Below are 268,935 nucleotides of genomic sequence, written 5' to 3' on the forward strand. Positions count from 1 at the left end.
GTTTGAAATAAAATATAAAACATGATACAGACTACAGACAGAAATACACAAAAATGCTTTTTGAGCAGTAAAAAACGCAAATAACAGGGGATATTGAACAATAATACTGACTTATTTGGAGGAAATTGACATATTGGTTCAAATAAAAAAAAATACACTAAAACTAAACATGATTTCATAGCCCCGATAATACCATACATAAAAACAATGATAAAATGACTTGTTATAAATTAAAGATATTGAATTGAGAACAATTACTTTATTATAAACACTAGAACTACCCGTACGACAGGAATGTATGTATAAAAAATAATTATTATTATTATAATAATTATAACCTCCTTAGTAATTAATTACTATAAACCTTGATAATATATTTTATAAAATATAATGCTTGTTTACCATATCATGATGATTTGTGCGTACACTACGTAAAAAAGCAACACAGAAAACCATGTTACAGTCTATACCTTAATCATTTCAAAAAACTTAGCTAGAGTTGCCTGAATGGATAAAATTGTGTTAATTTATTCAAATTACAAATCTATATGATTAAAAAAAAACATACCGACGAATTGAGAACCTCCTCCTTTTTTGAAGTCGGTTAATAAGAAGCAAATCCCAAAATGATACGTAATTTCATTTCTAATATTCTAAGTAAAATTATGTTAAATATTATGTTATGGGATCACATACATCATAATATATCTAAGCTAAGGCCGGCTGTATTATATTACCTATTTGAATAGTTGTTACATTCATTCTAAGGCTTTTTATATATACTCCAATAAAAGTATTAGTACTAAATATAGTAAATATTAAGTATATTATTATTGGGTTAGCCTCATAGTACTTAGTACACAAAATATGTTTAATTATTATTCATTCACCTAACTTGTATTGAACTCTACACTAAAGAAATATTATAATTGATACCCAAGTTAATGGCATTACCAGTGGGAGGCTCCTTTGCACAGGAGGCCGGCTAGATAATGGGTACCACAACGGCGCCTATTTCTGTCGTGAAGCAGTAATGTGTAAGCATTACTATGTTTCGGTCTGAAGGGCGCCGTAGCTAGTGAAATTACAGGGCAAATGAGACTTAACATCTTGTGTCTCAAGGTGACGAGCGCAGTTGTAGTGCCGCTCAGAATTTTCGGGTTTTTCAAGAATCCTGAGCGGCACTGCATTGTGATGGGTAGAACGGATCAATAACGATCAGCTGAACGTCCTGCACGTCTCGTCCCTTATTTTCATACAACAAAAAAATAACAGTCATAAAAATAAGAATGTAGTATCACTCCTTCTGATCATTTTAAGGACATTGTGATTGATTCCTTCTGTGTTAAAGAATAATTAATGGCTCTGAACAATGTCGGATTTTATTAGTATTATTTGTCATCCAGTTAAATTCACACTTACTTGAAATGGAATGGTTCTGACTGATTACTAAGTACTATTATTTTATATATTTCGAGCATTGGCAATGAGGCCATAACTCATTATCTAATAAGAATATTTAATAAGATTATTTTTAAATATACGCGATTATCTGATTATTATTTCGATTAAATATTATTGTCTTTCATTTAAACAAGCTTGTCACATTAGTTAAAATACGAAACGATAAATTAATCAAGTTTATGATAATATCTAGTAAGTAATAAAGGTTATAATTTTTAGTTGCATTGGCTATAAAACAGTACCAATAAACTAAATAGGCAAATTAATTTCTTGCCACATTCAGCCACATTTGTATATCACAGTCCAGCAGCAACAAAGAGAAGCGAATGTCCAATCCAATGCGATTTATGTCACCGCCAAGCCCGCTTCGTTCGTGACATATTGACATGTACGGAGTCTCTGCGACGCTCGCTCGCGCCCGCATTCTCCGGCTGTCATCTCAAGTTGATACGCCAACAGCGGACGCGGCCGTTACTGGACAGAATAATGCTTAATTAACAAAAACCCGACTTGGCTAATAAAATTGAAACAAATAATTAATACTCATCTTCATTAAAAAATTGTAGACACTAAGTATTACATTATTTTTAAATAGATTGAAATTATGTGTAAATGTTGAATTTTAACATTAATTTTAACAAAAATTAACATGATTTATACATACTGCGTTGCTTACAGGCGACTTGAAACGGAATAAATAAAATGACACCTTTGGTATAATTAACGCTAAATTCAATTAAACGAAATTTAATCATTTAATAAGTATGTAATTACTAATTTATATATAAGAAGGGTTTCCAAAAAGAACAACAATAATTTAGTCATAAAAATCTAATGTGATTTCTACAAGGAAAGCTACAATAGAAATGAATCATGTGATGTAATTAGTTACTACGATGAAAGCTACAAGAAGGTATCATATATAAGATTGTTGTTAGTTAAAACAAAATGCTTGATGAACAGGTTCCTTGTGGGAGTGTATAAAGCTACGCGACACATTTTAAATTAAACAGTAAAAAACTTTACATAGAAAGCGTGATTGATTAATTGTCATCTTGGTCTTAATAAGATATATATTATTTTTATTCAGAAAAATATTGTATTTTTCGGTAAACTTCAAAATTTTCAAGACCAAATTCTAATTTATATTTGTATAGGCTCTTACAACATTAATTACAATATTTAAGAATATGGATAAGAAAGTGGAACAAGAATTCAAATGTTTGAAAAGTACGACAGAAAAATAGTTGTAAGACACAGCTAGAGTGCAACAGAGGATTATATTGAACGTTAATTTGAATTAGGGATCTATTTCACCGCGACACCATGGTGGCGCAACCAGTCGCTGGCCGCTACCAACAAAATGTATATAGCTCTATAGAGACTTACTAACCTGGTGTCCCTTTGGTTGCGCAACTAATTTGGTGGCGCGACCAGCTCGGACGCGTCATGATTCTGGTGTCTAGTTTGGTAGCTTACGGGCACCACAGCGCGACTGAGGGCGCCACCGTGGTGTCCCGGTGAAATATACCCCTTAATGAACATTATATAGAAAGCTAGACCGCATAGATTTTTTAATTTTTAAGTTTCGGAGGAGATTAGTTTCTATTTTGCCACGTTCAGTACACTCCTTGTGGCGCTGTAAGCATAAGTTAGTAAATGATACAGTGTCGAAGCGGCGGCGCATGTGCAAGCTGTCAACTGTGCAGTTTGTACTTACCGGAGATATTTGATGACAATATGTATGGTATCATGTGTGTGTACTGTTGTACTTAGAATAGTAAACCTTATTCAGCCTTTACAAAGAGGTAACAAATTATTTAACTATTATTTATTTATTAACCGACATCATCAAACCTTAGATGAAACAAACGAATATTACACCCATTTTTGAAAAAGTCTCAATTCAATCGTAATTTGATAATAACCCACAAAAATATTCAATCGTTGTCGATTAAGTGCAGTCACTTATGTGTCACAAAAATGCATTTTTATTTACCATTTTTTATTTGACAAAAACGCAGGACGCCATATTATAGTTAATGTTAGCTAGTCATGTAATTTTTATTCACTATAAATGTACCATTTAATTATTTGTTCTCTGAAGATAGCCAACGTAAGTCAGAGTTGTCTTTGATCTATTACATGAATACCATAATATTGCCTTCCAGAACTGTAAACAATATATAAACACCTCTTATCGCAATTTTTAATAATATATTCTATTAAACAATTTGGTTGGCAACACTTACACTAATGGTTTAACATTTCGTTATTCAGCAGAACAAATCGATATTTGCATTAAATAATTATACTTTCTAACGTATATATGAAGCATTATTTAGAGTCGCGAAATAAGCGTTTGTGTGTGTGTGTGTGTGTGAGGGAGAGAGAGAGAGTGGGCGTGTGTGTGTGTGGCTCACGAGTCGAGCAGCACTCTCCAGACGCGCACTTCGCCGCCGCTGCAACACAAAACTGGTTAATTATTGCATTGAGAGCCTGTTTCATAACATTGATCCCCGTATCTTTAACAAATTATTACTAACAATTTAATAGATAGTTTGTAACAAGAAAATTATGAAGAAAAAAAATAATATCATATGTATGAAACAGACCCAAAATATATCTTAAATTTATCATAACATTTTAATTAGATTGAAAAAGTCGTACTTAATCTATGGAAAAAATGTTTATTGTAAAGATTAAAACATTGGTGTACGTATTCAGATATGAGTCGATGTCGAATGTGATATAGTTCTATCACGAGATCCACTTTAAGTTCAATACTTTTCCTACTTCATTACTTACTGAAAATCAGGCTATACACACAAAAAAGAAATGCCTTTGCAAGTTATGACGGTTAGCCAGCTGCAGTTAACTAACTGTTTACGAAGCACAATCCTTACGAATATACCCCAGTGAAAAATCTACTGTTTGGAACAAAAATTAATACTTTTAATTATTGGCTAAAGTGAATTGCAAACAGATTTATGACTTCTGGTCGATAATGTTATCGAACAAATTTGATTGAGCCAACTGATATGAAATAGATTTGTGAACAAACATGTGTTTAACAAACAAAGAAACAAACTGTTATTATACTTAACACAGACTATGTTGTGGCCATGACATATTTTACAGATATACGGTATGATTTAAATACGAACTATATATGGTCTGTCCGGCGGATAGCCTAGCCGAGCCTAGCGCTATATCAACATAATTGCACACAAATGAATGAGTTACATGATGAAAAAATGACTGCAAAATGGGATTACGTATTGAAACGCATTATGGAATAAGGACCTATATAATAATAATAATATAGCCTTTACTATGAGTTATTTATGGATCATAAAGATATACATATTTTATGTTTAACAGAGCACTGGCTCAGAAAATATGAGCTCATCTTTAACTTCAGTGAAGATATCGTAGTCCTCTCTGTTGAACGTACCATTGAAATAGCCTGTGCAGAGCTCGAGCGCGCCATTGTTGTTAGTATATACAGACCCCCAGATGCAGTATATGAATTATTTGAAAGTGTATTGGAGGAGGTTTTATTAAAATTATGGAAGTCGAAGAAGTATATCATGATATGTGGTGATTTTAATATTAATTTATTAGAAAAATCGACCACCAGTATTAGATTCAGATCTTTGTTCAAATCATATGATTTAACCAATATTTTCTTAGAGCCTACTAGAGTAACCGGCACCTCCAAAGCTTGTATTAATAATATATTTTCAAATTATAAACCCATTTCTCAGGCAATAATGAAACAACTGAGTTCAGACCACTTTGGCCAGTTAGCCTATTTTAATATTGAGGTCAATAAATGTTCTAAAATTAAAAAGTTTACGTTTGTTCCTGTGAATAATAGGCGGATGGAGAAATATAGAGGTAATGTGTCAGTTAAACTCTCAAATTTGGATTTATTGAAACATAATATTAATTCTAATGAAATGTATGATATGTTATTTAAAATAATTAAAACAGAGTTTGCTTCTATTTTTACTTCAAAGACAGTCAAATCAGGTGGTCTCTTGTCATTTAATGATTGGACAACAGCTGGCATTCATAGGAGTAGACAAAGGCTATATGAACTATATAGTGAGAGATCATTATATAATCATGATGCATCTTTTCTCGAGTATGTTAAAAAATACTCTAAATTATTTAAAAGTGTTTGTTCTATTGCAAAGTCTATGCATATCAGTCAGATAATTAAAAATGCACCGAATAAAATAAAGATGACTTGGAATGTGATTAACTGGAAATCTGGAAGAGTGAAAGACCGCAACATTGAATACAATTTATCAATAAACAATACTATAATTCAATCTCAGCAGGAAGTTGCTTCTGCTTTTGAAAATTTTTTTTCTGACATTCCAGTTTCTAGCACAAGCACTCTTGTCTCCTCCACCAGTGTTGCTGAGTCACTTCTTCTCGAAAATGTTAAAGAATGCCAACAAACTTTCAATTTTAGTTTTGTTAGCCCTGGAGAAATAATTAAAACTTTTAAGTCTTTCGACATGAAACAAACTGCTGATATTTGGGGGATTTCTGTTAAAATAATAAGTTCCATCATTGATGTCATAGCACCATATTATCTTGCAATAGTATTTAATAATTGTATTAATCGTGGCGTGTTTCCTGACCTTCTGAAACATAGTAAAATTACACCAATATTTAAGTCGGGATGCTCTTCTGACCCGAACAACTATCGTCCTGTGTCGGTTTTGCCGACCCTTAGTAAAATTTTTGAAAAAATAATTTTAAGCCAAATGCTTACTTACTTTAACTCTCATAAGTTACTTCATTTGAAACAATTTGGCTTTACTAGGGGACGTTCAACAACGGATGCAGGTGTTGAGCTGATCAAGAATTTTTTGATGCCTGGGAGGAATCGCAGAATGCACTTGGCATCGTCTGTGATTTATGAACCTAAGGCTTTTGATAGTGTTCAACATTCAACGCTGGTCAGGAAGCTATACCACTATGGCATAAAAGGAACTGCGCTCGATCTTCTGACTTCATATCTAAACAATAGAATTCAGAGGGTCGACATGAATGGCAGGAGATCTCCTGGGACTCCTCTCAGTATGGGGGTAACACAAGGGTCTATTCTTGGACCGTTCCTCTTCCTTATCTATATAAATGATCTTCCTAATCTTATAGAGAAAACACATAAGGTAGTATTGTTTGTGGACGACACTTCACTGATTTTCAAAGTGAAAAGAAACCAAGCTATGTATGACGAAGTGAACGATATTTTATCTGACATCGTGTACTGGTTTAGTGCTAATAACCTATTGTTAAATAGCAAGAAAACTAAATACATTAAATTTACCGTACCAAATGTCAAAAATGTAAATGCAAGTGTTTTGTTAAACGGAGAGGTTATAGAACCGGTGGAATCTGCTATATTTCTTGGCATAACTCTAGATTCCAAATTACAATGGGGCCCCCATATTGAAGGATTGGCGAACAGACGTAGTTCTGCAGCATACGCGGTTAAAAAGATTAGACAATTAACTGACATAGATACGGCGCGACTAGTATACTTTAGTTATTTCCATAGTATTATGTCCTATGGTATATTGCTATGGGGCAACGCTGCCGATATTAATACAATATTTGTGCTGCAGAAGAGGGCTATTTGCGCTATTTATAATCTAGGTCCTATAGAATAATTGAGAGCAAAATTCAAAGAAATTAACATCTTGACTGTTGCTTCTCAATATATTCTTGATAATGTAATGTATGTTCATAAGTGAATTTGCCAGAAACTGTCATAACCATAATGTTAACACCAGGAACAGACATAAACTGGTGATGTCTACTACTCGGCTAAGTCGAGTTAGTAAGTCTTTTGTGGGGCGATGTATATGCTTTTACAACAAGATCCCAGAAAATGTTCAAAACAAAAGTATTACGTTATTCAAAAGAATTGTTAAAAAACGTTTGTGTGGTAAAGGTTACTATAACATAAATGACTTTCTTAATGATACCACAGATTGGGAATGGAGCGACCGCCTTCAGGCTATTAAATAATAAGTTTAATTGTACAATGTTACTTTGTAAATGTTACTTTAATTGTAAACATATTTTTGATGAAAAAAAAGCCCGCTGAGTTTGTTGTTGCGCCCATTCTTCTCAGGAATAAGTTTTTTTACTTTCAATAAGTGATTTCACATCCTATTTTGAATAAAAATATTTGAATTTGAATTTAAATATTCCGATAGTATAATTTACATATATACTTAACTAATTATCTATCACTATCTGTTTGTCTATTGACAAAGGCCTCTTCCAACTTCTTCCATTGTTTTCTATCTTAAGTTAACCTAGACCATTTCTAACCTGCTTATAAGCAGTGAATACCCTGCTTTAGAATATTGATTGCTTTAAAATTGTGTAAGGAGACATGCTACTTGCAATCTGTAGTCAGATGTTATGTGCATTCCCGAGTCCGACTTTAGTCTGATACTACTATGTACTTAGTGTAAATGTAAAATCCCAGTTGAGCAGGTGTGGTTATGGACTTCCGCACCGCGTATACGTAACAACGTCACACTCACCTGCCGGCGGTGTACAGGCGCGACGTGTGCTCGCAGGCGGCCAGAGCTTGCGGCTGCTCCGCCAGCGCGGCCGGGGTCGCGGCCGGTCGCAGCGCCGTGCTCCACAGACGCCGCGACTGGTCGCGGCCGCAGCTCGCCACCCAGCCGCCCGCGTTGTCTACGTCACACTCACCTGCCGGCGGTGTACAGGCGCGACGTGTGCTCGCAGGCGGCCAGAGCTTGCGGCTGCTCCGCCAGCGCGGCCGGGGTCGCGGCCGGTCGCAGCGCCGTGCTCCACAGACGCAGCGACTGGTCGCGGCCGCAGCTCGCCACCCAGCCGCCCGCGTTGTCTACGTCACACTCACCTGCCGGCGGTGTACAGGCGCGACGTGTGCTCGCAGGCGGCCAGAGCTTGCGGCTGCTCCGCCAGCGCGGCCGGGGTCGCGGCCGGTCGCAGCGCCGTGCTCCACAGACGCAGCGACTGGTCGCGGCCGCAGCTCGCCACCCAGCCGCCCGCGTTGTCTACGTCACACTCACCTGCCGGCGGTGTACAGGCGCGACGTGTGCTCGCAGGCGGCCAGAGCTTGCGGCTGCTCCGCCAGCGCGGCCGGGGTCGCGGCCGGTCGCAGCGCCGTGCTCCACAGACGCAGCGACTGGTCGCGGCCGCAGCTCGCCACCCAGCCGCCCGCGTTGTCTACGTCACACTCACCTGCCGGCGGTGTACAGGCGCGACGTGTGCTCGCAGGCGGCCAGAGCTTGCGGCTGCTCCGCCAGCGCGGCCGGGGTCGCGGCCGGTCGCAGCGCCGTGCTCCACAGACGCAGCGACTGGTCGCGGCCGCAGCTCGCCACCCAGCCGCCCGCGTTGTCTACGTCACACTCACCTGCCGGCGGTGTACAGGCGCGACGTGTGCTCGCAGGCGGCCAGAGCTTGCGGCTGCTCCGCCAGCGCGGCCGGGGTCGCGGCCGGTCGCAGCGCCGTGCTCCACAGACGCAGCGACTGGTCGCGGCCGCAGCTCGCCACCCAGCCGCCCGCGTTGTCTACGTCACACTCACCTGCCGGCGGTGTACAGGCGCGACGTGTGCTCGCAGGCGGCCAGAGCTTGCGGCTGCTCCGCCAGCGCGGCCGGGGTCGCGGCCGGTCGCAGCGCCGTGCTCCACAGACGCAGCGACTGGTCGCGGCCGCAGCTCGCCACCCAGCCGCCCGCGTTGTCTACGTCACACTCACCTGCCGGCGGTGTACAGGCGCGACGTGTGCTCGCAGGCGGCCAGAGCTTGCGGCTGCTCCGCCAGCGCGGCCGGGGTCGCGGCCGGTCGCAGCGCCGTGCTCCACAGACGCAGCGACTGGTCGCGGCCGCAGCTCGCCACCCAGCCGCCCGCGTTGTCTACGTCACACTCACCTGCCGGCGGTGTACAGGCGCGACGTGTGCTCGCAGGCGGCCAGAGCTTGCGGCTGCTCCGCCAGCGCGGCCGGGGTCGCGGCCGGTCGCAGCGCCGTGCTCCACAGACGCAGCGACTGGTCGCGGCCGCAGCTCGCCACCCAGCCGCCCGCGTTGTCTACGTCACACTCACCTGCCGGCGGTGTACAGGCGCGACGTGTGCTCGCAGGCGGCCAGAGCTTGCGGCTGCTCCGCCAGCGCGGCCGGGGTCGCGGCCGGTCGCAGCGCCGTGCTCCACAGACGCAGCGACTGGTCGCGGCCGCAGCTCGCCACCCAGCCGCCCGCGTTGTCTACGTCACACTCACCTGCCGGCGGTGTACAGGCGCGACGTGTGCTCGCAGGCGGCCAGAGCTTGCGGCTGCTCCGCCAGCGCGGCCGGGGTCGCGGCCGGTCGCAGCGCCGTGCTCCACAGACGCAGCGACTGGTCGCGGCCGCAGCTCGCCACCCAGCCGCCCGCGTTGTCTACGTCACACTCACCTGCCGGCGGTGTACAGGCGCGACGTGTGCTCGCAGGCGGCCAGAGCTTGCGGCTGCTCCGCCAGCGCGGCCGGGGTCGCGGCCGGTCGCAGCGCCGTGCTCCACAGACGCAGCGACTGGTCGCGGCCGCAGCTCGCCACCCAGCCGCCCGCGTTGTCTACGTCACACTCACCTGCCGGCGGTGTACAGGCGCGACGTGTGCTCGCAGGCGGCCAGAGCTTGCGGCTGCTCCGCCAGCGCGGCCGGGGTCGCGGCCGGTCGCAGCGCCGTGCTCCACAGACGCAGCGACTGGTCGCGGCCGCAGCTCGCCACCCAGCCGCCCGCGTTGTCCACGCCCCCCACGCCGCAGACGCCCGTCACCCAGCCCTTGTGCGCGTTCATTACGCTCTGGAATCAAAAGTATTCATATTTCGACTTTTTTATTATTGAAGTATAAAATTTTTAATTATTGGAACATAATCATAACTTCGGCGTATAGAGTCCCGGCTTTCAATCCTGATTAAAGCAATTATTTGTATCCATAGGTCGGTGGTTCAGATCCGGCTCGAAGGACCAAAAAAATGTAGGGGCTTATGCTTTAACCTTCCATACATTTGGTATAAAATGATAAATAATAAAGTGGGACGATGAATAATGAGAAATAAAACCGTTACTATTGAGTGATGAAGATATCTAACTTTATTTCATTAGGAAATTTAAATGCCCGCGTTTATCAATCGCGGTAAATTGCAATGAAAATACTTACAACCATATTATGTCTAGTTAACAACTCGTACAATGACGAATATAAATTAATATTTTTACATGTCATACATGTTTATTGATTTATGTTTATGTACGTATTTTATATTGTTCCCTGGCATGTACCAGGCTTTGCCTAGTTTGAAACTAGATAATTAGTGTGAAATTAAAAATATTATGTTGATAGTAAGTATACTATAGGACTTTGATCGGATCGTGTTGTGGTAGTAGTTACGCTCGTCAGAATTTAATATTAAATAATTATTTTCTCGGGAATATTGATCAAATTGTGAAACGATTTTGTTCGCAAAGGTGTAACTCGTGTGTGTGAATATTATTAGCTCTTTCCGCCTTTTTGCAACAGTGATAATACAGAATTAATAAGTGAGATTGTAAGTTACAATTATATTTAAACGTGGGTACCGACAAATATTGTTTGCTACGACAGCGTCAACGTATCATCGGTCAACAAAACGACCATGAGCAAGTGCGGAGCGTGTGGCAAATTCCTCTCCTCGATAGGAGCCGCTAGTTGTACCATCTGCCCCAGTCTTTACCATAAGGGGTGCGTGGGTGTACCGGATACGGCCACTATTGTAAAAGACTGGGTTTGCCCAGATTGTAAAAGGAGGACCAAGAAGGGTGACAACAGCACAACCCCTATAAGAGGAATATGCAGCAGTACTCCTAGCACTTCATCACAACACACTACTACTGACATGAGCTCGGAGATTAGAGATATGCGACGCGAGCTTGCGGACTATATGGGAGAGCTTCGCGAAAATCGCAAAGAGATGTCTGAACTCCGGAGTACTCTGTTAGGTTTAAATGAGCGCCTCGACTCCGTGGAGCGTAGACTTGATGCAGTTGAGCAGGGTTCCGTGTCGTTGGAGAAGGTGGTGAAGCTGGAGAAGGCGGTAGAGCAGTTAAAGGGGGAGCTCAACGACAGAGACCAGGAGGCCTTATTGACCGACTTAGATATCGGTAACATCCCGGAGCCTGCAGGAGAGAACACAGTTCACACAATCACCGTCCTGGCCTCAAAGCTGGGAGTGACCCTGGCGCCTGCTGATATCGTGTTCGCTGAACGTGTTGGTCGCAACGTGATGGGTAGCGAGATCGCTGTGGACGAGCCAAAGCGGTCGCGGCGCATAGTGGTACGTCTAACTCGCCGCCAGCTACGCGACGAACTGCTGCGCGCGGCGCGAGTCCGCCGCACGCTCTCCAGCACCGATCTCGGGGTGGCTGGTGCACCTCAGCGGGTATACGTCAACGAGCGGTTGACGCGCCATAATCGTCAGCTCTTTCATAGAGTCCGGGAGGAGTGTCGTCGTCTAAACTGGCAATACTCGTGGACCAAAAGAGGTCGTATTTTTGCGCGGCACAATGATGGTAAGCAGGTGCACCTTATTCGGACCACCGATGACATTGAGCGGGTTTTTAAGTACACCACTGTTTGACGGTCAGTTGGCCCGTTTTAATTTTATACAATGCTTAATGCTTCTAGATATAAGTTACATATTAATTTATTATTTTAGTGTAATTAAGGAGAATATTTGTTACTATTGGTTGCTAATCGAATCACATCTTTTTTATTTCATTCATATTATTCATCACATTAGTTCAGTGATATTTTTCAGGCATAGGCTATATTTTAAATATTATATTAAGATTATGGCAAAATTAATTGATATAAATTAAACATCATTCACATATGCTTTTATGACAATTTTCTTTCTCTCAGTCTGGGTCATTGCAAGCTTATATTACTATATATGTCATTAACAAAAAACAAAAATGATTCACAAATCTCTTAAAGTTGGGTTGTATAATGCAGGATCTCTCTCACAAATCATGATAACATAGTTGCTAAAGTCAATATGCTTGACCTGGATATACTTGCTGTGAATGAGACATGGTTAAGATCAGGGGAAGAACTCCGAGCCCCACATATCATGGGATACAAACTGTGCCACAAGCCACGAATTCAAGATATACGTTCACGTGGTGGAGGAGTTGGATTTTATATTCGTAATGGTATAGTTACAAGCACCCTATCACCATCCATTGGTCCACTTCATAGAGCTGTTGAGCATATGTGGCTCAAGCTATCTATAAACGGCAAGAAATTAGTAATTGGCACAGCGTATCGACCCCCATGGCAGGATATAGACACATTTTTTGACGCTCTTACAGATGTATTAATGCAATACCCAGTCATGACTATTTAATCTTGACTGGTGATTTTAATATAAATCTTCTTTGTCCTGAACAATCAAACTCAAAGAAACTAATTACTTTTCTAAGGTGCCTAGGCTTAAATCAATTGATTACATCACCAACTCACTTCACAGAAACTGCACAAACTTTGATAGACACTATTAGTTCTAATCTCACAGCAAAAAATATATTTATTGAACATGTTGCTTCATTGTATGGTCATTGTTTGGTTGGATGCGAATTAAATATTAAAAAAGAGAAGACTGAACCTTATACTATTACATATAGACCTATTAAATTCATTAACATAGACAGCTTTAACACTGACTTACAGGCTATAAACTGGGATAACATATTAACACTACATGATGTCAATGAAATGGTAGGTAATTTTAATTCACAAATCCTTGCACTTTTTAATCTACATGCACCAATAAGAACAGCTAGAATTAAAAAGAAATCCCATCCTTGGGTCACAGACTCTATTAAATTAATGATGAGACTGCGTGACAGAGCACTAGCGGAGTATCACAGAACAAAACTTGACAGTAAAAAAGAATATTATAAAAGTTTAAAAACATAAGTAAACAAGGCGCTATACAATGAAAAAGTAGCATATTTTAAATTTAATATAAATAGTAAACTCAAACAACCTAAGCAATTATGGAAAAATATAAAAAAAATAATTTTACCTAAAATTGGAAGTGAACTCCCTTTGCACTTTAATGACCCTAATATGATTAACAGGCACTTCTTGAAGACACCATCAGTTCCTAACACACAGCTTTCTTACATTACCTTTTTTGAATACCATAAATTTAATGATGCTATATTTCACCTTGAGACAATATCCACAGACTCTTTGATAAGAATTATAAAATCATTGAAATCCAAAGCTGTAGGATGTGATGGTATCAGCTTAGATATGGTTTTATTGTCTTTACCTAATTCTTTAGACACAATTAAATGTATTATAAATACATCTATAACAACTGGTGTTTATCCTGATTGCTGGAAGCAGGCTGTAGTGAGGCCTCTGTCTAAAGTTCCTAACCCTGCTGAGGTTAAGGATCTCAGACCTATAAGTATCTTGCCATGTCTCTCAAAGGTACTGGAGAAAGTAGTATGCGAGCAGGTTACAGTTTACCTGGAGAAAAATTATATGTTACCAGAGACACAATCAGGTTTTAGGAAATGCCGGAGTACAGTGACCGCATTGCTTGATGTCACTGACAACATACTTAGTTTGCAAGACAGTGGTCATTGTACTCTTCTTGTTCTTTTGGATTTTTCTAGGGCATTTGAAACAATAAATATCGATATAATGCTATCAAAATTAAATTATTATGGATTTGATTTTGCTGCATTAAAATGGTTCAATAGCTACCTATGTGAGCGTCACCAATGTGTACAGCTGTCCCACAACAGTTCTTCCTCCTTGACATCTGACACTTTACCGGTTGTAGAAGGAGTACCGCAAGGTTCTATTTTGGGCCCCATATTATTTATTTTATACACAGCAGACATCAAAAGCCATATCAGACATTGCAAATACCACTTTTATGCTGATGACACCCAAATATATATATCTTGTAAGCCAAGTGAAATAGATAATGCGGTCCAGTTGCTTAATGATGACCTTAATAGTATTATGTTGTGGGCCCAGAAAAACAGTCTATGTCTTAATCCGGTGAAATCAAAATACATAATTTGTGGCACCAACAAACAGCTGAGCAGTTTAAAGTCTTCACAGGACATTATCTTGATGGGTGAACCCATTGAACGTACATATGTAGCACGTAATCTTGGTCTTCTTCTCGACAGCAAACTGAGATTCCATGATCACATCACTAGCCTAGTCAGTAACTCTTTTTACAGGCTGAAAGTATTATATAGGATGAGACCTTATCTGTCAAAGGAGATGCGTATCCGTCTTGTTGAAAGTCTAGTTCTCTCAAAGCTGAATTATACAGATGTTGTCTTTGGCCCACGTTTAGTTTCTGTAACTAAAAAATTGATTCAGAGAGTCCAGAATGCATGTGCCCGTTTTTGTTTCAATATAAAACATAGAGACCATGTCACCCCTTTCTTGAATAAGCATTCAATGTTAAAAATGAAACATCGGCGAAAACTTCATTTAGCTTGTATCCTTTTTGGTGTATTGAAGTTCGAAAAGCCAAAATACCTTTATGACAAACTATCTAGAACGGCTAGTCTTAGGTCGTGTGGGTCACGGCATTGTTCTGTTCAGATGGTTATTGAGAAGCATCGATCGGCGTCATTTAGAGGGAGCTTTCGTTACTCGGCATCCAAATGTTGGAATAACATCCCACCGCCTATTAGAAATTTAAAAAGTCTATCCTTATTTAAAACGAAATTAAGACAATTTCTTTTACAGGAGCAAAGAGCACAAGAGAACTTGGCTCAAGATATGAGTGTAATATAGGTTAGATTCAGATTGCTCTTGTCTCTTTAGTACTATAGGATCTTCCCTCTTAAATTAATAAGTGATGCGATTGCCAACCGAACTAATTATCTATTTTCGTTCTCTAATCATAGTTCATTTTAATAATATATTTATCTAGTAGGTACTTATTGTTTGTATGGTGCTAGTATTTTTATTATCATTTTGGTTTTGATTGTATTACACTGCAAAATAATGTCGTAGGTATTTTTTAGTTCAAAATAATTGTAAGCCTAATGCACAATATAAAATGAATAACATATTAGTTGACAATAATTGTTTGTTGATATAATGTGGCTCTAGAAGTCCTGCAATTATTTTGACAGTTGACAGTGTCATCTGTCACCTAGACAGTTGGTTGACGCTTGAAGACCACAGAGCAAGCAACCATCGGTTCGATACTGGTTACACCGAGAAAGTCGCAAATGAAAACGTGTAATTCACAACAAAATTAAAAATTATAAAAATCATAGCGTACATTCGTATTGGGACAGCTTCAAGGTCACAGAATGGCTCAAGCGGAAGATCGGCACTGGACATACATGATGTGCGTCAGCATATGCCGAGCTTGTGCCTATTTGCAGCTGATGTTTTTTATTTCTATTATGTTTAAGTTTCATTTTAATTTTAAGCTGTAATATATTTTGTTTTGGTAAGTTTACTTTTGTTAATTACACATTTTTTAGCTGCAAATAAAATATTTTATTATTATTATTATTATTACTATAGTATTTCTAGCATCGAGTTAATTTCAACTACAAAAGATCTTAAGAGTCATGACTAAAGCCAAAACGAGCAGGCCTTTATACAACAAAACAGTAGTAAATCGTATGTTATTAAACACACTGGTTTACTTACATGAGCGAGCGTATTGTCCGCGAGCCTCCAACACTTAAGGCTGGAGTCTCTAGACGCGCTATACAACAGTTGCCCGCCTCCTGTACTATTCCTCAGGACCAGTGCTTGAACTCCGTCGTAGTGCGGGGGCTCTAGGAGGCGCCTGCTGTTGGCCTCCCATGCACCTATAAACAGAGCTCCAGTTTGATGAACAATGATTTTTGTTTCCAAACAATATTGTTTATTTAGAGAACGGTTAAAGAATCCTGCACTAAATAGACTATGTAATCAACCATTTGCATCAGTGAGCCTCCTTTGCACAGGATGCCGGCTGGATTGTGAGTAATGTGTAAGCATTATTTTGCTTTGGTATGAAAGGCGCTTAGCTAGTGAAATTACTGGGTAAATGAGACTTAACATCTTATGTCTCAAAGAGACGAGCGCAATTGTAGTGCCGCTCAGAATTTTTGGGTTTTTCAAGAATCCTGAGCGGCATTGTAATGGGCAGGGCATTTACCATCAGGTGAATGTCCTGCTCGTCTCGTCCCTTACTTTCATAAAAAAAATCAATATCTTTGTGACTGTTCTTTATTAATTTTCCACATAAAAGCCTAAAGTACGTTAAATGACACGCCTTCTTAGTGCTGACTTTTTGCATAAAGCTGTTTATAAAAATCATTTAAAGCCTGTATAATATTCTACAACCATTAACGTTAACGTATTTCAGAAAAAAAAACCTTTTTAAATTTTCAAATAACTAACCATGGCTTACTGAAAGTTGTGATTCTAGGCCGTGTCCATTGAATGGGTTTATTAAGAAGCTTGATTCTATAACTTCTAGGATTAATAGACGTTTTAGTATTTGACGTTTATTTAAACTTGACACCTCCATACGTTGCTGCGAAAACGTTTTAAAGTACTCCTTACTTCTTTATTCGTTTAAAATATATTTATTAAAATAAAAAGACGTAAGACGTAGAAGGTACATGTAATTTGCAACAATAACAAATTTACGTGTTACATCAATGTTTTGTTGCAAATCACAATAGTAGTTATGTTAATAATGTATTAAAGAAAAGTGACATACCATTAGAGTGCATAATGTCGAGGACTCTGACACAATGATCCCTGGAGCCGGTGGCCAGGCGGTCGCCGCCGTCCGCCGCAGACACGCGCGCCATGCACATGACCGCGGCCGCGTGTCCCGACCACGTCTTGTAAACGCACTCACACCTGACAAACATTAACGATATTTTTATGGTCCTTCGAGCCGGATACTGTAATAGGTAACTAAGCTACTATTACTATATAGCAACACGCTGGGATAATAATAATTACAAATATTCTGCATTATTACATAATATAATTTGTAAATAAATAAACAGATGACTTACATGCGTAAGTCCCAAAGCCGTAATTTGTCGCCAGCGGCCGTATATAGACGGTTAGGGTCCGCCAGTGCTATCGCAGTTATCGATGACTCTGCGCCGCGAACTGACGCCGTCGGGCCCGACGCCCCCGATGACCTGTTCCATTGTGTAATACAGTTTAAAGCAGGTTGATAGTTATACATACGGATCCGTATATTCCCTGAATTTGAGCCATTTGAAAACTTTTTATGTAAAATTGCAGTACACTTGTTTTGATGTCTTACAGGGCGATGTGCCGGTGCAGAGTTAATCGTCACATTACGCTACGACATTTTTTTTGTGACATATCATAACTGTAATCATATATCACTTTACATAATACTAGCTGACCCGGCAAACGTTGTTTTGCCATTTAAAGTATAATTCACGCGATAGTTTTATAAGTAATAAAATATTGCCTATATACAATAGCATATAGCCTGTACATCATTTTATTCTATTGTCAATAGTTTTTGCAGCGCACGCAAAAATAGGTTTTCGATTTTACACCTTGTGTTACAAAATAGCAATTTTATTACGGATCCCTAATTTATAAAAAAAAACATAGCCTATAGCCTTCCTCGATAAATGGACTACCCAACACTGAAAGAATCATTCAAATCGGACAAGTAGTACCAGAGATTAGCGCGTTCAAACAAACAAACAAACACTGCAGCTTTATAATATTAGTATATATAATATTTTTATTACAAAGACAACCGAAAATTTGGGAATTAATTATTCGATATATTTTAAATAATGACTGGGACACCCATGCGAATATATAACACGTAAAACACGGTGAAAATTTGGTCTTTAGATTTTTTCCAGAATGTAACTAAACATATTAGAAGGTGCATTATACAATCGCCTGTGCCATCAAAAAAGCGCAATAGAGTTAATTTTTCATATTTTTGCAAAGATATAATTTTGAAACAGATGCAATAATGCGCAAGCATTATTTTTATTATCTTACGGTTCGAATAGCCGTGCTTAACAAATTACGGGGCTAGTGAAACATCACGAGCCGTGCGTGCGGCCCGCGCCCGCACTCAGCGCGGCCACGCCCCCTCCGCACGCCACGAAGTCATATACGAATGTGTACATCAATGAGTGAGCCTACCACAAGGTGGCGACAGGAACGTTGCTCCTGGTGTCGAACATCCTGACGGCGGCGCCGGCGGCCGCCATCACGAGCCGCGCGTGCGGCCCGCGGCCCGCACTCAGCGCGGCCACGCCCCCTCCGCACCACGCACGCCACGATGTCATATACGAATGTGTACATCAATGAGTGAGCCTACCACAAGGTGGCGACAGGAACGTTGCTCCTGGTGTCGAACATCCTGACGGCGGCGCCGGCGGCCGCCATCACGAGCCGCGCGTGCGGCCCGCGGCCCGCACTCACCGCGGCCACGCCCCCTCCGCACCACGCGCGCCACGATGTCATATACGAATGTGTACATCAATGAGTGAGCCTACCACAAGGTGGCGACAGGAACGTTGCTCCTGGTGTCGAACATCCTGACGGCGGCGCCGGCGGCCGCCATCAGGAGCCGCACGTGCGGCCACGCCCCCTCCGCACCACGCGCGCCACGATGTCATATACGAATGTGTACATCAATGAGTGAGCCTACCACAAGGTGGCGACAGGAACGTTGCTCCTGGTGTCGAACATCCTGACGGCGGCGCCGGCGGCCGCCATCACGAGCCGCGCGTGCGGCCCGCGGCCCGCACTCAGCGCGGCCACGCCTCCTCAGCACCACGCGCGCCACGATGTCATATACGAATGTGTACATCAATGAGTGAGCCTACCACAAGGTGGCGACAGGAACGTTGCTCCTGGTGTCGAACATCCTGACGGCGGCGCCGGCGGACGCCATCACGAGCCGCGCGTGCGGCCCGCACTCAGCGCGGCCACGCCCCCTCCACACCACGCGCGCCACGATGTCATATACGAATGTGTACATCAATGAGTGAGCCTACCACAAGGTGGCGACAGGAACGTTGCTCCTGGTGTCGAACATCCTGACGGCGGCGCCGGCGGCCGCCATCAGGAGCCGCGCGTGCGGCCACGCCCCCTCCGCACCACGCGCGCCACGATGTCATATACGAATGTGTACATCAATGAGTGAGCCTACCACAAGGTGGCGACAGGAACGTTGCTCCTGGTGTCGAACATCCTGACGCCGGCGCCGGCGGCCGCCATCACGAGCCGCGCGTGCGGCCCGCGGCCCGCACTCAGCGCGGCCACGCCTCCTCAGCACCACGCGCGCCACGATGTCATATACGAATGTGTACATCAATGAGTGAGCCTACCACAAGGTGGCGACAGGAACGTTGCTCCTGGTGTCGAACATCCTGACGGCGGCGCCGGCGGCCGCCATCACGAGCCGCGCGTGCGGCCACACCCCCTCCGCACCACGCGCGCCACGATGTCATATACGAATGAGTACATCAATGAGTGAGCCTACCGCAAGGTGGCGACAGGAACGTTGCTCCTGGTGTCGAACATCCTGACGGCGGCGCCGGCGGCCGCCATCACGAGCCGCGCGTGCGGCCACGCCCCCTCCGCACCACGCGCGCCACGATGTCATATACGAATGTGTACATCAATGAGTGAGCCTACCACAAGGTGGCGACAGGAACGTTGCTCCTGGTGTCGAACATCCTGACGGCGGCGCCGGCGGCCGCCATCACGAGCCGCGCGTGCGGCCACGCCCCCTCCGCACCACACGCGCCACGTAGTCATATACGAATGTGTACATCAATGAGTGAGCCTACCACAAGGTGGCGACAGGAACGTTGCTCCTGGTGTCGAACATCCTGACGGCGGCGCCGGCGGCCGCCATCACGAGCCGCGCGTGCGGCCCGCGGCCCGCACTCAGCGCGGCCACGCCTCCTCCGCACCACGCGCGCCACGCCTCGCGCCCGCCCTGCAAGTCCCAGCCACGGACCGTCCTATCTGAAACGAAAAAAATTAATATTACTACGCAGCACTGACCTGTATAAATACCACTGGACAGGCTATTCCATATGTTTGACAGCAAATTTTTGTGCCTATTTGAAGCGCCACTCGCGAACGTTCAGAGAACTAATTTTGACGTATAACACAAATGGCTACGAAGGAACGTACAATACTCTGTAGTATCTTTGTATTTTGAATTAATTTCATTCAATTTCCGTGTTATTTATACTTCATGAATCAAAGTAATTAAATACACATTTTTTTTGTAAATAGTTTCCCATCATCTATCGATGTTTGCTGAAGTTGTCATCACTAGTTTTAGTACCGCAGACTCTCGCTACATGGCCAACAGCGCCAAAATGGCGAATATCAAACAGGCACAAAAGCTTTTGGACAGCCGCCAGTCCAGTGGTATATAGTAGAGGTCAATGCTACGTAGGTATTATTTTGGGTCAATTTCATCGTTACTGTTTTGAATGCTGATCATGTTTGCGAAAGTCTTGTGTCACAGTGGTCGTTATTTTATTCTGGTGTTGTTCCAAAGCCAGTGAGTGCAATAACTTGATCACACCTACAGGAAGGTAACCGCCCTACGGGTCTACGAGGGCTGCACTAAAAGTATCGGGAATGGAATATTTCCACTATTCCTGTCATATTAAAATCTTTTTAATTGAAAACTCCTTGGTTTTAAAAATCGAATACCATTTATTTATTTAAAAAAAGATTCTCGGTCTTGTCACAAGGTCTTTTCAAACTTGTTTAGTCATTGAGAAAATTGAATTGACTCGAGAAAATTCTAGAGCGATGATTTATTATGACTTTCGAAGTGGTTTAACACAAAAACAGTGTGTTGACCGGATAATTTCTGCATTTGGTGATGAAGCCCCATCCAAAACCACAATTTATCGCTGGTTTGCTGAATTTTAACGTGGACGTGTCAAGCTCAGTGAAGATCCCCGTCATGGTCATCCAAAAACTGCAGTCACCAAAGAAAACGTTGATGCTGTGCGTAAGCTGATAGAGGAAGATCGACATGTGACATACCGCGAAATTCAGGCAACTATAGACATTGGCATGAGTCAAATACAAATAATCTTGCATGAACAATTAGGTGTAAAAAAGTTGTTTTCCCGATGGATACCGCATTTGCTCTGTGAAGAGCGGCTCGCGTTACTCGCTGCGTCGGAACTCTCGAAAGATTCCACGCAGGATCCTCAAATGCTGTATACAACATCGTATCAGGTGACGAATCCTGGATATACGCGTACGAACCCGAAACAAAAAACCAGTCACGAGTTTGGGTGTTCGGAAATGAGTTAAATCCAACAAAAATTGTTCGTTCACGGAGTGTTGCAAAAAAAATGGTGGCCACGTTGGTCTCAAAAACCGGCCATGTTGCGACTATTCCTCTTGAGGGACAAAGAACGGTTAATGCAGAATGTTATGCTGGCATTTGTTTGCCACAGTTCGCTTCTGAACTCCGTAAAGAGAACTGCAACCGCCGCATCATCCTCCATCACGACAATGCGAGTTCTCACACCGCACACAGAACAAAAGAGTTTTTAGAGCAAGAAAACATAGAATTATTAGACCATCCGCCGTACAGCCCCGACCTAAGCCCTAATAATTTCTATACTTTCCCTAAAATAAAGAATAAGTTGCGTGGTTAGAGATCTTCATCACCTGAAGAAGCGGTGGACGCCTACAAAACGGCCATTTTGGAGACCCCAACTTCCGAATGGAATGGTTGCTTCAATGATTGGTTCCATCGTATGAAAAAATGTGTCAAATTTCGCGGAGAATACTTCGAAGAAAGAAATAAAAACATTTTTAAATAGTAATGTAGTGTCATTTCCTTGATTCCCGAAATTTTCAGTGCCGCCCTCGTTTTGTCGTTGACTTTTTCAAAATTATCTGGTTGTCGGTAAGCAATGTGACTTGTGTTCGTGTTAAATTTTTATTAAAAAAATAGGATATAAAATCACTTATTTTACACTGATCAAAAATTACCACCCATTCAAAAAGAATGTCTCAGACCTGAGAAGAACTGGCGCAACAAACTCAGCGGCCTTTCTTTTTTTCAAGGAAGTGAACACAGCATGCTTTTAAATGTGTTCTAGATTTTATATAAAACTAAAAACATAAACTTAAGCTAAATGAACACAATTCAACCCCACAGTCCCCAAGCCAATAATCCGCTTTTTCTAGCAGAACTCTTCTGAACCTAGGGACTGACGGATTGAATATGTCTACCTTCTGACAGACTTCATTATACAGAGAACAAATGCGATATAAACTAGAATTTTGACCATAATTTGTGCGTGTTGAGGGTAGACTGAACGTTTTCCTATTAATAATACGGCTGCAATGCCGTAGGACAGCCAAGGTAATTTTACTTAATAATAGAGGTCTGTCTATGTGGCCATGATTCAGTTTGTGTAAAAAGACAAGGTCTGACACTTTCTTACGCTGTAGAAGAGACGTCATGCCAAAATGCACAAGTCTAGATTCGTAGCAGTCTAATCGACGACCTCTTAATATGAACTTTGTAAGGGTTCCACACCTGACTGCAATACTCTAAAAGACTACGCACGTAGCTGTTAAAAAGTATCTTCGACATATCAGGGTCGTTAAAAAATTTAGTTTGTCTAGTCACAAAACTTGTAAGACGAGATGCCTTTTTGAAAATGTAGTCAATGTGCTCTCTATAATCCAATTTTGTGTCAACCATGACTCCTAAATCTCGCATCTCGACACGCATTTATGAAGTAAGTAGTGAAGAATTTCGTTTTCGAGAAAAGTTTAAGTAAAAACATTTTGAGGAATTTAAAACCATCCTATTACTAACATACCAATCGCAGACCGTATCAAGATCACTTTGTAATATGATCGTATCTTCTGTAGATTTAATTTCACGATAAATTTTTAAGTCGTCTGCAAACATTTGAAATTTGTATTTTAATTTAGTCGCTAGATCGTTCACAAAGACCAAGAAAAAAAGGGGCCCTAAATGGGAGCCCTGTGGAACCCCTGATGGCACAGCTCTTGAAATTGACTTAAAGCCACGGATCTTTACAATCTGGGATCGGTTCTGCAAATAGGATTCGCACCACCGCAGTAGAGAGCCATATATTCCTGCGTGCTCAAGTTTTTCTATGAGCAGTACGTGGTCAACCACATCGAAGGCTTTTGATAAATCAGTGTAAATAGCATGCAATTCGTGACCATCTGTGAAAGCTTGAGTAATGTCACTAACAAAATCCACAAGATCCGATGTAGTTGTTCTACCAGGTAGAAATCCATGCTGTTGGGGTATGAGCAAGGGTGGAAAAAAATATTTTTCTGAACGAGTAATTCAAACAGCTTACCGATAGCAGACAAAATTGAGATGGACCGGTAGTTAGTAATGTCTCCAGGATCTTCCTTCTTGTGAATTGGACTGATGTGTGCAACCTTCCATCTTGAGGGAAAAGTTCCACATAGTAAAGACTTATTGAAAATGATTCGTAGCGGCTCAGCAAATTTTGTGCCACAGGCCTTTAAGAAACTAGGAGGTATAGAATCTGGACCAAGACCTTTATTTGCATCTAGGCTTTTGAGCGCTGATATGACATCTGAGTCTGTGAAACGACATAAACTAAGTGACATGTGGCATTCGACGATTTCATTGTGTTTAGTTCTTGGGTTTGGGTCATGCTGATAGGTTGAGTGAAAGTATTCTGAAAAAAAATTGGCAATCCACAAGCAACCAATGCTGGCCACCTTGAACGCTTTGATCTAAGTAAGTCAGTTCATCCGGAATGTCGCTGCTATTTGATCGCAGAGATTTTATGAAAGACCAAAAGTATTTAGGATCCTTCTTGATTAAATTTTTGGCTTCTGATTTCAACCTATTTATATCAGTCGTTAGGATTTTGTCACATCTCTCGCGGAGTAACCTATATATAACTATTCTAATTAACTAACTTATTATTGTTAACATTATGGCCGTCCATGAATTTGGTACAAATGAAATTTGTATATAATTTATAATAATACTAAAAGTGAAGATATCACTTAAAAATAACAAACTGTTAGTGTTCGTGTACTGTACGTACCGACGCCTCCGCTGTAGAGCGCGTCGGGCACGGCCGCTAGTGCGAGTGCGGCGCCCACGTGTCCCTCCGCTACGTGCGTGCACTGCAGCCATGCGCCCGCACCTCCCACTCCGCCGCTTACACGCTAAAACAGATAAACTAATTTAATAGCAGTACTATAATTTAGCATATGCAGTTCTCGTCTGGGGTAGAACCTACTTACTTTATACCATATATGTTAAGATCATTTATACGTCTAGATAAGAGTCTCTTGCTCTTAATATTTTAGTGTGAGTGACAAGCTACGTCTTACACACGCGATATGTATGATACTTTGTGTTAGTGTGCGTGCATTGCTAAAAATAAAGTTTACCTCTAAACTCAATTTTTTCGACATTTTCACACCTGTCAGTCTATCTAGACGTATGAATGATCTAAGCATCTATGTTGCAAAATGGCGGCTATTTTGTATTGTTGTGTTTCAGCTGTAAGGTTCGTTTTCCAGAAGACGTTTTGATACGTAATCCAAGATGAATTACTCTACTGTTGTCTCTTTAATGTACAGTTATAATGACATTCATAACAGTACAGATGAACATAGACTACGTATTGCGATGCCATCTGGAATACGGACCTCAGTGTGTATAAGCCCGCGTAATGGAACGGGGACGTAAATACATCCAAATGATTACGTTAAGAATATCAGCATGACAGGGTCAAGAATATCAGATCAAATCTTACAGAAGCAGAGTTCTCGATAACAGGATCATCATAGCATCCCCTCCCTAGACTATATTTTAGGGAAAGCACTGACCACGACGACACAAGAATGTGTAACCATAATATTATGGATCATAGGGATCGTCTATTGTGGTATTATACACTTAGTATACTACCACAATAGACGATCCCTATGTGAAAGTGAGATAACTATCCTTACATAAAACCCTAAGGAGAAAGTGACGGAATAGATTAAGACCATAAAACCGTTTCGAAATATTTTAGTGTCCATTAGTCTCCTGTTAAATTGCTCCGGGTTTTAATTTTAGTGTTTTTATCGTTATTGTTCTGTGTTTTGATGGATATTAATCCTATTATATCCTATTAATATTATAAATGTGAAAGTTTGTATGTCTGGATGTATGTTTGAACTTCTTTAACGCAAAAACTACTGAATGGATTTCGATGAAACTTTACAATAATATAGCTTACACACCAGAATAACATATAGGCTATAATTTATAAAACTATAGTGTGAATTATACAAAATATAAAAGAAGTGTGATTGTTACTAATGAATACAACTAGCGCCATCTCTTATCAACTAGCAAGGAAAAGATCAATACAATTTATATGGCAAAACAACGTTTGCCGGGTCAGCTAGTAATAAAATATATTGGTGTCCTTTCCTGTATTAGATTGTGTTGCATATAGCAACAATCCAACTAAAGAATCATTTCACAGATAAATACTGATTCTTCAAATCAAGTTTATTTTTGTAGAACATATGAACTAAAATACTAATTATCTTATATCTTTAAACGAGCAATTCTTGTATATATATATATATATATAATCTGAATCTCGGAAACGGCTCCAACGATTTTCATAAAATTTAGTATGCAGGGGATTTCGGGGGTGATAAATCGATCTAGCTAGGTTTCAATTTAAAAAAAATGGTTTTATCCATGTTTGAATTAGAAACAGCAATCCGGAAAGCAGAAGACCCCGGTTCGAATCCAGGTGTTCTATTAGTTTTTTTTGTTCAAGTTGTGTACATCCTGAAAAATCCGAGCAAGGCTCGGTCGTCCGGATATTTACATTTTATAGTCGCAATAAACACTTCATTTTCTAAAGATTATATTAATTAATAAAATATTTGTTAGAAAATAAAATATTGTATACGTGAATACGACGCGTGCCGTTTATGAATATTTGTCATAGGGCAAAATGCTACACACTTCACTAACACATCTGTAAAACTAGCACACATGTACATAGAGAGTGTTTTGTCAATTTCGTAGTATACTAAGTTTATTGGTACATCAAATGCAGTAGGACCAATAGAACTAACAAGATAAACGCACCTTAACTGTAAGTTCTCTGACGATGCCAGTGGGCGTCTGCTCGGAAGCTACTCCAGCCAGCCTCTGGAACACGTCTTCATCCCTCACTCTTCGCGCAGCACTGGGCGAGGCCGGCGGGGTTCCCTCCATCATCAAGGTGACGCCACCCGCTTCTCTACAAATACACAATAGCTAATACATGGCTGTCTTAATTAGTGTAACTTGAGCTATTGTTGTGACTTTAAGGATAATTGTTTATTTCGCGAAATTATTTTGAGTAAAAATACACAAACAATTAGTTTTATGAAACGCAAAAAAAATCTAATTAAAATTAAACGGCCTTACAAATAAAATTGGCACAAAATTATACCTGATAATAAACCAAGAATATACATTATGTTTACAAATATAGACATTTTGTTTACGATTGGTTTATTCGGACGTATTACGTTTTTTTTTGCTAGTCTGCTTGACATTCGGAAAACTTCGGATTTCGGAATTTTCATTGTTATTGACGGTGTTTTCAGCGATACATTCAACATATTCTATATTCTTGGTTTATTATTAGGTGTAACTTTGTGCTAAGTTTATTTGTAAGCCAAAAGACTTTTCTAAGTACTATTGACCACTAATTATTCCTAAGTTTCCTTTCTAAGTAGATAAATACATTAGACAGTTGTGTCAAATTGTTTTGTTTTCGTCAAAATTGGAGTATACAACGCTGATGAGGTAATATTTAAAAGTAACAAACTTAACATAGCTCAAGTTATCAGAAGTACGTTAGTAAAATGATTTCCAAAATGTAACCATAATGTTGACTGCAATAGTCAAGCAGCCTTGCCAAAATACTTTTTAAGAGTAAAGATACCTGACCTTCCATTTCAGAGACATCTATATGTTACGGGTAATGCTAGAAGGTTATGTAAACTTAGGTTTGCCCGGGTACAGCTAGCCCCTTTGCCTTTGGGTAAACTCCGAAAATTTAAGAAACATTAATTTGTATTCGGCGTTTAACCGTTTACATCTAGATGTTCCCTAGTAATACTGAATATTTTTTATGGCAATAAGGGACGAGACGAGCATGACTTTCAGCTGATGGTAATTGATACGCCCTGCCCATTGTAATGCAGTGCCGCTCAGGATTCTATTGTTACTAAACTCAAGAATTCTGAGCGGCACTACAACTGCGCTCGTCACCTTGAGACATGATGGTGAGTCTCATTTGTCCAGTAATTTGACTAGGATCTTTCAGACCGAAACACAATAATGCTTACACATTACTGCTTCACGGCAGAAATAGGCACTGTTGTGGTATCTACCCATAATCTAGCATCCCGTGCAAAGGAGCCTCCCGCCAATTGTACCCGGTTAAAGTAAACCTTCTAGCATTACCCGTAGCATATACATCGCTATGTATACAATGCTTTGAAGCTTATAAATATATATTGTCAAGGTGCTTTGAAGTTATAAGACTTAACCATAGATATTTAATTATTTTATAATAAATATAATTCATGAAAGGTTCTGTTAATATGTTCATGACGAGTGATATTTGAATACAAAGTGATTTAAATGAAATGAATTATTTGATCAAAATATCTAATGAATAAAGCATTTAATTAATTGAAACGTATATTTAAAAATGTATAAATGAAGTTGATATTATTAATTTATATTAAGGGCAAATGTATAAAATAATATGATCATTACTGTACCAGTTGATAATGTGTTTAAAGTAGGACTGATTTACGGCCGTTCCCAATATACTATCTACAGATAGAGATAAATTAGTACCTTCTACTGTCAGCTGTCAATAATCTGAAGCTGTCCCTATATACCCGATAAGTCATTCTTATCGGCTTATATTGGGACGCGTGAATTGCAATTGCCATACAAACTTCTATCGCTGGTAAGCTATACGTCGTCCCATTGACTGACAGCGTGTACGGATAAGGTGAGTTACCGTCGATAATTTTATTGGGATAGAAAAGTCAAAGATAGTTACGGCAAGTAGGCCACAACCGGAGATAGACTGAATATTGGGAACGGCCGTTAGTGAACATAATTATTTTATAATATGAATGTTGTGGTGATCAAAACAAAAATATATATCTATGGTACTTACTTATTTGCAGTATCATTGCAATTAAAATGTCCACAAATTATCAATATTTTTTGTCATCTCATTTTTTCTCTGTCTATATTGTAGTCGACTTATTCGTGTATAGTTTGTATGGAGAAAAACGGTGCAGCAAAATGACATTGCAATGTTCATATGCAGTAAGATATTTGAAATTAAAAAGGTTGTAAAATTCCTTCCAATATTTATCATGTTTCTGGTAAACTTAACAGAATCATCTCATTTCATATTTGTTTTAGCCTTAGAATAAGGATTTGTCTACGCTGCGCTCCAACTGTATACCGCAGGCGTAGTCGCAAAGTGCGCCAAGTAATAGTACGCCCCAAGTGGGCGTACTTGAGCCTTGAGTGTGACGTTGACGTGCCACATTTCCTGTTCAACTTTGCGTAGTAAAACTTAGTATAAATACTAAAAGAAATAAGAAAGACACTGGGATCATATATCATCAGTAAGTTTTTTGTATTTTATTAATTTTAATGTAAAATAACACGAAGCGTATGTTACAAAATTTGAAACACGCCATTTAGTGTCAAGATGCCACGCACACAAGCATCTAAATCTAATAGTTGCCGTAACAAAAATCTATTGTTCTTAGGTAGTGCGGTATCTAGTTGGAGCACAGAGTAGACCCATCCTTAATCTAAGGTTTGGTATGAGCAAAGTAAGTATACAATTATAAGTAGAACATCTTCACGATAAATAGGCAGCATAAGTGGTACGAGGTGGTGCGGTGAGGGGTGGGCAGAGGATATTTACCGGCGATCACTACGTGAGTGTCCGCAGGGCTGTCAGGTATGAGTACATCATAAAAATTAAAAAATTTCATAATTTTCTTTTAAACTACAAATATTATTTATTTTTAAAAAGATAAATCAGGTATTCATATGAAAATTAAACAGGTTAGTGACTGCTTCGATCATTCGTGAAAACGTCGGAAAAAATTGAGTTTGACAGTAATCTCTATTTTGAGCAATGCACACACACTAACACAAAGTGACATTCAAATCGCGAGTGTAAGACGTAGCCTGTCACGCACACTAACACATAAATCTGGCCTGTTTTCATCGGTCGTCTAGCAAGAGGCTCTATCTAGACGTTTAAATTATTTTGTAGTTAGTAGTATTAGTTGTGCACCAACGCTCGTAGGGAAAATGTTCTACTTATACTGGACTGCGCGCTCCAAGTAGGAACTTTGGTTTTAAATTGACTTACCTACATATACAAATTTTGAAACTATGTTTCTACATAAACACACCAACGACTACTACTAAATTACTAATAGTAAGCACGCTAACAACCGAGCAAAAAGCAAACAAATATATTCATCAAATTATTTATTACACATACACATTAACATAAATCCAATATACATTTAGCTTCATATACAATATTTCACTACTTATTTATTATATTATTAGTCTATTAGCACATGTATACCCAAAAACTAAGTTAAATAATTTACAAGCAATCAAAAAGGTAATTTAAAAATGACAGCTCCCGAGCGGATTACAGTTAGCATAGAAATTCTTTAGTGTCATTCCATTTTTTATTATCACACACGGATTATAATATAAATATTGACATACCATAAAGAACTAGACTCCAATCGCCTGTTAAAAGGTCTTCAAATATGTCCGAACGACGTTGTATATAATTACGTATACATTAAAATATACAGATAACATAAAATTCATTCAATTTAACACCTTATTCAGTAACGCTAATGATCAAAGTCTATTGTTTACGGACGCGAACACGCGGTAGAAACATTTTGTTTTAGCAATTGAAACGTAATTATTTCGCCAAATGATTAAAAACGTCAAGTTAGTCATACAATTTTGGTAATTTAAAGGGGCAATTGCCTCAAATACGACATTCCGTCCTTTTTAAGTTTAGATATGCTGTTATTTGGATAGTTTTACACTAAACACTATGTCATTACGTAGCGTTGTATTCAAAGCGCGGTCGAAATACAACTGAACGAAAACTCAGCCTAATAGACGGGTAGGCAGAGTTTTGCCTATGACCATTTTCTGTTTAGTTGTTTATTGTACGTCAATGTGTATAAAATATAAAGTTGCGTTCTAGTGAATAAATTAGTAAGTTGCTTATTAAAGCGTTATAGCCGGTAATTTAGTTCGTAACACTTACGGCAATTGTCGGGTGAGATGCATTATATTATTTTAATAATTAGCAATATGTACAGCTTATATGCAACGCACTTATTCTACCACGGCATACCATGTGCTAATGGCATTGACAAACCCTACTCTGCAAGCACCTCGAATTTTCAAAGCTACATGGGCCCCAAAAGGAAATTGTATTCGTAAGAGGTACAGACGAAATAATCTACTTACGCTTTAAAAATGTACCGACCTCAGTGAATTACAATAGTAGCATCATAAGTTGGATCTAGTACGGTTAGCATATTCGTATATTGGTGAATTTAGAAAGCTAAATATAATTCCCAACAAGAACAAAATGTTCTCCTACTAAAATAATGCTTTAATCAGTTTTTAGATACAATTTATAGATAACGTTAGATAAATTAATACACATATTATGGATCGCATTAAGATGGAATTGTAGATTTTCGCACAGAACTTCGTAAAACCAAAACCAAACATATTTATTCCTTCATAATTATATTGTTTTCATCAAATATACATTTTTGTTACAAGTTGTTAGTTACATACTAACTACTTACATATTCTTCTAACATTTTGTACTTCTGCGACGTGATTTGAATACTACATACTACTGTAAAACATCATGGCAGACTTTATTTATTAAATGATTTCTACCAGTATGATATCAGACAGTATAAAAGTACTTTTTTAAGACTTAAGCTGAGATTTAAAGAGCGTACTTAGACTGCTCAGACTTTACTAAGGTAAAACTTAGCCGAGTGTGATAAAACGCGAACTTGACTTTTGCATTGGGCTGTCTTAAGATTAAATGTAATTTTAGCACTGACCTCTACTATATACCACTGGACTAGCGGCTGTCAAAGTGTTTTTGTGCCTGTTTGATATTCGCCATTTTTTTTTGAGAGTCTGCGGTGATAAAACTAGTAATGACAACCTCAGCAAATATCATTAGATGGTGGGAAACTATTTACAAAACAAATTGCGAATTTTAATACGTTGATTCTTGAAGTATAAATAACACGGAAAACGAACGAAATTAATTCAAATGCAAAAATACTTCAGAGTATTGTACGTTTCTTCGCAGCCATTTGTATTAAACGTCAAAATTAGTTCTCTGGACGCTCGCGAGTGGCGCTTCAAATAGGCACAAAAAATTTGCTGTCAAACATATGGAACAGCCTGTCCAGTCATATTTATACAGGTCAGTGACTTTTAGCTGCCAAATGACTATAAAAATAAGCCTACACTCAGCTAAGTTTTACGTAAGTGAATTCTTACCAAAATAGAAGTACGCTCAAATAAAATCTAAATCAAATCAAATATATGTCAATCAATTTATATGTGTTGTACTCGCTAATCAAGGAAATACTTAAATAGAATGTGAGATAAGAAACTCATGCTGTCATATCATTGAGAGTATATTATGTAAGATAAAAGACAAGCAGATTACTAGGATCGCAGAAGTACAAAACAGCAGGAGGGTATTACTGGGCGGTGCTGGGTGTTGCGAGCTGCGTCAATCTTCCACTATGGACAGGTCGGTGAGAAGGCTGCAAGCAACCACGGGGTGAGTCATTAACCCTCCTCCCCCCACAATACCATCACCCTAGCAACCTTCGCCAGTACACGACGTGCAAATTAAAATATGTTTAATTGAAAAACGTGCACTCTCATCACTCTCAATGGGACAAAACTTTACTACTCTTAAATGAGTGACTGGGTTTTCATTCGCCTGCAATGTTAATACTTTGTTTAATGACAGTAAAATAATTTAGAAATCTTTACATAAGCTGCCAATATTCGTAATGTTCAAAAACCTGAAGATGTTAGTAACCAACGATGGCAACTATCATTAATTTGTGAAGTGCCTAATTACAAAATGAGGGTGTTTTTAAAAATTATTTTATGATCTGATTTTGCATTTAAATTCAATCATCATCAGAAGAGTCTAACGACAAATTTACTTTTTTTTTGCTAACGGGAATTTTTTTATTTGGGTAAGTAAATAAATTTATTTCTGAAATTTTTTAAGCAATGTACTCACAAAGTAAGCGATTCTCTTTTCAGTTGTCATTTATTTTACATACGAGCTCTAATAAACAATTAATGCAGCCAATTTAAAGAAGTTTATCTACACTCATGCTTTAAATCCTCTATTAAAGATTCTAAGACAGTTTATTGCCAACTTTAAAGCACCCAATGTCCTAATAACCATGACATCATCCAAACGAGTGTTGTAATGAAATTCAGTACAACATTACAACACTCGTTTGGATTATGTAATGGTTACTAGGACTGGCTACTTTAATGTTAGCAGAAATCTAACCGTTGCCGTGGGGTATCCGGCAGAGTAGAATAGACCTCCCTCACTCTTACCGAGGCGTCGTAAAAGCCGACTAAGGTATTTTGACGTCCGTAATATCATCAAGCTTTTGACGTCTCCGATCTTAGAGAAGGAAAACTTGAAATAAACCCGGTATTCTGTCCCGCCGCTTAGGGGCTGGCTGTCAAACCCCAAAGACATCATACAGCCTAACAAACAATTACCGTCGGGAACATGGCTGTAGGAAAAAATACTGTAACTGTACCCCAGGGGGGTACCGGCAGAGCCGGAGAATCCCCTCCTCCTCCTGTATCTGCAGGACGAGGCTGCTCCTCGTATTCTGGGGGGAGCAACCTAACAGCTGTAGGCGGCGACGATATTCGCCATACGTCACGCCAAAACCTAAGTCCAAATTGTTCTCGCCGGGGCGGAAAGTGGGCATCGGAATGCCGTTTTGCGACTTTGAATGTTAGAGGAGGAATGAATGAGAAACTGGATGAAATTTACGAGTTAATGAATGAAAGAAAATTAGATGTGCTGTGTGTGAATGAGACAAAACGTAAAGGGAAAGAGATACTGACGCGCGGCCCGTTCACAGAAATATGGTCGGGAGTTCCAGATGAAGAACATGGCAGTAAAGGCGTCGGTATACTTCTTTCAGAGCGAATGGCAGAATGCATGCGAGAGTATGAGTGCGTAAGTCCCCGCCTTATCTGGGTCCGACTGAAAGTAGGTCTGACACCTCTATTTTTGGTAGGTGTATACGCTCCGGACTCTTCCCATAGTAAGGCGGTAAGAGAAGAATTTTGGGAACAAACGAGAGAAGTTTTGTTATTGCGTAAGTTGAATGAACGTATTGTCATGCTTGGAGATTTCAATGCAAGGTTTGGAGTGAAGCGTGATGGGTATGAAAATGTGCTTGGGACGTTTGGGGATAAGAGTGTGAATGACAACGGCGTATACTTGTTAGATATATGTGTGGAGATGGGTCTGTCTGTGATGAATACGTGGTTTCAGCATAAGATGATACATATGTACACGTGGCAAAAGAAGGAAGGCAATGTTGTGTTAAGGAGTATGATAGATCTTGTGATAGTCGATGAAAGAATAAAAATGAAACTAGTGGATACTAGAGCCTATCGTGGACCAGATGTCGGCACAGATCACTATTTGGTAATTAGCAGAATAAGTGGTTTGTTTAAGCGCTGGCGGCACAGATCAAAAGGGTCAACTACTGAATTAGAACGTATAAAAGTGGAAAGATTGAAAGATCAGCAAGTAAAAGAGATGTATAAAAAGCAATTGAGTGAACAGCTAGAAAAAAGCTGGAGTGATGTTAATGAGGAAAGTGTGAATGATGTATGGTCGGTATTTAAAACCAACATTATTAAATGTGCTGATGATGTATGCGGTGTGAGTAAAAGAAGGCGCAAGAAATGCCAAAATGCCGACTGGTGGGATGATGAAACTAGAAGAATGGTTGAGGAAAAGAAAAAAGCATGGCTGGATGTCTTGGCAATAGAAGCAACAAATAGAGCGAGTGGCGGTATGAATGAAGATAATGTTAAAGAAATCAAGGACAAATATAGATGCGTGAAAGCGAAAGTTAAAGAATGTATAGAGAAGAAAAGGAATGAGAAAAAGGTGAAATATAAGGAACAATTCGGCGCAAGTTTCCGAGATAATATAAAACTGTTTTGGAAACTCGTGAAAGAAGCGCGGGGAACAAATATAAATTCATCTATGAAACTGATTAGGAATGAACAAGGTGAGGTCATACATGAAGAAAGTATGATACTAGAGTGCTGGAAGAATTATTTTGAGAGCTTATACGAGAAAGATGTAAGTGAAAAAGAGCAAGAAGAGATAATAGATATGTTTGTGGACCCGAGTGATGAAATAGGTTTGGATGAAATTATGAAAGCGTTAAGAGGTATGAGGTCGGGAAAGTCTGCTGGGTATGATCGAGTGACGACTGAAATGTTGAAGGCTGGCGATGGACTAATAGTGAGCCTGCTGCATCGCCTTTTTAATTTATGTTGGAAACAGGGCCAAGTTCCAGACGATTGGACGAAGGCAGTGATTGTCCCAATTTATAAAGGCAAAGGCTCGCAGCAGGAATGTCAAAATTATCGCGGGATCAGCCTTCTTAGTGTTGTTGGAAAAGTGTATGCCAGAATATTGATTGAAAGAGTAATGAATGTGACTAATGACAAGGTATGGGATGTGCAAGCGGGATTTCGGAAGGGAATGGGATGTACGGATCAAGTCTTTTCCTTACGCTGCATCACTGAAAAATGTCTGGAAAAAAACCAGAAAGTATATTGCGCGTTCATAGACTTGGAAAAGGCATATGATAGGGTGAATAGAAAGGAATTATGGAAGGTCTTATCTATGTAGGGGGTGGACAATTTTCTGATAAGGGCTCTGAAATCTCTGTACAGGGATTCTCAAGCCTGTGTTCGTGTTAATGGTGCCTATACGGGCTGGTTTGATATCTCCAAAGGTGTCAGACAGGGTTGTGTAGCGTCGCCTTGGTTGTTCAACCTATTCATGGATAGATGCATGAATGATGTGAGAGAAATGCAATGTGGAATCAATATGGAAGGGTTGTGTGTTAAGTGCCTCTTGTACGCCGATGATCAAGTCATTTTTTCATCATCGGTAAATGAGTTGCAACAAATGATTGACTGTTTGAACGGGAGCTTTAAAGAGAGAGGTTTGAAAGTAAATGCAAGAAAGACGAAAGTGATGGTATTTGAGAAGGATGAAAGGTTGACTGAGTGTACTATCACGATTGAAGATGAAAGGGTAGAACAAGTTACAGAATTCGTATATTTGGGTAGCATGTTTACAAGAGACGGAAGATTTGAAGGTGATATTGAAAGGAGAGTGACTGCGGGAAATTGTGTGAATGGAGCGCTGCATGCCTTTATAAACGGTAAGACTGTGCCAATAGAAGCGCGAATGGCTGTACATAATGGAGTGCTTGTCGCCACGTTAATGTATGGAAGTGAGAGTTGGGTATGGCAGAAGAAGCATAAAAGCAGAATTAACGCAGTTGAGATGCGATCACTGCGTAGTATGTGTGGGGTAAGACTGACTGATAGAATTCCGAATGCGGTAATACGAGCGCGCTGTGGTTTGAAAGAGGATGTTGTGACAAGGACTGAAAAAGGGATGCTTAAATGGTTTGGACATGTGGAGCGAATGAGTGAAGAAAGAATGACGCATCAAATATATAAGGCAAGTGTGTGTGGGCAAGCCGGTCGCGGGAGACCTCGTAGAACATTCGTCGATCAAATTGGGGACGTTTTGAGAAAAGGAGAGGTCCGAAGCACCCGCAACCGGCGAGCATGTATGAAAAGAGTAATGAATGTAGAGGAAGCGCGTGAGGTGTGTAAGGATAGAAGCAAATGGCATTCTATTGTCTCTGCCTACCCCGACGGGAACAAGGCGTGAGTATGTGTGTGTGTGTGTGTAGAAATCTAACTGTTTCAAAATCTTTTATAGAGGATTCATATTATGGGTGTACATAAGGTCTTGTATGCAACTGTTGATAATTAGGTATTAAAAAACTCATATGATACTCTTTATCACCAACATTCGTGATTTAATACCCTTTATTACACAACAATGGCATAAATAACTATAACTAATTGTGTAACTTTACAGCAATTCTCAAAATGCATATACACGTTCAAATATAGAAAAAAAACAACGTACACACAAGACTGTACTGTTGTGAAGATACAAAATATAAATAAATATCAAAATAATATATTCAAATTAGTCTCGTATTTTACTAACGCGTATAGTGTTTATGTGAAACTACATTCAATATAATAAAAAATATTGCTTATAGATCTCTGTCTATAGACAAAGTTTATTAAGTGCTGTTTAAGTCACACAAAAAGTTTCACTTCTGAGATAACCCAACTAAACAGAATAGCACACAATATAACCCAAGCAAGTTGCATGCACGGCGAGGTAGCAGGGTAGTGGGGGGAAAGGACAGAAAATACTACACAACTACTACTACAATACAGTAAAATAGACAAATTAATAATAAATTATTCATACATTTAGAAATAATAATAATACTTTATTCATAGTGTCCACCGTAAATGCAGTAAATATTTGTTATCTTATCTCGTTTAATTTTTGATAATCTAATACTAAATGTATGGGAGTGTTTAATATTAATATTGAAGTTACACTTCTTAAGGCGCGTTATGAAAATATGATGAGAGACAGAGATGATACATCACTGTAACACAAAAGTAACAGGGTGAAGTTGGTTCCTAAAATTTTCTGAAGTTATTAGTTATTATTACTATTAGTTAATTTTCTGAATTAGGATAGGCAAAGTGTTCAAGCCCGTAAAAAAAATAATTGTCAAAGCCATCGTTGCAAGATTTTTACAATATTGTTCTACATACACACTTTTTTTTATTCTTTTCGTTTAATTTTTAAAACCTTATTGAAGTCATTTTACTGATTAGTTAACGTAGTTTCGACATCATTTTAAAGTTTTTTGATATCTATAAATAATAGTTAGTGGTTGTGGTGCGTGGTTACACCCTGCATAACATATATTACTTCTACCTAAACTTATGTGTAATTTGTACTTATTTTTTCGTGGCGATGTTTGATATGTCTGATTTACTCTTACATTGTAATATTTGAGTATCTAATAGATTCCCCAACATATAGTTTGGTATAAGCGCTGACAATGATTCTGATTAACTGAGCTATTTGAACACGGAAACGCTCTCAGTGTTATGAATATAGCCCAAATCATAATATCAGCCCAAATCATCATCAGCCGGAAGATGTCCACTGCTGGACAAAGGCCTCCCCCAAAGATCTCCACGACGATCGGTCCTGCGCTGTCCTCATCCACCGTATTCCCGACGATCTTGACCAGATCGTCGGTCCATCTTGTGGGGGGCCTACCAACACCTGCGTCTATCGATACGTGGTCGCCATTCGAGGACATTTCTGCCCCACCAGTCACCTGTCCATCGAAATATGTGCCCTGCCCACTGCCACTTCAGTTTCGCAATCATTTGGGTCATGTCGGTAACTTTGGTTCTCCTACGGATGTCCTCATTTCTGATTCGATCTCGCAGGTAAATTCTGACCATGGCCTTCTCCATTGTCCTCTGAGCGACCATGAGTTTTCTCATCAGGCCCATTTGTTAGTGACCACGTCTGTATACCGTAAATCATCACTGGCAACATACACTGGTTGAAAATCTTTGTAGTAAGACACTGTGGTATTTGGGATGAGAAAATTTTACGGAGCTTCCCGAACGCTTAACACAAAACATAAATAAAAATAATACAATACACAGTAAATACATTGTCTTACCAATAAGTTATAAGCATTGTGTTTTCCCCAATAAATCTTCTTGGTGTAAATTAATTTGTATGATACCAAACTAAATATTTTTTTTATTTTGTATTCTAAATCCAATAGTTCTCATACTTTTATATGTTTGTCCATTATATAGGATTCCTTATTTAAGTTCAAGTTATTAGTAAGTATTGGGTACAGAACTTTAATTATTTTAGGGATTGGCTCCGTCACTAGCGAAGTTGTCTAAATACTATTAACTGACATTCAAAACTTTCTTGATAGCTTGATTTACCAACCCAAAACATTGTAGTTAATTACAATTCAAATGTAAAACTTATTTATCTAATATCGTAAAGCTATATTTTTTTAACACCATTACGTCCACCATTTCGTGTGGGCGTAACGGGCGTTAGTAATACTGCATTTGTTTGAAAAATTGTAACAGCATAGTTTTAATAGGAGTTTGAACTAGCTCATAGGTCAATTGAAAACTTTTTTGAAGTTATACTTCTTTAGGCGCGTTGTGAATAAATGATGAGAGTGAAATTTTAAGATGCGCGCGCATCAATATAACACAAAAGTTGGTTGCTAAAATTTTCTCACTTGCATTATTGTTTTTTGGTTTCTTCGTCCATTATTAGGACAGGCAAAGGGTTCAAGCCCATCCAGCCGTATTCGTTATTTAATAATTAACTGTCAAAGCCATCTTTGTAAGATTTTTACAAAATTGTTCTTGCTAGAAACGTAGAATAGAACGAGGAATAAATAATTTTAATGATTTATGCTTCGTCAGCCCAAAGAAGTATAACTTCTTGAGTGCACACATAAGTACATATACACTTTTTTTGTCTATGTATGTTTGGTCTGCTATTGTAAATATCGCAGGGGTAAGTTTATGTGAGGTTCCAAAGGGGCTGGTAAGCATAAAGTTGTACGTACAATGAGGCGGGCTTCGAGAGGGAGTGCTGGCGTCGAAGAGGCCGCGGACTCTCAGGGGCGCGGCGAGTCGACACCGGCGATGACGTCACACTGTGTGCCAGCGGCGTCAGACCTCTGCAATGTGAGATGTTCGTGTTAACAGGTTTTAACACATTTAAAAACAATACTGTCTATCTGAAAACGTTTTTATCTAGAAAGACAACAAACGTTTTTCATTCAATTTCATTCACTCATGTTTACCCCATCAAAATACTAGGTTGAGCAATATTCAAATTCAAATATTTTTGTTCAAAATAGGATGTGACATCACTTATTGAAAGACAAAAACTAACTAGTACCAATGTTTGGTGGTAGGTTTTGAAAACGACTGCCTCAGACCTGATAAGAATGGGCGCAACAATCTCAGCGGATTTTTTTTTATTATATGACAGTTAATGCTATACAAGAACGTTGCGTTCACATGCACTATCGTGAATGTTGAATTCGCGAATTTAAAAGTGCTCGGAAATAAATTGCACTTGGCTTAGAGATTACACTGCACAGGTACCAGCGTTACACGTTTTTCTATCTGGAAGCAGTCATGTGTTATCATTATTGTACTTCGATCTCAAGAGTGCCGCAACTAGTGAAAGAGCTCGATTTATTCCGAACATAAAACCAAAAAAAAAAACTTCTGAGAACAGTTTTTAATTATAGTCAACTACTAATTATAAAATAGTCTGAATAATATTAAAGAACTCTTTCATTAATACAATAAACCTTATCTAAATCTGGAGATCAACACGTGAATCTATCATACCTGAGGCTGCCAGGGGCGCTTGGTACTCTACTGAGCGGTATCGGCTTGGGGGACGTGGGTTCAATCATGGACTGCGTCATCGGGTCAGTGTTCTCGTCGCGACTGTACACGCCCAGATCTCGCAGACGTACCGACCCGCGGCGAACCCTGCAAGTACAATCATTACAAACATCATTATCATTTTAAGTGCGATCAATATTTTTGGAGTATTCATAACCAACGTAATTTCAAGGAGGCACCCTCCTACGGACTATTTTAAGCTAATCTTCAATACACTTCTACCTAAAATCACCTGGGAAGCAGTCCTTCAGTTTGGTTTCTTTCATGACATTAAGGGACGAGATAAGTAGGACCTTCAGTTGATAGAAATTGATACGCCCTACAATGCACTGCCGCACAGGATTATTTTTGCAACACCCAAAATCTTGTCACCTTGAGACATAAGATGTTAAGAATTATTTGCCCAGTAATTTCACTAGCTACGGCGCCCTTCAGACCGAAAACACAATAATACTTATCCATTACTGGTTCACGGTAGAAATAGGCGTTGTTGTAGTACCCATAATCTAGCCGGCATCCTGTGCAGAGAAGCCTCCCACTGGCAGTGGTTGTGCGTGGAAGACTCAAAAACCTCACCGAATTTGACTGATGTCGGTCTAAATACTGATGGTCTTATAATCTCTGCGTATGAACGCCTGCATGGAAACACAGACAGTCCACTAACGGCAACTTTGATTGGACCTGACATCACTGCGATGGCGGCCGGACCCCATCTTATCGTGCGCGGAGATTATTTTATTTGAGTTTTTGAAAATTAAACCAGATTCTCGAAACATTCCTTGTGCTGACGTCGAAAGATTCAATCAAGGGCTTACCAGCCTAGCGAAACTCTCTACTGAATGAAACGTTCAGTCATTGATATATTGACTTGTAATATCTTGTTTAATCTTGTATAAAACGGAAATAGCCGAAAACCACTACGTTTTATGCATCTATTGGCTTTCAAACTTAGCCGGATTAAACTTCGTCGCCATAATATTGTAATTCTTATTTCAAACTTATGTCAAATCACTTCAGGTTTCATACTAAACTAAAATTCAATTTTTACTTTGGCAATCCCGCCTCTTATTACGTAGTATTTACATCCTCTTTGGACTTACGTATTTCTTTGAAAGTGGGGGTTGTCATCGGGCGGCGATGTCGGTGCCGTGTTCACCTCTCGCATCGCCAGTACGGGTATTCGGTTCTCTATTAAGGCACTGTAACATAATATTTGCATGACTGCATTGATTGATAATTATAGGAAAACTGTTGTGATTTGTGGAAATAAAAATTATACGATTCTACAACGAAATCATTATTACGGTTCCGCCCCCGAAGAGTAACCAACGGGGGCCCTAATACTAGGACTTCATTGTCTCTCCATGCCTCCGTCTAATAGCGAACTTTATCTAGAACACCGCAATAGTAAATATATATATTTCAGCTTACTTATATATATATATAAATATATCTATAAACAAATATATATTGCACATAAGGCATATTATCATGAATATATAGATACTGATCTGGTGGATGTAATTAATGAGTGTAATGAAAGGTGTCACTGTCCTGAACTGTCAACGGGCGATATGGATCTGGTGTATGTAATTAGTGAGTGTAATGAAAGGTGTCACTGTCCTGAACTGTCAACGGGCGATATGGATCTGGTGGATGTAATTAATGAGTGTAATGAAAGGTGTCACTGTCCTGAACTGTCAACGGGCGATATGGATCTGGTGTATGTAATTAGTGAGTGTAATGAAAGGTGTCACTGTCCTGAACTGTCAACGGGCGATATGGATCTGGTGGATGTAATTAATGAGTGTAATGAAAGGTGTCACTGTCCTGAACTGTCAACGGGCGATATGGATCTGGTGTATGTAATTAGTGAGTGTAATGAAAGGTGTCACTGTCCTGAACTGTCAACGGGCGATATGGATCTGGTGTATGTAATTAGTGAGTGTAATGAAAGGTGTCACTGTCCTGAACTGTCAACGGGCGATATGGATCTGGTGTATGTAATTAGTGAGTGTAATGAAAGGTGTCACTGTCCTGAACTGTCAACGGGCGATATGGATCTGGTGTATGTAATTAATGAGTGTAATGAAAGGTGTCACTGTCCTGAACTGTCAACGGGCGATATGGATCTGGTGTATGTAATTAGTGAGTGTAATGAAAGGTGTCACTGTCCTGAACTGTCAACGGGCGATATGGATCTGGTGGATGTAATTAATGAGTGTAATGAAAGGTGTCACTGTCCTGAACTGTCAACGGGCGATATGGATCTGGTGTATGTAATTAGTGAGTGTAATGAAAGGTGTCACTGTCCTGAACTGTCAACGGGCGATATGGATCTGGTGTATGTAATTAGTGAGTGTAATGAAAGGTGTCACTGTCCTGAACTGTCAACGGGCGATATGGATCTGGTGTATGTAATTAGTGAGTGTAATGAAAGGTGTCACTGTCCTGACCTGTCAACGGGCGATACTGATATGGTGGATGTAATTAATGAGTGTAATGAAAGGTGTCACTGTCCTGACCTGTCAACGGGCGATACTGATATGGTGGATGTAATTAATGAGTGTAATGAAAGGTGTCACTGTCCTGATCTGTCAACGGGCGATATGGATCTGGTGGATGTAATTAATGAGTGTAATGAAAGGTGTCGCTGTCCTGACCTGACAACGGACAATACTGATCTGGTGTATGTAATTAATGAGTGTAATGAAAGGTGTCGCTGTCTTGACACGTCAACGGGTGATATGGATCTGGTGTATGTAATTAGTGAGTGTAATGAAGGGTGTCACTGTCCTGACCTGTCAACGGGCGATACTGATCTGGTGGATGTAATTAATGAGTGTAATGAAAGGTGTCACTGTTCTGACAATGGGCGATACTGATCTGGTGAGTATAATGAAAGATGTCACTGTACTGACCTGTCAACGGGCGATAAGGATCTGGTGGATGTAATTAATGAGTGTAATGAAAGGTGTCTCTGTCCTGACCTGTCAACGGGCGATACGGATCTAGTGGAGGTGCCGGAGGAGACATGAGCCAGAAGCGCGGCGAATGCAGGCGAGTTGTGCCACGAAGCAAGTTGCTCCTCGCCTCCCCCCTCCCCGGATTGACCCACACCCGCTCGCAGCGCGCTGGCTTGCTGCTCCAACTGGCCTTCCACCTAATGAAACCATATATAAACTTATTTTTGAAGTGTAAACTCCTTTAGGCGCCCTGATAATTCATTTTGTGTCACACTGTAATCATAATCATCACATCACTGTAATGGAGATTTGTAATACTTTAGTTGTATGAGTAGCGTGCCCGAGTCGTATCGGTCCAGAAATACTTTGGCCAGCAGCTACTTCTATAAAGTTACCACCAGACGTGCGATGTATTATGGTTGAAAGGTAACATTTTGTACATATAGTCTGGTGGTAAAAAAATATCCAGACAATTTGAACAGTAGATTTGACATTGAAAACAGTCAAACTAAATCACTTATTCATAGAAATTCCTCTGGCCTCAGAATAACATTTACCAGTGGAAGGCTTCTTTACACATGTCTTCTTTTTCTTTTTTCTATTTTAATTGAGCCAATGACCAGGGCTAGGCAAAGGCCAATTTTTTGGTGTCTGGAGTCATCCTCGTATATGACACGTCCGATTTCGCCGCGCTTTAAGTGGTAACTAATTCAGTAATTAAAAGGACAAGGATCAGAAGCTTCTAATTTGTAAGTTGCTTCTGAATTTAGACGACTAAATTCAGTCTATGGTATCGATAATAAAGCTACGTCACCTCAGAGAGCCTACACTGCGTGTCTCTGAGCGCCTTGCAGCTGCGCGCCGCGTCATGCGCGTGCTGCAGAGCCAGCGCTGACAGCCGGGACAGCACGTAGCGAGACGCCTCGGGCTCCACCTGCTCCAACAACCGGGGTAGCTCGTTCTCTTCGTTCTCCTCCTATAAGGTTCACATGTTTAGATAGTCATTTTTATTAATAATGATATGGTCACTCTTATTTTTAATTTCATGATGCGATTAATTTAATTTAACTTTATTTAATGATGTAATCAATTTTATTTTGTGATAATTATTATGATTTGATTAAAATTTCTATATGTCAAATATTTGTATGCTCAATAACGGGCACGATTTCGAGAGCTACAATGTATTTAAATCATCTTTAATGTATTATCCTTTGTCAGAAAATAAAGATCTTCTTTACTTCCTTACTCAATGTACTTACTTACTTACTCAATGTATAGATAACAGATTTCAATTTGCCACAGTCATGACATAATACTTAATTCTTTGCTATATTTATTATTTCTATAGCACCAACATTTATGTAATCTATCTTATTTTTGATTCTCTAACAATAGGCCAATTAATCAAACATTTATATAAAAAAACAAAACCTAACGAGTTTAGTTATAATAAAGAGAACAAGGAACAAGTTCTCATACATTAAAGGAAAACAATTCTAAAATCTTTGATTCATAGTACAATCACTTTTTTTATGCGATAACAAATTCCACTTTTTAATTTCTATTATTTTTTCCAGACGGACTTAAGGTGGTTCAATCAGAGCCTTGGAGCACGAGCAAGACTTAATCTTAGTTTCATAAACCGTCACAGTGGTACCTCAATCTGCATGATCTGCGACTGCGTCTCCGCGATGGCGCCCCGAAGGTACTCGAGCATGGCCCTAGAGTCGTGGTCGGTGCTGCCCGCTGACGTCACCGCGTCACGTTCCTTGAGCTGGTGCTCCAGTGTGAGCTCGAGCTCGGCGAGCGTGGTTCGAGCCGCGCATGCTCGGGAGAGCCAGCACTCCACCCGAGCCCACAGCTCACGGCCAGACACGCGCGCCTTAACTCTGTTACGCTCTGTCCAAGAAACGACCATTTAACTTCATAACTTCATATGATTTTTATATAACATAAAATAATAAAACAAAAAAAATTGTATTTCCTTTTATTTTTAGTAATACAATCTTTCCAAAGTTTGATCCTTATCAGCAACAGAGTCCATTGGTTCAATAATACAGGTTGTATTTTTTTTGAAAAATCATTCGGGTCGATTTCCATTAAATGTTGCCGCTATGTTTCGCATAGGTTAGTGTCGAATACCGGTGGCCATTAGCAGCCACTGGCGACCCGCCGTGTTTGGCACTGCAAGTCAGCAGATTGGGATAGGATGCGTTCCTTTTTTGCATCCTACCCTTGGAGCAGGGTTTGTTTCCCTTCGGATGATCTTAGTGCCTGCGCCGTTGCAGTAGCCGATGTGATACTACAGGGCATGGATATTTTTATACCAAGCTCTGTAGTACCGATCGGTGGCAGATCACAGTCCTGGTTCGATGCGTCAGTTAAAGCAGCATCTGACTGCAAAAAACAGGCGTATCGAACTTGGGTTGCGGCGCTGGGCACAAAGGATCCGAACTGCATAGTCCTTAAGAGGAAATACAACCGTGCTTCCAGATTTTATAGCGGCAAATCGCCCGTGCAAAGTCAAAACACGTCGTCAAAATCGGCGAGCAGCTTTCCAGTTACCCGACCGGAACACGCAAGTTCTGGTCGTTGTCGAAAGCTGCTCTTGGTAACTTCAGCCAGCCGTCCATGCCGCCGTTGCACATGAGGAATGACAACCTGGCCCATACGGCAAAAGAGAAAGCCGATCTCCTGTGCGCTCTTTTCGCCTCCAACTCGACTCTTGACGACAACGGAAAAACACCGCCGACCATCCCGCGGTGTCAGAGCTCTTTGCCTGAAGTACAGTTCAGACAGAAAACTGTTAGGCGAGCTCTGTTTTCGTTGGGCGTCAGGAAGTCGAGCGGGCCGGATGGCATTTCTCCAATAGTGCTTAGAACGTGTGCCCCTGAGTTGACGCCGGTGCTAACGCGTTTATTCCGGCACTCTTATTCCGAAGGCGTAGTCCCTGACTCATGGAAGTCTGCCCTTGTCCATCCGATCCAAAAAAAAGGAGACAGTTCGGATCCGGCAAACTACAGGCCTATTGCTATAACCTCCCTGCTCTCCAAAATCATGGAGTGCATAATTAGCCGTCAGCTCTTGGTATACCTAGAGGGTCACCAGTTGATCAACGACCGACAATACACGGGTTTCGTCATGGTCGGTCGGCAGGTGATCTTCTGGTATACCTGACACATAGTTGGGCTGCGGCTATTGAAAGCAAGGGGGAAGGCCTGGCAGTTAGCCTGGATATAGCGAAGGCCTTTGATCGTGCATGGCACAAGGCGCTCCTCTCCAAACTTCCATCATTTGGGCTTCCCGAGAGCTTGTGCAAGTGGACCTCCAGCTTCCTCACTGGGCGTAGCATACAGGTCGTTGTCGACGGATATTGCTCGAACCCGAAGCCCGTGAATGCTGGAGTGCCCCAAGGCTGTGTGCTGTCTCCCACGCTGTTTCTTCTGCATATCAATGATATGTTGGACACCTCCAACATTCATTGCTATGCAGACGACAGCACTGGTGATGCCATATACACGGGCCATGCAGGTCTCTCTCGGGAAATCGTCGACCAGTGCCGGGAGAAACTTGTGTCTTCTATCGAGTCCTCTCTTGAGAAGGTCGCGGAATGGGGAAAATTGAACCTTGTCCAATTGAACCCCTAGAAGACTCAAGTTTGCGCGTTTACTACTAAAAAAAACCCCATTTGTCGTATCACCGCTCTTCGACAACACTTCCCTCAAAGCCTCGCCTAGTATCGGAATACTGGGTCTCGAAATCTCGAGCGATTGCCAATTTCGTGGTCATCTGGAAGGCAAAGCCAAATTGGCTTCAAAGAAACTGGGCGTCATTAATAGAGCACGGCAATACTTCAAGCCGGCCCACATACTAGCGCTCTACAAAGCGCAGGTCCGGCCACACATGGAGTATTGCTGTCATCTCTGGTCTGGCGCACCCCAGTATCAGCTCGATACATTTGACCGCGTGCAACGCAGAGCAGCTCGAATTGTCGGGGACCCTGTGCTCTGTGAACGGCTGGATCACTTGGCGTTGCGTAGAGACGTCGCTTGATTGTGTGTCTTCTACCGCATTTATCACGGGGAGTGTTCCGAAGAGCTGTTTAACCTGATTCCTGCCGCCGAATTCCACCTTCGCACGACACGCCACAAGTTAGGATATCATCCTCACCATCTGGATGTGTGGCGGTCCTCCACAGTGCGGTTTTCAAGGAGCTTTCTTCCACGTACTACAAAGCTGTGGAATGAGCTTCCTTGTGCGGTGTTTCAGGGACGATACGACATGGGTACCTTCAAAAAAAGCGCGTACACCTTCCTTAAAGGCTGGCAACGCTCCTGTGATTCCTCTGGTGTTGCAAGAGATTGTGGGCGGCGGTGATCACTTAACAACAGGTGATCCATACGCTCGTTTGTCCTCCTATTCCACAAAAAAAAAAACTACATTGACATTGTAAGGCAATGATATTTTGACAATTTTACTGGTCGTTAGTTTATGAAGCCATCTCTGATTGGTCTATTTCTTGTATGTATTTATTGTATTGTCATAATTTATTTTAATTAAAATTTTTTAAGGTAAATATTATTAAGGATTGGTTGATTTGTAGGTCCCAAAAATTAAATTAACACTGTTAATCACAACGCACGAGCCGAGCATAGCGTACCGGGCGTAGCGGTATATTTGAAAAAAAAAAATAGCAAAAGTTAGATATTTTGCGTGTGGTTTTTATATAAACCATTTCACCGTTTTATTTGTAGATGTTTTAGCTACAAATCAGAAGCATAATGCAAAAAAATAAGCTTAGTCGGATATAGCTTATTATTTTTTTGCATACATATTGCAATAGCGTTTTAGTTTTTGTTCGCCATTTGTTTCCGAAGCGGTGGCAGTGTTTAAAGTGACATCAAAAAGAATTCTATAGGAATCAATTTTGTGAAAATAAATGCATTTTATGGCTTTTTAGTAGATATGTTTTATACTTAATTATTCTTAAATATAATATTACTTAATACACAATAACAAAATGAACATACCATGTAGTCTCCCAGCGGCGCGATGGCTCAGCTTGTCCCGGTGCCCGCGACGTAATAATGACACCTCTTCTTGCTTACGTTTCAACACCTTGTCAGAATATTTCATGTGATAATTACTTGACTTTATAGTGGCCTATAACTTAGATAATTTATACGCGTGCAGTGCGTTACGTGTAAGTGAAACTTCGAATTTCTAATGGAAGTGAGAATGTTGTCTTTTAAAAATTTAAGCAACTCACCTGTTCTTTAAGTTTAGTTTCAGCTTCCAATGTGCGAATAATATTTGCGTTCTTCCGAGATTCCTTGCGCAACTGGGCCACCTATACGTTTACAATTCAGTAAATATAACATGTTTGGTTATGTTGTAAAATAGAGTTAGATAGAGTTTATAATTAACTAGCTTTTACTCGCGACTTCTTCCGTGTGGAATAGACATTTGCGCAACATTTTTTAATATACATACTTTGCAAATAACACACATCAGAACTACTGTGGTTAATACATTTTTATTAACTACCAACTATACAACTTGCCTTTTATCCCACTTTTTCAGCCCCACACGGGTGTAATTTCAAAAATGCTAAAATATAAATTTATTTATTTCGCATCGAGTGCCTAAATACAAAGTTTCATGGTGTTATTTCGATACTGGCGAACTTTCATACAAACTTCCATCCCTTATTTCAACCCCGCCAAACCTTTTATTCGCGATAAAAGTTAGCCTGTGATCTTTCCCAAGCTGTAGTTTATCTCTGTACTGAATTTCATCTAAATCGGTTCAGTGATTTAGGCGTAAAAGCGTAAAAAACAAACTTACATTCACATTTATAATATTAATAGGGATTTAGTAAGACCTTGTCCACATGTAAAGAAAGACGGCAAACGTAAGCCAAATATAGGGTAATCCTTCTTTTCTTTTTTCTTCCATAGATTTTTTCGCTGTCGTGCGTTACATTATGTGGAACCAGCCTACGCAGCAATGTAAGCAAGGATTATTCGCTAATATCACTTATAGTGAGAAACAAATAGCTTACCAAACGCGCGTACGGCTCACCTGATGTTAAGTAATCACCGCCGCTCACATTCTCGTGCAATGTCAGAGAAAAAGTGTACCTTCGCGCTTTTGAAGGTACCTATGTCGTATTGTCCTGGAAATACCGCAGAAGGAATCTCATTGCACAGCATAGTCGAACGTGGAAGAAAGTTCCTTAAAACCGCACTGTGGAGGAACGCCACACATCCAGGTGGTGGGGATGATATCCTAATTTGTAGCGTGTCGTGCGAAGATGGAATTCAGCGGCAGGAATCAGGTGAAATAGCTCTTCGGAACACTGCCCGTGATAAATGCGGTATAAAACACACAATGAAGCGACCGCTAGTTATCCAGCCGTTCACAGAGCAATGGGTCCTTTATTTAGATTTATATTTAGAGCTTTTTATTTTATGGAGGACAACATCAAATAAATAAAAATATGATTCATTAAAAAGTTCAAAATGTTTATAGTACATGTTACCCACTTCTTTAGCTCGAGCAGCTTCAGCTTGAGCATGTCTTTTCGATTCGGTTCGCATTCTCTGCACAAGTTTCACCTGCGGCAAAAGTATTTATTAACAAGTGTATTATTTCTAGCCACTTTAAAAAAAATAAGTAGGTCCAATAGCCTTAGTTTATTGAGATGAGTGAAACATTATAATTGAATCAGTCGTCTGCAACACAACACGTTGCACTGTAATAGTTATTTATGCGACTGTTGTGTAATAAGGTGTATTAAAACACGAAAGTGGGTTTTAATATTATTATATTATTAATAGTATCACATGAGTGTTTTAATACTAATTATCAACAGTTGCATACAAGACTTTATCAACACCCATAATATGAATCCACTATAAAAGATTCTGAAACATTTAGCTTACTGCTAACACTAAAGAAGGCAGTCCTACTAACCATTACATCATCTAAACGAGTGTTGTAATGTTGTACTGAATTTCATTACAACACTCGTATGGATGACGTAATGGTTATTAGGACATTGGGTGTATTAATGTTGGCAATAAGCTAATTGTTTTAGAATCTTTAATAGAGGATTTAAAGCACGAGTGTGGATAAAAACAACAAAACGCGATAATTAAATGGCAATGTCAATTTTGACAAAAAATCAGCTTTATTTGACTTTATATGATAAGTAGTAGTTACCCGTTGCATCGCAACTAAAGGTTTTATCTCAACAAAATGTTTAAGTAGGTATAACAGGGAGATTTGTCATACTGAAACATGCAGGCAAGCCTGTCAGCCATTAAGTTGGCATAGCGACATCCCATTCTGCACGGACGCACGCCAAGAAAGGGAAGGTAGGAATAGAAAATAAAGTATTCGTTTATTTCCAAACTGATTAACATAATATTTAAATTTTTTAAACTAATAGTTGGTAAGCCTTATATTTTAAATTATTAAAATATATAATTAAATTAAAAATAAGACATATAGATTTTTTTTTTTTTATTTCCATTTGTAGTACGGATATCATTGAATGATATCTGTTATATATTAGTCTTTTTATTTATCTCTTTTTCTTGACTATATATTCACAATAATTACAATATAACCTTAGAAATATAAATATTAATAATCGAAAATAAGAACCTTGAACCTTTTTGTGTCCTAGAAATATGATTTTTACTATATTTAAAGGAACGTTAGCGTGTCCGCCCGTTGGCTGTAGTTCGATCATATTAAACAAAGGTTGTTATTATCTTAAATTTAGTTCACATTCGTTAGTTTACCAGTGGGAGGTTCCTTTGCACCGGATGCCGGCAAGATTATGTGTACCACAACGGCGCCTATTTCTGTCATAAAGCAGTAATGTGTAAGCACTACTGTGTTTCGGTCTGAAGGGCACCGTAGCTAGTGAAATTACTGGGCAAATGAGACTTAACATCGTATGTCTCAAGGTGAGAAGCGCAGTTTTGCAGCGGCACTGCATTGTAATGGGCAGGGCGAATCAATTACCATCAGTTGAACGTCCTCCTTGTCTCGTTCCTTATTTTCATTAAAAAAAACATATCATATGTTTGTCTAGTATCTAGGCTGTACTAGGCTCACTCCTATAGCCATTTCGAAGTTTGTATACCTTGTCCCGCTTCAGGCTGGTGAGCTCCCCCCGCAGCCAGTGTATCTGCTGCGCCGTCTGCTGCTGCGAGCGCTGCAACCTCGCGTGCTCCCGCTGCGCGGCCTGGAGTCTCCTCAGCTCCCGGGACATGCTCGACACGCGTCGTTCGTATTCGTCTTTGACGCGTTTCAACTTCTCAGTGGGCTGTGATGACTGTGTAGCTGTTATGAATAATGTGAAATTGTTCAGAAGAAAAGTCTGTGAAGTATAGCTTGAAGTTATAGCGCGGTTTGGAATAATAATAATATAATATATATATTCCGATTACAATAGAAACATTTTGGTGATAATAATGATCTGGATGAAATTCATTTTTGATATATCATATCATATCATAGCAAGGATAAAGAAACTCTTCACCGGTTAACAAATACGGAATTTTATGCTTGTATTTAAGGATTTAAGCTAATGGGAATAATAAGTTTAAGATTGGGTTGAGATTAGATTAATATCTAAGACATAACTGCTTTGCTCAGGGTTGGATCAACGGTTAACTGTTGATATTACCAGTGGGAGGCTCCTTTGCACAGGATGCCGGCTAGAGGGCTATGGGTACCACAACGCCACCTAATTCTGCCATGAAGCAGTAATGTGTAGACAGTACTGTGTTTCGGTCTGAAGGGCGTCGTAGCTAGTGAAATTACTGGACAAATGAGACTTATCATCTTATGTCTCAAGGTGACGAGCGCAATTGTACTGCCGCTCAAAATTTTTGGGTTTTACTAGAATCTTGAGCGGCACTGCATTGTAATGGGCAGGGCGTATTAATCACTATCGGCTGAACGTCCTGCTCGTCTTGTCCCTTATTTTCATAAAAAATATAGTTTTGATGAAAAAGGCTTCGGCTGTTTGACCAGCGGCGCCTATAGTTAAACTCACCGAGTGATGCCAGTACTTTGTCTCGCTCTTCCCCAGTGGCCTTGATCTGCTGGTGCAGGTGATCTAGTCTCTGCTCGTAGTGTGTCCTGAGTGCAGCCAGCCTGCGCTGCGAAGCCTCCAGCTGTTCTACCAGGCGGGCCTTTGTGTCTATGTCCTCGCTTAATGCTGCTAATTGAGCACTGAGTAGCCTTTGACCTGGAGAAATAAATATGCATATTTTGTAGATAACTAACACACACTTAAGCATATCACATATTTAAGTAAAGAAACAGCTCATTATTAATATTTTTATATTTATCTAAGAGAGGCAAGAGGCTCACGGGATCGAGAGAGGTGAGGAAACCGTCGATAGACATACGCAACAACAGATGTCAAGAGATGCGTTGCCGATCTTCAAGGTGGGAGTATGCTCTTTTCTTGAAGGTCTCTAAGTCGTTTCGGTTCAGGAAAGCCGTAGCCGGTAATTGATTACACAAAGTGGCTGTGCGAGGCACGAGACTTCTTGCAAAACGCGCTTATGAGTACCACAACGGCGCCTATTTCTGCCGTGAAGCAGTAATGTGTAAGAATTATTGTTTCGATCTGAAGGGCGCCGTAGCTAGTGAAATTACTGTGCAGATGAGATTTAAAATCTTATGTATCAAGGTGACGAGCGCAGTTGTAGTGCCGCTCAGAATTTTTGGAGTTTATCAAAAATACGGCAGCGGCACTGCATTGTTACGGGCAGGGCGTATTAATTACCATCAGCTGAACTTCATGCTCGTCTCGTCCCATATTTTCATAAAAAAAAGGTCAGCTAGAATCCATATAAACAAGATGGCGCAACTTACGGGAGCGAACCACGCACTGCTTCACCTCAAGATTTAAAGAAGCTTCAAATATAATTATAATGTTTACGTACATTTCATTATACATCACCCCAAGACTTGTAGGTGGACTACCTGAAGAACAACGGCAAACAACAGTACGAGTGCACGGGGAGACAGTTAACAAGTTGCAGTACTGTGAGCATTAATAAGTAATGTAGTTGGATTCTTGTCTCTTGGTAGAGGTGTAAGGAGTCAATCGTTACCTTTAGCCTCGTCATCTTCAGAGTCACTGTCTTCGGAGTCAGAGGGGTCGGAGTCTCCAGCGCTCTCCCCTTCAGCACGTTCCCTCTCCCCTATGGTAGTCGAGCTCTCGGTCAATTTACGCTGGAACTCCAATTCTCCCATGCTGCGCGCCAGAAGCTCTTTTTCCTGTGAAGTAAGATTTAGTTTTTAATTCGGTCCAATTATATATTTACACCAACATAATCCGTCTCTTTTCTTATGTTTCTTCTTATACACGATATTTTCCAATTGTTAGATTAGCTTGTTACGGATAAATATTGAATATTCAAATATTATATGAGCAGTTTTTTTAGGACAATAAGGGACGAGAATAGCAGTACTTTCAGCTGATGGAAATTGATACGCCCAGCCCATTACAATGCAGCGCCGCTCAGAGTGCCATAATAAGTCAAAAATTCTGAGCGGCCCTACGATTACGTACTGATCTTTCAGCTCGACCTTAAAAGCTATTAAGAACTAATTTGTAAGGATGCAACTAATAGTTACCTTGTACAGTTCCCTCTTGGCATCATCAATGATGGAGGAGGTGTCCAGCAAGGAGGAGTCGTGCCTGGTTCTCACTTGTGTCTCCCTGCGCCTGCTCGCCTCGTACATAGCGTTCGCTTCCATCAGCTGAGCGCGTAGATCTTCGATTTCAGACACGTAGCCCTGCAATGTTTATGTAACGAGTAAAGTGGAGCGGGTGTGAAGTGTGATGCGAGTAGAGGAGGGGGGGCGAGTAGAGGAAAGAAGAGGAAACAGGAGAGGAGAGGGTGGGGCGTAAGGTAATGTCTTGCTCGGGATTTAATTAAGGATTCTGCAGTGTTATAGTGTTGTTAAATAATAACCAGAGTATATTTTTGAAGGTTAAAAGATATACTTATAAAATCTGTAATATAAAGTGATTTGTGATAAAATACTATTTTTATTTTCACTGACTGCTTTATATTGAGGAACATATTGTTTTACTCTTCATTTATAAGATCAAGCCTTTCTTCTCTGTCTTAACTCTTAGTAATGGATTAATATAATAATATATCTCTTCAAGTAACGCATAAACACATTTAAATAACAAAAATAGGACTACACTGAGTAATATTAACTTTCTGATCAGCAAGAGGTGGAGAAGTTAATGTTAAAATTTACTAAAGTGACAACTGATGAACAAAATGAGTCTTCTTCGTAAATTTACATTAATAGGCATTTATTTTCTCAAAATTGCTTCCTTTACAATTCTTTTTGATGTCATTTCTAATATACTAGACACTACTACCGCTTTGGACACAAATGCCGCTCTGAAAGAGAAGAAGCGGCGCAAGGAACTCTCCCAGCATTCATTTTTTTGCGATGAATATACCACATTATATTCTAATATATTGCATTAAATATAGTATGTTATATTTGATGTCCGTTTCCAATATTACTTACTATATACTAGCGTAAAGACAAACAATGAGAGCGAGTGAGAAGAACATCTCTAAAGGAGATATACAGCAAGATAGAAGAAAGAAAAAAAAGAATCTACTGTTAATGTAACCGATTTTGACTGACAAATCGTAAAAAGTCAGCCACGCTTGGAATTACCTATTCAGTATTTTGAATATTAACATAGCTAACCACGAGCTAACACACACATTGAGAAATCAAAATTGGTGACGATTATCAGGCTGTCAGATCGTCTATACACAAGTATATTCTAAGTCTATGATAAAAATTGTAAAGGATGTATAACATGTCAGCTTGATGTGTTAACAAGCGCTACCAACGTCATGAACTGTCATAAGATATCCCAATTAATTATATAATTTATTTAACTACTGTTAATATTTAAGTACTATTTAGTATAATTATCACTATAATTAAAAATAACTATAATAGCATATTATATTCAGATCTTTAGTTAACTTGATTCGTGTAAGTTAGTTGGCACTACAGCAGTGCCAACTAACAGTTGGGTAGCATCATTACGGTAGACGGTCTTGCCCTATATAAGCCAGAGCTTCTTCTCAGTCCGAGAAAACATTACTGACTGTGATTTCTAAGGGGTAACGCTGCCCTAATTGTCTTTTAATTTTTTATTATACGTGTATATTTAAATTCTATGTGTGGAAACATTAAAATACAGATGTAACATTTTTATTATGTGCGTTTAAATTACCAACCCCTTCTATAAACAATTGATTATGTTAATATGGGAATGTATATATTTGGTACCTGCACTAAAGCAGTGAGCGAACAATCGGACGCGTCAGGACTGCCGTCCTTCGGCGCCCAGGCCCCGAGCGCCTTCTCAGCCAGGAGCTCACTGTTCCTCGCAGACAGCTGCTCGATGGTGCCCTGCATCGCTTTCACTCTCCGTCTCAGAGACTCCACTTCGCTGTTGAGTATCGCGTTCTCTTGTACCACGTCGCTCCAACCTTCTTCGCCGTTCTCTGATATCACGCGTTTGCCCTGAAGTTTTTGAATGAGACGAACTTAGCACTACCAACCATATTTTTTTTTATAATGAGACAAGCAGGACGTTCATTTGATGGTAATTGATACACCCTGCCCATTAAAATACAGTGCCGCTCAGGATTCTAGAAAAACCCAAAAATTCTGAGCGGCACTACAGTTGCGCTCGTCACATTGGCCCATAAGATGTTAAGTCTCATTTGCCTAGCTATTTAACCTAATCCCTGCCGTCGAATTCTACCTTCGCGCGACACGCCACAAGTTAGTATATCATCCCCACCATCTGGATGTGTGGCGGTCATCCACAGTGCGGTTTTCAAGGAACTTTCTTCCACGTACTACAAAGCTGTGGAATGAACTTTCTTGTGCGGTGTTTCCGGGACGATACGACATGGTTACCTTCAAAAATAGAGCGTACACCTACCTTAAAGACCGGCAACGCTCCTGTGGTTCCTCTGGTGTTGCAAGAGATTGTGGGCGACGGTGATCACTTAACAACAGGTGACCCGTACGCTCGTTTGTCCTCCTATTCCATAAAAAAAATAGCTACGGCGCCCTTTAGATCGAAACACAATAATGCTTACACATTACTGCTTCACGGCAGAAATAGGTGCCGTGGTAGTACCCAAAATCTAGTAAAATTTAATCACCTACCTCAAGAAATAAAAAACTAACCATAGAGTCCAGTAAACGACCAGTTCGACAAAAAAATTTACAGTGTTAAGGAATTTTTAAATTTTAAGAAAACTTTTTGCAAGCTAATATAAATTAGCCGAATAGAAGACACTACAATAAATGTAAGATCTATAATGTATACTGTAGTCGGCGCAATAAATTTCATTTCATAAAGAAGCCTCCCACTGATAGATGCTCTTCGTCGCCTCTTAAGACACCCTTGGGCCTGGGAGTTCCCTATTCTTATGCCCCGGGGAAGCACAGGACAAAAGTGTGACTCGACTACACTGCTTGTGTTGGTCTTACTGATATTAATTATATATAGATATACTAGCCGTTCCCGCCCGCTTCGCTGGGAGAATTTTAAAAGGAAATACATTAAACAATAAAAAAATAAGTAGCCATAAGCCATCTAGGATAAATTTCGCATCGAATGGTGGTAGTTTCATGTCGATGAGATCAGTGGTTTAGGCGTGAAAGAGACTCAAACAAAGACCATTTTCATTATATTGTCGCGTAGCAACGCTGCGACGTATATGACGAGAGTTGTCAAACTTCAAGACATTGATAATTTCAACAGCTCCGTCAGCAATACTTGTAGCTCTAGCGTAAAAGTGTTTACTTTAGACGCTGTAGACCCGGGTTCGATACATCTACCAGTGTATGGAATTTTTTGGGTTTTGTAAAGTTAAAGGAAATTTCTAGTAAGTTCAGGATCAAATCGAACAGAAAAAAAAGGCATGGGAAATGTGTAAGCAGGATAAAAATAGTTAACAGAATTTTCTAGTACAATTTAAATTTAAAGATGGAATGGGAGAATCATTTTGAAAATAGAACGGATCCGGGGGTATATAACCCGTACAAAGCGTGGCCTACGCCAGTTCTAGTTCTGACTCGAAAGTGTAAAGGAAGAAGAAGAAGAAGTAGTGAAAAGTGGAAAGTGATCCAGGTGAAGAAGAAGCAGAAGATAGAAGAGACTTAGTGTTCGGTGCGGTGTGACGCGTTAAAGGTATCGCCGCCGACAAGAGGACAGAGGCAGACCGGCGAAGTGCACGATTCAGATAAGTGAACGCAAATAAAGACTCGTTTCTATAAGCGAAGTATTATTTTCAATCCCTGACCCACTCCCGTGTCAATATATATATATAGATTTTTTGTTTGAACGATAAATTGCTGACCTGTTTATACTCAGCCAGCTCCAACTGCAGCCTGGCAACTTCCTGCCTCAGCTGGTGTATGGTCCTGGAGGTCAGGTCCTGGTTGACAACACACCGGTTCTTGATGTTGCGGGCTCTGTTCGCGTACTTCAACGTGTTCAACGTCTCCATGAAGTCCCGATCGCTTGGCGATACGCACGCTATCATCACAGTATTACTGTTGCCTACAATAATGTTAAATCTTCTTGAGTTATAGGCCAATTATTTTGTGTGAACTCTAACTATTCAAGAATAAATGTAAGCTTTGTGTTGACGTTGTGGTAAGCGTACAGTAAATATAAAGTAATTAAAATAGGTTAATTAGGTAAGTATAGCTTACATACATTTCTAATAAAAATTAGAATAAAAATATTTTATAAAAATTATAATACTAGTGGGTAGTTTTAAAACACCATCGCATCAAAATCATACCGACCCGGGCCGGTCGACGTCAACAGTCGACGCGAGCCACGGTTGAGTCACAACTCATTTCACAAGTAACTAGACGGTACTTACACCGATAAATCGTGAGTAAAGCCGTATTAATAACCCATAATCTAGCCGGCATACTGTTCAAAGGAGCCTCCCACTGGTAAAATAAGCTAAACTAAAGTACTTTCTTTAAAAGAAAAAAAGCCAATATACTATAAATTATAATATGGATAAAATGTTACCTCCAAGAGAGTCCTGCAGAAGCCTTGTCAGTTTTGAGTCTCGGTAAGGAACATGGAGTACCCTCTTAGATTTGTCACCTAATGCCGATATGACGTTTCCCAGCGCTAACAGCCCGCAGTTTATTGATATGCCTTCGCGCGCTCTTTCACCAGTCGCTCCTGTAGAGATTAGAGAGCATCAAAGGGAGGAGAATTTTTGATTTTTAGTGAATTTGAAGTACACTAACCAACAATTTGTCTAAATATGTGTAGATATACTAAATTTTTCAATGCAGCAATGAAAAATCTAAAAATTAATGTAATTTTATCATCCACATATGTATAGATAATTTAAGACTTTTATGGTTTTCTCATGGATCCCACTGTCAATTCTAGACCAAATTACAATGGGAAGTACCAGCTTTCGAATAAAAAAAGGATGATCAAAATCGGTTCACTCAATGGAAAGTTTTGAGGTAACAAACATAAAAAATACCGACCAATTGAGAACCTCCTCCTTTTTTGAAGTCGGTTAAAAATATGATTCTTGCTTCGATTGATCTTATACTGCGAAAATAATTCTCATTCCATGCCACAGTTTTATCAACTTTGTTTGACAAGTAATAAAGATTAAGTTTTTTGACCCTACAAAACATGATTCAATCATTAAATTTCACATAAACTACCTGTCCTCTTCAATCTCTCTGAGCCCGCCAAATCTACAAAATGGAATTTGGCCGTCAAGGTCTCATACTGCTCCGGCGTTTCCCCGTCCGTTTCCCTGTCTACAGCATCGTGATCGGCCGCGAGTCTCCTCTGCCTCATCATCAGGGTGAACACGGCATGGGACCTGGACGATGACGAGTTCATGTTGGTGGCCGCTGTAGTCCTCGCGAGTGCACCAGCTCTGAGTGCTCCGAGGGCCTCCTTTATACCCCTTACCGGCCGGGTGGAAGCGCCCACTATTCTCACCCCGCCGCAGCCATCTTCTGTTATTCTTAGACTACTCTGAAAGGGATTTTTATATCTGATTATTTTATGTTGGCCATCAAAATCAAATTAAATTTTTTTTTATTCAAAATAGGATATAAAATCACTCATTGAAAGTCAAAAACTACCACCTATTCCAAAAGGTATGCCTCAAAACTGAGAAGAACGGGCGCAACAATCAACAATGTAAAATCGTACAAAAACCTTTAATTATTTAATAGCCTGTGGGCGCTCAATTCCCAATCAGTGGTATTTATTTATTTGTTTATTTTTTTATTTATTTAAGGAAAACCAACAGCTAATACAATTTTTTTAGAAACTTAAATAGTAACAGATAGCCAATTACAGGTTTTCACTATTAGAAGTAATATAAAATATGTACGTGAACACTATTTTTGGGCTCAAATTCATGACAATAAAGATACTTTTAAACAGATAACAAAAAACAATACTTAATTAAAAAAGTTGAGGGTTATGCACTGCTTTGCCTTGGAAATGCTTGTAACAAATATGTCAATATCTAATAATCTACTAACATCATTCACTGTTCTACACGCTCGCACCATATATGAGTTTTGCTTATAGTTACTACTAACAGCAGGAACAATAAGTGGAGGGTTATATTTAAGAGTTTTTTGAGGTACATTAAAATTAACTTTATGCAGCAGATCTGGGCAATCGACATGATTGCTTATAATTTTTAACATAAATAAAAAGTCAGTTATATTTCGCCGTTCTTTCAGTGGTAAGAAGTGAAACTTTTTACACAAATCAACATAGCTATTAGAATCGTAAGGTACCTTAAATCTAAAACAAAGATATCTTAAAAATCGCCTCTGAACACTTTCTAGACGGTCAACATACGTACTATAGGATTCCAAATTTGTGAAGCATATTCCAGATTACTTCTAACAAAAGTACAATATAGTATCTTAATAGTCTTCATATTATTAAAATTCTTTGAAATTCGGTATGATAAATTTGGTATCATTAAGAAAGTCATTTATGTTGTAGTAACCTTTACCTTTATTACCGCACAAACGTCTTTTAACAAATCTTTTGAATTTCTTAATACATTAGTTTTGAACATCTTGTTGTAAAAGCATATACAACGCCCCACAAAAGACATACTAACTCGACTGAGCCGAGTTGTAGGCATTATAAGTTTATGTCTGTTCCTGGTGTTAACATTGTGGTTATGACATTTTCTAGCAAAATCACATAAGTGCGCTCCAACTAAGTTCCGCAGGCGTAGTCGCAAAGTGCGGCAACTAATACTACATCCAAGTGGGCGTACTCGAACCTTAAATACATAAGATAAACTTTGCTAATAATTGAAACTAAAATGCCGGGTTGCGTAGTAAAACTTTGTAAAAATAATACTACAAGAAATAAGTAAGACACTGGGATCGCATATAATCAGTAAGTATTTTGTATTTTATTAATTTCAATCTAAAATACCACGAAGCGTATGTTACAAAATTTTGAAAGATGCCATTGAGTGTCGTCAAGATGCCACGCCGACACGCATCTTATAGTTGCCGTAGTAAAAAAACTATTGTTCTTAGGTAGTGCGGTATCTAGTTGGAGCGCAGCAGATACCAATCCTTAATGTAAAATGCGCATATTTTTTTTGTACCACCCTTTATTAAAAGTACGTAATGGCAACGATATCATGGCAAATGTATAAAAATGACGTGAATGTATAAATGGTATTATTATTGTCTGGCAATAACTAACAATATAAACTTTTTTTTTAAAATACCATAGCGTCATTTAATTGCGAACAAATGTTGTTCTAAGGCAGTTACTGATTAACTTAAAAATGTGGTCCACTAGCACAGATTGTTGTGTTACAGAACAATTACGTACAATTACCGAGATCGATTCGCATGCCGATACAAATAACTCACAAATTGCTAACGTTTAATTAACGACAATTAAACTTGTCTTGAGAAAATCTAGTTAGTGTTACACTTCATGTATAATTAAGGCTGTGTACGGACGGTGTGATAATGAGCGCGTAAGTCACCCATTGATAAACATTTAGAACGAAAGTGATATCGTTCTGATATCTATGAGAAGGATAGAAGCAACATACATTCCGGTCATGGTAATGGTATGAGATTTTACCAGTTGGAGACTTTTTCTGCCGTGAAGCAGTAATGTGTAAGCATTATTGTGTTTCGGTCTGAAGGACGCTGTAGCTAGTAAAATTACTGGGCAAATGAGACTTAACATCTTATGTCTCAAGGTGGCGAGCGCAATTGTAGTGCCGCTCAGAATTTTTGGTTTTTTCAATAATCCTTGTAATGGCATCGCGTATCAATTACCATCAGCTAAAGGCCTTGTTTGTCCCGTCCCTATTTCCATAAAAACAATCTGTCCTCTCTTGTACAGAAACTAAAGAAAAACTATGGACGCACTCAGGTTGTTTTGCGCAAAATTGCCGGCCTGTGTGGTAACAGCCTAAGGCGTCGTGACTCAAGCTCCGATACCTCTCACGACATTTATTGTTCTCACTTGCGACAACAAAGTGAAAGTATTCTAGATCTAGATGCAAAGCATGGGAAATGATGTTGATACCACTTGTGATAATTTTCACAAATGGTTGTCTTCCTCACTCTCAGCATTTAGGTTCCGTAATATCGTACTTTTTAATTACTATTGTGAATTATAACAATACTAGCTGATGCCCGCGACTACGTCCATTCTTCGTAGATAAAATGTTTTTGAATAAATAAGCAAGTTTGATATTGAAGATTGTCTCATGTCTTATGACAGTTCCGGTTCTCGTTTTCGCTCCCGTTCCCAACATTTTATATGAACTTATTTCAAGGAAGATTTCTATGGTAAACTTAACCTACTATTGGTATAGTTATAGCTCATCGACGTGAATTTTAGTTTTCTCAAATCCCGCGGCAACCATGAATTTTTGAAATGAACAAACAAACTTACAATTACATTTATAATATTAGTAGGAATGTAATAAAACTTGCTTTTACTATTGGTTGCTATAGGATAAGGAATAAAGAAATTGTATTTTAATTTCTTACCCTTCGAGTATCAAACCTTAAAAGCTACGAAAAGGATTTTAATACGGTTTTTGCAAAGATATGGATTGATTCATGAGAAAGCTATTAATACTTTATTTATTACAGAAAAACCCAAAATTAAATCCGGAAAATCGAAACCAGGTTAGTTTTATGAAGAATCAAACGTTTTACGTTTAGTTAGATTAGTTCTGTTGCGTCATGTTTGCTGGGTGGTCATATTTTTGTTTTTGTATATGTTTGTTGCTTTCAAAGCCAAAAACCTAAATTGTTTGTAGTAACACGGCCTCCGACTCCGCGCCGTGATATTAGCAAGTGAAGCACCTTTATGCTAGTGTGTGTGCGGATACGGGGTATACCAGTTACACAATTTTTTCTCCCTTAAGCAATCATATATCCACAAATACTTTTATATAATTGTTTTCACACTTTTTTACAATGCACAACGGCATTTTTAAAACATTTTATTGCGACGCAAACTGATCTGTCACAGACGATAGCAAATCTCATGATGGCGGCCGATCGGCTTGTATGAGTGTAAGTGTATACGTGGGGCAATGTATTTACACGTTTACCGGCTTGTTTTGGTGCCTCACTGTTATGTAAGGTGACACGGAGTCCTTATTTTTATACTCGTCCGTGTGTAGTAACTAATGTTGTTAAATTTTTTCATTTTTTTCCCTTTGTATAAAGATTCTATTGGACCTATGTACAAATCGAATGGATCTTGAGACATTTGTAGATCATCAAATTGTCAACGGGACAAAGTTATTTCAGTCAGCTCATACTGTTGGTAACAAAGAGGATGTAATTACTACATAATAAGAAGCGGGACTGCCTATGTAAAAATTGAAACTTAGTTTAGTATGAAACGTACAGTAATTTGACATAAGTTTGAAATAGTAGTAATTACAGTATGGTGATCGGCGACGAAGTATAATCCGGCTGAGTTTGAAACCGAAACCAGTTGCATAAAACGTCGACTATCTCCTTTTTTTACAAGATTATAGCCGTCATCGGTCAATCTATCAATGTTTTATACGATTGAATCGTTTTTTTCTGAGTTTCGCTTGGTAAAGTGGCGTACATGTTCCATTTTGTAATCTATTCAGCTCATTCCCTACTATCGTTATGTGTTAAATAAATAACAAATACAATAGTTATCATTGCCCTTGGGTAACAAGTCATTAGCACTACATTAATATACTTGGTTCACAATCACGAGAATATGTAGTGTAGGAGCTTACGGTCGAGACCAATTATTTACAGCCGTTTTCAATAACGTATATATCCATAGTTTAACTGACTTGCGGTAGACAAATAAATCCTTTTATTCTTACATACATTTCAATAATCTATCGACATAAAGCATTGGACTATAACTATATTGGACATAACTATGGATAGATAAGATCTTGTAATTGAAAGGTGACAGCAATGTATCCGTAAACAGAGATACGTAATGGAGATTCGGCCGTTAGAGGTTATATTTTTTATGTAAGAGGAGAACAAATGAGCAGCGGTCACCTGATGTTAAGTGATCACCGCCGCCCACATTCTCTTGCAACACCAGAGGAATAGCAGGAGAACTTTTTGTGGCATCGTCCCGGAAACACTACACAAGGAAGCTCATTCCAGAACATTGTTGTACGCACATGGAAGAAAGTTCATTGAAAGCCGCACTGTGAAGGAACGCCACACATCCAAGGTGGGGATGACATGCTTATAATAATTTGTGGTGTGTCATGCGCAGATGGAATTCGGCGGCAGGAAGGCTACAAGCAACAGTTTGTGACTTGAGATGCATAATATTTCTATATTCGACTATACTCCATGTGGCAGCTATGATTGATTGAAAAAATTTTGAAGGAGAAACGAACCACTGTTCACTATATTATGTATGGCGCGTGAAGTGAGGATTAAAAGTTTCGGCCGCAATAATCGCAGCTAAATTAAAAACTTGCTCAGCAGCCCATTATTAATGCTGTACTGGGCTAAGGTAATCACTTAACTTTTACCAGTGGGAGGGTCCTTTGCACAGGATGCCGGCTAGATTATGGGTACGACAACGGGGCCTATTTCTGCCGAGACGCAATAATGTGTAAGCATTATTGTGTTGCAGTCTGAAGGGCGCCGTAGCTAGTGAAATTACTGGGCAAATGAGACGTAACATCTTATGTCTCAAGGTGACGAGCGCAGTTGTAGTTCCGCTCAGAATTTTTGGGTTTCTCGAGAGTCCTGAGCGGCACTGTATTGTAATGGGCAGGGCGTAGCAATTACCATCAGCTGAACGCCCTAACCGTCTCGTTCCTTATTTTCATAGTAATAAAAAATAAACTTTAAATAAAAAAAAAAACGACAAAAACTGAAAAGTAAAAAATAACTTAATAAAGTTTTAATTTTAAACATGTCTTATGCAAACCTAATAATTTAAATATTAATAAAATACTACTTATTGATACGGTTTAAGTCGGGTCCTGCCCGCTTAGATAGTTTTGTTCTAGACGAAGCTATCTCGCTCAAAGTCACGTGTGGCGAGTGTCGGTACCTGCTTTACATTTGGCTTGCCACCGAGACGATAAAAAAAATACCGATCAAATTGAGAACCTCCTCCATTTTGAAGTCGGTTAATGACGAGACTGACGTAAAATATGCAACCAATCATCAGGGTAGAAGGACTGACTGACTGACTCATTATAATTACTTTTTGATATAAGGCGCAATAAACTGAAATATAGCTTGAATTATATGTTTTGACTTAATAAGGTACAAAACCTTTGAACAAATGATGCAACAAAGTAATATCGATACTTCTATATTGTACTCGTAACGAACAATAGATGCTGACTACTATTACTACCTTCTACTGTCACTAATATGAAGCTGTCCCAATATACCAGATCAGTCATTCTTATATTGGGACGCGTGAATTGAAATTTCCACACAAACTTCTATCGCTGGTAAGCTATACGTCCTCCCATTGACAGATAGCGTGTACGGATAAGGTGAGTTACCGTCGATAAGTTTATTCGGACAAAAAAGTAAACGATAGTTACGATTTTTTATCTCAAGCAGGCCACAACCGGATATAGACTGAATATTGCGAACGGCCGTAAGAAATCTCATAGAAATTCTAGTAATTCTACAGTTTTTTTTAGGCATTGTCTCTGGATGTGGATTTAAAAATCGAATTTCGCTCATACGCCTTACCTTAGCATAAGGATCCTTGGCTGGATCCAGCAGATCGACTATGTCCTCGTTGTACAGCTCGATGAACTGCGCTTGCACAGAGAATTCGGGAGGCAGCAGTCCTTTGTTCCTTGCATCTTCGGCCTTCTGCTCGGCCCCGGAGAAAAGGTCGCGGATCGCGCGGGGGATGATGCCTCGTTTGTCTTCGTCGACATCGCCCTCTCCCTCCCAACCGCTGCCCATCGTGTATGTCTTGCCGGAGCCAGTCTGAAACACAATATCAAAACATGTGGAATGTTTATAAATACGTTGACATCTGACATTCCACAACCGCGCGTTTTGCAAGAAATTTCTTGCCTCGCACTTTGCGGAATTAATTACGGGATGCTGTTTTCCGAACCGATACGACTTAAGGACCTTCAAGAAAAGAGCATACTCCCACTTTAAAGGCCGGCAACCCATCTCTTGATACCTGTTATTGCGGATGTCCAAGGGCGGTTGCCTCAACTCTCCCCATCCCGTGAGCCTCTTGCCCGTTTGCCCCTCTTATATATTTATAAAAAATGTTACTAGTACTACTAATAAATAAAATATTATTAATGGTTTCAGTCAGGGCATCTCAAGCTCTTTTTTATAAAATAAGAGACAAGACGAGCAGGACGTTCAGTTGATGATAATTGATACGCCTTGCCCATTACAATGCAATACCGTTCAGAATTCTTGAAAAACCCCAAAATTTCTGAGCAGCACTACAGTTGCGCTTGTCATCTTGAGACATAAGATGTTAAGTCTCATTTGCCCATTAATTTCACTAGTTACGGCGCCCTTCAGACCGAAACACAGTAATGGTAACGGCTAGATTACAACGGTGCCTATTTCTGCCGTGAAGCAGTAATGTATAAGCATTATTGTGTTTCGATCTGAGGGGCGCCATAGCTAGGCAAATGAGATAATATCTTATGGTGGTGATGGTGACAAGCGCAATTATAGTGCCGCTCATAATTTTTGGGTCAACCCGCGAATATTGGTCGATCGTGATTCTATATATTCTTCTCGAGTTTCGTGGTAAGTGATTAATTGGTCCAAGTACGATATTCAATAAAAATACATCGAAGTATTAGAGAGAAAAGTGAAAAGTGTACAATACCAATATATACACAAAATACAAGGTAGGTATTACGTAAATAGATAAGATCGTTTGTTACATCGAGTAATCTCACCTCTATCGAGACGTAAGTCGGTAATGGCTCTGTTAAATTATTATACTTACTTGTATAATATGAGCGGCCTCGGCATATGGCCAGGCGGCAAGCGGTCTACGTAGCGGTCGTCGAGCGACCATCTTGAAATGCGGTCAACGAACACTCCGCACATTACAGAGCAATTGGCAACGGTATACGCGCTATGCGACACAGAGAAGAAAAAAATGAATGTTGTTTTTATCTCTGATACCAGTAGTAGGTAATAATAAGAAAAGACTTTTATAAAAAAAATATTACAAATGAATCAATCGGATCTGCTTTTTCTGCATCGGCCAGTTTAACTGCAGTTGAGGCCCGTGGTAGAAGGAGTTACTATCCAAATGATGACAGACGAAGACCGACAGACTGGAGTCTCGTTTAGGAATGCGGCGAGTCAACATACCCTGAAGATGCCTCGTGTATGGCGAAACACAAGTCGAATTGGTGATACACATAACTTAGCGGAATTAACACGATAGAAAAAATAACATCGGATCCATCTCGGATCGGCAGCGTTTGGGAACGGGCACAGTGTCTCAAGACAAAGGTTTTAACCAATGAGTGTGATGACATACGGCACTATGGGCCTTATGAGGAAGCTCATTGTCGCTCAGAGGGCAGAGGGAGAGAGAGGGCTAGGCTCGGAGTCCCTACGAGATCGAATCACAAATGAGGAGACCCGTAGTAGAACCAAAGTTACCGTCATAGCCCTGATGGTTGCGAAACTTAAGTGCACATAGCTCGACTGACAGATGGCCGTTGAGGCAGTAAAGTCCTCGAATGGCGACTACGTACCGGAAGATGTAGTGTTGGAAGACCCCCAATTCTTATGAATTACTTAATACATTCGTTTTGAACAACATCCGGGATCTTGTTGTAAAAGTATATACAACGCCCCTCAAAAGACTTACTAACTGAACCTAGCCGAGTTGTAGGCATTATAAGTTTATTATTGTTCCTGGTGTTAACATTATGGTTATGACAGTTTCTAGCAAATACACTTATGTGCCTATGTACATACATAATATTATCAAGAATATATTGAAAATTACTACGAATAAATGGGCAAAGACGTGACATTATGTAACGTTGTGCAGACGCGGTTAAGGCGCGGACTGACTGGGATTTTAAACGGTACAACCAATAGTACAATAAATTATGTTGATCACGTGGCTAATCTGCAAATATTTTACAGGTTTTCGTTGGTTTAATCAAAATATACATATAAAATTGAATAATTGTTCTGTTTAAGTTTCAGAAAAATACTAATTCTATAAAATTTTTAACAAAAAAAAAATGTTGTTATCGCTGAAAATTCAGAGGTTTTTAACTCGAAAGTTTATTTTTGGGAAGCAACTTTCAAATTTTTTATTGGATATTTCAAATTATATATAAATATTCTATTCGGATCAAATTTTTCTTTAAGTCCTTCTTTTTGTAATGTATTTTTGCGTCCGAATATTTTCATTGCGTTATGTTGTACTCGACTCTCTAAGAAACTAATTTTTGTGAATAATGAGGTATGACCGCGCCTTAACATCTAGTTACATAAATATAGACAGTTTACTCAATAAACAACATTAAACGGTTGACCAACTCGCTAAATAGTTTTGCAAGGACAGTGCCGCGTTTAAGTAAATCCTTCTAAACATCAAGTTGAAATCGTAGTAACATTGTGGGCAGCTAAAAATAAACATTTTATGCCGGATTCCAAACTGCAAATCACATTGAAATAAGTAAAGATTAATATTGTAAGTATAGACATCATATAGTCTTATATACAATCACCAACGGGAATATGGCTGTGAGAAAAAATACTGTAACTGTACCCCCTTGAGCCGGAAAATCCCCCCCTCCTCCTGTATCTGCAGATACACCTTTCACGTAATAGTATATTTAGCATGCCTTGCTCTATAGTTGCCAAACTAATCCTGATTGTTTTTGCTTCGAGTAGAGCAGGCCAAGTCTGGCACCCTAAAGTGAGACGTGGGAGAATGCACGTGTTGTAGAATTTGCTTTCCAGAAACATTAGTCGACCAATCAAATTTCGTTTAGAACTTTTAGAAATTTTATTAGCGACCAGCACTATACAACTAATATTAATTTGTGCAATTAATCCCAGAAGTGAAGGTTATCACTTTAAAAAATAACAATTTTTTTTAGATTAAAAGAGCGACATCTCAAGTTAATTTTCTAATATTAAAATATAGGGGTTGAGCATGTTATCAACTGTAAAGTAGATCTTGCAGATCCACAAGCTAAGAGTTGAACAAGACATACAAGATTTATCAACGATACGTCACTCGAACGGTTGGCTCAGCGGGAAGAGCGCTCGCACGGAACGCGAGAGGTCGCGGGTTCGAGTCCCGCATCGTTCATAATTTATGTTTTAAAATTAAATTTCTGAAATCAAATCAAACAAAATAGTTATTCTACAAGTATCTGCTGCTTACATGACTGAAAATCGCTCATTACTTTATTTTACTTTGCTCCTAAATAGCAAAACTTTCACCGTAACAAAAAGTTGATTAAAGACCCAAGTAATAACAAAATGAAAGCGAACAAAAAAACCGTTAATATACATTACCTTGAACAATAGATAAAGTAGAAAGGCATAAAGATAACACCGTCAATCTAATACAAGTAGCTTCTGTTATGATAACAGATGATTTATTTAGATAAGAATCATTCCATCGAAATATTTCTATTCGATACAAATTCAAAAAAATCTTTCAGTGTTTGATATTTGTATCCCACATTGAAAGAAAGATACGAACCATTTGAAAAGGTATGATAAAGACTATAAGCCCCCGTATTCATAATGGTCCGCTAACTTTAAACAGCCGCTTAGGAGTGTTTTTTCTCATTCTGACTTAGGTCAATAGAAGAAGACAGAGTGAGAGTTAGCAATGCTTTAAATTAGCAGACTCTTATGAATATGGGGGTAGATCAAAGAAATATAGATTACGGATAATAACCTAATCACCAACAAGCATATACTAAAACTTCTCCAAAATACGCTGCATCTTAGAGAAGGCATAAGTATTATTCCGATTGTTTCAGTTGTTTTCGCATTATGACCGAAAGAAAAAAGTGGTTGAAATGATTTCGAATGACGTAAAGAATAAACTTAGATTATTAACACATTCCTTTTTCCCCCGCTGCAGCTGGTGTTATTTCCATACATTCTGGGGGACTCGATATGAGATTTATTAAATGGGACAAGAGAATGCTTCAATCCTTTTTACTCGATCCACGAAAAAAGAGTGGAGACTGCTCAAAAGAAGTTCTTACGCACATTAAATTATCGTGTAAAAGGAAACCGAGCCCACTATAATGATTTGTTGCTTGAATACAACTTTCTTCAGCTATGTCAGCGCCGCACTATAACAGACTGTGTAACTTTAAAGAAGATATGTACTGGTGAGCTGACTTCTTCTGATCTCCTCAGTCTCGTAATGCTTTCACGCCCCAGCCAGGTCTCTCCGCTCATGCATTACTTTTGAGCTACCGTCCCCAATAACAAACATTGGGTTTCGCGCGCCATTATAATTGTTTTCTTGACATCGACATATTTTCGTGCTCCCCTGCTGTGTTCAGACAACGTTTAGAATTAAAATTAAAGTCTTTGTTATCGTTGCCCCAACTTAAATTAATTTTTTTGTTTCAATGCGCATAATCTCTTCCTATATTGTTAAATTCTATTAATTTTAATTAATTAATTAATAATAAATAAATAAATAAATTTACTACTTATTGCTAGTTATGTTCGACGCTCATTTTTAGGACCCAAAGCATCATTAACCTCCTATAGTGCTCCATAGTGCACAAGCGTACACGGCAAGCGTTTCTATAGTCGTATGCTACCGTGTCCTTTGGCAAGACAACCGTTTAAAAAACTGCCAATATCTACGTATCCCTAGAAAAAAACACTAGAGGGAATTTTTTACCCGGTGTATTATTTGGCTTTTAAGAGCCATAAAACAAACCACAACGCTTTAAAAGACAAAATATATAAGTATTTATTTGGCTTTAGCTGGCGGCGGCCATTTATTTTTAGCATACAACGGGAACATTATTTTGTGAAATTTTATTTAAAAAAAAATATTTTTGTGAAAGAAATCATAAGATCATATTACAACGTGTCCACTTTAGAAAAATAATATCAAGAATTCAATACCAATATTTTTATTTTGACGTGTTTAGCAAAATGGTCACAATTTTTCGTACAACTCTGAAAGAGCAGCGATATCACAGCACGAATCTGTCATAAATCACGTTTTTTGTTTACAATAGCCAACCTTTTTTTTCTTTTCTCCTTGCATTAGGTTCATGCAAAATAAACGCTGCTTGACCGCAATGATTTGTAAATAAAACCAAAAGCATAAATTATAAGTGTCCAAATATATTTCGTGAGGCTCATTCGTTCCAGCGTTTGACCATCACCAGGACAAATTAGTTTAGCTTATCGCATCTACTTATTTATTTAACAGTGAATACACTTTTGATAAGGCGATGCAGTTAGCTACTGGATCAAAGGAAAAACAACCTAATAGACCGTACTAGATCAAATGTAATAAAGGCGGAAATAGTAAGATATGATTTATTCATACACGTAAAGCGCCAGGCGATATAAGGCGACTTATCAACATTATCAAAGTTTGTTCATGAATTTTAACTGATGATTCATGAGCAAACATGCGGTGTATTATGTCATGATGGTATAACTACGAAATTTAAAATTTCAAAACACTAAAACTTTGAAATTGGAATAAATAATCGATTAGTTCGTTTTAATTGTAAAAGGCAAATATCTAAACTTCTTATCTACTAATAATAATCATCATCATCATTATTTCAGCCGGAAGACGTCCACTGCTCGACAAAGGCCTTCCCCAAACACCGCCATGACGATCGCTCCTCCGCTGCCCACATCTAACCTGTTACGGCAATCAGATTGTCGGTCTCTCTTGTCTAGCCTACCAACACTACGTCTTACGTGATCGCCATTCAAAGTCTTGACTGTCCCAACGGCCATCTATCCGTCGAGCAATCGGCCCTGCCCACTGCCACTTCAGCTTCCCAACCATCTGGGCTAAGTCGGTAGCTTTGGTACTCCTACTGATTTATGATCGGATCTTGCAGGGGAACTCCGAGTAAAACCCTATCCACTGCCCTCTGAGCGACAATGAGCTTTCTCATAAGGCCCATAGTTAACGACCACGTCTGCGTTCCGTATGTCGTCACTGGCAACATGCATTGATTAAAAACCTTCGTCTTCAGATACTGCGATATTTCAGACGATTAAATTTTGAGGAGCTTCCCGAACGCTGCCAATAATAATAATAGTAACTAAAAATACAATTGTTTAATCAAATATCCTAAGTAAAACCCAAACAATAAAAATTCAAGTAAACAAGCTAAGATAGGTCCAATACTTTGAAGTAAAGATGAAAGTATCACAAACAAACAACATAACACAGCCGCATAACCATTCCCATAAACAGTTCCTAAATGCAGAAAAAATAAACAATAATGGAATATGGGCGTTATTTCAATTGGGCAGCCGTACAAGGGGAGAAACGATTGTACTTCCATTTTAATTGTTAAGGGGAGTACTATAATTGAATTTCCATCGCAACACAAATCCGCATTGCACGTTGAATGATGTCAAGAACCCTATTACCAAGATCGAACTACGAACTTTCGGTTGACGGATCGTACATCTTCCCATTACGAAATTCAAATTCAAATATTTTTATTCAAAATACGATTTAATATCACTTATTGAACGTCATAAACTACCACCCATTCAAAAGAGACTGCCTCAGACCTGAGAAGAATGGGCGCAAGAAACTCAGCGGGCTTTTTTTTAAATATAAAATATAGATTACAATGTGATCACTTTATTCCCAGTCCGTGGTGTCATTAAGAAAATCGTTTATGCTATACTAACCTTCCCCACACAAACGTTTTTTAACAATTCTTTTAAATTTCGTAACACATTTGTTTTGTACATTTTCTGGGATCATATTGTAGAAGCATATACATCGCCCAACAAAAGACTTACTTACTCGACCCAACCGAGTAGTAGGTATAACAAGTTTATGTTTGTTCCTCGTGTTAACATTACGGATGTCACAGTTTCTAGAAAATTCCTCAATGTGCTTATGAACATACAGAACATTATCAAAAATGTTTTGAGAAGCAACAGTGTTTCGGATCCGAAGACCGCGATACGAAGTTCGCGATAAGACATTTTGTCTTTTGTTTTAATTATTTCCAAATTCACTTTTAATGGGTATGTCTATGGTTCCGATACGAAAACTATCCGCACTTTTCGGATCCGAAGTACTTTGGTAATAGAATTTAATTCGAAGTTCGTCGTTCTTTCGTTTTTTCGTCGGCTTTCAATTTTGGTAATAGACCTCCTGCACCTAAATACGTTATAATCTTGATCTTGTTAGTACGACGATTTCAAAACTTAATTATGTGTCAGCAATATTAAGTTTTGAAATCGTCGTACGTCGTATTATCACAGATAAAGGATTGGTCTCCGCTGCACTTCAACGTTTACGATACATTTTAACGTGTATCCTATTTGTCTATAGAGAGGAGTTTGCATTCTGATTTCACAGTGCCGCAGGTTGATGAGTGCCATAGCAGCTAACAGACGATATAATCTGATTTCTATAAGTACATACATTGGGCTTCCATAGACTCTCGTACTTATAGAACACTTCAATCCATCAATGCTTCTCAACCAATTTATTTCTGACTTGATATATTTTGATTTCAAATTCAAATATTTTATTTATAATAGGATGTGACATCATTTATTGAAAGTAGAAACTACCACCCATTCCGAAAAGAATGACACATATATATACATACAGACCTGAGAGGGACGGGCGCAACAAACTCAGCGGGTTTTTTTTTCATAAAAAGGTATTGTCATAAAGTAATATTTTACAATTAAACTTATTATTTAAAAGAATTTAATAGCATAATAATATTAAGTACGTCATTTATATTATAGTAACCTTTACCACAGAAACTTGTTGTCAAAAGCTTCTTAGTTACGGAGTTTGTAAAATGAAGTAACAGTTCTGTGAAACGAACCAACTAATGAGCCGTCGGTCTTTGCATTGAATGCAAGAGCCAGCTCGGTATGCGCCGGCGCACCCGATGTGAGCGCCAACCGCCATATACGGAGCCAGCAAACCTCCATAGAAGTCGATCATTCACAATGGAGTTAAAATACCTTATAGCACGAGTATGGACATGTTTTTGCATAATATTCATTAACATAAAATACTTCCGTGAGCTCATTTGTTATAACGAATCTATTTTAATAATAGATAATCATATATTGAACAATCAAATACATTGCGTCATTAAACATATTTAAGTATATTTAAACAACTCTTAAATTCAATATACTCAAATCAGTTGCCAAAAGGCCCGAAAAAATTTTTGTATTATAGAACAATTGTTAGGTTTTACGACTTAATTTTAATAATTACTTTGACTGTTCTATACGTTCATTAGCACATTAAGGAATTCGCTAGAAACTGTGACAATCATAATGTTTACAAGGAACAAACAAACTTGTTATGCCTACTACACGAGTCTATATTATGATCCCAGAAAATGTACAAAACAAATGTGTTACGAAATTTAAATGAATTGTTAAAAAACGTCAAAGGTTATTATATCATAAATGATTTTCTTGATGATAGCACAGACTGGGAATTATGCGATCACCCTCGGGCTCTTTAATTATAAATGTTTATTGTACGATATTACATAGTAATCCATATTTTTATAACAAAAAAGGCGGCTGAGTTTCTTGCGCCCGTTCTTCTCATGTCTGAGGCAGTCTATTTTGAATGGGTGGTAGTTTTTGACGTTCAATAATGGATTTTGAGTCCTATATTGAAAAAAATATTTGAATTTGAATTGAATTAAAAATTTTAATTTTAATTCGATACAACTTTGCCCAACACATAAACGATATATTGTTACGAACGTAAGATGATAATATTATTACAAATAGGATAAGGAACGAGACGAGCAGGACGTTCAGCTGATGGTAATTGATACGCTCTACCCATTACAATGCAGTGCCCAAAAATTCTCAGCAACACCACAATTACGCTCGTAATCTTGAGACATAAGATGTTAAGTCTCATTTGACCAGTAATTTCACTAGCTACGGCGCCATCCAGACCGAAACACAGTAATGTTTACACATTACCGCTTCACGGCTGAGATAGGTGCCGTTGTGGTACCAATAATCTAGCTGGCTTCCTGTGCAAAGGAGCCTCCCACTGGCTCCCAATGTTCAATCGAGACAGTGAAAGGAAACTTTAAGCAGAAAATATCTATGTTAAACAAATAAGACAAAGATACTGCAGATTAGGCAACGATTCGAGGTAAAAACGTCGGCGTAATGAACTGAGGTCAGCCATCGACCTCTCGTGTAGTTTTTGCTTTTTGGCAACAGTTGACGAGTTTTTCCGCCTACGATTCTTCGAAAAGTAAAATTAATCATAGTTTCGGCATTTTAATTCGGCTTATCCAAAGATGTGCTATAAACTAAATTTCGGCTAAACCATATTTGTTGGTTTACCAGTAGGAAGCTACTTTGCACCGGATGCCGGCTAGATTATGGGTAGCACAACGGCGCCTATTTCTGCCGTGAAGCACTAATGTGTAAACATTACTGTAATTCGGTCTGAAGGGCGCAGTAGCTAGTGAAATTACTGGGCAAAGGAGACTTGACAACTTATATGTCAAGGTGACGAGCGCAATAATTGTAGTGCCGCTCAGAATTTCTGAGTTTTTCAATAATCCTGAGCGGCACTGCGTTGTAATGGGCAAGGCGTATCAAGAACCATCAGCTGAACGTCCTGCTCGTCTCGTCCTTTATTTCATAAAAAAAAACTTGAACCTACCTCATAAAAAAATGCCATTTATTTTATTCTATATCTAATAACCTCTGAATTTTCAATTTTAGTTTGATTATTTTTAACTAAATTATTAAAAAAATTAGAGCCGAAACGAAGCATATATATGCTATTTTTCAATGAATACAAAAAACAATAAAGTAATCAATTCAGCATAATGTATTGACTTAAATGTATGAAGTAATCCTAATATAATTTGTAGGTGCTTTCAAAGCGTTTGCGAAATTTAAGTCTACTTACTTAACCTAAACTCTACACTCTACAATCATTAAAGTAAAGGTTTGATTTATAATAATTCGAAAACAAAATTTATGAACGATGCGGGACTCGAATCCGCGCGACCACCACTCGTGTTCGAGTGACGTATCGTTGATAAATCTTGTATGTCTTGTTCAACTCTCAGGTTGTGGCTTCATCTACAGTTGATAATTTGCTCCACCGCTCGCGTGTTCGAGTCCCGCATCGTTCTAAAATTTTGTTTTTAAATTTATTTTGTGCACTTAATTTATCACTTTATTAGTTATCACTTCTATCAACTAACGTCGGAGAGAACATTGTTTTTTCTAAATGAAAACAAGGGACGAGACGAGCAGGACATTCAGCTGATGGTAATTGATACGCCCTGTACATTACAATGCAGTGCCACTCAGGATTCTTGAAAAACCCTAAAAATTCTGAGCGGCACTACAATTGCGCTCGTCACCTTGAGACATAAAATGTTAAGTCTCATTTGCCCAGTAATTTCACTAGCTACGGCGCCCTTCAGACCGAAATACATTACTGCTTCACGGCAGAAATAGGCGCCGTTGTGGTATCCATAATCTAGATCCCACTGGCAGGTCCTTGAACAACAAGTGAAACTATGTATAATTTCAATGTTTTTGTACGTGTCTGAAAGTTATGTGTTAACCTGGCATAACAGCGTACTTAGTAATGCGTGTATCATTAATAACCGAAACCCATGTGGGTGGTATCAGGTTTGTGATAAATAGTTCAGATAAAGGGCCTATGTTTAAGTGCCGGAAATCCGTCGATAATACATCACTATTGTTGCTTCATGTCTTGTCCATAAACAATAGAATATTCTATAGTGCAAGTGCTGTAACGGATTACAACGGTCATTTTAGCGAACGGAGTATTGGGAAAATATACTCCTAATAGTATTTGCGCTAATATAACTGCGCATCATTATAAAAAAAAACTACGTTTAAAGAAACCGACTTCAAACACTGAAAAGTATCAAATAACTAAAAATTTAATTTAATACACTTTTACCTTTAATATTAATAAAATTCATACTATTATTTGTATGTGCTACCTATTTCACCGACTTCAAAGCTATCAATATGCAGCACATACAAATAATAGTATGAATTTTATTAATATTAAAGGTAAAAGTGTATTAAATTAAATTTTTAGTTATTTGATACTTTTCAGTTTTTGAAGTGGTTATTTTAAAGTTAGTTTTTTTTTATTATTTTTTTTCGTTTAAGTGTCAGTTAATAATAAAATATAATCAACCTGAATGAAAACGCCAAAAAATTATGCCATCCAGGTAGACGAAAATTTTCATATATCGAGTAAATGTTCATAAAATGAAAACTACTAAAACAAACTATGTAAAATGTTTACTACGCATTTAAATAAGAATTACGTAAATCGGATCATAAATCTCAGAGTAATTGGTGTACATATATAAAAAAATACCGATCGAATTAATAACCTCCTCCTTTTTGAAGTCGGTTAAAATATTATGTTATTTATATTAAAAGCGAAAGGTGAAAAAAAAAATCTAATCAAAATTATACAAAAATAACAGAATAGATCAATCAACAAAAATGGCATTTCTATTTAACAACTTACTAGCATTAGCATAGAGATCATAGAACTCATAGGGAAAGAGAGAGAGATGGCATTTCCGGTGTATGTGGGTATAAGTTATAACCCATGTAAAATATATGTATTATTAGCTGACCCAGCGTGGACCTAGCAATCGTTGTATTGCCATATAAAGTAATAAAAATTTTAAGGTATAAAAATAGCTAACGACCTCAGACCTACCAAATATATCATACATAAAATTTATCGTACTACAATAATCATTATATTCGATTGCCATATTGCAGCTCTATTGCGTATCTGTGGATGGATTAGAATAATATTAAAATCGCGATACAAAAGTAAGTGTTAATCGTAGATGGGTGAAAAGATCGTTGAAGTTGTATGTATTTTTAATGCTGAATCATAATTCAACAAGTTTAAAAAAAATGTCAAATAAAAAAAAATTGGTGGTATCCTTAACATTTAGGGGGATGAAAAATAGATTCTCTCAATCTCAAATTCACTGGAACACACAAAAAATCATCAAAATCGGTCCATCCGTTTAGGAGGTAGTTCAATTGTGAATCTAAAGCATTCTCGGATCCACCTGAAGATACACCAGAAAGTTTCATTAAAATCGGTTTAGGAGCAGTTCAGTTACAACAGACGGACAAAAGAAATATATATATATATATATTAAGATAGAGGTACGGATATAGTTTTTAACTTACGGCTAAGTCAAACATTTTCAAAAATCGGGAAGTTATTGGTTTTACCCCGTTTTACGAAAATCGAGTTTTCATCGACTAATAACTGCGTGAAAATCGGTTTATTAATTCAAAAGTGATTGCGGTTTAAAATTTATACAATAGGGTTCCATTTAACTTTTATCAGACTTTTGAGCTGGAAGAGCTCAAAATAACACAAGTTGTATTTTTGAGCTCGACGAACTCAAAAACGTCATAAGTACTAGAGGCGATTAGTTATGGAATTAGCGGGAAGTTGTAAGAATGGCCTTAAGGGTCAAGCGTTAATTTTTTACATATGTACGTACACAAACAGAGGCACACCCTGTCGTACAGTCGGTGTAGCGGTTTGAAAGCATTGGACAATCATAAAGAAGCCAATACTTTAGATAAATATTGGTGGAAGGAGGTGAGGTCTTTGCCCTTTTCTATCTAAGGCACAAATATAGAGCATGTCACCCTTCCCCACACTGATAAGCTGCGGTGGAACTTTATTTACGATCTGCACGTAAATATTCGATTCGAAATACGTAGGAAAAATTTTTTTTTTTATGTAAAAGTAGGATAAACGAGCGTACGGGTCACCTGGTGTTAAGTGAACACCGCCGCCCACATTCTCTTGCAACAGCAGAGGAATTGAATTGAGGATTGTAGTACGTGGAAGAAAGCTCCATGAAAACCGCACTGTGGAGGACCGCCACGCATACAGATGGCGGGGATGATATCCTAATTTGTGGCGTGCGAACATGGAATACAGCGGAAGGAATCAGGTGAAACAGCTCTTCGAAATACTTAATAAAATTTAAGAGCGATATATGTGTACCTACGTAAAATCACACTATCAGATACAATATTCTTTTTGAATTTTTTTGAAGGTACCCATGTCGTATCGGAAACACCATTATGCAGACGATGCGAGACAAAGAATAAATAAATCCAAGCTGTTTTAAAGATCCCAATTAAACCAGCTGCTTCAAAACGGAACATCGTGACAGAAGTCCAATTTCGCGCTGCCTTTGGCGATGAAAAATTATTCCTTGCATAGCAATTAGCAATGTCGGCGACACACGTGGGTGGCCCGGCCAAGTGTTCGCTTGTCAGCTTTACGCCATTAGAGATAAGGTTGTTTTTATGTGTAGTGTCAATCACAATTATTATTGGCACGCGTCATCGCACCGGTACGTTTTTGTTGTATTCATTTACGGGTAATGTAGGTTGATAGGAATTCGGACACGGCCGTTAATTAAATGTTACCTTACCTTGTAACTTCACCAAGTAATACTAAGTCTTATTGCGGGTTTTGACAATTTGTGTCACGTAGAATTAATTGACAATTTGTGTCACGTAGAATTAATTGACAATTTGTGTCACGTAGAATTAATTGACAATTTGTGTCACGTAGAATTAATATCTGCTGGAGATTAAATTGTTTAAGGTTAGAACGCAGCAGCTTAAAGCGAAGAGAATGCACATACTTACTATTTATCAGTCCATATAAGGCTTATCATATGTTTTCTGAGGGAGGTAAAATTTCTAGAAGGTTGGGCAAAACAAAACCTCGAGACCTTCAGATCTCTCAATTTCACGGTTTAATTTCGTAGCACATTATACCGAATGGATTCCAGTTTTATGCAATAAATGAAAATACAAGTCATACTGGTCCACAGAAGTATAGTAATATTAATTATTTGATTAAAATCCCTAAATTAGAGTGACATATTCAAATAATGGTTCAGCCAGACCAAATCCGACCAAGTTTAAAGCTACAATATAAATAACACGTGCGGGCGCACTGTGGCGGGTTTACTCTTAGGTGGCTGACGCTTTTTAACTTTTGCAACGCCGCTTTTTGATGTTCAAATATTCAAGTTCATTTAATCATTGTCCTAGTGACCCAATTCTACAGTATGTTCAAATGTGCTCAAAATGCAGCAGACACAAAACCTTCCTAACAAAAAAACAAAATGTTAAAACAAGTTGTCTTCTTGAACAAAGAATTATAGAAATGTTGTTAAAAAGTATCGAAAGAAGCTGGTGAGGTTGAGTCCCAAGATCAGAATTACACGTATTTTAAAGTTGTTAAAACGACACAAGTCACATTACGATCGGCAGTTGGTACGTGTGAGGTTGCCTTTATTAAATCAACGTTACGTAATCCAAGGCATCTTGCTTAGATCGTAAACACTTTGAGGACGTTGTATGAAATAATATCCATAAATAGATTTATCATAAATCATATATTTAGCGATCACAATATTTTCCTGTTGCGGACTAGAGCCTTTTTGTTATTGAAGTTATACTTTTTTAGGCGCGTTATGAAAAAATTATGACAGTGAAATTTTAAAATGCGCGCGCATCACTGTAACACAAAAGTAACCGATTGAAGTTGATTCCTAAAATTTTCTGACGTTTGCGACATTCGTTCTTTTTTTTTTGCCCTGGTTCAAGCCCATACACCCGTATTCGTAATTTAATAATTATTTGTCAAAGCCATCTTTGCAAGATTTTTACAATATTGTTCTTTCAACAAACGTAGAACAGCAGGAGGAATAAATAATTTTAAGGATTTTTGCTTTGTTACGCCAAAGAAATATAACTTCTTGCGTGCATACATAAGTACACACACACACTTTTTTTACTTATGCTACCAGCGTGAATGTGGGCAATAACATCAATGATACACCATCCATCGATAAAATTATCTTTACTTCAAAAACAATGCAAATATTAACTATTATGTAAACGAAAACAAAACAACAGGACCCGGAAATGCTAGAATATGAATGAAATGAATATGAATAATGCTACAAAACACAGACCCATTTTTATTTAGTCATTGTTCCTTACATTGAAGATCTGATATTTCAATAAGATTTACAAATATCACTTACGCAAGTTCCTCGCGATGCTGTCGGAACAGAAATATCTACAGCAAGTTTGTTAGTTATTAGCAACCTTGTTAGTTGTTTTGGTCATTGTTTCAGTGTTCCCAGATTTTTATTGACTTTTTTTTATGAGAATAAGGGACAAGACCAGCAGGACGTTCAGCTGATGGTAATTGATAGGCCCTGTTCATTACAATGCAGTGCCGCTCAGGATGCTTGAAAAACCCCAATAATTCTGAAGGGCACTACAACTGCGCTCGTCACCTTGAGACATAAGATGTTAAGTCTCATTTGCCCAGTAATTTCACTAGCTACGGCGACCTTCAGACCGAAACATAGTAATGCTTACTCATTACTGCTTCACGTAAATTATAATAGAAACAAATATTATTCTATTCACTTCCAGCTGCCCCCCAAGCCAAATGGAGAAGCTGATCCTGTGATAAGGAAATATAATCCTGAAGATCCCTTCCTAGACTTAGGAGTAGGAAACTTCATTCTTAATGCAAGCACCCGATTGAAACTCCAACCAACTGTCACATTTCCTGGCTGGAAATCGCCGAGGATTATTAATAGATTCTACATATAATTCCCAAGCTCTACTATGATCGCACGTGGACAAATAAAAATCCAGATCCCTGGTTGACCAAGCTCAGCTCTCTCTCTGATCCAGCTGTATCGTATTGTCACCACAAAAAAACTTCGTGTAGTAAATATTATGCAAATAGTTAGAGTTACTATTTTTTTTATGGAAAAGGAGGACAAACGAGCGTAGGGGCACCTGGTGTTAAGTGATCACCGCCGCCCACATTCTCTTGCAATACCAGGGGAATCAGAGGAGAGATGCTGGCCTTTAAGGAAGGTGTACGCGCTTTTTTGAAGGTACCCATGTCGTATTGTTCCGGAAATAAAAATAGGTATATTTACAAAAATTGTCCGTTTGAATAATATAAAAGATCGTTGCTATTTGAGTCAAATTCAAGATAATTGAGAATAATTTGAAGCTGTTTGACTGTTTGTCTGAGTAACCTACTGTTTGATAGATAGGCTTATCACCAAGATGATATTTGGGTAGTTTTTTCAGTTTATATACAGATATTGCAATTTCCTTGAAGTTTTGTTACAAAAGCGGATCCTTTAAGCCTTATGGAACCTCCATTCTTTTTTAAAGTTACGAATTATTGTACCTAAGCATTATTGTGTTTCGGTCTGAAGGGCGCCGTAGCTAATGAAATTACTGGGCAAATGAGACTTGAGGTGATGGTGACTCAAGGTGACGAGCGCAGTTTTGGGTATTTCAAGAAGCCTGAGCGGCATTGCATTGCTATGGGCAGAGCGTATCAATTACCTTGAGCTGAACCTCCTGCTCCTCTCGACCCTTATTTACATAAAAATACCAAATTAGGAATATAAACATGAATAGGTAACAAATTATAATAAAATAAATACATACGTCCATAAAGAACCACAATATACTCTCCAAGTATCCAATGTTGCGAAGTAATAAATTAAAAGGGTGGTTGATGCTTGACAGTGTGTTTGATAAAGCACACTTGACTTCGTCTCAACAGGAGTTTCATTTAAAAGGAGAGCTCTCGCGCGGTTTTTTAATCCATAGCTCTACAGTGGTACCTATCTAAATATATATAAATTACGTGTCACATTGTTTGTCCGCAATGGTCTCCTAAACTAATGAACGGATTTTAATGGGGACTTCATGGAGTGCAGTTTAGTCAAACTTGAGAGATAGGATAGTTTTTATTTCGATTTGGGACCCATAATTCTTTTTATTTTCAATATTTGTTTTGTACGGACATATTTTCTATGAGAGAATTTAATGACGCACGGTTTGACAGTTCCACTGTGAAACAATTTCATTATAACAACAGGGAACATTTTTACGAAATAGTTCTTTATGTTTTGGCAAATTCCTATAAAACAGTTTTTTTTATTATCTACAGAACAACGACTGTCGGGACTTTTAGTTGAATCTGTTCAAATTGTGAAAGGTAGTGGGAGACAATGCCTAAGGAACAAATTATCTCTATTAATGTGCATAAATGAGTCTTATAATATTAAAAGGGTTAGTTTTCTCAAAGTGAATGCAATAAAAAACAAACGCGTCCAACATGCAGTGCCAATTTTTCTGCTGCAAATAATTGGAAGATTTTGCTATACTTTTATTGTTTGATCATTAATAGTGTTGTGTAAAATTGTGGAATGTAATTAATATATGCCGTATTTCTAGATTAATATTTTTTGAGAATTTGTCTACTAAGTTACGATTCAATTCCTCTGGTATTGCTGGGAGCATGGGCGACGATAATCTTTTACCATCCGTTGACCAACAAGCAAATTACCTATACCTATAAGCAAATCTGCGAACAAACAGCTAATAAAACAAATGCTGGAGCATCGTGAATGATTATATCAGAAAAATAAACGAGAATAACAATATTAATTAGTCAAATAAGGATATGCAGAGAAGTTGCTTGTTACTGAGGATTTTTGGTAGTTTAGCAATAAATTTAAAGTATCGAAATTCTACTGAGCCATCTTTGGTTGACTCTATCACTGTTATTGAACATTCATGAAACTTGTATTTTTGATATATTCAAATATATTATTCATAAGTACGCTATGGCCTAATTCGCGGTAACATCGAATACTGCGTTGGTTTTATGTGTGTGACCGTAACACCTTCATGAATAATTAGCACTACACCAATTGGTTTTCCTGAATTAAGCTGACAAGGACGTTCAAGGTCATCATAATAATTATAACAGTACACAAAATGATAAACATTTCAGTAACGTTAATGGAAATTTTTCAAAATATACTTATTAAAGTTAATTTTATATTTAACTACCTGACCCAGCAAACGTTATGTTGCCATATAAAGTAATTAAAAAGATAAATTTGGAGTGTAAGAAATAGATGCAAACGATTCTCAGACCTATCAAATATGCTGCCATCTTGCAACCCTTTAGCGAATTTGTGGTTGAAACAGAATAATGGGCATAAAAATCGTGAAACAAAAATAGTTCTAAATCGTAGAAGGGCGAAAATTTGAAGTTGTATGTATTTTTCAATGCTGAATCATAAAAAAAATAAAAATAAAAAATTGTCAAAAAAAAAAAAATTAAGGGATATGAAAAATAGATGTTGGCTGATTCTCAGACCTACCCGATATGCACACAAAATTTCATATAAATCAGGTTCAACCGTTTCGGAGGAGTTTGATAACAAACACCGGGACAGAATTTTACAAATTAGATTAAGCGAATGGACATGCCATCAAATTCAATACAGGGATAAAAATTAGATTTAAACATGAAAATAATATTATTAATAAGCATTTTTATTAGACGGTATCGATAAGACCATATTAAGATGGTGATGCAATATTGAAAACAAAGGTGTTGAAAACAAAAGTTGCAATAGGGCGACTTTACGGTTTAACTTTTATCTTTCATCTGAACCCAAGGTTGACCAGAAAAGTGGTAAGAAATAAAAATACTCAAAAGAACACCAAAAAGAAGCACGCCGCGGAAATTCTAGCGAACAACGTTTTGTCCAAGTATTAGAAAAACCCAAAATATGCGTTATACTTGTGAAGTGAATTAAGTTTCTAGTTTGAAAGGAAGTATTGTATATTTAATGAAGTAGGCGTTACTTTGCGGAAATCTATAATTATTATCCAAATTATTTGAGTTTTATTTAGTGTTAATTATAAACTAAATCTCCGAGACTCAGTCTCGTGCCAGATTTTGGCGACTCAACATGTCCTGAGGATGCCTCGTGTAGAGGCGAAACACGTGTCGAATTGTTTAAAGACAAATATTGGCGGAATTAACACTGAAGAAAAATCAAATCATTTGTATAGGAAATATTGTGCCCAAAAGCTGAGAAATAGAAAACAGTATAATGTAACTGAATAATTTACTGCTAGTAGTCAAACAACTGCATAAAGTCCCACATGTTTATAAGGAATCTAGACAAAGCGAGTTAATTAACAAGCTGGCCTTCAAGACATCTGAATAGAATTGTCGCAAGCGCACGAGCCCTTTATAGTAATGCTATTCTAGTTATATTGCACATGTTCTGCCGCTCTACTTGCTTTTGGTGTATTTCCTTACCTTATATTGCACAACCACTTTAGTATTTACGTATTTGCTATCTGTGGGAAATGCTATGTAAGGAACAGCTCGTACGTACTGGAAAGTTGCCGATTGAGACCAAGCTATTAATGTTACTTGCGAAGATATTGTCATGGTGACTCTGTATAAATGTGAGAAAGACAACCATTTTGTGGTTACTGATAATGATTAATGTGCTACTTTGAGGGGGATAAATAGTATTACTATTTATCCCCCTCAAAAATCTATAAAGGGCTCGTGTGCTTGCGACAATTCTATTCAGATGTCTTGAAGGCCAGCTTGTTAATTAACTCGCTTTGTCTAGATTCCTTATAAACATGTGGGACATTATGAGTCGAGAAATCGGCAAAGATTTTCTCCAACCAAAAAAGCAAAAAAAAAATAAAAAAAAAACGACTTCAAAAAAACTATTCCATCATAACAGATATAATATGCTCTAAAAGTTTAAAAAAAGTGTGTGTGTACCTACGCATGTACGCAAGAAGTTATACTTCTTTGGCCTAACGAAGCAAAAATCATTAAAATGATTTATTCCTCGTGCTATTCTTTGTTTTTAGAAAGAACAATTTTTTAAAAATAAACAAAAAAAATATCGAATGCCACAAACGTCAGATAATTTTAAGAATCAAATTAAACCTGTTACTTTTGTGTTACAGTGATGCGCGCGCATCTTTAAATTTCACTCTCATCATTTTTTCATAACGCGCCTAAAGAACTATAAAGTTAAAAAAAGAATAATAAAAATAAAAAAAGAATTATCAAAATCGGCTCATCCAGTCGAAAGTTCTGAAGTAACAAACATAATAGAAACAAAGCGACGAATTGAGAACCGCCTTCTTTTTTGAAGTCGGTTAAAAATACGCAGTGTGCAGTCTGCACGCAATGATATAATTACGTCTCGAGCGGAAGTTTACCGCAAAAACGGAACGAGCCATCTCATAATAACGTTGGAGACAAAGTAATATGAAGTCATAATAATATAACCGTTAATTGATGAAAGCGCTACTTCAAGGTAGGAACCATGATTAAATTGACTGCTATTTATGTATGCTATTAGCATTTTTCAAGATTTTATTATATGAATAGATAAGTTTGATGACATGAAAGTATTAGAGTGTTAGTTTTGTACGATCGATTCTCGAATGCTGCCAGCAATAGTATTTACAATCTTTCGAAGTGGTATATTTTAGTTTAAAAAAATTAAGTTAATTTTAATGTTTGTCATATGGCATTAATATTTGTACTGCGTATATAACAGACAATTGCAAAATTTTCACATTTTTTTGCTCTAAGTATATAATATAATTCCTTTATAAAAACGGTATTTTTAATTCAAAATAGGATTTTTATCACTTCACGTCAAAAACGGTAGTGTTTAACGATCACCCATTTGATAATTTATGCCTAAGACATATTATTAATACTAGCTGACCCAGCAAACGTTGTATTGCCGATATTAAAATTACGATACAAAAGTAACAGTTGATCGTAGATGGGTGAAAATTTGAAGTTGTATGTATTTTTTATGCTGACTCAAAATCAAACAAATTTAAAAAAAATCTCAAAAAAATTTAAAAAAAAATTTGGTGTGGACCACAATGTGGTGTCGGGTCAGCTAGTATTTTTTTATACATTTGGCACGGCGCAAACTGTATAGTGTTTTGCTATTCATTAATAGGTTATTGCCGCAAACTTGTACACGGATAACAGTAACGGATAGATATTTTATATACTAGGAGTGATCGAAGAAGAACATGTTACACTAGGTTAATAGCATTAGTATTAACTTACAACAGTTAACACACGACTTAAACAGCTTACGTTCAATACTAATGGTACTTAGCTGACTTTTACACGTGTAAAATTCAACAGATATAAGTTTCTGTTAAGTGTTGTTCTTTATTGGAGGACAAATGAGCGTAATAATCACCACTGCACTTGCTCTCTCGCAACACCAGAGGAATCACAGAACCGTTGCCGGAACTTTGACATGAAGTGAAACTTCTTTAGAATCGTCATGATTTGCAACTCGATGAAACGAAAAATCGAGACGATAGAGACGCAAACAGGTAATTAATTGTATTGGATTCAGCCGGCGAGAGACACACACATAAATTCATAAGATTTAACTTTAAATTTAGGGGAAAATGAGATAGGAAGCAGTATACAGTATTTTGGTACCAGGCGATCACAGTTGAAGAAGAGATTGTCTTATGTACTCGTATGACGCGAGTATACCTTAATATATTCTGAAGTCATGCGCACAATGCATTACTACATATACACCAGGAGAACATAAATGTGGAGAACATATGTAGTTTCCAGGTTCGTGAAAAATGCACCTCTTTCTTGTATCCTCTAGCTAGGGCAGAGGGCATCAATAGTGCATCTCTATCGCGATTATCAACTCAGCATTATGCAAATCTAGCTACGGCTGAAGCGTCACTTATTCACAGTTAGCGATTAAACCAGTCAACGTATTTTCTTCTGCTGGGTATATCGCTTGTAAGATGTTATGTTTTCTACGTAAACATTTTCAGTCAAATATTCTTGATGAAACTAACAGCGTCTTTTAATAATTAATCTCATTTGATCTCTAAGTAGCTTGATCTCATAATAACTTCACTACTTAAATACAAGTTTTTTATTATTTAATTATTTTTTGTTTTAATACATAATTATAAGGGTAGGCAGAGATCATTTCTTTCACCTAAAATGCCTTAGATTATAATGATTTCTAAATGCAAGATCCCGCTGGATCGATAATTTTCATTCCCGCAAATATTGAGATTGAAGATAGGCTGCGGGATTGGAAACCCTAGTTTATGATCAAATATTGAAATTAATTTTATATAATGACTAGCTGTTCCCGCCGTAGCCCGTAGCCATAAACCATCTGGGATAACATTTGGATCAAATGGTGGTAGTTTCATGTCGATACGATCAGTGGCTTAGGCGTGAAATAGCCTCAAACAAAGACCATTTTCATTATATATAAGTAGAATAGATAGATAGACAGATAAAAGATAGAAAATGTTAAAATTTTGATTGTTACAGTTAGTTCATTTCTTATACTAACTGTACCGTTACGTTACGCATAAACCAATCAATAAATCATCCAAAGAAAATCCTTCACGGAGGGCAACAAGAAAACATGGTGAGTTGCAGTTGACCATTGTAGGGGAGAGCTGTCATTGGAGACCTCTAGTCACACAAGTTATTTTTTCTTGAGCAAATCTGCAAGGGCGAATTAAATCGCACACATTTGAGCTTCGAAATCGTAATTTTAATTGATAATTACTTTATGACTGCAATGATGGTGATAGGTTTAAGCACCAGTGGGAGGCTCCTTTGTACAGGGTGCCGACTAGGTTACGGCTACCACAACGCCGTGAAGCAGTAATGTGTAAGCATTGTTTTGTTTGTGAAATTACTGGGCAAACAAGGCTTAACATCTTATGTCACAAGGTGACGAGCGCAATCGTAGTCCCGATCAAAATTTTTGGGTTTTCCTGAGCGGCACTGCATTGTAATGGCCAGGGTGTATCAGACATTTATAATATAAATAGTGTGTTCATCACCAACCTGTCCATAAGCCAGCACAGTGGCATTGTATCCGTCGAGGGCTGACTCCACGAGCTTGCTGACGCAGGTCTCGTACACCTCCTGTTGCCAGGCCGACGGCTCGAAGGCGTAGTCGAAGGTGAAGGCTCGCTCCGACCCCAGGGCTACTCCCCCCTCCCCCGCGACGCCGCCTGCGCGCGCGCATATGCCGCATCCGTCGAGAACCTCGCCAGGAGTCTGCGGCCGGATCCTGCGCAAACAAATTGGTAAGAAACAGACATAAAGTGTCCGGTTTGTGTAGAAGGGGTTGGTCATTTAAACGGATATAATAAAACTGTTACATCTGTATTTTAAAGTTTCCACACTAAGAATTACAATATACACTCATTATTACAAATAAAAAGACAATTAAGACATAGTGTACCCTTACAATTCAAAATTAGTAATGCCACATCGAAATTAGCGCTTTTTTTTTGAGAGGAGCAAAATATATTTACGTATTGAAAACACCGAAACGGGGCCCATATGACGGACTCGAGTGTCACCTACTAACGACTAAAAACCTCCTCTATGCTGTTAGCCCTGAAGGGAACTCAGCGCGCCATGGCTTATATAGGGCACGACCGTCTGCCGTGATGATGCTACCAACTGTTAGTTGGCACTGCTGTAGTGCCAACTAACTTCCACGAATAAAGTTAACTTAAGATCTGAATATAATATGCTGTTATAGTTATTTCTAATTATAGTAATAATTATATTAATTAGTATATAATGTAATTATTAATTAGGATATCTTATGGTAGTTCATAACGTTGGTAGCGCTTGTTAACAAATCAAGCTGACATTTGCTAGTTAGATGATTAGAAATCATATTTGGAATACTATAAAACAAAAAAATACTTTTACATCAAACTTTATAATATACGAAAAGTGAATAAACAGTAAAATGCCAACTTTACTATAAATATTTTTTATGATAAAAAGGGACAAGACTAGCAGGATATTCAGCTGATGGTGATTGATACGCCCTGCCTATTACAATGCAGTGCCGTTTAGGATTATTCAAAAACCCAAAACTTCTACTATTGCACTACAATTGCGCTCGTCTCCTTGAGACATAAGATGTTAAGTCTCATTTGCCCAGCAATTTGACTAGCTACGGCGCCCTTCACACCGAAACACAATTATAATGCTTACACATTAGTGCTAGATAATATAATAATGTAATTTGATTGCATTCACTAAACTTATGTTCTTTAACAATTTAGAATTTTCTGAGTTTAATATTTTACTTGTGGTGAGACCTATTTACATGCCAAATCTAATAATGTTCAGCAAATAAGAATTGGCCTTAAGGTTTTGCCAAAATTACCATAAATGTAGGTAAGAAAGAAGGAATAATCAGCGTTTTTAAAACAACTTAACAATGATTAAAGTATTAAATTGCCGTATTATTAACCTTCATGGATTTGAGTTTTTGAGTGAAACTTTTTTCACTTGGTACCTATGTAGTTCATCTTTTAAAAAATGTGATTCGATTATCGACTTTCAGTTGTTTTTTTATACACTTATTTACTTATTTACTACTTATTACTTCGAAAATTCGAGTGATTTTTGAATACGAGTTCCGACGCGGAGCTAAGGCGGCAGAAACAGCTCGCAATATGTTGCGTTTGGAGAGGGGACTGCTAATGAACGCACCGTGCGATTTTGGTTTAAACGCTTTCGTGATGGAAACTTTGATTTGAAGAACGAACCACGTGGAAGACCGCCCACACATGTGAATAACAATGAATTGAAAGAGATGGTGGAAGCCGATCCGAGATATAATCAGATCTATTTGTTTATGATGAGTTGAGTTTCGATCGCACGCGTAGTTACCGGCTGTGTATTGGTAATGATTGAAGAGATCGCATGACCAGTTCTATACAGCGCAAAAAAACAATGTTACCCACGCACGGTGGGTAATACTTATCAACATAATAAAAAACTTTATTCATATATAAGTTCAGCTTACAAGTTTATAATTTAAGCTTTTTTGTACCAACCGTATTACCAGTGGGAGTGTCCCTTGCACAGAATGCCGGCTAGATTATGGGTACCACAACGGCGCCTATTTCTACCGTGAAACAGTAATGTGTAAGCATTACTGTGTTTCGGTCTGAAGGGCGCTGTAGTTAGTGAAATTACTGAGCAAATGAGATTTAACATCTTATGTCTCAAGATGACGAGCGCAATTGTAGGGACGCTCAGAATTTATGGGTTTTTTCAATAATCCTGGGCGGCTATGTGTTTTAATTACTTGCATAAAAAAAACAAAATTTTCCCCCTTATTCACAACAGTCTGCTAACTTAAAGCATTGCTAATTCTCACTCTGTCTTCTTCTATTGACCTAAGTCAGAATGAGAAAAAACACTCCTTAGCGGCTGTTTCAAGTTAGTGGACCATTATGAATAAGGGGGTTTGTCTTGAACAACACTGGCTGACCAAGAATTTGAAATTTCAATAGATTTTCTATACAAAGGCACCATCTAAACTCTGGTGAAAGAAAAACAACGAATGACTGCGAGAAGTAATTTTAAAATTATTTTTAAAAGGAAAATTGCTCTTTAAACGCGGTCTAAATAACAAGACGAAGCCAGAGTCTAAGATGGTTTATCTTAAATAGGCCGACACAACGACGAGACAATGTCTAAAATTCTCCCCGTGTCTGTCTCATGACCTCAATGAACCAACCAAGTGATGACCCGTAAAGATTATGAGACACATTACTGGTCCGAACGCGTAACATACCGCAGTACGCAACAGCATAACTGCAATAACGTATTGGCTAATTGGTGAGCAGTTCTTAATTTATTACAACGATAAGATAGCCTACAGTGTATTTTCTTTGATTAACGCGAGTATTACATATTTAAATAAGATACTATTTTAAAGTTTTAAAACGCGTGTTATTGTAACTGTGTTTTAACATTATGTTTTTGCGTAGAAGTTTCTTTACACGCTTTTTATTAGCTTCACCTGTATGTATATTTGTTTGTAGCCGACTCATTTGGGCGCGATTTTGACGAGATTCGTTCAAACTTCGTAGATTTATCAAGGACCGATGAGAATATATTAATTTGATAAAATTATTATTATATATCATATTCATCTATCGTCTAGAAGTCTATAAGCTCTTAATTTTAAATTTCAACCATTATCTTTAACCGATTTATCTAATATTAGGAAAATTTCGAATACCAAAGATAATTTTTGATGCAACAATCCAAATAATAGTGTGAAAAAACCAAAAAAAGGTCTTTTATGAAAACCAAACTAAAAATTAGGAAATAAAGTCTATTTTTAGTTTGCTCTTCTATAAAAAGCGTGTTTTTAGTTTTTTTTTAACTGCTATTTATCTTATTTAATCCGATGTTTAATGACCTTTTTGGAGCACGTTTTCAGGGGGACTACGGTTGACAGGAGTCGAGATAGTATTTCTCATAGTTGTCATTGTGAATTTTAGCGCCAATTTTTGCCACGGAGGTGGTATTGGAGGTTGTAGACAATTGTTTTTAATTTATAGCCGAGTGGTTAGCGACTCTGCCTACTAAGCTAGAGGTTCCGGGTTCGAAGCCCGGTAGGTGCACACATTTATATGATGAATATGGACGTTTGTTTCCGAGTCATGGATGTTTATATAATTATGTATGTTTAAGTAAGTATATCGTACTAAATATATTGTTGTCATGCAACCCACAGCACACGCTATGTCTAATTTGGGGCAAGATAATGTGTGTAAAAGTGTGTCAATATTATTATTATTATTTGGAATGTGTAGTTTTGAGTTTTCATTCAGAGATTCCCAGGTGTTAGATAATTTTAGTTCGTCTTCTCTAATAAAATTTGAATGTTTTTTTTAATTTCAATGTCTGCGCGTCAGTCTTGGGAGAAAAACAGCATAATACATGATATGCATGCCTAGTGTAGGGCAAGATAATATTTTATGTTAAAAGTGAGACACAAAATCTACCTACCGCGTTCGACAATATAACCCAAGCCGACGCTCTTCAAAAACTGGACGTTATTAAAGAAAAATTTTCGTGTATTAAATTAAAACTATGAAATATAATCGTCTGCAGACAGGGCGGTGAAGCGTGAACTGGAAAATTTGCCATCAGGCGCCATACTGTCTACATTCAGTCGACTCGTACTAATTCTAAATATAACTCACGACGTATACTTCGTACGATTGATTAGAATTCAGCCAACGATGTGTGCAAGGATCATTGTAAAGAAACTCGTTTAACTTATTTCTTAGGCTGACATTTATAGATCGTACTTAGACTTTACTCAGACAGTACGTACAGACTTACATATACACATTACTACCAGTGGGAGGCTAGGTACAGGATGCCGGCTACATTATGGGTACCTCAACGGCGTCTATTACTGCCGTGAAGCAGTAATGTGTAAGCATTACTGTGTTTCGGTCTGAAGGGCACCGTAGCTAGTGAAATTACTGGGCAAATGAGACTTAACATCTTATATGTCGATATGTTTTTATTGTTTGTTACTTCAGAACTTTTGACGGGGTGAACCGATTTTGATCATTCTTTTTTTATTTGATACCTGGTTGGTCCAGATCTGACAATGGCCTCCATGAGAAAACCACAAAAGTCTCAAATTTGCTGTAATTACATGCGCGACAAATTTACGAATAACTCAATATCGCGCCAATCGGTAGATTAATTAATTAGATTGTCTAAGAATGCGCAATTATTTTTATACTTTTTAGTGCATATTATATCTATTGTTTAGGAATAGGGTTTTCGAAGTCTTTTTGTCTTTGTTAAAAAATTTTTCATACAAAAACATATTAAATTACGCGCATATAAGACCCATTCAAAATATTCACCCGGAAATCCTACACGCTGTATGATTATTAACGGCTGTTTTCAAAAACTATTGTAATCACGTGCGGGCTAATGGCCCTTTCACATGAAAGTTCATTATTACCGGACGTCAAAAATAACGACACAAAAACAAGGGAACGTGGGATGAATGCTTCGCGTCGCCTCTTCAAAGCGCCATCTTGCATCCGGTAGTTATACGGTTTATATTTGACATCAAAAACATGTAACATCTATGAGATAATATCCTCTGTTATGGAAAAGACTGAATGCCCTTATAGAAGAGGCGGAGTGTTTATGTTGAATCATCTTAAAAAGTGTTTTTAGCCTTATATTAGGGATTGGTCTCAGCTACGCTTCAACTAGATACCGCAGGCGTAGTCGCAAAGAGCGGCAAACTAATACTATGCCTAAGTGGGCGTACTCGAGCCAGTCTCGAACAATGTTTGACGTTGAAGTGCCACATGTTCTGGTATACTTTGCTAATAATTGAAACTAAAATGCCGGGATGCGTAGTATAAGTTTGTAATAATAATACGACAAGAAATAAGAAAGACACTGGGACCACATATCATCAGTAAGTATTTTGTATTTTATTAATTACAATGTAAAATAACACGAAGCGTACGTTACAAAATTTAACTAATGCCATATACATAAGCATCGAATATAGTTGCCGCAATTAAAAATCTATTGTTCTTAGGTAGTGTGGTATCTAGGAGACCAATCCTTAATCTAAGTGTGTATGTATCGTTAGTATTAGATGAAAGACTTAAATTCTTTGTTACCAATTACGAGAGAAATTATTTCCGAATATTATTATACTTACAACTGACCGCAGTGCCTTCGCTACGGACATCAAAAAAAAATCGCAACTTTTACTGAATAATGATAAGGTATACTTAAATTTTTGTTACTCATTCCGTTGCTTTTGATGAGCGGGCTATTTTTGAACAATTAAACTTATTATTTAATAGCCTGAGGGCGGTCGCTCCAATCCCAATCTGTGGTATCATTAAGAAAGTAATTTGTGTTATTGTGACCTTTACCACACAAATGTTTTTAAACAATTCTTTAACGTAATACTTTTGTTTTGAACATTTTTTTATTTTTGCTTTCATATGAATATCGGAGTCGGAGCACCGGAAGTAAGTCCTGGCAAGTGTTCAAGGCGTATTTAGCGGTTCCCAGTCCGCGTGTATTGTTTGCAGCTAGTTCATCGGCTGGGGCCATTGAACGGAACACAATCGCTGCACAATAGCGCACACGATCTGCGATACCATGCAAAAGTTACGTACCCATCATGTATACATAGGGAAACACGGAAACGTCAGAGGATCTACTGCTTATTAGGTATGACTAGGCTCTAATCGTCCAATAATCATGAAAAAACTACTGACAATATCATAGCATAAATCCCTACAAATATTATAAATGTGAATGTAAGTTTGTTTGTTACGCTTTTACGCCGGAGCTACTAAACCGATCAGATTTGAATTCAAAGGCACCCAAACGATCATAATATGGTAAACCTTGCCCTAAACATGCCAATAACGAAGCGTACGCTTGGATGACCACCTGCTAACTGGTTGACGTCGGTCCAAAGAGATTTGAAATAAGCTCATTTAATAGCTAACATGGCGCAAAACCGTGCCGAATGGAAAAAGAGGACAAGGAAAGCCGACCCGAAGTAAATGGGATAAGGTCTAGAAGGAAAAAGAAGAAGAAGAAATAAAGTAATAAAAACATAACTCGTAATAAAGTTGGAGGGCAGCGGAGAGCAATCCTTAATCTACGTCTCTATGACTACATGGAGACTTCTCGAAAAGCAATAAAATCTATGAATAAAGAAAACTCCATCACATACAAAAGCATGTTTAAAAATCATTCAAATATACTATAAAAATTCGGTAATAAAAATTTTGATCGATATATGTATACATACTTACATAAAATCACACAATCAGATTCAATATTCACATTACAAAGTAATGTACATAAAATGGTACATAATTATTATTACAATGCAGATTATAAATATTATTTACTAGCCGATGCCCGCGACTTCGTCCGAGTAGATAAAGGGTTTTTAAAAATATTAAGCAAGTTTGGAATTGAAGATTATCTCGTGTCCTTTTCCAGTTCCGGTTCCCATTTTCGCTCCCGTTCCGAACATATTATATGAATCTTACCTCGAAGAACATTGCTATGGCAAACTAAACCTTACTATTGGTATGGTTATAGCTCATCGAGGTGAATTTCAGTTTTACACAAATCCCGCGCGAACCTTGGGTTTTTCCGATATAAAATGTAGCCTATGTCTCAAGCTCCAGTCTATCGCTGTGCCAAATTTCATCAAAATCGGTTCAGTAGCTCCGGCGTAAAAGCGTAACAAACAAACTTACATTCGCATTTATAATATTAGTAGGGATTTGCACCAGAACTTAGACATAGAGCTTTAGCTAATATCATTAGTAATCAAATGCCCTCACAGCCTATTAAGAATAAGGCTAAGCCGCACTTGCCCTGTATCTTACAGTATCAATGGGACAACTGTATAAACTTAATCCCCATCGTCCTATTTACTGTATATGTGATGGGACGATGGTTAAATGTATTGGTAGAAATATTCTTTACCCCGAGTAGAGTTTAGCTAAGAACGCTTTTTTTTATTATGAACAGAACAACTTCCAGCGGGAGGCTCCTTTACCACAACGGCGCCTATTTCTGCCGTGAAGCAGTAATGTGTAAACATTGCTGTTTTGGTCTGAAGAGAGTCGTAGCTAGTGAAATTTGGGCAAATGAGACTTAACATCTTATCTGTAAAGGTGACAAGCGCAATTGTAGTACCGCTCGGAAGTTTTGGGTTTACCAAGACTTCTGAGCGGCACTGCATTGTAATGGGCAGGTCGTATCAATTACTATCAGCTGAACGTCCTGCTCGTCTCCTCCCTTATCTTCATTTAAAAAAAAACGTCTGTCTGGTCAGCTAGTATAAAATATAATTAATTGTTTTTAAGCAATTTGTTATTTTTTAAAGGTGAATACCCTCGCGTTCCGTAGATGAAGATGAAGCCACAACCTGAGAGTTGAACAAGACACACAAGACTTATCAACGATACGCCACACGAACGGTTGGCTCAGTGGGAACAGCGCTCGCACGGAACGCGAGAGGTCGCGGGTTCGAGAATAAATGACCTTGCGCGGGTCAACTTATGTTAAGTCACCGTCGGCCATTCTCCCTTTCTTTTTCTTATTCATTTTGCTCATTAGACAGTTTGGTTGTACGTGGCAGAAAGGCCCTTGGAAATTGCGCCTTGGTTCACCGTACACCCAGATAACTGAAAAGGACGGCACAGCACAAAATATTAAATATTTATCAACACATCCGTTGAATATTAACAGAAATGGCAGACATTGCCAATGCTGAACAGTTCATATTATGCATCACAACAATGGAAGGACTGCGATGCGCTGCAATGTAGAGCAAAATGAGACAATTCCATTAGCTGGAAGTAATTAGGTTTGTTGAGTCATTTGAAACGAGACCCAGGCATGGAAACAAAGACAATGTTTGAGAAGCCGCGTCAGGTAGGTACCCACGCAAACTACGACACAATACAGATATTAAAAGTAATATTGTCATTAAATGTTTTTATAAGATCGATGTGCTCGGAGCAAAGAGTAGTAATTATTAATATTAATTGGTTGCCAGGTGCCTACGACTATTTGATATTCCTAACTGTTCGTTCGGTCAAACTGAGATTGTTTTTTTATGAAATAAGGGACGAAGCGAGCAGGTTCAGCTGATGGTATTTGATACGCACTGCCTATTACAATGCAGTGCCGCTCAGGATTATTGAAAAACCCCTATAATTCTGAGCGGCACTACAATTGCGCTCGTCACCTTGACATATAAGATGTTATGTCTCATTTGCCCAGTAATTTCACTTGCTACGGCGAGACTCTTATAAATTAGATTACATTTAGGATTGAACATTCTGCCCGTGAAAAATCTTGTTCACATACAAACAGTGAACGTACGCCATCGGTCATCTCCCTCCTCTTTTATTTCTGACAATAAGGGAGGAGACGAGCAGGACGTTCAGTTGATGGTAATGATGCGGCCACCCATTACAATGCAGTGATTGCCCATAACATTGCAACCCAAAAATTCTGAGCAGCACTATAATTACGCTCGTCACCATGAGATATAAGATGTTAAGTCTCATTTGCCCAGTAATTTGACTAGCTACGGCGCCCTTCAGACCGAAACACAATAATGCTTACACATTACTGCTTCACGGCAGAAAAAGGCGCCGTTGTGGTGCCCATAATCTATCAGGCATCCTGTGCAAAGGAGCCCTCCATTGGTTAATTTGCCCTGTACTTTCCCCGGGGCGTAAAAAGAATAGGGGAGTCCCAGGCTCATGGGTGTGGTAAGAGGCGACTAAGGGCTTTTTAGAAGTGGGAGAGTCACGCTGCCGTCTTATGACGTCAGCACAATCGGGCCCCCCCCCCCCCCCCAAATAAAATATGAGAGCGGTCCGTACAATGATATTACCCCAGGAGGGTACCGGCTCTAGCAGAGCCGGAGAATCCCTCCCCGAGCACTCTCGCTCGGGCCGCCCTTCGTATTCTGTGGTGTGCACAGAACCGCGCATGACCGAGGACAAACGAGGCAGTAACACCACGGCACCCCGCTCCACGCTCAACGTGGACTTTTGCAATATCAGGGGAATTCACTCCAATTTAATCGCCGTCCACCACCACCTTGAGACGGCGCAGCCGGCCTTGTGTTTCCTTACGGAGACGCAGATATCTCGACCTAGCGATACCTCATATTTAATTTACCCGGGGTGGGTACAAATTTGAGTATAATTTTTTGCCTCATGCCGGGGTATGTGTGTACGTTAGGGAGGATATCTGCTGTCGCCGTCTCGGCAATTTTGAGGGTAGGGTGAGACCTGTCTACTCTCTGGCTCCACGTAGATTTAGAGGACCGTGTTTAATTAAACACTCACACTAACTTATACACTTTTATTTGACACTAGTAAGAACACTCAAGGTGACATCAGGAAGCTTAACCTATATGAATATTACAAAAAACAACGTTAGCGCGATTTTAAATGGCCTGTGGCGCCATCTAGTTACATTTTGAGTAAATAAAGCATTAAAGTTAAACATTCCGCCGGCCAAGGACGACTAAAGTCCTTAAAACAAAATTTAAGAAAATAAAACAAACTAAGAAAAAACATCAGTCTCAAATTACGGGGAGTCAGGCTCATCCAGAGGCAGAGGGCACAATTTTGCGATTGGTCTCTTAAAAACACTATCCTTATATTTTAATGTAACAACTCTTGTTATGCCATCTGTTCCTGGGTGTTTCTGAATAATACGTCCCAAAAGCCATTTTCCTGGTGGGAGCATGTCATCTTTGACTAAAACAACAGTTCCAATAGGGAGATCAGTTTGGTTAGTGTTCCATTTGTAACGATGTTGCAGGGTCGTGAGATATTCATTTCGCCAACGACTCCATAAGCTTTGCACCATTCGTTGAATTATATGCCATCGATTTAACGGACTGAGTTTAACATCGAGAAGAGACGGCTCAGGAACACCGATTAAGGGTTCTCCGATGAGAAAGTGACCAGGTGTCAAAGGAGGTTCGTCAAGAGTGGAATTCATAAGTGTGAGTGGACGAGAATTGACACAAGCCTCAACTTGAGATAAGAGAGTAGTTAGCTCCTCGTATGTGAGAAAAGTTTGGCCTATAACCCGTTTTAAATGCCCTTTAATACTTTTCACTCCGGACTCCCAAATACCTCCAAAATGTGGGGCACGAGGTGGTATAAACTTCCATTGTGTGCGATCATTAGCAAGAAGTTCAGAAACTTCAGTAACCGTCAGAGACTGTGAATCCTTGAACGCCAGATCAAGTTCACGGGACGCGCCTACAAAGTTCGTTCCATGATCACTCCAAATCTCTTTACAGTGACCACGTCGAGCAGTAAAACGCCGAAATGCAGCAATAAAAGCAGCAGAAGTAAGGTCCGTTACCAACTCTAGATGAATGGCTTTTGTTACGGTACACACAAATAAACAAACATAAGATTTACAGGTTCTTTTGCATCTACCAGGATACAGTTTCATTGTAAAAGGTCCACAAAAGTCTACTCCACTTGTTAGAAAAGGGCGACTAGGTTTAACACGAAATTTAGGTAAGTTTGCCATAAATGAAACATTGGGAGTAGCCTTTTGCTTGTAACAAGGTATACATTTTTGGATTGTCGATTTAACCAAATTCTTTACTCGTAGAATCCAAAATTTTTGTCGTATGACATTTAAAGTTAATTGGTGACCTCCATGCAGAGATTTCAAATGTGCGTTTGAAACGATAAGTTTAGATAGAAAACAATTACCACTTAAAATAATAGGATTTTTCATATCCTTTGAAATTTCTGCATTAGCAAGTCGACCACCAACCCGAACAATACCATCGTCGTCAATAAATGGATGAAGTACATATATTTTGCTCGATTTCTGAACTTGTTTCTCTGATGACAAGTGAGAGATCTCATCTCGAAACGGATTGTGACAATTTAATGCAACGATTAAGAGCATCATCAAGTTCATCAGCACTCAAATAAATAGCTTTAGTAAATGGATTCTTAGTAATCTTAACTTTGAGTAGATTAAAATAACGACAACAATAGGCAGTAACCCGAATTAATTTTGACAGCGTTGAGAATCGTTTTAGATAAGAAATTGCATCATCCTTTTCGATAAAATTAACATTACACAATATTTTGGTAGTAGCTTTCATTTCTAAATCTGTCGAGGGAATATCAACGGGGGAAAGTTCAAATCCATCCGTGTCATGTAAAAATTGAGGACCACTCCACCATAGATTTGACTGCTGCAGATCATTTGGGAAGGTTCCACGCGATGCTAAATCAGCGGGATTGTTCGCAGAACAAACATGGTGCCATTGATTACTATTAGTGAGAGTCAAAATTTCTGATGTACGATTCGCAACAAATGTAGTCCATGTGTTTGGTGTCTTACGCAGCCATGCCAAAACGATGGTAGAGTCCGTCCAGGTGAATACATCATCGTCGGGTATATTTAAAATAGTTTTAACATGTTGGATCAATTTTGCCAATAGCACTGCACCACAGAGTTCAAGACGTGGAACAGAAATTTGTTTTACTGGGGCAACTTTAGATTTTGCAATAACAAGGTAAACTTTTACTTCACCCTCATTCCCTAAAACTCTAAGGTACACTACTGCAGCATAAGCAGTACACGAAGCATCGCTAAATCCATGCAGCTCCCGCTTAGTGGTGTCATCTGAAACTCCAAACCATCGTGGGAACTGAATGTTTTCAGTATGCGTGAAACGATCGAGGTAAGTATTCCATTCTACTTTAAGATCAGTAGGTAATTCTTCATCCCAGTCTAAGCCAGCTAACCACAGCTTTTGCATGAATATTTTAAGTATGATAATTGCAGGTGTTAGCCAACCTAGTGGATCGAAAGATTTTGCAATTGTGGACAATACATATCTTTTGGTAATTGAATTAGTAGAACAATAATTTAAATTTACATTAAGTTCAAAATTATCTGCGTCAGAGTTCCAAGTAATACCTAATGTTTTGATCGTATCTTCAACTTTAATATTTATGGCACTTTCAGAGTCTTTGTCAACATTTGGGATTTGTGATAGCACCACTTTACTGTTTGATGACCACTTATGTAAAGGGAATCCGCCACGAGCCAACAGCTCCGTCAGGCCCTTTTGTAACTTCACAACGTCTCCTACTGTGGATGCGCCCGTCATCAAATCATCCATGTATACGTCGTTTTTCAGGATTTCAGCTTCAGTGGGGAAATCATTCTTTTCATCTTCAGCCAGTTGATGAAGTGTACGAATGGCTAAAAATGGAGCACAAGATGTACCATACGTAACGGTAAGTAGTCTATATTCTTTTATAGGTTGTGTTGGAGATTCTCGCCATACGATTCTCTGGTAGTCAACGTCATCATTATTTACGAGAATCCGACGATACATCTGACGAATATCTGCAACTAAGCAAATTTTGTGTTGTCTCCATCTAGTTATTAAATCTCTAATATCTTGTTGAAGAGAACAACCAATTAGAAGTTCATCGTTTAATGATTTTCCTTTTTCAGGTGCAGCACTTCCGTCGAAAACTACACGTAGCTTCGTGCTTAGACTCGTCGACCTAAGAACAGCGTGATGAGGTAAGTAATATACTTTCTGTGTTTCTGTTTCCTTTTCAGGTACCATCATCATATGACCTTGTGATTCATACTGCTTCAAAAATGTGTGATATTCTTCCTTGAATTCAGGCTTGCGTGTAAAACGTTTCTCCATCTGTTGTAAGCGGCTGATAGCAAGAGGTTTAGCATCACCAAGGTTTGTGGGTGGATCTTCTTTGAATGGTAAGCGTACTATGTAACGACCGACGTCATTGCGAGTGTGAGTGTTTTTGAAGTGTTCTTCACATTGTATTTCTAAATCGGTCATTGGTTTCTTGTGTGGTAAATTCTCTTCTATCTCCCAGAATCGTCTGAGTAACTGATCTGTCTCAACCTTCGTTTGCATAACGACCATATTGTGTTCATACGCTACTGAATCAGTTTGTGAAACTCTGCCTGATATTAACCAACCAAGGCGAGAGTTGAGTGCAATAAGAGAATTTGACTTGTGTAAGCCTTCCAGAAGTATGTAAGCATGCACGTCAGCACCGAGCAAGATATCAATAGACCCTGGCTTGTGAAAGTTTGGATCAGCCAGATCCAACTGCATAGATAAAGGCCAGGTATCTTGTGGAAATTCTCGTGAAGGCAACAATGATGTGAGTTTTCTTAAAACATATGCATTGACTTTGAAAGTGGATGCATTATCTTTTGTGGAGTGGACTGTAAGTGAGACCATGGACTTTGTAGTTACCACCGATGAATTAGATATTCCAGAGATTTTGCCATTAACTGGAATACGATTAAGCTTTAACAACTGCGCAGCTCCTTCGGAAATGAAAGAACCCTGTGAACCCTGATCAACAAGAGCTCTCAATGCGTAAGTACCACTGTTCTTTGAATCTACATAAACTACAGCAGTAGCTAAAATAACCAGATCATCATTTGTTTCAGCTTTCAGGTTCACACTGACGTTGCAAGAAGTCTTGGGTCCAGCAGTGCCATTTCCTTTTGGGCTATCTCTCTCTTTAGCAGTATCACCAGCGTTGTCATCCTTAGGAGAGGTGAAGTGAATTAACGTATGATGACGACGACCACACTTTTTGCAGACTGTGCTTTGTCTACAGTTGAATACTGAGTGACCTTTCACGAGGCAGTTAAAGCATATGTTGTTTTTCTTAACAAAATCTTGACGTTCAGGAACGGGGAGTGAGGCAAAACCTTTGCAGTGGCAAATATAGTGGTTCTGTGAGCAAAAAGTACAAGTGTTTTCAACTTCAGTAGCAAAACTTTTGGCAGTTGTCGCTCTCGGTGATTGTTGAACAGTTTTTGGAGTATGTCGTTGTGGAGGTTGTGAAATGTTGACCATTTCCATAGTTCGGAAACGTTTCTCTAGAAAACTTATAAGGTCCTCATAGGTAGGAATGCTTGTGGAATTTTCTAATGATTGTTCCCAAAGTTTGTGAGATTCAATGTCCAACTTTGAGACAAGGATGTGCACGACTATAGAATTCCAGGAATCGACCTTCAAATTTGTTAAGGAAGTGAGACATTGGCTAGAGGTGTCTAGAAGATCTTTTATACCCTTTGCAGATTCAGTTGTCAATGCCTTTTGACTTAAGAAACGACTGAGGATATTGTTGACTATCATTCTCTTATTTTCATATCTCTCATTTAATTTTTTCCAGGCGTCATCATAGTTAGCTTCCGTTAGTGAGTAATTTTTTAGTAGTTGTTCAGCTTCTCCAGATAAACTTGACTTCAGATAATGATGTTTCTCAATTTTAGTCAAACGATCATCATTATGTATTAGAGAGCGAAACAAATCTCTAAAACTCATCCACTGACTGTAATCGCCAGAAAATTGTGGTATGGAGATTGGTGGAAGTTTTGGTCTCATCTTTGAAACTTCCAACGAAGTCTCAGAGTTTAAACCTTCATATTTCTCCTCTTTTAGCTCATACAATTTATCTTTAAGCCATGTCATTAGCTCCAGGTAATATTCTTCAGTGCGTTCAAAGTTTTCCTCTAAGACAAGATTGTAGTCTGTTTGTAACGTTTCAGCATCTATCGATACAGAAAGAGTCTCAAAAGACTTGGAATAACTAGACCAATAATCTTGTAAAATCTCCATCCGTGAATCCAAAAAACCTCTTGTTCGTTTATCAGTAGCGCATTTTTTTGAATTTGTGAGTAATTTTTCAATTTTAGTTGAGTTCTGAATCATCTGTGTGATATTTAGTTTGATCTTTTTATCCGCCATGGTATATAAAGTTCACAAAATGATTGCAGATAGAAAGCAAAATTAATGATATTCAGAACTACTAATGAATTGTTAAAGTTTTTATCACCATAAAAGTAAAAGTTCCGTTTTGAAAAATAATACAAGTCCAAAATCACTTCCAGAAACTAAGTTAAAAGTTGATGAAATTTTAAAGTCTTTTTTACTCGCAAATTTTCTAAGTCTTTTTAAAACGAAATTTTCTAAGTTATTTTTGACACGAAATATTCTAAGTTCTTTTTACTCACGAAATCGGCTAAGTCTTTTTAACACTGAAATTTTCTATGTTCTTTTAACAATCACTATACTTTTAGCACTTTACTCACAGTTATCCGAGCTCGAAGACCATTTGTTTAACTAAACACTCACACTAAACACTCACACTAACTAATACACTTTTATTTGACACTAGTAAGAACACTCAATGTGACATCAGGAAGCTTAACCTATATGAATATTACAAAAAACAACGTTAGCGCGATTTTAAATGGCCTGTGGCGCCATCTAGTTACATTTTGAGTAAATAAAGCATTAAAGTTAAACAGACCGCGTCCGTATCTATGCGTGTGTCTACAGGTCCCATAGTGGTAACGCAGAAACCGATCATCTCATGGGCTGCGTTCAAGCGGCAATTGACGACGTGCTTGCACAGATCCCCTCCGCTGAAATCGTAGTCTTGGGTGATTTCAACGGGCACAATGCCGAATGGCTTGGATCACGAACCACAGACTACGCAGGGCGATCTGTGCATAATTTTGCATTGGCGTATGGTCTGTCCCAATTGGTTGAGTCGCCAACGCGGCTCCCGGATGTGGATAGCCACATGCCGTCCTTATTAGATCTTCTGCTGACTACACATCCCGATGGTTACCAGGTCTTTGTCGACGCCCCTCTCGGAACGTCCGACCATTGCCTGGTCAGGAGTGTAGTGCCTATCCGACGCCAACGTCGCAAACCACCAGCGACCCGCCGCGTTTGGCACTACAAGTCAGCAGATTGGGATAGGATGCGTTCCTTTTTTGCATCCTACCCTTGGGGCAAGGTTTGTTTCCCTTCGGATGATCCTAGTGCCTCCGCCGTTGCAGTAGCCGATGTGATACTGCAGGGCAAGGATATTTTTATACCAAGCTCTGTAGTACCGATCGGTGGCAGTTCACAGCCCTGGTTCGATGCGTCAGTTAAAGCAGCATCTGACTGCAAAAAACAGGCGTATCGAACTTGGGTTGCGGCGCTGGGCACAAAGGATCCGAACTGCAAAGTTCTTAAGAGGAAATATAACCGTGCCTCCAGATTTTTTAAGCGGCAAATCGCCCGTGCGAAGTCTAAGCACGTCGTCAAAATCGGCGAGCAGCTTTTCAGTTACCCGACCGGAACACGCAAGTTCTGGTCGTTGTCGAAAGCTGCTCTTGGTAACTTCAACCAGCCGTCTATGCCGCCGTTGCACATGAGGAATGACACCCTGGCCCATACGGCAAAAGAGAAAGCCGAGCTCCTGTGCGCTCTTTTCGCCTCCAACTCGACTCTTGACGACAACGGAAATACACCGCCAACCATCCCGCGGTGTCAGAGCTCTATGCCTGAAGTACAGTTCAGGCAGAAAACTGTTAGGCGAGCTCTGTTTTCGTTGGACGTCAGGAAGTCGAGCGGGCCGGATGGCATTTCTCCAATCGTGCTTAGAACGTGTGCCCCTGAGTTGACGCCGGTGCTAACGCGTTTATTCCGGCACTCTTATTCCAAAGGCGTAGTCCCTGACTCATGGAAGTCAGCCCTTGTCCATCCGATCCAAAAAAAAGGAGACAGTTCGGAGCCGGCGAACTACAGGCCTATTGCTATCACCTCCCTGCTCTCTAAAATCATGGAGAGCATAATTAGCCGCCAGCTTTTAGTATACCTAGAGGGTCACCAGTTGATCAACGAGCGACAGTACGGCTTTCGCCATGGACGGTCGGCAGGTGATCTTCTGGTATACCTAACACATAGATGGGCGGCGGCTACTGAAAGCAAGGGGGAAGGCCTGGCAGTTAGCCTGGATGTAGCGAAGGCCTTTGATCGTGTATGGCACAAGGCGCTCCTCTCAAAACTTCCATCATTTGGGCTTCCCGAGAGCTTGTGCAAGTGGACCTCCAGCTTCCTCACTGGGCGTAGCATACAGGTCGTTGTCGACGGATATTGCTCGAACCCGAAGCCCGTGAATGCTGGAGTGCCCCAAGTGTGTGCTATCTCCTACGCTGTTTCTTCTGCATATCAATGATATGTTGGACACCTCCAACAAACATTGCTATGCGGATGACAGCACTGGTGATACCGTATACACGGGCCATGCAGGTCTCTCTCGGGAAATCGTCGACCAGTGCCGGGAAAAACTTGTGTCTTCTATCGAGTCCTCTCTCGAGAAGGTCGCGGAATGGGGTAAATTGAACCTTGTCCAATTTAACCCCCAGAAGACTCAAGTTTGCGCGTTTACCACTAAAAAAACCCCATTTGTCGTATCACCGCTCTTCGAGAACACTTCTCTTAAAGCCGCGCCTAGTATCGGACACTGGGTCTCGAAATCTCGAGCGATTGCCAATTCCGTGGCCATCTGGAGGGCAAAGCCAAATTGGCTTCGAAGAAGCTGGGCGTCATCAATAGAGCACGGCAATACTTCAAGCCGGCCCACATTTTAGCGCTCTACAAAGCGCAGGTCCGGCCACACATGGAGTATTGCTGTCATCTCTGGTCTGGCGCACCCCAGTATCTGCTCGATCCATTTGACCGCGTGCAACGCAGAGCAGCTCGAATTGTCGGGGACTCAGTGCTCTGTGAACGGCTGGATCTCTTGGCGTTGCGTAGAGACGTCGCTTCATTGTGTGTCTTCTACCGCATTTATCACGGGGAGTGTTCCGAAGAGCTGTTTAACCTGATTCCTGCCGCCGAATTCCACCTTCGCACGACACGCCACAAGTTAGGATTTCATCCCCACCATCTGGATGTGTGGCGGTCCTCTACAGTGCGGTTTTCAAGGAGCTTTCTCCCTCGTACTACAAAGCTATGGAATGAGCTTCCTTGTGCGGTGTTTCCGGGACAATACGACATGGGTACCTTCAAACCAAAGCGCGTACACCTTCCTTAAAAGCCGGCAACGCTCTTGTGATTCCTCTGGTGTTGCAAGAGAATGTGGGCGGCGGTGATCACTTAACACCAGGTGACCCGTACGCTCGTTTGTCCTCCTATTCCATAAAAAAAAATTCTTTAAGGGTAGTACTGATTTAATTGACATCAAAAGTTTTTTCAAAGAATCAGTTTAGAAACGAACTATATGCGCAATTTAAACGCACCGAATAATTAAAGTATATCCTTATAGTGATCGAACCTTGCGTGATATTATGATCGATCGCAACGGCTACACAGCCTTAATATCTTTAGGCTATGTAGAACACGTGTGGGCGACAATAAGCACCGCTCTGCCCACGGTAACACCACGCGTGGGCTCCACGACATTTTGCCTCTCAAAACCTTCTAAACAGGTTGTGAGAGATATTTCACGGCTATGCCACTATGAATATTAATTCATTTCAACTATTTATTGTGACTGTGCTTAATAAAATCCCAACTTTAATCGAATTTCATTGGTAATATTAACATAAAGCTAGACGATATTTAATTGGGGTTTACTTGGGTTTACTCAATTTTTTTATTTATATTTGTAAAATTACCATGTTGTAATATAAATATAAAAAATAGAATCCCGCCAGCGTTGGTTCACGACAATTCCGCCGGTGGTTAGGGCGGCAGACTGAGGAACTTCCGCACGATGCGTGCCGTTCCCAAAACAGCTGCTTTCTGTAACTGACCCTTCATCCAGTTATTAAGCGAGAGACTCTTGAGATGATAATCGAGGCTCATTGCTATAAGACCGTTTACGGAAACGAGTATTGGGACAATTATTGTTGAATCAACATCCCACAGGTCAGTAACCTCGTGTGTTAGGTCTAGGGTACTTCGACAATTTGTCTATTTCAGCTTTCAGAAGGTTATCACATGGGACGGTGATATCAACAATAAATGCCAGATGCTCTAACCGATCTACCAACACAATAGCAATGATAGTTCTGTCCATGATGATAGATCGGTCCCCGTAGAGCTTGGCACAGCTGTTTTTCAAAACTGGCTACGGAGTATACTTAAAGTACGGGACTTCAAAAGGCACTATTATTATTATTATTATTATTATTATTATTATTATTAGCATTATTATAACAAACAGTGCTGATTAAAATGGTAAACAAGTTGGAGACGTTCCTTTTATATATATACGATGTTTACTTTTAAGAATATGGTGATTTGCTTGAGAACTACATCTCCCATAAAAGCGAAAAAATACTAGTATATACAAAATATGCTTAGTAATCCGTTACCAATGGCAAATTTACGTAGGTTCTTTAGTATTGCTATAATTAATTGAATAAGTTTTGGGACTTACACTGTTTAGTTCTGTGCAAAAATATCGACAGACATTTATGCGATGCCACGCGATACTCACTCTTATTATTGTGTTAGTAGTTAATAAGTGGTCAAAAAATATTGATAAGTTCCTGATGCGAAAATTTAAGATACCATTTGATGACTGGTATTGCGCACTATTACTATTACTACTAATAATATCAGGCTATTCATTCTCGTGTTCTCTGCCTGAATTATTAATTTTCGCGTATGTGAGTTAGCGCGATACACTTTTATTCGCGTCTATTACAAATTAAAATTGCATGAATTATTAAATTAAAAACCAAAGGTTGTCCGATCACTTAGATATTTAGCTGTGGTACTAGCAGTACCTAGGACTTACGACAAAAGTTTGAGACATTTTTTATAAATCTATTATTAGAAAAATGGCTCTATCGTAAAACCTAATATTCCACAACTGAATATCCATGAGATTGGACAGCCTGGGACTAGATTGTGATTCTTTTATAGCAATAGCAATGACATTACAATTTTGAATACATATTTTATTAATAAGTGCGCAAGAGAGCTCTTCTTCTCCCTCAGAGCGCCATTTGTTTCCGAGGCGGTAGTAGTATTAGAAATGACATCAAAAAGTATTCTAAACATATTAATTTTGAGAAAATAAATGCCTTTTTAATGGCATTTAAATCGTTCATTGTATACAAAGTAAAACATGAAATATTTTATGTGTTGTCCAGTTTGCACGTCTAGGTACCTCTACCTAATATACCTATGGGTTCTTCAATCGCACGAGCGCTTTGTCTGCATGCAAAAGCAAGCGAAAAAGTCTTCCTTCTCCTTAAGTCGCACACACACATTCTCTTGGATTCTTTAGCTTTTTTTGCCGACATTAAATGTTTGCGCTACGGGGACCCCCTTCAGCAACGAAGTTCCTCATGCATTTTATCCAAGCAAGTAAGATATTGATATTTATAAAAGAAAATGTGTTACGTTACATCCATACAATTTTCTCTCATTTTGTAATCTGCATATTTCATTTCTAGCATATTACACGTACTTTAATTTTAATTAAATAATTCTAAGTAAAGAAGAGCGGCCAGCGCTTGACGATGACATTCCAGGATGTGTGGCGGTCCTCCACAGTGCGGTTTTCAAGGAGCTTTCTTCCACGTACTACAAAGCTGTGGAATGAGCTTCTTTGTGCGGTGTTCCCGGGACGATACGACATGGGTACCTTCAAAAAAAGCTCGTACAGCTTCTTTAAAGGCCGGTAACGCTCCTGTGATTCCTCTGGTGTTGACCCGTACGCTCGTTTGTCCTCCTATTCCATAAAAAAAATGATATATTCCATAACTACGACAGATAGAACATGTCGAATTAGACATAACGCTATTCCGTTACGTGACATTTTTTGTCTCTCTCAGTAAGCTCCGTAAATGAACTTCGTTTAATAAACGGCAGTTTAAAAGCCCGAAAGTACTTTGAATCTATTATCTACCACCCAGAATTTTATACTGAACACAATGGTCAATATATAGCTCATTTTCAACGCTTTTTAAACAAACTCAAAAAAATACTCACAAGAACATGGTTACTTTTTAATTTATCCCAGTTAATTAAGAACATTCAAATGTTCTTATTATTTCAGCGTTTAGTAGTGTCGCTCAAGTTTTGAATAATTAAATAATATTGATCGTTGTACAGAGAATCTATTTAAAGTGTCTTTAGCCGCAGTCTCAAATCAAGTGTCATGTCGGCTGAAATGGTGATTGTCCGCAATGTCCTTTCGATCTTTTCATAGGGCATTCTAATTTATAATAAACAATTATTATCTAATGTTTAAAACCTAAAAATGATAGAGGAAATAATTATCATTGCGAACATAAAAATAAATTGTATGATAATTAAAGAGAAAATATTGTTTTAGTAAATATGGATGGAGAAATGGACTCAAATAGGCGAAAGAACAATGCAACAAAAATTCAAACCAACTGAACATTGTTAATGTTTTTTTTTTTTTTTTTTTTTTTTTTTTTAATGGAATAGGAGGACAAACGAGCGTACGGGTCACCTGGTGTTAAGTGATCACCGCCGCCCACACTCTCCTGCAACACCAGAGGAATCACAAGAGCGTTGCCGGCCTTTAAGGAAGGTGTACGCGCTTTTCTTGAAGGTACCCATGTCGTATCGTCCCGGAAACACCGCACAAGGAAGCTCATTCCACAGCTTCGTGGTACGAGGAAGAAAGCTCCTTGAAAACCGCACTGTGGAGGACCGCCACACATCCGGATGGTGGGGATGATATCGTAACTTGTGGCGTGTCGTGCGAAGGTGAAATTCGGCGGAAGGAATCAGGTTGAACAGCTCTTCGGAACACTCCCCGTGATAAATGCGGTAGAAGACACACAGTGAAGCGACGTCTCTACGCAACGCCAAGTGATCCAGCCGTTCACAGAGTACTGGGTCCCCGACAATTCGAGCTGCTCTGCGTTGCACGCGGTCAAATGGATCGAGCTGATACTGGGGTGCGCCAGACCAGAGATGACAGCAATACTCCATGTGAGGCCGGACCTGCGCTTTGTAGAGCGCTAGAATGTGGGCCGGCTTGAAGTATTGCCGTGCTCTATTTATGACGCCCAGTTTCTTTGAAGCCAGTTTGGCTTTGCCCTCCAGATGGCCACGGAATTGGCAATTGCTCGAGATTTCGAGACCCAGTATTCCGATACTACGCGAGGCTTTAAGGGAAGTGTTCTCGAAGAGCGGTGATACGGCAAATGGGGTTTTTTTTAGTGGTAAACGCGCAAACTTGAGTCTTCTAGGGGTTAAATTGGACGAGGTTCAACTTACCCCATTCCGCGACCTTCTCGAGAGAGGACTCGATAGAAGACACAAGTTTCACCCGGCACTGGTCGACGTTTTCCCGAGAGAGACCTGCATGGCCCGTGTATACGGCATCACCAGTGCTGTCGTCTGCATAGCAGTGCATGTTGGCGGTGTCCAACATATCATTGATATGCAGAAGAAACAGCGTGGGAGATAGCACACAGCCTTGGGGCACTCCAGCGTTCACGGGCTTGGGATTCGAGCAATAACCGTCGATAACGACCTGTATGCTGCGCCCAGTGAGGAAGCTGGAGGTCCACTTGCATAAGCTCTCGGGAAGCCCAAATGATGGAAGTTTTGCGAGGAGCGCCTTGTGCCATACACGATCAAAGGCCTTCGCTATATCCAGACCAACTGCCAGGCCTTCCCCCTTGCTTTCAATAGCCGCCGCCCATCTGTGTGTTAGGTATACCAGAAGATCGCCAGTCGACCGACCATGGCGAAAGCCGTACTACCGGTCGTTGATCAACTGGTGACCCTCAAGGTATACCAAGAGCTGGCGGTTAATTATGCTCTCCATAATTTTGGAGAGTAGGGAGGTAATAGCAATAGGCCTGTAGTTTGCCGGATCCGAACTGTCTCCTTTTTTTGGGATCGGATGGACAAGGGCTGACTTCCATGAATTCTACGCCTTTTGAATAAGAGTGCCGGAATAAACGCGTTAGCACCGGCGTCAACTCAGGGGCACACGTTCTAAGCACGATTGGAGAAATGCCATCCGGCCCGCTCGACTTCCTGACGACCAACGAAAACAGAGCTCGCCTAACAGTTTTCTGTCGGAACTGTACTTCAGGCATGGAGCTCTGACACCGCGGGATGGTCGGCGGTGTTTTTCCGTTGTCGTCAAGAGTCGAGTTGGAGGAAAAAAGAGTGCACAGGAGATCGGCTTTCACTTTTGCCGTATGGGCCAGGGTGTCATTCCTCATGTGCAACGGCGGCATGGACGGCTGGTTGAAGTTACCAAGAGCAGCTTTCGACAACGACCAGAACTTGCGTGTTCCGGTCGGGTAACTGGAAAGCTGCTCGCCAATTTTGACGACGTGCTTCGATTTCGCACGGGCGATTTGCCGCTTAAAAAATCTGGAGGCACGGTTATATTTCCTCTTCAGAACTTTGCAGTTCGGATCCTTTGAGCCCAGCGCCGCAACCCAAGTTCGATACGCCTGTTTTTTGCACACACAGGGCTGTGATCTGCCACCGATCGGTACTACAGAGCTTGGTATAAAAATATCCATGCCCTGCAGTATCACATCGGCTACTGCAACGGCGCAGGCACTAGGATCATCTGAAAGGAAACAAACCCTGCCCCAAGGGTAGGATGCAAAAAAGGAACGCATCCTATCCCAATCTGCTGACTTGTAGTGCCAAACGCGGCGGGTCGCTGGTGGTCTGCGACGTTGGCGTCGGATAGGCACTACACTCCTGACCAGGCAATGGTCGGACGTTCCGAGAGGGGCGTCGACAGAGACCTGGTAACCATCGGGATGTGTAGTCAGCAGAAGATCTAATAAGGACGGCATGTGGCTATCCACATCCGGGAGCCGCGTCGGCGACTCAACCAATTGGGACAGACCATACGCCAATGCAAAATTATGCACAGATCGCCCTGCGTAGTCTGTGGTACGTGATCCAAGCCATTCGGCATTGTGCCCGTTGAAATCACCCAAGACAACGATTTCAGCGGAGGGGATCTGAGCAAGCACGTCATCAAATGCCGCTTGAACGCAGCCCATGAGGTGATCCGTTTCTGCGTTACCACTATGGGACCTGTAGACACACGCATAGATGCGGACGCGGTCCTCTAAATCTACGCGGAGCCAGAGAGTAGACAGGCCCCTACCCTCAAAATTGCCGAGACGGCGACAGCAGATATCCTCCCTAACGTACACACATACCCCGGCATGAGGCATGAAATTATGCTCAATTTTGTACCCGGGGTACGTTAAATATGACGTATCGCTAGGTCGAGATATCTGCGTCTCCGTAAGGAAACACAAGGCCGGCTGCGCCGTCTCAAGGTGGTGGTGGACGGCGTTTAAGTTGGAGTGAATTCCCCGGATGTTATAAAAGTCCACATTAAGCGTGGAGCGGGGTGCCGTGGTGTTGCTGCCCTGTTTGTCCTGTGACATACGCGGTACTGTGCCCTCCCCAGAATACGAGGGGCAGCCCGAGCGCGAAGGCTCGGGGAGGGATTCTCCGGCTCTACAAGAGCCGGTACCCTCCTGGGGTAATTTATTTTTTAGGACCGCTCTCATATTTTGTTGGGGGGGGGGGGAAGGACGGGGGGGAATGGCCTCCGGTCCTCGACACTAACCTATGCGAAACATAGCGGCACTAGGCCGCTACTTCACGCCGGTATTCTGTGCGAGTGTGGTAAGTAACCCGGACGAGTCTGGCCCGATTGTGCTGACGTCATAAGACAGCAGCGTGACTCTCCCACTTTCAAAAAGCCCGTAGTCGCCTCTTACGACACCCTTGGACCTGGGACTACCCTATTCTTTTTACGCCCCGAGGCAGCACAGGGCTATTTCCCACGTACTTTTTAAATTACACATTATAAATTTATACGATAAAACAGTAAATATTATATTAATGCCGCGACAATGTAAGCGATCTCCAATAAAGTATGAAACTGACGGATCACGAGAAGAAATAAAAATATTGATATTTTTTTATGCCAATATGGGACGAGACGAGTGGGACGTTCAGCTGATGGTAATTGATACGTGCCTACATAAACCTAAAAATTCGGCACCACAATTGCGCTCATCACCTTGAGACATAAGATGTTAAGTCATATTTGCGCAGAAATTCCACTAGCTACGGCGCACTTCAGACCAAAACACAATGATCCTTACACATTACTGCTTCACGGCAGAAAAAGGCGTCTTGTGGTACCCATAATCTAGCCGGCATCCTGTACGAAAAAGCCTTCCACTGGTAAATGCCCTAAGTCGCCTATTACGACACCCTTGGGCCTGGGACTTCCCTATTCTGTTTATGCCCTAGGGAAGCACAGGACAAAATCGAGATGAAGCATACCGATCAAACACAATATGATTTTGATTTCAGTATTATGCAAATAGGCAACTATTAAAAGCATTAATTATTATTAGGTACAAACGTAACCAATGTCATCAATGGCTTAATTGGAATCTGTAATTTGTAAACGAACTACCCACAAAGCATATTTTTGGATAGACAAGTACTTTTAGCACAAGTGCATGTTAGAACTTACATGAATGCGTGATCTACACCAAACCACAGGAAAGGAATTTAAATTTAAGTCGCAGCGACTATCTTAAAAACTGTACTAAAACAGAAAAGCTACACTGCGCCTCCCACTCTAAAAGTAAGCTAGTACGAGAGAGCAAATATACGCATTGTAGACACTTATAGATATCAAAACGATGAAAGCATGACCGATGACACGCTCGGCGACGTGAAGTGCCAATAGAAAACGGCCAATGATCCTGTCGAGGAAGTCCCGTATTAAATGTGATGCTGATATATGATACCGAAATAGACAGGGGAGGGACAGACCACCGGAACTGTTCACTCAACGCGCGAAGCAGTCCGACCTTGATAATAAATCTATGAAAAAATAAGAAGAAAGAACAAACTGCGCGGAGGGAATGATGAATGAACAGATACATGATAGCACTACAAGACAACAATATTTTTTAACTAATATTTTATGAACGAATTTAATTTTAAAATTTATTTGTGTATTAATCCTAGAAGTGAGGGTTGTCACTTTAAAAACATAACAAATTGTTTAGATTTGCAAGAGCGTCATCTCAAGTCAATTTCCTACTATGCAAATACTGGAGTTGAGCAGGTTATCAACAGTAAAGTAGATCCTGTAGATGAAGCGAAAACCTGAGAGTTGAACAAAGCATACAAGATTTTATGACGATAGGTCATTTGAACGGTTAGCTCAATTGGAAGAGCACAAAAACGGGACGTGTCGTTTGAGTCCCGAATCGTTCATAAAAAAAATAATTACAAAAAACTCCTAAGTTAAACTTAGCAACCTACGACCTCAAAGTTGGAGCGAATACGCATCATCAACAAAACCGCTCCATTTTATCTATATCTATATATAAAAATTGCTGTTCATTAGTCTCGTTAAAACTCGAGAACGGCTCGACCGATTTGGCAAATTTTGGTCTTGAATTATTTGTGGAAGTCCAGGGAGGGTTTAAAAGGTGAATAAATATGAAAGTGTTCGGAATTAAATAAAAACAACAATTTTGTTTTTCCTTTGATGTGTCCCCCGTCGTCCGATATTTGTTTTGTATGGACATATTTTCTATGAGAGATTTTATTGACGCACGGTTTGACAGTTCTGCTGTGAAACAATCCCATTACAACAACAGGAGCATATTTTACGAAATAATTCTTGATGTTATGATATATTATTGACAAATTAATAAAAAACATTATTTAATTTATTATATACAGAACAACGTCTGTCGGGTCAACTAGTTTATATATATAAAAGAGAATGTATGTTTGTATGTTCCCTAATAACTCCTAAACTATTCGATCGATCTCAATGAAATCTTTTGTAATACATTCGTTGAAGTTCAAGAAAGGTTTACATAATATATAATTTATATGGCAAAACAACGTTTGCCAGGTCAACTAGTGACAATATAAAAACTAAGATAATTTATACCTCTAGATAGAGTCTCTTGCTGTTAGAAAAACGATAAAAAAAGCGGCCAGGAATATTAGTTTAGTGTGCGTGACAAGATACGTATTACACTCGCGATTTGTATGACACTGTGTTAGTGTGCGTGAATTGCTCAAAATAGAGGTTAGTTCTAAATATAATTTTTCTTATTTTTATTCGACGTTTTCAAAGCTGTCATAGTCTATCTACACGTATAAAATATAATCTAAGCATAAAAATAAATTTGCTTCACCGTCCCGAGTTTAACTGAATCCCAAAACTGGGTTTTGGGACATTTTTTTTTTCTCGTTTATAAACATGACTTGGACTACATTCGCAACTCTTCTCATAATCTCGCTTACTTATAACATTATTAGCTGATGCCCGCGAATTCGTCCGCGTAGATAAAGGGTTTTAATAATAATAAGCAAGTTTGGAATTGAAGATTATATCATGTACTATTCCAGTTCCCGTTTTCGCTCCCGTTCCCAACGTATTATCTATGAATCTTATTTCTAGGATATATCACTATGGCAATGTAAGCCTACTATTGATATAGTTATAGCTTATCGACGTGATTTGGAAACCATGGATTTTTGCGGGATAAAATGTAGCCTATGTCCTTTCCCAAGCTCCAGTCTATAGTTGTACCAAACTTCATCAAAATCCGTTCAATAGCTCCGGGGTAAGAGCGTAACAAACATACATTCACATTTATAATATTAGTAGGGATTATTAGTAGAAATAAAGTAATTTAGTATTATTGAATTTAGCTACGTGTATATATATATATATATATATATATATATATATATATATATATATATATATAACTATAGTATGTAATGTATGTTAGATAATCGTCCTTGTTCCGTGACACGCGTTGTCATACATTATTCATAAATTCTACAGCTCCGAGTCAATAATGTCTTATAACCTCAGGCCATCGTAACTTTATGATTTCATATTCTATTCGAGCGTTCTTTACTCGTGTGAATGAGAGGGTGCGTCGTAGGAGCCTAATACATGACCGAACCATCGGACGTTACAAGTTACGAAGCAGGCAATTAGTTTTAGTTTAATTTGGTTCCGTTATTGTATAACCAAACTTTTATTGAGCACCCACTTATTCAATTTTACCTTACTCTAGATACTAAATACCTACCGTAGGCAGGCTCTAGATTGCGTTATTCGATATACAACTTCAATATTTAAACCTCAAAACGTAGTATTGTCGGACTAAAACGCAACTACAGCTAGTACATACTAGTACGGCGCCTATTTCTGCCGTGAAGCAGAATGTTTAAGCATTACTGGTTTTAACATTTCGGTCTGAAGGGCGCCGTAGTTAGTGAAATTACTAGGCGAATGAGATTAACATCTTATGTCTCAAGGAGACAAGCGCAATAATTGTAGCGCCGCTCAGAATTTTTGGGTTTTTCAAGAATCCTGAACGGCATTGCATTGTTATGGGTAGAGCGTATCAATTACCATCAGCTGAACGTCCTGCTCGTTTCGTTCCCTACTGTCATAAAAAAAAAGTAAGATCTACAGTGCCTACCTTACCACCAGGGGTGTGCAATGGTTTTCTAGCGCCAATTTGTCCTTCGTCGTAGTCGGTACGGTCCGGGCGGTAATAATAATAATTTCGTATGATAGACAATGCGACAACCATCAAAATAATATGGTCCGCTACCAGACCGAGTCTGATAGTTCGGCCGTACCAAATCCGATCACGTATTTACGCTATTAGGCCCGGTTTCCACCAAATCGGAGAGGAGATGCGTTTTGATAACCAATCAGATGTCGTTAAAGGTATAAAAAGGCATTTATTTTCTCAAAATTGATCCCTTTAGAATTCTTTTTGATGTCATTTCTAATAACTACTAGATACTACTACCGCTTCTCTCAGAGCGCCATTTGTTTCCGAAGCGGTAGTAGTATAAGAAATGACATAAAAAATAATTCTAAAGGAATCAATTTTGAGAAAATAAATGCCTTTTGTAACCAAGCTGATATATAGCACGAACAGCTCTCTTTATTTCCAGATCTCCTCTCCGCTTAGCTTCGGTGGAAATAGATCAAGCGGGGAGGAGAGGAGATATCTCATTTTTCTTTGATTTGAGTGCCGTGAGCGAGCAAGCGGCGCGGCAGAGCGGAGATGTGAGATGTCTGTAGCCTTCCCCCGCATCTTCTCCCCGCGTCTCCCACACTTTTCGTTCCTCCGTATTTTTAACCGACATTCGTAGTTTAGCGAAGTATTAACTCAAAAAAATGAGGAGTCTCCAAAAATATTCTTATAGATACATTAACATAATAAAGACGGTAATAAAGTGTTTGTTGTTATTGACGTCAGTTTAAACTATATTTTTTTTTATAAAATTTTCTGTTAGGTTTATTTACATGACGTCATCCTTTCGTAGATATCAGTTGACTCATTTCGACATCTCGCAGCTCACATCTCTGCTACGCACAGCTCATATCTCCTTCCCGCTACGCATCTCCTCTCCGCTTTGGTGAAAATAACCTGACCGCAGTTTAGAAAAAATTATAATAGAAGCCTCAATATCACTTTTAAGGACCTATCCGTAGACCCCACACGTGTGGATTTGATGAAAAAAATTTTTTGAGTTTCAGTTCTAAGCTATCAACAGAATAGTTCTCATAGTGTGGTAATAGTGGCTGTGACATACACTGAGAGACAGTCACACATGAGGAATCTATAACGATTCCGTTTTTTGCCATTTGGCAACGGTACCCTAAAAAAGAGCCCTTATAGTCTGTCCGTTTTTCAAAACCCTTGTGACTTGTGCTTACGGAACATGTTGTCAAAATAATTTGAAATAATTTTAAACTTAGAAAACTTGACGTCCCTTGCTGCCTCGTCCCCGTCCTATGCTGTCCAGCATCTAACAGCTCAGTTCTATATTCAATCATAATTCTGAATTGGCCATCCGTGACTGATATTTTACTCTACGGAAAGTTTTAGTGACATTTTTTCAATTCACCTATGGGGTTAACGTTTACGTGTTTAAATTGGTATTTATATAAACTGAACAGATTTTCCAACATACCAGCGCTCTCCGTACTATGTAGATTTAGAAATTAAGGTAGAACAAAATATATTGGAATGAAGATATATTCTAAGGAATCTTAAATTAGATATCAGAAACTTAAAACGACCGAAAATCAACCCAAAGAGAGATACGGTAATTTATATATGTATATATAACAAAGAATTCTGTTCAATTGATTACTTTTCAGGGTCGATACAGAAGTTGATTGAACAAATTAAGAAAATGTATTAGTTTTAATTTATTCTCATTAGTATTAAATAATATTGCATCTCTTTATTTACTTAAAAATGTATGCTATTATTATTAATATTATCACTAAAATAAAATTTATTATTTTCATTACAAATAGGTACTTTTAAATTGTAATTAATTTGCTCGCACTTTTCTATGTACTATTTAATTTTGGAAACTTTTATTGGTCAGTGATTTATATTTTAAGTTTTATTTTTTAAGTGTATTAAGTGTTACCTACTGTTTGTTTCCCGAATAAAATAAAATAAATTATTATTAGAGTTAGACCGATTCTTGGACATTGCAACATTGCTTTATTATTCTAAAATAAAATATTTTTTTCTAAAATAAGCCACGGTTACTCCTTATTACATCAGCTACCCACCAATAAAAGTCGCGTCAAAATCGGTCCATCATTTCAGAGATTAGCCGGCACAAACAGACAGACAGACTAAATTTAAAAAAAAAATATTTTGGTGTATGTACCGTACCGTATACATATTCATTTACATGTATTAAAAAACGGATATTTCAATATTACAAACAGACACTCTAATTTTATTTATATGTATAGATGTATAGATAAACTAGCCGTTCCCGCTGGCGAATTTCAAAAGGAAATAAATTAAATTTTATTCAACTTATTACAAATACAATAAAAAAATAAGTAGCCATAAACCATCTAGGATAAATTTCGCATCGAATGGTGGATTTACTACTTTTCATGTGGATACGATCAGTGGTTAAGGCGTGATTGAGTCTCAAGTAAAGACCATTTTCATTATATTATATAGGTATACTAGTGGACCCAACAGACGTTGTCAACCAATCTCAAATTCAATGAAACAAACAAAAAATCATCAAAATCGGCCCAGCCGTTTAGGTGGTAGTTTATTTGAGAATCTAAACCATTCTCGAATCCACCTGAAGACACACACCAATCTCAAATTCACTGGAACACAAAAAAATATCATCAAAATCGGTCCAGCCGTTTAGGAGGTAGTTCAATTGTGAATCTAAACCATCCTCGAATCCCCTTGAACTCACACAAAAAATTTCATCAAAATCGGTACAGCCGTCAAGGAGGAGTTCAGTGACATACACAAGCACACAAGAAATATATATATAAGAATACTTCTCATAAACCAAGATCCCACAATCATGGAGTTTTCTACGATACAGCGCATATCCCTTGTCATTGTGGATAGTCTCTTTAATAGCATTTCCTTGTAATCTAATATTTCATTCCCAAGTATGTCAGTTTCAAAAATGCTCGAACAAATGTTAATAGATTATTATTTATCAAGTGCCTAAAAGTTTAATGGTTTTATCTTCGATAGTGACGAATTTCCACACAAACTGCCATCCACTATTTCAACCCCTCCATTTATTTATTTTTTGCAATATAAGGGCCACCTTAGGACATGGGCCACCATGTCCTATTTCAAGCTCTAGTCTATCTCTGTACTGAATTTCTGAAAGCGTAACAAACAAACTTACATTCACATTTATAATATTTGTAGGCATGTCAAAAATACCCCTAAGTATCTTATATCTTTAAACGAGCAATTCTTGTATATATATAATCTGAATCTCGGAAACGGCTACAACGATTTTCATAAAATTTATTTATAAATAGATCTAGCTAGGTTTCAATTTAAAAAAATACATTTATCGTGTTTTAATGAGAAACAGCTACAATAACATTAGAATACAAAGGTAAATTTCGCCACTATATACTAGACTATAATAGCTCAGATGGGAAATTGGGTGATCCGGAAAGCAGAAGACACCGGTTCGAACCCAGATGTCCTATTAGTTTTTTTTTGTTTAAGCTTTGTACATTCTTAAAAATGCGAGCAAGGCTCGGTCGTCCGGATATTATATATTAAAATACCAAAGTTTATCAAGTTTATATAAAGTTATAAAAGCACAATAGTCCTATTACGACACTTGAATCTAATAATTTTAATGAAAGACGCCCTTTTCCATGAAGATGTTCCGAATTGACATTGGCTTTGAATAAAGTGGTACAATAGGACCTGTTTTAGCCTGTTGTGGAGGCTTTCAGCTACATCATTATGATGTAATAATAGTTACAATGGCTATGAGGTGTGAATGACTTGCTGTTCTATTTGTATGGAACACCTAATTTGACTGATGTGTACATAATCTTGAACTTGACGAACACATTCTTAGCAATATACTAGAATAGAATCTGCTTGTTCGTTTGTGTAATTTTCTTGAAGGTCAAGGTAAAAAGATGAAATTGGTACATAATTATGATAGAGCCAGTCAATTGTCAATCATACTTGCGATGTAAAATAACCTTGCACAAGAAGGGTTTCGTATCACTTTAGATTCCTAAATACTTTCTTAAAAGAAACTATTTTTTTTCCACCTTGATGGAAAGCTCGCATTTAGCTCCTGGTACGAGGGACAAAAGTGGCCGATTCTCTCCCGGCAAGACGGCACTAATGCGCATGCGACTATATCACTTTACCTCCCTGTTACCTGGCAACCATATGTTTATTAAATAAAATAATATAATTATATGATAAGAAGATACACAATATAAGTCTATTTTTTATTAATTTTGAAACAACGCCTAATTCCTATTAAAAATGAACTCAGATAACTAGTGATAGTGAATTAGATAGAGAAGAAATAGTTAGAAATTAAAAGCAAGAAGGACATACTATTACAAAACATTTGCTTAATATATGTATTTATATACTTATAATAATGCATTATGTATTTTTAAACTAAAAAAAAAATTTACAAGACGGGTGCTCGGAGGTTTTGTTTTCTCAGATACCTTATTATCTTAAAATAATATTTAATTTATTCATCTGACGTTTCGTAATTTATTTGCCTGTAGTAACGGTAAGTAAGAATATATATTTATTCCAATTATTAAGAAATAAATACTTTACAAAAATTTACTTTTTCCCTAATCCATATTATGTAATTATTTGGTCTTCTGCAGGCCTCGTCTATATCTTAATAAACATTAATAATAATTTTGTAAAACCAGCGTCAGCTAGGCCGCCATATTCAACTAAGGTTGAGATCTACAGAGCGTACTTAGACTTTGCTCAGACTTTACTTATGTAAAACTAAGATGTTGCGATTGACTTTTGCAATTGTCAAGCGAACTTGACTTTTCCAATTGGGCTGTCTTCTTAAGATCAGCATAATTTTAGATGTCAAAATGCATTACATTCAAGCATTTGCTTCGTAGACCAAGTATAGTAACTAAACATCGATTTGGGTCCTTCGATTCTACTTCCTTAAAATTGTCACTGATGTTGAATAAATAGTGGATATTTCACACGTTTCACAACATAAATATATCTTTTTATAGACGCAAATAAAAGTAAACAAAATATCTGTGTAGCGCCGTCAAGTTTGTTTAGCACACCGGGTGTGCTGACCTTGAAACCACCAGCACGCATGGCGAAACAAAAAATCTAATCACTCTATATCATTTCTTTTCATAAGACTCGCATAAGTTTTTTCTTTTTAGTCTAGTTACTATACTTGGTCTATGCTTTGCTTGTACTTAAGACTTTTCTAAGTACGCTCTATCTTAAAAAAATGCTCTATACATCTTAGCCTAATACTCGACATGCTGCAAAGGCGACGATCAAAGATACTGCAAATACTACGTAATAAGTGGCGGGACTACCTAAGTCATTTGACATAAGTTTTAAATAGTAGTAATTACAGTATAGCGATTGGCGACGAAGTATAATCCGGTTAAGTTTGAAAGCGAACAGTTGCTTAAAACGTAGTGGATCTCGGCTATCTCCGTTTTTTACAAGATTATAGCCGTCGTTTGTCAATCTATCAATGACTGCACGTTTCTAACTTAATATGTAATGTGTTGCAACAAACATACTCAAACGTCAAATAGTCAATGCCTTACACGAGTAAGTCAAAATAGTAAATGTAAATTAATACAAAAGTTATTGAGTACAGTAGCTGCATCATCCACACACACCGTAAATAAATAAAGGTATTCTGTGAGCATTTTATAAGCGATTATAAATAAATATATATATACTTAATAACTTTTAAAAATCTGAAACCGAGTCTCCGGCAACAGTCCTGCACATCATCCTACCACAAGTAGCGCCCGTTCACGCGCATGACGCATGGGCCAGCCATCGCCTCCCTCAACCATATTTTAGGGAAGGGGACGACCCATCCCATGTCGCCGCCACAAGCAGTGACATTTAAGCGAGTTACGATTTTTATCTCAAGTTAGAGAGTTTCGCTAGGCTAGCGACTATATAAATAGTGTTGTTCAATCTTCGGTATGTCTTACGTCACTTGTGCGCACCTTACACGCTTAAGGATTAGGTGACAAAATATATTTGCTACAGTCTACACTATTTGGACACTTGCGAGTTCTTCTGAACGAGGTCACAACCGGTATGGTTAAAATTAGTCAATGCCCATACCGAGGTCTATCAAAAGTATCTAATATATAAAATTCCCGTGTCGCGGTGTATATAGTTAAATTCTTCCGAAAGGGCTTGACCGATTCTCATGAAATTTTGTGTGCATATTGGGTAGGTCTGTGTACCCATAAAAGTTAAGTAGTAGTCCTCCTAAATTTTTATTTTTAGATATTTTTTTTATGATACAACATTAAAAAATAAACATACAACCCTAAATTTTCAACCCTCTACGATCAACCCCTATTTTGTATCGCGATTTTTTTAATTATTCTGTTCCGTTTACAGATCCGCTAATTGTAGTACTTATTTATTTATTTATTTAGATTCACCAGTGGTAATTACAATAATACATTTATAATTATTATGTTAATTTACAAGGGTCTTATTACTAAATGCATTACCTTGTATGGTGAATACCGCATGCTAAATTATGTGTGAAATAGTTTCATAAAATAAGTATAAATTATAAAACAACCATTCTATAATGTAATGAAATTAAATTAATAAAACAAATCCAGAATACTTATAAATTATTTATTCACTATACATTTTTTTTACATTTTTGCGAAACCTTGGCAACGAATTACTGAAACTAGTACGATAAAAATGATGTACAATATATTTCGTAGGTCTGACAGTCGGTCGTCATCAATTTTATATACCCCAAAAATTTTTAATTTTTCAATTTTATTTTATTACTTTATACGGCAATACAACATTTGCTGAGTCAGCTAGTATCTAAAAAAGATACAAGCTTCTATCTGTAATGGCCTCCATTATATATTACTAGCTGACCCGACAGGCGTTCTGTACGTATTAAATAAAATACTGTTTTTTATGGATTTGTCTATAATATTTCATAACATCAATAATAATTGCGTAAAATATGCTCCCTATTGTTACAATGAAATTGTTTCACAGCAGAACTGTCAAACAGTGCATCAATAAATTCTCTCATAGACAATATGTCATGAATGTATGTATGAGTTAAGAATGTAAATCATATAATAAAAAGTACCTGGATGACCGAGCCTTGCTCGGATTATTAAGAAGGTCCAAAATTTGAACAAAAATAACTAACAGGACATCTGGAGTCGAACTGGGGTCTTCTGCTTTCCGGATTACCCAATGTCCCATCTGAGCTATTATAGTCTTGTATATAGCAAAATTGAAACCTAGCTAGATCGATATCTCACCCACGAAACTACATGTATACTTTAGTATGCTTTGCTTATTTTTTGAATTTATGAAATTTATTCATTAAAATCGTTGGAGCCGTTTCCGAGATTCTGATTATATAAATATTTATATACAAGAATTGCTCGTTTAAACATTAAGATATCTAAATCATTATATTTCCATATTTTACCTTTTACGTCTATTAAATTAAATTTATTATTATATCAAGCCATACATCTAAACCCATCAAATAACTCAAATATTACTTCGTTTACCTACTCTGTCAATACTTCATCCTTCATCTAACTGTCAAATACAACCTTCATTCATTCACTATATTCTACTTCAACGACTTGCACAGGACACCTGAACTACACAAGAAACTATAATTGTATCTAATCCTGTTAAGACAGACGAATATACACCTTTAAGAAGATATCAACCTTTCTTTTGTTCATCGCGAACAAGTAGTCAAGTTTTTTATACTGAATAAGAAACGAGACTATGCGATAACACGCCACAGCGCATAACAATGCAAAATTTTCCAAACATCCTAAAGCGTGGGTTACTACAATACGACAAACAATGAGCTTAAAGTAACTTCTACTGCAGCTCTGCTTTTTCTAAACATCTGAAATCAGCAGATTTATCGGCCGATAATGGTCTTAGATTAAGAATTGGTCTCCGCTGCGCTTCAACTAGATACCGCACTACCTAAGAACAATAGCTTTTTTCATTACGGCAACTATTAGATGCTTGTGTGCGTGGCATCTGACAAATTTTGTAACATACGCTTCGTGTTATTTTACATTAAAATTAATAAAATACAAAATACTTACTGATTATATGCGATCCCAGTGTCTTACTTATTTCTTGTAGTATTATTTTTACAAAGGTTTAGTACGCAACCCGGCATTTTAGTTTCAATTATTAGCATAGTTTAACAGAACATGTGCCACGTCAACGTCACACATTGTATGAGACAGGTTTTAGTACGTCCACTTGGGCGTAGTATTAGTTGCCGCAATTTTCGCCTTCGGTATGAAGTTGGAGCGCAGCGGAGACCAATCCTTAATCTAAGATATGATAGATTATGTAAGCGTAACCATAACGAAACATTTAACAGCAAAAATTCAATGTAAGCAAACCCTGCAAATATTAATCTTTAGTAATAATAATACAGTTGTTTAAAGTGGGGTTCGTGCGACTTGATGGCGCCTGTTAATACCCGGCAGGTATATACTGGGGTGACTTTTTACAAATACTGATTCATGGTATATGGTATTTATTGATTTTGTATTACCACCGCCGGGAATCCTGCTTGATAGTGATTGAAAGTCATTGCGATAGATAAGATACATCATTGACTTACGGCCGTTCCCAATATACTCTATCTACAAATAGAGATATATTACTACCTTCTACTGTCAGTAATTAGCTGTCAATAATCTGAAGCTGTCCCAATATATCCGATAAGTCACTCTTATCGCCTTATATTGGGACGCGTGAATTGAAATTTCCATACAAACTTCGATCGCTGGTAAGCTATACGTCGTCCCTTTCGGCAGAAAGCGTATACGGATAAGGTGAGTTACCGTCGATAAGTTTATTGGCACAGAAAAGTCAACGATAGTTACGATTTTTATCTCAAGTAAGAGATGACTGAATATTGGGAACGGCCGTAAGTTGAGCAATCATAGTAAGAGTAAATATATGTTTCCTTCAACCGTAGATATCTATCGTTGAATAATTTGCACGTGTGCGGTATTGCAATACGGCTTCACATCTTACGCCACCGACACACGAGCGTCGAGCACGAAATACAACAATAAACTTAGGTAACACTTTTACTGATAAATACGACTGTGTTGCTATACATTTTAGTGTTAATACAATTGATTCATATTAAACGTTTTTCATTTACACCAATATTTTATTAGCAGCCTGCATGGTGTGAGAAATAGAAACTTTTCGGCATAAAAATAATCAAATTAGAAGGCTGTGAAATTTTTACTTCATACAGTTCAATTTAAATAAGAGTTCCAAGCCAAACTATAGATTTAAAAATTTAAAAAGTTATAATAGACTGAGTTTTTTTTATGTTAATAAGGGACGAGACGAGCAGGATATTCAGCTGATGGTAATTGATACGACCTGCCCATTACAATACAGTGCCACTCAGGATTACTGATAATCCCAAAAATTCTGAGTGGCACTACAATTGCGATCGTCACCTTGAGACATAAGATGTTGAGTCTCATTTGCCCAGTAATTTCACTAGCTATGGCACCCTTCAGACTGAAAAACAATAATTCTTATACATTATTGCTTCACCGCAGAAATAGGAGCCGTTTTGGTACCCATAATCTAGCCAGCATCCTGTGCAAAGGAGCCTCCCACTGGTGTGTAAGTATATTTCTAGCACTATAACAACTGCAACACATTAGTGTGTTAGCTGTGGTGCTTCTTAACTAATCAGTCTAAACTTCAAGATGATTAAACAATCTAAGCAAGAGAGTTTAATGTTTAACTTAAAATGATAATACTCTATTACTTAGGTTTAACAGATATTTATTTATGAAACCAATATTTATCACAACATACCTGACTGCAACTCTGACACTGGATTCGTCACTTGACATTGTTGCATTTATATTTCTGAAACAATTCATTGACATATTATTATGTGTCTTATACATTCACAAAATATTATGTAAAAGTAATTAATGTATTTGAATTGGTATCTTCGATGAAGAAATAGATTTCTTTAATTTACTCTCAGTAAAGACAATTATTATTAATATTATATGTAAACACACTGCATAAAAACATTATTTTGGACTGACAAAGGGTTTGATCATCTTTTTCAACAAAATGAAACATTTTAAAAATTTTAAATTAACAGTTATAAATATCATGGTTTTGAATACAGTTAGCTCTTATAATATGATATTCGTTGTGATTTGAGGAGTTCCATTAGCATTATGCTTGTAGCAATGTCAAAATATTGGGAGACTAGGAAATCCTGAAATCATAGAACATATCACACACTAGTACTCACAGAATACTAATTAGGTAACAAAAATAGTTATTAATTCAAAATGTATAATTAAACAATAAATTCATTGTTTAACTGAATCTTGAATAGTTTTAGAAAGTTTTCTTTATAATGATCCTTTCAACTCTATATGATTGTTACACAATAATAGTTTTTAACAAAAAGATATAGTTGTAATTTCAATTGTGCTTTAATGTAATTGTTATTCATTTAGAGTAAATAATATGTTTATAATGTTCCTTATGAAATGAGTCTTACATTTTATAATAGTATGTCGCTTCTCTAGCAAATAGTACAGATGTGTAATATTTTAATAATTGTGATCCTTATATCTAGGGGTCCTGGTGATCTGTAATACAGTGTATACCTACTTCAGACACCAGATCCTCACAAAATACCAGCTATTAAAAATATAACACTAATAAATTTATAGGTAAAACAGTACAGTTTTACCTAAAAATTGTTTTTGTGAGGAGAATATAAATAGATATATTATTATTATTACTAATATCTATCAATACTATATATATCTCACAGTCAACTAAGGCAAGTAAGTATATTTTTAAACATATTATATCAACTACTTATATGGTTTCAGAAACATCAGCCTATAAATATCATATAATATACTAATTATGCTGCAGGAAAGGCAAAAAAACAACAAAATTTTATGAACGATACGGGACTCAAACCCACTGTGCCGGTGCTCTAACCAACTGAGCTAACTGTTTGAGTATCATATTGTTATAAAATCCTGAATGCTTTGTTCAACTCTTAGATTGTGGCTTTATCCACAGGATCTACTTTGATAACCTGCTCAACCCTCTCAATATCTCTCAACTCATATATAGGGTATTTATGTTTTGTTGGCATATATACTAAGAAAAGGTAAAAGATCTATAATGTTTCTATTAAAATGGCATATTGTTAGTAGGTAGTTATACAATTTATAAAACTAAATTGTTAAAATCATGTATCCCTATAGTAAAAAAGTACCTTAAATTATTATCAGATAGCTCAGACCAGAATTTTATTATAACATAGACTACATCAACAACAAATTATTAAGTACTAATTGATTTATTAAATTTCTGTGTTTTGTGTAAAATACATATATATAAAAATGAAGACACATTGGCTAGGGACATAAATCAATGATATATAGGTAATTGTCATGATAAGGAAAAAATAAATTATAAAATATTATTTCGAGAACAATGTTTTCTTTTCGCTTTAAATAAAATTTAATTATTCTTAGTTGGATATTATTTAAAGCTTAATTAGTAGCAATTTAACTTTCTATGTTCATGCACTAGATATTTTGAATGATAAAGATAATATGTTCGTAACCATTCATATTTCAAGTGAAAATCTAAGATAAGAGATAATTCAAACTTTAAGTATCTCTAGCTTTCCAGTCAAGACCTATAAAATTTTCGTTTTGATCATAATAGTAAATTTTTTACTTACAAAACACGTGAAAAAGCTTTTATCTTCAGAACATCGTTTTCTTTTGATTTCCGGCACGAAAGATACGCTAAATAGACACATTAAACTTAGATTTAACATCCATCTTTCACCGTTGAAACAATACTAATAAAATGCGACAATCCGAACTTAAACAAATTTATTATGAACTTTATCACCACATTTTTATCACGTTGTATAAAGTTATGTTTGTAAATAAAGGGATCAGATAATACACGACAATCACATTCCGCTAGCAATAAATTATTGACAGCGAAATTAATTAAATACACAACCACCTGATTGACTCGCATGAGCGAGTTTAAATTTGAATTTTGATGTTTTAAAAGTCAAAACAACAGTTTGACAACTGTCATATCAATTTTACATCTTGTCAATGTCAAGTGACATTTATATGTCAAAGAAGAGATTTATGTCAACATCAGGTGGAATGTAAATAATTGTGAGTTGAAAGATAATATTAATGTTAAATTTACTTTGTATATTTTTTGTGTTGTTATGAAATAAATGCATAATTTACTTTCCTAGATATTATATTTGTTTACATAGGGTACAAAATTAATATTATATTACCACAAATTAGAATTATTAAAACTATGCAGAGCCACCTATCTTTTTGATTACCTTCTGCTAACGTAGCGCGTAACAGAACTTGTAACGTAGTACGTTGAACTGAGCATATAGTACCAATACGTCAGAACAGATGGCGCTGTTAACATAAATGTCTAATATATTAAGGTATGTAATAACACAGAATAGGGATGGATACATAAGAATAAATAAACAAAATAATAACTTAATCAACCAATAAGCCTAACTATTGGGTATAAAACAAAACCACAATATTATTAATATTAAGCCCTATAAGGGTGCGACCCTTCAGGTAAGACACCCAAGAAGCTGACAAGGTGGCCTCTTTGAATTGCCAAACTTATTCTTTGGCAAAGGTATGTGCCAGCTCCCGGGTCACCTGCCCAATGTATAAGACTCTTTAATTATTTAATTAAGGGTTTGCGCTAGTATGTATATATTCCTAAGTATGTATACCAAGTATGCATCTATATTATATACTATAAAACAAATTGACCAAATAGTTAAAAAAAATCTCTACAAGTTTGTAAAGCTGGTGCCAATCATTACGATATATATTTGCCTTAGTTAGTCATTAGTTCCTAATCTAAAAAAAAATGTTCTAGAGAGTATTTTACTTTAAGTATCTACCTACGGCTACTGGCTAAAGTTTACAGTTTTCAAATTAACAATTTTTGAAATTTGAAATTAACATCAATTCTTGCCTTATCGACGATATATGAAAATGAGTCGCCCAAATGGGTCGGTTACGAACAAACATACAGGTGAAGCTAATAAAAGCGTATAAAAACTCAGCCGACTATCCCGCGGTTTCAGAGCTCTCGTCTGAAGTTCAGGTAAGGTGTTTTCCTTGGACGTTAACTAATTATCTAAATACAACATTTAACTGACGCTTAATCTAATTTTATTGTAAAAATTAATCTGAACTTAAATCGGTACAAAATAGTTATATTTTACAAAGATGGCGCAAGTATGAAAGGTGTTATCGTAGAATGTTTTCTTAACGTCCCAACACTTACGTCTGTTTGTTTAGCGACCAGTGCCCATTACACTTTTAATGGGGATGGCACGGCTTCTTACCTTTAAAGCATTTCCCGGTAGCCCGTTCCAGTGGGATATGCGGTGTGTACAAAGCTTTCAAAGGGCCATAGACGCCGTTGTGTTTATTGCATTATAAATATTGTGTTTTAAGACTTCCGGAGGATTTTTATTTGAGTTAGTGGTTAATGAAAAGATTTTTGTTATTATAATGATTATCGTCATTTACCTATATGTGAAGTTAGAGTTATATGTTATATGTTGTATAGCCAAGTAGTTTTTAGCCAACACTTTTGAATCGCCAATGACGTTACTAGCACTATCAACGAATCAGCTTACATTAATGTGCGAATCATAAGGTAGATTATTATTTAAAATTAAAACACGATTTTGTGAAGACAATATAAAACTTAATATGTTAAGTACACGCTGACCTAAGGAGAGACTGTGTTTTCTCCAAAATTGGATGGTCTTATGAATATCTTATAAGCTACGGGAAATTCTAAAAGTTATAAAGTAAAATACGGAGTTTGTGTTGATGTTGTGAAAACTTGTGGCAGTAAAATTGAGCATGAAGGTAAACTCTGAAATTTCCGTACAATATTCGGTATTACTTTAATCTTTGGGGGGGAATGGCCACCGGTCCTCGACACTAACCTATGCGAAACATAGCGGCACTAGGCCGCTACTTCACGCCGGTATTCTGTGCGAGTGTGGTAATTAACCCGGACGAGTCTGATTAAGGATTGGTCTCCGCTGCGCACAAACTAGATACCGCAGGCGTAGTCGCAAAGTGCGGCAAATAATACTACTCAATTCTAATACTCGAGCCAGTCTTGAACAATATGTGACGTTGAAGTTCCACATGTATGTAATGTTAAATTTTGCTAATAATTGAAACTAAAATGCCGGTTTGCGTAGTAAATCATTGTAAAAAGAATACTACAAGAAATCAGAAAGAGAGTGGGGTCACATATCAATAAGTATTTTGTATTTTATTAATTTCAATGTAAAATAAGACGAAAATTACAAAATTTGAAAGATCCCGTTGAGTGTCAAAATGCCCCGCACACAAGCATCTAATAGTTGCCGTAATAAAAAATCGATTGTTTTTAGGTAGTGCAGTATCTAGTTATAGCGTAGCGGACACCAATCTTTGGTAATAGGCCTGAAATAACAGGAGGTTAAAAAATTGTTCGAAAGCGTAACAAACAAAATAAATAAACAGATTCACATTCTCATTCATAAATTAGGTATTGAGGATAAGGATATTCATATTTCAATATTATATTGAACCTCATTATTGGATTATCAATATGAAATGTTTGATCGTTTATAAGTACGCTGACTCCGAAAAATATACATTAATATTATTTTCTCGGTAGGTACAAAGAGATGCGTGTTTTAATATTTTTGCTTTCATACTAGGATTTAATTGTACCTAGGAGAAAGTTAGCGATTCCAATTGATGCAATTTGCCAGCACAAGACGAAGTCGAGGGAATTTCATACAACTTTTCGACCTACGTACTTTCGGCTAGTTGTCACATCACTACGAAGGCACTTTCCGAAGGTGCCGTATGGAGTTTAATATCCATTCACTTTGAACTAAGCAATCTGGCATCAAGTTTGTTAAAAAAAGATATTAAAGTATTTCAACGTTGTTGGAAAATCAACTCCGAAGCAGCTACGATAACATTAGTAAGTTTAAAACACATAAGATTTTAAGTAAGCATTTAAGTAGGTTTTTATTTTATTTGTTTTTTAATTTATTTTCTTTTGAAGTAAAATTTCTTTAGCCGTGACTTGGGGGTAACTCAGAATATTTTTTCTGACGGAAGTAACGTTAGTACTTCCGTTAGTATTTTTTAACCATTATTATTTAATGGCTAAATGGTTTCATATTGCTCAGTAATATTTTCTAACAATCTCCAAGTGTATTTGTTCATTTATGACTGCCTACTTTGTAATAAATAATAAATAAAAGTTCTCAGTCTGACGTTTGCGATATTCGTTAATATTCAGTAACAATGTTATATTGATATGTGTGATATTAATATCACTTAAATTATTAATAATTTATTGATTTTTATTCAATTATTTATTAAGAACACGGCTTTAAACTTTTTAAGAATATTTGTTATATATACAGGATGTCCTAGAATAGGTGGGACAAACAAGGGCAAACGAAAATAACACATTTTGTCTATGAGCTTTCATATAAGCAAAAAAAGTATACATATGTACCTATCTGTTAATTATTCCTAAAGTTAAAAATAATTAAGTTTTAAAATTACACGCACACACTTATTAATCTGTAAATGTGGTTGGTATTTCTACTGGTTACATATTAAGAAATATGTATTTTATTTTTATTTGTTGGTTATGGATAATAATTAATCCCCATGGGATAAAATAAGAATTCCTTATAAATAATGTCCAATCGGTTTTATTCAATAATTAATTAATCACTTTAGAAAAATAATAACTAATTTATTACGTCGCTGTCTAAAGTTGTTGAAAAGTATAAAGATTGCGACTCATTACTATTCCAGTCCAAACACAACAAGGATTTGTTACTAGGAAACCTACTTACTTACTTTGTTTGAAAGGAGTTCCGTTGTATGACTTCCGAATTCATCATTAGTTCAGCTAGATGGTACCTACCATTTTATTCTTTATATTTTGTTGGGAAAGGTCTTATTCACCAAATGATACCTTTTGTATGGATGATTTCCTTTTGAAATTAAAGGTATTAATTTTCTCAAAATTGATTCCTTTAGAATTCTTTTTGATGTAATATATTAGCAAATTGACTCTATTATTCTCCTTAAGTCTGAGGAGAGAATTTAAATTCCTCATTGATTCCAGTAACGTTTGATTGTAATAATTTGTTGTATTGGCATCAATATTAAAGCAAACAAGTCTTCAAACGAAAAAATTTATAAAAAATCGGTTTTAAATGACAGAGTCGTAAGGTAACACTCATATAAAACCAAAAAATGAAATCCTCTTTATTTGAAGTTGGTTAACAAAACAGAACTACTATTTATAATATTATTGTATAATGTAATTTTTAATTCTCTCTCAAGTATCATATATATAACAGAAGGTATGTTAGATAGTACACGCATTTCAACACTGTTATCCAGTACTTTTAGATATTAGAACCGGCCACTGTCCCTTAAACAACCAACTATTTACTTTGAGGTTTTCATTTAGATGTGACAGGTAGGTCTTTATGCAGACGATGCATGGATGCAGGAGAAACGCCACAGCAAGTGGCTCTTTTTTTTATGGAAACGGAGAGCAAACGAGTATACGGGTTACCTGGTGTTAAGTGATCACCGCCGCCCACACTCTCTTGCAACACCAGGAGAGCATTGCCGGCCTTTAAAGGTACCCTTGTTGTATCGTCCCCGAAACACTGTACAAGGGAGCTCATTGCACAGCTTTGTAATACGTGGAAGAAATTTCCTTGAAACCGCACAGTGGAGGAACGCCACATATCCAGATGGTGAGGATGATATCCTAACTTATGCCATTACATTATTACGAGGGCGGCACTGAAAATTTCGGGAATCAAGGAAGTGACACAACATTATTATTTAAAAATGTATTTATTGCTTTTCGAAGTATTCTCCGCGAAATTTGACACATTTATCCATACGATGGAACCAATCATTGAAGCAACCATTCCATTCGGAAGTTGGGGTCTCCAAAATGGCCGTTTTGTAGGCGTCCACAGCTTCTTCAGGTGATGAAAATCTCTGACCACGCAATTTATTATTTATTTTACTGAAAGTATAGAAATCATTAGGGCTTAGGTCGGGGCTGTACGGCGGATGGTGTAACAATTCTATGTTTTCTTGCTCTAAAAACTCTTTTGTTCTGTGCGCGGTGAGAACTCGCATTGTCGTGATGGAGGATGATGCGGCGGTTGCAGTTCTCTTTACAGAGTTCAGAAACCACCTGTGGCAAACAAATGCTTGCATACCATTCTGCATTAACCGTTCTTTGTCCCTCAAGAAGAATAGTCGCAACATGGCCGGTTTTGGAGACAAACGTGGCCACCATTTTTTTGCAACACTCCGTGAACGAACAATTTTTGTTGGCTTTAACTCATTTTCGAACACCCTAACTCGTGACTGATTTTTTGTTTCGGGTTTGTACGCGTATATCCAGGATTCGTCACCTGATACGATGTTGTATACAGCATTTGAGGATCCTGCGTGGAATCTTTCGAGAGTTCTGACACACCAAGTAACGCGAGCCGCTTTTTGCTCTTCACAGAGCAAATGCGGTATCCATTAGGAAAAAAACTTTTTTACACCTAATTGTTCATGCAAAACTATTTGTATTTGACTCATGCCATGTCTAAAGTTGCCTGAATTTCGCGGTATGTCACATGTCGATCTTCCTCAATCAGCTTACGCACAGCATCAACGTTTTCTTTGGTGACTGCAGTTTTTGGACGACCTTGACGGGGATCATCACTGAGCTTGACATGTCCACGTTGAAATTGAGCAAACCAGCGATAAATTGTGGTTTTGGATGGGGCTTCATCACCACATACAGAAATCATCTGGTCAACACACTGTTTTTGTGTTAAACCACTTCGAAAGTCATAATAAATCAGCGCTCTAGAATTTTCTCGAGTCAATTCTATTTTCTAAACGACTAAACAAGTTTGACAAGACCTTGTGACAAGACCGAGAATCTTTTTTTAAATAAATAAATGGTATTCGATTTTTAAAACCAAGGAGTTTTCAATTAAAAAGATTTTAATATGACAGGAACAGTGGAAATATTCCATTCCCGATACTTTTAGTGCAGCCTATGTATTAATTCTTACTCCTTCAGCTGTCTTAAAAGTTTGCTGACTTCTAGGATGGCCTGGGCTGGTTGTAGTAACAAGACCAATAGACTCCTTTAATGGCCCAATTAAGAGACTAACTGCGTAAAGAGCCCACTTATTGTTTTCCAATGTGGTGCACCACTACTAATGTCAATATCAAATTAGCTTTTCAACTTCTAAATCAATAAAACAATGTGTGATCCAAAACAAACAGGCGGTAACGAGAACGATCGGAAATTCAGACGCTGTCGAACACGCCGTGACATCCTCGCCATTTTAGCTCGCGAATCAAATGTGACATTCAATTACCGACAGCAACAAGCCATTACGAAACAGATTCAAGTTGCGGATGTGGATTAAGTGTAAAGGTATTGCCACACGGGATACGATGACGGCGACTATGTATTGTACTACGGTTTTGATAATGTTAGAAATTATTACCCCATTTTTCATCACTTTTGGTCGAATTGTAGTGTTACTTTTAAATGGATTAGGAGCAGAAACTGCTGAAGTTCTAGATAATTATATTTCTGATTAAATTACTTGAAATTATAACATCACATTTATAAAATACTAGCTGATGCCCGCGACTTAGTCCGCGTAGATAAAGGGTTTTTAAAAATATTTAGCATGTTTGGAATTAAGGAATCGTGTCCTCTTCCAGTTCCGGTTCTCGTCTTCGCTCCCGTTCCCAACATATTATATGAATCTAATTTCGAGGTAGATTGCTATGGTAAACTAAATCTACTATTAGCATAGTTATAACTTATCGGTTTTTCACAAATACCGCAGGAATCATAGACTTCTCCGAGATAGAATGTAGCCTATGTCCTTTCCCAAGCTCTAGTCTATCGCTGTACCAAAATTCATCAAAATCGGTTCAGTAGCTCCGGCGTAAAAGTAACAAACAAACTTACATACACTTTTATAATATTAGCAGGGATAACAAACATTCTGTTTCGTTTCATATCCTTAGTCCATCACTCGTGGCAGGCTGTCTCCACAACAAAGAATAAAGGGTTTACCTCCTTTTTTACTCACTCTAGTGAACCAACACAACAGCACTCAGAACCACACAAGTTAGTTTATATATGGATGGACTACTGGGGTCCATCCATGGGGTAGAGGGATGTTTTGGATAAGGGCTCATGCTTTGAGATTTTTGACTGTTGATATTATATTAAAAATAAAATACGGTCTATCTAATTTGTAGTTTGCTTAGGAAAATTCGAATATGGTATCGGTATATATTCCTTAAAATATTCTGTATCTAAATATATTTTTTACTGCCGTTCAGCTCCTTTGAGATATCAGGAGTGCCTGAAAGAAAGTTGACATGTAAAAAACATTAGCGGCCGTTTTCAATACTCTATCTACCCTTAGTTTAACTTACGGATGCATTGCTGTCACCGTTTAGTGACAAGATCTTATCTATCCATAGTTATGTCCAATATAGTTATAGTCCAATGCTATCTGTCAATAGGTTATTGAAATGTAAGTAAGCGTAAATGTATGGATTTGTCTACGTCTAGTAAGTTTAGGATAGATAGGTTATTGAAAACGGCCGTAAAAGATTAAGCCTTAACTTATCTTAGATAAGTAATAATAAATAGCAAACACCGTTATGTTACCTACCAATTAAAAAGCACAAATATAAACCAATTTGCCGTGAATGGAGCTAGCGAGACATTCAATCAAGTAAATAAGGACAGGGCAATTATCGTAGCGGATTAATTGCTCACGGATATCTGAGCTTCCGCGATGACTGCCTTTCTAATTCAAATATATAATTATAAGATAATGATAATTATTTAATAATCAGAATGTAAGTTGTGGTAGCTCTATACCTATATATGTATCAAGATATCATTCTTGAGAAGGTAGTGAAGCCTCATAACAACACCATGTAAGAATAGTCCTTCCAGCAATTCTCGGCGCCGGGTTATAAAGCTCGGTCTACACAGTCTTGGTTGGAAACGAACGTTTCGGACTTCATCAGAGCTGAAATCTGGGCGGTGTCTAGCCCCGATCTTAATCCGCTGGATTATGATTTATGTCCTGTTTTTGAGAATACGGCTTGTTCTAAACGCCATGATAATTTGGAGTCCCTAAAACAATCCCTACGATTGGCAGTGAAGAATTTTCCCATGGAAAGAGTGCTTCTATTGATAACTGGCCCCAACGCTTAAAGGACTGTATTGCAGCCAATAGAGACCACTTCGAATAAGCTTTTTATATTTTAAATTGTTTCGTATTTATGTATAAAACTAACACCCTGTAAAAATAATAAATGTTATTTGCAATAGAATTTTCCCCCTTTGTTTCAGTATTAATGGCCAGACTAATTAGTGTTATAATATGTAAGTACATATTTACTAATTTTGATGTTTTTGACAAGTAGGTCAAACAAGAAAATAAAATTGTCGATGACCAGAAATCCAGAAAAGTCGATGATTAGAAATGACATCAAAAAGAATTCTAAAGGAATCAATTTTGAGAAAATGAATGCCTTTTATGCCTTATTATGGAAGAATATGATAATATTCAATGATGACATATTATAAGTATCATCACAAAATCTGTTTGCTATGGATGCTTTATGTAACAGAAGCAATGACGTTCTTATGTATATAGAACGTCATTGAACAGAAGAGCAAATTTTAATTAATTTTAAGGTTAGTGAAAAGTTTTTACTTGCGAAGATTGTTTATTTGCTATGGTAGAGCATATTTCAAATATTACCTGGGTGTTTGTGACTATATATTCAGCCATATTTAGGTAACAGAATTGCTACAAAAAATATTTATCGCAGACATCAATCTCCTGTTCCCGATATGACATTTAATTAATTTAATATATAACGAAAATTTGGGGTTCACCAAACCTATTTATATTGGCTTCATATTTTAAACATAAATTTAATTATAAATTAGGTATTTATTAATTTAAAAAATTTATGGAGTTTACAGGAATGGCCAACTACAAAATTACATCTGTAATATTGGCATAACTTTTATGTCAATAATATTATCCAAATATTTATTATAGTCTATCTAATTTTTTTATGGAAGAGGAGAGAGAGAATCGAACGTACGGGTCACTTTTTGTTATATGATCACCGCCACCCACATTCTCCTGTAACCCTATAAGAATCATAGGAGCGTTGTCGGCCTAGGAAGATATATGTACTTTTTTGAAGGTATATCGGTATCGTCCCGGAAACAACGCACAAGGAAGCTCATTCCACAGCTTGGTTGTACGTAGAGGTTCCTTGAAAAACGCACTGTGGAGGAACGCCACAAATCCAGATGGTGGGGTTGTTATAATAAATCTATTTAAATATCAATCGACGTTACCGCAGGGTAATTTGCTCTTGTAGCTGTCTGGAAATAACATTAGACTCGTCGTATTACGATCGTTGCGGTTGGGGCATTATGTCGGATTTCGATGACATGCGCATTCAACTGGCAAATTCAAAGAGTTTATTTAAACATTTCACTATTATTTTATTAGTTTTGTGAAAGAGATTTGGAGAGATAGTCACTTGTTTACGACATGACTTGCTCTTCTTTTATACCTTTCCTTAAATTCTTTAGAATTGTGTAGCATCGACTATAGAAAAAGGCAATTGATGGTACTAACAAAGTGCTAACAACGCTTCTCGATCGATTGTGCTACTTTTTTATATTGAAAATATACGCCCTGCCCATTACAATGCAGTGCCGCTTCTGAAAAATTCAAAATTTTGTGCGGTTTTCAAGGAACGAAGAATCTTCCATATATATTCAAACTGTGGGATGAGTTTTCACATGATCATTTTTATCACACATAATATTTTAGAACTGCCTTGATATAAAATTTGAATGAGCTTTCAATCAATTTCAGAGGATGGATTAAAAAGGAGGTCTCATTGTATTTGTATTTATTTTGATCTGTAAATCGTATAGTATTAATCTATACTAATATTAGAAAGAGGAAAATTTTATTGTTTGTTTGTTTGTTTGTTTGAATTGAATAGGCTCCGAAACTACTGAACCGATTTGAAAAGTTCTTTCACTGTTGGAAAGCTACACTATCCCCGGGTGACATAGGCTATGTTAAATTATAAATTTTTTGTTAAATACCCGTGCGAAGCCGGGATAAACTACTATATAAAACAAATAGTTTCGTAAAAAAATTAAATGTGATATTCCAAGCAAATTGATATAGGGATAAGACGCCATCTTGATGATCTTAGTGACGTCAGATCCAGTTAGCTCTTTGTACAATTGTTGGATATATTATGTACAAGTTTATTTACTCTTATTTAACTTAGTTTTTAGGATTTTGAATTGTTGCTAGATTTGCTTAAAAATGAGCAGAAAATTAATTATAAGTCCTGTTGAAAAAGGCGAAATAAATTCACCATAAAACATATTGATTAAAATTAAGTATCACATTATAATTAATCAAAATAAATTAAGTTATAGGACGCTAACTGTACGACATTAATAAAACAAAGTTCAGTCCCTGTACTTAACCTGCGAGATTATTTATAGTCGTTGCTAGAGCAGTTAAGGCCACCTGGCATTCCAACAGTATTATGATATCAAAATCATAGGTAGATATTTTGTAGAAATACTGACAGTTGACACTACCCGATATATTCGTTCCCCTGGTATGGGTTATGCAAATGATGACCCAATTACCAGTTGAGCTTCTTGCCACTCCTCTTTCAGACTTACCTTTTACGAATTATAAATTTGAAATCGAAATCATAAATTTCTAAATTGTTTGGTAAAAAAAAATTAACAAAACTGACATAAGAAAAACGATTCCAAAACTTTATGATATGCACTAAAAAGTAAAAAATCTTTTACAACTTAATAATCAAAATAGTTTTAGAGTTATCGTAAGTAAAGTTAAATAAAAATATAAGACTAAGTAAAATTACTTCGAAAGTACAATGTAGTTACAATTATTGTTATTTTTGGGATCGGTGTGTCTCCGCTGCAGCCCCGCTCTCGCCTCTAGCCTCGTCACGTCGCGCGTGCGATAAAAGCACATCTCACCTATATACCGTCACCAGAGTTCGTTTGATCATGATAATATGTGACTATTTGACTACATAAGCAAATAAGGTCATGATTAAAAACTGCGCTTGTAAGAGTAGTCTAAAACAAAAAGTGAGAAAATAAGCCTCGGAAATATTACTATACGACAGTCGTATTACGACTTAACCGTGAGTGCATCTAGTAGGTATAATAAGCAGACGCAGAAGTAATATCTGTTCGTGTTATCCTCGAGCTGATTATTTGTATTAATAGAAGGGATCATAAAAATTCGATTGCGATATTCTCGTCTTGATACTGCAGAAGCATCAAACCGATAAAGGTGGTGCATACTGAATGCGATAATACAGCTTTATAGGCTCTGATATAGCTTTCACGAGTAGGTACGAAGAAGCCCTGTACTCGAAGTGGACTTGATACACCTACTATCAATTGTCTATTAACAGCCACATCAAAGTAGGAAACACTCAAAAGGTTTCACTCAAAAATGCGTTACTGATACAACCCACGTCGCCTTTTATAAACGATTATTATGATATAAATTAAGAAATCAAAGTTAAACCATTTAATATTGATTAAAGCAATCTGTATTGAATTGGTATTGAAGCAAGTATATAAGCAAGAGCATACACCTTTAAAGGCCGGCAACGCTTCTGTGATTCCTCTGGTGTTGCAAGAGAATGTGGGCGGCGGTGATCACTAATTAACACCAGGTGACCCGTACGCTCGTTTGTCCTCCTTTTCCATAAAAAAGGAGATTTTATTCGTACCTATATGAGATCGCATTGTTACACTATTGGCCGCAAAAGTTGGAAAGAATTAAAAAACTTATACTTTGTCGGATTTCAGTCTAATCTATATATATCTCTCTCGGAGATTTATTTGGATTTAAAATCGGGCGTCACCGTGTTGGTATCCACCACGTTATATAAGTCGATCAGTGCGTACAACCGGCGTGGGCGCTAGCTTGAAGACGAATGCGACTTCTCAATGAGCGCTCTACTGATGGACAGTAATAACTAACTTCAATCACGTCACCGACAGTGACGTACACAGTGACAACTTCAAACACACTTTGAAAGATGACGTTCGCCATCAGTTCAGCCCAATACACACAGTAGAATATATATAATATATAAGAGATTTCCACACATATATTGGCTCATCACGATATCTCGGAATAAGGTAGGAATTTTCCTTTCACCAAGTAGTCAGCTAAGAACGGATTTTAGGAAATTCCACTTGTAAGAGGTTTTTTTTTATCTCAAACAGAGCAACGTCTGTCGAGTCAGTTAGTACTAAATATAATAACAAAATAATACGTCATACGTGAAACATAATAGTAATTGAATGAAATATATAGAAGAAAGAAAATTTAATATGATTCTGTGTTAGATAGCATCAATATAAGACAAATTAATTACAAGACGATTAGATGATACAATATCACAAGATAGATAGGTGTGAACAGCGGTGGATTTACACTAGGGGCAGTTGGGGCAAGTTCCCAGGGTGGCAAAATATAGAATGCGAAAAAAATTTTTTTTCAAGATTGCTCAACGTTTATATTGCGAAGATTTAATCGACCAATTAGCAATTCACAAAGTCAGATGTGTTTGCCTATGAAAAAATTTATGTAATATAATTATGAATCACCCTTAGCGCCAAGTTTATAATGGTTAGAAAAAAAAAACAAATATTTATTCATGTTTTTAGAATATATAACATATAATAAAGTTTCTGCAATAAATTAGTTATTTTAGTTTTGAAAAATAAAATATATAAACTATAAGTTAAGGTAAAATTCCAGTATTGGAGCGGATTTGTTTCCGGTGCCCAGTGGCGGCATTAAGTTTAAATTCGGCCCTGGGTGTGCATAAACACTTAAATAATTCTTCTTTAATAAGAACCTAGGACGGATTGAGCAAGAAAGGAGTTTTTCGAGTGGGTTTTGCTCACCCTGTTCTAATCACTTGTTGCGTCAATCAATAAACTAGATGTGTTAAATGTTATCATAACAATGTATTCAGGTAAACCCAGTTGATGTTTAATTAACTAATTATTATAATACATTTAGTATTAAACAATTTGTTATGTTTTAAAGTGATAACCCTCACTTCTGGGATTAATTACACAAACAAAACTGGAAACAAAATTTTATGAACGATGCATGACTCGAACCCGAGACCTCTCGCGTTCCGTGCGAGCGCTCTTTAAAATTGAGCCAACCGTTCGAGTGAAGTATCGTTGATAACATCTTGTATGCTTTGTTCAACTCTTAGGTTCACACATTTAGTACTTACTGAATTAAGATAATTTACCTTAACAAACACAAAAAAAACTGTGACAAATTCTGTGATATATCTGATCAAATTATAATGTTTTGTGATCATACATCATTTGCAACACAATACCTACACGATATGATTGTAAATCTCATGTAGCGAACGTGTTCACTGGAGGTCTGCCTTTAAATATAGAATAAATGAAAATCCCATTTCCTGTTCGTGACAGTAATAGCTGGAGACAAGCTTACGATGTGAACTGGCTACTTAAGGTCTCGGCGGTTCATAAAACGATATCATATGATAATTATACTTACTTCTATATTATAGATAGCAAGCCACATTTAAATATGTGTTCGTCTTACTTAATGTATACATCCCTGCTTATATCTTCTATATATATATATTTATATATTACTAGCTGACCCGACAGACGTTGTTCTGTATATAATAAATAAAATAATTTTTTTATATGAATTTGTCAATAATATATCATAACATCAAGAATTACTTCGTAAAATATGCACCCTGCTGTCGTAATGAAATTGTTCCACAGCAGAATTACTGTCAAACAGTGCGTCAATAAATTCTCTCATAGAAATTATGTATGGACACATCAAAGGAAAAACAAATTTGTTGTTTTTATTTAATTCCGAGCATTTTCATGTTTATTCAAACCTTTTAAACCTTCCCTGGACTTCCACAAATAATTCAAGACCAAAAGTAGCCAAATCGGTCCAGCCGTTCTCAAGTTTTAGCGAGACTAACGAACAGCAATTCATTTTTATATATATAAGATAATGAAAATTGTCATTGTTTGGGGCTCAATCACGCCTAAACCACTGATCGTTTTAACATGAAACTACCACCATTCGATGCAAAATACACCCTAGATTATTTTCCGAATTCCAACGTTACTTCCTTTTAAAATTCGCCCAGCGAAGCGGGCGGGAACGCCAAGTAATATAAATGTGAATGTAAGTTTGTTCGTTACGTTTTCACGCCTAAACCACCGAACCGATTTTTATGAAATTTATTACAGAGATAGACAAGAGCTTAGGAAAGGACATACGCTATACGCTTTTATCAGGAATAAAAGGCATGGTGGAGGTAAAAGTTTGTATAAAAGTTCGTCATTATCGAAAATAGCACAACAAAATTTGTATTTAATTATTATTAGGCACATGATAATAAATACATACATATTTGTTCTCCCGTTTTTAAGATTTAGACCTGTGTGGGGTGAAAAAGGGGGATGAAAGTTCTATGATTGGTAGCTTATAAAAATGTATTAGCTACAGCAGTTGGTAGTGTATTATTCGCAAAGTGAGTATATTAAAAAATAAAAAATGCTGCCCAAAGTAACTATTGCACGCACACGAAGTCGCGGGTAACAGCTAGTATTACATAGATCCTCTTTCCAGTCAGATTTAAAATGATTTACTTCAATTTTATTATGCTGCAAACATTATTACACGCGTTTATTTAATTTGTCGTGTAAGTTCGTATTGTGGGTTAATTTTCAAATTAGGTTGGGTCAGTTCCTAAATATGTATGTATACTAGCTGACCTGGCAAACGTTGTTTTGCCATATGCTTGTGTGAGTGGCATCTTGACGCTCAATTTCAAATTATGTAACATACGCTTCCAGTTATTTTACATTGAAATTAATAAATTACAAAATAATTAGTGATGATATATTGTTATCCCAGTTTCTTTCTTATTTTTTGTAGTATTATTTTGACAAAGTTTTAGTACGCAACCCGGCATATTAGTTTCAATTATTAACAAAGTTTAACAGAACATGTGGCACGTCAACGTCACAAATTGTTGGAGACCGGCTCGAGTATGCCCATTTGGGCGTAGTAAAAGCTGCCGCACTTTGCGACTACGTCTGCGGTATCTAGTTGGAGCGCACCGGAGACCAATCCTTAATCTAAGGCAATCGCGGTAATGTGCCGATTGGTGGTAATATTTTATACAATTTTCATCTTTTGGCATTGCAAGGTGCGATTTTGTTGACCTCTTTCTTCAAATCATCATGTATTATATTGTATTTATTTATGTTTTTAGCGTGATAATGTGAAGGATAAACCACTTCTATCTTATACTAGCCACAGAACAGTTTAAAGAGATACTAGCTGACCTAGCAAACGTTGTATTGCCATCTAAAGTAATAAAAAAAATCAATAAGTAATTAAAATTTTTGGGGTATAAAAATTTATGACGACCGATTCTCAATTATTTTGTATTCGATTGCGAACCCTATAGCGTATTTGTGGATGGAACAGAATAATGTAAAAATTGCGATACAAAAATAGTTGTAGATCGTAGTCGTAGAGCGCCGAAAATATGAAGTTGTATGTTTTTTTCAATGCTAAATCACAATAAAACAAAAATAAAAAAATTGTCAAAAAAATATAATATTCAGTGGTGGGGTCACCCTTATCATTTAGGGGCATGAAAAATAGATGTTGGCCTATTCTCAGACCTACCCGATATGCCCATAAAATTTGAACGTGTGCTGCAATACTTTGGTCTTATAGCTAGCAGAGACCGTGGCAACATAGAGAGGCTTGGGGTGATGGGGAAAATGGAAGACAGGACCAGGAGAAGAAGTCCAACCTGCTGTTGCTACCAAATACTACCAAATATCAGATGAAGATCCGTCTGTGTAACGCTTTTCATTAATCAACCGATAGGGAGTAGTGTAAAGCGGCAATCAGGAGAATTGACGCGATTCTAGATATTGAGCATTGGGGGATCGACTTGGAAGAAGAAACATTTAATGCATTGGTGAGTTGACTGGACAAAACAAACATACAAATTACGCCTATATATTCCTAGAAGCTTAATACAAGTCATCATCATCATTTCAGCTGGAAGACGTCCACTGCTGGACAAAGGCGTCCCCCAAATATCGCTATGACGATCGGTCCTGCGCTACTCTCATCCAACTCATTCCGGCGATCTTGACCAGATCGTCGGTCCATCTTGTGGGGGGCCAACACTACGCCTTCCGGTAGGTGGTTGCCATTCGGGGACCTTACTGCCCCAACGGCCGTCTGTCCGTCGAGCTATGTGCCCTGCCCACTGCCACTACAGTTTCGCAATCATTAATACAAGTAAATCATTGTAAAACGATCCTTTATAACTCTATCCCTATCGTACCAGAAACGCCGTTAAAATGCACATAAAATACTCACGAGTATGAACCCTGTATTATGTTACAAACATTTTTTGCAATAACCGATTTTATATCCAATTGTGTGAATTTCTAAGGGAATTAGCTATTTCTAGAATAATGAAATATATTTGCCGTAAAGTTTTATGTGTAGGGGACTGTGGAGCAAACAATAAGATAGACGGAGTCAGTCACAATGTTTATATAATAATAGTTAAAAGGAAGTTAGTTGCTTTAAAACGGCGAGAGATTAATTATATTATTATAAATATTCGTTTTTTGAGAAAATTAATATTATTATAGATCATCAAACTGACTTCAAGCATAAATAATATATTATTATAAGTAGCTTTTTACTTGAAGAATAAAACACAAATTTTATGTTTACTTAATTCATTCATTTGTTACCGAAAACCAAATAGTCAGACCTCACAACATTAATTAGCAATGTTTTCTAATAACATCGCAAATAGATGTTGATATATTACAAATATATTAAATTAGATGCACAGAATCTAAATCTAAAAACTTTAAAAAATATAATATGATAACTAAAAAATATACCATATATTTTATTTAATAATACATTTGTTTTAATAACTTATTTATGCGCATTAATATGGGAAAATAAATACAAGGTTTTTATTTAAGTAATACATTTTAATTAGAAATAGGTATGTAACACACTTCCAAGAAGCCCAAACAAGGCTATGAATCATTATTAATTGTCTTACGACAGAGACACACTTAATACCAATAATTTTGACAGTGGGAGGCTCCTTTGCACAGGATGCCATCTAGGTTATGGGTACCACGACGGCGCCTATTTCTGTAGTGAAGCAGTAGCCAGTGAAATTACTGGGCACATGAGAATTAAATCTTATGTCTCAAGGTGACGAGCGCAATTGTAGTGCCGCTCAGAATTTTTGGTTATTCAAGAATCCTGAGCGGCACTGCATTGTAATAGGCATGGCGTATCAATTACCATCAGCTGAACGTTTCATAAAAATCGTGTCTATGTCTACGCTATTTTTCGGTCTGAGTAAAGCTCATGGCACTGTGGGTAGGGGTGCGTTGAACTCTCGAAGGCTTTACGACTTTGCACAGTGACACCCCCCTCACCCGCGCCGGTAGACCCCGCCGCATGCGTGCACGCATCAGGCTTTCACGAAATCGCAAAAAGCAAACAATTATGATTGATACAGCCAGTTCTCGGCGATGAAAAACTCTCCAGGGCCGAAAACGGGCGCTGTCGAGTTCCAGCATCAAAAACATTTGATTTACGACATAACAACGCCGCTGTTTACTCTTATGGTGGAGTGGGTTTGTCAAGCCTGCATATATTGAAGGGTTTTTTGATGATTACGCGAAATTGCCCCCGATATTTCGACAAATAACTCAAGTAATTGGGAGTTTTTTTTTCCAAACTTGTTTCAAAATAACTGCGACAGTATATTGAATGACAAGGTTAATTGATTTAAGGTATTCTATATAATATTTATTCCGATCTACGAATTTTTTTCAAGTATGTTGTGCCAAAATGCAAGTACGTAAGTTTTATCGGGTTTATATTATAAAAGCAGTGAAACACAAGAATATTAGAACAACATGTGACATTTCATAAAAAAAAATCTAGTTGAGAGAAAGGTATAGAACTTATGTGGGTTTTGAAGAAACCTCCGCAACGCGAGTGGTTGTTTCATTGGGCCCACAAAAAATAATATTTTGACCACATTTTGATTACACTGTAATGGGATACATATTAATTATTATATTTTACTATCAAATAGCAGTGTTCTACCAGTTCTTTGAGTATCTAGTGGCATATTGATTTTGAGTATCCAGGGGCATTAAAACTCACAATATAAATAAGTACTTTTAAACAATTCCAAAAAAATATTAGAAATGGACAAAATTTGTTTTAGGAAATATAATTTCAGTAAAATGGCTCACTATAAAATGTATAGTAATTAAGTTAATGTACCACTGAAAGTTTTCCAAAAAAAAAAACATAATTCATAGGTAGGTAATTCTTACGCCTTTGTTCTTAAATCAGAACTTTTAAGAGTATATATCTTGATTAATAGATGCCACATAATATTATAATAATTATATTAAATAATCCTAGTCGTTAAAATATCGATAACTAAAGTAGTTATGATTCATTACTCTCGAGCTAATAATAATCGTGGTTGACTCATAATAATGAATATCTTATTATTTGTTGTGGATCGGTTACAGATGTGGGCAGTACGAACAATGCCTGGGCATTTGCAAAACTAAATCTCAGCTTGTTGCAAACCTGTTTTATTTGACATCCATTGCGAGAATATAAGGAGAACAGTTTGTTAGTTTTGTCTTATAATGAAGTACTTACTACTTAATATTATAAATGTGAATGTAAAATTGTTTGTTACGCTTTCACGCCTAAACCACTCTACCGATTTTGATGAAATTTCGTACAGCGATAATCTAAAGATTGGGAAAGGAGATAGGCTACTTTTTATTGCGAAAAAATAAATGGAGGGGTTGAGATAGGGGATGGAAGTTTGTATGAAAGTTCGTCATTATCGAAGTTGACACCATGAAACTTTGTATTAAGGCAATTGTTAAGAAGTATTTTATAAGTATTTGTTCGAGCATTTTTGAAAGTTTGGCCTACATGGGGATGAAATAGGAGATTAATGCTCGCTTAAAGAGACTGTCCACAATGACAAGCGATATCCACTGCATCGTGGAAGAGCGCTGCTAGCAGCGGAAGAGCAGTTTGTACGTGTGTTATTTGCAAAATATCTCAAAAAGTAAAATAATCTGCCCAAAGTAACTATTTCCCGCCGACAATGTCGCGGGTAAAAGCTAGTATATAATATTATATTGTAATATATGGAAAAATGTGTAATATTATATATTCTATCTACAGTAAAATGCTTATATATACAGGGTGTCCCAAAGTAGACATGAAGGGAAAGTACCTTAAATATCGAAGATAGGCTATTCTACTGAAAGAAGACTTTATGTTATTTGTAAAAGTTAGTAATTCTGCATTCAAAGATTTTCTAAAAATAACTTGCCTAGTCTGGGAATCGAACCGACTTAAATGTAAAAAAAAAAACACCTCTACTCATATGATGCCAATCGAAAGAATGGCCAAGAACTAATAACTCTTCTTAAGTAACATAGTATTTTAAAAGAAAGTAGTCAATTAAGTGGGTATTTTTTTGTAAATTAATTAATTAAATGCTCAAAATGTGATCCCTCTTGTCTTACGCAAATCGTCAATCTTTTAATGAGTCCGCTTCCTGTTGATTTTCTTATCATTTTATGGTGAATACTCGATATGATATGGCACAATTCTGTTTGTAACTCGCCCACGTTCTCGTATCGCTTTTGTATAGCATATCTTTCAAGTATCCCCAAAAGAAGAAATCTAATGGTGTAAGGTCCATGGATCTGGCCGGCCATCTAATCGGAGCGTTCGTACCAATCCAAGTAGGAAAATATTCATTTTACGTTGTTCCTTTCTTTTAAAATACTATGTTCCTTAAGAAAAGTTATTAGATTTTGGCCATTCTTTCGATTGGCATTATAAAAGTAGGGGTGTATTTTTTTACATTTTAGTCGGTTCGAATCCCAGACGAGGCAAGTAATTTTTAGAAAATCTTTGAATGCAGAAGTACTAACTTTTAAAAACAACATAAAGTCTTCTTTCAGTAAAATAGCCTATCTTCGATATTAAGGGTACTTTCCCTTCATGTCCCATAACTTTGGGACATCCTGTACATATATTTTTTTTTATTTAGGGTTGTCTGGAGATATATTGCAATAGCCTTTTTTATTACATTGTGTAGTCGAAGTAAAAATAAGGCTCACCAGCGTATGGAACGAAGGGATACGCGCAGATCACAAGTCATTGAACATGTCTTGTCTTAGTCGCCCAGGAATCTTACCAACAGAGCTCAATTTGAAAATTGAGATACAAAAAGTGTTTGCACACTATTTCTTGGCGGCAGAAAAGGCGCCCCTTTACTCAGCTCGGTAGACTATCTGCGCTGTGCGGGTCCTATATACCTACTTAGGTAGCACTGAAAATGTTTAGAAAATGAAAAACGGCTTAATGTAGAAAGTTGCCAATACTTTTATTGTTTTTCGAGTAATCTCCGTTCCTTACTACACATCCTTACTACACATCGCCGCATTCGATGGAGCCACTGAGAAAAGCAGTGGGCCCATTCTTACTTAGGGGTTTCTTCTATGGCATTTTCATACGCTTTCACCGCATCTTCAGGGCTCGTAAAGCGAATACCTCGAATTTTAATAATTTATCTTAAGTTCTTGGGAATAAATAAAAGTCGAAGGGCGTCAGGTTAGGACTGTATGGTGGATGACTCATTATCTCGACACCTGCCATAGTCAAATATTCAACAGTCCGTTTTGCGGAGTGCGCTGAAGCATTGTCGTCGTGAAGGAGGATCCTGCTTCGAGGGCGCTGCTCTCGAATTTTTTCCAAGACAACAGGCAAACAGCAATTGACATACCAGTCTGAAGTAACTGTCCTTCCATTTTCTAGCACAACTGTCGCGAAATAACCTTTCCGACCAAAAAATGAGGCAATCATCTTTTTTCCTTGACTTCTTCCTTTCTTTACACCTATTGAGCAGCTGATTGTCTTTTGGTTTAGGGTCCGTAGCAATATATCCCTCTATCCTAGCTTTCATCACCTGTCAAATACAGCATTTGAGTCACCGCCGTTGAACTTATCTAACATATGGCGACACCAGTCCATGCGAAGGTGTTTCTAGTCCTCGGTTAAAGTATGGGTAATCCATCTGGTACAAAGCTTCCTGACGCCTAAATATTTGTGTAATATTTTTTGAACTTGACTCATACCAATGCCTAGGCTTGCCCGTATCTGCTGATAGGTCACTCTCTTATCTTCCTCTATCATGCGTCGCACAGCACTGATATTATCTTCAGTAGTCGCTGTTAAAGGACGTCCCTCACGCGGATCATCATTGAGATTGCTACGTCCACGCTTAAACTCGTTAAACCAATTGTAAATAGTGGCACGAGATGGGGCTTCATTCGGAAAAAAATGCTAATCGCAGCCTTTTATAGCTTTGTTGTTGAGGAGGAAGCCCACAACGAAAGTCATAATAAATCATTTTCACGTGTAACAAGAGTTTTAGATTTGTCGCTAATTCACAAAAAGAATGACCTATTAGGTTACCAATGAGTTCTAAAATTCAAATTCAAAAAAGTTTTCATTCAATAAAAATAACAGAATGCTGCGATAATTTCTTGCGTGGTTTCTTCTCTCTCAGAGCACCGTTTGTTTCTGAAGCGGTGGTAGTGATTGAACTGACATAAAAAATAATTCTCAAGGAATCATTTTTGAGAATTAAGAAGATATTATGTATGTTATACATATCGAAATCTAGGTTTATACAGTATTTATTTCAGGATAATCTACGCAACAAAATACTACAAAAAATGATCTATGATTACAAAAGTATTTTATGTATATGTACTATCAAATCAATACAAACAGATAATAGCGCCGCTATCATTTTGAAAATTGATGCTGAAAAGTGAAATTCACACTGCCACCGCCTTTTAGTTGCCCTATCTGACTTAATAATTTAACCCTCTGTGGTATAATAGAATCAGTATTCAAAGATGATTGAAATTGAAGAAAATGATTTTTTTGGTATAATTATCTAGCCATATACAGATTGGCCATGTTGTTTCTTCGGACGTCGACACAGAATACATCTGCCAGTAATTAAATATGTACCGTACATAATGTAGATTAACTGGTCATGCAAATGGCAAACCCATAAAATGGCCTAGCGTGTTGATACCGCAGAAGCTGTTGCGATTTAATGTACATCAAGGAACTTAATGCTCACTTTTATAAAATCGCCGAAGGGATAATGAAGCTATGAGGCGCAGAGTATCAATATTTTAGATATTATATGACTATATCACGGACATATTCAGGTGTAGTATCAAACTCGTTGTGCGAACAACATTAATGTCGTTATTTGCGATTTCGTGGAGTTTCCTTCGAACATATTTTTGAAGTTATACTTCTTTAGGCGAGTTTTGAAAAAAATATGAGAGTGGAATTTTAAGATGCGCGCGCATCTATGTAACACAAGTAACAGGGTGAAGTTGGTTCCTAAAATATTCTGACGTCTGCAAGATTCGTTATTTTTTTTGTTCAAGCCCGTACAGCCGTATTCGTTATTTAATAATTAACTGTCAAAGTCATCGTTGCAATATTTTTACAATATTGTTCTTTCTACAAACGTAGAATAACACGAGTAATAATAATATTACTGATTTTTGCTTAATTAGGCCGTAGAAATATAACTTCTTGCGTGCATACATAAGTACACACACATTTTTTTACGTTCAGCTGTACGTAATAGCAAACGCCATCCCGCGACTTCGTCTGTCTAGATTTTGATTCCATTTGATGCACAATAACAATGGTAATTTGGCTCTTGAATAAGAACAATATAAATTAAGTACTACGGAGATAAACTCCTTTTAAAATGATTTCGCCTACAGGCTAATCTCAGCTCTCACAAGCGCACAGACAACACGATAGATTTGAGATAGACGGGTAATTGAAACTGACAAAAATTCTATAAATATTTTTGGCCTCAGGAACAAAAGCGCAACGCATATACGTTGTAGTGTAAATTGATTTTTCTTTTTAATATTTTATCTGTACAGTAAACTCGCTTTCGCTTTTATAATATGATTAGATGTTAAATAAAATCGAGTGGCAATTAAATTTGAAGGTAAAACAAAACCAGGCAAACAGTTCTATGCCTATTTTGATTTTAGTTTATCAATATATTATAAGTGTTATAAGAGACTTGAATTTGTATATTCAATTACAGAATTGAGGGATATTACTTTAAAAAAAGAAACAAACAGTTTACTTTTCAAAGAGCGTCATCTCAAGTCAATTTAGTAATATGCAATTATTGGGGTTGAGCAGGTTGATGTAGATGTAGCCACAACCCGAGACTTGAACAATATATAACAAGATGAACGAAAAGAAAAAACTGTCAATATAATTACGATACGTCCTGATGGAATGACGCTGGTGGCTTAGGCATGGGGAGGGGTGCTGGTGGGGGACGCTACTTGTGTCGACACTCTGGCTCCTTATCATGTCCTGATAGTGAGTGCTGGGGCTGCTGCTTCGACTGCCGAAGACGGCAAGGGTCGCAAATATGTTGATACATATGTACATGTATGACATGACAGATGTATGAGTCATACATCTGTCATGTCATACATGTACAATTTGGTGTGGATACAATTGGCCCGCAGGGCCCACAGGCGCGGAGAATGTTCAAAATACTATCTTCGCGCCTCAATAAGGCTACTGGAAACCCAAGCGCTGGCAGCTATTTCGGTCAACGGATCAGCCTAGCTATCCAACGCGGTAATGCTGCCAGTATTCTTGGTACGCTTCCACGTAATGATAGTTTTAATTTTATTTAGTCATAGTATTGTAAATATAGTTATAAGAATCAACTTGAACATAAAATCAACTTAATTTTATTATTACCAATACTAATCTTAGGTTTAGTTGTTTTATAATTTAAAAATTATTTCCCTAAAGTTAGGCGGAGTCTATGTTAACCGGGTCTCAAAGACAGGTACCATTTTGAATACAGCTTCACTTTCAAACTCAGTTATTATTTCAAATATGCACCAAACGTTTTCTCATAATTTCAAACAATGAATATTTATAAGGTTTTTAACCCGCAGTATGCGTCGGTCTAAGGTAGCGGTTTGTAGTTGGGAATTGCTGTTCAAAAGAGCACCGTGGGACCAAACACATGCATAATATTAAAATGGCCCGTTTTGTACTCTCACTATATTATTTCAAATTTAATTGTTTACTAGTTTCATTATTTACGATATTTGTAATCGCTTCATTTCACTCTAAAGTTGATATTAATTAGACAAGTGTCATATTGAAAAGAACGTTTCAGAATTTCAGAATAAATTGGGCTTCTAATTTTGAAGCTATGAACTTTGTTTGACTAACAAAAATCTTAAATGTTTAGTTAAAAATTTAGCATTAAAAAGAATATAAAATTAAGGGATCATTTTTCTATTTTAGCCAAACTTTTTTTGTTCTTTTTTATATGACATTAAGGGACGGGACGAGCAGGACGTTCAGCTGATGCAAATTGATACGCCCTGCCCATTACAATGCAGTGCCGTTCAGGATTCTTGAAAAACCGAAAATCTTTGAGCGGCACTACATTACGCTCGCCACCTTGAGACTGAAGATGTTAATTCTCATTTGCCCAGTAATTTCACTAGCTACGGCGCCCTTCAGACCGAATGATGATAATACTTACACATTACTGCTTCACGGCAGAAATATGCGCCATTGTGGTACCCATAATCTAGCCGGCATCCTGTGCATAGGAGTCTCCCACTGGTGGCCACAAGTATAACATAAGTCCATATAAATAATTCGCTATTGGCCAAAATAATTGATCCGATCGCTACTAAACGTCACAGGATCTGTCGCTGGGATAATACGAAAATTTCATCAAAATCTGTCCAACCTTTTTGGAGTCCATAAAAACCATAAACACATTTTTTTTATAATGGCAAAGCCGGGTCACTTGAGCAGGGTTTTGTTTAAAGAAGTATAGCTCCTACATAATGAAGCAATAAGAACTTGTTTCTTTTAAGGAAGCTAATTGGTTTATTTGCCCCTAAATTACCATCAGAAAACTTCACAGATTACTAGGTTTTTAACCGACTTCAAAAAGGAGGAGGTTATCAATTCGATCGGTATTTTTTTTATGTATGTACACCATTTACTCATGATTTATGATCCGATTTGCGTATTTTTTTTTAACTTTAGTTCGATGCAGAATAGATGCCATTTGGTCTCATAAAAAATTTACATAGTTTGGCCCAGTAGTTATAATTTCATGAACATTTTTTATGAAAATTTTTGTTTACCTTGATGATATAATTGTTTTCTGTGTACGGCTATTTTAGGAGTTTTCTTTCAGGTTCAATTAAGTGACACTAAAAAATAAAAAATTAAAAAAAAAACTACTTTTAAAAAAACCGACTTCAAAAACTGAAAAGTATCAAATAACTAAAAATTTAATTTAATACTCCTTTACTTTTAATATTAATAATTAAAATAATTAATACGTTGGATGAGGGCAGTTTAGGACAGATCGTTGCTGAGATCTTTGGCAGAGGCCCTTGTAAAGCTGTGGATGTCTTTCGGCTGATGATGATGATGTTGATGAAAAACTGTAACCTAGCTTAGTCGTTGTCACAGTTTATGCAAACATTAAGTGCACCGACCGCGGTTTGATTTTTATATTTACATATTATATTATAATCGGGGTGATCACCTCAAATGATCCCATGATCATTAGCATTACAAATAATAAGTACATTAAAACTCAATATTTTTTGTTAAGGTTCTGTCACTTCTATATTACAATATACCTACTAGCGTATACATAAATAAAGTACATATTCGATAGAAAAGCGAATATATTGTTACTGTAACAGATTTTTATTGACAAGTCGTAAACAGTCAGCCACGCATGGAATGAGCTCCTTAGTATTATCAATATTAACCTAGCTCACCACTAAGCTAGTATATTCTAACGACTTTATAAATAAACTTGGTTTAAAGTTATAAACCTGAAATATGCAAAATGGTTACTAATAGACATTTTGCTTACGATTGGTTTATTCGGACGTATAGCGTTTCCCGCGTTTATTTGCAAGGCTGCCTGACATTCGGGTAACTTCAGAACTATCATTGTATTGACAGTGTTGTCAGCGATATCGGCAATATTTCACACCTTGGTTTATTCTCAGGTATAACTTTATACCAAGTTTATTTGTAAGGCCGTAAGTCTATACTTCTAATCATAACTATTTGATTTTTACTTGCACAACATCTTCATAGTTTAGATCAACTTAACGAAACTCTCTAAGAAAAAAGCGATTCACTCGATTTTATGAAACGTGCGGTCATTAATAGATTGACAGATTATACTTCATGGCCAATCGCCATCCTGTAATTACAAGAAATGTATAGACATTGCTTTCGATGGTTATTATAGTGTCATTTGTGGTATGTGCCATATATCAGCTTTCTTTTTGTATGACGTGATTTGAATATCAATTAGTAAATGACAATTAGTGGGTGGCTATCGGCTACTATTTCAATCTTATGTCAAATGACTGCACGTTTTATTCTTAACTAAATTTAAATTTTTACTTAGGCAGTCCTGCCTCTTATTCTGTAGTATTTACATCCTCTTTGGTTTGGATTAGTTCCAGGCAGTTAGCAATTAACTCCGTGTTTACACAAAACAACACAAATATGTAAGTATCACTACTAAATAATTGCTTTGTCTCTCTTAGATCGTTAAGACACTCTTTTAACAATATCAGTAAAAAATATATTCCCACAACAAAACACAATTCATTCCTAAAGCAATTGAAACCTTACAACCGAGTGGTTAACAGTTTTTGATGGCATATCAGATATCACCACCTGTTACTTAAGACCTACTCAAAAACTCCTCGGAATTGACGATACTTATTGTTCTTCAACAAAACCAACCACACTGACCAAACACTGTCATAGATAGCTTTAGACCTTTTATTATCGAGTTTATTTAGTAACGTTCGGAAGCGATAAAGATACCTTTGCATCTATGCCATTTCTATTGAACAGAGGAGTTTGAATATATGAATTAATGAATGAAATATACAAGTGGGAGGCACTTTTGCACAGGAAGCCGGCTAGATTATGGGTACCACAACGGCACCTAGTTCTGCCGTGAAGCAGAAATGTGTAAACATTACTGTGTTTCGGTTTGAATGGCGCCGTAGCTAGTGCAATTACTGGGGCAAATGAGACTTAACATATTATGTCTCAATTGTAGCGCCGCTCAGAGTTTTCGGATTCTTCAAGAATCCTGAACGTCCTGCTCGTCTCGTCCCTTATTTCCATAAAAAAAATATCTATCAACTAATAGATAGTTGCAAGTATATTCTTTGGCGATAATGATACCTTTTCATCTGTTTGAATTTACTTACACTTAATAGATAATAGTTAAAAATGTCAAATGACGGAATTTTCGCAATCGTTTACAATTTGTTAAAGCAGGTAACAAAAGCATTTATTATAAATTTAAGGTAATTAGGAGTTAAATCATAACTTTTTGTATAATTGGTTGACTGAATATTTTATTGTAATTGCATATTATGGAAATATAGGAATTTATAAGTTTAAATTTTTAAATTTTCATGGAATCGAACAAGCTTGGCAGTCTCGTGATCAATGTAACAAGATAAAAGTTAGATCTTTTCATAGATATGACTAATTTCAAAATTGAATAGTAAATTTTATAGAGAAAATTCCCCGAAAACCAAAGTTATTTATTTTTATATTATTTTAATAGATATATTAAGACTTGTCTACCGGCCAGGCCAGTTAGGAAAAGTGACATAATCTGTTGAATCCCTAAAAATATAATAATTTTATTGTTAATGACACTGATAGATCTATGTCTAATATGTGATAAATGATTACTTAAATCAAATTTTTATCATTTATTGGCCCATTATAACATAATATTATATCAGGTTTCAGAAAAAGTGAACAATTCTTTTAATCAGAACTTAAAATGTAAATGACTTCTTATCAGGTAAATAAAAAATAATATTACGAATGAATCAGTCGCTAAGTATTCATTATGTAGAGCAGCTGTCAACACTCTTGGAAACCGGCGCTTTTAAGTTTTATTAATAATTTGTATTTTTTTATAGTTTTGCAAATGTAACTTAATTGTAATAGTGATAAATGTTGTATATATAATATATATATATTACTTCTGGGGTTGATTAAATTAAATTTTAACCTCAATTTATGAACGATACGGGACTCTTCCCACTGAGCCAACCGTTCGAATGATGTATGGTTCATAAATCTTGGTATGTCTTGTTCAACCCTCAGGTTGTGGCTTCATCTACAGGGTCTATTTTACAGTTGATAGCCTACCCAACCCCAATAATTGCATATTAAGAAATTGACTTGAGATGTCGATAGTCAGAACTTAGCGAGGGAGTAGGGTGCCGTACGGCACTCCCGGTTTCGGTGTATCTGAAAATTCTAGTACCCTTGGACACTGCCGATTTAGAAAGTTGACGATTGTTAAGTAAAATCAGCGAAGTATATTTAATAAATGAAATCGGTGCAGTTTTATTAACCATTGTCGCGTCTCTCAGGTTGTTGGAATAAGATAAATATACAACCATTATCAAATCACACTAACGTCGTTAGCAAGAGACTTAAGATGGACTGCCTCATGTGCCTGTATTTTCATTAGCAGTATTGTGCTGGAAAGACATTCATACCACACGAACAATAGGCACTTCATCTTTACCTAAGATAAAACATTTTGAAAATTTAGACAGGTTTCCTCAACAATCATGAATGCAACTTAAATATAATTGCTTTCCCAGTAACATTTTCTAATAACCGCAAAGTGTAGATGCGGGTAGACACAAATGGAAACCGGTACTAGGTGTTATGAACAAAATGAACATAATATGAATGAGATAGTGCCCTGCGGCTGCATAAGGAAACATGACATATATAGATATATTAAACGCGTCGCTCAGACGGGTAACAATGAGGTGTACTTGTTTAAACTGTATGGTTTAAGTTAAAAGCGGAATGGTGAGCGAGGAATGAGATTATTTTGCCAATTTTTCCATCTCTCTCCGAAACTCCATTTGTTTCGAAGCTGTGCTATAACGATGAATAAATCAAGTATAACCTGTAAAATGTAAATACGGACATAATAACTAGTCTGACCAATTAAAAAAAAATAATAAAATAATAATAATAGTACAATATTTTATTTGAAGCTGAAAAAAAAAATATTAACAAAAGTAAACTTATTAGTACAAAATATAGTAAAGCTTAAAATGAAACTAAAACATAATAAAATAAAAGTAGCTATGCTGACACACATATCATGTATGTCAAGTATCGAACCGAAGGTTGCTTGCTCTGTGGTACTCAAGCGTCCTCAAGTCAACTGTCAACTGTCAAAATAATTAAAGGACAAAGGACTTCTAGAGCCACACTATATTCATTCATGCGTACACTCACGCCTTGTTCCCGTCGGGGTAGAAAGAGACAATAGAATGCCACACATCACATTATATCAACAAACAATATTTATGTTATTTATATTATATTGTGCTTACAATTTTGAACTGAATACAATAAAAACCAAAATGATAATTAAATACTAGCACCATACAAAGAATACCAACTAGATAAATATATTATTAAAATCAACTATGATTAGAAATAGCCTAAATTAGATAATTAGTTCGGTTGCCAATCGATTCACTTATTTATTTAAGAGGGAAGATAGTATAGTACTAAAGAGACAAGACCAATCTGAATCTAACCTATATTACTTAACCTTATTATCATGTATATATACATATATTAGCAAAGTTTTCTTGTGCTCTTTGATCCTGTAAAAGAAATTGTCTTAATTTCGTTTTAAATAAGGGTAGACTTTTTAAATTTCTAATAGGCAGCAGGATGTTATTCCAACGTTTGGATGCCGAGTAACGAAAGCTCCCTCTAAATGACGCCGATCGATGCTTCACAATAACCATCTGAACAGAATACTACCGTGACCCACAGGACATGACTAGCCGTTCTTGATAGTTTGTCATAAAGGTATTTTGGCTTCTCGAACTTCAACACACCAAAAAGGAGACAAGCTAAATGAAGTTGCCGCCGTCATTTTAAACATTTAATTCTCATTCAAGAAAGGGGTAACATGGTCTCTATGTTTTATATTGAAACAAAATCGGGCGCATGCATTCTGGACTCTCTGAATCAGTTATTTAGTTACAGAAACTAAACGTGGGCCAAAGACAACATCTGTATAATTCAGCTTTGAGAGAACTAGAGATCTCAGTTTGCTGTCGAGAAGAAGACCAAGATTACGTGCTACATATGTACGTTCAATGGGTTCACCCATCAACATAACGTCACGTGAAGACTTTAAACGGCTCAGCTGTTTTCTGGTGCCACAAATTATGTATTTTGATTTCACCGGATTAAGTCATAGACTGTTTTTCTGGGCCCACAACATAATACTATTAAGGTCATCATTAAGCAACTGGACCGCATTATCTATTTCACTTGGCAGACAAGATATATATATTTGGGTATCATCAGCATTAATGTGGTATTTGCAAAGTCTAATATGGCTTTTGATGTCTGCTGTGTATAAAATAAATAATATGGGGCCCAATATAGAACCTTGCGGTACTCCTTGTACAACCGGTAAAGTTTCAGATGTTAAAGTGGAAGAACTGTTGTGGAACAGCTGTACACATTGGTGACGCTCACATAGGTAGCTATTGAACCATTTTAATGCAGCAAAATCAGATCTATAATAATTTAATTTTGATAGTTTTATATCTATATTTATTGTTGCAAATGCCCAAGAAAAATCCAAAAGAACAAGAAGAGTACAATGACCACTGTCTTGTCCAGGTAACCTGTAATCTGCTTGCACACCACTTTCTCCAGTACCTTTGAGAGACATGGCAAGATACTTATATTAATCTGATAATTATTGTATTGAATTCCAATTTGAAACCCATATATTATGCTAGAATATTCTGTTGTTTCCCGCGATTTCACTATTTTTTTGGGGTAACCACACCTATAAATCGTGAGTAAAGAAGTATTAATAAATAACTTAATGTCTCACGAAAGTTGTAATAATTCATTTCCGGTGTATCGACGATAAGCACAAAGCTTCAGATCTTTGATGAAGCGAAAGAGTACTAGAAGGGATCTTCACTTCTTCGTATTAATAACTACCGGATATGACTTCAATTAATCCCTATAGTTAAAAGGAGTAACTCGTTCAAAATGCTAGGCTATTCCGATACGCAGGTGATAAGTGTGGAAAATTTTTTGAGAAGCACTACAAGAAGATAATATATTCATACTGTCTTGGATCGTGTTGTGAAACAACTTAGCAAAACGCATTTTAACCTGGTCTATAAAATATGTTCAGTTTTAGAAAATATGATTTAAACAACACGCCGACATCAAATCGCCAAAGAAATCTCTTAAACAAACACTGACCAAATTTCCCATGGAAATAGTGCGTAGATCCATAATTAAAAGCCAAAGATATTCATATCAAATGGAAGACATTTTTATCTATGTTGAGGCTTCAATAAATACATAAAAATTGTAACAGAACCTATAGCCAGACTAAGTATATTATTATTAAATCGGCATCTATTCTTTATCAGCTATACTGTATCTTCGAGTATAAAAATGAGCCTTTATTTAACAATCTTAGTAACTATCAAACGCCCACTTTAAAGAAATCCCTATAATTTTTTTCAAGCAGATTCAAGTAATGTTTGCCTTAAGTCTCCTGTAACTTGTACCATGCGTTAACATCCATTACGTCGCCTCTTTACACAGAATGTCGGAAAAATTGAATATTCCCCGTGATAATATTGTAACAAGTGTAAGTTGAGGCATCGAGTCAGAGTTACGCGAGACTCGAGCCCATTGTGAGTACTTACACGTTTACATTTTACGAGAATTCAATTGTTTTACTCTATTACGAATATCGGGTTTCTAGATCGAAGTGCGGGCTTGTTATTTGAAAATGATGCTTTCAAGGGAGAATTGATGCATTGATTAGTATTCAGATCACGAAATTTTGCTTGTTTTTAAAATAAAATGAATATTTTTAAATACCTCTAGACAAGTGGTTTTCAATCTTATTTTTTTCGCGAAAATTTCATTTTGGAAATAACAATTTGAAAAATTCTGGCGACCTCCGTGACAATCAGATAAATAATTTATAATTTTATTTAGATAAGAAGAATATCTAGAGCTGCCTAGGGAAGCTCTAAAGTTATAAATTTTATTCACCACTTTATTCCTGTGTGAACAGATATGCTCTTCAGTGGTGGACATCAAAACTAAAAAGAGGAATAGACTCTTATTAGAAAATGATTTGATTGTTAACCAAAGAACGTCATTGTTGTTAATGTTTAAAAAATAGCACCACGATTTGACAAATATTTGAAAAAATTCAAGCCCATCCTTCAACTTCCACTTAAAATTATGTTTTTATTGTAGTCTACTCTGCCTTTTTGCTTCTGCCGGCTAAACCCCAATTAAGGCTTGGCGACCCCCCCTAGGGGTCCCGACCCACAGCTTTAAAAACACTACTCTAACCAATGTAGTAGTAATTCAAATTGACAAAAATAAATGTGTTTTAAACCTGTTATGAATTCTTATTAGAATTAGTAATCTTAAGCGATTGCCTTATAAATGTATTTGCACAGCGTTTTTAATAAGAAATTCTGATAACTCAGACTTCGGATTACTTTTTTGTAATCAGTAAGGGCAGGACTGATCATGGTGGAGATCTTTGGAGGAGGGAGGCCTTTGTCCAGCAGTGGCTGATGATGTGATTTGAAATCGGTGGGTTTGTTTCACAATCGAAATTTATTTCTTATTCATACCTTCCATATTGGAAAAGATTAACAAATTATTTCCAATTTATTTGAGGCTTTTTGTCTCAAAACTCTAGAAACAATTCAATCTGCGAACCTTTGTTCCAGAGTACTCTACCATGTAACCAATTCAATTGCCGAGCTCGTCAAACTAATTGTTTCAATTAATTACTAAGTGCCCTACGGATGAAGGAATAATTGAGCTTAAAAATTCAATATCGTGTTAAACGGTTGTCAAAACTTTTCCTGCTAAAATGTCCACAAATGGTTCAATAAGTATATAAGCCCCGAATGAATCGCGAGCAACTGAAATAAGCGAGAAAAAGTACCCCTATATTTTACAGGATTCATTGAAATTAATTTGCATTTTGTTGGCCAAGCAGTTATTAAATAGGCCGATTCAATTATTGTAATACAATTTATCGCTGGCAACTTTTAGATTTGGGAGAAATTGGTTACTGGTCTCATTTGCAGTAAATAACAAACTCGATGTTTTAAGCTCCACCTCTACATTGACTTTGCCTGTTTGTTTCTAACTTAAAATATTTGGCGGGTTCACTTTTTTTTGGGAATTAGACACAGAACGAGCAGAACGTGATAATTGGTGGCATCATCTACAGGATCTACTTTACAGTTGATAACCTGCTCAACCCCAATATTTGCATATTAGGAAATTGACGCTCATGTAAATCTAAACAATTTTTATGTTTTTAACGTGATAGCCCTCACTTCTAGGTTTACTACACAAATAAAATTTGAAAAACAAAATTTTATGAACGATGCGGGACTCAAACCCACAACGTCTGGCGTTGCGTGGCAGTGCTCTCCCAATTGAGCTAACCGTTCGAGTGACGTATCGTCATAAAATCTTGTATACTTTGTTCAACTCTCAGGTTGTGGCTTCACACCAGAGGTCGTGGTTTCGAGCCCCGCATTGTTCATACAATTTTGTTTTTAAAATTTTATTTGTGTATTAAATTTTATTTGTGTATTATATCACTTTAAAAACATAAAAAAATGGCATCATCTATCCAGTCTAAGTTATAATCCATTAGCTGACCCGACAGACGCTGTTCTGTTAATATGATGTAAGTACTCAGGAATAATGTAGTCCAATTTTTTAAAGTATTAATATGGATATAGTATGTGAACCTTAAGATATAGACATATACCGCGGACTTATTTGTAGACCTATATAAGATTCACAATTCTACCATACTTTATTTTGTTGTATGTCAAAGGGTTTGGCCCATCGTTTTCGTTTAAAGCTCCCAGATGGCTAATATTTTACCGACACCTTCAACAAATATCTTTAATGTATACAAAAACTTAACAAATTCTTTAATAAAACCATCCTCGAGAACCACGCTATCCATTAGTGAAAACAGTATGAAATTCGGTGCAGTAGTTTTTGAGTTTATCGCGAACAGACAGACAGACGCGGCGTTGGACTTTGTTTTGTAACATGTAGTGATTGAGGAGGCGCTGCGCTGGTATGCGACGCGACTTGCCTCAATCAACACTCTAGCTCATGTCACGGCATACTTCAGTTGATGCTGGGGCTGCTTCTACTGTCAAGGACAGCATATGCCATAAATATTTCGGTATCAGTTAGTATTTCATCTTTCTGCAGGTAAGTGTAGGGAGTTATGACCCGTGCGACCCAGTGGCGCAGAGTTTGTCCAAAGTACTAAGTTACGCGTCTAAGATAGTTTGGTGAACTGATCACTTTTGCTATCCAACCCGAAAATGAAGTCAGGATTATTGGTAGTCTGGCAGTACAGTACACCTATACGAACTGATAGTTCTTACTACTAAGTCTAACTCTACATATATCTTTATATATATAATTCTTCTGTAGGTACGTGTGTTGACAGTGAACTCCTCCTAAACGGCTGGACTGATTTGAATGACTTTTTTTGTGTGTGTTCAAATGGATTCGAGGATGGTTTAGATTCACAATTGAACTACCTCCTAAACGGCTAGACCAATATTGATGATTTTTGGTGTGTTCCAGTGAATTTGAGAATGGTTTAGATTATTAATTCAGTTCATATATAATTCTACTGCCTATGTGTATGTTAGTGAACTCCTCCCCCAGAGGAGTTGAGTTTAATTCCGGCAGCTGAATTTCACCATCTGATATTAGGTACGCCAAAGTTGCAGCCGTGAAGGAACCTCCCAATCTTCCCCTTTCATAAGATAAGATAAACTTTGTTTGCATTGAATAGGTTTCATTATAAGATGGTACAGTACAAATGTTTACAGTATGCTATTCAGCTTTATACAAAGCATGCAAATGTCAGAGATTTACAATCTATATAGATTATTATTATTACTATATATATATATAAAACAAAGTCGTGTTAGTTACACCGTTTATAACTCAAGAACGGCTAGACCAATTTTTCTGTTGTTAGATTATATTTTATTAGATTTTTTTTTATTAGAAATAATTTAACACACATTCCGTACATATGCGTAACGTTGAAGCAATGAAGTACGATGTGGTCTATCCAAAACCACCATTTCTGGTGCAGCGTGTATAAACCTGTCTAACAGTTTTAAACAAGGTTTTATGTTTTTTAACGAACATACATGCTTCCAATATATACATGCAAATTAGTGTAAATATATTCAGATTACGAAATAGTGGTTTACAAGATTCGTACGGGGGAATACCTAATATAGCCTGAACACATTGTTTTGTGCTACGAGAGTTCTTTGAAAATGAGTTGATGAGCCCCATAATAATAAACAATATCTAAGATTAGAGGTTACGTAACCATGATATGCTAAAAGTGCTACCTCCACAGATCCAGCTTGGTGTAATCTTTAAAGAACGTAACGGAATTTTATGAGTTTATTGCAAATCTTGTCTATATGGTGAGTCCAAGTTAAGTAGGTATCAATGGTTATACCCAAGAATGTGCTACTTTTGGACTTCTTTAATTGATTGTCCTCTGAAATCAATTCTTAAATCTAGATCAGGTTTGTTTTTTGTTTTAAATCTAATAAAGTTAGTTTTTGCTAAATTCATATTTAGGTTGTTACATGTCATCCAATTTATTACTAAATTAATTGTTTTGTGTACGTCAAATTCAAATTTAACAATTATTTTTAGAATTAACAATAATTGAAATGTCATCAGCAAACATTATGCAACGATGTAATGTCACATTTGGGAGGTCATTAATATATAGGAGAAATAGCAAAGGTCCAAGCACACTTCCTTGTGGTACGCCACTATTTGTATTCTCGTAGGGTGATCTATATTTAAGAATTTCATAATTTAATGAATGAAACAAATAAAACGTTATTGAGTCTTAGTGATACTTAACGAAACAAACTGATCTTACTTTGTTATTCCTGACTAATCAGTTAAGCCGTGTTCCATCTAAGTGGGGCATAAAGTAACTCTTTGAGCGAAAACACTAAAAACAAGGGTTTGAAGATGTTCCTGAGTGCTCTTCGTTATTGTCAAAGTCCTCCTTAAACTGGATTTGATGGAACTTTTTAAGATATTTTTAATGTAGCAGAAATGATTGCGAACCATAATTCACTCCCAAATGGTTCCTTTGAATAATTTAATGCTTTCTTTGAATTGGTGGATTAAAAGTTATCACTATTTAAAAGAAGTAACTACAAGTATTTTAGTGAATTTCAAAACATAGATTTCAAAATATAAAATACGTCGGTAGCGCAATAGGTAGTGATGACTCTCAGCACGGTGCCCCCGGTTCGATCCTCGCTAACCTCATCTCGTAACAATGTGTTTTTGAACAATTTGTTAAGTTTTTAAAGTGATAACCCTCACTTCTAGTTTTAATACACAAATAAAATTTCAAAAACAACAAAATTTTATGAACGATGTGGACTCGAACCCACGATCTCCGGCGTTCCGTGCCGGTGCTCTAACCAACTGAGCTAACCGTTCGAGTGACGTATCGTTACAAAATCTTGTAAGCTTTGTTAAACTCTCAGGTTGTGGCTTCATACCCCAACCTGTGGAGGTTGTTGTTTTTCAAATTTTTAATGTGTTTTTGGTTTATACCTCTTATGATGTCACAAGAGTTTTGGGCTGCGGTGATCAGATACCAACAAGTGATCCGTATGTATGTTCGTTTGTCCTCCTATCAAAATAAAAATATAGCGTTTTGAATGTCTCAAACAAATAAGGACTTGATGAGTAGTAAAGGATTGGTCAGGTATTGTAAAGGAGCATACCAGTGAGAGGCTCCTTTGCACAGAATGCCGGCTATATTCCATAATCTACCAGGGTACCAGGGTACCACAACGGCGCCTATTTCTGCCGTGAATCAGTAATGTGTAAGCATTACTGTGTTTCGGTCTGAAAGGCGCGGTAGCTAGTTAAATAACTGGTCAAATGAGACTTAGCATCTTATGTCTCAAGGTGACGAGCGTAATTTTAGTGCCATTCGGAGTTTTCGGGTTTTTCAAGAATCCTGAGTGGTACCGTATTGTAATGGGCATTTGTATTAATAACCATCAGCTGAACGTCCTGCTCGTCTCGTCCATTATTGTCATAAAATAAGATGACTGATGACATCTTCACCAGTAAGGGACGCCGGAACTTTCAATGAATATTTCACGGACGACGACAGGACTTAGATACTATTAGTTTTAAATTTATTAAAAATAATTGCGTGGAACTGATCTGTTGATGAAGCCAGGAAGCAGGTATGAGAACTACATAAGTTACTCCACACTTGGGCAACTAAAAATCTTAAGCAGAAACCAAATTTTTTTTACTGCATGTGCATGCTGAATTTTAACGATTTTTATGAAAAAAATTGACTTCGTTGCGATACTTCATTACAAACGATTTTCGTTTAATAACAATGCCAATAAGGTATAATAACGTCAAGGAACACTGTTAATCTACACCCGTGCTTAAAATCCTGTATTAAAGAATCTGAAACAGTTAGCTTATTGCCAACATTAAAACACCCAATGTCCTAATAATCATTACATCATCCAAACGAGTGTTGTAACGAAATTCAGTACAACATCATTATTACATCATCCTTTTCATTACAACACTATCTTTGATGATATTATGGTTTTTGACTGGCTTTTCTAATGTTAGCAGTAAGCTAACTATTTCAGAATCTTTTATAGAGGATACTTATTATGGGTGTAGATAAAGTCTTTTATGCAACAGTTGATAATTAGGTATTAAAACACTCATATGATACTATTATCAAAATAAGCCCAATATCTTATTACACAACAGTTGCATAAATAACTAGTCATTAGGCAGAGCAGGGATCATATTATCAGGCAGTAATAGAGTGGTCTTTACTACGCTTTATCTGTCTGAACTTTGTGACCTGACCTGCATCTACGTAACGGAATCTTACAGCGTAATTTTCTCTACCATAAGAGGTCCAAACAAATTGAAAATTGGACGGATAAGAAATCAGTATTTTCTTAACTTTGGAATTTCTTTTGGCAGCAATATAGCAAATAGACGAAACGCATATTTACTAAAAGCAGATGCTTTTATGCTTTGAGACTAAAACTTATGGAAATAAATTAATAATTTACATTAAGATGATTAGCAGCAATTTTTCCATACAACCCTTCTCAACAATAAGGATATCCCCCGCTATCTGAATATGTCCACCACAGTGACGTACGCTCGTTTGCCCCCCATAAAAAAATATGTGTTTAGGTTTTTTTAGGCCTCTTGGCAAAATCTACACTGTCTGGATTATAGAAAGCTTCAAACAGAAGCCAAGTACATATAAATCTTACAACAATTAGCGGAGATGTTGAAATTGTCCGATACAACATTTCCGTGTTTGTTTGGCCGTGTTTTCATTGGTACGGATCAGATTCAGATCGGACGTAGTGCGCAAGCGCTCTTAGGGGAAAGTTTAAGTGTGAATTTTTACGTTGCGCGCGCACACCGACACGCAAATGCAACGCCCTGACGTTAGCTGGTCAACAAGACCATTTGTGTCATACTTCAGATACCAAGCCTCTTGTAACTCATGTGTCTACAGAACCATAACCAATGGACGAGAATAAAATAAATTGGAATGTATAATTTCAATTTATAAATAAGTTTTAATATAAAATTAATAATTTCTCGCTAATTGTATAAAAATAATGATATTTTATAGTATTTTTCTGAAAAGTCTGGAAACTGTCTTGAAACGTCGGGTAAACTAAAATAATAACAATATGTGACTTTTACGCAAAAATGTAAAAACACAGTTACAAATACTGGTGTTTTAATTCTTTAAAAGTGTTTTTCTCAAACATGCATGGAAATATAGTCATTATTTTCCAAAGAAGAACACGCAAAGAAGCGTTTTTTGAATTTAGAACATTACAACGCTCCTGCAATTTTGTATGAAACGGCGTGCTGGGGTTATTAAAAACTCTTTGATCGGATCTCTTTTGTCATTCTTGGCATATCATAGTCTCTTTGCATTTGCCTTTCGGCACAGATGAAAAAAAAAATTGGCGGCAAAGCTGAAAATTCGTCTAGGTTTGTTACTTACATACCTACTTAATAAATTTAAATTTAATAATAATTAAAATGAGTTCCAACAGCTCAGAGAGTGAAATGGAGATTGATTGTACTCCACCAGATTTAAGATCAGAAGCCAAATTGGCAATGGAAAACCTGCTTCCAGAGAAGTCAAATGAAAAATTCATGATAATATATGAAAATTTTATGAGTTAGAAAAACGAGGAAAACGTGAACATTTTCTCCAAAATAGTATTTTTGGCGTATTTTAATGAGATTGCTAAAACTAAAAAGCCATCTACATTATGGGCAATTTATTCCATATTGAGCAATATACAGTTCATGTTAAAAACGTCATTAACTTAAAAAATTATGGGCATTTTACTACTTTTCATAAACGACAATCGTCTGGATTCAAAAGCAAGAAATCGAAAATTTTACTGGCGAAAAAATAAAGCAATTTTTGATTAAAGCCCCAGATGATATACTATACTTAGCGACAAAGGAAAATTAAATTAAATTTATAATATTAAAAGTATTTTATTTCCCTGCATTCTTTTGAGACAAGCACATATATGCCTCGGCGGGAAATGACAATGGCGTATCTCGTATTTAGTGAAGTCCTCACCTGCGGCTCGGCATAGGCATTAATTAGAAGGTAAAAAGAATACGTTCTAAATAATAAATAAATACCAACATATTGTATCTAAAACTAAAATATTCTCCGAAACACGCTGCATCTAATGGTACAAGAATTATTCTGCTCGGTTCAGTAGTTTTCGGTATATAGATTCTTGGGATAGATTCTGACGTCACAGAAACGCTGCCCAAAATGGCGCGTTTGAATAGCCGAAATATCTTGCCGGGAAAGAATATTTATTTTTTAACTAACTAAGACTATTTTTATCTATAATTTGATGTGTTTGATAATTTTTAGGATGTAAAAAATTAAATTTAAGTATTTTTAAAATTCACGCATATATTGCCTATTTCCCGGCCTTTGCAATACTATTAGTATAGTACTATTATTGAAATGATATTTCATTACGCGTTATTTTACAAAATTAAACGGTATAATAATATTTTCATTGGTTTTATTTGAATACCTTCTTTATAACAATATTGTTTTTTCTACAAACGTAAAATAGCGCGAGGAATAATTTTTGTTTTATTACGCCAATGTAGAATAACTTCTTGCGTGCATAGGTGTACACACACACTTTTTAACTTCCCTCTTGAAAATTTTCAAAAATCGGAAAGTTATTGGTTCTACCCCGTTCTTCAAAAATCGAGTTTTTTCTGATCTCTACGTTTTAAGGTCCAAGGAAGCTTCCCTGATTATTGAACGACCGATTCCACCATGGTTGGCGCCATTCAAAAGGGTTTGACTAAACTTAGATTTTGAATACAATTCGGACCGGTAAGTTTTAAGAAATATCAAAATAACTACGAAAAAAAAACATATGTGTTTTTTTTAAATAGTTTTACACGGTTTTACCGATCGACTGAAAACTGTTTGAAAATCGGTTTTCCATTCAAATGTAATTGGATAAATTTATAAAATACAGTTTTATTTACCTTTTGTCAGACTTTTGAGCTTAAAGAGCTCAAACACATAGAACAGCTAACTAAGAGCACAAAATCGTCATAAGTACAATAAGAAGCGTTTAGGTATGGAATTAGAGGGAAGTTGTAGGGATGGCCTTTAGAGTCAACCATTTCCCTATTTTTTTAAGATTTATTGTTTCCTGCATAAAAGGCTTGAAATTAATCAGTTGAACATTGATATTTTAATGTCTATCTCTAAAATTCTCACAAAAGTTCGCATCTTAGTAGTAAAAGCTTAAAATTCTAAGCGAATGTAAACAGGTTTGATACGAAAGCATTGAAGCCTCGAAGTGTTCCATTCGCATCGTTTTTAGACCTCTAGGTTATTTAAAGACAGCCTGCATCGTAAATATAACCGTTGTTTCTGTATTTATAGTTTCTGGTTTCGAGGGAGACGCAGAATTATTGTCTTTAAGCATTTAGTTTTGTGGTATTAGATACAGTACATTTTCATCTAAAAATCTATCAAAGTATGTTGTTATTATGTAGTATGGTAGTATTTTAAATACTCAAGCTTACAACAATTGAAAATACATATTACGACATTAATATTCATCCCCTTAATTCTTGTATATATATGTAATCTAAATCTCGGAAACGGCTCTAACGATAAAATTTAGTATACATACAACGATTTTCGGGGGTGATAAATCGATCTAGCTAGGTTTCAATTTTAAAAAATATAGTTTTATCTGTGTTTTATTGAGAAACAGCTACAATAACATTAGAATACAAAGGTAAATTTCGCCACTATGGACCAGACTATAATAGCTCAGTTCGGACATTGGGTGATCCGGAAAGCAGAAGATTCATTGTTTGTTTTCTACCGCATTTACCACGGGGAGTGTTCCGAAGAGCTGTTCAACCTGATTCCTGCCGCCGAATTCCACCTTCGCGCAACACGCCACAAGTTAGGATATCATCCTCACCATCTGGATGTGTGGCGGTCCTTCACAGTGTGATTTTCAAGGAGCTTTCTTCCACGTACTACAAAGCTGTGGAATGAGCTTCCTTGTGCGGTGTTTCCGGGACGATACGACATGGGTACCTTCAAAAAAAGCGCGTACACCTTCCTTTAAGGCCGGCAACGCTCTTGTGATTCCTCTGGTGTTGCAAGAGAATGTGGGCGGCGGTGATCACTTAATACCAGGTGACCTCTACGGTACGCTCGTTTGTCCTCCTATTCCATAAAAAAAAAATAGACAGAGGGCGGTCGCTCCATTAACAGTCTGTGGTTTAATTAAGAAAGTCATTTATGTTATAGTAACCTTTACCATACAAACGATTATAACTTAACAATTTTGTTTTGAACCTTTTCTGAGATCTCGTTGTAAAAGCATACCCAAAAAAGCACCCCCCACAAAAGACTTACTAACTCGACTTAGCCGAGTGGTAGGCATTATAAGTTTCTAGCAAATTCACTTATGTGCCTATGAAATTACATTACATTATCAAGAATATATTGAGATGCAACAGTACAGATGTTAATTTCTTTGAATTTTGTTCTTATCGATTATGTTTATCATTTCTCTCAGAAATACAGTACAATAATTACACCCATAAGAAAATTTAGTTCTATACATATAAATATCTCTTGTAAGAGAGAACCTTCCTTAAAGGCCGGCAACGCTCCTGTGACTCCTCTGGTGTTGCAGGAGATTGTGGGCGGCGGTGATCACTTAACAACAGGTGACCAGTACGCTCGTTTGTCCTCCTATTCCATAAAAAAAAGAAGACCCGGTTCGAATACAGATGTCCTATTAGTTTTTTTTTTTGTTCAAGTCTTGTAAATTCTCAAAAATCCGAGTAAGGCTCGGTCGTCCGGGATATTAATATATATGGAGCAACGTATAGCGAGCTTGTGAACTTAAAACTTTGTGTTCGGGCAATTGGATTTCTAGTCCGAATTAATTAATGCTTCAAACCAACTCTCGACAGGAACAAGATAAGTTGAATAATCTCCCTTAATTGATACTAAAATTTACAACGGTTTTTGATTATATCATCTACAATCGACAAAAATATATTTACTTATACTTTTTTTATGTTAACTATCTGAACTAATTCTACAGTTAAAAAATTAAAACATAAAGTTAATAATTAAATTTCAAATATGATTCCACATTGGATATTTAAATCTTTTCCGGGCCTTGATCAAACTTCAATTACTAAGACAGTCAAAATACGAGTTAAGCGAAGAAAAAAGAAATTAGATACGAAACTAGCATACGGCTCATCTAATTACACAAATAAAACTGAAAACAAAATTTTATGAACGATGCGGGACTCGAAACAACAACCTCTCGTTTTCCTTGCGAGCGCTCTTTCCAACTGAACCAACCATTCGAGCGACGAATTGTAAAAACAGCTAGTTATAGTGACAATTCAAGCCTGATCTGACTATTTTCTACATATTCCAACATTATAAAATTCAACCCCCATTTTGTATAATTAAAAAGTATCCCGCAGTAAGTATCCCACCATAAAAAGTATCACAAATACGAGGTACCCATGTCGTATTGTCCAGGAAATACTGCGTAAGGAAACTAATTCCACTGTTTTTTTTAAAGGTCTTTGAATAAGAAGCCTACGTTTTAATTCAGGTTGTCTACTACCTACCTTTACAACAAATTTCATATAAAAGTTGTAATAAGTGGTAAATATATTTCTTTTCCTTGCGTACCCCACCAGAACACGAGCTGTCTTTTTTCTTTTATGAAAATACGGGACGAGACGAGCAGGACTTTCAGCTGATGGCAATTGATACGCCCTGCCTATTACAATGCAGTGGCGTTCAGGATTCTTGAAAAGCCCAAAAATTCTGAGCGGCACTACAATTGCGCTCGTCACCTTGAGATATAAGATGTCAAGTCTCATTTGTCCTTTTCACTAGCTACGGCGCCCTTGGGACCGAAACACAGTAATGCTTCAACATTACTGCTTCACGGCAGAAGTAGGCGCCGTCGAGCATACCCCTTTTAAAAATGGTCTTATTAATAAACGCAGTGTAAAGTTACTCCAAGCTTAAAATTACTTCTCCCTGTCATGTAATTCTGTCACAAAGGTTACATAACAGTTAGATAAGCACAAAGAGTTGTAAACTTGGAATAACTATACTTGGCGTATATAAGTAACAGTTCATGTTTCGGGATAAAAAGTGTCAGCTTCCTTCATACCAAATAATATTAAAATTGGTGCAGCCGTTGTGTACGAAGAAGTAACTAGCGAAAAAAACACACAAACCTTTTTTCTTTTTAATATTAATAATATCCGAACGACCGAGCCTTGTTCGGATTTATAAGAATTTACAAAACTCGAACAAAAAAAAAACAATTAGGACATCTGGATCTCCTGGGACTCCTCTCGGTATGGGGGTACCACAAGGGTCTATTCTTGGACCCTTCCTCTTCCTAATTTATATAAATGATCTACCTTGTAGAAAAAAAACACAAGGTGGTATTGTTTGCGGATGACACTTCACTTATATTCAAAGTGAAACGAAGCCAAGTTTTATATGACGAAGTAAACAATGCTCTATCTGACATCGTGTACTGGCTTAGCGCCAATAACTTATTGTTAAATAGTCATAAAACCAAATATATTAAATTCACCGCGCCAAATGTCAAAAATGTAGATGCGAATATTTTATTAAATGGAGAGGTGGTAAAACCAGTGGAATCTGCCGTATTTCTTGGCATTACTCTTGATTCCAAATTGCAGTGGGGCCCCCATATTGAAGGATTGGCGAATAGGCTTAGTTCTGCAGAATATACGGTTAAGAAAATTAGACGGTTAAATGACATAGATACTGCGAGATTAGTATACTTTAGTTATTTTCATAGTATTATGTCCTATGGTATATTGTTATGGGGCAGTGCGGCCGATATTAATACTATCTTTGTGCTGCAGAAGAGGGCTATTCGCGCGATTTATAACCTAGGTCCTAAAGAATCATTAAGAGAAAAATTTAAAGAAATAAACATTTTGACTGTTGCTTCACAATACATTTTTGATAATGTTCTGTATGTACATAAGCACATTGAGGAATTTTCAAGAAACTGTGACATTCAAAATGTTAACACGAGGAACAAACATAAACTTGTTATGCCTACTACTTGGTTGAGTCGAGTTAGTATATCTTTTGTTGGGCGATGTATATCCTTCTACAAAATCCCAGAAAATGTACAAAACAAATGTGTTACGAAATTTAAAAGAATTTTTAAAAAACGTTTGTGTGGGAAAGGTTATTATAGCATAAACGATTTTCTTAATGACACCACGGACTGGGAATAAAGCGAACACCCTCAGTCTCTTTAATTATAAATGTTTATTGTACGATATTACATTGTAATCCATATTTTATATTAAAAAAGAAAAGCCCGCTGTGTTTCTTGCGCCCATTCTTCTCATGTCTGAGACAGTCTATTTTGAATGGGTGGTAGTTTTTGACGTTCAATAAGTGATTTTAAATCCTATTTTGAATAAAAATATTTGAATTTGAATTTGATTTCGAACCGGGGTCTTCTGCTTTCCCGATCACCCAATGTCCCATCTGAGCCATTATAGTCTTGTACATAGTGGCGAAATTTACTTTTATATTCTAATGTTATTGTAGCTGTTTCTAATTAAAACATGGATAAAACTACATTTTTCAAATTAAAACCTACCTATATCGATTTATCAACCCGAAATCCCCGGTTTACTAAATTTTATGAAAATCGTTGGAGCCGCATCCGATTATATAATATACTAGCTGACCCGACATACGTTGTTCTGTTCATAATAAAACTCTTGCGGATGGAATTTTGGAAAATCCGCAGCATTCTTAGCTGACCTCTACTCGGTGAAAAGAATATTCCTTCCAAATTTCAAGTCTCTACGCCTTATGGTTCCAGAGATATCGTGATGAGTGACTATATAGTATATACGTGGAAATCTCTTATATATATTATATAGATAGAAGATATACAAGAATTGCTCGTTTAAAGGTATAATATTAGGATAAGTTTAGCTTATTTTTCATAAGTACATGCAGAAAACTAAAAAACAAAATTACGTTTCAAAAGGATCGTAAGTAAATAATATACTTCCTAAAATCAAGATCAGAACCGATTTGAAATTCTGAATTCCTTTACCCGCAATAGCAGTGCGAATAATCGTCACCTTGGGACGTGATTCTAAATCTCATTTACTCGGTAATGTCCCTATTCTAAATCTCAAATAATCTCATTGTTTTTTGTTTTTATTTTGTTACTCGACTAAATGAAATATATATACCAGTGGGCTCCTTTCCACAGAATGCCGACTAGATTATGGGTACCACAACGGCACCTATTTCTGTGTGAAGCAGTAATGTGTAAACATTGGGTACTGTGTTTCGGTCTGAAGGGCGCCTAAGCTAGTGAAATTACTGGGCCAATGAGACTTAACATCATATGTCTCCAGACGTGTGCAATTGTAGTGCCGCTCAGAATTTTTGGATTTTTCATGAATCCTGAGCAGCACTTCATTGTAATGGGCAAGGCGTATCAGGTACCATCAGCTAATTGTCTCGACCCTTATTTTCATAAAAAAATATATAAATGTTTTTTTTTTTAAATATTTCTATACATAATCTAGATTTAGCTGTCTATTTGCACCAAAACAACTGTGCTTTTTGACGACATTATAAAAACAATGGTTTTTTAAGGCCAAAGAGTGTAGAAATTTTCAAGGACACAGTGAAGTATGTATGTACTTAATATTATTTATTACAGAACGTTGCTGTATAAATGAAAGATAAAAGTAGAGAAGTTAAAAAATATATAATTAAGTACGTAAGATATTTATTCGTGGTCATATTTGCTGGGCACAGCAGCTGGGATATTAATTGTATACTTAAATGGTTGCAGTACACCATATCATTATTTGCGAATTAACATGAACTAAATGAGAAATTTATAAGTACTTCACTTCGATGGGTTTCATCGGACATAATGTATTAACGCATTTAACTCCTGTATTAATCCCATTTCAGAAAGCTACTAGTTAACCTTTGTCCAAGAGTGAATTATTAACCTTCCTTGTTGCCCGCGATGTTTCCTCCAGTTTATTGGAAACTGATTTCTTTTTTCATTCCAAATGTCCGCGGAATTTGCGATTATATTTGATAATTGTATGTTTTTGATTGCAGTAAACTTAAAACAGTAAAATTTGATTTCAAACTGTAAACAGCGGCAAAACTTTATTTACTGCAAAAGCGACGGTGACTTATTTACCTTGTTCGGTTGAACTTACAGCTCCCACTTGCTACTTATCAACAGCCTAGCGAATATCTCTAAGAAAAAAGCGATTCACTCGATTGTATGAAACGTGCAGTCATTGATAGATTGACAGATGACGGTTATAATTTTGTAAAAAACGGAGATAGCCGAAATTCACTACGTTGTAAGCAAATGTTCGCTTCCAAACTTAGCCGGATTATAGTTCGTCACCAATCGCCACACTGTAATTACTACTATTTCAAACTTATGTCACATGACTGCACGTTTCATACTTATCTAAATTAAAATTTTTACTTAGGCATTCCCTACTCTTATAGTTTTTACATCCTTTATGCTTATTAGGAGTTTAGACGGTTGTGACACCTGTTTAGTCGTTATGTATAAGTCGTTTATACGACGTATGTCGGTCATCACAAACAGCAAATTCTCATAAAATGCGGTAGCAAACGCTGCGCGAACAATGAGTGAAGTATTTCCATTAAGAAAAAACGAAACCATTCTTTACCAGCCATCTCATGTTCAATTCTAGTCCAGGTTGCTTCAGATTGTATTGATGTCAGAGGGTTTATATATTTTGTCAGCTGCTTTTCTTGGTCCTCAGAGAATACTTTATTATGAGCAACATACTCCGAGCTAACGGTGGTTTCCTTGGTTTCCTCAACCTGGTTCGTTATCTCAACCTGGAAGTCTATTACCAAAATTGAAAGCCAAAGCTTCGATCTACAACGAAAGAAGGACGAACTTCGAATTAAATCTATTACCAAAGTACTTCGGATCCGAATAGTGCGGATGGATTTCGTTTCGGAACCATAAAAAGTGAAGTTGTAGTTACGATCATAATAATGTCAAACAAAGATAATGTAAATGTCAAGTGAATTTGGGAATTAGACAAACGAAAGACAAAATGTCTAATCGCAACTTCGCAAACACAAACAAAAATATTAATTTTGTTACAACCGTACCCTGAATTCACTTTATTACATGAAACCAGTTGCCACGATAATACAAAATAAGACACGTACACACAAATCGTCACCTTTTTGCTCTTAATAGTGATTTTCATTATTATAACACTAGAAATAAGGGATTGCTTGTAACTAATTCTAGTAGGCTTCATAAGATACATAATAGCTTTAAGGGTAAATGTATACACTTCTACAATAAAGTCCCAGCCACTGTTCAGGCATTATCTATAAATAAATTTAAATGTTTTATAAAAAAATGGCTCTGTCGTAAATCCTATTACTCCACTGCTGAATATGTAAATGATCGGACAGCCTGGGACTAGATTGTGATTATTTTATAGCGACTGTACAATATTGTATATTTTTATTGAAAAGAGCGCAAAAAAAATAATGCTGGGAGAGTTTCTTGCGCCGCTTCTTCTCTCTCAGAGCGCCATTTGTTTCCGAAGCGGTAGTAGTATCTAGTAGTATAAGAAATGACATCAAAAAGAATTCTAAAGGAATCAATTTTGAGAAAATAAATGCCTTTTATGCCTTTACATAGTAATTAGAACGTAACGTAATGATACCCGCATTTCTGTACAGGAATAAAAACACTCATTTCTCTCTCTGTATACATATACCATTAACCCAAGAGAACTACTAGAAACCCAAGCGCTGGAACCTTTTTTCAGGTGGGAGGCTCCTTTGCACAAGATGCCGGCTAGATTATGGGTACCACAACGGCACCTATTTCTGCCGTGAAGCAGTTATGCGTAAGCATTACTGTGTTTTGGTCTGAAGGGCGCCGTAGATAGTGAAATTACTGGGCAAATGAGACTTAACATCTTATGTCTCAAGTTGACTAGCGCAGTTGTAATGCCATTCAGAATTTTTGGGGTTTTCAAGAATCCTGAGCGGCCCTGCATTCTAATGGGCAGGCTGAACGTCCTGCTCGTCTCGTCCCTTATTTTCATTTAAAAAAAGCCAACCGTAATCAAACGGCACAAATGTCTTGATCTCAGTGCTTACTTCTGCTCTTTACCAGAAAAAAAAACTGACTACATACTTACGAACTAGATAGCTTAATTTTATATTGGAAATTACAAACTAGTTATGTATCAATAGTGTCTTACATATTACCTGGCGAATACCTAAACGTAACCCATTTCTAATAGTTAATTTAAATAAAATATCGCATAGTTAAAATGTTATTCTAATTATATATTTCAACTAACTTGATATGTTTGGGCTGTAATTATTCGTAGTTTAGCAGAATACACGCTAGTGGCAACCCGCCAACGTCGCTTATTATCTAAATATCACATTATGTAGAGAAGTGATCATAATTCGTCTCCGAACTTAATTTGTTCACTAAATAACAATAAAATGTATTTGCTACTTACAATGTAATAAATATATTTAATCGTTCGTAATTTTTGAAGTGAAAACATCTTTAGCGACGTTGAGCACTTTTCTTGGGATGGTATCGAAAATTCGTAAGACAGTTTTGTACAGTGGTTTGGTACCAGGCAATCATAGTTGATGAAGAGATTGTCTTATATATAACGTGAGTATTCAGCAGACGTAACCTGATTGAAAATTCTTAAGATAGTCATTGAAAATTAATTGTATACAGTGTTTTAGTACCAGGCGATCATAGTTGAAGAACAGATTGTCTTACGTATGACGCGAGTATACCTTACCCACATAAATGCTAGTACTTTTTATTGTGATACATAAAGCAATTCGTGTGAAATTATTCCCTAACTATTCCAAAATATTCACAAATGCACAACGGTAATGTTTTCACACAAATTTTTCCACTTTAACCGGCACTCCCGGAGTGCAACCCGTATTTTTTTGCATAAATTTCAATTACACACACCTTCAATGAGGCAAGACCTGAATAAATGTGCTTTTCTTTTTCACGGTAGGGAACCCTAAATATTACATTAATTTTACTTACATTTCGAGTATCAAAGAAATAAAATCTATTACTGATTCCTTGTATATAATATTTTATTGTTTTCTACGTACGATCAGTAAATTTATGGATTTCATAATACTTTGTATCATTTGTCTGTAATAACATTTTTTTCGATATCGTTTTGTGACTACCGATATTAAACCTAAGATTTTTGAATTTCTTGTGGGGCTACAGAGCCAAATGGCAATAATCGGAACCCTTATATATTCGTCATGTCTGTCTGTCTGTCCGTTCGTATGTCACAGCCACTTTTTTCCGAAACTATAATAACTATACTGTTGAAACTTGGTAAGTAGATGAATTCTGTGAATCGCATTAACATTTTTACACAAAAATAGAAAAAAAAAACAATAAATTTTGGGGGTTCCCTATACTTAGAACTGAAACTCGTAATTTTTTGTATATAATATTCAGACCTGAAGGAATAGAAACAGAAGGTTTCTAATATAATTTTTTTTCTAAACTGAACATGCAAGCTTCCATCGAATATTGGTTTGGACGAGATCTAGTAAGTAGTTTTTTAATAGGTCATAAATCGTAGTATCAATAAGTTAATTTAAAAATATACACTATTATTAAAACATCGATCAAAGTTCAAACTACAAGAACTTTTATATTATATTACTTGCTGCTACGGAACCCTTCATGGGCGAGTCCGACTCGTACTTGGCTGCTTTTTTTAAGTTTGTTATGTCATTTTATAACTCAATAACGGTGTGCACGATCTTTGTGTAAATTGGTGTGTAGTTTTCTAACTACACACCAATTTACACTAATAATATACTAATATCCGGACGACCGAGCCTTGCTCGGATTTTTAAGAATGTACAAAACTTCAACAAAAAAAAAACTAATAGGACATCTGGATTCGAACCGGGTTCTTCTGCTTTCCGGACCACCCAATGTCCCATCTAAGCTATAATAGTTTTGTATATAGTGGCGAAATTTACATTTTTTTTAAATTGAAACCTAGCTAGATCGATTTATCACCCCCGAAATCCCCTGCATACTTAATTTTATGAAAATCGTTGGAGCCGTTTCCGAGATTCAGATTATATATATATACAAGAATTGCTCGTTTAAAGATATAAGATAATAGATTACACTATAATAGAAATGCTCTAGTGTTAATACTAGAAATACCGATTCAAGCCTAAAACGCTGGGCTGGTCTCACAAAACTTGATCAAATTGAAATCAAATCCTTTGACCCGTGGACTTTTTACTTTCAAGCTCACATTTCCGTATCTTAATGAGTCTGCAATTCATTTGATAGTAAGCCCACGCTCTCTCTAACTCACAAGGACGTTAAAGTTACATTTTTAAGTGAAACTTTTATAACATTGACTTAAATTTTTTCATCCATCTATTGCATGTCGCTTTACAGCTGGCTGCGTATTAGGGGCGAAGAATTGTTGTTGAATCATTATTTTCAACTACTGCTTTCAAGTCAAGTCGGCCGAGTAGTCTAAGGCGACAGATTTAAGTTCTGGTTCCCGAGAGGTAGCTTGGGATCGAACATACTGGAAAATGGAACTTTTATTACATTTTATATTTATTTTATAAACATTTTCACAAGTTCACATTACTTGAACTCCTAAAATTATCGGATTTTTGACGCACGGTTTGACAGTTCTGCTGTGAAACATTTTGATTATAACAACAGGGAGCATATTTTATGAAAAAATTTTTGATGTTATGAAATATTATTGACAAACTCATAGAAAACAGTATTTTATTTATTACTAGCTGACCCAGTAAACGTTGTATTGCCGATATTAAAATCTCGATACAAAAGTAACTGTTTATCGTAGATGGGTGAAAATTTGAAGTTGTATGTATTTTTTAAGGCTGACTCATAATCAAAAAATTAAAAAAAATGTCAAAAAAATGTCAAAAAAATAAATCGTGTGGACCACCCTTAACATTTAGGGGGATGAAAAATAGATGTTGTCCGATTCTCAGACCTACCCAATATGCACTCAAAATTTTATGAGAATCGGTCAAGCCGTTTCGGAGGAGTTCGGTCCCGCGAACCGTGACACGAGAATTTTATATATTATATGTACAGTACAATGTCTGTCGGGTCAGCTAGTATACAAATAAAAATGTAGAGTATGTTTTATACTGAAAATAATTTCAGAGTAACTCAAACAATTTCACTAGTATTGCATCGTCAACGTCTTATATGTGAAATCCGCAGTTTCCTCGGAGATATCTCAGAGATGAATGAGCAAGAAACACAAAGGAGACGAGGCTTGGTCGAGAGAGGTTTTTAATATGGAATACCTTCAATACTTCCGTTTAGGTCTTTTGATATCTTTTCAGTCTTTTATTGCTCTATAACCTATAAATTTATACTACCCAGTTCCGGGCAACTACATCGTCACTGAAAATGCAACTTTTAATTGGAGCTGCAGGCGTTTAAAATTAAAAACTCCTACGCCTGCAGTCGTCCCACCACCCGCCACCGGACTGTACCATAATATCGCGCACTCGGTTGTTTATCGTCATCATCCTAACTATTCAAAATATATTTTTTCAAATAATGTAGTATGAAAGACAAAGATTACGTTTATTGCTGTAAATTCCTATAAATGTATACTATCTACTTCCGGCCTCTCGGTTGCTCGGAAAGTGCATTTTTTATTTTAAGTGGGCCCAATAGTTTAATGGAAATATATTATAAATCAGCTAAGTCAAATCAGTCAAATCAGATCAGCTAAGTCAAACATACTTAAGTACCTCTATGAGTTTAATTTGTCAAATTAATTTTGGAATTTATTTGTGTAAAATTCTTGAATGTCTGATTCTAGCCGTAGGCGCACTACTATATTGGGGCCCTCGACTTGGTACAAGACTAAGTAAGCTAAGCCTTGAAATGACACCATCATCGCAAATGTGGTGGATAATGGTGTATTACTGCCTGAAAGCATATATTTCCACATCCTCAATACACAGTGGTAATTTCGAGTAAATAAGTGTATCCCTTCCTGTTTCGTAATTGAAATGACATCCTTCAAGAAGGGTGAAGAAATTAATTCAAGAGTATGGAACAATGTGGTAATAATAATATCGTTATGAAATAAATTCAGTCTTTGGTACATTCATCTTAACGACATAAGTACAAAAATGTCCGCCCTTCAAGAGAAAAGAAAAAAATTGCGAACTGGCATAAAAATCCTTTCATATTAATCTCATAATAAAAATAAAATGTCGTATAATTAGTTCAATTACGTAGTATACACGAGCAAATAAATTGCAGAGCGTATTAGGCGGTATACACACTGTACTTCTTTTCTTAAAAATTAGACACACTTCATTGAAGTTTAATTATCAAAAAAAGCAATAAATATATTTTTATGCGAGCATTAATAGTTATTCTGATACCTTAGATTCTCTCCACTGCGTTCCAACTAGATACCGCAGAATGCGGCAACTACTACTACGACCAAGTGGTGTACTTGAGCCCGTCTCGAACAATGTGTGAAGTGGACGTGCTACATGTTCTGTTAAACTTTGCTAATAATCGAAACTAAAATGCCGTGTTGCGTAATAAAACATTGCAAAAATAATACTACAAGAAATAAGAAAGACACTGGGATCACATATCATCAGAAAGTATTTTGTATTTTATTAATTTTAATGTAAAATTTGAAAGATGCCTCTGAGTGTGTAGCGGAGACCAATTCTCAATAATATGCTGCTACCGTGTGGAACCCTTTTTATGAGAAATACACAGACATATTGTAACCCGTAGTTAACGGTGCTGTTGACTCAATTACTTTTATAATTCTTTGGTATATATAACATTTGTGAACCCTGTTTGTTGACACTAATAATAATTATTAAAAAAACATATTTGCAAAACTAACGTATTTGACCTAGGAAAATATAATAATATTACTCAGCTTTTTACAGTTCAAATGTTATTTTATGAAGAGATCATTATCGATAATTTGTGTGATAATATTTACGATAGAAAGAAGGTAAAAGTTACCCCTCTGTAATAAAAGCATTTTTTCTGTTGCCTGTTTAATAAACTGTATGCTCTAATTTTATATTTATTATTGTTATTTCATATAATCATTGCAATTTTAAAATTAATTTATTGACCAACATAAACAAAAACCAATATAAACAATCCATCCCTTTTGACATACCAATTAGAAATTCAATTTCAAATTCAAATATTTTTATTCAAAATAGGATGTGATATCACTTATTGAAAGTCAAAAACTATCACCTATTCCAAAAATAATGCCTCAGACCTGAGAATAGTTGTAACAAAGCGGGCTTTGTTTTTCAAAAAAAAATGTATACGAGAATAAAGAGGATACAATTAAACTTATTATTTAATAGTCTGAGGGAGATAGCTCCATTCCCAATCTGTGGAATCATTAAGAAAGTCATTTATGCTATAGAAACCTTTTTTCACCAAACAAAAACAAACCACACAAACGTTTTTTAACAATTCTTCATATCCATCGCCCAAACAAAAGACTTACAACTTGACTTAGCCGAATAGTAGGTATTATAAGTTTTTTTCTGTTCCTGGTGTTAACATTATGGTTATGACAGTTTCTAGCAAATTCACTTGTGTACCTATGTACATACATAACATTATCAACAATATACTGAGAAGCAACAGTCAAGATGTTAATTTCTTTAATTTTTGCTCGCAATGATTCTTTAGGATCTAGGTTATAAATAGCGCGAATAGCCCTCTTTTACAGCACAAATATTGTATTAATATCGGCAGCGAATTGAACTGGCAATATAAAAATAAAGTTAGTTACTTTGTACCATTTTATACTTTCTAACAGATATTTTGTAACAACTATGTAACTAATATGGTACCCCAATAAATTATTCTATTCTAATAATTATAATTAGTGCGGCATCCAATGTGCGCTAGCCCTTGTATTAGTTTAGTGCTACCTGCTCAAGTTGGGCAGTTTGCAAAAAACGCGCGCATCGGTCCCACGGTCGCCGAATACGGCCGTTGACCCCGTCAGCGTCACCGTCTGCATTCAATTGACGAATATTGACGACGCGATAACGACGAACACTCACGAACACATCGCGAACGAGTTTTTTGATTCCCTACTGTTTGTTTGAACACGATTTGGATTGATTGCATTATTTTATTTAATAGATGAGACGAACTTTTAAGGATTAAATCCCAGGTACGTAGGTAACACTAAAAGTTTTCCGTAACTTAAAAAAACAACATGTTATAACCAAAATATTATGTTTATTGCTTTTCAAACTATTCTCTTTTACATTTTAAACATTTTTTCATGCGATCGAACCATTTTTTCAAAAAGGAGGACCACAGATCTGAAGGCATGTTTTCTACGTGCTGATTGAACGCTATCACTGCGTCTTTGGAATTGGTAAAAGTGACACTGTCGTCAAATCTTTGATTTTGAGGAAAATACAGGAATCACAGGGTGCTAGGTCGGGGCTATGTGCAGGATTTGTTGGCCTTGTGTGAAGAAGCATTGTCATGATGTACGAGAACGCGGCTTTTTTTTCGTCTTTCGCGAACTTTTTTTACACCCTCGGTAAACAAATAGTAGAATACCACTCGGCATTAACACTCTTTTGATCTTCAAGTAGAATTGTGCAGTTGGGACCCGTAGCTGAGAAAAAGATGCGATAATTTTTTTACCAACGTTTCTAGCCTGCCTCAGTTTTGTTGGCCTGTTCTCATTTTCAAACAAAACAAGATATCCACGTTTCGTCTCCTGTGACAATGTCATAAACAGAAGTAGAATGTCCGTGGTCGTACTTCATTAGCATCTGTGAGCACCATTCCACGCGAGCCCGCTTCTGCTCCGCTGTCAGTTCATGAGGAATCCAACGACAACAAAGTTTCCGAACTTTCAATTCTTCGCGTAAAATTTTCTGAATTTGGCTCATACCAATCCCCAATAGTCCTCGAATTGTCTCATAGGTAATCCGCGGGTGTCCTTCAATTAGCCGCTTAACAGTAAGCCACATTATTTTCGTTAACGGCAGTTGAAGGCTGCCCTTCACGAAATTCGTCATGTAAAGAAACCCAACCTCTCTCCAATTCAGCAAACCATCGCCTCACGGTGCTCAAGCAAGGTGCTTCTATCCCAAAATTATTTAAGATCATTAAAAATAAAATTTTCGACTTATTTCCATTTTCATTGCGTACGTAGAACTTTGATCTGTGATAAAAAAAAATTGACAAATGATTTCCCGCCAATTGTTTTTTTTATTATTAAGAAGGTTGCAACGTTTCAAAAAATATATCATTCGTAATCAAATATTTCCGATTAGCTAGAGGTGTAAAACTTTTAGTGTGCCCCATGTATAATCTTATCTTGCGCATCTAAAGGTTCGCTGATGCGACAAATGGCTATTTACACAAATTAAACGATGCGGGACTCAAACCCGCCAACTCTTGCGTTCTCTTTGATCACTCTTCCAACTGAGCCTAAAGGTGGCGAGAGCCTAAAGGTGGGGTCCGGTTACTGTGGGAAAATTTTTCCAACTGATAATAATTACGCGCTACCTATATTTTGTATGATTTTAAATAAAATTCAGAAATTATAAAAAAAAGGCCTAAAATTTATGTGACAAACTACACCAACGATCTTGAGCCAGTTTTACCAGTGGGAGGATGCTTTGCACAGGATGCCGGCTAGATTATGGGTAGCACAACGGTGCATATTTCTGCCGTGAAGCAGTAATGTGTAAACATTACTGTGCACTGTATTACTGTATTAGTATGTACGCTACTCAGAATTTTTGTGTTTATCAAGAATCCTGAGCGGCACTGCATTGTAATGGTGCCGCTCGTCTCGTCCCTTATTTACATAAAAAAAGTTTTTTTTATTAGTTTGGCTCTCGAGAAGAACAGCAAATTCAAAGTGTATCTTCTATTGTGGTGGGCATCCAAACGAATGAATCTCGAACAATATTTGATATTGATGGGACTCGAACCCACGACCTCCGGCGTTCCGTGCCCGTGCTCTAACCAACAGAGCTCACCGTTCGAGTGACGTATCATCATCAAATCTTGTATGCTTTGTTCAACTCTCAGATTGTGGCTTCATTTACAGGGTCTACTTTAGGTACAATAATAACCTGCTCAACCCTAATATTTGCATGTTAGGAAATTGACTTGAGATGTCGCTCTTGTAAATCTAAACAATTTGTTATGTTGTTTTTCAAATTTTATTTGTGTATTAATCCTAGAAGTGAGGGTTATCACTTAAACAAAACAAATTGTTTAAATTATTGATAAAGATGATTCACATACGTACGACTAATCGTCGTGGAAATCTTTGTGGGAGGCGTTTGTCCAGCAGTGGATGTCTACCGGCTAATGATGATGATGATGATACAATACTTTACAATATTTGGCGGTCCGAGGTTCGACCTGTCGCGGTCACCAAAAGGACCGAGGTCCGACTGTTGCCGACTCTTTTCTAAGAGATGTTAATTATATAAAAAATAGTCAAAAATATAATACTCAAAAAAAGGAGGAGATTCTCAATTCGTCAGTATTTTTTTATGTTTGTTACCTCGAAACTTTCGACTGGGTGAACCGATTTTGATAATTCTTTTTTTTATTTGAAAGCTGGTACTTTCCGTGTTCCGGTCTCATTGTAATTTGGTCCAGCTCTGACAATGGCATCCATGAGAAAACCATAAAAGTCTTAAATTTGCTATACGTATGTGGATGATAAATTTAATTTATTTTTAGATTTTTTCATTGCTGCATTGAAAAATTTTGAATATCTTCACATATTTAGACAAATTGTTGGTTAGTATACTTCGAATTCACAAAAATAAAAAAAATTAACAAAAAAAAAACAACCAACTTCATGCATATGCACTAAACAGTATAAAAAAATTGCTTATTTTTATACAATCTAATTAATTAATCTAATTCTAGTTACGATTATTGTTATTTTTGGAGTCAGTGTCATCCAAGATAGATTTGTAACTACGTACATAGTTATAGGTGAGATGTGCTTGAGTCGTGAGGAGGCGAGAGCGGGTCACGGCGGAAGGACACCGATTCCACAAATAACAATAATTGTAACTAGAAATAGATTAATTAAATAGATTGTATGAGAATACGCAATTATTTTTTTATACTTTTTAGTGCATATTATATCTATTGTTTTGGAATAGTGTTTTTGGAGTCAGTTGTTTTCTTATTAATTAAAAAAAAATAGAACTTTGTTAGAGGTATTTATTACAAACCAAGTATTTAAGTACATAGTAGTAAGATTGTATCAACCGTCAACCATTTTGTCAAAGTAACTCCACAAAATGAGCAGATTAAGTCTCTCAGAAATACTTACATAAGTATCACAGGAACAGCGGCGAGAGGATATTTTAATCCGGTGCAAAACCTTGAATAATTAACTCGTAAATATGCAAATGTGATGCTTTAATGGCCGGACTACTCGCCTTTGATTTGGATCACATTTACATTAGTGACTTATAAATATATTATTATGGTCACAAGGCCGGGTGTCTAAAGAGATATTTGATAGATTGGCTTTACGTGCTCACTTACTTTTAGGCTATTTTTGATTCCCGGTTTAATAGAGAATAAATTCGAATTATTGTTTATTTTTGAACGTAATTTTAATAATGTATTCTCTTTTTTTATGTGAAATAAATGATTCTTGATTGAACTCAAAGTTCGGAGCAGCACTGCAATTGCGCTCGGCACTTTCGCCCACATTCTCTTGCACAATAGGAATCACAAGAGCGTAGCCAGCCTTTTAGAAGACGACATAAGATACAATACAAAAATCTACTTACTAGATCTCGTTCAAACCAATGTTCGGTGGAACTTGGCATGGTAATGTACATCATATATTTTTTTAGTTTTATCATTCTCTTATTTTTACAGGGGGGGGGGGGGAGGGACACATTTTACCACTTTGGAAGTGTCTCTCGCGCAAACTTTTCAGTTTAGAAAAAAATTATAGTAGAAATCTCAATATCATTTTTGAAGACCTATCCATTGATAGCCCACACGAATGGGTTTGATTAAAAAACAATTTTTTCGAGTTTCAGTTCTAAGTATGGGGAACCCCAAAATTTTAGTGGCTTATAAATATATTATTACGGTCACAAGGCCGGGTGTCCAAAGAGATATTTGATAGATTGCCTTTGCGTGCTCACTTACTTTTAGGCTATTTTTGATTCCCGATTTATCTCGAAAATAGGGAATAAATACCTGAAATAGGGCACTTCATCCTTTGTAAGTTTAGATATGATGTTATTTGGACAGTTTTTCACTGAACACTTTGTCATAGCATGGCGTTGTATTCAAAGCGCGTTCGAAACACAACTGAACGAAAGCTCTGCCTAATGGACGTCTAAACAGAGTTTTGCTTCTGACAATATTTGAGCGCACTGACCACTACTATATACCACTGGACTGGCGGCTCGCAAAGTCTTTTGTGCCTGTTTGATATTCGCCATTTTGGCGCCGTTGGCCATAAAGCGAGAGTCTGCGGTACTAAAACTAGTGATGACAACCTCAGCAAACATCGATAGATGATGGGAAACTATTTACAAAAAATAATTGTGTACCTTATTACCTTGATTCTTGAAGTATAAATAACACGGAAAACGACCGAAATTAACTCAAAACGCAAAAATACTTCAGAGTTTTATACGTTCCTTCGCAGCCATTTGTTTTATACGTCAAAATTAGTTCTCTGGACGCTCGCGAGTGGCGCTTCAAATAGGCACAAAAAATTTACTGTCAAATATACGGAACAGCCTGTCCAGTAGTGTTTATACAGGTCAGTTGTCTGGTTGTTTAATAAATGTCAATGCCTTACATTACGTGGGTGGGGGCCCTATTAGTTTTATTTTGTGCGTATCAACCTTCGCGTAGGCTGCTTGTGCGTACGTTCAACAAATTAAATTATTGCTAATATATTGACTACCAAAAAATAGACGTGTTGTTAATAACTAGTAGATGGAATTATGAGCAAAAACTTTTGTAAGTTCCTGTTGATGATGATATCAGTATAACCTTTGGGCCTTACCAGACTATAGTTGCATATGAACCAGCACAAAGAAGACCACTTCAGTAATTCAAGCCGGTCAAAATTCTAGCGCTCTACAAAGCGCAGGTCCGGCCACATATGGAGTATTGCTGTCATCTCTGGTCTGGTGCAGTGCAGTATCACCTCGATCCATTTTACCGCGTGCAACCAGTGCTCTGTGAACGGCGTTGCGTAGAGACATCGCTTCATTGTGGATTTATCACGGGTAGTGTTCCGAAGAGCTGTTTAACCAGATTCCTGCCGCCGAATAACACCTTCGTACGACACGCCACAAGTAAGGATATCATCCCCACCATCTTTCTTCCACGGCTTTCTTCCACGTTCTACAAAGGAATGAGCTTCCTTGTGCGGTGTTTCCGGGACGATAAGACATGGGTACTTTCAAAGAAAGCGCGTACACCATTCTTAAAGGCCGGCAACGCTCCTGTGATTCCTCTGGTGTTGCAAAAGAATGTGGGCGGCGGTGATCACTTTAGTTTATCTGTGCTGTTAACACACTTAGCCTCTTGATTGGGCCATTGTGCGTTTTCGCTTATCAGTCGGTGATCACGGCGGTGAACACTTAGCACCAGATGACCCGTACGCTAACTTGTCCTCCTTTTCCGAAAAAAAAAGACAATAAAGCCTCACTCAGTGTCATCTTTATTAATGTGGCCTAAATATTCCTCATCATAAAAGATGACCATACCCAAAAGTCTTTAAGCTACAGAACGAATTTATATTATATATTATAAAATATTAGTGGTACAATTTTGCAGAAAATATTTTTCAGTTTTTCAGTTATAGTACAACAAATAATATCCAACAACTTGTTAATGACTAACTTTAACATAAACAGTTACTATAGTTTTTTTATGCTAGAAGAAAACAAACGAGTGTCCGGCTCACCAACAAAGGAATCAAATTCAATTTTGCTTGAATCAATCAATTCTACAAGAAAATCAACTAATTCCACACGGTCAAAACCAGATTACTTGTTAAGTTGAAGTACAACAAATTGTAGTATAGAATTCACACAACACTTTCTTCAAATATTTTCTCTTATAAAAGATGAAATATTTACCAGAGCCTACACCCAGACGTAATTAAGTTTAATAACAATATATATATTTTGATATTAGCCTGTCCAATTATGGCGGTATCAAATTGCGAGCATGTCGAAGAAAACTGGTGACACAAAAACCGATGGAAATTTCAAACCACTCTCGGAGACAATTACGAGTTTTTGTATGAAATTTTTATGCGTTCTCGTTTTTGGTTAAATTACGTGCCTATGTGGTGTTTTTCGGGGCTGCATTCTTTGAATTTGAATTGCCTTTGTCTTCAAATGTTTCTTGATTTGAGTGTTTGCATTTTGTGAACATAGGGATATATTTTAGTGTCTGAAAAATGAATGCAATGACTTGCATTATTTATAGAAGTAATTGGCATAATGAAACTTGTCAAAATATTATAGTTTTCTTTCGTCGTGTGCATTTCTAATGTGTGGTTAATTTTTTTATTTGCTTTATTTTTTTAAATTAAAGTTATGATATATATTTTTTTATATAATACCTAATAAAATGCTCGCATAATGCCTTTATTTTATTTACGCTATATGTGGATTGGTGCATCTACTGTTTTGTACTTTAAGTATATACTCTATATTAACAAAAAACTATCCCTCTTATTCATAATAGTCTGCTAACTTAAAGCATTGCTAATGCTCACTCTGTCTTCTTCTATTGACCTAAGTCGGAATGAGAAAAAACACTCTTTAGCGGCTGTTTTAAGTTAGCGGGCCCTTATGAAGGGGGTATGTATTTACTTATTAATTAACAGTTTTTTTGACTTAATCGTGTAAGGCATTTAGTAATTGACGTTTGTGTATTTTGTCGCATCACTTTGCATATATTGTAATTGCAATGATTTTTTAATTTAATTGAAAATAAAACCTGTAATACCATTTTGTTTTGAAAAGAGCAACCTTACAGTTTCTTGCTCGTTTTTCTCTTAGGAAATCCGCCTTCCGAACGAGCTGTATGAAAAAATGATATATTTCAAGTGAAATGCAATTTACCTACGAAATAAAATATTTCTGATTTATTTTGATTTGCATACTGAGAAGTAACGTAATTTTTAGTATTTCGCGGCAGCCATTTTGGATTTTGAAGTGTAAAATGACAAGTAACGTAACATAACTAAAGTCAACCCTTTAGTCAACGCTTCATTTTACTCCTCATAAAATTTAAAAGCTCCAATAAATACTTATACGACAGAGTAGGGACAGATACTTACCTATTGACTATCGTTCCAGCGCTTTGCGAATCAACAGCTCCTGAAGACACCAAGTAGTCGTCTATACAAGATTTACTATAATATTTTTAGGGTTCCGTAGCCAAATGGCAAAAAAAGGAACCCTTACAGTATCGTCATGTCTGTCTATCTATCTGTCCGTATGTCACAGCCTCTTTATTCCAAAACTATAAGAACTATACTGTTGAAACTTGGTAAGTAGATGTATTCTGTGAACCACATTAAGATTTTCACACAAAAATAGAAAAAAACCTTAAATTTTGGGGGTTCCTCATACTTGAAACTCAATTTTTTTTTCATCAAACCCATACATACGTATGGGTTCTATCTACGCATAGGTCTTCAAAAATAACATTGAGGTTTCTAATATATTTTTTTTCTAACTTCTACAATAATAGAATGATAAAATTAAAAAAATATATGATGTAGATTACCATGCCAACTTCCACCGATAATTGAGTTGAACGAAATCTTGTAAGTAGTTTTTTTAATACGTCATAAATCGTAAACCGCAATTAACCTTTTATTCAATCTTACTGGCTGCTACGGAACCCTTCATGGACGAGTCCGACTCGCACTTGGCCGCTTTTATGTTCAACACGAGGTTCCGACACACGACAAACAGCTTCCCGTTGAACAAATAGATAGAAACGCACACGTCGCAAGCCAGAGCGGCCGTGTGTGATCAGGTGTGAGGCACCTGTGTTCACAATTGTTGACATTGATTGCATGGACCGCCGACGCCGGACAAACTTAAGGTGACTGTCCACTGTAACGAACCATACCTGACCGTCCTAAAATTTTAACAAAAAAACAACACACTATTCCAATAAAATAGAAATAACATGAACTCAAAAGTAACCAATCTAATTAATTAATCTAATTCTAGTTACGATTATTGTTATTTTTGGAATCGGTGTCCTCGCGCCGCGGCTACGCTCTCGCCCCACTCTTCCTCACGTCGCGCGTGCCACTCAAGCACATCTTACCTATAACTATGTATGTAGTTACAAACCTACCTTGGCTGACACCGATTATTTAATAACGAATTATTAAAATCGGTTCACCCAGTCGAAAGTTCTGAGGTAACAAACATAAAAAAAAACATACCGACGAATTGAGAACCTCCTCCTTTTTTGAAGTCGGTAAAAAATAGTGTTTGGCAAAAGAAAACTGAAAAGGCAGTCTTTGGGGACTACCGATAGAAGTGAAAAGAATATACAAAATGTATATACAATTTTAATTTAATGCCCTATCGTACACATTTATTACAATTATTTTACATATAATAGTTTACACTTCTGAATTATTACAATTGTTTTACATAAATAGGTTTACATTTTACTAAAATCAACTTAACAATGGGGTATATGCATGTAACTTATATTAAGTTGAAATATTATTTTTTCTTATCTTGATTATTATTTATTTTATCTTAAATAGTTTTTTTTTATTAAATTTGTGCTGAATAATAAATATCAAATATACAAAAGTGCAATAAATACGCGCGAAATATAAAACATCGAAACGCAACGGTTGAAGCGCAGTGTGACGTCAGAATCTATCCCAAGAATCTATATTGTACTAATAAATGTATGGCCGGTATTTTCCTTCGGTTATACTGCGAAAACTACTGAGCCGATCAGAATAATTCTTATACCATTAGATGCAGCGTGTTTCGGAGAGGATTTTAGTATATAAAATGTTGGTGATTACTCATGGTGAACCTATTTTTTTTACCTAGAAATGCCTATGAAATATTTTATAAATCACAAAATGTAATTAAATTTAATAAATTAATAATGAATTTGCTTAAACAAGACAAGTGCTGATCCGACAATAGCCGAAAACAACTGTTCGCCTTTAAATGTGGCCGGATTATACTTCTTCGCCCAATTGTAATTATTATTTCAAACTTATGTCAAATCTCACTGCACGTTTCATACTAATCCAAATTTAAATTTCTACTTGGGCAGTCCCGCCTCTTATAACGTAGTATTTACATTCTCTTTGGTATTATTATGTACGAAAACAACGGATCGTCAATAACTGTTGTGTGACTCGATTGTCGATGAAGTTCAAGTGAATCTAGTAATCCGTGTCTTAGTTTACCCGTACCTGACAATTTCATAGCATGCAAATGGTATGGCACGACGTAGTGGGCAGACTCCTTTACTGCAGGAGGAGGAGGATTAAAGAGGATTCTTTATTTCACTGTACGTAATGTACGTTCAACCATATTGATGTTACTGTCTGTACAGTCGTGTAAAGTTCGGTTAAACAGGAGTCGAACTTATATATATATTTTGAATTGGCAGCCATTTTGAAATATAACATCATCCTTTTTTTTATTTGTTAAACTGAAATAGGTATTAAATTGTACCCGCTGTAAAAGGTATTCAGAATGAGCCGGAAGACGTCCACTGATGGACAAAGGCCTCCCCCAAAGATCTCCACGACGATTGGTCCTGCGCTGACTTCATCCAACTCATTCCGGCAATCTTGACCAGATCGTCAGCCCATCTTGTGGGGGCCTACCAACACTACTTCTTCCGGTACGTGGTCGCCATTCGGGAATTTTACTGCCCCAACGGCCATCTGCCCTGCTCACTGCCACTTCAGTTTCGCAATAATTTGGGCTATGTCAGTGACTTTAGTTCTCCTACGGATCTCCTCAGTTCTGATTCGATCTCGCAGGAAAACTCCGAGCATACTCCGTCCATTGCCGTCTGAGCGACCATGAGCTTTCTCATAAGGCCAATAGCTAGCGACCACGTCTGCGTACCGTAAGTCATCACTGGCAACACACCTTTTGACCAAAATCGGTTACAGTTAATTTTTTACTATCTCGCGAACCTATTGAGATTCACTTACCCTTTCCATTTTGCTGTATGTCCGTTTTTTATGACAATAAGGGACGAGACAAGCAGTACGTTCAGCTGATGGTAATTGAAACGCCCTGCCCATTACAATGCAGTGCCGCTCAGGATTCTTGAAAAACCCGAAAATTCTGAGCGGCACTACAATTGCGCTGGTCTCCTTGAGACATAAGATGTTGAGTCTCATTTGCTAAGTAATTTCACTAGCTACGGCGCCCTTTAGACCGAAATACACTAATGCTTACACATTACTGCGTCACGGCAGAAATAGGAGCCGTTGTGGTACCCATAATCTAGCCGGCATCCTGTGCAAACAAGCCTCCCACTGGTAACAGTTACAGATGTTCTTCTCTCTTGCTTGGTATCTTTGTCTATACGGCAAACATTTGAACATGCCTATTCAATTTAGTGCAAGAATGTCTATTCTGGTGTAGCTGTCTAGGACTGGACTAAGTAAGCCGGATCTCAATTCTCGACACTGAGGGTCCGATTGCAGAAAGATAAATCTTATGATATTTTTCACAATATGTTCATGAGTTTCCATCTAATTTAAATTGCGACTGTTTGTCTGCTGCGACGCTATGAACTAAAAACTATTGAACGAATTGTCATATTTACAAATAGACTAACGGCCGTTCCCAATATACTATCTACAGATAGTGATAAATTACTACCTTCTACTGTCAGTAATTAGCTGTCAATAGTCTAAAGCTGTCCCAATATACCCGGTAAGTCATTCTTATCGCCTTATATTGGGACGCGTGAATTGCAATTTCCATACAAACTTCTATCGCTGGTAATCTATGCGTCGTCCCATTGACAGACAGCGTGTACGGATAAGGTGAGTTACCGTCGATAAGTTTATTGAGATAGAAAAGTCAACGATACTTACAATTTTTATCTCAAGTAAGAGATATACTGAATATTGGGAACGCCCGTTAATGATTAATTACAACGGTACACAATTTACTTAAGACACCCCAAAGGAACAACAGAAAAATCATAAAATTTGATTTTTTTCTGAATTTTTATCTGATACTTCGATTATTTTACGCTTAGATATAGTTCTGATACAACAACACAATTTCCAAATTATTGACTTCTTTATTTTAATTTCTAGCAACATTGACAAACTTTTGTTAAAATTCAACAAAGCATAAATACGTACTAATTTCTTTTTTGAAGTTATACTAATTTATAAGATGCGCGCGCGTCACTGTAACACAAAAGTAACAGGGTGAAGTTGGTTCATAAAATTTTCTGACGTTTGCGACATTTCTTATTTTTTTTAATTTTTTCGTCCATTATTTTATATTCTTCGTCCATTCCAGTGAATTAAATAGCTTAAAAATAGCTAATCTTATAATGTACACGTTGCCATATATGCCTGATTTGCCACAGGAAAACAAAATACGATACAATTTAAACAATTTGTTAACCCTATTGTCTAATTCTCATTATTTGACATGTAATAATAATATATTATCTAACAAAATACAGATAATAATAATAATAATAATAATAGCTTTTAATAACAATCTTTACATAGTTTTCGATTTACATTTAGTTTGCAGTAGACATCGGCACAGATTGTTTTGCTTTCGCATAGGCCTCCCCCAGGCTCTTCCACTGTTCTCGGTCATGACATGATCTGCTCCACGTCACAGCGGCATCTTTTAAATCGTCGCTCCATCTACGACTCGGTCTCCCTCTCTGTCTTTTTCCTTCTCTAGGATACCATTCTGTTACTATTTTGGCCCATTTTTCTTGTTTGCCTCGTATTAGGTGTACTGCCCATTGCCATTTGAGTTTACTAATAGTTTGTGATACGTCTGCAATGTTTGTCCTTTTTCTTATTTCTTTTAAGTTTATTCTATCCCTTTTCTTAATTCTTAGTATACTTCTTTCTATGTTATGTTGACATGTTTTTAGTTTGTTGAGATTATCGTTGGTTAGTGCCCATGTTTGACATCCATACGTCATGGCTGGGAGTATGCAGGTGTTGTAAACAATACTTTTGAGTTTTAGTGGCATTGACGGGTTTTTCATAATCTCCTTTAGGGACCAGTAACGTTTCCATGCTATATTTATTCTGTTATGTATTTCCTTTGAGGTAGTATTCGTAGGGGAGATTATCTGGCCGAGGTAAGTATATTCGTCGACGTAGTCTATTGTTACGCTGTTTACTTCAATCGGTGATCTTAAACTATTCGTCATCAGCTTGGTCTTCCTTGTATTCATCTGCAGGCCCACCTTTTCGCTTTCTGATTCTAGTTCTTTGAGCATGACCTGCAGTTTACTTGGCTTGTCTGTAATTATTATCAGATCATCGGCAAATCGGAGGTGGTTCAGCATCATCCCGTTTATTCGTATCCCATATTTTGTCCAATTTAATTTGCGAAATATATGTTCTAATGTAGCCGAAAATAGTTTGGGGGAAAGAGGATCTCCTTGTCTTACACCTTTTTTAATTTGGAATTGATCTCCCGCCCTTTCGGTTTTTATTTTCGCTGTCATGTTTTTATAGACATTTGCAATAATTCTTATGTATTTCTTTGGTACTCCTTGGTCAGCTAATGCTTTCCATATCGGTCCATGTTTGAGAGAGTCAAATGCTTTGTTATAGTCAACGAACGCTAGATAATAGGGTAGACCACATTCTTTGTATTTTTCTGTGACCTGTTTTATTGTATGTATGTGATCTATAGTAGAAAACCCGCTTCTAAAACCAGCTTGTTCCTTCGGTTGGTTTACAAAATACAGATAATAGACATTAATAACATAATTAATTATAAAAAATGTAAGGTTTTGACATCTGATAGGTTACACCTATCTAATTTCTATAAAAGACAGATAGCAAAATCGCTATCATATTAGTTATACTATAACACAGCCAACTATTTGGCAACCCCTGCTTCTTTTCAGCAGTTTAGTTGTAAGTCGATAAGCACTGCTTCTATTGAGCAGTGTGATAACTTTGTGGACTCCGCTTTTATTGAGCCGAGTAATAATTTAATAACCACTGCTTCTATTGAGCAGAGTATTAATTTAATAACCACTGCTTCTATTGAGCAGAGTAATAATTTAATAACCACTGCTTCTATTGAGCAGAGTATTAATTTAATAACCACTGCTTCTATTGAGCAGAGTATTAATTTAATAACCACTGCTTCTATTGAGCAGAGTAATAATTTAATAACCACTGCTTCTATTGAGCAGTGTACTAATTTAAGCAAAGATTTGGAATATTTTCCAAAAAATTAAACAATAAGACAATAGGGGACTCCTCTAGCAGTGTAAAAACACAATGTAATATAACAAGTACTAGAATAAGTAATAATTGTAAAATTGCAAACCTGATGCACCAAAACATGCAAGGATTATTAGGTAAAGAACTTGAACTGGAGTTATTTATAAATCATAAAGATATACATATTTTATGTTTAACAGAGCACTGGCTCAGAAAATATGAGCTCATCTTTAACTTCAGTGGTCATCAGATTGGGAATGGAGCGACCGCCCTCAGGCTATTAAATAATAAGTTTAATTGTACAATGTTACTTTGTAAATGTTACTTTAATTGTAAAACATACTTTTGATGAAAAAAAAAGCCCGCTGAGTTTGTTGGGTGATAGTTTTTTTTTTTTGACTTTCAATAAGTGATTTCACATCCTATTTTGAATAAAAATATTTGAATTTGAATTTTTAGGACAGGCAAAGGGGTCAAGCCCAGACAGCCGTATTCTTTATTTAATAATTTATTTTCAAAGCCATCTTTGCAAGATTTTTACAATATTGTTCTTTCTAGAAACGTAGAATAGCAGGAGGAATAAATCATTTTACGGATTTTTGCTTTGTTACGCCAAAGAAGTATAACTTCTTGCGTGCATACATAAGTACACACACACTTTTTAATTCTATAGATCCTTTTACAGACTAGACTTACAGTATTCCGAGTAAGCTATTAATATTTAAAACCAAAAACTAAGGTACATAATATTTATATTAACAATATTAGTAGAATAGAAATAAATGGTCCAGTAAGCGCACTCCACAACGTCTATCAGCGTAGTTATCCCGCCTCAGTGACCCGGGACAGTCGTTAGGAAAAGCTTTATTAATAAGGTCAAACATATTTTATTCATTCAATAAATTTCAGATCAAATTAACTTTTAAAGATAACGTACACCTAAATAAGATATTTTTTCAAGTATTTGACTATGTGATAACCGAATTTTATAGTAAACAATTACTTTTATCTACATCCATGCTTTAAATCCTCTATTAAAGATTCTGAAACAGTTAGCTTATTGACAACATTAAATCACCCAATGTTCTAATAACCATAACATCATCCAAACGAGTGTTGTAATGTTTTTTTTTCGATCATTCTTATTGTCACATTCTTATTGCTCGATGGTATCTGTATGAATTTTAAAAAAAGAACATTTTCGTTTACTCGCGTTCCACACTACCAGAAGTCGAGCGCCGTAAAAAAAAGTAGGTTAATCGAATCCCCGTCATTTTTATTGTTTTGTTTACAAAAAATTAGCGATTCATTTTAAACGCTGCAAAAGAACATCATATTCGAGTGAATTTTAATTATTGCACTATACAAAATTTAAATTAATACTAAAATAAATAATTGTTTCATTAATACTTAGTTTATTTCTATATAATCAGTAATGAATGATATTAGGTTACAGGTTACTACTAGGACTGGTCTTTTAATGTTAGCAGTATGCTAACTGTTTCTGTGTTAGAATATTTAAGAGGATTCATACTCTGGGTAGATAAAGTCTTGTATGCAACTGTTGATAATTAGGTATTAAAACACTCATGTGATAAATCCACATTCTTGTTTTAATACCCCATATTACACAACAGTTGCATAAATAACTATAAAACTGATCAACTATAATTTACAACAGAAATTGTTACATTTCCAGCGTAAGCTGGGTAACTCGAAAATAAGACACAATTTACTTAATAATCACTTAATTACTTAATATAGAGGGAATTGTATTCTCAGGGTATCCCGCATCCGCTTCCACATTCACGAGTATTGCTGTCATCTCTGGTCTGGCGAGCCCCAGTATCAGCTCGATTCATTTGACCGCGTGCAACGCAGATCAGCTTGAATTGTAGGGAACCCAGTGGTCTGTGAACGGCTGGATCACTTGGCGTTACGTAGAGCCGCGTCGCTTCATTATGTGTCTTCTACCGCATTTATCACGGGGAGTGTTCCGAAGAGCTGTTTAACCTGATTCCTGCCGCCGACTGCCACCTTCGCACAACACGCCACAAATTAGGATATCATCCCCACCATCTGAATGTGTGGCGGCCGTTCTTAGTGCGGTTTTCAAGGAGCTTTCTTCCACGTACTACAAAGCTGTGGAATGAGCTTCCTTGTGCGGTGTTTCCGGGATGATACGACATGGGTACCTTCAACAAAAGCGCGTACTGTGATTCTTCTTGTATTGCAAGAGAATGTAGGCGGTGGTGATCACTTAACACCAGGTGACCTGTACGCTCCTTTGTCCTCCTTTTCCATAAAAAAATGGTTGCTACTTTGCGGCACTGTGGTTGACGTTGACTAGATGCCAAAAATTAAAGTGTACTTTTATTTTTAGACTTTCAAAACCACTATTGAAATTTGCATAAAAGAAACACTTCTGTGTTAAGTTGCAAAAAAAACTTATTTATACATTTTAATTAATAAATCTCGTTCCTGATTTATTTTAAGCGTCGTATTTGTAAATCATTTATTGACAATGTTTATCAGATTGTATACAACTAAAAATATAATATAATTTAAAAGTCGTTTTAATCTCTTTTTCTATGTACCTACATAAATAAACCGTTTTGATCAGTGTTAAATCCACAAGGTAATTAATTATCCATAAGGTCTTGTCTAATTTACGAATCTACGAACTTTGTCTATTAAAGCCTTTTTAACGAGTGCCGCGTTAGTTTGAAACAGTATTTACGATAGTATGAATTAGTTCGCGAGTGTACTAGCAATATACAACAATGTTGCGATGGTTCGTACATTTAATGCGCTGTAAAGCGCTAAATCTGAACAAACATGCTGCTAAATACGTAATTAGCAATCTTGGCGTCATTCTTCACGTGATAACGTAGACAGTGGGACTATCTAAGATAATTTCTGAAACAATTTCGACGATTCCACTGGTAAAGTGGTCTGAATGTCTGATTGTAAGGTAAAAGTTAATTTGTTTTTTGAACGCTGTTATGATATTGATCGAGCAATTGAAGTGCCGCTCAGAATTTTTGGGTTTTCCAAGAATCCCGAGCGGCACTGTATATAATGGACAGCGCGTATCAATAACAATCAGCTGAGCATCCTTTTCATTTCATCAAGAGTGGATTATGTATACCGGGACATGGGAATTTGATCTATTAGATGTATTTGTATGTTTTTTTTTTTTTTAATTTAATTTTATTTTAATATAACTATAATAATTTATGGTAAATTTTGACAAATGTACTCAAATGTCGTTACTTGTTACATCTGGTTAGAAATATTATGGAAATCAAAACGGCGAACTTATTTTATAACTTTTTTATCAGCAATGTGCAACCAGCTTAAGAGTTTATACTTAAGTGCATTAAACTAATGGCTTTAGTTAATGAGTTTTTAACAAGGAATAATAAACACGGACGCTCTTGTTTTTATGGTTCAAGTTGCGCTATTAGATTAGTTTTACCTATCTACTGTCTCGGGCTGAAAGTCCGTGTTCCCGTCTGTCCTTTTGTCTATGAGCAATCCGCTATTGTGAATACAAGTGAATAGACAATAATTAGCCATAAAACTATGGCCTCCGTACAAAATTACCGTCTTTATATTTTCTTTGTTCCCGACATACAAAACAAAAGCTATTACTGCCGTAAAGTAGCTTAAGAAAGAACTCTTAAGGCTATTCCACACAGACACAACTAATACATTTTTCTACTCGATTGCGGCGAAACGCGAAAAAGTTTCGCTGTTGTTTAAAATTTAATTCAAATACCTTTATTCAAAATTGGATTTTAAAAGCTGTTGCGTCATTATAATGTAATTAGTAATTACTCATTAGGAAGATAGCCTTAGCCCTGAAAAGAACGGGCGCAGTCACTGAATAGAGCAGCTTCCTTAAAAATTGTAGTAAAAATAAATCTATTTAATATAAAAATAGTGTGTGCGTGTAATCTTTACGCGCGATTGAAGTATAACTTAATAATAATTAACTTTAGGAATAATTAACAGACGCATTAATATATTACATTAAATTTACATTTAATAAAGCGGTGTTACCAACTAAGCACACACGTATTACTGAAGAGCTAGGAGCATTGTTAGATTTTTTGCTATTTTTTTTCTCGCAAAAGCTAAGACGATATAACTTTATCTTTTGAGCAAATTAAGCATTTTCTACCTAAAATAAAAAAATGCCTTTATTAATATATAATTTCAGTAATATTATTTTATCAAGTGAGATTTTACATATTTTACAAAGAATGATATAATGTTATATTTTGATATTATTCATCAGAATGTAAACACTTACACTTTTTACAGGTCAGGTCATTATCAGGTTCTTGATTTTCTCTTTTATTGATGAAAGAGTAAAATGTTCCTCGGATAACGCCATTTTATTTGACTGATTATTAGTTTCATTATATACCTATATATTTATAATTCAGTCCATTGTCAATTCGCAGATTTTAAAATTTTCACTCATTAATAAAATAATTGATAATAAGAAATTGAAGGTTATATTATAAATTATCACATATAAATATGACGTTGTTATTGAGTATTAACAAATATGGCTGTATGGGCTCGAACTCTTTGCCTATCCTAATAATGGAAACGAAAAACAAAAACCAAGATTAAATTATCAAATGTCAGAAAATTTCTGAGAACTTATTTATTATTTATTGCAATAGTAATAATAAATAAACAAAGGAGATTTTTTAAAAATATTACTGAGCAATTTGAAATATTTTTTAAAACCATTAAATTATAACGGTTTAAAAAATTCTTTCAATTGACTTTTGTACTGAGCGTTACTTCCGTCAGAAAAAAATTCTGAGCTACCCCCAAGTCGCGCCTAAAGAAGTTTTACTTCAAAAAAATTTTAATATTTTTTCATATATATAGTATAAAATTCAAGAGCCTAATTGTTCGCTATTATTCAAGCAACATTGAAGTAACGTACGTACGGAAAACCCAGTGTTGGTAGACCGACCGACGCTCTGGTCGATATCGCCGGAATACGTTGGATGAGGGCAGCGCAGGACCGATCGTCGCGTCGTGGAGATCTTTGGGTGAGGCCTTTATCCATCAGTGGACATCTTCCGACTGATAATAATGAAGCAACATTGAGCAGGACAAGGTATTAAAGTAGGTGTTTTTCTGTCTGTGTGAAGGAGGCTTTAGAGAGTGCAATTTATTCTTTATTGTTATACGGTGCATAGAGCTACTAAAGTTGACGGTATTGGAAACTGTTATGATATTCATAACAGTTTAAATTAATACAGTTTGATCAATTTAAGCGCTAATGTTGTTTACGCCGTTTATGTGGTACGCCCTGTTCATAGTGTAGTGCTACTTTGAATGTTTTATAAGCCCAAAATTCTGAGTATCACAATGTTTTCATCGGTCAGCTAGACTTAGAAATTAAACATGGCTTAGACATGTGTTTTGTTAAACAGTGACCTAATAAAAACTATTACAAAAATCTATTTCTATTACAAAACAGTGTTTAGCTTGTGTTTAACTAAAACGTCGATAAGCACGACATAAACTGAAGCGTTCAGGAATATAAGGAACGGAACGCAATTTTTATTAGCTGTCATCTAATTGTCATCACGAACGGCCGTTTTCAATAACCTATCTATCCTTAGTGTAACTTACTAGAGGTATACAAATCTTTTTACGCTTACTTACATTTCAATAACCTATCGACTTATAGCACTAGACTATAACTATATTGAACGTAACTATGGATAGATAAGATCGTGTCATTAAACGGCGGCAGCACGGTATTAGTATTTAGAGATATGTTATTGAAAACGGCCGTTAATCTAAATCTTCTTTAGGAATATAGCTATTCGTTAGACACAGTAGGACAGTAGTAGAATTTCGTAGCATTTAGTTAGCAACCTGTAGGCTGGGAGTTTCTTATGAGTTCTGCTCCCGATGACGAAGCTCCATTACGAACTAATGAAGTTTACCAAGAGTAGTTGCAATATGTCATTGCTGTTATTATTGTCACTCCCTATGGTAAATATTAATAATATTGACAGTCTTACACAAATTATATTTTGCCTCAAGCTAGGAATAGAGACTAGATATATTTAATACAATATACTTACTTAAACATACATAAATACAAATAAACATCTATGACTCGGAAACAGACTCGGAGCTCTTCGGATCCCGTTAGTTGCTAGCGTTTTTTGGACGGTTATGAATTCATATATTCACATATATTCATTTTAGTCTATTATTGTACTAAATATATCGTTGCCTGACACCTACAAGCTTTAGCATAGTTTCGGTTAAAACTATTTGTCTGAAAGTGCTCCAAATTCTATTTATTACTCACGATACTTAATACTGCTACTTACTATCATCAAAATTATTATACACGTATTTGACAAGTTTCATGAAAATTACAAATACAAGTTGTATGTAATGTTTTCAAAATACAAAAACATAAAACTTGTCGTAGACAATATTTGTATAAAACTTGTCTGATGAAATTGATTGTCACCTTATTAGTTGTCTACATGTATATGATCTCATGTTTTATACTTGTTGTAGGCTTGTAGCTAACCTTGTTTAAGACATGACAGTGCAGAAGCTTATGAATTTGACAACACAAATAACTACCTACTGGTACAGACAATAGAAAGTGAAGGTACTGCGGAACTTTGCTTCATGAGTGCAGTATACTTGTACATCATACAGAATGAAGGAAATTCAAGAAAACCACGCAAGTACTGGTCGTGATCATTTTTGAGGAGGCGACAGCAAGAAGGTGCCTATCGTTCCTTATTGAATGATTTAAGAATAGAAGACAGAAGTGGATTCAGAAATTTTGTTAGAATGAGAGCAGTAAATTTGGAGAATTTGCTTCAAAAAGTTGCACCATACTTTTCTTACTTATTCAGAATTCACAGCATAGACATGCCATCACTCCAGCAGAGCAATTTTTTTTATGATGACTTGTTTCTTGGCGTTGAGGGGTATAAGGTACATGGTTTGTTGATCAAAGCTATGCGTTTGATATTTATGCCATAATGTATAACCGCCTTATAGCTTCAGTTTGAGGTGAACCTCTAATTAAAGCTGACATTTTACGGATGTAACCCACGACTTGCGAACTTAGCTATAATTATCAAAACCGATGCCGTATCTATAAAGTTCGTGCCACGTTGCGGAGTAATTTATCATAGTTAATCGATTCATCGGCGATGCTAGTTCATGAACATGACAGGTCACATGTGCTCCAGCGCAATATGCTGTCGATTACCATAGATTATGAAAATTAGTTTGGTAACTATCGGAATTCATTTTGTATACGCAAAATTGTTTTAATCGCTTTAGTAGTTTTAATTTTATTAGTTTAAATTTATCCAAATGATTTAAGTTTTGACTTGAGTCTCGTGCCAGATTTTAGCCAGTCAACATGTTCTGAGGATGCCTCGTGCAGAGGTGAAACACATCTCGAATTATGACAAATATTGGCGGAATTAACATTTAAGAAAACTTAAAACGTTTGAATAATTATGGATTTCCGCAAAGTAACGATTACTTACTTATGTACTTTACGTACTTCAATAAATAGTTTAAATTTATTTTTTCTGAAATACTTTAAGATTTCGGGTCCAAAAATTTTAATATTATAGTTTGAGACTTTCAAAATATTGAAGGCTTTGCTAATATTTACTATATTATGCATGTATTGTACATTTATTAACCTTCCTCTTGAATCACTCTATCTTTTAAAAAACCGCATCAAAATCCGTTGCGTATTTTTAAAGAGCAAACCAAAGGTACTTTAGGATAGACAGCGGGAAGGAACTTTGTTTTATACTTCGTAATGAAGTAACTTCAAACACCCCATGCTTTTTACAATATAATCCTTTTTTTGTTAAACAGGGTGCTTTTTTGAGAAGGGCGGTGATGGAAAAGTCGAAAATACGAGACTCAGAAGAAAGTCGTGAAAGGAGTCTGTGATGGTATCAAATGCAGTAAGGTCATTAGAGAGATGTATAAACTTAACCATTACAGTCAACGGGAATCATTTTAGTTAGGTAAACGTGAGATATGAAAAGCAATTTGGAAATTTTTTCTATTTGCTTTCATTTTTAGTAATACATATCTTTTCAAAATTTGATCCTTATCACCAACAGAGTCCATTAGAGATTCAATAATACAGATTGTAATTTTTTTTTGAAAAATCATTCGGGTCGATTTCCGTAAAACCGTCAAGATATTTTAAGAAACTTAATATGTAGTTATTGGTTTCTTATAAATCGAGGGCATGACTCCTTTCACGACTTTCCTCTCAGTCTTGTATTTTCTGACTTTGCCATCACCCTTCTCAAAAAACTATCCTGTATAATCACACTAAGCATTTGGAATTTTTGCTTATTGAAAATTATTTTCTACTTTTTAGGTTGTTTTTCTATAAAAGCGTGCTTTTTAATTTATTTTAACTTTTATTTAATATTTTATACTTACTGTTATTTAAATTTTGAGGAATGGAATTCACATCTTGGCAATTTATTAAAATAATTTTTGAAGCCAGTTTTTTGCGTGTATGAAAAAACCATTCACACAATGTTTTCTATTATTATTTGAGTTGCTCACTTTGTAATAGAATATACAACTTAATATGTATGCCAAAATGTTAACAATATGGAATCACTCCATTTCTACAATGAACGAAACATGTACTGAGCGGCAGAATAGGGGGGACTTCCCTATTCTTTTTAGGCCTATTCTTTGGCCCAAGAGTGTCGCAAGTTGTGACTAAGGGCATTTACCAGTGGGAGGTTCCTTTGCTCAGGATGCCGGCTAGATTATGGGTGCCACAACGGCGCCTGTTTCTGCAGTAAATCAGTAATGTGTAAGCATTATTGTGTTTCGGTCTAAAGGGCGCCGTAGCTAGTGAAATTACTGGGCAAATGATACTTAATATCTTTTGTCTCAAGGTGACGAGCGCAATTATTGTAGTGCCGCGTAGAATAATTGGGTTAGTCAATTACCGTCAGCGGCACTGCATTGTAATTACCATCAGCTGAACGTCCTGCTCGTCTCGTCCCTTATTTTCATAAAAAAAGTTGATGAAATAAAACACAATCGTACTTATACTAATAGCCTATATTAAAATACAACAAACATTAGTTTCGCGGGGTGAGATCACTATTGCTACTGGGCGGGGCGTGTCTGGCAGCCATCAGTAATATATCACGTTTTTCCTTCGGGAACCTCAGCTCTCTGGCCGCGAGTCGAGCCGCTCTAAGTTCCCTCTCTGCTCTCGCTAGCTCGTTCCTGAGAACTCCACCCCCACTCCCGGCCTCTCTCTCTCTCGAAGCCCACTCTCTCGCCATTTGCTCTCGCATCGTGTCATCCAGTGCTCTTGCGGAGTAGTGAGCGACTACTTCTTGCCTGGAACATTGTCGTTCTCTCATCGCTCGTAAGGACCCGTTCCAGTGGAGGAGCTGGAAGACCGTCATCAGTTCTTGGAACTCCAGCATCGTTCGTCCCTTGTTGGCTTCCAGCATAAATCTGTCGAGGAAATAAATGTCATCAATCCTGAAATATCCTTACATTCAATTGATGTGTGTACGCTGTTTTATTGTCAAAACCGTGATATTACAATTTCACTAGTGATATTATAATAAAACGTTAGATTGTCAATCGATTCATTTCTTACAATTTAACGGCCTGGCTTTAGTGACATTGTAATGTCATAGTGATATTGTAGTAAATATTAAAATTAAAATTAGCAGTGTGAGACGTCGAGCGTTCGGATTGGTCATCTTTTTTCAATTTGCAACACAATAATAATAGACATTGGAGCGTTTATGCAAATTCAATCTGAAATTATCGTCCAAACACTTTCAAATTTTATTTGTGTATTAATCCCAGAAGTGAGGGTTATCACTTTAAAAACATAATAAATATAATATTAAATCTGTACAGAACTCATCAAAATATATCTAATTAAAATAAACATTTATATTCATTCTCCATTTTCCAGCTGTCTTTGATGTCATTGAAAGTTTGTTTGACAACTAAGAAGCGCTGCTGCTTCCACGAAAACTAGCACATTTTCTATTACATTTTCAGTTTTAAAAATACATTAAATTTGAGATAAACTTGTATGAAAAGGCTGCGAGTAAAATCGTGAGCTCTCCAGTTGAAGAATCAGAAATGTTATTTCGTAATAAAATATTTTGTAACCTGAAAAACAAATATTATTTTAATGCTTAAAACCCGCGTTACTCTAAGAATTTTCTTTGTGATATTTAATGTTCTTTTATTTTGTGGATAATATACTATTTAATATTAAACTCTGTTTTAATACATTCTTAAGGGAATTATCATTTATAATATGTTCATAACAATGAAATTCATAATTATCTTCAATCAACTTTAACTACGTAGTGATTTCTACCGGTTTTTCAAAATTTAACGAATAATAGATGAAAGAGGTTATGTGCTTTAAAATCAATCAAAATATAAAATAGCAATACAAAAATGTTAGCGGCAACTATTCTTACACGTAAAATCTTAGACTATGTATTATACCTACGAGCAATTAGACATAGGATCCAGAATATTTTAATGTTTGGAGGGTAGAGGCAAGGAGAATCATCTGTGTATATTAAAATGTGTTCGTCAAAATGCAATAAACAAGGGTGGCGCTACAGTAGCATTAGGGTAAATCTTAAAAGAAGCGCCAAATATAAAATAATATTAATCACTCTAGGTGCACGTTTCCTTTTTTTTTTTCAAGAGGACTAAATACATTTACGTATTGAAGACCCCAAAACGGGGCCCGTATGCCGGGCTCGGGTGTAATCACCCCCTACCGACTAAAAACCTCCTCTGTGCTGATAGCCCTGAAGGCTTTTACAGCGAAGCTGGGCGGAGAGTTGCACGTTTCCCTATAATAATTATTTAAGGTTATATTTACTACATTATTTTGTACAACTTAAGTTTTTGAAATTTTCACTATTTTATTATTTAACTACTTTAGTCCACAATAATACTAAATGTTTAACTCAGCATACTACAATTAGTTTGCAATTGTAAACTAATTGAAGTTTCATTTACCATTTCACAACTTCATACCATACCCTGTGCCTACAGCAGCGCCATTGTGGAATGTTTTTGAACTGTTATTTACTACATAAGCTGGACACTTTAACTTTTCTCACTTAAGAGATGATACTCCTAGCCTGTACCCTCCATAATATGTCATTTATTTTTATATATTTTTTTAAGAAAAGTTATTACTTTTTACAGTATTCTGTATGACGATAAATTCTATTCGACTAAACATCCATGGCCATACAATAAATTAAAAAATTAACCAAAATTCGAATAATTAATAAACTTTGTTCCTTATCTAAAGCGTTTCATCATTTTTCGTACAATAAATACAGAGTAATAGGTTCAGTGCTTTGTCTAGTAGCAAAAATCGGGACGTTGAGTATGACAAACATTTTTTTGAATTATTAATTTATTGATTGGCTGTATGATGCACTTGCCTTTGCCTTCTTCGTCTGCCATTTTAGCTTTGTCATCTTATTGTAATTTTTTTTATCTTTATATCTTGGCTATTTGGAATTAATGATATTGTAAATGAATGTTGTTTCGTTTTTTGTTCTTCACCAGAATAGAGGGCATAGGAAAATGGCGAACGTCCCCCGATTTGGAGATGCGTAATGATTTATTTTATGCTCTATCACTATTTTCGAGCAAGGGGAAATTCTATTGAAATGTTTTTTGTTAGTTTTGGCTGAATGATTCATAGTCATAGTCAAAAATATTTAATTGACATAAAATCAAAAGATTGCTCGTCAACGTCAATCCCTAAAAATGCAATTCAGATACATATTAATTACACAAAAGTTTGAACATATCCAGTAAAACAATACAAGGTTGAATCATAATATCCATGAGGAAAATAACAATTATAACACAATTTTTTTTACATACACTTCTTGGTAATTTATTGTAAAATTTAATACCGTTGCATGCACGGCCGAGTAAAAAATAAGGACTCCGTGTTACCTTACATAACAGTGAGGCACCAAAACAAGCCGGTAAACGTGTAAATACATAGCCCTGCCCCCACGCAGGCACTTACACTAATACAAGCCGATCGGCCGCCATTTTGAGATTTGGCATCGTCTGTGACAGATCAGTTTGCGTCGCAATAAAATATTTTAAAAATGCCGTCGTGCGTTGTGAGAAAGTTTAAAAACAATAATATAAAAGTATTTGTGGATATATGATTATTTAAAGGAGAAAAAATTGTGTATCTGGTATACTCCGTAACCGCACACACACTAGCATCACTTGCTAATATCACGGCGCGGAGTCTTTCTTTTTTACTAGTCCGTGGTTGCATGCAAAATAATTTATTATTTTATTTTACAGAGCCTAGTAGGGGGCGGTATCTTTCTACTTTGACTAATGTCGAGTAGTGCGAATCTTGTGGTTTGTGCATTTTGACGAGTTTTAGAGGTTTTAAAGTGAAACTCTTTTGACATCGCTTAAAATTTTTTCGCCCATCTATTGCATGTCGCATGGCGTACCACGGCCGATTGTAGTAGGGGTGAAGCTGCATCATTAATTTCAACTACTACTACTACTACTTTAGTTTCGCTGCGCGGTCTAAGAGTGATTTCGCACTAAGCCCTATTAGAGTATGATCCGTATCCGTGAAAACACGGTCCGAAGTAGTCGTAGGACTATTACAACGGTTGACGGAATTAAATCGGATGACGTAAGCCGGATATAGTGCGTAGGCTACCATAGAAATAGTTCTACGACTACTTCGGACCATGTTCTCATGGACTCTGATCGGACGTAGTGCGAAAGCGCTCTCAGGCGCAATATTTAAGCTCTGGTTCCTGAGAGGGAGAGTAGGTTCGAACCCCACACCCCTGATCGAGATTTTTTATCAAATTATATTTAAATTTTTATAAAGAAAAGCATTAATTTTGTCTTTTTTTTTTTAAATATTTTAAAACAACATTTTTTAATATATTCTTTCAAATACTTGTTTTAAAATATTGACAGGAACCTTTGAAATATTTGTTTTTTAACTTTGTCCGTTGAAGTTTCACTTCTACTATGTGTCCCAGCCCAGCACACATTTCTTACTTTAGAAAGGAAGTGTTTACATTCTGCTAATTTCTACATTTCACCAGGCTTATCTCACTCCCCGTGTAGGTATCGAAATCGTAAATACGTGTGGCGGCCTCTACAGAGTAGACCAACCAGGACTCACGAGCGAGCAGTGACGCACGCGCGAGTTTTGTTCACCTAATTCACCGGCGGCTAAATTAAAGTGATTATTATTATAATGAAATTACCATTCATTATAGCTGAGTAGTATTTTATGAATTTACTATACTAAGTAGGTATAATTATGTCGTGGTCTTCCAACGCATACTGTCTGCAACTAATGTAGGTTTAACAACGAAAGATTATAGTTTTAAAATTACGATTACATATCTATTTATATTATAGAAAAAGCAAAGCCATTTTTACAAGATGACCTAATACTTGGAAGGTACAGTTTTGGGAAAAGAAGACACCATATTGTCGTCACGCAATAGAAAGAGAGGCAACTTCTAGGTAAATAAAAATGTAGGTTAATAGCGCTGTGCGGTCTGAGTTACACCTTATTGTATGGCCAGAAGAGTCCATATTTCTTTAATAGATTTTGCAGAGTGAGTCTTCGGTACTTGTTCTATTATACCTAGGTAACACTGAAAATGTTTAGAAAATGAAAAACGGCTTAAAATAGAAAGTTGCCAATACTTTTATTGTTTTTCGAATTAATCTCCGTTTCTTTCTACACATCGTCGCATTCGAACCACTGAGAAAAGCAGTGGGCCCATTCTTCCTTTGGGGTCTCTTCTATGGGATTTCGTACGCTTTCACCGCATCTTCAGGATTCGTAAAGCCTCGAATTTTATCTTTAGTTCTTGGGAATAAATAAAAGTCGCGGGGCGCCAGGTCAGCACTCTATGGCGGATGACTCATTATCTCGACACCTGCCATAGTCAAATATACAACAGTCCGTTTTGCGGAGTGCGCTGAAGCATTGTCGGGGTGAAGGAGGATCCTGCTTCGAGAGAATTTTTTCCCAGACAACAGGCAAACAGCGATTGACATACCAGTCTGTAGTAACTGTCCTTCCATCTTCTAGCAGAACTGTCGCGAAATGACCTTTCCGACCAAAGAATGAGGCAATCATCTTTTTCCTTGACTTCTTCCTTTCTTTACCTTAGTTGGCCGATCTTTAAAGGAAACACCCACTGACCTGATTGTCTTTTGGTTTCGGGTTCGTAGCAATATATCCAGCTTTTAACACCTGTGACTATGTCAAATACAGCATTTGAGTCACCGCCGTTGAACTTATCTAACATTTGGCGACACCAGTCCATGCGAAGGTGCCTCTGGTCGTCGGTTAAAGTATGGGAAATCCATCTGGTACAAAGCTTCCTGACGCCTAAATGTTCGTGTAATATTTTTTGAACTTGACTGATTCCAATGTCTAGGCTTGCTCGTATCTGCTGATAGGTCACTCTCTTATCTTCCTCTATCATGCGTCGCACAGCACTGATGTTATATTCAGTAGTCGCTGTTAAAGGTCGTCCCTCACGCGGATCATTATTGAGATTGCTACGTCCACGCTTAAACTCGTTAAACCAATTGTAACGAGATGGGGCTTCAATAAGAAATGCTAATCGCATCCTATCATAGCTTTGTTGTTGAGGAAGCCCACAACGAAAGTCATAATAAATCATTGACCGAAAATTTTCTCGCGTTAGGTTCATTTTCACGTGTAACAAGAATTTTAGATTTGTCGCCAATTCACAAAAACAAATGAGAAATGAATGCAATATACTACATTAGGTTACCAAAGAGTTCTAAAATTGAAATTCAAAAAAGTTTTCACTATCAATGTTTCTAACTGGCCAGTTCCAAACATTTTCAGTGTTACCCACGTATATTCTTTGATTTTCTTTACCTAAACGCCGCAATCCCGGCACTCGAGTCCTGATGATGCGGGGTGGCGTCTCCCCCGAAGGAAGCCCTCGCCTCCGCGACCGCCTTCTCTATGAAGGGCTCCGATATCCGGCGGGACTCATGCTCGTTGAAAACACTATTCATCAGTGCTATTTTCGCTGCACTTCGCCTCGCTTCAGCTTTTGTTGGACAATTCTGAAAGAGTAGTAAAGTGTTATCTAAATTACGATAATATTTAATTTAAGGTTCCGTAGCCATATGGCATAAAACATAACCCTAATAGATTCGTTATGTCTGTCTGTCCGTCCGTATATCGCAGCCACATTTTTCCGAAACTATAAGAACTATATTGTAGTAACTTGGTAAGTAGATGTATTCGATGAACCGCATTAAGATTTTCACACAGAAATTGAAAAAAAAAATAACAAAATTTTAGGGATCCCCATACTAAGAACTGAAAATAAATCGGTATCTATGGATAGGTGTTCAAAAATGATAATGACTTTTCTTATATAATTTTTTTCTGAACTGAATAGTTTGCGCGAGAGAATATGTAGAAATATTTCTTAGCTAAGAGTTAATAGACGTATATTTGAGAAAATTAAAAACTCGAAAAGAGGAAATTCAAAAAATTTTGTCTTAGGGGCCGTATACTATATCACACGTTTAAGGGGGAGCTCAAAAGCTATATGACGTCATATGTTAAAAACGAAAATACAAAAACTAGAAAGATATGAGTAAACCAAAAAATTAAAAATACTACGAACTCGGTCTTATGTAGGTCCAACTCTTTGGCGAGTACACACTCGCTGCCCAGTGTTTTGAAAAAAAAAGTACAAAATAAAATGTCACGACACACCAGAGAGAGAGTATCAGTCAGCATTGACATAAGTGTCCAATTGTGACAAGGATTATCAAAAAACCATATTTGTATGACGTAACTTATGCATAAAAAGAATGATCAAACTTTTACAACAAGTGGACGCTAATCTTCAATTAGATGAAGATAGCATGAGAATTGAGAACAGTTTGCGACTCCGAGCGTCAGCAACTGACACCAGATGACGTCAGCACTCAGCACCAATTAGCAATGAGTCATCAACATCGTGTCGAGAGTCGAGACAGACAGACGGTGAATGAACCGCTAATAGTAATATATCGCCTAACAACACGCTTTATATGCTAAATCATCGGCAATTATCCACGATTCGAACGGCTTTATAGAAATTACAAATTGCTTCAATCCGTTATGGGTTTATAAGTAGCGCGGGTATCTACCAATATTATAAATGGGACTGGCAATTTTGTAACTTTTTGTATGCGATAATATTTTAAAGGTGATCGGAAAATAGTATATTTTACTAGCATTCACAATGTTATTTTATAAAATTACTAAAGTAATACCATTTTCAAACATGATCAAGCATACATAAAAGTCAAAGTCATAGTTTTTATTTACATAAACATGTTAAATTGATGTTACATAAATATTATTAAGTATATGTTTGCCACATTTATGACGTGCAAATTTTACAAAATACATTTCTGAATCATTAGATACAATAATATCAATTTAACAAAAGATTAGTAGCAGTATTATTTATTAATATTAAATTATTAAAGAAAAATGTCAAGTTTTTAATTGATAATATTCGTCTAATGAATATAAGCAGTTTTTAATAAGGTATATTTTCAATTTAGACGAGAAATTCCTATTTGACGATACCTCTCTTATTATCTTTGGGATGTGATTATAAATTTTTATGTACATACAAAAACAGTTTCTCTGAAATAATGTAGTAACATTAAAACAAGATAACTATAACTTGACCTTATGACGTTACGGTAGATAATTGAAATATCCGGATAGCATAAAAAATTTGGCCGAGTATGGTTAATTTGCTCCTAAGAATTGTAGAGTTCCGTTACTTTGTCATGGATCCCATAGTCAGAACCTAACCAAACTCTCACCAAACTACCTTTGAAGTATATCCTTTACAATAAAAAAGAATCATCGAAATCGGTTGGCGCGATATTGAGTACTTCGTAAATTTGTCGCGCACATACTTATAGCAAATTTAAGACTTTTATGGTTATCTCATGGATACCATCTGGACCAAATTGGACCACACGGAAAGCACCAGCTTTCAAATAAATAAAGAATGATCAAAATCGGTTCACCCAGTCGAAAGGGTAGAATAGTGAAGTGAAACATAAAGAAAACATACCGATGAATTAAGAACGAAGAGTCGGTTAAAAATGTAAACATTTTATTTATTGTTTTAATCATTATATTGAAACCATATTTGACCGTAAATATAATGTTATGAGTTTTAGATTAATTCAAAATGAACTTAAAAAATACACTAACCACACAAACAGGAAAACCATGATATATACATAGGAAACAGTGTATCGCATTTCGGTAAAAAACTAGTTTTTTTTACTACTATCAAGTGTCAAGCTTGCTTTATGTTGTACCTAATTACTGGCCTAAAAACTTCTTTTAACGGCAAGGCAAAAACACACATATGAATGTCATAGTTATTTTACCATTTAACATAACTTAGAAAAAGTTGAGCGTTACGAACGAAAAGCGGCTATTCTTTTAAATCAACATTTATCTTCAGATATTTACAAACTACTTGATATTATAGACGTAGGTCTATTCATTTGAAAAAGTCAGTAGTGCCTTAACCCAAAACAGTAAGATACGATAACAGAAGAATGATAACAATATGAAATTTGAGGAAAAATTCGGCGCAAGTTTTCGAGACCATATAAAATTGTTTTGGAAACTCGTGAATGAAGTGCGGGGCAAAAATATGAACACATCGATGAATGTGATTAGGAATAAACGAGGTGAGACCTCACCTCGTTCGTTCATGACCATGAATGAAGAAAGTATGAGCTTATCCGAAAAAGACAAAGATAAGTGCAATAGAGCAGAAAGATATGTTTATGGACCCGAGTGATGACATTGAAATGGATGACATTATAAAAGCGTTAAAAGGTGATCGAGTGACAAATAGGCCTACTGCATCGCAGTTTTAATCTATGTTAGAAACAGGGCCAAATACCAGATGATTGGACAAAGGCTGTGACTGTCCCAATTGCATCAAATGATGGACTGCTTAGACAAGAGTTTTAAAGCGAAAGGTTTGAAAGTGAAAGCAAGAATGACGAAAGTGAGTATATTTGAGAAGGATAAAAGTTTGACTGATTGTAATAATACGATTGAAGATAAAAGGGTAGAACAAGTTACAGAATTTGTATATTTGGATAACATGTGAGAGAGACGGAAGATGTGAAGGAGATATTGAAAAGAGAGTGACTGCGGGGAACTGTGTGAATGGAGTGCTGAATGCCTTTATGAACGGCTAGACTGTGCCAAAAAGAGGAATGAATGGTGGTTCATAATGGAGTGCTTGTCGCCACGTTTGATATACGGAAGTGAGAGTTAGGTATGGGAGAAGACTCATAACAGCAGAATTAACGCAGTTTGGATGCAATCACTAGTATTATGTGTGGGTTAGACTATTTTAATGGAATTCCGAATGCGGTTATACGAGGGCGCTGCGATATTCATTTTTCAGTTAAAAAACTATTAGGCATAACATTTTAATACTATTAAAAACAGCTGGTCAAGTCGCGAGAAGAAAAGGTTCCAAGATTTATTCATGTTTACTTATTTACCTTGTAGGGAGTAGCGCCCAAATAGTCCACAAATATGCTTGAAATGTGATAAAATGGGTCACAGAGGCTAACTGAATCTAGTATGCAGCCCAATATGGAATGTATTGGAGGCCTACATCACTTTTATAAAACAAAGGCTTACAGGGTGTAAATGTGTATAAATGAAGAAATTCATGATGCCCATGAAAACGCATCGACCAACTTCGTTATATTTTCAGAAAGAAATGAACCACCCTACGATGCCAACAAAAGCAATGATGTTGATATTGCTAAAAACATTGATAAGCATAACGATGTACGTACTATCAGGCTAATGCAAACCTCCATTAACAGTTGTGAACGGTCAGTTGCTACGTCGGCTTCATAGCACTTAAACGTTTACATACGTGTTTACAATGAGATACTAAAGTTTATCTAAGAGGTTTTTACGTATCTATTATCGCATAATTTTTATTACTCCAGTAAGTTTAATCTTCTTTTTACCATTTCTGTTTCTTACTTTACATTGCCTACTTTGTTTCTTACTTCAGAAATATTAGCAAAAATCTCTAAATCTCTTTAAGCCTTTTCGATGTCATAATATCTAGCAAATATTTTCAATAACAGAATAGTTTGAAAAATAATAAAGCAGCAGTAATATTACCTGAAAGCTCCCAAAGCATGCTCCCCCTGGCAAAGTGACGTAACAGACATATGGTGGATGTGCCGAGGGCACTGACTCGTAGATGACCAGAGCGCTACTGCCTGCACCGGCTGTGCCATTTCTCTGCGCCTTCATCTGCCAGAACTCCTGAAGAGCCTCCACAACGTTTACGGTGGATAACACACCATCCGCTGAAAATATATATTTCCTTAGTACATTGCTTTTAAACTATTTAATATAGAATAGTGGAGAGGATAATAAGCCACTTAAAATACAGCGTTTCCTATAAACTGTCGACAAACCATAATTGCTCCTACCAGAATTGAATTTTTGGTCAGAAGTGATGGTCAATTGCTTCACACCTACTATTTTTACTGTATTGTGAGTGCATTCTTGCGCATATAATTAAATGGCTAAAAGGATCAGATCGCATTGTACTGCAAAAGCTGATTTTTCGTGGAATTTGTATCTTTAATGGTCGGGTGAATTCGTGCTTCGCAAATATTTCATTTGAAACATCGGTAATAAAGAACTATATACTAAGAAAAAGTTAGTTTAAAGACTTGTCTTTATCCGAATGAGAACAGAGGTTACAAAGTTATCTATAGCAGGCCTAGGATGAAATGATCACAGCAACGCTTGCTAATTGCTTAAACAGCGGTGATCACTCTCCGTCAGGTAGCATGGTAGAATTCTTATAACTCCACAAAAAAAAATGATCGTCCACAAATCACAAATGGCAATAACATGACAAAAGTTTAAACTGTGATCGGTTTTGACACATTTTTTATATATATTTTTCAAGGGAAAGCCAAATAGATCACGTAATATCCATAAAACATTTTCGGGAAGGGTCCGGTTTCAAAGTTGTTATGAAAAAATTCCGAGGCATTTCAGGGATATATATTTCGCAGAAAGGTGTTCGAGTTAACGCATAAATATCTTTCCCTTCCTTAATTAAATTGAGGGCCAAATTATTTTCTTGTTACACAGTAAATGCGACGTGGAACGATGATTTGTTTTTCCCGCAAATGTTTTGTTCGTTTACGTCTTCTTATCAAGGTAGCGCATTTAATAAAGAATATTGGACCAGATTTTTTTTATGTTTTGGTGTTAAATTAACAGTATTTTTACTAGTAAAGAAAAACTGGAATTTGTTTTTTTTTGGAATAACATAGCTTTACCACTTATTACTTACAATTTGTAATGTTTTTAAAGTGATAATCCTCAATTCTGGGATTAATTGCAACACAACGAACACGAGAGGTCGCGGGTTCGTGTCGCGCATCGTTCATAAAATTTTGTTTTCAGTTTTATCATATTTTGCAAATATTATCTTATCTTGCAAATAAAGATGATTTAATTTGATTTATTTGTGTAACTTATTATTATCTAATGTACTGCTTATTATCTTATCATCAAGGCTATGGAATGAGCTTTCTTGTGTGGTGTTTCCAGGAGGAATATGATACCCATCTTAAAAAAACGAGCGTTCACTTTTCTAAAGGGCCGGCAAGGCTCCTGTGATTCCTTTGGTGTTGCAAGAAAATGTGGACGGCGATGATCAATTAATATCAGATGACCCATACGCTTATTTGTCCTCTCTTCTATAGAAAAAGGCCATAACTCTGTTAGTAGGGGAAATAAGTGTCCCTTGCTGTATATATTTTTGTTTTTTTTTGCGCTCCTTTTTGAAGGAACCATGTCATGTGGTCCAGGAAACACCACTCAAGGAAGCACTTTTCACAGCTTTGTAGTACTTGGAAGAAAGCTCCTTGAAAATGGCACTGTGGAGGACCGCAACACATTCAGATGGTGCGTATAATATCCTAATTTGTGGCGTGTTGTGCGAAGGTATAATTTGGCGGCAGGAATCAGATGAAACAGCGCTTCGGAACACTCCCCGTGATAAATGCGTTAGAAGACACACAATAAAGCGACGTCTTTACGCAACGCCAAGAGATCCAGCCGTTTACAGAGCACTCAGTCCCAGATAATTCGAGCTGCTCTGCGTTGCACGCGGAGGTTTAAAAATTATCTTTATCGTTGTGTTATTAAATAAACTATTCATGAATTACAATTCGAAAGAGCTTTCCAAAGAGTTAAAAAAATAAAAATCTAGTCTGAGTCAAATTTGATGATAGATACTTCAAGTCCTTATCATGTAATTGTTAAATTTAACTTGTTACCTCTCTTTCTCTACGCGGTTTCAAAACCGTTGAGAAGGGTTTTGACAGATAAACTGACAAACAGACAACGAAATGATTATAATATAAGGATTTTTTTTGATTCTGCTTGATTTTTATCCTCTTTGCGGTTCTCAAAAATATTATTTAACGAAAAACCTTGTCATAGAACGGTCTTCTTTCGACGGTATTATTTTGTTTGCGATGCAAAAAATGAAGATATATTGTGTCGTTGTAAAGCAGCATAAGCGACAATACTTAAATAGCTTCGGGTGACTCGATGGCCCGTATTTACTTCAACTATGAAAACAATTTTTGCCAAAATATTTGAAGATAAACGAAATATTTACTAAGGTATTTTTTAAAGTAGTTTGACGATTCCGCCCAATAGTGAACAAGTCTTAAATTCACTCTTATAGGCACTCCTCACATTCATATTATATGAGATCTGATTAAAATGTCCGTGCTTTGTGTGTGCTCTATGCTACTATTTTCCCTTTCTGAGCGTGCGTCCGTACAGAATGGGTCGCTATCAGGCTTGCCCTGCATGTTACAGTATGACAACTCCCTCTGTTATCCCTACTTAAACATTTTATTGAGATAAAGCCTTTAGTTGCGAATGCTACGGGTAACTGCTAGTTATACATAAAACGACAGAGGTTTTCATTTCTGCGCGCATAACGGAAACGATGCTGGATAGATATAAATTAAGTTTTAAAAGTTGAATGCCTTAGACAGTTGGACACCCTTATCTAAAATTTTATCTTCATTTAATATGAAGTTATTAAAGTTTTAAGAAACAATTATTTTTAAAAGCATTTCGTGAAGTTGACCAGTGGGAAGCTCCTGCACTGGATGCCGGCTAGATTATGGGTAGTAAAATGGCGCCTATTTATGCCGTGAAGCAGTAACGTGTAAGCATTACTGTATCGGAGTCGTAGCTAGTGGAATTGCTGGCCAAATAAGATTTAACATCTTATGTCTCAAGGTGACGAGCGCAGTTGTAGTGCCGCTCAGAATTTTTGGGTATTTCAAGAATCCTGAGCGGCACTGCATTGTAATAGGCAGGGCGCATCAATTACCATCAGCTGAACTTCCTGTTCGTCTCGCCCCTTATTGTCATAAAAAAAAGTTACTAAGCTCAGTCATTTGTACGCGGATATAGTCGTGTGTATCAGCAAATTTGTAATCATTTGTACGAATAACGACTTTAAACCCTTAAAAAATAAACTTCTGCAAGAAAATACACATTATGTTACATTTTAACTTACTATACTACAAGTATTGTACGTTAAATGCGATTATCTATACTAATATTATAAAGCTGCAGTGTTTGTTTGTTTGTTTGAACGCGCTAATCTCTGGTACTACTGGTCCGATTTGAATGATTCTTTCAGTGTTGGGTCGTCCATTTATTGGGGAAGGTTATAGGCTATGTTTTTTTTTTCAAAATTTGGGATCCGTAGTAAAATTGCTATTTTGTAACACAAGGTGTAAAATCGAAAACCTATTTTTGCGTGTGCTGCAAAAACTATTGACAATAGAACAAAATGATGTACAGGCTATAATATAGACAATATTTTATTACTTATAAAACTATCGCGTGAATTATACTTTATATGGAAAAACAACGTTTGCCGGGTCAGCTAGTCTTACTATAAAATGTTTCAAATAATATTTCAATCCATTATTTTAGTACAGGAGATCACTGACCGAAACGGCAAAAAAATATATGTAACATAATTTAATATAGTGTTCTCATAATCCCATAGCTTCACTATTATAAGTTTTCGCACGATTTTCACTCGCCTCTTGAGAGTAGAAAGTTGGACGCCTCGCCATCTTTTTCTATTCATAACATTTTCTTGTCACTATTTTATTTTGAGCGATTCTTGAGATCGAAGTATCGTAACAATGAAATTACTTATACATTGAATGGATGTATATGCCGTAGGTATATTTTTAAAGCCGTGATATTTCAATTACATATTATAGTGATATTATAATTAAACGATAGATTGTCAATCGACTTTATTTCTTACAATTTAACGGCCAGACCGCAGTCAGAACGAGGTCTTGAAACGTCGGGATAACTAAAATAATAATAAAAGTGTTACCTTAACGCAAAAGTCTAATGTCAAAAGAGTTACAATTCCACGCGTTTATACCTTCAAAAAGTTAAACGATTTATTTCAGCCAGCATAAACATGCAGATTTTGCGATTTAAAAACGCGTGAGCAAGTCACGTAGAGTTGGCCGTAGGAAAACATGGCATGCCCAAATGTATGCTTCTTTTAAGTTTTGACCCTGCCATTTGTTGATAGTCATTGAAAATGCAAATTGAATTGCAGGCGTTTAAAATTAATAACTTCAGCTCCACCTGCAGCCGTCCGGTCGCCCGCAAGCCTATCCCACCGGACCGCACCACAATATTGCGCACTCGGTTGTTTATCGTTATCGTCATTACTATTAAAATTATTGTTCGAATAATGTAGTAAAGACAGAGATTATCTACTTTGGTATGTAAGCTATATTATTGTAAAGTTTCAATAAAATTCATTTAGTAAATTTCTCGTGAAATATCTTTTTAAGAATCTTTTAAAACGAGATAATAAGAAGTAGGTATTTCTCAATTACTAACAATTCTATTACCTTCCTAAAATTTGTACTTGATTATATTTAAAACATGGTGCCTGACTTATCTTAAAGATGATTAGAACCAGGTTTATTAGCTGTGTGCCCTAACAGGGCCATTACTTCTTGCTTGTTATTGCCATTACAATCACAGTGTTGCCATTAACGTGTGCTATTAACAGTTTACGATCGACAAGTAACACTAATCACCAAAGTGACTAGACTTCAAAGTAAATTACGCCGCGGTCACCCGATTGGTCAAATATTTATGGCAAATTGTTTCAAGGCTTTTAAATCAAATGCCCGGGTCAGTTGTTGAGAGAAGTTACGTACGAGGCATGCATTTTAAGTTTATCCCTCAGCAGAATTTTGCGCGTTAATTATTAAAATTAACATTCATTACTTGAAATTACTTACAAATCAAATCTTATAACTATGACTAACATGCTATGATTAAATTAAATTAAAACAATCATTTCGAGGAACTATACTCGCACTTTTTCCGTGTTGGATTCTTAAAAGTTATAATTTCTTTTTTATATTATCGCAAAAATGCTTGCATAATGCCTTTATTTTTATGGTGTATGTGGATGATGCAGTTACTGTACACAATAACTTTTGTTTTGTATTAATTTACATCTACTTTTTGACTTACTCGTGTAAGGCATTGACTATTTGACGTTTGAGTATGTTTGTTGCATCACTTTACATGTATTATAACTGAAATGATTTGAAAAACGATGCAAATGTAAATCTTGATTTAAAATAGTGGCTACGAGTTTCTCGCTACTTCTTCTCATTAGCTCCACCCCTTTACGAAGTAGTGGTACAATAAGAATAAATTTTTTTTTTGGCATTTAAAAGTGTCATTTCCGTGACCTACATGAATGAAGTGATTTTGATTTGATTTGATTTGAAAGCTAGGCTGATCCGTTGACCGAAATAGCTACCAGCGATAAGGTTGCCAGTAGCCCTATCGAGGTGCGTAGACAGTACTGTGTACTCCACGCCTCTGGGCCCCACGGGCTAAGTGTCTCGACACCAAACGGCACAAAGATGTATGACTCACCGAGACTGACATATTTGCGACGCTTGCTGTCTTCGGCAGTCGAAGCACGGCCCCAGCACCAACTGACGTAACTTGGACCTGAGTGTCGACGAATTCCAAATTGATTTCAAAGAAGCTGTGTGTAATCAACACAGAAATGCCATAGTACTCTGTGATTGCAGGTCCAGCCATGTTTTAATTTTTAACTTTACATGGAATACAAATATTTATAACATAAGTGTATTAATGTTATACATTTATTATAATTATAAAAAGGGCAAAAGAGATCAAGTACCATTAACCTGAATACCCGATTTATCTATCAATTTTCTTAACCTTTTTTAATAAAACATTATGATCTCGTTAAAATATGATGATATTAAACTTAATTTATATATTTATACATAATCCGCAGCTTTTAAAAGATTTAAATCCATCTATTAAATATAAAAGAGATTTCCACGTATATAGAGTCACTCACCACGATATCTCTGGAAACATTAGAGCTAAAGACTTGAAATTTGGTAGGAATATTCTTTTCACCAAGTAGGGGTCAGCTAAGAAGGTCAGCGGAATTTACGGAATTCCAAGTTTTTTTTTATTATGAACAGAACAATGTCTGTAGCTAGTAATACATAAAAATATGATCTGACAGACAAAAAGGGATTAATATTTTAAAGGCCTGTTTGAGCAATCAACACAGGACAGATGCTATTCAGTATATATATATTATGTATATTCGTTTTTATTAATTCTCTATATCGCTATTTTATTTTAATCTATGTAATTAAGTATATTTCTTTTTTACCCACTATATCAGAATTGTTAATAATGGAAATGATAGGTAATGTAATAAAACCGTAAAACATAGCTCACGATAAGCAAATATGTATTCCATGTAGAGGAGGCTTTACCGCATATTTCCCGAACGTCCTCTTTACAATATTGTGTTATCTTTTGAAGCAACTCGGCTGAAGTAAGGCTCTTTATTTTATTACAGCTGGGATTTATTGATCTCTTAAAAATAATTTGGATATAACCTAACAAATTGTTATGTTTTAAAGTGATAACCCTCACTTTTGGGACTAATTACACAAATTAATCAACGCGACCTCTCGCGTTCCTCGCGAGCGCTCTTCCAACTGAGCCAACCGTTTCAGTCACGTATCGTTGATAAATCTTGATATATCTTTTCTCAGGTTGTTGTGTTGTGGCTTCATCTACAGGATCTACTTTACAGTTGATAATTTGCTCAATCCCAATATTTGCATATTAGGAAATTGACTAGACATGTCGCTCTTGCAAATCTAAACAATTTATGTTTTAAAGTGATGACCATCACTTCTGGGACTAATTACACAAAAAAAAAAATTAAAAACAAAATATTATGAATGATGCGGGACTCGAAACCGCGACCTCTCACGTTCCGTGTGAGCGCTCTTACAATTGAGCCAACCGTTCGAGTGACATATGGTTGATAAAATCTTGTATGTTTTGTTCAACTCTCAGGTTGTGGCTTCATCTACAGGATCTACTTTACAGTTGATAATTTGCTCAATCCCAATATTTGCATATTAGGAAATTGACTAGACATGTCGCTCTTGCAAATCTAAACAATTTATGTTTTAAAGTGATGACCATCACTTCTGGGACTAATTGCACAAAAAAAAATTAAAAACAAAATATTATGAATGATGCGGGACTCGAAACCGCGACCTCTCACGTTCCGTGTGAGCGCTCTTACAATTGAGCCAACCGTTCGAGTGACGTATGGTTGATAAAATCTTGTATGTTTTGTTCAACTCTCAGGTTGTGGCTTCATCTACAGGATCTACTTTACAGTTGATAATTTGCTCAATCCCAATATTTGCATATTAGGAAATTGACTAGACATGTCGCTCTTGCAAATCTAAACAATTTATGTTTTAAAGTGATGACCATCACTTCTGGGACTAATTGCACAAAAAAAAAAATTAAAAACAAAATATTATGAATGATGCGGGACTCGAAACCGCGACCTCTCACGTTCCGTGTGAGCGCTCTTACAATTGAGCCAACCGTTCGAGTGACCTATGGTTGATAAAATCTTGTATGTTTTGTTCAACTCTCAAGTTGTGGCTTCATCTACAGGATCTACTTTACAGTTGATAACCTGCTCAACCCCAAATAACCTTCACATAAAGTGGACAAACTTATAATCATCATCATCAAATATTTTTGATATCTTGGGATTCATTTTGCTTGGGAGCTTGCTATAGAAAGGTTAAATGAGTTTTGAAGTCGATTCGAATGTTTCTTATGTTATCTATTAACGGTCGTTTTCAATAACGTATCTCTAGTTACGGATACATTGCTGTCGCCGTTTAATGACAACACCTTGTCTATCCATAGTTATGTCCAATATAGTTATAGTCCAATGCTTTATGTCAATAGGTTATTGAAATGTAAGTAAGCGTAAAAGGATAGATTTGTCTATCTCTAGTAAGTAAAACTAAGAATAGATAGGTTATTGTAAACGGCCGTAAATAAATTTAAAAAATAAATTATATTTATTTATAATAATAATAATTTAGAAACAACACAAAAATTTAGGTACACATACTGAATATGGATGTTTGTTTCCGAGTCATGGATGTTTAAATGTATTTATGTCCGTTTATATGAATTTATGTATATTTAAGTAAGTTTATTGTATTAAATATATCATTGTCTTGTAACCCATAACACAGGCTATATATGCTTAACTTGGGGCAAGATAATTTGTGTAATAAGTGTCAATATTATTATTATTATATACTTAAATTTCTCCGCTATGATGAGTGTTAACGTTAAACGGAAAAGTATCAAAATATTCCGCCTCATTTGCCAGAACCCATGTCTAATATATCAATACACAATAGGCAAGGAACGGATAAATGAATTATGTTATGAGTCCCCCAACGGCCATTTATAACCACAAAAGAGAAAAACGACTAACATTGAGTGGAATAACGTATTACATACTTTTATCAAGAACGTAACGACACTCTCATGTACATTTTATTTATATACCAGTGGGAGGCTCCTTTGCACCGGATGCCGGCTAGATTATGGGTATCACAACGGCGCCTATTTCTGCCGTGAAGCAGTAATTTGTAAGCCTTACTGTTTTTTGGTCTGAAGGGCGCCGTAGCTAATGAAGTTACTGAGCAAATGAGACTTTACATCTTATGTCTCAAGGTGATGAGTGCAGTTGTAGTGCCTCTCAGAATTTTTGGGTTTTTCAATAGTCCTGAGCGGCACTGCATTGCAATGGGCAGGGCGTATCAATCACCATCAGCTGAACGTCCTGCTTGTCTCGTCCCTGATTTTCATAAAAAAAATCTGCCTGAAAAACCTGGCCAACTTATGATCAAGAAAAATTCTACTTTTTTCACCTTTTTAATAGAGAGGGTAAAAGTGAAAGCTCACCAAATACAAAATTAAAAACCACCCATCAAATAAAACAGTTTAAAAATGTGCGTTGCCTGGCTTTGTATCATATATTTTATTTGCTTGAAGTTTTCTGAGTCGTATCGGAAACACCTTCCGGCAAATGGTTACACAAATTTATTTAACTTTCTATGTTGCACATAATTATCATAATTAGCTAGTTATTGTTAATTTGCTATGAAAAGAAGGCAAATCTGAGTGGGGTCTAATAATCTGTATCTCTTCTCCAGAGCTAGACCATTCTTACTTTTCATCGGGCCATACTACTAGCGCTCTTTACAGTGCAGGTCCAGCCAGATACATTTCACCACGTGTAACACAGAGCTGCTCGAATTTTTGTAGATCTGGTACTTCATTAGCCAGACCCCTCGATATTTTGTATAAATCCAAACTCAAATAATATTCTAACTCTCTCTCTTTCTTCTCTTCTCTTTCATCTCACGCCTCCATCGGGCAAAAACTGTGATTTGTCTTACAATTAATCAATTTAGTCCTTAGTAAATAATTTCTCTGATGTTGAAAGGGATACTGATCACTTCCATCAGGTAACCTGCATACTCATCTCAGAGATCAAGTTAGAGCCTCTTACAACACAGGTAACACGCAAAAATAATCAATTTTTTCGAAAAAAATCAATATACATTATATATTCTTTGAGATAAAACCTTCCATGTCATCATCTAATATTTTATAATTCTACATATATGTGTTCTTGTTTTTATAAACATAGAATTTCGATCACAGGTATTACAAAGTCATTATCTATGTTATATTAAGTTAAATATCAAGATAACATTATATTATAATAAACTTAAGTATTATTTTATAAAAAATATTTTAATATTCAAACTCGTAAATAGCTAGAAGGCGGGCTTAGCAATTTTACTTATTAGGAAATATTGTTCATTTGTTTTTACAAATGAACAATATTGTATTGAAATACTTTCAAGTTATATAATCATTATAATATATGATCCACCGAGGTTTTAAGGGATTTTTTTGTTACAATTGTGGGTTCCAATTGGTTTCATCATGGCGCGACGATGTAAAAAGAGATAAAATTGTAGAATCTGCGTTTGAGCATCTTTGGAATGATATTTTAGTCACTCCCATTGGTTTTATAGATAAAGAGTTCAAAATTTCATTTATAATATAAAATAGCGAATCTACTTATAGAACAGTATAAGTTTGTGGTATGCTTTTGTTTATGGTGTGCACTGCCTTGCGTTGTTGTAAACAGTATAAACCAATTATCTAAATGGAGTATTAACTCCAAAATTATTTATAGCAGACATCTAGCATAGTATAAATGTTTTTATATGGCGTATTTATGGAATTACATTGCCTGTTAGTTATTTTATTGTGTTTTTTTTACATATAATTACTACAAATAATTTATATATACTTCTATCTGTATACTGACAGGAATTCAGTGTCCCCTTAACTTAACCTTTAACCGCCCTACTCATACGGCCGTTTGCAATAACCTATCTATCCTTAATTTAACTTACTAGAGGTAGACAAAGCTATCATTTTACGCTTACTCACATGTCAATAGCCTATCGACATAAAGCATTGGACTATAACTATATTGGACATAACTATGGATAGATAAGATCGTGTCATTAAACGGTGACAGCAATGTATCCGTAACTAGAGATACGTTATTGAAAACGGCCGACAGCCGTTCGGCGGCTTACCGAAAAGTAAATACGCTCAAGTGAGTATTAGAGGGTTTTAATAACTTTTAGTTTTATTATTTTTTGATTGATTTAAATTATTAAAATAATTTTGTTGTTGTTATGCCCATAAATAATATTCACACATTTATTTATTTTATTTATTTATACTATTAATCATTTACAGAAAGAAGCTAACATAGTCCCGCAAAACTGTTGACAGTTTGTCTGCAGGATCAAGTCTCTTGTAATACGTTAATGCTTATAAGAACATTGATTTTATACAAGTGTAATTAACAAATACTAATATAAATATAATAAAAAATCTAATTTTAATTTTATGGCAGTATTGACAATAAATATTTCTTAAGTTTACTTTTAAATTTTCTTTTACTGGTTTCTAGTCGAATGTCCTCAGGCAAGCTATTTAATAGATAAGGTAGGCGTTTTTTTAAAGTTCTGTCTCCGTAGTAGTAATTGATTCTAGGAACCTCGAACTTACCAGCGGACATCAACCGAGTATCGTGGTTGTGCATAATTGGGTTATGTTCTTGATTGCCATGATTGTTAATGGCTAATAAGTACTTATGTTTTAAGCTTACTGGCAATACTTTACATATTTTAAATAATTTTTTATTTTTACAATTATTTTAAACTTTTTTGGTGACGAGACATTTTAAAAATTGCATTTCAAGTGATTCGAGTCCATCGATATATGTTTTAAAAGTAAGCCCATAGCTATCAAGCGCATAATAAATTATGGATTCCACCAAAGAAAAGTATAAGGACTTTAGGGTAGTAATGGGTATTCTAAAACTACGGCGGTAAAATTTTCCTAGTAGAATTCTTAATTTGCTACAAATAAAGTCAACATGGTGGAACCAGGAGAAATTAGTATCTACTTTAACACCTAAAAAGTATGTTACAAAATTAACTTTTTCTATATTATATATATCTAATATTACATATTTTTTTATTAATATTATAATGCTACTTGACTTGATACAGCATTGATGTCTGCAGTCAGAATTTCAGTCAAACATATAGTTTGTATAGTAGAATAATTATTTTTAATGTCCGCATTAAAATAATCGAATTAGAAAAAGGCCTCTAATGATGCCTTTTTATGTGTATTCTGTCTAAAAGGATTTTTAATCTATAGTCGGTTCCAGTATAACTGTGTACTTTGAAGGAACCAATAAACGGAGGAAAGGAACAAGCATTATTGTATTTGTTCAGTTTGTCCATATGAGATCTTTAGGTTTCTTTAAACATTTTAGATTCTCTGTAGCTCTGGGAGTATAAGAATTCCTTACTATTCTCGCAAAGAATATACATAATATGTATATGATAGATATACATTCAAAGATGAATGTTTCCTGACTAGAGTTTTTAATAATAAAATTGTGTATCTAGATTTTATCCATTAAGTTTAGTGTTTATAGAAATACACACTTCTATGGTGTATGTAAAAATAAATCAAGATTTTAAGAAATAGTTAAGATCAAAGATAGTATAAACACTCAGCATTTAAGGTTAATAATATAGTATATAAATATAGAAAATTAATTATTTAATTTAAATAAACATAAACAAGTATAGAAAATTATTTTTTTTTTATTCATAAAATTTGTTAATATACCTGAAATAAAACAAAACGAAAAATGGCTTATCGGGTGATAAGCCATTCTTATCGCCTTATATTGGGACGCGTGAATTGCAATTTCCATACAAACTTTATATCGCTGGTATGCTATACGTAGTCCCATTGACAGACAGCGTGTACGGATAAGGTGAGTTACCGTTGTTATAAGTTCATTGAGACAGAAAAGTCAACGATAGTTACGATTTTTATCTCAAGGGATAGACTGAATATTGGGAACGGCCGTAGTTGCGCGATGATAAAAGTTTGACAAGTCAAGTTCGTGTTTTATCATAATCAGCAAAGTATTACGTAACTAAAATCTGAGCAAAGACTAAAATCTCAGAGTTAGTCCTCAGAACATTTCTAATATTATATATCACATACACATACGCGCTTTTTTTTATGAAGATAAGGGACAAGACGAGGACGTTCAGCTGATGGTAATTGATACGCCCTGCCCATTACAATGCAGTGCCACTTAGGATTCTTGAAAAATCCCAAAGATTTTGAATGGTAATGGTACAACTGCGCTCGTCACCTTGAGACAAAAGATATTAAGTCTCATTTGCAAAGTAATTTCACTAGCTAAGGTACCCTTCAGACCGAAACACAGTAATGCTTACAGATTACTGCTTCACGGTAGAAAAAGGCACCCTTGTGGTACCCATAATCTAGCCGGCATCCTGTGCAAAGAAGCCTCCCACTGGTAAAAGCTTGCACGCACACCAACACAAACATACAACACACACATTTATTTTGCACTAAAAAATTAATAAAATTTTATGAACGACGCGGGACTCGAACCCACGACCTCCAGCGTTCCGTGCCGGTGCTCTAACCAACTGAGCTAACCGTTCGAATACCGCCTCGTTATAAAATTCTGTTTGCTTTGTTCAACTCTCAGGATTTTATTTGTGTGTTAATCCTAGAAGTGAGGGTTATCAATTTAAAAACATAACATATTGTCTAATAAATTAAATTAGTACTAAGTATACCTTTTTAGTTAATTATCTAATAATCTACATTAAAATTGAAATAGTGGAAGAGCAGTGTCTTTCAATACAGGCATTAATTAATATATTTTTGATTTGATTTGAATATTAACATAATCAAAACACGATTACTAAAATTGACACTGTAAATTCTAAAACAGGTTTAGTCTTAAATCTATCGCAAAATCTCAGTATAATAATCTAAGATAAGAATTAAGATTTTTAAGATAACTCGCCTGTTTAAAGGATAAAAAGTAATTCTTATAAACTTAATATTTTAAGAATTTGACTAATGTCAAGGCTATAATTTATTGAAAAACCAACCGAAGTACGAAACAGACACTCACTAGGGAGTGTGTGTCCGAGTTCATAATGAAATTGTATTCATATTCAAAATGCTAGTTATGTCTTACCTATTTTTGTACCTACCAACCTAATATAGGTTAGGTAGCTTTATAGCAATAAAAATAGTCAACATTTGCATATTTTACGTACGGTTGATGTATTTTCGCACTTAATTTGTTTTCTATATATATATATATATATATATATATATTGTTTTTGACGACCTGTATAGCCGAGTGGTTAGCGATCCTACCTACTAAGCTAGAGGTCCTGGGTTCGAATGCCGGTAGGTGCAAGCTTTTATATGATAAATATAGATGTTTGTTTCCGAGTCATGGATGTTTAAATGTATTTATGTATGTTTAAGTAAGTATATTGTATTAAATATATCATTGTCTTGTAACCCATAACACAGGCTATATATGCTTAACTTGGGGCAAGATAATTTGTGTAAATGTGTGTCAATATTATTATTATTATTATATATATATATATCCTAAATATCTATTATTTAAATTTGATATAAAATATTTTTAATCTATCGAATGGATAGGCAAAGCCTGCTTTCTATTCGGTTCCTGTACTATAAGATAATGATTAACTTATAATTAAGTATTACTTATACGAAATAATATTAATTTATATTAAGTAGTGTAAATTTAATTTAAATCATAAATAACGAACGAACTATGGAGATTTATAAAATTTTGATCTCTAAATTTCTTCTTTTCTCTAAAGTACTTCATTGTATATACAACTATAGAATATTAATTACAAAAGTGTATTTAAAACTTTGACGAGAAATACCTACGCGTTCAAGTTTATTTTAATTCAGTTTGCGTACAAATATGGGGTTCAATAAGAAGCACGTACTTCGCTTCTGAAGAATTCCCCGATAGTGGAATACAGGCAATAGCGCGGCTGTTATTTACTGCGTCTCATATACAAAATTAATAAAAAATAGACAGAGCCACCAGAAGAAGAATACTGATTTTTGAGGATTACTTTTATTGAAATCTACTGACAAAATTCAGTTAAATTAAATAATGATATCATGTATTGTACACACGATTTTTTATTAAAGAGGAGGACAGACGAGCGTGATGTTAAGTGATCATAATTCTCTTGCGACACCAAAGGAATCACTTACAGGGACGTATGTCGTATCGTCCCGGAAGCGCCGCATATGGAAGGTCATTCAATTGTATAAGTATAAATAATCTACTATGTTATATTTAATTTAAAGTGAAACTTTTATTACACGTCTCATATCTAGTTTTATTATATTGTCCATCTATCGGTTGTTGCATTACAACTGACTGCGGAGTAGAGGTGAATTTGAATCATCAATTGGAGTGGGAGGCTCCTTTGCATAGGATGCCGGCTAGATAATGAGTACCACAACAAACAAAAAGGGTGTGTGTTTGTATATATGCACGCAAGAAGTTATACTTCTTTGACGTAAAAAAGCAAAAATCCTTGAAATTATTTATTCCTCGTGCTATTCTACGTTTGTAGAAAGAACAAAATTGTAAAAAATCTTACAAAGTTGGCTTTGACAATTAATTATTAAATAACGAATACGGCTGTATGGACTTTAACCCTTTGCGTGTCGTAATAATGGACCAAGAAACCAAAATAAAAAACGAATGTCGCAAATGTCAGAAAATTTTAGGAAACAGCTTCATGCTGTTACTTTTATGTTACAGTGATGCGCAAAGGGAATTTAAACACATGCGCGCGCATCTTAAAATTTCACTCTCATAATTTTTTTATAACGCGCCTAAAGAAGTATAACTTCAAAAAAATTGGCTTAAGTAACTATTCAACGCGGACGATGTCGCAAGGAAAAGCTAGTAATAATATAAAAATTCCGAAAGTGTTTTTTTATCAGACAACCATTTAACTTATAGAATGACATGAAATTGTTATTTATTAGCCGAGTTTATAACAGTTAGCAAAGTTCCGCGAGTTTATTCTGCTAGATCAGCTTGAAGCCGCGCCACATCAATCATAGGTTTAAAGACAAACTTCGAAGAATGTGATTCGTTCTTCTTAACTATTTCTTCTTCGGTAACTGTATTTATCTGATACATTATTTATGTCTTCGCCGATGCTCTCTAGTAACTAGAGGAATCACAGGATCGTTGCGGGTATCTAAGATGTGTGTACGCGCATGTATTTTTGACAAACGCTGAACATTCGAATGATGAGGATGGTTAAAATAAACAATTTGATAATTCTAAATTAAATTTGCAAACAAAGACACACATTCTACAAAAATGAAGTAATGAGTACCATTAAAACAATAACACCGGACTGTCCTAGCCCTATTAATATTTTCCGTGTTGGGAAATACAAACCAGACAAAATACGCCCTATCAAAGTGTGTTTTAAAACAGAGGAAACAGCTTAATGCCTACTTCAACATAAGACTAACATAAAAACTAATAAAATAAAAATATTCTCGGATCAGACATCATACCAGCAGGCTCAATTTCAAAATCTGAAAGAGTAACTTCAGCGCCGTATTGAGAAAGGCGAAGAAAAATTGCGATGTGTGATGAATCACATGTCACAATTCAATCAAATATTGCTTCATTTCTATATTGATTCAGCAAGGCAACACAAGTTTCAACACGCGTTGTTTCGGCAGATCAGTCAAATCATGCGGTTTTCATATTTTTTATTTTATTGATTTGACGCAAATGAGTCAATATTGTTGGTAAGGCAACGTTAAATCATGCCGCTAATTCTTGTGTTGTTTGGTTCGGATCGGCTTCCACCAGTTCTTTCAATTCATTGTTGTTCACTGGTGTGGGCGGTCTTCCACGTGGTACGTTCATCAAATCAAAATTTCCATCACAAAAAGCGTTTAAACCAAAATCGCACGGTGCATTCAGTCCCCTTTCCAAACACAAAATTGATATTGCGAGCTGTTTCTGCCGCGTTAGTTCCGCGAACTCGTTTTCAAAAATCAATCGAATTTTTGGAGAATTCATCTTTCTGTGTAAGGTGAATAAAAAAAGAACTGGAAGTCGATAATCAAATGTTGCACATTTTCTAAAAGAAGAACTACATACCTGTTAAAAAAGTTTCACGCAAAAATCTCAAGCAATGAAGGTTCTATGACAATTCGAAGTACCTATTACAATAAAACGGCAATTTTATATTTTAACCCCTATTACTTAGTGAGCTTAAGTGGGTCGTAGTTTTGTACGTTACATATTAGGCAATCATATCCCAATACAGCGGCATCTAATCTCACACTTTTTTCTGTTTCATATTAAAAAAGAATTTTAACAGTTTTCAATTCAATCAATGTTGAAAATTTCACGAAAAAGTCAAATATAATTAAAATAAATCTTTTCTAACAACAACAAAAATGTTTCAAACTGGACATAAAACAATTTCCGGGAAACAATTAGATCGCCAAAACTCGAAAGAATCGTATATCGAAATGTCTGACCTCATATTTTCGCTAAAAGCCTCGCACACTCCGAGCTGAGAGGAGCAAGTATTGTGAGTTGTGGAGTCATAATATCCTCTCCGGACACAACTTCAAATTCTGTATTGAATCAAATATTTTAAATAAAATGTTCGAATATTTCTCAGAGAACTTTTGTTATAGGAACTTTAATATCATTTATCTTTTCATAACATTTATGAAAAATTAATATATGTACGTTCACAAAAATCGTCACCTTTTTGCTCTTAATAGTGATTTTCATTATTATAACACTAGAAATAAGGCATTGCTTGTAACTAATTCTAGTAGGCTTCATAATATATATAATAGCTTTAAGGGTAAATGTATACACTTCTATAATAAAGTCCCAGCCACTGTTCAGTATCTATAAATAAATTTAATTTTTTTATAAAAATGGCTACTACTACACTACGCAATGCTCCACAGCTGAATATCTATGTGATCGGACAACCTGGGACTAAATTATGATTATTTTATAGCGATAGAAATGACTGTACAATATTGTATATTTTTATTGAAAAGAGCGCAAAAAAAGAATGCTGGCAGAGTTTCTTCCGCTACTTCTTCTCTCTCAGAGCGCCATTTATTTCTGAAGCGGTAGTAGTATCTAGTATATTAGAAATGACACCAAAAATAATTCTAAAGGAATACATTTTGAGAAAATAAATGCTTTTTTATGCACTTATTTTTTTAATGTACTGAATATTAATGAAAAATGCAATAGGCGACGAATCATAGATGCTATTATAGGGCTTCCAATTACCGTACTCATAATATTTATAGAAAAAGGTAGAGTATTGTATTCTATATCATGTAGGCGCAATCTATAACACTAATAGAGTACACAAATTAAATTTGAGAATGATGCGGGACTCGAACCCGCGACCTCTGGCGTTCCGTGCGAGCGCTCTTCCAACTGAGCCAACCGTTCGAGTGACGTAAAGTTCATAATTCTTGTATGCTTTGTTCAACTCTCAGGTTGTCGCTTCATCTACAGGATCTACTCTACAGTACTTTACAGTTTGTTATATTTTAAAGTGATAGATAACCCTGGGATTATAGAACACAAATAAAATTTGAAAACAAAATTTATGAGTGATGCGGTGTGCACGAACCCGCGACATTTAGATTTACAAGAGCGACATCTCAAGTCAATTTCCTAATATGCAAATATTGGGGTTAAGAAGGTACTTAAGGAACTGTAAAGTAGATCTTGTAGATGAAGCCACAAACTGAGAGTTGAACAAAGCATACAAGATTTTATGATGAAACTTCACGCGAACGGTTGGCGCAGTTGGTTAGAGCACTGGCACTGGAACGCCAGAGGTCGTGGGTTCGAGTCCCGCATCGTTCATAAAATTTTGTTTTTCAAATTTTATTTGTGTATTATTCCGAGAAGTGAGGATTTTAACTTTAAAAATATAACAAATTGTTAAGAAAATAATAATTCTAAGATAAATATGATAACAGTTAACTCAAATCAAGATATTTAGTCAAGTACTCTTAGATGAAGTTGCGGATTGATGAAGCCGTAAAAAAGCATTTAATTATTTATTCTTCACACAACGAGATTCGAACCTAGGACCCCACGTTTATTAATTTTGGGTCACCACCCACTGAGCCATATGGGTCGTCAAACTATACATATTGCACTTTCTTATCGTTTACATTTATGACCTCTATACAAAAGTGAATCGACTCTGGTATAGGTTCTCCCTTTATAGAAAACGTAAGCTATGGTTATTTCGTAATGAAAGGCAATTCGTTCGAAGTTATAGACTATTTTAGTATTTGTATACAGGCATGTGTGGACATGTATTCTCTCAGGCTATTCTTAGCACCTGACTCATCAAGAACCGTCATGCTTTGATAAAGGTTTATTGCTAAACAACGTTTAAATCTTAGATCAGTTATACATCTAGTCAGACCTTGACAGGGGTGAAAACATCGAAAAAAATTGAGGTTGACAGTTTACCTCTATTTTGAACAATGCACGCACACAAAGCTACACAAAGTGACATACAAATCGCGAGTGTAAAACATAGCTTTGTCACGCACGCTAAAGTAATAAAACTGGTCTGTTTTCATCGGTTGCCTAGCAGCAATAAGCTCCATCTAGACATATAATTATATAAGGCTTAAATTTATTTATTTGTTTAAATTCATATGAAAAATTTTATGTAAGTATCTCATACAAAATCTTAATAAAACCGTATTAGCATATCTACCTGTCAAAATTTCAATGTTTTAGATAAATAATATTATAATTTATATTATTGACAAATTCATACACAATATATCTTGTTCCAAACTAGGCACAGCCTGCACTATGGGTGCAAGACAACGAAATATTTAATAAAATATATTTAAATATGTATTTACTATCCGTAACTCGGAAACAAACATTAATATTCTCCATAAAACTGCAATAGGTGTAAAATCTACTGGGAGGGTGAACCCTGGACCTCAGGGTAACTAATCACTGGGCTATATGGGTCGTAAAATAAATGATATAATATTGTAAAGTCTGCCTCGCAAACCGTAGTTTATTTAGGGGAAGGTTGCACGGCATTTTCTCTGTCAATATATATCGTAAAGAAAGACGATAAAGGGAGGACAGTGGAGTTATCAAATGAGGTGAAAGATATATCAAGAATACTAAGATTTTCATTCGGATTTCTTTTCCTCCTATCGTTTGAGTTTATTTAATCTAATGCACTCATTTCAGATAAAAGAGGAACTAATAATACATTTTCAAAACATTTTAAATATTTGGTTTCGCTTTGTTTTAGAATAATTTCATCACACTATTGTAATATAGTCATTCATCGCACTACACTAATTCGTAAGTCTTGTGTCAACTTAGATATTTTGTGGTGTTAAGGAAATGGAGAGTCTAAAATTTGTCATTATTTAAAATGAATTCATTATATTTAATATTACCTAAGTTATTTTATCACACTATTGTAATATAGTAATTAATCGCACCACCTTAACTCGTAACTCTTGAGTCAACTTAGACATTTTGTGGTGTTAAGGATATGGAGAGTCTAACTTTTATCATTATTTTAAATGAATAGAAAACAAAAGATCAATCAAAAGAAGTTAATTTACAATCCGAATGTATCTCAAAGCAAACATAAATACACATACAGATTATTTACCGAATGTTATTCCCGCGTTCACATAGAAGTCTAAGTTGTATACTCGTGATCCTCGCAATAGAAATATGCACGATAGATATCGCCCAGTTCACGATCTGACGATTTATATATTTGTTCAAGCACCGCGATTTCTCGATAGTGTGGTTTCAGCCTTAATGCATACTCTGTGTTGTGTAAATCTATTCAGGGTTCCCATGGGATAGAGAAATTCACGGTAAGATAGTGGCTTAGGGAGTTCCTGATGGTTTTGTTTACGAATTGCCTTTAGACGTGTTAATAATAAAATAGAGTAAGAATTAAAGTTTTGATGATTGTAATTTTTGTGTTGTATTCAAAAGATCGTAAGCAATTATTACATTTCCTTTTTCTCAAAGCGTTATTATTATTTCTCCGAAAGGTTGATAACAAAGTAAATAAAAAAGCTAATGAATCTATTTGAGGAAGAAACTTAAGTTTTATATGGAGAAAAGTTTAAGCAACAGGGGTACAAGGTCATAGATCTGTATAATTCCAATTTTAATCTCAATAATAATCCTCAACGAGATAATATGAATATTATACAGACAATGACAGGGTTTTCAATTAAAATTAGTTAAATTCTTAGATAATTTATTCGTCTAGATAGAGCCTCTCATCATCACCATCATCATCATTTCAGCCGGAAGACGTCCACTGCTGGACAAAGGCCTCCCGCAAAGATGGCCACGACGATCGGTCTTACGCAGCCCTCATGCAACGTATTCCGGCGATCTTGAACAGATCGTCGGTCCATCTTGTAGGGGGCCTACCAACATTACGTCTTCCGGTAGATAGTAGAGCCTCTAGCTGCCTAAGCCGATGAAAACAGGCCAGGTTTATTATTTTAGTGTGCATTTCAGGCTACGTCTTACACTCGTGATTTGTATGTAACTTTGTGTTAGTTTGCGTGCATTGCTTAAAATAGAGGTTAACAGTCAACTTGAATTTTTATCGACGTTTTCACGGCTGCCACAGTCTATCTAGACGTACCTACAATCTAAGGTAATAATAAAGTAAACAATATTGTTTTTTTTTGAAACCCGAACAGGAAGACTGAATTAAAGTTACTAAGAAAAGCATTTTTGAATTATTTTAATAAATTGTTTTCATGAAGTAATTTGACTATGTAATTGTTTATTAGAAACCGCACTGTCTGTTATATAAATAGGCAATGATTTTACTTCTAAATCGCTAAAATATTAATCTCAAAAGCATATTAAGTCAACGAGCTCAGCTTAAATTATTACCTTATTGAAATGTATTAGTCCGGTTAATTGCTTATTTGGAAACCGCAACGAGAAAACTGAATTTGAAATGCATTTCAAAGCGCTATAACTATGATAGTTCCTGTAATTTGCGCGACCCGATCCAGCTTTATGGCATAACTTTAACTGTTATTTGTCGGATAAAATTATATTGCACTAACATAGATTGTAGTGTGGTAATAATAATAAATATTGTTATTGCATTACTGAAATCTTTTAGAATTTTTTTGAGATTTTGAAAACCGATCACAGGCGATTTAGTATTTATTTATTTATTTTACGGTTTCGCCGATTACATTAATTACAGAATAATTCATTCAGACATTCATCTCGCTCACAGTATTCGTATTATTATTAATATCCGGACGATCGAGCCTTGCTCGGATTTTTAAGAATATACCAAACTTGAACAAAAAAAAACTAATAGGACATCTGGTCTAAGCCGGGGTCTTCTGCTTTCCGTATCACATAATGTCCCATCTGAGCTATTATAGTCTAGTATATAGTGGCGAAATTTACCTTTGTATTCTCATGTAATTGTAGCTGTTTCTCATTGAAACACGGATACAACTACATTTTTCAAATTGAAACCTTTGCTAGGTTTCAATTTGAAAAATGATCGATTTATAGCCCCCGAAATCCCCTGTATACTAAATTATTATAAATAATTATTATATTGTAAACTAAATTTTATGAAAATCGTTGGAGCCGTTTCCAAGATTCAGATAATATATACATTCAAATCAAATTTGAAAAACAAATTTTATGAACGATGCGGGACTCGAACCCACGACCTCCGGGGTTCCGTGCCGGTGCTCTAACCAATTGAGCCAACCGTTCGAGTAACGTATCGTTATATAAAATCTTGTATGCTTTGTTTAACTCTCAGGTTGTGGCTTCATCTACAGGATCTACTTTACAGTTGATAACCCGCTCAACCCCAATATTTACATATTAGGAAATAGACTTGAGATGTCGCTCTTGTAAATCTAAACAATTTGTTATGTTTTTATAGTGATAACCCTCACTTCTAGGATTATTTCACAAATAAAATTTGGAAATAAAGTTTTATGAACGATGCGGGGTTCGAACATACGACCTCTGGCATTCCGTTCAGGTGGACTGAAAACTGAAAACGAGATCTTGAAACGTCGGGTTAGCTAAAATAAAAATGTAACTTTTTCGCGAAAATCTAATGTAAAAACAGTTAAAATTACACGCGTTTTAATACTTAAAAGTGTTTTATTTAAAACGGCTTACACCAATTACTTTAATTACAGAATTATTCATTCAGACATGACTATTATTAGTAGGGGAGACTGTGGGAGATCGAGCTGCACTGATCTGATATCCAGATGAGACGTAGTTTTTATCAAATATAATTTATAAAAAAATATGCCTATGACAACTTGCCTATCATAAAGTGCTAATAGCTTATTCTTAATTTAATTAATTTTAATGAATTTTCTTTAATCACCTACACTCTTTTGATAACCGAATGAGTTTTATCTCAACTGATAGTTTTTAACACACAGATAATGTCTAGGAAGTTATTTATTATAGACATTTTGATATAGTTTGTTAGTGAATTTGATCGAATTAAGCCGTTTAATTTAAAAGTTCTTTCTTAAATTTTGACAAATATTTTCTGAATCTCTTGTTTGTAAGTGATGCACTGTTGAACGCTGTTTTTCATGTAAAATAAGGGACGAGACGAGTAGGACGTTCAGCTGATGGTAATTGATGCCGCTCAGAATTTTTGGGTTTTAATGGGCAGGGCGTATCCATTACCATTAGCTGAAGGTCCTGCTCGTCTCGTCCCTTATTTTCATAAAAAATATTATAATGTGTATAATTTTTTTGTATATTTTTTATTTTATTAGTTGACACGTTTACATGTTACATTTGCCTAAGTCGTGATAGTAACATAAATCAACCTATTGTAATAAATAATTCTTAATTTATTTTAGTTAAATATCACGCCATCATAAGTGTTTCCATTTAACTGACATATATGTTAATCATCATTTACTTAAACTTGCGTTATTTTGTAAAGATTAAAACATGTATGTTATTTGGGAACTAATAAATAAATAATATGTGTATTGGTATATAGCGGTATCGAATAGCGGTGATTCACTTCACAGCACTTTACTTAAATCAATTACATTGAACCAGCGCAGTCACAGATAACGTTTCATAATTATTGTCTAACTGTTGTTATTCAATGACTTCAATTAAGAACTGGTACACCTTATTGCAATATTCGTTCCGTTCAAACCAAACTTGTCTCGATATATTAGAGTTGTTATAATTTATAAACTGGGCCTCAGGTATTATTTGAACGCGTAGCGAATTTTACGACATTTAAGTAGATATTGTGATTTAATGAGAGCTTTAAATCTTTATTTATAGCTTTGCATTATGACTTTATCAAAATGACAACGTGCGTAAGAATTCGGCGTATTATTTCAATATATTTGTCGCGAAAAGAAAGATTTAATTGGCTAACGTAGGCTATACCGGAAAACCTGATTTTACCAGTAACACTAACATTTAATAAGTCAATAATGCCAGTCTTAATCTTGATTAATAACAGAGCATTTCACCAATACATTTTAAACGCGATCAGCAGAACTGAGTTAACATGTTATAAACAATAGAATATCTCAAATAGATGTCAAAACTGTTATTGATAAATATGAACAAAATACAAAAATACTACGTAATAAGAGACGGGACTGCCGAAGTAAAAATTGAAATTTAGTTTAGTATGAAACGTGCAGTGATTTGACATAAGTTTGAAATAGTAGTAATTACAGTATGGCGATTGGCGACAAGTATAATCCGGCTATGTTTGAAAGCGAACAGTTCCTTCAAACGTTGTGGATTTCATCTATCTCCGTTTTTTTAATATTATAACCGTCAGCTGTCAATCTATCAATGACTGCACGTTTCATACGATCGAGTGAATCGCTGTTTTTCTTAAAGAGTTTCGCTAGGTTATGCGTGAACGGTTACTAATTTTAAAACCGCGTTCTACTTGAATGGTGAAATCAATCCTTAGAAAAATATTAAAGTAATGTTCTGGAAAATAGCAGTAGATCTTCACAATCCTAACGAAAACTCTGATATGACATATATCCATCATCTTACGGCTGATTCACAGGCACTTATTATTAATCCTAATTAAATAAATATTTATATTATTATATTTTAATAGAAATTATCATTGGATAAAACAACCCCGACTTTCAAGGCTGCCCGTCTGCGTAGTCCTGTGTGTTGTTTGCTTTTTGCATGGACAGCTAATAGAAAAAAAAAACTCTTTTTTTTCTACCCTTGCAAAGCCGGGTCGGAGAAAACCCTTATGACACAAAAATAGGGAGAAAAACTAGATTGTTGCCAAAAAATCTCATATAATTTCATAAACTGAAGACTGATGTTGGGCAATGTGTTTTAATTTTTGGTTATCAACCAGAAACTTGCATTATTTTGGCTTTGACTTTAAATGCAATTTTTCGTTCGTATGTCGACGCTTATACGAGAGGTAAGCTGTTGAGAAAGGCATTGCCAATAAATTGCGGTGCTGTGTTCCGTCACTTCAATATTAAACATAACAGTTGTTTAAGAACACACAGTGAACTACAAAATGAAAAGCTATATATGGTAGATAATTGTAGTTGGAACAGGGCATTTCAAGAATGTCAGTATGGGCGCCGGTTATAACAGTCATCACTTACCATGGTAATATTCAAGCTGGCTTATACTATACGTATAAACACTTTATAATTACTATATTTTAGAAAATATTGTCTATTAAGTGAGAAAAAGGTAAGTCAGAACTGTTTCTCAATAAAACTTTACGAATCTTTGAAATCTGCTATACCTTCTTTTGTATGTATAAAGCATTCTAAAGTTAGAGGCGATTTTTTGGGTAATATTTCGTTTACAATTTCAGCATGGGTATCTTGACCGAGTATATCTTTATAACAAAATATTGAGTGTTTATGTAGTTGTCCTGGGTCACATTTGAGAGCATTATCCCTTCTAATATTATAAATGTGAATGTAAGTTTGTTAATTTCGCTTTCACGCCTTAACCACTGAATCGTTTTTGATCAAATTAATTACAGAGACAGACTAGAGCTTGGGAAAGGACATAGGCTACCTTTTGTCACGATTAATGGGATTGGCGGGGTTGAAATAGGGGATGGAAATTTGTATGAAGGTTCGTCATTATCGAAAATAACACCATGAAACTTTTAAATATTTGTTCTAGCGTTTTTAAAACTTAGACCTGTGTGGATGAAAAGGGGGAGAAAGATCTATAGTTTTTTATTTTATTTGGGACACAAAACAATTACACACTAGATGATTACATTAGAGGAATAAATAACATAAGTAGTAATAAAAAAAGTTGGTAGACAAAAGTTAGAAGCTTATAAAAATGTATTAACCACAGCAGTTTGTTGTATATTTTTTGCAAAGTGAGTATATTAAAAATTCTGCCCAAAGTAACAATGGCACGCGGACGGAGTTGCGAGTAAAAACAAGATAATTTATACAACTCACAAAATGCAAACCAAATTGAACCTTTACAAAACCGATGTGCCGGGTACCAGTGGGAGGCTCCTTTGCACAGGAAGCCGGCTAGATTATGGGTACCACAACGGCGCCTATTTTTGCCGTGAAGCAGTAATGTATAAACATTACTGTGTTTCGATCCGAAGGGCGCCGTAGTTAGTGAAATGAGACTTATGACTGGGCAAATGAAAATTAACATCTTGTCTCAAGGTGACGAGCGCAATTGTCGTGTTGCTCAGAATTTTTGGGTTTTTCAAGAATCCTGAGCGACACTACATTGTAATGGGGCGTATCAATTACTATCAGCTGAACGTCCTGCTCGTCACGTCCCTTATTTTCATAGAAAAAAAGTTCAGCTTTGGAATATTATGCTATCTGGAGATTGCTTACCCTAGTTATTTAGTATCTAACGGAAGGAAAAATTTTATGAGAAAGTGTTCATTAGAAGTTTGGTTATAAAATAATGGAACCAAATTTAACTATATTTATTTAGGTTCATAACGAGGTAGGCACTGCCTAATTGCCTATATGAGACACACGCCCCTAACTGTAAAGTAGATTTTCGAAACGTGCTTTTAACTCAACGCAAAGCATCCTGACACAGCTGGTACCTATTGCAGAATTATATTCACTGTTTATTTTTAGCTTAAGAAGTTAAAAATAAACATTAAAAATGTCTGTCACAAGTGAGTATAACAACTGTTTTATTTTCCACACAAAACTTATTGTGACATCGCCGTCTAATGTATAATGCAACAGCAATGCAATCACATGAATGTATAATAAACTCTATGACCCGACGGACACTGTTCAGTCAAAAGAAAAAAAAAATCTAAGTATTCGGGAATAATGTAGTCTAAAGCCATCGGAAATGTGTATTTCTGAATGATTTTATTATAATATGTAGTAATCATCAGGCATCCTGTGCAAAGGAGCCTCCTACTGGTAGCCACTAGAGCCCACACTCAACTACGACTAGCGCGATCTACAGAGCTTACCTTGTTATAAAAAAAACGCAAAACAAATTCAAACCCATGCCCAATACATGAGGTTAAGTGCAACCACTGAACCTCATCGGCAAAACTGTCTAAACTTTTAATCCAAGTCAATTATTGACAGGTTACATTCCGAAGCGAAAATTCAAAGTTATAAAAGTGACTTGCTCGCAGCTTTTATTCAATTCCGTAGCATATTGCACACGAACTATGAACATTTAATAAAACTCAAATCTACGCCGAGATTCGCTCTAGATATTTTAATGAAAGGGTTCACTTTGCCTTTATGATTTCGGTAACAGCTTCTGAAAAGAGGGTGACTGGCGATTTTCACTATATTCTTACCTGAAGGAATTTCGGAATCTTGGCTTACGGAAAATTATGGACAAATAGGTTGATATTTTATAGATAAACTGTAAATACTGCAAAAAGGTCCGTTGCCAAATCGTACCTACTTAATATGTCATATTAATGACTGAGCACGTAGTTCTTATAAAAATCGTTGTTTCTTAAAATTTAATAATTTCATATTAAAAGACTAGCCGTTGCCGCCCGCTTTTTAAATTTTAAAAGGAAATAAATTCTACAATAAAAAAGTAAACCATCTAGGATAAATTTCGCATCGAATGGTGGTAGTTTCATGTCGATACGATCAGTGGTTTAGGCGTGATTGAGCCTCAAACAAAGACCATTTTAAATATATATGTAATATATATGTATAGAAGATATCGCAATATTTTTTATATAACGATCTAAGTGTCTAAGGAATAAAACTTAGAAGACTCAATTGAAATCCATCCAGTAGTTTGAAAATGTTTGCTTGTTTGATGATTGAGGTTTCCAAATGAAAACCTCAATGTGTGTGAATGTAAAGATAATATTTAAGTATTCGAATTTGAAAAAATAAAGCATAATAACAAAAAATTTTCAAGCTATTTGTATATTCATTGAATTGTTCATTTTTCATAATCAAAAATAAATTAATAAATATTTATGTGTTATGTTAATGTATCAAAAATTGGAACAATAAGTCATCGATCGCCACGTTTTTAGTTTTTATTGACAGGGCTGTATGGAGTACATGCCTTTGCCTATTTCATCCGTTATCGTATTGCAACTGATTACAATAGTATTTTAACGATAAATATCTTTCCTATTTAGAAATTGAATATGAATGCATATTGAAACTGGATTTTTCTTTCATCACGTTAAGCGTATTTGTCAATACTACGTAATAAGAGTAAGTTAAAATTGAAGTTAAGTTTAGTCTCAAGCGTACAGTCATTTCACATAAGTTTGAAATAGTAGTAATTACAGCATGGCCATTGGCGACGAAGTTTATATTTCGTATTCGTCCGGATTATTCCGGCTAAGTTTGAAAGCGAAGAGTTGCTTAGTTTAGAGGATTTCGGCTATCTCCCTTTTAAACAACATAGATATAAGATATCAATCACTGCACGTTTCATACAATTGAGTGTATCCCTTTTTTCTTAGACTGTTTCGCTAGGTGTTTCTATCTATTCCATACGTGAACGCACAAATTAATTTTAATTTAGGTCAGGTCATGCTTTTATGGGAAAAGGGTATAAATCCTTTGAAGTACCAAGATATATTATTATTTAATTCAATCATAAGCAAATAAAGATCGCTTTAGATTAATTAGTAGTTATTTTCCTTTGTATAATATCGTAAATTTGGAATTACATAGTAACATAATATAAGAATAATTCTCTGCCCTACTATTTTTTAAGCCAAAATATTTTAATGAAATTTTTTAGTTTTTGTCTTATTTATTCTAGTTTAGTTTAGTCTAATGGGAAGAACATGACACACACACAAGTAGATATATAAACATGCAATAAAAATACAAAATAATATTTATATAAAAACAGATAATGCTGCAATTCGAATTTAGGCCGCAAGTTATTTATTTAATAAATAGTTTATATTGGTTGTGAAATAAATGTTAGAATTGCAACAGTTAATGCCCCTTTGCGATAATTGCACTGTTGTAAACATTGTTATAAGTAATTGTGTAATGCACAAAATAATTATGACTTTTCTATTTTCTTTATCAGCTAATTAGTATTAAGAATAATCTATAAACCAAGCAGTACTATATACGTATTTTAATGTGTTATATATTTATTATATAATATCGATTACTTGTTTAAGTGGAACATATATATATTTATATAAACTAGCTGACCCGACAGACGTTGTTCTGTATATAATAAATAAAATACTATTTTTATGAATTTGTCAATAATATATCATAACATCAAGAATTACTTACTGTTGTTTTGACGAAATATTTTCATAGCAGAACTACAAAACCGTGCGCCAATAAATTTTCTTAAAGAAAATATGTCCATACAAAACAAATATTGGAAATAACAATAATTATGTGTTCCAAATCGAAAAAAAGTTGGATTCAACTGCACTCCATGAAGTAATCCCCATTAAAATATCCGCTTATTAGTTTAGGAGTTCTGGAGGATTTATATTATATAATAAGATAATAATTAAATCAAATTATGAATTGATACTTACTTTGTTGATTGATATTTATTAAAACACAATTTAAGTAGCAGTTAATGAGATTTAACAATTCAAATATCTTATTGTATTCAACAATACATTTTATCTTCCATACATTCAAGTATTTTCCCATTATTATTCATAAGTAGTAACTTTAACGAGTCGAGAACAACCGAAAACTTCGTATATATTACCAATACAACAAAGGTTCTGGTTAAACTTGGAAGCAGGTTGGAAGTGGGCACAATGTAAACAAATGAAAAAGTTTTGGGCCGCCACAAAATCTTTGTTTTCAATCCAGTTATTTTTTGTTTACAAAAACGACCCTAGTAAAATACTTTGCTCAGTAATGTTTTGATCATTTTAAACTTAAACACAAACTAAGTTTAATTTAATCTTTAAGATAAAAATATAAGATAAATACCTTTATAAAGAACTTTCTTTTCACCCCACATAATTTAAATGTAATAAAGGAAACACGATATTTTTTCCAGCAGTTATTTCTAACGATCAAACTATGCGAATTATTTACAACTTATGCAAGCTTTAAGTAGCTCTTGTTTACCAAACTCGCGGGTCAGCTGACTAAGCGCGTTCCATGTTACTGCAATATCCTCACAATTAGTTAAAGGTTAATTAGCATAAAACAGCAAAGGAGTAAATTCGCGATATGGAAATCTAATGAATTTTAAGCGCTGTCAAAATGATGCAATATGAGTCATAAAACAATGAATGCGTTTGCTGACCTCTGTAGACATCGTCGTAGAGGGGCGCTAGTGTGTCGGGCGCGCCCCAGCGAGACGACTCAGGGTACACCATGGGGACACTAACTCATCGCAACAGACGTGCGCCTGCGCCGACGGCCGCGCGCGGACTAAACTCCGACTTCTCCCGAGTCGAGCCACCTTAGTGTTGCTACCAATTCGTAACCCAGTCAAACACTACGCTTACCTTTACAGTGGCAAAAAGAATCCATAAACGCATCATAGCACCTACTAAACAATACTACGAAATTGCTTTATTTCGTCAATTATAACAACTCTACTAAAATCAACAAAGCTCTACAAAAGTTGTATTATTAAAACAATCGCATTGCATATACAACCAAATCATAGATAAGATACAAAAATGATATTTACCTAAAGAACCAGTTCCCTCAACCATCGCGGGTTTGAGGAAGCTCAAATATCGTAAACTTGTGGGCAAAGCTCTCGAGTCGGCAACCCATCCGTCGCTCCGCCCCCCCTCCCCCGGCCCGCGCGCCGCTGCTCCCCCTCTCCCCTCCGGCTTCACTTTCGCACGGTCGCGAACCCGGCGCGACACTAGTTTAATTGCAAGCCGTTGCAGAACCGGATTTATTGTCCCGACACACTCTCCACTGTCATCCACTCAGCGCACGTACATAAATTACAAAATCGAGCGTAATTTAAACAAAATAATCATTTAGACATTTAAATTTATTCGACTCTACATTTTTCTTTTTCCAGTTTAAGAAATGTTATGTACAATATATTGTATTTGTAGCACGTTCTGACTTCTGATAGTACGTTCGAATAAGGAAGTAGTTATATGTGGTGCGCAGGAGTGAAGTTATGAGGAAAGAGTGACGGCCATAGAAGAGACATAAACGCGCTCCGAACGCGCCGTGTCGTTCGACGCGGGTGGCGGTTTATAGCTCGCTTATGAAGATCTAATTGAGAAATTTACTTTGCTTTTATTTATACCGATTTAACGCTGGAACTGGCTGTGATTACCACGCGTAATGAATTATTATAATTCGGTTCATTCATGAACAGTCCAATTCATTCAGTCCATTCCAGTACAATTTGGGCTTTAACAACACGCGTAATGGTGGTTGCACCCGACTTTGCTCGGGTAAATTACATATACGTGACAATGTTATCACTTTTTGCGAACACCAATTGATTTTCTACGTAAGCTTTAATTTTATTTGCTTACTACCTGTGGAAGTCTCGTTGTTTAGTAGGTAAAGTTTAAATCATAACATGTTAATTTGCAATTGTTATTTTTTTATAAAAATAAGGGACTGATGGTAATTGAAACGCCCTGCTCATTACAATGCAGTGTGCCGCTCAGGATTCTGAGCGGCACCACAACTGTGCTCGTCACCTTCAGACATAAGATGTAAGGTGTCATTTGCCCAGCAATTTCACTAGCTACGACGCCCTTCAGACCGAAACACAGTAATGCTTACACATTACTGCTTCACGGCAGAAATAGGCGCCGTTGTGGTTCCCATAATCTAGCCGGCATCCTGTGCAAAGGAGCCTCCCACTGGCTCCCAAGTATTTTGTATTTTATTTATTTCAATGTAAAATAACACGAAGCGTTTGTTACAAAATTTGAAAGATGCCATTGACTGTCAAGATGCCACGCACACAAGCATCTAATAGTTGCCGTAATTAAAATAGTATTGTTCTTAGATAGTGCAGTATCTAGTTGGAGCGCAACGGAGACCAGTCCTTAATCTAAGGTAAAAAGCTTTTTTCTTTTTACCAGTTACTACCAATTATTAAAATGTTGAGCTTTAGTGAGAAGAAGTGGAACGAAACTTATTGCCACTCTTTTAACTCAATATTTACCCCATCATCGTTTTACGAATTATTTTATTTACAACAAATGGAAAGTGTTGCCACAAAAATACTCAAACGTCAAATAGGTGTAGGTGATCTCCGGTGACATGCTTGTGTCAAAAACAAAATATATGGTTAACCATACTTTTTCGCTGCACCCTTTACTCTATTTACAATTTCTTGCAGATCTGGCTATGTGGACGCTATTAGGAAAGTACCGTCAGCATACTCTAGATTATTAATGACTTGTCGATTAACGACGACTCCTAAATCAATATCATCTAGAGCATCTTTTATTACATGTTCAGAGCACAAATTAAATAATAGCGGTGACAGAATGCATCCTTGGATAACGCCTTTTATTGATCTTATTTGCGTCTGTTTCTTCTCCATTTACCATGATCGTTGCTGTTTGATCCCAATATAAGTTCCTTATGATCCGAATGTCTTTGGTGTCTATGCTTGCATTAATAAGGAGTATTTCATATGTACACGTATTTAAATCAGTTCAAATAAAACATACGTTGAATGAATATAACTTATAAAGAAATAATAACTTAATTATCATCTTGTGCACTTGTAGCAATTATTTCATCAACATAGATCGTAAAATTTAAAGATAATACTTACTGAACAATGTACCGGTATAAGAAGGTTGCTTTAACTATTATAAGAGTGCGTGTAATGAAACACATTGAAGAATGTCGCAGTACAGAACAATTATCACACTTTGGTACAGAGTGCTTGTAGATAAGTATGCCACAGATTAAAGATACACAGTACGTAAAAAATGTCTTGAGATTAATTTGTACAATTCACCGCACCGACCTTAAGTTGAATCAGTGTGGTGAACATGAAGTGCCGCATGTTTTTAACATAACATTGTTTTAGGCATTGATCAGTTTGGCGCCCCTTGCTACCTGGTACCTAGAGCGACTACACCTCACAATACCTTTTGACGCTCTTAGATTCTCTGGTGTTGCAAGTACGTACGGGTAGCGGTGATAACATACCATCAGGCGAATAAAAGATTTTTTTTATCTTGTAGGTAATGCTTACTAATATAGGTGATAGAAATACAAATATTATTATTATTAATAATCGTTTATCGTTATCATATCAAAATTACTAATTAATACATTGAAATGCTTATATATTTACAGCGTGAATGTATTAATACATTCACGTGTAAATAAATAGGCAAGAAAATGTAAGTATAATAAAATAAAATGTCTTTATAAAAGGAAAGTCCTTTGATTTTGATTGCTATAGCGATTTGTTTAATCTAATAAGAAATTAATTATACAAAGGACTCTATTCTACAATTTTAATGAGAGCCTTGCCTTACTGTTACGGCTGCACTGTGGTAACGCTGTACGCTGTCACGCGACACTAGTTGTAAAAAGTTTAATATGCGCTGCAATGTGAGGAGTGATAATATTTCAATTAAACGAATAGCTCTTGTAATGATATCATTCCTTCTTAGCTTTATTGTAGACATAAACTTGTCTTTACGATTACTGTAAAACTGACGTGAGGATCTCATTGACGAGATTGTTGATACAATGTAACTATGTGTGTACTTTCAGAAAAAAATACAAGTGCATGGAGAATTGAAGAAATTATGATGCAAGAGTGTGACGAACATGATAAAAAAACTGCATTATTTCAAAATCAAATCTTTTCCTATATACTTGGAATAACAATTTAAAAGTAAAGTGGAATGCTTTGCTAATGTAATTCAAATTTAAAATCAATTAAAAGATAAATAAAATAATTTCCAAGAGGGTCATTCGGATTACAATCATTAATGTGATGTAATAAATTTATAATTTTCTTTATTTGGAACGTAATAACTTTTTATATTTTTTTATTTTGAAGAATTTGTCAAAGCTAATACAAACAAGTAAAAAACTATGATAGCTGCTAAAATTACGTTTAGTTAAGTAAACTGCAGCGCAGAAGATGTATGCGATGTTTATCCAAAAAGTACTTGATTTTAAAAATAAATTTTATAAGCATTCAGTTCTGTAATGTTCAGACGCAAGTTGTTGCAAATCCATAACCATTTAAATATTATGAATGAATGAATATCGTTAGTGTTGATTCGGCTAAGTTTTATTACTCTATACGTGCAGAATGCAAAGAATACCCCCCGCCAACCTCCACCGGTGTCAAGTTAGGGATTAAACACGTCCTCCACCAAAGAATCGGCTTACGCTGAACTCTTGACTGATCGACGGATTAGTTGGTAATATTTTTCATATTATCGTGCCGAAACCAAATTCGACACGTGCTTCAACTCTGCACGAAGCATCCTCAGGAGCTGTTTACTTGCCAAACTCTGAAACGGAACTTTGATAAAAAAGAGTGTGTGTACTTATGTACACGCGTTAGAAGTTATACTTCTTTGGTGTATGGAAAAATAAATCAAATTTTAACAAATAGTTAAGATCAAAGATAGTATAAACACTCAGCATTTAAGGTTAATACAAACAAGTATAGAAAATTAATTATTAGTTTTTATTTATGCATAAAATTTGTTAATATACCAGAAATAAAACAAAACGGAAAAAACAAATATTTTTTAGATAATAATGAAATAATTTTTAATTAACGATGTAAATAAATTATACATACGACAATTAACCTCAAATCTATAAATGCACTCAAAACAGTTTATTCAAATCAGTTTTATCACTAATATTCAATAAATATAGATATACTTATAAATTATTGGTAAATACTATCACCGTCGTATATAAAATTAATTTAATAAAAACACCAAAATAATATTTATTTATTCACACTGTTTAATTGTACTGTTACGAAACACTTGTTCTAAATATAAAAATACTAGAATATACAACTTAAACATAGTTATCGATTTTCATGCCACCTAGAACTTACGTCACGATGTAGAATTCAGGTGTTGGTGTGCTCGCGCATCGTAAAAATTCACTCTCATCATTTTTCTCCATCGCGCCAAAAGAAGTATAACTTCATTAAAATTACTTTATCATTTTCTCTTCGAGTATATTTATATAATATAATATACGTTAATAATCATCTAATTTATTATAGTCGATTCAGATAAGAATGGTTATCTTATATATAAAATTCTCGTGTCACAATGTAAGTTACCTTACTCCTCCGAAAGGCTTTACTGATTTTTACCGAATTTTATATGCATATTCAGTAGGTCTGAGGATCGGCTACCATCTATTTTTCATCCCCCTAAATGTTAAGGGTTATCCCCTAAATTTTATTTTTATTTTTTTGTACGTATTTTTTTATTTTTATGTTATTATGATACAGCATTAAAAAATACATACCTGCAACCCTAAATTTTCAACCCTCTACTCTTCGTATCGCGATTTTTATATTATTCTGTTCGATCCACAAATCCGCTATAGGGTTGCAAGATGGATCAATACTTCCGATTATTGTAGTACGATGAATTTGGTAGGTCTGAGAATCGGTTGCATCTACGTTTTACACCCCAATTTTTTTTATTACTTTATATAGCAATACAACGTTTGCTGGGTCAGCTAGTGAATACATAAAAAAGTGGATTTCATTATAAATATTGAAAAGGACAATAGCTTTTACTTCGTTTCAAGGAAGTATAAAGTTGCTCATTGTCAATTAATTATTGTAACTTCAACGTACATAGATTCTATGCATTAGATAAACGAAGATTCCCACTTGTAACCTCCATTACCGTTAGGAGAAGTTTATAAATTGAAGTGAGAATTAAAATTAACGTCCTCAGACGAAATCTTGATAGCGTGATGAATATTCATGACTATCTTATTTGTGAGATTGCAGTTTTGTTGGAGAAATATCCAGGATTTTTATATCAAAATTAGTGTTGATATTTTAACGCAGATATTATGTTTTAGATTAATATAGCCTCCTAAGACCCAGACTTTTAATAAGTAGGTAGTGATTTAAACCCAAAGTACAAAATTTTGTACAAAAGAAATATTTGCTGTCAGACCCAGAGATGTTTATGTCCATATTTTGAAAACGATTACTATTTTCTTAAAAGACCTATTTTTACCTTATTGCTATGTATTTAGAGGACAATTTGGGCTGGGCCTAGTAAGGCTATGTTTTGTGCAAAAAATGCATGTTAGGTCTGTATGCTTATTAATTTTCTGTTTAGGATTAAATTAAACACTATCAATTTTTAGAAAAATTGTTTAATAAAATAAAGGTTTTTCTCCTTCATTATATATAATACTTAGTTCTTCATTTATATATCTGAGTCAAACACCAGCTTCAGTGAAGTTCTCAACATGAAGAATCTATTGCGTGACATACTGTTTGTTACTATTTGAATGCGCCATTTTTGTTCCCAATATATACGTACATATGGATAATTTATGCCAAATATCATAAAGAGTCCAATATATATTTTGCATTCTTTTTCATCTAATTGTAATGCCTTTCCGGTACGAAAAACATAATTTTGGTTAGTTTTATTTACTGTCACAGCAATCAGGTCGTCGTCAATGTATTGTTGAAAATACTACAAATAATCTAAAGATGTCGTGTGTATTGGCATGTATGACAGCTCAGAAAGCTGTGGAAGTGTTGGCTCAAAATCTGTACCAGTCCATTCTAGTTCAACTGTTGTAGGTTCATCAGACAAAATCACATTCATTCCTGATGTTACCCCTACTATTTTGTCCACGACCTCTTCTCCCACGAATTCTCCTCCATCTAAAGCAACCACGTAAACCTCTGGCTCTGCTACGACCATGTCTTTTTGATTGACGTGGAAGCTGTAATTCAATAGGCGCAGCCTCATCTTCAGAATCAGAGTTTGAAGCTGGAGACACATCTGTATACCCTCGTTCGTCAACAGGCACGTATTCATCATCCGTTCCATTGTCTTCGAAACCTTCATCTCCATAGTCCGATTCATTAAAAAACTCCAAAATTTCTTCATCTCTAAGATCTGTGAGGAAAACTGAGAATATGTTTTTCAATAGTATATTTTGTGGTAAGACCCAATGGGTAAAAAATTTACGTAGTATTTTTTGAGATTTTTGATAGTAAGACCCAATGTCTAAAAAATGCACATAATAATTAATCGTTGTATAAATTGGTTGTTATAGAAGCAATCACTCAAATTATTACCAGAATCAACTATTCAAACTTTTATTAAAATAATTATATAAACAATGACATGAGAACTAAAATGAGTATGTAGATGATTTAGGAATAAACTTACCTTCTGCTCCACGTCGCGCCATTTTCGTCAGTCTATCTCATCTAATTTGGACAGTTCCCATACCATTATATTAGTAGCTTTAAAAACACAGACAATATAGCCTAGCAAAGTTTATCAGACATGTGAAAAATGTTGCGGGTATATTTAAAAATAAATATGGTCAATTTAAACGTATGTACAAAAAAATGTACAATAATTGGAAGATACCACTATGAAGAGCTCCATTAACCTGGGCCTGACAAGCAATGTTCTTTTTGTACAAAATATTGTACGCGGGGTCTTAGGAGGGTAAAAAGATATATTCATAGTTTGATGAGCAAAAATCTACCTGCGATTCTTTGGAATATGCATATTATTATAAAGACAACCTAAGCCTGTAATATCAAAATAACTATAATACCAGTTTTTAAAATCTTTGTTGGTCCGTTTATCCCATTTTTGGCGGGACTTTCAATGACAGATAGATAGCTCAGGTTATAAGAAAAAACGTGGACTATTTATATCAGAAAATAATAAAGGTTACGCAATAAAAAAGTATTGACAAGATTGCGAATAAAACGTAATTTAAGCGAGCAAAGTTGGGTGCTCGTTAAAAACGAAAAACCGACCAGTGTGTCTGTGTGAATATTATCGGTTTTTAGATCTTCCTAATTGTTCTCAGGAAGTTCTAAAAACCGGTCAAGTTGTAGATGGACTTGCACACTAAAAGGTTAAGTACTATCGTACAAGATCTACTTTTAATAATAAGTTGCACAATCTAATTTTTAGGGTTCCGTATCACGATAGTTTGTTGCCGGTCTGTCTTTCAAAACAATCTAGCAAACCTTTTTTTTTGCAGAGGAGGAAAATACATTTACGTATTGAAGACCCCGAAATGGGGCACATATATCGTACTCGCTTACGCGGACACACAGGCTAAAAACCTTCTCTATGTTGCAGCCCTGGAGGCTTTTACAGCGACATAGGACGTGGGCCGTGGAGGCCGCAAAGACTACGCAACAACTGTCGCGGGGCGTCTCATAAGTAGACTCGAACCTCGTACTGGTTGAATTAAGATAACTGTGTCATGTGGGGTATTGTATGCAACGGCTTCATTGGCACAAGATTTAACAGAATTTTAATTATTTTTATGATATCATATAGTTTACTATTTATGACGAAGAATGAAAAAAGTTTTGTGCTTTTAATATGTATAGGAATGTACCTAATAATAAGTGCGAAACCCTTGGTGGGCGAGTCGTACTCGCATTATTTATACTTTGGCAACATTTGTAGATGAAAATGCGCCATTTTGGTTTTATATAGAAGCAAAAGGGAGCCATAGTAAAAGGATGCGGTTAGTCCTCGCGTACCATACCGTAAACTAGTACGCAGCACGTGTCACTAACCAACTAGATATTTCAAATTAAACGCGAGCAAAGTCGGGTCGCTAATACTTAATGAAGAAACATTGTGCAAAACGAGTTAAAAATAAAACTTCCCATTAGCCTGAAGCGGTTAGTGTAATATATCTAGGTTCCCAAAAGTGCATTTAGTTTATCTTGTATTTTGTAACAAACTTTGTGCAAACATGAAAATTTCTAGGAAATAAACGAGCTCTTTGTTTCATTAGCAATGTTTCAGTTAATGTTTCCTTTGCGTTTGAATGAGGATTTACATACCAAAGTTATGGAACTTCTTTACGAGTCGTCAATTTGTGAATGGTGCGTCTTGTTCTTTTGGGTGGCTATGTTCTTTGAAATGAAACTTCTTTAGAATCATTGTGATTTGAAACTCTATAAAACGAAAAAGCGAGATGATAGAGACATAAATAGGTGCTGGGGTGGCCAACCAACGGGCACAAATCTTAGTAAATACAAGGTCGATCCAGGAAGTCTGCGAACACACCAGGAGTAATCTGAACTTCAGGAAGGAGCTGGGCTGGTTGGAATGACTGGCCAACACTGCACGCAAAATGGACCCAATTAAGCGGTCTAATTGAGAAAACAGGAGCCCTTTACCAATACCAATATCATTTAACTTTTACGCAAAAACGTTTTTGTAATAAAACAGGAGATTCTTCAGTGATAAGTACCTTTTTTTTTAAATTTGGTCAAATCATTATTTAACTGTTATCGTTCTTGCGTTATACTTTAATTAAAACTGTTTACTTTTTTCTTTTAAGTACAATGTGTTAGCAGTTAAAGTTAAAATTATGGTAGTGACTTAAAGAAATATAAAAAGTATCTTCAATCTTGCCACTTTCTTTTACGGCCATTTTGAATGACCTATCTATCCTTTTATCGAGACATCTATCCTTTTACGCTTACTTAGATTTCAATAACCTATCGGCATAAAGCATTGGACTATAACTATATTAGACATAACTGTGGATAGATAAGATATTGTCATTAAATGGTGACAGCAATGTATCCGTAACTAGAGATACGTAATTGAAATCGGCCGTGAATCTTGAGTTATGCACGCTGCGTTACTGGATATTACTTACGCTTAGGATGGATTTATGTTAATGGATATCAGCCTTGCGAAACTCTCTTAGAAAAAAGCGATTCACTCGATTGTATGAAACGTGCAGTCATTGATAGATTGACAGATGATGGCTATAATCTTGTAAAAAAAACGGAGATAGCCGAAATCCACGACGTTATAAGCAACTGTTCGCTTTCAGCCGGATTATACATCGTCGCCAATCGCAATACTGAAATTACTACTATTTTAAAATTATGTCAAATCACTGCACGAGTCATACTAAATTCAATTTTTACTTAGGCAGTCCCTCCTCTTATTACGTAGTATTTACATCCTCTTTGCTGGATAGTTCTAAATTGTTTTTTACTGTTCATTTCACGGATGATTGAACATTCATTTATAATAGAATATTACGCAGCTAGGAAGAAAAGTAGGTCATTCTCATACGCGGAATATTACGTAAATCGCGGGTGGCAATATATTACTTCTCTCACGTGGTGCGTATACGATTTTTTTCCCACCTGGATGACAAGCTCGCTTTTAGGCCCTGGTACAAGGCACAAAATTAGTCATGCCAGGAGAGAATCAGCCGCTTATGTCCCTCGGTCCAGGGACAATCAAGGTGGAAAAAAAATAATATTATTAACAACTTTTGAAGCCGCCGCACGATGGAATCCGTCAATAAATACCATCATAATTCAGGTTTGCTAATAGCAGAATCAACATCATAGATTACCCTCCACAGACTCTATAACATAAATATAACATAATACATTTCAATTGACATCGGCATTTACACTTTATAAACATAAAATACAAAGATTAATAAAAATATTCGAAGTATTCCGGTTCTTCGCAAGTATGTTAATTTTAACATATTTATCTGCCACTAAATGAGATGTCGGTATATTTTACGCAGGTAATACAATCGCAAAATTAAAACTACGCCATATTGTTGCCACTGACATTTTATGCACACTGCATTACAAGTTTTATCGATTTTAGTTATCAACTTAATAACATGTGTTATTGATAAGTTAAGTTTTCAGTTATAAATATCATGATAATATACCTATTTTAAGTGGTCAATGTTCTATAGTGAAATATTAAAAATATTGACTAGTTAGGTTAGGTTAGGTTAGGTAGTTTCAAGGGTATCCGGTGAAATGCCCTGCAAAGATCCCGGAGAACCTCTCAAAAAGGGGATAAGTTTTTCAGTTATAAATATCATGATAATTTACCTATTTTAAGTGGTCAATGTTCTATAGTGAAATATTAAAAATATTGACTAGTTGGGTTAGGTTAGGCAATTTCAAGGGTCTCCGGTGAAATGCCCTGCAAAGATCCCGGAGAACCTCTCAAAAAGGAAGTACGAACTCTCTGATTTCGAAGAGGTTTTAGTGGGTATTACCAAACTTGGCCAACTTCTACCTGAGTAAAAGATATTCTAAGTGTCAAGTGTAAGAGTCCCACACTCCCTGTGCCACATAGTGCACAGGGGTAGTACGTAAATGAATTTCCTCCTCGTTAAAAAAAAAGAAGGTTCAAGGATGGATGTTGAAAAACTATGAATTTATCTTTATTTTTTATCAAATATCTACTTATAAGCTGTAACGTGTTCATATATATTTTTACTACGATTGTTATCAGCATACATTTATTTAAATCTTCTATATATATAAAAGGTTTCTACATATATATTGACTCATCACGATATCTCTGGAACCAAAAGGCGTAGAGACTTGAAATTTGGTAGGAATATTCGTTTCGCCAAGTAGACGTCAGGTAAGAACGCATTTTACGAAATTCCACCCGCAAAAGTTTTTTTATATCAATAGAATAAAAGGTATAATAAAAATTTATATATAGGTATAGGTATAATGCCACGAATTCTTCATAAAAAGAGGAAAAATTCGTGTTTGAGTTTTAAAGGTTAACTTTTAAACAACAAAATATTTTATACAAATGGAATAACATCATAAATTGATTATAAGTTTTCAAATAATCATGTATATATGGTATCAGGTTTATCACAAGATTTACCTACTCTACTTTTCCATATGTAGGAATAGTATATACTACTAATATACCATATAGTATGTACTTCAAAACATATATTTCGTAGTTTGAATAAGCAATAAAAGTTGACATTACGTAGGCGTGAGCCACAATTGGCTGCGACGGCGCGAGCGCACACAAGATCGGTGAACTATGCAGAGCTCGGCGGATGCAAGGGACGGCAGCTACCGCAACCAGTTTCAGTTTTAAATTCGCGATAAAAAATATCTGCAGCGGTCGTGTCATTAGCCGCGCACTGTCCCCCGCCCGCCTGCATTTATTAATCTTATTCGGAGAAATCGGCGCATTACCCCCTACCTCTGGTCGCTTGATGCGCGCATGATAGTGCTGGCGGTCCTGTCTCTAAATATCGATAGAAACTGTCGGTTATCTTATCGATAATATCGATTTGTATAAACGTGCTGAGAAACCTATATATCATTTTGGGAGTTACAGTTCCCAAGACCCTCGATGAGCACTTTTATTTTAATATAATATATATACCAAACTCCGTTATATAATTTTCGGCATATTCCTTGTTTTTCTTTGAAAATTTTTTCTCTACCTGTATAAGAGACTGACAGAGTTGCCTGAATTAAACGGTACAAACTATTGATATAAAGATAAAATTCTGTAAAACGTAGATACCTACTGCAGTTGTCTACATTTAAGCTTAATCACGTCCGAATTAGTTTGAGTGAAAAATCTATACATGAAGTAAAAAATTCCGGAACGTATATTATAATTAAAGATAATAAATATTTTTATAATCAGATAAATTTTCTAGGTGGTCACCTGATTGGCCAAATTGTAACGGACATACGTAATATTTTACATTGATAGATTTGATTATTTATTTCAAAGACACCTCTTGTTTACAAACGAAACTTTAAATGAAAGAGTTGTGTCGAAATAAATGTATTTATTCTTTAGAACAACAAATAAAAGAACATGTTGGATAATACACTATGTCTATATTAACTTAATTAGTCTCGGTCTCGAATCTTACACATCTGTGTTTTGCAATACTTATTTGACGTCATACATCTAACATGCACCCAAATTATCTAATCACGACAAATATGATCGATACAATCCCATCCCTATGACTCGTTACTCAACATGTGACATTGAATGTACCACATCACCAACAAACAGGTAATATAAAGTCCCGAATATAAAAACAAAGCTGACTTCATCGAATTTCTCTGTACTTCCCATAAAAAGCATTTTAAATCTGTAATCAAAATGGAGTTCGGTTCCAGGCCTGACGATTTTATCGTTAATTGATATCAGGTGCAATTTAAAGTCGATATTCAAATGAAGATCCTCCTGTAAATTATTCGATCGTTCAATACCTAACTTAGTAAAGCGGTAAAGTTAACAGACGGAACGCTTGAAAATGTAACAATGATTATAGGCCTTTTAAATTTAGATAAGACAACATGTAGGTATTTCATAGATTATTTAAGCTTGATCGAAATTGCATAATTGGAATGTCCGTCTGTGTCATCTTGTGCAGGACGCATCAGACAATGACGGAATATGCTGCAGCGACCTTTAGGAACCATTAGGATCTGTATGGTTTCAAATCATTATTATAAGGCAAAAAGATTTGACAGACACATTTTAGGTGGGTAATGCATACATAAAAGTTCATAAAATCAGGTCTTGCTTATTCCTTACTAATACTTTCGCGTCATTTCCAGGTGTAAAACAGGGCAAAGAGGGCGGCAGTGATCACAGGATCCATCAGGGAATCTAGCAAGTTACTATATTGTCATATTCCGTAAACAATTTAGGATTTATAATAGATAATAAAAGTGAAGTCAACGCTCATTTCATGTATGTAGATATAACAACATTGAAATAAATGTGTCGACTGTAGACTATCTTCAAAACAATTAGATAGGTACCTACGTTCCTGCTTGAACTTTTTGAAATTGCTACCTCTTCTTAACCTTCACTGTAGGTCTAATACTTATAGGAGCACAAAGTCGCTCAACCAGCTATGGAGAACCCTATTTCCTTCTTTCTCCTCTCGAAAGAATCCGGAATGAAAAGAACTAATGTTACCGACATGAAATAAGTGGCAAGCACGGGTAGGACGACGAGGAAGATGGACTGATGACCTGATTAAGAGAGCGGGAATCGTTGGATGGCGACAGCAATTTGCGGCCATTAGCCATCAGCATATCTTTTTTTTTATGGAATAGGAGGACAAACTATCGTACGGGTCACCTGTTGTTAAGTGATCACCGCCGCCCACAATCTCTTGCAACACCAGAGGAATCACAGGAGCGTTGTCGGCCTTTAAGGAAGGTGTACGCGCTTTGTTTGAAGGTACCCATGTCGTATCGTCCCTGAAACACAATAATGCAATCCGTTTTGACCATTGACCACATATACAGTGAGTACAGACGGTTAACAATTGTCTCAAGATTTACAAGATTTGATTTTTTTTTGATAGGTGACATATATGGTCTGGCGCACCCCAGTATCATATAACCGCGTGCAACGCAGAGCTGCTCGAATTGCTGTCGGGGACGGCTCGATCACCGTTGCGTAGAGACGTCACTTCATTGCGTGTACCTACATTTATCACAGGTAGTGTTCCGAAGAGCTGTTTCACCTGATTCCTGCCACCGAATTCCACCTTTGCACGACACGCCACAAATTAGGATACCATCCCCATCATCTGGATGTGTGGCGTTCCTCCACAGTGCAGTTTTCAAGGAACTTACTTCCAAGTACAACAAAGCTGTGGAATGTGCTTCCTTGTGCGGCATTTCCGGGACGATACGATAACGAAAATGAGTACCTTCAAAAAAGCGCGTACAACTTCCTTAAAGGCAGGCAACGGTCCTGTGATACCTCTGATATAGCAAGAGAATGTTAACGGCGGTGATCACTTACGTGAGGTGACACGTACGCGTTTGTCCTACTTAAAAAAAAAGTAAAAAAGATGTTCAATGCTGTGGTTCATTTGTTTATCGGTAATAATTGGAAAGAAGGCAAATACTTACAATATCAAAGGAATTTGTATAAAAATTGATATGGCACACACACACGCACACACACACATATTCACGCCTTGTTCCCGTCGGGGTAGGCAGAGTCAATAGAATACCACTTGCTTCTATCTTTACAAACCTCACGCGCTTTCTCTACATTCATAACTCTTTTCATACATGCTCGCCGGTTGCGGGTGATCCGTCCCTTTCCTTTTCTCAAAACGTCCCCAATTTGCACGACGAATGTACCTACTACGAGGTCTCGCGCGACCGACTTGCCCTCACACACTTGCCATATATATTTTATAAGTCATTCTTTCTTCACTCATTCTCTCCACGTGTCAATCCATTTCAGCATTCCTTTCTTAGTCCTTGTCGTGACAATTGATTTGGCACTTAGTTATATTTTTCTTTTACCTTAAAAGTCTTATTTTAAAATTATGTGTCATGACTGCCCTAACTGCTACCAAAACTTGTAACACACAAATAGTGAGCTGGAATCATATAATATGAATTCTGATACTTAATTTCTTGTAATTGTATTAACAGTTTAATACCATTACCTTAAATGTATAGCCTCCCAGTGGGTGGCTCCTTTACACAGAATGCCGGCTAGATTATGTGTAGCACAATGGCGCTAATTTTTGTCGTGAAGCGGTAATGTGTAAGCATTAGTGTTTCGGTCTGAAGGGCGCTTAGCTAGTTAAATTACTGGGCAAACAAGACCTAACATTTGATGTCTCAAGGAGACAAGCTCAATTGTATTGCCGATCAGAATTTTGGGATTTCCAAGAATCAATTACAATCACCTGAATGTCTTGCTCGTCTCATCCCTTATTGTCATAAAAAGACCTCAGAGGTATTAGTGTTTTTTAAATTATTTAATAAGGTCTAATTTAGATCAATAAAGATTCATTCGGCAATGTGATCCATGTCAAAGTAGCTAAATTTTACAATTAATAATTGTAACCACTGCAAATCATGATTTCAATATAAAGACATAAATATGAATATTTAAAATCACGGCAAAATTAAAGTTAAATCAATAAAAGCTTTTACCTACTTACTCTGGTATTTTTAAACTGTACTTTATTCAGAATTATATTAATTTTTTGTATTGCAAAAGAATTGTGCATATATCAAAACTTGTAGAGCTCAGAGACATAGAGATTTACTTTATTTTTATTAAAATTTGGACAACTTTAAGAATTTACTTGAGTCAGAATAATTTGTTTTGATTAATAATTTAATGCAATCAATCAAATAATTTGTGATGAAGAGTTTGAGTAACAAAGCCAATCACTTCTATTTTAATAAATACCTAGCAACAAACGATTTAATTTTTCTCTGTCTCTTTATTTGGTGTGTTCTCAGGTAGGTATGTTATTTTATTTATGAAATAGTATATTGGGGAAAGTTTCTTCATATTTTATATGAAAACTGAAATTTTTTGAAAACTCATGAAATGACATGATGCCATTGCTGTAGAAAATTTGAGAATTCTGATAAATAAATGTGCCTGGAGCCAGGACCAATTAGAGACAAAACAGCTACTTATTGCCTAGTTGTCAGTTCTATCCGCATCTTCTACCTTGAATATTCCAGGATGAGTGTGTCTGAGGAGATGTTCAGGTTGATACCAACAGTGGAAGTCCACAACAGGACATTACCTCAGAATGAGATAATCCAACCGCATCATTTTAGGAACAAACATAAACTTATTATGTCTACTACTCGTCTAAGTTGAGTTAGTCTTTTGTGGGATTTTGTATATGTTTTTGCAGTACGATCCCAGATGATGTTCAAAACAAATGTATAACAAAATTCAAGTGAATTGTTAGAAAACATTTGTGTGGTAAAAGTTACCATAATGCCATAACATAAATGACATTCTTAATGATACCACTGATCGGGAATAGAGCAACCTACCACAGGCTATTAAATAATAAATTTTATTGTATGATTTTATAAAGTAACCTATAGTATAGTTCTTCTCACATCTGAGGAATACCTTTTGCAATGGATGGTAGACTGACTTTCAATAAGTGATTTTATATCCTAATTTGAATAAAAATATTTGATTTTGACCTCTGGCATTCTACAACTCACACAAACACTTTGAGCCAATTATAGAGAATACTCCTCACTTAAATGTCAGCAGTGTATCTATTGACCCTTGCTGTTGCTGCTATTGCAATCAAATCAATGATATATAATCAATATAATGCGCCTTTCGCTACATGGCACTCTTATATTTTATTTTATTTAGGACAACCAACAATCATACAAACAGTGTTACTTTTAATTAGTTGTTCAAATAATTAAGTATTTGTACAATCAACCCTGTTATCCACGACTTACTAATGATAATGGGGTCATGGACAATCTTATATATAGATATTATTTATAAACTACGCTATTAATAAACTAAGTATTTAACTACTACTTATAAACTAAGTTTACGAGATGTTTCCTTAAGCAAACAGTTTTAAACATTTTTAAACAATTTCAATTTATCTATGACTTAGAGCCGATATTCATGCTTTGTTGCATTAAAAATGTTGATATTGTTAAGAAAATATTATATAAAGAATAAAACAATTCACTGAAAAACTTACACTCTCTGTTAATTGCTCTTTAGCAATAACATAAACAAATTGCATTCATTAAAGATTAAGAAGGTAATTAGAAAATAATATAAACAATGTTGTTTGGATACTTATTAAAGTATAAATCTGATATGCACTAGATAACTATATCTGATGAATATTTAGGCTGCTTGTGATACAGAACAATAAATAAGGGAAAAAAATATTTACAATATTTATTAAAACAACATACACAGTATTCTTGGTTAGGAATATAATTTTACACTCACAAGATTATTTACAATGCTTAAGTCCTTATATTACACATTATTTTGCTTGTCTACTATTTAGCTGGGGTAGGTGCTGTGGGAGCCTTTGCAACCCTTTGCTGAGCTGCTGACAATTCTGGAGCACCAGTGGCTAGAGCCCTTAACTGCTTTTCAGCTGCAGCATTGACCATCTTTGTCACTGTATTTTTCATTTTATTCTTTTTGACTACTTTATCTTTGCTTTTAACTGGCGCGTTACTTCGTTTGGTTACTGCTTTTCCTTTCCCTTTTTTGACCTTTGCGCCATCAGGTAGCTTGCTTTTCAATTTCATTTTACCTTGGGCCATTTTAAAGTTTATACACAGATAAATTATTAGTCACAGGTAGGTCAGTACTGTAAAGTGTAAACAAAATAACCTAAAAAACGTTACACTATAGAAGTATTTTACTATTTGACATTATGATATAACCATGTGTAGTAGTAGCTGTGATAGCTCTGCTAGGTAGGTAGGTAGTTAAGTACCTAATGCATTTGTCAAACGATGACACTTATATAATGTCAAAGTCAAATTTAAAAGTCCGTTACAAGCTAGATTTAATTATTTAGAAAAAAAGGGAAATATCTGTAATTATTAATTGAATAAGTGGATAGGTAGAGATTTTGCTACTTATGTAAAAGTATTAATTTAAGAGCATTCCATAATATATTTTTTTATTATTTTATGTAAATAGTGTACGTATTTGGATAGATTGGTAAGATTGTCTTTTAATTATTGGGTGTTAATCCCACGGATGACTCTGGCGGTCCAGGGCATCATGTTGCCATTACTTTCCGCCCAATGCAGATTTGAATAAACATTTAAGAATATTATTTGTTCAAATAAATATATACAGCCCTCCATGTCTTCAATATTTTGCTGATGATTTTCCTTTATTCAACTCCGACTCATGGGGTGCCCATTTTTTACCTTTGCATCTTATTTGTCATCATGACACTTTTGTTCTAGAGCCCTGTAGTGCAGTTGGTCTTAGCAAATAAGATTATATGCAGTCCAAAGCTATTCAGGATGTTTTCGATTTATGATATCTAGCCCCATCTATGCTATTCAAATGGAGTGTGTTGAATCACCTTTATGCTGTTGAACCACCTCTATGCTTAGGTTCAACACAGTCCCTCAATTTTTATCTGAAATGTATCTTATTTCTCATCATCCTTTACGTGATAAACTTAAACTCCTCTTGAATTTATAGATACTTGTTCATACTTTGACATTTTTTTACAACAACAACAAAATTTAAAAAGCAAGACGTGAATGACATCATAAAGTAAATAGGATAAATATTTTTTTAAGTTAAATCTCATTAACTCTTTTGTTTTTATATATTTAAACAATTACGTAAGACTAAAGATGGAATGAGAACGTCCATAAAAACTTTGTACTTACTTAATTTTGTAAATAATTTAGTTTTCAGACGTCTAGTTTTGTATTTCTTTCTTCATAAAGTATGTACATATGACTTTAATTATTATTGTTAAACTTTTTTCATTTATTGTGTATTAGATACTCGTAACACTATAAAATCAACCTGTGGATAACGGTGTGGGTTGTCACTAGAAATTAATATATATA

At 36.4% G+C, this 268,935-nt stretch overlaps 3 protein-coding genes across 5 annotated transcripts; all 3 read right to left on the reverse strand.

Annotated features, from left to right (window-relative positions):
• Positions 1-1,498: 1,498 nt before the first annotated feature.
• On the reverse strand, positions 1,499-130,433 carry LOC126968639 (kinesin-like protein KIF21A). 2 transcript variants are annotated; one of them, XM_050813658.1, is made up of 29 exons: positions 130,130-130,433; positions 128,206-128,259; positions 89,254-89,482; positions 65,865-66,110; positions 59,298-59,619; positions 58,633-58,791; positions 57,941-58,143; positions 55,848-56,084; positions 54,141-54,302; positions 53,615-53,780; positions 52,543-52,737; positions 51,625-51,824; positions 50,012-50,083; positions 48,733-48,813; positions 48,494-48,581; positions 45,121-45,362; positions 44,275-44,436; positions 43,485-43,657; positions 40,435-40,581; positions 39,636-39,749; positions 26,740-26,893; positions 24,674-24,797; positions 20,393-20,573; positions 17,597-17,728; positions 17,290-17,435; positions 16,224-16,387; positions 10,113-10,327; positions 3,185-3,926; positions 1,499-1,938 (listed from the first exon to the last, which is right to left on the reverse strand). In XM_050813658.1, exons 2-28 carry the CDS (start codon positions 128,241-128,243, stop codon positions 3,884-3,886), a joined length of 4,395 nt encoding a protein of 1,464 aa, XP_050669615.1. In that variant the 5' UTR covers positions 128,244-128,259; positions 130,130-130,433; the 3' UTR covers positions 1,499-1,938; positions 3,185-3,883. The 2 variants fall into 2 exon arrangements, with proteins under 2 accessions (XP_050669615.1, XP_050669614.1); XM_050813657.1 differs by lacking the exon at positions 3,185-3,926 and adding an exon at positions 41,595-41,693.
• Positions 130,434-208,750: 78,317 nt separating this feature from the next.
• LOC126968647 (protein limb expression 1 homolog) lies at positions 208,751-249,972 on the reverse strand. Of its 2 annotated transcripts, none has more exons than XM_050813672.1 (4): positions 249,814-249,972; positions 219,009-219,199; positions 214,671-214,864; positions 208,751-209,176 (listed from the first exon to the last, which is right to left on the reverse strand). In XM_050813672.1, the coding sequence occupies exons 1-4, from the start codon at positions 249,884-249,886 to the stop codon at positions 208,789-208,791; spliced, it is 846 nt and encodes a 281-aa protein (XP_050669629.1). In that variant the 5' UTR covers positions 249,887-249,972; the 3' UTR covers positions 208,751-208,788. The 2 variants fall into 2 exon arrangements, with proteins under 2 accessions (XP_050669629.1, XP_050669630.1); XM_050813673.1 differs by lacking the exon at positions 249,814-249,972 and adding an exon at positions 249,492-249,655.
• Positions 249,973-267,294: 17,322 nt separating this feature from the next.
• LOC126968649 (uncharacterized) lies at positions 267,295-267,804 on the reverse strand. Its single transcript, XM_050813676.1, has one exon. The coding sequence runs from the start codon at positions 267,649-267,651 to the stop codon at positions 267,379-267,381; it is 273 nt and encodes a 90-aa protein (XP_050669633.1). The 5' UTR covers positions 267,652-267,804; the 3' UTR covers positions 267,295-267,378.
• Between the last annotated feature and the right edge of the window lie 1,131 nt (positions 267,805-268,935).

Source organism: Leptidea sinapis, chromosome 16 (assembly GCF_905404315.1).
Source record: "Leptidea sinapis chromosome 16, ilLepSina1.1, whole genome shotgun sequence".
Lineage (NCBI taxonomy): Eukaryota > Metazoa > Arthropoda > Insecta > Lepidoptera > Pieridae > Leptidea > Leptidea sinapis.

Bases quoted from the DNA above. Each gene is read 5' to 3' on its own strand.
- LOC126968639 (XM_050813657.1), bottom strand. From the start codon at position 128,243: ATGTCAAGTGACGAATCCAGTGTCAGAGTTGCAGTCAG. The intron at 39,750-40,434 runs GTATGATAGATT...CTCACATTGCAG, and splicing joins AGCGCCCCTGGCAGCCTCAG to AGGTCTGACGCCGCTGGCAC. The intron at 26,894-39,635 runs GTACGTACAACT...GTGTATTTGTAG, and splicing joins CTCTCGAAGCCCGCCTCATT to AGAAGCGGGTGGCGTCACCT.
- LOC126968647 (XM_050813672.1), bottom strand. From the start codon at position 249,886: ATGGTGTACCCTGAGTCGTCTCGCTGGGGCGCGCCCGACACACTAGCG. The intron at 214,865-219,008 runs GTAATATTACTG...CTACTCTTTCAG, and splicing joins CATGCTTTGGGAGCTTTCAG to AATTGTCCAACAAAAGCTGA. The intron at 209,177-214,670 runs GTAAAGAAAATC...TTTCCTCGACAG, and splicing joins GCCGGGATTGCGGCGTTTAG to ATTTATGCTGGAAGCCAACA.
- LOC126968649 (XM_050813676.1), bottom strand. From the start codon at position 267,651: ATGGCCCAAGGTAAAATGAAATTGAAAAGCAAGCTACCTGATGGCGCA.